The following is a 287,453-nucleotide window of genomic DNA, read 5'->3' on the forward strand; positions in this document are numbered from 1 at the left end:
ACCCTGCTTTTTGGTAGTCAATCTTTCTTTGTCTCTTTAAAACAACAGTAAGAAAAACACAACAAAACAAACAAAACAAAAAACCCAGGATTTTACTATGTAGCTCTGACTAGCCTGGAACTCAATCTGCAGACCAGGCTAATCTTGAACTTGCAGAGATCCAATTGCCTCTGCCTCCAGTGGGCTGGCATTAAAGGCATGAATTATCATGCCTAATTTAAAATATTTTTCTAATTAAATCCAGTTGTATTTTGGATGCTAAGGGTTGAACCTGCAGCTTCGCACATGGTAGGTAATTGCCCTAACTCTGAGGTATACTGCAGCCTCTTCAGGAGTATTTTGGCATTTTATTGCCTGCAGGAGATGGCACACGGGGCCTTGTGTGCATGCCAGATGTGCGACACAAACCTTACCTGCCTTCTGTTGAATGTAAAGTAAGCCTTGGGAGGCTGGGGATATAGCTCAGTTGTAGAGGGCTGAGTTAGACTGGAAGACTGCATAAAGGTAGGCAAGGAAGAGCAAATCTGTAATCTCACTATCCTAGATATTGAATCACAAGGTCATTCTCAGCTACAAATCACGTTCAAGGCCAGCCTGGGTTTTCTGAGTCCTTGTCTCCGAAACAAAACTAAAACGAAAATTGTTTACCACTCTAGACACAGTGGGGCCTGGGAGAATGGTCTCAATAATTGGAGAATGGACTCATGCAATAGACAACTTTATTCAGAGCATCAGACAATTCCTACCTACTCTGTGGGTTAAGGGGAATCACAGGAATAAAGTGTACACTCACAGGGACAAGCCAACCAACCGTGGCAAGAACATGTTTTTCCATAGAGACACATAAACAAATAACAATAGCCAGCTGTAATGAATAATCTGAAGTAAACTCATTCCTCTCCACTACACCTGGGAGGAGCACAAAAGCACATTCCAAGAATAATTCCATGTTTTCAAGAAACTGAAGTCGCTAGTTTTCTGGCAAACACTCAGAAATCTCCGCACACATTTTCCATTCTTGGACAGTGTTCCAACACCAAAACCAGAAATTTGGGGTGGGGGTAGGGGGAGGTAACTCTTGAGCCAGTGCCTTAGTTTCTTTTCTTGTTGCTGTAACAAGAGCAACCCAAGAGAGAAAGGTTTATTTCAGCTACCTGACCCATCACCACAGAGAATTCAAGACAGTAGGAGTTCAAGAAGCTGGTTGTTTATGTGGCATCCACAGTCAGGAAGTACGTAGTGATGAATGTCCCTCACCAGCTAGCCTTTCTTATATTTACTCCAGGACCCAAGGAATGGTATTGCTTTTGTGTGTGTGTGTGTGTGTGTGTGTGTGTGTGTGTGTGTGTGTGTGTGTTTTGTCCTACATCTGTGAACCTTCTTAACAACATTTCTCACTGGCAAGTTCTGGACCCAATTAATCCCCAACAGTGTACCAGGAGACTTGGCTCCTAGGTGACTCCAGATCCTGTCAAGCTGACAACACTAACTATAGCATGTATGAAGGCATGAAGTTCTGGGTTTGATCCCCAGCACTGCATAAATATGTCTGTCTTTCCAGCACTGGAAGGTAGAGGTAGGAGGCTCAGGAATTCCAGGCCAACTTTGACCACATAGCAAGGCTTGACCACACAGACTAACTTCAGCTACTTGTCGTAAACAAAAACAGGGTCATTGAGATGGCTCAGAAGGTAAACGTGCTTGCTGCACAAGCGTGCTAACCTGAGTTCAATCCCTAGGACCTATGTAAGGACATAAAGTTGTCCTCTGACCTTCATAAGCACGCTTTGGCGTTCATACCCAAAATAATAGAATAGTGATAATAATAACTGGGCAGTGGTGGCATACACCTTTAATCCCAGCACTTGGGAGGCAGAGGCAGGTGGATCTCTGTGAGTTCAAGGCCAACCTGGTCTACAGAGCAAGCTCCAGAACAGCCAGGTCTGTTACACAGAGAAACCCTATCTTGAAAAACAATAATAATAATAATTCTACTTCCACAATTCTCACTTCAATACAAAACTATTCAGGTAGGTTCTTCATTTCTTCTTCTTCATCTTCGTCTTTGTCTTCTTCTTCTTTTGGTTTTTCGAGGCAGGAGTTCTCTGTGTAGCTTTGGAGCCTGTGCTGGAACTAGCTGCTGTAGATCAGAATGGCCTCAAACTCACAGAGATCCTCCAGCCTCTGCCTCTCGAGTGCTGGGATTACAGGTGTGTGCCACCATCCCCGGGCTCTGCATTTCTTTTATGTTCTTTAGTATTAGGTGTAAATTCCTTTATCAGAAATGATGGTGTACTCCTATAATCCCAACACTAGGAAGCAGAAGCAGAAGGATTGCTGTGAGTTCCAGGTCAGCCAGGGCTACATAGTGAAACCCTGTCTCAAAAAACAAATTCAAAAATCAGACGATCAAATGAAGAATCTCCATCATCTAGATCTAGGAAAAACATACAGAAAAAAAAAAAAAAAAAAAAAAGAAAGAAAGAACAGAATAAAGAAAATTCTAGTGTCTTCTGCCCACATACAGTGCTGAAGGTCACCTTCAGCCAAGGGCTTCTCTGCCTAGCCCTGCACACACAGCATACCCGTTTAACTGCTCTGGCTTGCTACGGCCCTTGTCATCCTAGATTATAAGCAGCCCTGCCTCTTCCTTAGATAGCAGGCTTCCCCACACCTGGAACAGTGTTCCATTTATCACTGTAAGCCAGACTGTGACACTAAACATAAGACTCTCCATAAATGTTGAACTGAATTGAACTTACGCACTTGTATTTCTTGCAATTATTTCCCAAGTTCTTATAAAAGTTAATTTGGAAAATGTCAGCCTGTCTCAGCTGCCCTCCGAGGAGAGAAGGAAAAGGGCATCTGTGCACGAAGGGACTTGAGAAAAAGGCACATTCTTAGAGGACCAGGGACAGTGACGGCTGTAGAAATATAAGGGAGAGGTCACAGAGAGAGGGGGAAAGCAATAGGAAACAGCTGGATTAAATGATGGTTGGCCGGCGGGGGTGGGGGTGGGGTGGGGGGTGGCACAAGCCTGTAACCCCTGCATTGAGAAGAGGAGGCAGGAGAATAAGAAATGCAGGGTCGAACTTGGATATGTAAGATCCTAACTAAGAATAAATTAAAAGAGCATCGAAACCTGGTTGGTGAGATGGCAGTCTGTAAAAGTATTTGCTACCAAGTTTGACCGCCTGCACTCTATCCATGGAGCTCACATTGTAGAAAGAAAGAACAAACTCCCTCAAATTGTCTTCTGATCTTCAAACAGGATCATGGTGCAGACACCCACACATATACACAATGAATAAATAGTGTTTTGTTTTGTTTTTTAACTGGGAAAAAAAGATAATGGGTCATTGTCACTTGAAAGACTGTATTTCCTCAAATCTAGAAAAATTTGGATTTTTTTAAAAAGTCCTATTTTTATTTACATATTTTTCTTTATTTAAAAATTATTTTTCATTTTACATACTAACCCTAGTTCCTCCTCCCTCCCCTTCTTCTGCCCCCAACCTTTTTGCCTTCCCACCCCTCCACCCCCTTCCAATTCTCGTGGGGGTAAGGCATCACTTGGGGAGTCAACAAAGCCTGTCATACCAAGTTAAGGCAGAACCAAGCCTCTCCCCCCATATCAAGGCTGAGCAAGGTATCCCACCATAGGGAATGGGCTCCAAAAAACCAGTTCATGCCCCTGGGATAGGTTCTGGTGCCACTACCAGCCTCTTCCACCCCTCAACAGATCAAGTCCCATAACTGTCACCCACATTCAGAGGGTCTAGTTTCGGTCCCATGAAGGTTCCCCAACTGTCAGGCCATAGTCTTCGAGTTCCCTCTAGCTTGGGTTAGCTGTCTCTGTGGGTTTCCCCATCATGCTCTTGACCCCTCTTGCTCATGTGATCCCTTCTCTGTTTTTTTCAACTCAACTCCAGGAGCTCAGCCCAGTGCTTGGCTGTGGGTCACTGCATCTGCTTCCATCGGTTACTGGATGAAGGTTCTGTCCCTCCAGGTGCAGGCAGAGCCAGTGAGCTGAGTGAGGGGGTGTGTGGGGGGGGGGAGGGAAGGGCTGCCTGGTCACTGGGGGTGCCGTGGGTGAGGGAGGGGCTGGAGCTAGTGCCCAGATACCAGGGCTCTCCAAGAGGGATCTCAGGCACTCCTGGATTTTTTTTTTTTCTTTTTCTTTTTTGATCTGGCTGGATTTTGTCTGGTGGAATCGGAAGAATCAAGACCAGAGCGCTGGTGAATGGTCGGTCGGCTGTTATCCCATGATTTCCAAAGAAAGAAGTGCTATTCTATAGGAGATGGGCAAGCACGGGTAGAACATCTTTTTTTTGGGGGGGGGGTAACATGGAGTAAGGCTGAGACAAGGTCTCAGGTAGCCCAGGCTAGCCTGATGGTTGGTTGTTTTATTGTCCACTTGACACAACCTAGAATCATGTGGTAAAAAGACTCTCAATGAGAGATGGTCTGATCAGGTTGGCCCATGGGAATGTCTATGGAGGATTGGGTTGATTATGTTAATTGAGATGGGAGGACTCACCTACTGTGATGGGAGGATACACTTACTGTGGGCGGCACCATTCCCTAGGAAGGGATTCTGAACTGTGTACGAGTAAAAGTCTAACAACCCAGCTGAGCATTGGCAAGCATGCATTCATGCAAGCATTCATCCTATCTGCCCTTGGCAGAGGGCTACAATGTGACCAGCTGATTCAGTTCCTGCCATTTTGATTGCCTTGAAACCAAAACAGTAATAGCCAAGGGTGTCCTTGAAACCATCTTTTCCTTTCTTTCTATTTGTTGTTATTATTACTGGTCTCACCATATAGCCCGGAGTAGCCTGGAACTCACAGAGATGACCTGCCTCTGCATCCTAGTTCTGTAATTCTGCTGGACTTACAGGTGTGCACCGCCATTGTCTCTGAGACAGAGAGATGGAGTTCCCTAGGCAAGGAGAACACAGCCAGGATCATGACTTCAGCTTTGCTTTGTTCTCTTGTCTCCCAGTCTCACTCTCAATCTTTTTTCAATCCTTGCCTCTACTACAAACCCATGGTTCTGCTGAGAAGAGGCATTGGCCATGGCCCCCAGCCTTCCCCTCCACTCTGGCTGGTGTTTACCAGGCCCCCAGTCTTGAACTCATTTGTGGCGCTGTCTGCCTTACTGAAGAAAAATGGATTTTTGCCTGGATTCCTGATTCCTGTTTAAATATTTAGTTTACTCAGCACAGGTCCAAGTGCCTTTCCATTTCCCTGGGTGCCTGGGAGCCCTGCTGACACTGGAATCATAAATAATACACATCTGATCCCAGCAACATGCTGCTGGCTGGGGGTGGGAGGGTTCCTCCATCCCTCAAGTCTCTGGGCCAGGCCTGCTCTGCAGATGCTTCTGGAAGTTGTGGCATAATGGAAACTCTCCTCTGTAGGGTTGGGACCTCAATGTTGGTGCTGAACCAGCCCAGTTTGAAGGGTCTTAGGTGGGAGTGTGAGGCAAGTTAGGGATATGGATACAAGTAGATGCAAATGCCATAGATATGGAATGTTCAAACCTGTAGGGAGATGTGAGGGCCACTTAGAGAAGTCCCAACTTAGACTGTGTGTGTGTGAATGCCAGGGCATAGGCAGAGAACAGCAGATTGTCTTGGGGGGGGGGGTGAAGGGTTAGACAAATTTCAGAGCAAAAGAAGCCATGAAATGCTAGAACCTTCTCCCCCGTCTTCAGAACTCTAGTTTCTAATATGGGCTCCATACTTCATTGTAAGGACACAGATGGGGTTGCTGTTTGTGTTCCCCTACAGAAAGGAACCAGCAGTGGGATTTGGTTGGACAGATTCTAGGTATCCTTAGCCAAAATCTCAGAAAGGTCAAACTGCCTCCAGGTGACCTCTCTTTGGAGCCTGAGCTGTGATCTGAGCAATTAAACATGAGTGATGTGTCAGTTGCCTCTAATGACATACTCTTGGGCTGGCTGTGTAATAACAGTGTCTTGGAGGCAGCTCTGTAATACACTCTGTCCCACCCCTACCCCCACCCCCCCAAAAAAAACCTCTGCAGAGATAAAAGGAGACAAAAACAATGATTTATTTATCCAGAAGTTCAAAGTTTAGCTTTGAGCTCTCCAACATTTTTTGGTTCTTTTTGAAATCAAGAGAACAAATAAACTGCCCTCTTTCTCTATAGAAAGGGCAGCCACTATAAACCTACAGATAAAGATAAAAGGGACCGAGGGAAGGAACAAATTCTAGTCTCTGTCCCTTGATGTGACTGAAGGTGGGAGGATTAGTGAGTCTTCCTGTCCTTGGAGTCATGGCTAAAACCCTACCAATTTATTTCCAGTTCCCCAGTACTAGAGTTAAAAACACAAGATGGGCCTGGGAGTTGGACAAGGTGGCAGATGTCTATAAAAACCAACACAAGGCAGGCTCAGGTACACTTGAGACTAGGTTAGACAGTTTAGTAAGGGCTGTTTGTTTGTTTGTTTGTTTGTTTTTGAGACTTTGGCTGATCTAGAACTTGAAGTATAGACCAGGTTGGTCTCAGACTCATAGAGGATCACCTAAGTCACTCTGGGACTGAGATCGTTCCACACCATGCCTGGTTCATGATGCCCCATTTTAAATTAGAACTGAAAAAGGGAAGAAAGAAGAGGACTAGGGATGTAACTCAGTGTCTGAAAGCTAGTCTAGGATACATGAGGTTGGCTTTGATCAGTGCTCTCTTCCAAAGTGTGTGTGCGTATACACGTCTATATGCATATATTTAAGGAAACAGACAGACAGACAGACAGACAGACACACACACACACACACACACACACACCACGTTTAAACTTTCTAACTGCTGTGCGTGGTGGCACACGCCTTTAATCCCAGCAGGCAGAGGCAGATGGATGACTCGGAGTTTTAGGCCAGCCTGGTCTGCATAGTGAATGCCAAGGCTACATAGTGAGAGACCCTGTCTCAAAAGCAACAATAACAATGACAAAACTCCTTCTAACCCCACTTATTGTACTGAGAATAAAATGCAAGTCCTTTTCTGAAGCCACCAGGCTGTGTGTGACTTACACACCCTAGTCACCTCTCTCACCTTACCTCCTACCCACCCGGCCTTCATGTCATCATCAGGTCCAGCAACTTCTGGGTGTGGGGAATTTTCAAGTGTGTTTCTCTCTGCATGGATGCAGTGCCCCAGTTGCCCCATGGCTCTGGCCTCTCTGTTTATTTCTTACAGTGCCCCACAGGCCCTTCCTGACCACATCACCATTTAGTTGTTGTTCTCTGACTCTGATCATAATCTCTGTAGCATTTATCATCCGTCACTATCACATACAGTCACCTATTTGTATGTTTATTGTTCATATTCCCCACTAAAACATCAACCCAGGAGACAGATGCTTGGTTCAGCTTGGTCTCAGGTTTATCTGCAATGCCTTTCTCTGTGTTCAGTGTATATTTGTTGGTGTTTGGTGAGTGGAAAGGGCTCTTAGGAGGAGTTGGCAGCCTAGTTTACACAGCAAGTTATGGGGCCATTTAGGATCACTAAATAAATAAATAAATAAATAAATAAATAAATAAATAAATGCACAGCAGCCCACAGACTGGTAAAAGATCTTCACCAACCCCACATCTGACAGAAGGCTAATTTCCAAAATATACAAAGAACTCAAGAAGCCAGTTGCCAAAACACTAAATAATCCAATTAAAAAGTGGAGTACAGAACTAAATAGAGAACTCTCAATGGAGGAATCTAAAATGGCTAAAAGACATGTAAGAAAGCTCTCAACATCCTTAGCTATCAGGGGATGAAAGGCAAATCAAGGCAACTCTGAGATACCATCTTACTCCTGTCAGAATGGCTAAAATCAGAAACACCAATGACAGTTTATGCTGGAGAGGATGTGGAGAGAGGGGAAAACTCTTCCACTGCTGGTAAGAGTGCAAACTCATACAGCCACTTTGGAAATCAGTATGGCGGTTCCTAGGAAAATGGGAATCAGTCTACCTCAAGATCCAGTAATTCCACCTTAGGCATATACCAAAAAGATGCACATTCATGGAACAAGGACATCTGTTCACCTATGTTCATAGCAGCATTATTTGTAATAGCCAGAACCTGGAAGCAACCTAAATGTCCCTCAACTGAAGAATGGATGGAGAAAATGTGGTACATTTACACATTGAGTACTAGTCATGGGGGAACCCCCCCCCAAAAAAAAACCCAATGGAATCTTGAAATTTGCAGGCAAATGGATGAACTAGAAGAAACCATCCTGAGTGAGGTAACCCAGTCACAAAAAGACAAACATGGTATGTACTCACTCATATATAGTTTTTAGACATACAACAAAGGATTACCAACCTACAATCCACACCACCAGAAAAACTAGGAAATAAGGAGGACCCTGAGAGAGACATATGTGGTCCCCTAGAGAAGAGGAAAGGGACAAGATCTTCCAAGCAAATTGGGAGCATGGAGGGAGGGGAGAGGGAGTTAGGGGGAAGAGGATGGGAGAGGTGGGCATGAAGGAGCAGGAAGATTGAGTAAGGGAAAGAATAGAGGAGAGCAAGAAAAGAGATACCATAATAGAGGGAGGCATTATAGGTTTTGAGGGAAATCTGGCACTAGGGAAATGTCCAGAGATCTACAAGGATGACTCCAACTAAAAACCTAAGCAATATTGGAGAGGCTACCTTAAATGCCCTTCCCTGATGAGATTGATGACTACCTTATATGCCATCCTAGAACTTTCATCCAGTAGCTAATGGAAGCAGAAGCAGAAGAAGACACCCACAGCTAAACACTGAGCCAAACTTGGAATCCAGTTGCAGGGAGGGAGCAGTGATGAGCAAAGGGGTCAAGACCAGGCTAGAGAAACCCATAGAAACTGCTGACCTGAACAAGGGGGAGCTCATGGACTCCAGTCTAATAGTTGGAAAACCAGCATAGGACTGACCTAGATTCCCTAAATGTGGTGTTAGTTGGGAGGCCTGGGCAATCTATGGGGCCTCTGGTAGTGGATCAGTATTTATCCCTGGTATACAAATGGACTTTGGGAGCCCATTCCACATAGAGGGACACTCTCTCTGTCTAGACACAGGGGGGAGGGCCTGGGCCCTGCTCCAAATGATGTGACAGACTTTGAATACTCCCCATGGAAGGCCTCACCCTCCCTGGGGAGCAGAAAGGGGATGGGATGGGGGGGGGATGACAGGAGAGGACAGGAGGGTGCAGGAACTGGGATTGATATGTAAAACAAGCTTGTTTCTAATTTAAATATATATATTTAAATATATATATTATATATTAATACACACACACACACACACACACACACACACACACACACACATACACACACAGAAGCTTGGGGAATTGACTCAGTTGGTAAAGTGCTTGCCACACAAGCATAAGAACCTGTGTTGGGAATCCCCAAATAAAAGCTGGGTGCACTGGTCCTGCTTTGGTAACCTCAATTCAGGGCAAGGGGATGGGAAGGGCAGCCAGGATCAGACAGATCCCCAGAGCTTGATGAGTCAGTGCGCTCCAGGTCCAGTGCAGTGAGTGATCCTATCTCAAAGGTGGAATGTGACCGAGGAAGACCTTGACACATGTACTCACGTGCGCGTACACACACACACACACACACACACACACACACACACACACTCCTCCCACAAACAAAGGGCATTTTTGTAAACAGGAGGGAAACTGATGGTTTTGCTAGTGTCCATCCTGCACCGTGGAAACATGGGCTAGTGTCTGAGGTGCTGCCGAGCTCCGTTACAAAGAAGCCGGATTGAGACATTAACTGGGGCATATCTATATTGGTACTGTACTGGCATTCGCTGGGACATGTGATATAGCTTGGGGGTACTCCAGAGAAAGTATCTGACTGCTCCCTTTGGTTCTTAATAGAGGTGTGTAGAACCCAGATTTCCTTCCTCTCCCTCCCTGCTTCCTTCCTTCTTTCCTTCTCCCGCGTTTGTGAAAGGATAAATAAAAAGGAAGGCGATGGTAGCTACCTTTTGGCAGGCCCTGCCACGCTATGCCACTAACCAAGCACGCCATGAGCCACAGTTAGTGCGAGAGGTGTATTGAGTGAGGAAGGGAGCGAAAAGCCCTCTGGGAGTGGGGACTTGAGAGAGGCAGACAGACAAGAGGAAGAAGAAAGGCGGGAGAGAAAAGGAGAGGCAGAGGAGGTTAAGAAGGGACAAAGCGGAGCAAGCAGCGAGAGAGAGGAGAGATGAGAGGTAAAGAGGCGAAGAGCATGTGCTGTGCCTGGTGCGCACTTTTAAAGGGCGCGCATGTCACATAGCTGCCCTGAAGGCACCTGGTGACAGATGATGACATAACTGCTTTGGTGGCACAGGCAAGCTGCTGCGGTGGCAGAAACTAACATAAATGTTAGCATTCAGGCATTCACACTGGCCTGCTCTCTGGGACCTTGCAGGACAAGTATGTCATCAGCAGCAGCCAAGATATGCTATTGTAGCTGCTGCAACCACTAAGTGGAGCATTCTCCCTACACGCATGCATGCACCATATCCCCTCCTTGTCTTTCTCTCTCCCTAGGAGGCTCTGTACCTGCCCGCAGTAAACCTCCCACGTGAACTCTGTTGCATGGTGTTACTTTGTGATGCCTCTTCTTGACTTCAACCCGCTAAGGTCGCCTTCGCTGCTAATTTTTTCAAGACAGGGTTTCTCTGTGTAGCCCTGTCTTTCTTAGAACTGGCTTTGTAGACCAGGCTGGACTCAAACTCACGGTGATCCATTTGCCTCTGCTTCCTGAGTGCTGGGGACTAAAGGCGTGTGCTGCCATGATCACTAAGCTTCCCATGCCAGGTAGGAGAGACACTAAGACAGACAAATTGAGCTATTTCTGTGAAATTGCATCGGGCTACTTTGTGCTTATTTCTCTTATTCTCTTATTTGGTTTAATTTTGTTGTTGTTGTGTTTGGAGAGTGTGTTTCATGTAGCCTAGGCTTGCCTCCAACTCTCAGTGTGGCCAAAGCTAACCTTGATCTCCTGATTCCTATACCTCTCACTCCGGTATGCTACAATTAGTGGGATGGGCTATCATGTCCTCCACCTGGCTTTTCCTTTTCCTTTTTGTGGTGCTGAAGAAATAACCTAGGGCCACAAACTTGGCAGGCAAATGCAGTACCTTCAGTTTCCGCCATTGGATTTTTGTGCCCTTTGTCTCTGGAGGTCCAATCCACCCTCTCCTGTTACAGTGCTGTCTCTTAATCTGTGTCTTGACATTTGTCTTTGGATTTTAGGCCTACTCTAATCCAAGATGATGCCATTTTGATATCCTTCACTTAATTACACCTATAAACAGTCTTCCCCAAATAAGACCATATTCATAGTTTCCAAGTAGGCATTCTTTTGTGTTCTCCCTCCTTTGATGAGATTAGAGTCCCTCAACCCACTATCCCATCTGAGGAAGGGTGAGGGGGAGAGGTTGGGGTGACGGAGGAGGGGAATCAGGTCAGGTTTGTTCCTTTCCCCTGTGGTAATAGGGGTTAGAAGACTTGAGGGTCGAGGCAGGACTCTATCAGACCATGCTCCATATTTGCTTCCAGTTATAGTCAAAGGGGCAGCCCTGGACACACTGCCCTGGGCAGTGACTTATGTGACTGCTCATGCCCTACTTGTTTGCACATTTGGACCTTGACTTCCGTGGGCAGAACCTAACCTGTTAAACCTGTTTCTGTTCTTGGGAGCTGCTTTTTCCCCCTGGGCCAGGGTTTGGCTTACTTCTGAGACCAGACAGGCTGGGTTGTGGGCTACTGGTGTCAGGGAAGACAAGGATTCCAGCTCTGTTCTTTCTCCTACACTCTAGGCCTCCTCACTAAATTCTTCAGAGACGAACTACCTCCCCAGATACTTCCAAAAGCACCTGGAATCAACCTATCCATCACCAAACTTAGTCTTGCTGCCTCAGCTCCCATATCCTGCCTATACTGAGGGACCTCCACCTACCTGTCTCCAACCAGTTGCATGTAAGCCTTTTGGCTTTCCTGTTATTTGCATGGCTTCCCGAAGCCTCCAGATCTTACTGTTCAATCTCAGTTCCCACTGTAACTTCCAGACCTTACTTCTATTTTCACCAGAGAAGGAACCTTCCTGGAGCTAGGATCGAGTGGCTCAGCTCAGGCCCCTCTGAGGTCACTAGGGGACTATACAGGATCTCAGCCAGGCCTGGCAGTGTATGCTTTTAACCCCAGCTCTCGGGAGGCAGGGGCCTTGCTGGTCTACATTGCCAGTTCCTGGCCAGCGAGACTACACAGTATGACTGCATCTCACAGGAGAACCGCAAAGGAAAAAGAAGCCCCCTGAAGCTCATCTGGACTTGCATGTTTTTAGGCAGGGAGTGTATGGGAGGGAAGCTGTGACTGGAGAAGCTGTAAAACTCTGTGTGCTGGCTCCCTTTCCCTGAGGGACATTCTTGTTTTGCTTGTTGATGTCACATGCCTTTCTTCTAGGACTCATTTGTTCATTTTTACAGCCCAGGACCTCTTTAAAATATCTGAAACAGACTGGACTTTTCCAAAGGAATCTGCTAAGAAACAAAATGAGTTAATGAAAGGGAGGAGGTGATAAATCATAGGAAAGACAAACAAGACACAGTTTCTTTCCAAAGCTAGGCTCTAGCTTCAGATTAATTACACCCTAGGCCCCCAGGCTCCTTTCCTAGGTTCAATATCACAAGGCTCCCAGACTGCAGCCAGAACACTTTTTTTTTTTCCTTTCACGAAAATTCTGTGCCTGAAGAGGAGGAAAAAACAAAACAAAAAAACTAAAGCAATCTTTTTTCTTTTTCCCTTTTTGAAAAAAAAGTTTTACTTATTTATTTATTGAGACAGGGTTTCTCTATGTAACAGCCCTGGCTGTCTTGGAACTCATTCTGTAGACCAGGCTGGCCTTGAAGTCACAGAGATCCACTTGCCTCTGCTTTCCAAGAGCTGGGGCCAAAGGCGTGTGCCACCATACCCAACCCTTTTTTATTCTTATGTTTATTTAAGTGTGTGTGTGTGTGTGTGTGTGTGTGTGTGTGTGTGTGAATGTGTGTGTAAGGACAGAGAACAATTTTACAGAAGTAGGTTTTCTCCTTACACCATGTAATTCCATAGGGACTGGACTCAGGTCTTCAGGCTTGGTGGCAAGTGCCCTTACCCACTGAGCCTTCTTGGCAGTGACTGTGGCTCTTTCTTCTTTGTCTTTCTTTCAGATAGGGTCTCAAGTAGCCCAGGCTGGGCTTAAACTCCGCTCCTCCTACCTCTACCTCCAGGGAGCTAGGATCATAGGGATATGTCGCCACACCTGGCTCATTTGAAGCTAAAAGGATGGGATCCTGGATACCAACAGGGGACACTGCGCCTCAGGCAATCCTTTCCATGTGCTTCTTTAACCGTAACTGCCATGTTAGGAAGCTTCACCCATGCGAAGACCTGATTTGCTTTGAAGCGTCTGACATGTTTTTGAAGACATCTCTCTCTCCCTTTCTCTCACTTTTAATTAATTAATTTTAAAAATATTTTAATTAATTCATTTTTAAATATTTTATTTTATGTTCATTGCATTTGACATAGGTGTCAGGTCCCCTGGAACTGGAATTATAAGACAGTTGGAGCTGCCATATGGGAGCTGAGAATTGAACCTGGGTCCTCTGGAAGAGCAGTCAGTGCTCTCAACCACTGAGCCATCTCTCCAGCCCCTAATTTATTTACTTTTATAAGCATTGATGTTTTCCCATATGTGTCAGGTCCCCTGGAACTGGAGTTACGGATATCTGTGAGCTGTCACGTGGGTTCTGGGAATTGAACTCAGGTCCTCTGGAAGAGCATCCAGTGCTCTTAACCACTGAGCCATCTCTCCAGCCCAAAACATCCTTCTTTAGGGCCACTTGAGAATGGTTGGAGAGAAATGGGACCTAAGAAACATGAAGTGTTTCACATGCAGCATCACATCTGGTCTGTTCAATGCTGGCTAAGGCTTGAACCCAGGACCTCACGAATGTCATGAATATATTCTACTAGCTGAGCTACAACCTCAGCCTCCATTTACTCTTTTTTACCTTAAGATTTATTTTCAGCCTGGCAGGGCGACACAGGCCTTTAGTCCCAGCACTTGGGAGGCAGAGGCAGGCAATCTCTGTGAGTTCAAGCTAGCCTGGTCTACAGAGTGAGTTCCAGGACAGCCAGGGCTGCACAGAGAAACCCTGCCTCAGGGATTTATTTTTATTTGTATGTATGTATGTATGTATGTATGTATGTATGTATGTATGTATGTTTGTGTGCAGCCATATGCGAGTCAGTGTAGGCACGTGCTGAGGCCACAAGATGTTGAATCCTTTGGAAATGGAGTTACAGACGATTGCAAGCTATCTGATATGGGTCCTGGGATCTTAACTTAGGACATCTGGAAGAGCTGTGTATGCCCTAACAGTCGAACCACCCTCCTCCCCCATTCTTTAAGATGCTGAGCATTTTTCTATGTAGAGGATACTGTCTTGGAGATGGAGGTTGAAGGGGCTTAACACAGAATGTAGGGGAGTCCAGAGAGTCTGGTCTGGTCGCCATCACTTCCTGCTCTGGCCCAGGTCTCTACTTCTTTATGGGGTCTCTAGACTAAAGCTGATTGGTCCTAAGGAGAAAAGCTGAGTGTGGACAGGCGTGAGAAATGTTCTTAGCACCTTTCACACACTTACTGTGGTAAGACTAGGGACCTCAAAAACACGAGGAAATGAGACAAGCAGACAAGGAAGTAACAAGAATACAGAAATATTTTGAGGAAGAAAGTGTTTGTGCCTATTGTTTTTGAGACAGGGGTCTCGTGTAGTCCAGGATGACTTCCAATTGCGTAGCTGAGGAAAACCTGGAGCTCTCTGTCCTCCCATCTCCACTTCACCCAAGAAAAACAATTCTTAAAAGTTGTCTGCAGAGCTGGGTGGTGGTGGCAGAACTCGTGGCAGAGGCAGGTGGATCTCTGTGAGCTCAAGGCCAGCCTGATCTATAGACCAAGTTCTAGGACGGGCTCCACAGCTACAGACAAACCCTGTCATAAATCACAACAACAACAACAAAATTGGTTTTCTCTTTCTACCATGTGGGTTCTATGTATCAAACTCAGGTCACCAAGCTTGCTTGCCTGCAAACATCTTTACCTGCTGAGCCCCTCCTCCTGTAACCCCTTCTGGCCCCCTCTTGTTCATTTATTACTTAAAAATTATGAGCAAACCTTCTAAAACTCATGATCCATTTCCTTGAAGTTTTCAGGCTGTATTCTTACTAAAAGCCAGACTTTGTAGCTCACACTGTTATGGGCCAGAGGGAAATACTGAATTACATTTAGTACTGATGCCAGGTGACTGTTCCAGGTGAATTATTTACCCTATTTGTGTGTCAGTTCAGAAACAGAGAGTGGTGGAGATAAGTCATCATATGTTTTTGGTGGGCTCTCCAGTGAAAGGGGTTGGGATAAATAACAGCTACGCTGTCATACAAGAGCAATTTTGTTTTCTTCTCTGGGCCAGAAGAGCCATGGGCTCACAGTTTGGAGCATTCTACGAAGTCCTCTGGAATCTGAGGCTTTCTGTTTGTCTGATTTACAAAGCACCTTCAGATGTCATCACAGCCAACCCTTTAGCACACACCTGTGCAGTGGAAGCAACCTCTTCACTTTATACATGCAAATACAGGCCATGGATTAATCGGTGTGATAATGGCAACAGCACATTCATTTATTTGCCTGAGCTATTAGTAAGATTATTTTTCCTCAGTATTTTGTGATAATGGAACATCAACCAAAATGCAGTCTTCTCTTCTGGGGACACCTCCTTCCCCGGGCACAGACCTCACTCAGTGCCACCAGGAACTAGTGGACAATCAGTGGAATGTTTATTTTGCAACGATGTCCGGGTGTAGTTTGGGATGGCTTGGCTTTCCTGTGTTCGTTTGGGATGAGGCAGTCAAGAAGGTCTTGCTTGTATCCCACAGTGGCCAAAAAGCAGAGTGAAAGGGGATGTATAGATAGTCAGCATGGCAAAATTAACCATTTAAATTTAGGCTTTCCAGTGTGGGGGGGTGTTATCCCACGCCTGTCATACAATTCTAGCACCTGAGAGGCAGAGGCAAGTGTCGACAGGAGCCAGCCTGAGCTGAGACACTGCTGAAAATAAATAAGGCTGGTGGGATAGTTCAGTGTGTACAGGTGCTTACAGCCATTGCAATGACTACCTGAGTGCAATATGACCCGGTCCCATATGATAGACCTACATCTATGTGTCATACCATTCATGCCCTCATGTATATAATAAATAAATAAATGTACTAAAAATCTACAAACAAACCAAGACACTCTCGAAAGAGCTGGAACTAGAGTTCAGTAAGTAGGATGCACAAAGCTCCAGCTTCAATCCCAAATACTGAAAAAAAATAAAAAATAAAAAAATAAAAGGAGAGGAGCTGACTTTTTGACATAAAAGCAGGTAGCCAACAAGCTACACCCTACCGTTTGACAGGACCTCCTCCTTTTGGTCCCAGCAATGGCAAATTGTGGAAACCCTGTTCCCCTCTCAGGCAGAGGAAGCCTTCCTGTGCCAAAGGTTAAACCACGTGCCTTACTTATACAGAGCCTGTTTAGAGGCCAGGCCTGAGGATGTGGGAGACTCGGTTCTGGGGTTTCGTCAGCTCTGTTTTGGCACAGCCTTGCTAGACCTGCCCATGTGGTTGGGGTAGGCAGCCAGCTTCTTTTAGCTCTTTTGGTGGCTGGGTCTCAGACTGGACAAGCTGCAAGCGCAGTCTTCTCGGGCCCCGGGGCCTGCAGTCTCTAAAGCCACCAAACACCCTGTCACCACGAGGGAGGGATGCAAACATCTGTCGCCTGCATTGATCGGACAGGAGAGTTGTACCCAGAAGGGCGCTCATGTGCTTGAGGTCATTCATGGAGAGGGTGTCCCCGGGGACAGAAGCAGGAAGGCAGAACCTGTCCCAAGGCGGACAGGTGACCAGGGCAGGGGAGACGCTCGGAGTGGCTGCGCCTGTGTCCCCACCCATGCTCTCCCACCAGCCCCTGGCCCTGGTGTGCCACGGGGACACTAGCTAGCAGGGGTGGCCCCGGGGTCCTCGGTCCCCGCAGCCCGTCGCCCCGTCCCCCGCCGCGCTCCGGCCTCCCGGGCCGGCTCGGCGTCGCTCGGCCGGCGCTGGGGGCGGGCACAGCCCCCTCCCTCGGTGTCCCCTCCCCTCCCCGGCCCTCCCCATCCCTCCCCCTCCCCCGTGGCAAGGCGGCGGCGGTCGAGGCGGCGGCGGCGGCGGCGGGCGGGGCTCGCATCGGGCTCCGCGGGCGGGCGGGCGGACATGGCGGCCAACATGTACCGGGTCGGAGGTAGGAAGGCTCGCCCTTCCCGGCCCGTCGGGGCGCGGGCGGCGGGAGCGGGGGTCCGGGCGGCGCACGCACGCTCACCGCCCGGGAAGCCCGGGGCCCAGGGCGCCGCGGGCGGGCGAGCGGGACGCAGGGGGCTCCCCACCCCCACTCCCCTCCCCCACCGCTCCCGCCCGGCGTCCGGGGGGCCAGGCCTCTCGTGGGCACACGCATCGGACACCCCTCCACCCCCGGTTTGCGAACGCCCCGAGGGGACCGGGCCCCTGCGAGCCCCCTAGCCGAGTGGCTTCCTCCTTCGCGTGGCTTTTGGGCACCGGGGGTGTGGGGGGCGCTGGGGACAACCTGCCCCTCCCTCCCCGCCCCTGCTTCTGCGTTAGTGTGGGGCTGGGGGGCGATGGTGGCCCAGATAGGGGCACAGCTGGACAGGCCTGTTAGCAAAGCCGGGGCTCTGCACCTTCGCTGCCGCTTCACCCCCCCCCCATCCCTACGGTTTCGCGTTTAGCTCCCCCACCCCACCCCCAACTCCAAGAGTGGGGTTGGGTGTGGGGGGCCCAGGGAACCGCAGCCCCAGGTGGGGAGCTGAGCTCAGCCTAGACGTTGTCTCTGCTGTCTGTCTCCCCAGCCCTTCTGCAGAAGAGAGAAATAAGGTCAAACAAACTTTCCCTGCTCATGACGCCCTCCCTCCCTCCTTCCTGGTAAAATAATAATTCAGATAAGTGGCGTGTTTGTGAGTGAGGCTTGTTCTTCCTTCTCTGCTCATTAGCCAGGCTCCTGATGGATGGTGGTGGGGAATGGCCTGGCTTAAATGAGGCCACTTAGCAGCAGAGAGCTCGGAGAGAGCCTGCAAAGGTAGACAGTGACTGTGCAGTCTAGGTTAGCGTCTCAGGTAAACACACAGTGGGAAGTTTCCAGCCACTCTGTGGAGGAAAATCCACGCTTGGAAAAAATCCTGTAGGTTTAGTTGAAAACTTGCCATGATTTCTTTGTAAGAAAGGGCCTAAATGGAGTTGGATCAAATATGATAAAAGGGGAGGGGCGATCCCAACACCTTCCCTAGACTGCTCTGCCTCTCAGCAAGTAGCCCTGCTCTATTCCTCACCTTCCCAGGTAGAGTATGGAAAACTTTGTTACCAAGCATTCCCATACTCGCTCTGCCCGCTGGACTTTTATTTTAAGTTGATGCTTGAAATGAAGTTGGGCTGGGCTGGTAAGCCCTTCTCTTTGCTCTGAAACTTGTCTAAGGTCAACAGTTGTATGAAGGAAACATTCTCAAAGGCTGATTGGATTGGAGGGGAAGGATGTGGATGCTGCCCAGGGAGGATGCTGTAGTAATGGAGATGTCTGGCTATCACTGTTGTGGTGGCTTTTGTTCTGTTTTGTTTGAGACAGGGTGTTTACATAGCCCCAGCTGTCCTGGAACTCACTCTGTAGACCAGGCTGGCCTCACAGAGATCTCTTTGCCTTTGCCTCCCAAGTGCTGAGACTTAAGACTTATGCTTTTTTTTTTAATTTATTTATTCTTATTTTATATGCATTGCTGTTTGTTTCCATGGATGTCAGGTTCCCCTGGGGCTGGAGCTACAGACAGTTGTGAGCTGTTATGTGGGTGCTGTGAAATGAACCCTGGTCCTCTGGAAGAGCAGTCGGTGCTCTTACCTGCTGAGCCATCTCTCCAGTCCCACTTTTTTTTTTTTTTTTTTTTTTTTTTTGAGGCAGAGTCTTGCTATGCAGCTCAGACTGGCCCCTGCTTTGAATCCTGCCCCCCCCACCCCCATTACACCAAGTCAGGCTTCTTTTATTATTAAAGAATTACTTTAAGGCTGGGCATTGTGGCACATGCCAGTAAATTCAGTTTGTAAGAGGTGCAGGCAGGAGGCTCAGGCACTGAGGGCCAGTCTCAGCTACATAGCCAGTTCTTGCCACCTTGGACTAATGGAAAGCTATTTCTAAAAGCAAAAGTAAGAGAAACTTAAGCAGGGTGTGATGTGTGCTACCAGTCCCAACACTTGGGAGTATGAGGCAGGGGGATATTGGGTTGTAAATCAGTCTGGGCTGCTTAGAAGTGGGAATTCTAAGAAAGTAGCAGACATGGTACAGCTAATTGCGTTTGTATATTACAGACGAGTGGATTACCTATTTACTAAAGTGGATTGCCCAGTGTAGAAAGTTGTAGCCCAATTAACTGTTGCACACTTTTAATCCCAGCACTTTAATCTGAGGCAGAGGCAAGCAGGGCCCTGTGAGCCTGAGGCCAGTCTGGTTAATATGGAAGTTCTAAGACTTCCAGGGCTATGCAGTGTGACCCTGTCAAGGGGTGGGGTTGGGGGGGTGATTAATGTGAACTGTTTGTTGAAGAGATCTTTAACCTTTTGATTGCAGATTATGTTTACTTTGAGAATTCCTCCAGCAACCCATACCTAATCAGAAGAATAGAAGAACTCAACAAGGTGAGTGTGGCGTCAAGGTGCTTCTCATGAATGGTTATGGCTAAAGGGCCCACTGAAGGGGTGACTTTTACTTTCAGTTTCAGACTAAGAATTCATCTTTTCACCCCTGAGACTAGGCCTTCTGGCTGTCCTAGAACCCACTTTATAGACCAAGCAGGCCTTGAACTCACAGAGATCAGCCCGCCCCTGCCTCCTGAGCACTGGGGGTAAAGGCATGTGCCGCCTCTCCAGTCATTCAGTTCCAGACTGTGAAAGTCAAACTTTCACAGATTACAGAGTTCTGCAGGCTTTTGAGTGTTTACTTATTATAAAGATTTTGGTCCAATGTTATTGAGTGAAAGATTGCAGATCTCTTCAAATTGTTTTGAGTGTTGAAGATAAGGTCCATTGCAGAACTCTGTTTCTTTACATATTTAGATCTGTAGTATGTATTTTGCTTGTTTGCTTGAGACAGGCTTTCACTGACTTCAGAATCATAGTTCTCCTGCCTCAGCTTCCCAAGTGCTGCTGTTTTGTAATTGTTAGTGAATTAATATTTGCCTCCCCTAGCTTTAGGAGGACGAATCCTTCTAAACTAGGCATGGTGGTTTATGCCTATAGGCAGGCACATAGGAGCTCATGGGTAGCTTGGGCTACAGAGTGAGGCCCTGTAAAATGAGTCAGTGTGATCCTAGTACTTGGGAGACTGACACAGGAATATCATATCTAGTTGAAGTCTGGCCTGGGTTTTTGTTTTTATTCCTGAGACTGTCTCGGAAAAACCAAATGAAAGACAGGGAACATGGTTCAGTTGGCAAAGCCCTTGCCTTGCAATCATTAGGACCTGAGTTCAAACCCCAGAACCCATGTTCAAAAATAGAAAGAAAAACCGGTTTAGTGGCTCATGCTTACAATCCTTGCCCCGAGGCTCACAAGCCAACCAGGTGAACCTACTAGTCGAGTTCCAGGCCTGCGACAGATGGGTCTCAAAAACAAAAGGGAAAGGAAAACAAATTTTAAAACACAATGGGAAAAATTTTAAATCGCAATGGTAAAGAAATAAGTGGGTGTGAGGTGTTGGTGGGGGGAGGCAGAAGCAGGCAGATCTCTGTGAGGCCAACCTGGTCTATAGAGTGAGTTCTAGAACAGCCATACATACACAGAGAAACCCTGTCTCCCGGGGTGGGGGAGGGGGAAGGAAGAAAGAAACACAAGTTGAATCAAAGTTCGTGGTGAATACTGATGCTGTGCGTGAGCATAAACATGAGACAATTCAGAAACTCGTTAGTTCAACGATTGTTTAGTTAATGCCTTTAACAATGTGCCAACCATTTTATCCCAAGATCCTTAAAATGTGTAACTGACTGAATCAAAAGACTGTGGTATGCATTAGTTGGAGGGAGGGCAGATATGAGGGAGGGAACAGTTATTGAAAACAAACACAATGTAGCATGTGTAAATTTACACGTATGTGTGTGTTTTCCTTTACACGCCTCCTTCAAAAGGTTGTTGTCTTTTCATCTGAGTATGGAGGGGAAAAGTCAAAAAAGAGAAATTTCTGCTGTTTTGGCTTTTTGTTTCTGGTTTTGAGATGGGGTTTCCTGAGGTCCAGGCTGGCTGTGAACTCCTCGTGCTCTCTCCTGAGGGCTGGGACCACATACAGCCAAAAGGGCACAAAGTAAACAATATCAAACTCTGTTTATTGAGGGGTTTTAGTTTTGAATCTTAAAAGTTCTGGAATTTTAAGGAGACTGTGCAAGGTCCTTGGTTCTGCCAGTGCCCCCTAACTCAAAAGAGGCAACTAATGACAGAATGCTATCTGTGTATCACATTTTACATTTAGCACTTCTGTAGTTTTACTTTTATTTGTGAGACTTCGGGGCTAAATATCTCCATCTCTTAAGTACATGTTTTATGTCACCTCTGCTTTTTCAGGGTATAGAGTACCAAATACAGCCCAGTTGGTAGAGTGCTCAGGCACACACAAAGCTCCTGGGTTCAGTACCCAGCCTAGAAAAAGCTGGGTGTGGTGGCACACACTGGTAGTCCCAGTACTGAGGAGACAGAGGCTGAGGGATGGGAAGTCTTTATCAGCCAATGGAGAGCTCAAGGCCAGCCCAAACCACGGGAGACCTTGTCTCAAAATGCCTCCTGCTTGCCTTTTTTCCATGTCATTTATCACCTTCAACTATTTAATTCAAGGCTGTGTGGCTCAGTGGTACAGCACTTGCTTTGGTGTCTAAGGCTGACTGTCCCTACCAATGCAGGACAGAAGGAAAACCTTCTTTTAAAGGAAAGAGAAGGCCAGTGATGTGGTTCAGTGGGTAAAATTGCTTGCCACCAAGTTCAACCCTCACCTGTATACACACACACACACACACACACACACACACACACACACACACACACACACTCTCTCTCTCTCTCTCTCTCTCTCTCTCTCTCTCTCTCTCTCGTGCACACACACAGTAAAACCAAACATTGAGACTGCATACTTTATTTTTTTGGGACCTAGTTTCTTTGTTATGATAAAGATCGAGGGGGAACTTAAGTGGGGGACCTTGGCAGATTCCATGGCAGTCGAGGGTGACCCAGGCAAGGGACAAGCACGACAGGCGACAGGCAGACAGCTTAAGTGAGAAGTTTTATTAGAAATGGAAGGGAGGGGGAAGGAAAGAGAAAAGAGATAAAGAGATAGAGACACAGAGACAGAGAGAGGACAGAAGAGGAGAGGGAAAAAAGAAAAGTCCTGCCTGCCCCAGGGGAACAGCAGGAAATAGAAAGAACTGGAAAAGAGAGAGAGGGGAAGGGAGCATAAGTGGGTGGGGTCTGTCTTTTAAAGGGTCCTTTGCATCTGCCTGCAGACTATGCAAACACATAACCCTGGGCTGACCAGGGTACTGCCTGAGTGCATTCTGCCAGGTGACAGGGGCAGGCCAGCATAATGCTTGGGTCCTTACATTGTCTTTGTAGTCCTGGCTGGCCTGGAACTTCCTGTGTCAGGCTAGTCCCCAAAAGCACAGAAATCTGCCTGCCTCAAGCACTAGTATTAAAAATGTGTGTCACCACGCCAAGCATTCAGACAAGTCTTGCTATGTTCCCCAAGTTGGTTTTGAACTTTCTTGGTGGTTCATGCTGATCTCAAAGTTTCTATTTTTCAAGCAGGGTCACACATAGCTTTGGCTGGCCCTGAACACACTATAAGACGGAGGTGGGCCTTGAACTCCTGATCTCCTGCTTCTGTCTCCTAAATGCTGAACTCACAGATGGGCTCCAACACAACTCACTTGCTGCGACGTTGGGCTATGCCAGTAGCTTTCCCTAGCCACTGCCACACTACTCCCAAACACGGAACCCAGGCCCCTGCACATACTAGACAATTGCGCTACAGCTGAGCTGTATTGTTTTTTGAGACCGATTCTCACAGTGTAGATCTGTTGGTCTGGAACTTCTAATGTAGGCAGAGCTGGATCAAACCTGGACAGTCCTTCTTTTGCCTGTTGAGTGCCAGAGCTTATAGCATTGGGCGATATCTGAGTTACCCCACATGCATATACAAGTTCTTGCAAATAATTTCCAAAGATCCCCTAAAGCGATTTCAGGATTGCTTCTGCAGTTTGGCAATAGGCATGGAAATTAGGAAACTTTCCCACTGATTTCCCCAACTCTCCATTTGAAGTATTGGGAACTGAACCCAGGGCTTGGAATATGCTGGGCCAGTACTATATCATTGAGCTGTGTTTATAATCCTTGTTTTTTTTTTTTTTCTGTTGTTGTTTTTGTTTGGTTTTGCTTTGAGACAAAGTCTCAAAAAAAAAAAAAAAGGACAAAGCCCAGGCTTGTCTTCAATTCTTGATGTTCTGTGGTGGCCTATCAAGCTCAGTGTTAGCTCTTAATATCTGTGATACATTCCCCCTACTCCCGATCCCTGTATTCATTTCTTTACACACCAGAATCTGTTGCAGGCTAGCTGTCGCTCAATGGACCATTATTTAGAATAGCAGGGCTTCAGAGAAATGGTTCGAGTGTGTGTGTGTGTGTGTTGTGGAAGGGAAGAACCATGCTGTACTATAGTCCTGGGGGAAGGGCAATGCCACTGTAGTCCGTAAGGAAAGAACAATACTGCACTATGTGAGTGATCCAATAGTCAAGAGTGTGTGTGGCCTAGAAGATTTTTGTTACTGAGGATTGAACCCCAGGCTGTGAACATCCTAAGAATGTACCCTGCACTGAGCCACATCCCTTAATTCTGAGGACATTATTATTGTTTATAATTTATCTATTTTTAGTTTATGTGCATTGATGTTTTTTATGTGTGAGGGTGTCAGGTCCCCTGGACCTGGAGTTACAGACAGTTGTGAGCTGCCATGTGGGTGCTGGGTATTGAGCTTGGTCCTCTGGAAGAGCAGTCAGTGTGTTTAACCTCTGAGCCATCTCCAGACCCAAAGAGTTCCTTTTTTTTTTTTTTTTTTGAGAAAGGGTTTCAGTGTGTAGTCCTCCTCCCTGGCTGCCCCAGAACTCACTATGTAGGCCAGACTGAGCTTAAACTCAGATTCTCCTGCCTCTGCCTCCTGAGTGCTGGGATTAAAGGTGTTTGTGACCACAGCCAGCCTCATCCAGCTGTTTTTACTTCCAAGTATGATGCTGTACACCTATTAATTCCAGCACTAGGTAGGCCGAGGCAGGAAGATTGTCAGTTCTAAGACAGAGTGTGTTACGTAGAGAGATCTTGGCTTTAAGGGGGAGAGGGATGTTGGCCTTTTAATCGCAGCCCTTGGGAGCCAGAGGCAGGTGATCTCTGAGTGGGAGTCCAGCCTGGTCTACAGAGTGAATTCCAGGACAGCCAGGAGTTACACAGAGAAATCCTGTCTCCAAAAGCAATTAAAAAAAAAAAAAAAAAAAAAAAGGAAAAGAAATATTCTGAACTACATCTTTATCCCTCAAGCAGGTTTAATAGGGAACTTAGTCATTTTTGCAGAGCATTGCTGTTGGGAGAGCTCACTAATAAGACAGAATTGAAAAAACGCTTAGAGTGAAACCCTAGATTTTATTTACATAGAAATATCGGCCTGTTCATTTAGCAGATTGCTGGATCATTGCTTCTGGAGGATGAATTTGATCACAACATTACGAAATATATTGGCATTTGGATAGGAATTTAATATGATTTCATTTTGAAGGGGCAATATCTCCGCAGTATCATTTCTCACTAAAATATTGCTGCTGAACTTGGTAAAACTGACAAATTTAGTATGGTATATGTTCTTTATATTTGAATATATCTTTAAGCCCAGACACATTCTGAAAGCGTGTGCTACGCACGTCAGGAATTGGACATTACAGTAACATTTTATTGTAATCTGTGTGTTTTTATGAAGAGCTTGCCAGTGAATGATCGACCTGCTTGAAAGCCCATAGAATTTATAGATATTAGACTAGGAGCCTGGGCCTCAGCTGCAGTAAATTACAACAGAATTGAATGCTGATTGTATTCTAGACTCTAATCAGAAGAGCCTCCTGTTGGAAACTTAGTTTTGGGTATTTTCATATGTGAAGAAAAAAAGGAGACTATTGGCTGTGTGGAAGATGTTTTTCCAGTTCTATCCTGCGTGCTGTCTACTGCCCCCTGCAGAGAGTCATCGTAGAACTGGGGCCATCTGGGGATGGGTTTGAGCCTTACACAGCCATGCCTTTTCAAGATGACTACATTCAGTGCTGCAAACAGATTATTTGTGGCTTTTAAAACTGGATGAATCTGGCTGGTATGGTTGTGAATGCCCAAGGAAGACGGAGGCAAGAGGATCGTGAGTTCAAGGCCAGCCTGGGTTACATGAAACCCTGTCTCATCACTCACAAACACACAAAATTGGGGGAGGTCTTTCTCCCTTTCCTTCTCTCCAGGTTTCGATGTTGTTTGCTTTTTGAGAAAGTGTCTTGCTACCTAGCCCTGGCTGATGTGGAACTCTACAGTAGACCAGACTGGCCGCTAAATTTGTGCAATCCTTCTGAGTTAGTTCCAAGACCTGGGGTTGTCAGCACATTTTATCATAGAGACTTCAGGCCCCATGTGACTTTTATTTTTCTTATTTCTTAGACTGCAAGTGGCAACGTGGAAGCAAAAGTCGTATGCTTCTATAGACGACGTGATATCTCCAACACGCTTATAATGCTTGCAGATAAGCATGCTAGTAAGTGAAATGGCTTCCTTTTGGATTAAAAAAAAATGTTTTATGCTTTTCATGGTGTAAGGAAGATGCTCTCTGTTAATACAAAGCTTTTATTTTTTTTTAATTTAACTTTTATTTTGTATGTTTGGGTGTTTACCTGTATGTATATATCTGTGCACCACATGCATGCCTGGTACCTTCAGAGGCATAAGAGGGTGTAGGATCTTCTGGAACTGGAATTACAGATGGTTATGAGCTGCCAGGTGGGTGCTGGGACTTAAACCCAGGTCCTCTGGAAGAGCAGCCAATGTTCCTGACTTCAGAGCCAACTCTCTAGCCCTTCTCTTTTTAAAAAAAAATAATTTACTATATGTATTGTGTGTCTGTGTGTGCCTAAGTGGAGGATACCTTTGCAAGAGTCAGCTTCGTGCTTGCACCTCCTTGTAGTTCTTTGGATCATCAGGCTTGGCGGCAAAGCTCCCTTATCCCCCAGAGTCATCTTGAGGAACTCCCTGTCTGTGTCTTTTCATTTGTCTTGCAGTTTAAATAGGAGTGGGTTTGGGGTAGTACTTGTTTCCTCTCTTTCTTCTCTGTGTGTACACATGGAGAGATAATTTACATGTACTAGTATGGTGTGTGTGTGTGTGTGTGTGTGTTAGGGAGTGAACTCAAGTCCTCCTGCATGCTAGAGAATTCTCTACCTCTGAGACACATCCCAGTCCCATGTCATACTTCTTTAGATTATATCATGTATACTTTTATTAAGTAACTAACATATTGAAATAAAAATTTTTGAAAATTGGCTTTAGCCAACCATCAGGGTGGTAGTATTTTTTGTTATTACTTATTATAGTTTCTTTGTGGGTACAGACTTTAGAAAATTTATATTTCATTGTGGTGTGTCAATGAAGGATACTTTTTCTCTCTTTAAAACAGCTGGGCAGTGTGATTATTGTTTTTGAGTACCAACTTCATGTATACCCATGACCCCTCTTGTCTCAGCCTCCCAAATGCTCCAAATATAGGTCTGTGTTACCATATCCAGCTAATATTTGCAATTTTCCCCAAGTGTTTATTGTTACACATTAATAGTATTAGGTACATAAGAAATTAAAATTTTGCTAGAAAAAGTACCAAGGCTTATTTAAATATGGAGAATTACTATAAATAGATAGTGTACTTAGTTTTGTTTTGTCATGATTTGTTTTTGTAGCTTAAAATGTTTGAGTGTGTGTGTGTTTGTGAACATATGGGGATACTGTCTCAGTTACTTTTCCATGGCTGTGATAAAACACCACCACCAGGGCACCTTATGAGAGCAGATGTTTAATTGGGCTTACAGTTCCGTGATGGCAAGAGGTAGCGCGAATCGGCAGCAGACATGGCAGGGTAGCCACTGAGAGTTCATGTCTTGCTGCACAGACATGAAGCAGAGAGCACGCTGGGAATGCCCTGACGACTCTTTTGAAACCTCAATGCCATCCCCAGGTGACACCTCTGTCTATAAGGCCACATCTCCACATCCTTCCCAAATAGTTTCACCAACCTGCAACCGGTGTTCAAGCATATGAACCTATCGGGCCATTTTTTCTTCAAGCCACGACGGGTGTCTTCCCATGCTTTTCCTTTTTTTGGGATTAGTTTTTGCGTGTCCCAGGCTGGTTTTGAACTTATTACATAAACAAGTCTGACCTTGTGATCCTGCTCTTTCTGCCTCCGCCTCCCAAGTGCTGGAATCACCTGCAAGTCTGTTTTCTATCTCTCTGAGACAGCGTTTCACACTGTATGTACTGCAGGCTCATAGCCCAGGCTGGTCTCAAACCCTTGGCTAACTTGTCTCATCTCCCTCAGTCCTAAGATTACAGGTGTGAGCCACTAAGTCTGGCTTGAGTTCTCTATAGATTCAAGATATTTAATTCCCCACCAGATGTTTACTTGGCAAAGATTTTCTTCCATTATGCAGGCTGTCTGTTCATCCTGCTGGTTTCCTTTGCCGTGAAAAAGCTTTTTAATTTCATGCAGTCCCATTAGTCAATTCTTTAACATTTTTTTTTTTCCCCTTGAGACGGAGTTCACTATGTAGCCCTAGCTGGTTTGGAATTCTCTGTGTAAACCAGGCTAGACTCAAATTCTCAGAGACCTGTCTGTCTCTGCTTCCAGAGGGCTGGGACGAAAGGTGCCTGACTTTTTTTTTTTCTCTCTTTTAGCCTTATTTATTTTGCTTTATGTGTGTGAGTGCTTTAATGCATGTATGTATGTGAACCACAGGTGTGTTCCTGGGGCCTGTGGAGTTCAGAAAGGAGTATCAGATCCACTGGAAGTGGAGTTATGGACAGTTGTGAGCCACCATGTGGGTGCTCAGAATTGAACGCAGGACCTCTCCCAGAGCAACAGGTGCACTCAGCCTCTGAGCAGACTCTTTGGTCCCTGTCTCATCAGTCTTCTCCATATGATTTCTTGAGCCACTGAAGGATTTTTTGGCAACTCTATCTAGCAGAACATTCTCTATTTTTTCATTTCAGGTTGCACATTCAGGTCTTTGATCCAGTTTGAATTGATTTGTTTTGAGCAGGGTGAGAGCAGGGCTCTAGTTGCATGCTATGCGCCAGTCTTCCAAGGACACTTTGCAGAAAAGGCTGCCCTCTAACCCTTGCCAAGCTTAGGGGACTATAGCTGTGTGGGTTTGTTTCCGGTTCTCTCTCTTCTAATAAAACTTACTATTTTATGTGTGTAAGGTTTTGCCTCCGTGTGTGTCTGTGTTACCACCTGCATGCCTGTGCCAACAGAGGCCTGGAGAAGGCATTGAATCCCCTTGACTGGAGTTACAGACAGTTGTGAGCCACCATGTGGGTGCTGAGATTTGAACCCAGGTCCTGTAGAAGAGCAGCCAGTGAGTGCTCTTAGCCACTGGGCTGTCTTTTCAGCTCTGGGTTCTCTGTTTTGTTGCACTGGTCTGTGTGTCTGCTTTGTGCCAGCACGTGCTGTTTTGTTACTGCGGCTCTGGTATTATTTGAGGTCAGATATTTTAGACCCCCAAGCATTGCCCAAGCACTGCTCTTTCTTCTTAGGATTGCTGTGGTTATTCGAGGTCTTTGTGTTTTCATATGAACTTTAGGGTTGCTTATTTCTGTGAGGGGTGTTATTGGGAAGCTTTGTTTGTTTTGTAGACAGGTTTCCTCTTTGTAGCCCTGGAACTATTCTATATAAGGATTCAGGCATTATGCTGGCGTGCCCCTGATACCTGGCAGAATGCACTCAGGCAGTACCCTCATCAGCCCAGGTGCAAAGGACCCTTTAAAAGACAGACCCCGCCCACTTACGCTCTCTGTTCTGCTCCTCTTTTCCTCTCTCCCGCTCTTTTCACTGTTCCCCTGGGGCAGACAGAACTTTTCCTGTTTCCCTCTTCTCCTCTGTCCTCTCTCTGTCTCTGTCTCTGTGTCTCTTTACATCTTTTCTCTTTCCTTCCCCCATCCCTTCTCTTTCTAATAAAACTTCTCACACACCATCTGCCTGGCATGTTTGTTCCCTGCCTTGGTTACGCTCGCCTGCCATGGAATCCGACAAGGTTGCCCTCTAACTTTATCATAACACTGTGTAGACCAGGCTGGTCTTGAACTTACAGAGAGAGATCCTCCTGCCTCTGCTTCCTGAGTGCTGGGACTAAAGGTGTGTACCAACACTGCCTGGCTGAGGCTAGTCTTTCATGTGCAGACCTCACCATTTACAAATATGGATAATCTGACCTTTCCCCAGCCTGTGCCCTTTTTAGTCCTTACTCTGCTGGAGAACACAATGTGGAGAGAGAGGATACTCCTGACTTTAGAGCAAGTCTTTTCGCCTCTTCTCTGTTTGTTGTAGTGTTGGCTGTAAGTCTGCCCTGTCTACCCTTTGTCTTGCTGTCTTGCAGTATCTTTCTGTCCCAGATCCCTCCAGGCTCTTTAGTGTGCAATGATGTGGGACTCTGCCGTAGGCTTTCCTATTTTACTTATTGATTTCTGGTTGGTGAAGGGGAATTCTTAAAATGAAACTGATGGAATCTTGGTGTGTGATCTCTTTAATATTTTGCTGAATTTGGTTTGAAGGGATTTTAATTCATTAAATTACACTGGTGAGGATTAAACACAGGGCCTCACTTGTTCTGATTTCCCGGTGGTTTGGTATTTTATTGAGAACATCTACATTCATCCAGAGAACTGGGCAATAGCTTTTTCTCATTTTCTTTGTTCTTGTACCTTACTGGTTTTGGTATGAGTAACCTTGCTTTATGAAATGAGATTAGTGTTTCTTCCCTCTGTACTTTCAGGAATAGTTTGGGGACAGGTGTCCTTTCTCTTCCTCCTGTCATTTCTCCTAACTCTTTGTGGTAGTTAGAATGGGTATGACCCCTGAAGACCCATGTGTTAGAATGTTTAGCCTATAGGGAGTGGCACTATTAGGAGGTGTGACCTTGTTGGGATAGGTATGGCCTTACTGAGGAAGTGTGTCACCGTGGAGATGGGCTTTACAATTTCATATATGTTCAGGTCCCGCCCAGTGTGACAGTTCACTTCCTGCTGCCTGTGGGTCAAGATGTAGAGCCCTCAGCTTTCTCCAGCACTATGTCTGCCCACATGCTGCTGTCTCCCGCCATGAGGATAATGGACTAAACCTCTGAATTCTAAGATAGACCCAATTAAATGTTTCCTTTTATAAGAGTTTCCATGGTCATGGTGTCTCTTCACAGCAATAGAAACCTTAACTAAGACACTCTTTGTTTCAGTGGTACAGGATTGTTGCAGAGTTTTTCTTGTCCCGTCAGGTCCCACCACTGCCTTCTAACGCAAATAAACGCAGAGACACTATATTAATTATAAAACTGTTGCCAGTGGCTAGGGCTTTGTAGCACCAATCCTATAATAATCGGGCAAGGGCCTAGAGAGTTAAATAAGAGACAAGACAGCCAGTCACTCGTGCAACAGGAATGCCGTTTATTGAGGGGAAAGAGCTGGCTTATATACTGACTCAACAGCACAGTAGAAAACAATCCAGGGTCAAGAGTGTAAGTTTTCAGGCTTAGTTTCTCTCCAGCAGATGTGTGTTAGCAAAAAAGGAAGAGTACCAATAACAACTCTGAGGCAAGATGTTCCCAGCCAACAGCTTCAGGCTTGTTCAAGATGCCTTGGGGGTCCATGCAGGGCCCTACAGGGCCTCTTATTAGCTAGCCCTTTTTAAAAATATTAACCCATAACTACTAATTTATGTATTTCTACTTGGCCTTATTTTACCAGAGAATGCCTGGCGCATCCTGTCTTCCTGGGCTCTATGTGGCAACACTCTCTGCCTACCTTTATCAGAATTCTCATCTTCTAGTCCTGCCTATCATCCTGATTCTATCAGCCAAAGAGTGTTTTATTCATCAACCAGTAAGAGAAACACATATACAGAAGGACATCCCCCATCACAGGGTACCACCTCTTATCTCACCCTTAAGTCGCTATATAGTGGACGATGGCCACAAACTTTAGATCCTCCTACTTTACCCGGTTTATGGTGAGGATGCAGCCCAGGCTCTGAGCATCCTAGACAAATGCTCTACCATCTCCAGACAACTTTCAATGAAGGTTGGGTCTAGTACCTCCTTCATTCTAGGCAAGCATTTTTACCATCTAGCTGTATCCCTAATCCCGAGTTATTTTTTCATCTTTCCCCCCCCTTGCCCCTCCTCCATCCTTCCTCTCCCCATCCCAGTGCTATACAACTTCTCTCTAAAGGTCTGCTAGAGTTCTGAGTGACTGTCTGCTTCTGCGCCTTGCTTTGTTCAGAGAATGTTGCTACTCCAATCTCATTGTTTGTTATGGTTGTGGCATTCTGCAATATGTTCTTCAGTCCTAGCCTTCCTGTAGGAGGAGTCTCTGCCAGAGGACCCTTCTGCTGTCTTCAGGCTGGAGAGACCTGTGGGTTTCTCTTGCTGCTAGGACTGCAAGTCAGGGCCTCCAGGTCCAGGCTTAGCTTGTGGTTGAGGCTTCTGGTTCCCTTCCTTCTGAGCTACTGGAGTTGGAGTTAAGCATTTTCCCCTATTATTTCTGTCACTTTGTCACCTATTTGTTTATTGATTTTTTGAGACAGGGTTTCATGATGTAGAATTTGCAGAGATCGGCCTGCCTCTCTGTCTACCAAATGATGGGCTTACAGGCTTGTGCCACCATGCCTGGCTCCATGTCTACTTTTTAAGACTTGTATTTCCCAGGCGAGAGAGAGAGAGAGAGAGAGAGAGAGAGAGAGAGAGAGAGAGAGGACTCAAAGGTTAAGAGCACTGGCTGCTCTTCTTGCAAAGGACCCAGGTTCGATTCCCAGGACCCACACGGTAGCTCACAACCATCTGTTAACTCCAGTTCCAGGGGATCTGATGCCCTCTTCTGGCTCCATAGGCACCAGGTACACATAGACATATATCCAGGCAAAACACTCATACACATAGAATAAATACATGAATAAAAGTGTAGAAAAGACTCATCTATTCATGCACTTGCTTTCTCTTCACTGCTTCTTGTGTGAATACCACTTTTATTACTTACTTACTTATTTATTTATTTATTTACTTACTTATTTATTTATTTTTTCTCTGTGGCTTTGGAGGCTGTCCTGGAACTAGCTCTTGTAGACCAGGCTGGTCTCAAGCTCACAGAGATCTGCCTGCCTCTGCCTCCCGAGTGCTGGGATTTAATTTTTTTTGCATTGTGTTTCACTTTGCTGAATTATGTCCTTTTCTAAATATTTTTCCATAAAATGTGTTGATGGTAAATGATGTAAACTCTTGTACTACTTAAAATGTATCTGTCATCATGGGGGTTCAAAATATCTTTCTCTTAGAACGTTGAAGAAATTTACTTGTTCTGGGGCATCTATTGTTTAGTAACAGACAGGTCTAACAGTGCTCCCCCCCACCTCCCCGCTGCCACCCCCATTTGGAGTCAGATTCTCTCTATGGTAGCCCTGGCTGTCCTGAAACTATGTAGACCAGGCTAGGTTAGCCTCCCAGTAGCTGCCTGCCTCTGTCTCCTGAGTGTCAGGACTATAGGCGTGGATTACTGCACCTAACCCCTTAGATTATTATTCTGCTGTTTTGTTTTGTTTTGTTTCCTCTTCCAGTGGTTTGTCCCTTAGCATAGACATTCTGAAAATTTACCAGAATGTGTGGGAGTTATGTCAGGAAACTGCTGTGTATCTTTGTTCATATTTCCATTCATCTCTGGGGATTTCTTCTAAGGTGACTATTTAGAGAAATCTATTCTGTGATGTGTAGTCCACTTGTTAATCTTTTTGTTATTGTTTATTTGGGAACAGGGTCTCACTGCATAGCTCAGACTGACTGCCAACTCACATAGTCCACACTGGCCTCTAACTCAGGTAGTGAGAGCAGGGGGAGAGTGTGTTACCATACCTGGCTGCTGATGCAAGCCTGTCCTGGTGAGCCTCGTGTTCTCCCTTCAGATCAGTTGTAAGGCCCTATCAGTTGTCATGGTGCCTGCCTGGAGTCTAGGTGCTTGGAAGGCGGAGGCAGGAGGATTAGGAGTCCGATGCCACCCTATGTCATGTGAATCGGTGCTACCCCTGTGCTCGGTTCTCAGTTTTCTGCAGACTGCTTCTGCTGCTTGATTGGAGTTGGCATAAAATCTATTTTCTATCAGCACGTTAAAGTAATAAACTTGCATCTCTAAGGTTATTTTCCTCTTGCTGTTTTATAATGTTTTTATTTTTGTGAATGACATTTTATAATTAGCAGTTACTGCAAGTTTGTGTCTCATTAGACAGATTATTATCAACTGTAAATATTACAAAGTTTTATTAGTTGACAAGTTAATTGTGTTTTATGGTATACATTTTCTTATTGATCTGTTCTTTCTAATGTTAATGGTTTCTATTTCTCTAAACAGCAAGTACTATGTTCCTACTTTAAAATTTATATCACGTTGCTTATTGATTACCAAATGGGGCATTCTAGTAATTGGGTAATTCCTAAGCTTTTTTTTCCCCAAGCTTTGTGCTGGCTTTGCCTTCATAATTATGTGACATGATTTATGGGTTGGAAAACTACAGACTCACATTTTATATTTTCATGAGCAGTTGAACGAAAGCCATTTTTATAATTAGTGTAGCTAGTCTCAAATTTTCCACAGACGATCTTTTCTATTTTGTTCGTTTTCATGAGATGAGGTCTAGTGTGTAGTCTGGAACTCACTGTGTAGACCAGGCTGGCCTCACACCTGGCCCAGTCCTCTTGACTCCATCTCCCCAGTACTGGGATTGCAGGTGTGCAGATGCCTGGTACTCTTTGTCAAAAGAGTCTTATGAGGCCCTGGCATGGCTGTTTTGAAACCTGAAAGCCCACCCCTTTGACACACTTCCTCCAACAAGGTCACACCTCCTGACAGTTCCACCCCTCATGACTGAGCATTCAGGTGAGCCTATGGGGGCCATTCTTATCCAAACCATCACAATAATTTTTTTTCAGTAAACCACCCCCCTTGTTTTTTTTTAAAATAGAACCTTGCTTTGTCCTGGGCTGGTTTTGAACTCACACTCACAATATCTTGCCTTTGTGTACTGCTGAGATTACCAATGTGTCATTATACTTGCTTACTTCAGAAAGTTCTCTACATTCCAACTGCTACTTAAAACTTCGTGTTTTGTTTTGCCCTTCTGAGAAAGAATTGAGGACAGACCCGGAGTAGGTGTGTACCAGTGTGTGTGAGTTTGTGTGTGAGTGAGAGTATGAGTGTGAGAGTATGTGAATGTGTGTGTGTGTGTGTGTGTGTGTGTGAGTGAGAGAGAGAGAGAGAGAGAGAGAGAGAGAGAGAGAGAGAGATGCCCACAAAGGGCTGGAGGCTTCTCTGAATCTTGGTCCTTACCTTCTTTGAATCAGGGTCCCTATTGATTTCCCTTGTATTTGGCAGACTAGCCCTGTACAGTCTGCACATCTGGGTCCTGGGGATTCAGATTAGGTTCTCATGCAATAAAACAAGGGCTTTTACCCACTGAGCTATCTTCCTAGCCCTTAACTAATTTCTTACCTTTTCAGTGCTTTCTGCTTCTCTTTCTATGTTGAGATTAAGTTAAGTTCTCCTTGAATCATAAGACATGGAAAACAGTTGCTTTTGCATGTGGTAGTCACTGGGTTAGATTTTTTCGTTGGAAGTCAGTAGGCACCAACAGAGCAGATCCTACTTAGGGGCTTGGAGAACTCAGGTAACCCAGGGAACTGACTTCCTGGGTGCTCAGTCCCTCTCAACTCTGGAGCTGTGCGGATACCAAGCCATTCAGGTGCCTCGGCCGTGCAGGTGGGAAATGGCCTTCTGAAGTCTGGAGGACAGTTTTGGATGTCCTACCAAGAAGCTGACAATGCCTGTGTCTTTTTTGGCCTATCCCAATTTGGGTTGCCAGAGATCACAGTTTAGATCCCCTAGAACGTGTCCCCACATATTCTGTTTGAGGGTCAGAGGGCAACATGTAAGAGTCCATCCTTTTCTTCCATCCTGCAAGGAATGGGGATCCAGCTCAGGGCACTGGGCTTGGCCCAAAGGGCTGATACCCACTGAGCCATCTCACTGGCCTTGAACTTCTGATCCTCCTGCCGACCCCTGCAGACTACTGAGGTTACAGGCTTATTTGTGCATGCTAGGCAAGCAGTCTACAACTGAGCTACATCTCCAACCTCTAGGGCAACTCTTTTGAGACAGGGTCTTACTATGTAGCCTTGGCTGGACTACCTTTGCTGTGATTAAAGGTGTGTGCCATGATGCCTGGTCACAGGGCAATATCGCCTCCACCCCCACCCCTTTGAGACAGGGTTTCTTTGTGTAGCTCTGGTTGTCCTGGAATTCTCTACATTAGACCAGGCTGGCCTCGAACTCACAGGCCTCTGCCTGAGTACTAGGATTAAAGTTTCATAGGACAACTCTATTTGTTTTGATTTTTGAGACAGGGTTTCTCTGTGTAGTCCTGGCTGTTCTGGAACTCACTCTATAGACCAGGCTGGACTTGAATTCACAGAGATCCACCTAACTTTGTCTCATGAGTGCTGGGATTATAGATGTGTACCATTACTGCTCTCACAGTAACTCTTAGTTTATTTTTCTTTTAACTTTGGTGACCAAGTAGTCAGTTTCATGAATATAATGCATTCATCTGTAGATGGACATTGCCTTCCTCTTGTGTTGAAGTAAAATAGCTTTTGACATGGTATGGTAATTTATCTTGAAGTCCTTTGTGTGTGTTGGAGGAGGGGATCAGAGGACAACTTTGCAGAGTTGGTTCTCTCCATCCACACCTTTATGTTGGTTCTGGGAATTAAACTCCTAGTATCAGGCTTGTGTAGCAAGCACCTTTACACATTAAACCATCTCAGTGACTCTGTTTTTTGGTGTGTGTGGGTTTTGTTGTTGTTGTTGTTTTGGTTTGTTTTTTGTTGTTGTTTGTTTGTTTTTGAGATTTCTTTCACTCTGCAGCCCATGCAGATCTCAAACTCACAGTTCTCCTACCTCGGGGTTCTGAGTGCTGAAATTTCAGATGTGTGCCGCTAAGTTTATTTATTTATTTATTAAAAATTTTGAAAGACACTTCAGGCTGTTTGTGGGAGTGATTTTTATAATCATACGTTTACTCCCACAGGCAGCGGCGGCAAGTTCCAAGTTCCTTCACAACTCAGCCAGCATTTAGTATGGTTATTTCTACAGTTCTAGGTATTTAAAAAATTACACTTAAGAGGCAGGGTTTCTGGTCTGGAGAGATAGCTCACTAATTAAGAATACTTGCTGTTCTAGCAGAGGAACCAGGTTTGGTACCCAGCACCCACCCACACGGTGGCTCACAGTCATTTTTAACTCCAGTTCCAGGGGATGAGATACTCTCTTTTTTGGTCTCTGAGAATACCAGGCATGCATGTGATACACACACACACACACACACACACACACACACACACTTTGCCAGATTTTTCTTTTCCCATTGGGTCCCACCACTTCAGCCCCAAATAAGCACACAGAGACATATTAATTCTATAACTGTTGGCCGATGGCTTAGGCTTCTTACTGGTTAGCTTTATCTTAATTATTAACCCATAATTACTAATCTATGAATTTCTAAGTGGTCTTGGCTTACCAGAGAATGCCTGGACCTGATACTCCTTCTTTGGCTATATGGTGGCTCTTCGTGGTCTCTCTCTGCCTACCTTTCCCATAATTCTCCTCATCTCCTAGTCCCACCTATCTTCTTGCCCCTATTGTCCAAACAGTGTTTTATTCATTAACCAAAAAGAGAAGCACGTATACAGAAGGATATCCCCCATCATACATGCATACATACAAGCAAACACTCATGCACAATGAAGGGAACACAAACTCTTGTATGTTGCCCAAGCTGGCCTTGAACCCCTGCGTTCAAGCAGTCCTCCCTTGCAGCTGAATATAGCTGTGTCCCATGGCTGTGGACAGTGCTGTGTTCCTGCAAGTCATTTGAACCTTGGTTCTGGGATGCAGTCATCTTGGTTGTCTCATTGCTGGTTTGTAAGCAGGTACAGAGCTGTGTTCGCCTAGGGCTTAATTCCCCTTTTCTATGTTTTCTGCCCAGCATACTGTGCATGGTGTCTATTTCCAGTGTTCAGTTGGTAAACAAATGTTTGTCACAGCCCCGTGTGAGTTCAGGCTTAGTTCCTCCCTCAGTCTCTCCAGCGGTTGCTGACCTGGCTTCTGGTATTTTCTGAACACATGTGCTCCTGCAGGTCTCTAGGGTCCCTCTTCTCTGGAGCTTTGTTTCTGAGTTGTTTTGAGGCACTCTGCCTGCCAGGTCCTGCCCCTCTTCCCCTGTTGGTTTTAAATATTTTACTTTATATTTGTGGGTGTCTTGCCTGCATATATGATTGTGTGACGTGTGTATACAATGCCTGTGGTGTAGGAGTTACAGATGGTTGTGAGTTGTACGTGGGTGCTAGGAATGGAACATAAGTCCTCTGGAAGAGCAGCCAGTGCTCTTAACCTCTGAGCCATCTCTGCAATCCCCCACCCCCTCTGTGAGACATTGAGCAAGGTGTGTGTCAGGTCTACCCCAATGTGTCCCAGGGATCTTCCCCCCATTCTTGATCGGTAATGTCCAGTGGCCCAGTGTTGGAAGAAGTAATGCTTTATGTTTTGTGTTCATTAATTAGTTATTTTGCTTCTGATAGTCAAATAGATCTGGCCTCTGCTACTTCCATTCGTCTAGAGGCAGAAGCAGTTTCATTATAAAGATTTAAATTGCTGTATGAAATGCAGCAGATGGGCAAAGTGTATAACTCGGTGGATTTTCACAGGTATATGTGTTGTATTACAGCCATCCATAGCAAACTGGAGACTTCCTTTCCTTCTTTGGCCTCAAACTCATGTCGATCCTCTTGCCTCTGCCTCTCAGAATGCTGGGATTATAGGTGTGCCCCACCATGCTCTGTGGACTCTTGAACCTGCATCCTTGAGGTTGCACAGAATAGGCCAGACCTCGCGCCTTCAGCCGGGTCATGTGAAGCCTAAGGTAACTGACTGGCTGCCCTCAGTTTTCACAGGACTGGAGATTGTGTAAATGAGGTGACTGAGATGTGGCAGTGAACACAGGACTTTGTTAGCCCAGATAGGAGCCAGGCCATCCTACCTGGAGATTGTGTTTGCCAGTCAGGGAGGCAGGGGTCAGCTTCCTACCCCCGTTTCTCTCCAGGTGGCGGTCCACACAGAGATCCAGGGAAACCTCTGTGCTCTTCAAGCTATGCTGCTATCTTCCACCTTGCTTCAGGAGCTCCTCTATGTGTGTTCTCTAGCACTTGCTGCCCCCAGAAAGCATGTTCCAAGCTCTTTCCTAGAACCTAGAGTGATAGCCACAGGCAGGCAAACTTTCCTGTCTTTTTTTTTTTTTTTTTTTTTTTTTTTTTAATTTTTTTTATTTTGAGGTCAGGTAAAAGGGAGGACATGGCTTCCATGGAAGTACATGGCCTGGTTGATGCTTAGATTTATAAACATTCAAGTTTAGTTTTTATCTGAATGGGGGCTGGCAATTCTGAGGAGCCTTTTTTTTTTTTTAATCAAAACAGTAAGTTGTTGTTTTTTTTTTTTTTTTCCTTTTAATTTAAATTGTTATGTTTTTGGAGAATTTCACTCATGAATACAGTATTTACATCATTTTCACCCCTCCCCCTCACTTTCCTAACTCCTTCTTAAATTCATGACATTTTAAAACAATTATTATTGTTTTACACACACACACACACACACACACACACACACACACACACACACGTATCATGCACACATGTGCATACCGTACTGAGTCCAGTTTGTGTCGACCATATGTCTTAGGACTGGGAAAACTATTGGGGTTTCGCTTGGAAAACACTGATTCTCCCTAAGCAGCTATTGGTTTCCTGTATTTCTTTATCTAGGGATGGGGCTTTCTTAAAATTTACTCCATTTGCTGGGCACACTTGTGCATGCCTTTAATTCCAGCATTTGAGAAGCAGAAGCAGGTGGATCTCTGTGAGTTTGAGGACAGCCTGGCCTACATAGTGACAGGACAGCCAGAATTACATAGTGAGAGAGACCCTATCCCAGAAAGACAAAAACAAAACAAAAAACAGCAGCAACAAAAATTTCCCCATCCATACTGTGACGTAGGCCGTCATGGTCTTGTGCAGGCAGCCATATAGTTAAGAGGTCATGGAAACAACATCCTGTCACTGGGAGACACTGTGTTGCTGCAGTTGTCCAGGTCCTTCAGTACTTAATGGTGTTCCTTCTCCTTCTGCATTGTCCCCCAGGCTGTAGGTGCAGGGATTGTGTGTGTTGTAGATGTCCCACCTGGTGCTGGGACAACCTAGTCACACATTCCTTGTCTTGTGGCTCTCTCTGTAATAGCCTCTGCCTGCTGCAAATAGAAACTTTGATGAGGAGTGAGAGCTGCATGTATGGGCGTAAGGATAAGTATTGAGAATCTAGTTTGGGAGCTGTATTATTGTATGAAGATTGAAGACAGAGTTTCTTTCCCACCAGGTCCAGCAGCGCTTTAGTCCCAGACAAATACACAGAGGCGTATAATAATTATAAACTGTTTGGCAGATGGCTCAGGCTTCTTATTGGCTAGCTATCTCTTAATTATTAACCCACTTCTTTTAAACTGTGTGTTGCCACGAGGCGGCTTCCCCTTAATGTTCCTGCATGTTACTCCTTCAGGGCTACATGGCATCTCCCTGGCAACTCCCTCCATTTCCTTTCCCAGCCTTCTCCTAGTCTGGTAGCTCCACCTATACCTCCTGCCTGACTACATCCTGCTGTCCATTGGCCAAAACAGCTGTATTCATCAGCCAATAAGAGAAACATATATTCAAAGCATACAGAAGGACATCCCCCATCAGAAGATGGCTGTAGTAGGTTCTCCTCTACGGGTCTATACCCTTTCCAGCTATGAGTTCTTGGCTAGGTTTACAGTACCAGGCATAAGTTTTCTCATTCTGACTGGCCTTAAGTCCAATTAGACAGCTGTTGGCTACTATTGGAGATAACTTGTGAGGCCAGTCATCACTGTGGCTTGAAAGCTTCACAGCTGAGTATGGCTGCTGGCTGCTTTTCTCCCTTGGCAGTTTGCATAGCATCTTCCAGTACTATGGGAGCTAGCCCCCAGGGAGGAGGCTTCAAGGTCATAGCAGCAAGATTCCTCCAAGTCCTGTGACCAGAGTGTGTGGTGTCTTCAGCCACAGGGTCTTCAAGATCTGGAAGGCAACCAAGGGCAATAGCCTACATTGTTTTTGGGGGGTCTCTTGGATCACCCTGACTAGCAAAGTGAGATGTCTCTGTTCTGTCACGGGGATTTTTGTTTGTCTGTGGCTTCTGGAGGGAGTATTATTACCCTGTAATAATAAAACTGTGTGTGTGTGTGTGTGTGTGTGTGTGTGTGTGTGGTGTGTATATGTACACACGATATAGATATCAGTAAGCTTATGAAAAAGAATAGTTTTCTTTCAAACATTCCAGTGTTATTTATTCCTCCTCCCCTCTCTTTTTGTACTATCCTTCTTTCTTTCTTTTTTAGTTAAGTAGCTCCCTTCCCATTTAAAGTTCTTTTTCAAAACATTTATTTGTATGTGTGTGCCATGGTTCATGTATGAGAATCAGGACAACTTTGTGGAGTTGAGTCCACATGTGGGTACTGGAAATTGTAGTCCTGGCTGTTCTGGGAATTCACTTTGGTCAGCCTTGAACTCACAGAACTCTTTCCTGCCTCTGCCTCTAGAGTGGTGGGATTATAGGCATGTGGAACCATGCTGTGGTGGTTTGAATAGCTATGGCCGCCTTAGACCCGTGTGTTTGGGTGCTTGGCCCATAAGGAGTGGCACTAATTGGAGGTATGGCCTTACTGGAGTATGTATGGCGTCACTGTGGGGGCATGCTTGGAGGTCTCATATATGCTTAAGCTACACCCGGTGTGTAAACAGTTCTCTGCTTGCTGCCTGTGAATCAGCTCCTTCTCCAGTACCATGTCTACCTGCGTGCTGCCATCCTTCCTGCCATGCTGATAGTGTACTAAACCCCTGAAACCATAAGCCAGCCCCATCTAAATGTTTTCCTTTATAGGAATTGCCACAGTCATGGTGTCTCTTCAACAGAAATCCTAACTGAGACACACATCTAGATTTTTTTCTTGGTTTTGTTCTGAGAAGAAATGTTCAGCTGTGCTCAGGGAAGACGGTGTTGGTAGTAAATCCAAGAGGAGGATGCTCTGGGAGGAGGATGTTCTGGGAGGAGGATGCTGTGAGGAGGATGCTCTGGGAGGAGGATGCTGGGAGGAGGATGCTCTGGGAGGATGGTGCTGCGAGGAGGATAGTCTGGGAGGAGGATGTTCTGGGAGGAGGATGCTGGGAGGAGGATGCTCTGGGAGGAGGGTGCTCTGGGAAAACAGTGTAGGGAGGATGTTCTGGGAGGATGATGCTGGAAGGATGGTGCAGGGAGAATGCTCTCGGATGAGGATGCTCTGGGAGGAAGATGCTCTGGGAGGATGGTGCAGGGAGGATGCTCTGGGATGAGGATGCTCTGGGAAGACAATGCTGGGAAGAGGCTGCTCTGGAAGGAGGATGCTCTGGGACGAGCTCTGGGAGGATGGTGCTGGGAGGATGGTGCAGGGAGGATGCTCTGGGATGAGGATGCGCTGGAAAGAGGCTGCTCTGGAAGGAGGATGCTCTGGGACGAGCTCTGGGAGGATGGTGCACTGGGACAAGGATTCTCTGGGAGGGTGGTACAGGGAGGAGGATGCTCTGAGAGGAAGATGAGATGGTGGTGGTTAGCTTCTATCATCTTGACACAAACCTGGAGTTATCTGAGATGAGGGAACCATAACTGAGAAAAGACCTTGATTAAATTTCCTGGAGTTCCTTTTTCTTGATTAATGATTGATAGGAGAGGGTCCAGCCCTCTGTGGGCACCCTTGGACAGGTGGTCCTGGTCCTGGCTGGTATAAGAAATCAGGTTGAGCAAGCCATGGAGAGCAGGCCCGTAAGCAGCTCCCTCCATGGCCTCTGCTTCAGTTCCTGCCTCCAGGTTCCTGCCCTTTATGAGTTCCTGTCCTGACTTCCCTTAGTCGGACTGGAGTTGCTTTCCATCATGGTGTTCTATCACAGCAGTCAAACCCCCAACTAAGACACTTCTAGTTCTTTTATTTTGTTTCTTATATTTCACAGTTTACAGCAAGTAGAAAGTTGCATGGCGGCATGCTAAGGCTACAGCATTCCAGATGGACTTTGATTTATTATAAGATTTGGTAGCCTTTGCCAGATGCAGAGTTCTTTGAATAAATGTAAAGCAGAAATAGCTTAAATTTTTGATGGGATCCTAACTGCCTGGAGAACAACTGATGAGTCATTGTAGCTCACTGTGTGAAATGAACATTTCAGAGACAGACTTCTTAGAGCTGGAAAGTGAAACATCCGTGCTCCAGCCAAGGGTTTTTTTTTTTTTTTTTTCCCCCACACTGGACTTCCTGTGCATTGCTTGGTCATTTCCCACTCCCCTTGGTGGGGGTCTGTGAGGACAGAAAAACAAAACAAAACAAAAACCCAATTCAAAATGGCATTAAACTGGAGTCCAACAGCCTGCCAGTTCTCCCAAGCACGTGCCACAGGGTTCTGCAGAGGCTGGATGGCATGTGAGGGCTTCACTCTCTCTGCTAATGGGACGTGTACTTGCATTTTGTTTAAAGAATTGCTGGCTGAACATGGTGGCACGCGCCTTTAATCCCAGCACTCGTGACCCTGTGGGGTCATTTCTTACTCAAACCATCACAATCATCCTCCACCTACTTTTGAGATGGGTTTCCCTGAAGCTCGTACTTGTAGTCCAGGCTAGACTGCTGTCTGGCAAGCTTCAGGCATCTGCCTGTCTGTGGCTTCAGTCTGTCTCTCTCCTCTCCCTTCCCTTCCCTCTCTCCCTCTTCTCACTCTCTCTCTCTAGCTCGATCTCTCTCTTTCTCTCTCTCTATCACTCTGTCTTCCCTCTCTATGCTATCCATTTAGCACACAATTTAAATATGAGGTTCAGTTTTTCTACTTGATTTTCTTATTTATGTTTTTGCATATAGTGGCTAAGATACCATTTCCTGGTCTAAAAGGTCATGGGGATACCTGTTTTATTTTGTTTCTTAGCTCTTACATTTAGCCTTTTGGTGTACTTTGAGTTCATTTTGGTGTATGGTTTGAGGTATGGGAGTCCACAGTGAGTTCATTCTCTTACAGATGGTTATCTAGTTGTCTAGCACTGTTTGCCAAAGGAAGTATTGTCTATTTTCCCTCTGAGGACTGGTTTTGGTTGCCTTGTTTAAAATCAACTGGTTATGTCCAATCTCTGCACCGTTAGCTGTCCTTTGTTCTCCCATGTCTGCATTTATGCTGATCCATGTAGGGTTGAAATGTACCTTAAGTTTGTTTTTTTGTTTTTGTTTTTTGTTTTTTTTTGAGATAGGGTTTTTCTGTGGTTTTGGGCTTTCCTGGAACTAGCTCTTGTAGATCAGGCTGTTCTCGACCTCACAGAGATCCACCTGCCTCTGCCTCCCAAGTGCAGGGATTAAAGGCATGTGCCACCACCGCCTGACTAAATTTGTTCTTACTCAAGATTATTTTGGCTACTATACATCCTTAAATGCCTGTATGAATGATAGGATCTGTGTTAATTTTAATAATTTTTAAAAAAGCAGTTGGAATTGTATTAGGAATGGTTCTCACATGTAGATCACCAGTGAATTTACTGCCATTTCAAATAGTGTTTGCTCTTCCAACAGTGAACACGGGTTGTTTCTCAGTTGGTTTGGTCTTTGGCAATATTGTTTTTAGGGTACAAGTTCTGCCATTTGTTAAATGTATTGCTTTTGTTTTGTTTACTTGTTTGTTTATTTATTTTGAGACAGGGTTTCTCTGTGTAATAAGCTGTCCTGGAACTCATTTTGTAGACCAGGCTGGCTTTCAACTCAACAGAGATCCATCTGCCTCTGCCTCCCAGCGCTGAGATTAAAGGTGTGTGCCATCACTGCCTGTTGTTAAATGTATTATTATCATTGCTATTTCTTTGTGTTTTTTGAGACGGGCTCTTTCCATGTACCCCGGGCTAGTCTCAAACTCAGTACGTGGTGAACTTGTATGACCTTCCCCCGGTCTGTTGTGTTGGGAGTGCAGGGTGTGCTTCCAAGCTTCTGTAGCGATTGTTATATTGTACTTTACAGGGTTAGAGCTTTTCAGCCTGTACCATGGGTTGTATAAGAAAATAAGATTTAAGAGCTGGCAGGATCTTCCAGCCGGGAAAACTTGCCACACAGGCAGGCTGAGGACCCGAGCCTGGTTCCCAGATCCCATAGTGGAAGGAGAAAACTCACTCCCTAAAGTTGTCTTCTGACCTCCGAGTGTGCACTGTGGCATACACACTCCTATATTCTTACACATGCACACGGGCGCACACACACTTTATTTATTTATTGTTTAAAGATTATTTTATGTGTATGGGTATTTTGCTCGTATATGCCTGGGCATGCTTGGTGCCCGTGGAGGCTGGAAGGCATTACATTAGATCTCCTGGAACTAACATCGCAGATGGTTGTGAAACACCATGTGTGCTGAGAATCTAACCTGGGTCTTCTGAAAGAGCGGGCACTGCCCTTAACCACTGAGCCCTCTTTCTTAATACATGCAGGCATGCACGCACTCACGCGCACACACATACACACACACACACACACACACACGCGCGCGCGCACACACAAAAGAGAGGGGGGTTGACCAGAAGTAGTGATGCATGCCTTTAATCCCAACACTTGGAAGGCAGAGGCAGGCAGATGTTTGTGATTTTGAGGCCAGCCTGGTCTACAGAGTGAGTTCTAGGACACCCAGACACAGTGAGACTCTGTCTTTAAAAAAAATTAAACCAAAACTAAAATGAACAAAATTTTAGCGGGTGTATAGCTCAGTGTCAGAGTGTTTGCTTGCTCAGGAGCTCAGATCCTAGGTATTGTCCCTAGCACCAAAAATAAAAAATAAAAAAGAGGAAAGAAAAGAAAGCATTTGGTGGACTGAGATAGGAGGAGTATCTTGAATTTAAGAGTTTAAGGCTACCCTAGACTATATAGTGAATTCCAGACCAGCTTCTGCTGGAAATATACATATATACATACAAACATACACATACACACTTGGGAGGCAGAGGCAGGCAGATCTTTGTGAGTTCAAGGCCAACCTTGTTCTAGGACAGTTCAAGCTACATAGTGAGATTCTGTCTAAAAAACAAGAACAGAACCAAAAAATACCCAAACCAAAACAAAATAAAAGAGGTGAGGGTTGCGGTTGTTGCTATGACATGTATTGCTGCTTTTTGCTTTGTGGGCACCATGGGAATTCAGCTGGCCATGTCTTTTAGAACAACAATTTGTCAAATTCCAGTTAGGGAAAGAGCATAATTCTGTATGTGGCATTTGCTGTGCTAATATACAGTGCAGCCATTACTTTGTTGACCTCCACTGGTGAGTCGTTATTAGACCTGCAGATGGATGCTTCTCTGTGTGTGTGATCAGGGACAATGTTCAAGCCACCTTGATTTGCCTTGTTCTTTGTTTGAGCATGGTGAGACCTTTTCTTTTATTACATCGGTACCGTGTGTGTGTGTGTGTGTGTGTGTGTGTGTGTGTGTGTGTTGTATATTCCTGTGTCCACCTCTGCACATACATGGGGGTCAGAGGACAATTTGGAAGTGTCACTTTTCTCCTTCCATCATGTGGGGCCCAGGGATTGGAACTCAGGGCATCAAGCTTTGTGGCACATACCTTTACCTGCTGAGCCCACTTGCCTGCTTCTCCTAGGTGAGGCTTTTAAAGCCGATCGGTTCTCCAGGCTTGTTTTCAATTCGGAGCTTTAGAATCTGGAATTAGGGAAGATGACAGGGCCCTCTTGCAATTAAAAAAAGAATTGTGGTTGAGAAAATGGCTTCTATAGTTCTGAGCCCTGAAATAAGAATTGTAGCAATTACATATGCTGCTGTCTGTCTGTGTGGCACCTCTGGTCTTCCCAGCTGTTCCAAGTTCACTGTGGAGTTGTGCTTCCTGCATGAAGAGCAGCCAGCCCTCTTCCTGTTTCCTGCAGCCTCACTCTGAGTCACTGCACTCCTGCTATCCCCTATAGCCACACAGGCTGCCCCAGGTGAGACTGCAGGCGACCAGTGAGTCCCCAGAGGCGTTGTGTTTTTCTTTTTGTCAAAGTCGTGTAGTTCAAATTAATCAGAATTATGATGTCTGTAAATGATATTGGTGTCCTTTTCTCTTTAAAGATATTAAAAGTAACATAAAAAAAAAAAAAAAAAAAAAAGGTCCTGTAGCCAGGTGTGGTAGTACACACCATAACCTCAGTACTGAGGAGAAGATGGTGAGTGTGCCGGCTGGTTTTTGTCGACTTGACACAAGCTGGAGGCATTTGGGAAGAGGGAATCTCAGTTGAGAAAGAACCTCCATAAGACTGGCCTGTGGGCAAGTCTGTCAGGCATTTTCTTAATAATTAGGGAGTGCCACCCCTGGGCTGTGGTCCTGAGTTGTATAAAAGGTTTGCTGAGCAAGCCATAAGGCGCTCCCCTCAGATCAGGGAAGCAGAGCAGCCAGCCACTAGAGCTCTTACCTCTTCAAAATCCTCAGATAGAAAAGGAGTCAGCTCCTATCTCTGCAGCCTTAAATCCCTCTCTCTGCCCAACAACATCACTTCCGCTTTTCTCTTCCAAGTACTGGGATCAAAGGCATGAGTGCTAGGATAAAAGGTGTGTGCAGTCACTGCCTGGCTTCTCTGGCTAACTAGTGGCTGGCTCCACCCTCTGATCTCCAGGCAAGCTTTATTGGTTAGAGCACAAAGTATCGCCGCCACATTTCTACCCTGAATTGCCTAATGATGCATTGCTGCCTGAAGTGGGGAGAAATAGTCCCTTCCTTTCCCTAAGTTGCGTTTGGTTGGTGTGCTGTCTGTCACAGCAGTTTGAGGTCAGCTTCTGTTACCTGGCTAGGGTGCCTCTCTAATCGAAATGACACACCACATAGAACCTTGTTGCTTCATTTTTGCCCATGGCTTCCGGCCCTGATTCTTAGCAGCCAAGGCTGGGAGTCGTTTCTCAGTCCCTGTCCTGCTTGCTGAGTAGCTCCCGCCTCACCCCTAATAAATGCTGGCTGCATAGACGAAAAGACTGGAGACTCGGTTACAGTTCTAGGCGGGTATCATTTGCTTTCCTCTTGGGGGGCATTGTGCCACCATCTTAACACAAGGCTCACCAGGAACAAGTAGCGTTGATTCTGTCCCAGCTTCTTATGTTATCACTTTTAAACAAGTGGCATGTGTGGATGGTGCAGGAGGTTGTCACCTTCCCGGATCAAAGGTTTCCAGTAGTCCTTGTGCCTGAGAGAAAATATGGGAAAGATGGTTAGAAAGATGGCCATTTTCTTCTTTTTCTTTCTGGGGCAATCCCCCCCCCCCTTGTGTGATGTTGGTCTTCATAGTTTTCAAATCATTGTCTTTGCTTTGGAAACGGTCTAGACACTATGAAGCCCAGGTTGATCTTGAACTCCAGCCCCCTGCCTCAGTCTCTGTTATTACAAGTATGTTTTCCCCCTCCAAAAATGATTTGGCTTATAGCATTCATACAAGTAAAAAAATGAAAAGGGTTGAAGTATTGGAAATCTGATTCCTGTATGCACAGACGAGGGTATGAGACCCTCCAATAGTGGGCCCACACCATTGGCTTTGTTTTTCAAAACAGTTCTTTTATATCCCATGCTGGCTGTGGACTATAGCCTGTGATGACTTTCTCATCCTTCTGCCTCCACCTCCTGAGTGCCGGGGTTCAGCCTCAGGGCCTCCTGTATGCTCAGCACTCCCAGCTCCATGGCTGGACTTTAAAAGATGCCTTAGTGTTTTGTTTGTTTGTTTCTCTTTTCAGGTTTACTGTCAATTCTAATCTTTCAGTTGTGTTGTTCAGTTGAAAGTTCTGCAGCCTAATCCCCAGCCTCATCGCCTCTCTAGTCTCTGCCTGTCTCTCTTGTTTGTTTGTTCTTTTAGTTTTTTGAGATAGGGTTTCTCTGTGTAGCTTTGGCTGCCCTGGAACTCACTCTGTAGACCAGGCTGGCCTTGAACTCAAAGAGAGTTCTGCTTCCCAAGTGCTGGGATCAAAGGTGTTCACCATCACACCCAGTTTTATTTATATTTTATTTTAATTAAGGAATTTTGAGATCAGCCTGTACTCTGTAGCTCTGGCTAGCTTAGAGCTAGCTCCCAATCTTCCTGCCTCGGCTCCATGAGTATTGGGCTTTCAGGCATATGCCACTGACACTCACATCTTAGCTGCCATTTTAATAGTCCTTTACTTTTAATGTCACTAGTATTTTGAAGAAATTTACTTGTGCGAATCTGTGTGAGTGTACACACACATGTGTGTTTTCAGGTATGTCTGCATAAAGGCCAGAAGAGGGTGTTAGGTGTCCCCCTCCATTATCCTCTGTCTATTCCTTTAAGGCAGGGTCTATCCTGAGCCTAGGGTTGGGGTTTCTCCGACAGACTGGAAGGCAGCAAGCCAGCCCTGGCATCCCTATCTGTTCTCAGAGCTGGGGCTACAGGTGGTGGTAAGGGCACTGGCTTGTTATGTGGGTGTTGGGATCCTAACTGTGGCCCTTGACTGTACAGCAAGTGCCTGCAGCCACTGACCAGCTCTCCAGCTACTGCTGGCTCACTTGTTTGCTCACTTGTTCATTCATTTCAAGACAGCTCTAACCATGTAGTACTTGTTCACCTTGAACTTATATCTTACCCACATGGGCTTTGAATTGGTGATCCTCCTGCCTCAGCCTCCAAAGTGCTGGGATCACAGGTGTGTACCACCATGTCCAGTTCTGCCATTTTAACAGTGGTGTTTATCTTCTTCCTTGGCAGCCCAGAGAACTTAATTTGAGGGCTGGGAATGTGAAATTCAGAAGTGATTAGTGTGAAGACATTAACAGATGATGAAATACTAATTTGACCTGTCCGTTCATTCTGTTTCAATATCCCAAGAAGCTGCATGAGTTGTAATAATGGTTTCTTTGGGTTTCGTTTGTGTAGAAGAAACAGAGGAAGAAACGGAGATGACGGTTGAGCCTGACTTGACTGAGAAGCAGAAGCATCAGTTGAAACATAGGGAACTCTTTCTGTCCCGCCAGTATGAGTCCCTTCCTGCAACACATATCAGGTGAGACCTTTAGAAGTTGCCCTAAAGTGCCCGGACACACCATGACCAAAGCCCAGACTGAAACCTTCTTGGGAGCCCCTTGAAAACTCTCTTCAAGATCTTGCCCAGCTTGGCATCCTGCAAACTTCATCCTAGGATCTGATCTTGGAATTTATCACATGCATTAGCATACAGGATTTCCAAGCAGGTTCCACAGTGATGAGGGATATCTTTTCGTCGCCTCATCATTAACACTATATTTGAGTGTCTGTTAGCATCACACACAGCAACATCTAGCAGGTACTCTTTGGGTAATGCTTCTTCAGATCCCTGTGGTGAGAACACAAGAACACAGAGTTTAGTTTGCAAACATGTGACACTAGGCCTCATAGGGCATACGGCTTTTTATTTTCTCGGGAGTGTCTCTGGGATGAAAACCTTGATCTTTATTTTTTTTATGACTGGCATCAGCTCTGTGCATTTGCTTAGTTGAAAACTGACGGATGTGTCTTTGTTCGAAATCAAAGCCTCGCACATACTAGGCAAGTGTTTTCTCTGCCACTGAGCTGGGCTCACGACTGTAGCTCTGTGCACTGGTGGGATCCAGTCCTTACTTTTATAATCTGGAGGATTGTGCTGGGGGTGGTGGTGCTAGGAATTAAAGATAGGTGCAGAACTGGATGTGGTAGCAAATGACCCCAGAAAAGTTGAGAACCTGTTAGTTTTCCTTAGGGGTTAATATATTCTGTGGGTCTTTACTCCTCCTCTAAGAAATATGATCAAGCCAGATAATGTGAAAGTCTTTTCAACTGTCAGGCTATTTCCAGAAAGAAAACTAGATATGTAAAGTAATAATTTGCCCAAAGAATAAAACATGAAAACATATTGTGAGCTTATTTTATTTCAGTTCTTATTAGTGTATATTAATTCTACATAATAATTTTTTACCTGTGCATATTTTTTTTTTTGAGACAAGGTCCCCTATAAGTCAAGCTGGTCTGTATCAAGTAGCTGAGGCTGGTCCTCACCTCCCAATCCTCCTGACTCTACCCTCTAGGTACTGGGGATTGTAGACCCCATCATGCCCAGCTGAGATATTCTTAAAGATGTACATAACTAATAAATACTAAAACATCATAGGCAGTAATTATTTAACTGAAAGGAACTAGAATATAGAAATTCATTTTTAGCTCAGGAAATTGTGGGGTCAGTCATAGATTCTTGTTAGAACACAGATCTGACAAATGGTTTAAAGAATGTATCCAAAACACACAAGTGTATTTTTAATTTACCCTTCTGATAACTTGGAATCTGTTTACAAGTAATGCTGGTTTTCTTTAACAGATTGCCTGGAATGGAAAAATGGTGTTTTTCATCTTCCATAAGGCCTGAGAGAGTGTATTGGAATATAATTATCAAGACACTTATGCAAGGGTTTTACCTACTGACAACGCTTTGAATTATGTTGAAGAGACGTTTATGCCTTTTTCTCTCTGTCTTTCCTGGTTGAGAGGGAAGGGGTGCAAAGCCGGGCTTTTTCCTCTGTGTCTCCCCTTTGCAAATGGATGAAGGCAGTTCGGGGCAGTTTCTAGCAAGGCACAGAGCCTGCCTAAGCAGCCCACATGCTGATATAGAACAAGTGCTCACGAGAGTGGTCTTGACATTTTGCTGGTGTTGAAGTCCTGCCCTATCTGCTTCTGCTTTAAAAGGAGGAAATTGCAGAAGCCCCATTGTTCTTTGGCAGCTATAGGGGTAATTTGGTGAATACTGACTTTTTTGTTCTCAGGGACACAATCAGGTGCCCAGAATTACCTCCCCACTGAAGTGAACATGGGGAAAGCCTGACTGCAGTATTTTCAAGCCCTCTGGAGTAGGTGAACATTAATGCTCATTTGCTGTAAGCCTCCCTGTGTGGCTCAGGAGCAATGCATTGTTCCCTCTGACTTCAGCCAGAATGAGAGACAGTGAAACCAGGGCTTGTTCTGAGCAGTCTGAGCAGAGTGGGATGGGGCATGGGCAGTGAGCATCCCACAGTGGGGTGGGTCATGGACTGTGAGCATCCACAGTGAGATGGGGTATGGACAGTGAGCATCCACAGTGAGATGGGGCATGGGCAGTGAGCATCCACAGTGGGATGGGACATGGGCAGTGAGCATCCACAGTGGGATGGGGTATGGACAGTGAGCATCCACAGTGGGATGGGGTATGGACAGTGAGCATCCACAGTGGGACGGGGTATGGACAGTGAGCATCCACAGTGGGGTGGGTCATGGACAGTGAGCATCCACAGTGGGATGGGGCATGGACAATGAGCATCCCACAGTGGGATGGGGCGTGAGCAGTGAGCATCCTACAGTGAGATGGGGTGTGAGAGTGAGCATTCCATAGTGGGATGGGGTGTGAGCAGTGAGCATCCATTTGGTGCATTTTCAGGGGTGCAGGAACAGGACAGAGGCAGCACCCTTCACTCATATGCTGTGGCTTGAGTCCTTTAATAATAGATTTTATGTTGCATGTATTATAAAGCACCAAGATTTATCATTATGCCAACAGGTTTTGTTTATTTTATGACACTAAGTCATTTTATGTGTATGTCTAAAGGTTTTTGTACATGTAGCAAATGCTAAGTGCTATTCGAATGAGCAGTCCTTCTTCATCTGTAGCAGACAAGAGAATCTCTAAGTTTGAGAAGGGCAGAACAGTTGCAGTAAGAGGAGGCTGATGTGCACATTGGTTGCCACTTGCCTCATTTCTAAATGTAGCCCTCTCTGCTCCGTGCTACCGGGACTCCTGTGATGAATGTTACAAATGGCCTTGGCTTATATGTGGTTCATGTTCTAACAGTTATTGAGCCTTTTATGGTAGGGCTGCTTTTCATGAATTTAATCCTCACAGCAACTCTATACGTAGATCTGTTATTATCCCTGTTTACAGATGAGGGGGCCAAAGCACAGAACAATTAGGTACTTGCCTAGGTCTTCCACTTCCTGAATTGCACATTTAGATATTGCCTGACTCCGAGCTGCAGACATCAGCTCTAATGACTCATGCACAGCAAGTGCTAGAGAAATATCAGACACAATGAAAGCTCCAAAGCCACTTGTTGAGAAGGTAGGCTTTTTTTTTTTTTTTTTTAAAAAAAAATGTGGACTTCACATAATTCTTACTTAGATTCCAGTCACTTGAGTAAATCTAAATTTAAAGCTATTTAAGCATGTAAGTTGTGTTATTATTCCAAAAGATGCTACAATGCTAGCTGCATGTGGAAACCAGTAAATAACCCTCTTAACCTTTGGATGTGTCCTTTCTGTGTCTGGCCTGGGCTTCTCTACATCTCAGATGCACTGAGCCTGGCTTTTTAACAGCTCTCATCACAGCACAGTACATGAAACAGTTCCGTCTCTTCCCAGCCTGTGGCATAGTCATAACTAAATGCCTGCCCCGAGATTGGGACCACAGCCTTTGAAATTAGGCCTCAGCGTGTCTTAAAAAACGTGGCTTAGATACCTGCTGGTTGTTTGGTCCCAGTGTGGCCTCTAGTAACAGGTTTTGGACCTGGATGTTTGCTCTCCATGTGTCTTTTGTTGCAAAGCATAGACAGTGATAGGAATGCCTTGCTAGTGGACCTTGCCCCGGTCTAGGGGCCCTGTCTTCCTCATCGTTTTAACTCTGGCTGTGCTGGCCATCATACTCATTGTTGCTGTTGGTGTTGTCCTCCCTTTTCCCCACCTCCCGGTACTGGGATTGGATCCGGGGTCATGGGTATCTTCAGCCCAACTGTGCTTTTTGTTTTTATCATTTAGAAAAATAGCTACTGAGTTTTGTTTGCCTCAAGATGGTTTTACTCTGTAGATCGGGCTCACTGGAACTCCTGTCAGTCCCCCCAATCTCAGCTTCCCTAGTGCTGGGATTACTGCCATGACCACCACCTGCTTGCCCAGATATGGGCTTTGGCTATTATTAAAATTATTTTTACATTGATTGATTGATTGATTGTGTGTCTGGGCCCGTGAGCATGTGCATACCATGGTGTGTGTGCATGGTCGTGACTTGTGGGAGTCAGCTACTCATCTCCATGTGGGTCCTGGGGATCAAACTCAGGTTGTCCCCCTTAGCTGGTGGCAAATGCCTTTCTTTACCTGCTGAGCCATATTGCTTCCTTTTTTAAAAAAATAATTTATTCTTATTTCATGTGCATTGGTGTTTTGCTTGCCTGTACGTCTGTGTGACGGTCCCTCAGAACTGGAGTTACAGATAGTTGTAAGCTACCATGTGGGTGCTGGGAGCTGAACCCAGGTCCTTTGGAAGAGCAGTCAGTGCTCTTAATCAACCACAGAGCCATCTCTCCAGCCCCCTATAATGCTTTCTTAAAGGGGCCACAGAAACATCTTCAAGCCTAAATTTGGTGGCAGTAGTAGGACAAGTTTTGAAGACCCAGGTGTATAGTCTCTGAGCTGGGGCTCTTTTGATCACTTATCAGGTTAGTAAACCACAATCTAGACATCGCCGTCCCTGCCATTGTCTCCATGCAGAAGAATGGCTACAGCTACCATCTGTACAAAACTTCTTTGTCTAAGGATGCCATGTGGCAACTCCAAATGAGGAGTTGTCTGTCTTAATTCAGTTTTGAGAGTCTCTTGAACAGCTGTTAAAATCTTGCACCTTATGTGAAATTTGCCTAAATAGTTCTGTTCAAACTACGTCTTAGACGCCAAGATCTTGGAGGTCAGCATCTCAGTATCTCTTTCTCCCCACTGTGGAGAACTGTACACAAGGGCCACTCAGAATTGGAAACTAACTAGAGCCTGCCTAATTTCTATTCTTTGTTTTTTTTTTAATTTTGGTTTTTCCAGACAGTGTTTCTTTGTATATCCCTGGCTGTCTTGGTACTCACTCTATAGTCCAGGCTAGCCTCGAACTTACAGAGCTCTGCCTGCTTTGGCCTCCCAAGTGCTGAGATTAAGGGTGTGTGCCACCACCACCCAGCCTTAATTTTTATTCTTAAAGGAAATAGAAGTCATTAGCAGATAATAATCTTTTTTTCATTTACAGTTGGCCTTACATAAAATTTGAGATTGAGAATTGTTGCTGGTGGTTTCTTTGTTCCAGCCTGGTCCTGCAGCCACCTTTCTTTAGCCCCAAATGAATGCACTCAGATGCTGTGTTAATTATTAAACTGTTGGCCAATGGATAGGACTTCTTACTGGCTAGTTCTGTCTTAATTATTAATCCATTTCTATAAATCAATGTATTTCCACATAGCCTTGACTTACTGGAGAATGCCCGGGCCTGTTACTCCTTTGTGGTCTACATGGCATCCATTTTGGCAGGCTCTCTCTGCCTACATCTCCCAGAATTCTCCTTGTCTCCTAGTCCCTGCCTGTCATCCTGCCTCTATTCACCAAACAGTGTTTTATTCATCAACCAATAAGAGGAACATATATACAGAAGGACATCCCCCATCAAAGAGTGACAATTAGAATTGAATTGTATTGAAATCTTATTATAATTAAAAATTAAAGATTGGGTGTACGGTAGACAGGCTGCTCAGGACTTTGGGCGAGAAATGGTTTACTTGGAGTCAATATATCAAACTTCTGCATTGACCACAAAGCGGAAGACTGGGTGTGTGTGTGGGGGGGGGGTCTCCTTGTGAGCATTTTGCAGCAGCCATGATGGGAGAAAAGAAAATGGATCAGACTGACTGGAGGTCTTTATGGGAGGGATTACTGTAGTTCTTGCGCTCATATCTTTGTGAGGGTGGGGACACTGGTGTTCGGGATGTGTCCTTTCAAACAGCCTTGCTGTGTAGCCCAGGCTGCTCTAGAACTCCTGTGTAGTCCAGACTGACCTCAAATACGTGTAGTTAAGCAGGGAGGCAGACTGAGGCAGATAGGGTCTCTGACTCAGCAGGAGGCCCAGCTGCTTGCCTGTAATGAGTTGCTCCACTAAGGCTCATGCCTCCAGAGTGTTGGGATTTAGAACATCAAGCCTGGCTGTCATAAATAAGTATTTACTGTGATATTATAAATTATGTATTGTATCTAACCTATATTTTGTATGTACATGTGTGCATGTGGGTGCCAGGGGTCAACCATGGACATCGTTGTCTTTTTAAAAATATTTATTTATCTTTACTATTGTGTGTGTGTGTGGGGGGGTGTTGTATATGGCATGTGTGGGAGTGATGGCAGAGGATTCAAGCCCCCTTCTCTGAGCTGGAGTTAAAGGCAGTTGTGAAGCACCGTGGCTGCTGGAAATAGAGCTCAGGCGCTCATAGCAATGAGCCCTCTCTACAGACCTATACATAGCTTTCTGAGACAGGGATCCTCACCGGACCCAGGTTTACTGATGAGGCTAGGCCGCCTGCCAGTGAGACCTAACGATCTGCCTGCCTCCACTCCCTAACCATTGGGATTGGAAGTGTTTGCTACTATGCCCTCCCCCCTATCTTTTCCTCTTTGTTTTCAAGACAGAGTTTCTCTGTAGCCCTGGCTGTCCTTGAACACACTCTGTAGACCAGGCTGGCCTGGAGCTCAAGAGATTTGCCTGCGTTTGCCTCTCAAGTGTAGGGTTAAAGGTGTGCCCGGCCACCTCTCCGTTTGTTTGTTTGTTTGTTTTTTAAGGGAAGTGTTCTTAATGAACAGGAAGTGCACATAAATTCACTTCTGCTTATGGAGGTGTGATGTTGCCTTGAGATAAAATACTCTTGGAACTCCATTTATGTGACGTTACCATGGAAGATAAAAGCTAGCTCTTGTAGATGTGTTCGGCTGACTTGAAAATGAATTGTACCTGTTACATAGAATTTCTAGTTGTCAGTCATTTGCCAGTGTGCATATCAAACCATCACATACAACAATGTATACTTTTTGTGTATCAGTTATATCTCAGTGAGGGGGAAATATTTGTCTCATAAATTAGAAATTGAATATATTTGCAAAAAAGTCTAGCCGTATTACTTTTTCTCTGGGGGACTGTTGTCTGTGGCTGAAATTTAGCCCTGGCTGGCATAGTACTCACTCTGTAGCCTAGGTAGCCTCAGACTTGAGTAATTTTCCTGCCTCAGTTTTCTGAATGCTGTGATTACAGGGTAATGCCATCGCACTTTGTAAAGTAATACTTTACATTAATTTGAAAAATATGCTGATATATTTTTCTCAGTTTTAGCCTCTAACATGGTAAGTTTGTGACAGCTATAACTCAGGTGAACAGAAGGTCTTTGCAGTGTCAATAATTTTTAGAGCTGTAAATTAAAATGTAAGGTCAAAAAGTTTAAGTGCCATTATTCACTCTTGAAAAATGATGATACAATAGATTCTGTGTTGCTTATATTAGATATTAAGATAATTGTAAAAATTATAATGATTAAGATAAGGGAGTCTGTGCTAGTCAGCTTTTGTAAGGTTGACACAAATAGGTCACCTCGGAAGAGGAAAATTCAATTTAGGAGTTGGCTCTGTCAGATTGGCCGGTGGGCATGTCATTGGGTCATTTTTTGATCAGTGATTGATGTGGGCGGGCCCATCCTACTGTGGGTGGTACCTTTCCTGGGCAGGTGGTCCAGGGTGGTGTAAGAAAGTGTAGCTGAGTAAGCCAGTAGACAGTACTCTTCGTGGTTTTCTGCTTCAATTCTTACCTCTAGGTTCCTGCCTTGAGCTCCTAGCTTCTCTCTGTGGTGAACTAAATTGTAAGATAAATAAACCCTTTCCTCCCCAATTTGCTGTTTTGGTTGTGAACAGAACAGAACAGAAAACAGCAACAGAAAACAAAGGAAGACAGGTTCTTAGAAAGCAGACTGAAAAATAGATCAACAAAACAAAATAAAATAGCTAAGCCAGGGTGATGTCACCTATAATTCCAGCACTTGGTTAGCATTTTGGGGGTGGGACAAGAATTGCAAGTTTGAGCTGGGCCTGAGTTATGCAGTAAGACCTATTTTAAAAAACAAAAATAAAGGAGCTTGAACAAACTCGCATATAAAATACATTTTGGTTTCTGGTATAAGGGACTGGCCATGGGATGGGGTGGTATTGCCAAAGCCATTGGTAATAGGGAAAAGAGAACATTTCTCCTTTCTCGCTTTCCTTGATATTTTGGGGGTGGCAGGGTAAAGAAATTTGTTTTCTTTGTTTTGCTGTTTCCCTGTAGAGTACCTTTTGCAATATTTCTCTTTACCTGGTATCTCCATATTGGTGCTTAGATTTACACTGTGGCCTCTCAGGTGGGCGGGCACGTTGTCTCTTGGGATATATGCTGTGCCTCCTAATCCTTCTCAAGTAGTGCCACTCCGTGATGACTAAGCATTCAAATAAATGGGTCTGTGGGGGCCATTTTCTTTCAGACCACCACATTCCACTCCCTGGCCCCCATAAGCTTATAATGATATCATAAAGCAAAACTACATTCAGCCCAACTTCAAAGGTCCCCGTAGTCTATCACGGTCTCAACACTGTTTAAAAGTCCGAAGTTCAAAGTCTCTTCTGAGACTCATGGCAATCTCTTTCCTGCTTCTAAAATAAAAGAGCAGATCACATACTTCCAATACAATGGCACAGGATATACATCACCATCCCAAAAGGGCAGGAAGAGAGTAGAGTGAGGAAAGACTGGACCAGAGCAAGTCTAAAAACCATCAGGGCAAATCAAGTTCTGCATCTCCAAGTCTAAAGTCAAAGTACACTTCTCTCTGGTGGGCTAGTTCAATACCCAGTCTGCCACTGTCCTTGGCACCTCCAGCATCTTCCGGTGGCCAATGACATCCAGGCTTCACCTTCACAGCTTCATGAATGACCTCTCTGGGCCCTTCATGCACTGTCAGTCTTACCACATGCCTGCCTTCAGAGGTTTTCCTTAGCCACGCAGAGAGATTTCACACCCCTTCCTGTGTGCTTGAGTCTAAAGCCAGAACTGTGTAAGCTTTCCTTTAATTCCCTTCCATAAATCAGAAGCTTTGCTGGGTGGGGTCCTGCCCTGAGGTCACCTCTCCCTTTATTCCATTTAGCCTCAGGCTTTTCTATAAACTTTGTATTCCCTGAACACTGGACTTAGCTCCATTGTATTTCCTGGTGCTCCTCCCAAACTGTGTATTTAGTATTCATTCTTGCCTCGCTTGCACCTTTCCATTGTAGACCTGCAGACGAGTGACCACTAGTGACCACATGCTACAGTCAATACCAGGCTGTCTTGAAATCTCTGCCAGTGCTGTTAACCCAAAATTCTTCAGTTTAGCCTCAGGCAGATTTTTAGGACAAGGGCAAAAATCAACCATGCTCTTTGCCAAAATAACACAAGAATGGTCTCTAGGGTACTTGCTAATATTCTTTCCCTCTGAAGCCTCTTGATCTGGCCCCCACAGTTCAAATCACCCTCTGCATCACTGTCTTCCATGCTCCTGCTAGTATGGCTCACTGAGCCCTGTTTAAAGCAACCAATCTCTTTTCTAGCTCAGGACTGTCACAGCAGTACCCCAGTCCCTGGTACCAATTTCTGTCTTAAGTCACTGTTCTGTTACTAGAAACACCACGCATGACCAAGGCAATTCTGACAAAAGAAAGCATTTAATTGGCGGCTTGCTTACAGTTTCAGAGATTTAGTCTATTGCCCTGGTGGCAGGGAATGTGGTGTTGAAGAAGGAGCTAAGAGCGATTTCCTAATCCATAGGCAGGGAGAGGAAGAGAGGGGAGGAGGGTGGGGGTCTAGAGGAGGCGTAGTTGGAGGGAGATGAGACCCTAGGCCTGGCTTGGCCTTTTGACATCTCAGAGCCCATTCTCAGTGACACACTTCTTCCACCAAGGCCACACCTCCTAACACTTCTCAAATAGTGCCCCTCCCTGGTGACTAAGCATCTATGAGCCATCCTCATTCAAACCACCACACGCTGTTGCTGTTCGGTTGTCTCCTGGGTCCAGGCACTTCACTGCAGCCTAGAGATCCATTAATGACAGCAGTATGAGGTGGTGGTGATCTGAAATCACTGCTCCTTCTTTGTAAAGGGATTGGGAAAGCTCTGTGAAGAAAACCTTCCATTCGTTAAGTGTTTGATTATGTTGCCATTTCAACAAAACTCAATTACTTTTGTGATTAGACAGTTAAAGTGAACACTGGTTGTTTTATCCAAAACCAGATGAAGTTTAGATTAAAAAATAGCATTTTGCTCTAAAAATAATCTTAGCATGACAAAGTTCCTTAGTGCTTAAAGTCTGCTTGTAGCCTTGTCAGTAGGATGGGGGCTTTAGGGAAATACAGTGAGAGAGGAGGTCATGCCGTAGCTTTTATAATGAAGTCCCTCCTCTAGAATTTCCCTCCCCTGTCCTTGTAGCCTCCTGCGTCTAAGCAGGTGGTCTAGTACAAGTACAGGTTTGGCCTCAGTCCCTAGAATGCTTTTTAAAAAATTTTAAACCTTTTTCATATAACATATTGTGATCATATTCTTTTCCAACTCCTCCCAGGTCCTATCCACCCAATTTCATGTGCTCTCCCTCTCTCTCAGAAATGAACAGGAAAAAACAACAATAACAAAAACCAGAAATCAAAATAGACAAACTTTAAAAAAAAATAAGTCAATGAAACAAACAAACAAAAAAAGCCAAAACAAAACAAAACAAAACAAAAATAAACAGCCAAACCAAACAACAGTAATGAAAAACCTTGCTGGTCGATGGTGGCGCACATCTTTAATCCCAGTGCTTGGGAAGCAGAGGCAGGCAGATCTCTGTGAGTTCAAGACCAGCCTGGTCTACAAGAGCTAGTTCCAGGACAGGCTCCAAAGCCACATTGTAACGAGTACGGTTTTTCTGCCCGCTGCCGCTAGTCTTGTCCCGCCGCCATGCCGCCAGCCCCAAATAATACACAGAGACTTTGTATTTGGTATTATACTGTTGGCCTGGTTACTTGTTTCTTATCGGCTAGCTCTACCTTTAATTATTAACCCATTTGTGCTGATCTATGTATTTCTCTTACCAGGGAGCCGACAGCATACTCCTTTCTCCAGACTCTCCATCTTGGCTTTCTTTACTACTTCCTATTTCCTCCTTGTCTCCTAGTCCCTCCTATCTTCCTTTCCTATTGGCCAACAGTACTTTATTATTAACCAGTATGAGAAACATATACAGAATGACATCTCCCATCACCACATCATTCCTATCATGTCTGGTGTGAGTCTGTGCAGGTCTTGTGCACTCTCACAGCCTCTGAGAGTTCGTATGTGTGCATCAGCCCTGTGGTGTCTGGAGGATGAAGTCATCCACCACCTATGACTTCCAGTCTTAGACGCAGCCAGTAAGGAAGGCTGATGGATTGTCCATCTGGATCTCGGTGCAGGCACAGTCTGTTCTGTCCTGATGTCCTGCATGTTGTGGGCTGCCTGGGTTTCCCTGCTGTTCACATGATGTATCTGTCATCTGACCTGGAGCGGGGAGTCCTCCCATGCTTTCTGTGGAACTTCCAGTTCTTCTTATGAGAGGGGAGGGGGACCAAGATGAGGGCTTTTCTTCTCTGATTGTCTTTGACAACTTTTTTTCCTATTTTCACCAAGTCTGTATTCTTCACATGCCACTGCCACAGTGATCTTCCCCAAACACTGCATGCTGTTTCCTCTTATTTACTAAATCCATTGACATTAAATCCAACTGCCCTTCTTTTCTTGGCTTTTTTAATTCCTGAATTTACTTGCTCAAGCCAGTGTTGAGGTTTCTTCCTAGTGGTGTTTGTTTTTGTTGTTACAGGGTTTATGTCACCCAGGCTAGCCTTGAACTCCCTAGGTAGCCAAAGATGACTTTGAACTTCTAGTCTTCCTGCTTCTGCCTCCCAAGTGATGGGAGTCTAGGCAGGCACCACCACTCATGGTTTCTGAAGTGCCAAAGACCAAAGCCAGGGAGGGCTTCAAGCGAAGGAACCAAGGACTCTTTCAGTTGGACTGCAACCGCAGCTTCTCAAGTCACCTTCTTTTAGTTTTTGTTTGCTAACATCTGTTAAAGTGTCACCACAGGAAATAAGTATGTGACTAGAAATGTATAGAAGTATCTAGACTATTTCTCTTCTTTGTCCCTTTTTTTTTTTTTTTTTTTTGTAATCTTAAAAACCTACAAAATCATATTGTTGTATAAGCACTCTAAAATGTTTGGTCTCAAGATCCAGTTACTAAAACCATGACTTATTAACACCCAACATGTAGAATGATGGCTCCCAATAAAGGATAGCCTCCCACAAAATATTAAATACACCTAAATAGTTTTGTTTGTCACAACTGGCGGACTGCTGTCATTCAGGGGTAAAGGTTACAGTTGCTGCTACCCATAACACAGACCAGATAACAAAGACTCACCTATTCCCAAATGTCAGTCAAGGTGCCAAGTCCAAGAAATCTGATATAGAATTAGCAGCTCTGTGTGTGTGTGTGTGTGTGTGTGTGTGTGTGTGTGTGTGTTTTGCCAGTGTATGTGTGTGCGCAAGTGCATGTGTGCTCATGCCTGCCTGCCTCTCTGTGTATCTGTGTGTCTCTGATGTATAGTATCTACATGCATCTGTGCAGTTTACCTGCTTAGGATCCTTCTTTTATTTTTAACTTTTATTTTTGGTTTTTCGAGACAGGGTTTCTCTGTGGCTTTATAGGCTGTCCTGGAAGTAGCTCTTGTAGACTAGGCTGGTCTCCAACTCACAGAGATCCGCCTACCTCTGCCTCCCAAGTGCTGGGATCAAAGGGTGTGCACCACCACACCCGGCTAATTTGATTTTTTTAAAACACACACACACACCCCAAGGCAGTCATGGACTTGATTCCTATTCTGTATTTTCAGTTTCTCTGCACTGCATGTGGCTTCCTCATATTCTATTCTTACAGTTCTGTCCTGTTCTCTTTTCCTTTGTTTCTGAGAAGGGTTTCACATGGTGGTCCAGCATGTTAGTTACTTTTCTGCTGCTTTGATTATTCTGTTTTGGTTTTTTTCCTTTGTTTCTGAGGAGGGTTTCACACAGTGGCCCAGTGTATTAGTTACTCATCTGTTGCTGTGATAAAACACCACAACCAAGGCAACTTGCAGAAGGAGTTTATTTGGGCTGTGGCTCCAGAGGATTCAGAGTCCACCACATCAGAGAGGCAAGGCAGCAAGCAGCAGGCATGGTAGCAGTGGCCGGAAGCTGAGAGCTCATGCCTGCAATTGCAAACAGGAAGCAGGGAGAGGGAACTGGAAGTGGGAAAGAGTTATAATCTGAAACCCCACCCACAGAGCAGATTTCCCAACAGCAAGACTGTCCACCCAAGCCTGTGGGGGACATTTCCTTTTCAAACCAACACACGCATTTCTGAAGTCACAGTCAGGGCTACATTAGGGGTGAATGGTGCCAGATCTCAAGGCCCACAAATGTGTAGGTCTTTACTTTGCCCCTGTTCTGCAGAAGTTGTTTGTGTTTAAAACTGAACTAACCTTAGGAATAGTAAAGGTGAGTTGGTTACATCCTTATGTAAATAAATGTCCATTATTCCCGAGGTCTCATGCACTCACTGCTTGTCTGTTAGTTTATGTGTTGGGTTGTGTGGGGATGACTGAAGAGTTCTTGTGTATGATTGCCTCAGTGGTTTTATAGGTCGAGAATCTCGCTTTTAGTCGGAGGGTTTCACTGAGTTCTTTTTTATTGAATGATTAGGAAGTGTCTGTTGCAATCATTTGCTGTTTAGTAACACAGCTGGAGCTGGCTGGCCTCTGTAAGTGCCTGTACATGCAGCTTTATTGTGCAGGTTGCCTGAGGACTGCAAAGCTGGTCTACAGAGTCTCAGTGTGTCCCTCGCTGCCATCTAGACTTTCACCTACCCTTTAGAGTGTGGGTATCTCAAACTTGCGCATGTAATCACTGTGAATGTAACGCCTGTCGTGTGGTCTTTTTCTTCTTAACAGAGGGAAATGCAGCGTTGCCCTGCTGAATGAGACAGAGTCGGTGCTGTCCTACCTTGACAAAGAGGTAATTTGCAGTCATTTTCATTTTGTGTTTTCTCCCCATTACTTCATGTGAAACCCATACCTTGAACTTTATTTCCTTTTGTGCCTGAGTGTTATTGTGTCATTCCAACAAGAGGACACTGACTGGAGTGCATTTGGGCAATTGCATTGCCCTGGCTGAAGGTAGAGTGGTAGCTCTTTATCACTTGCTAATGAGAGGCTTGTTGGAGTTACATGCAGCTCAGGGTGTAGATGAGGATGCTCATCTCTGATTCTCACTCCTTCTCTCTATGGTCTATTTTTGAATAAATAACTCACGCGCTGGTGGCTCTGCAGAATTCATAAGAACAGGCAGCCAGGGCACTGTGCTTATTAACTCTAGGACACTGGAGCCTTTTTGTTTGTTTATATTTAAAAATTAATTTATTAGGTATGTATGTGTATGTACCTGTCCACATGCACGTGTATGTGATGAGAGGGGGCGGACATAGATGCTACCGTATGTATATGGAGGTCAGAGGACAACTTGGTGCAGTCATTTCTCTCCTTCTGCCCTTTTATGTGGGTTCAGGGGATCAAACTCAGGTGGGTAGTCTTGGGCTGTAAGCTCTTCTACCCTCTGAGCCATCTGATGGCCCTACTGAGCTTTTGAAGGAACCAATGGAGTAGGCTGGTGGTGATCATGTGTGTCTATACAGGACTATGCATTACAGTTTAAAAAGGGTGAAAGAATTATAATAGTAATCACATGGGATTTGTATAGTGATATTGACCAGCCACACATAAGGGTGCTAGAGAGATGACTCAGTGGTTGAGAGCACTTGATGCACTCGCAAAGGACCTGGATTGAATTCTTAGCACCCACATGGTAGCTCACAGCCATCTGTAACTCTAGTTTCAGGGGACCTGGTGCCCTTTGCAGGCCTCTGGGCTCCATGTGTGTACGTGATGCGCGGGCATACATGATATATGCAGGCAAACATTGGCGCGCATAAAAGAAAAACAAACAAATCTTAAAAAATAAACAACATGCAAGCTCCACTCTTGTATTCTAGTCAATATGCTGGGTGTTTGTCTCTGAGACAGTCTCACCATGTACCCCTGGCTGGCCTGTAACTCAAAGAGATCCTCCTGCCTCAGCCTCCCTGCTAGCCATCCCGGCAAGCCTCTCAGAGCTCTGTCTGGGGTAGTTAACGGCTTTCTTTTATATTAAAACAAATTATAAAATATTATATTCTTAGGGTTATTTGTTTTGGTTTTGTGTGATTTTGTGCTATGGTACGTGATGGCAGTATTGCCGTGTTCTCCTTGAAGATTTATTAATTTGTTCACTACAATGAAATTTTACATACTCAGAAATTAAAGTTACAATTTTCATTTTTGTGATATTGATTTGGCTGCTTTATAAAAAGTAGAAGGACTTCAGCTTACTTGGTTGTTTTTTTGTCCTTTCCCCCCCACAGGATGCCTTCTTCTACTCATTGGTGTATGACCCTTCAGTGAAAACTTTATTAGCCGACAAAGGCGAAATCAGAGTGGGCCCAAAGTATCAGGCTGACATTCCAGACATGCTACCAGAAGGTTTGTGCTTTGACTTTAAGTCCAGGGAAGCTGGCGTCTTAAAACATGAAGGTTCTTGTCCTCGGGGAAGAAGAATGTAAAGGCAGAGTCTAACAGTTTCAGAAGCATAATGAGCGTCAGAGAATAATATACACGTTGGTTTACTCCGTGACTTCACACTTGTTTGTTTTCATGGGTGTGTTTTGTGTGTGTGTCCCACATGTGTATGTATGTCTGTGAGTGTGGGGTGTGCTAGGCCAGGGGTCAACATTGGGTAGGGGTCTGTCTTTTTATCTTTTGGTTCAGGGTCTTTAACTGAGCCGGAGCGGCTGGCCAGCAAGCACCAGGGATCCCCCCATGCCTCCTCCTTGCGATGCACTGCATGTGTGCACTGCTGTGCCCAACTCCTGTTTATATATGGGTGCTGGGGGTAAAAGTGAGACCCTTGTGTTTGTGTGGCTAGCACTTCGCCCACTGAGTCATCTTTTAGGCTCTATGGCTGTTTTTTAGCTTTGTACTGTTGGTGAGTACCAGGACAGGTGTGGTGGCACATGCCTTTACGTACTTGGGAGCCAGAGGCAGGGTGATCTGTGTTTGAGGGTAGCCTGATCTACAAGTGCGTTCCAGGCCAGCCTACCAAGGCTGCACAGACACTGTCTTAAAACAACAACAACAACAACAACAAAAACAATAAAGCTAAAAAACCTCATGTTGTTGAATTCCATTTAATGTGCGATTCACATTCATTCATGTTCTCCCTCTCATTCTCTGTATTCCCACCCCCACCCCACCCCACCCCTCCTTGGAGGATCAGGCTTTATTTTTGTTTGTTTATGTTGGTTGTGGGGTTTTGTTTTTTTGGGGTTTTTTTGTTTGTTTGTTTGTTTTTTTGTTTTTTTGTTCCCTAGCTTTCCTGAGATCATTGCCTGGCAAGAACCTTCCTTCTGATTAATATCTGTTAGGGAAAAGGGCCTTAAGCATTAACAACAGATGTCTAAAGTCATGAACATGAGCCTGGTATGGATGTATGCTTGGAAACCCAGCCCTTGGGAGGCTAAAGCAAGAGGGTTGTGGGTTTCATACTGAATTACATGGCAAGATTATGCCTTGAAAATGAAATCAACAGACACAAGTCTGAAACAAACCAAGGCACTGCCACCACACAGCAGTGTAGAGAGTGTAGCTGCAGGACCAATGAACAGTAGAAAGCGGTGTATTTGGGAACAATTGTTTAGGACTCTGCAGTTCCAGCCTTCTGAGCCCGATCATAGTCTCCAGTGGAAGCTTTTTGACCAGTGGCCAGATCACAATTTGCATCGGAATAGGAAGTGAGTCTGGAGCAATATCCTGGGTAGGTGCAGCAGCAGTTTGCCCGAATCTGGTAACAGGCTTGCCTTCTTTGTGCACGCATCCTAATGGACTCTAGAAGACAGTTGTGGTATTTTAGGGTTCATTTAAGGCTCACCATCCTTTAGCAAACACTTCATATCTGGGATGATGAGTATTCAGCTTGAAAATGAAGGTAAAGATTCGATTTTAAATATTTCATTAAATTCAAATAGACTACCTGGTGTGACTTTTCCATGGAAAACCACGTCATGTAGGAAGTTTAGAATTATTATTTAAATGTATTAGAACACTAGAATTTGAAGAAAGAAGTCTGTTCTATAGATGATATTTTAAACTGCTAAATGGTTAAACTAAGATGGATCCTGGATGCCCAGATTTTGGTAAAACATGGGTAAAAGTGTCTGATTATAGTCTTGGGAACTAGTTAGACCCATCTGACGGGGTCTTTCTCTTTAAAGAAAGGTATGTGGGCCAGCAAGTGGTGGCGCACTCCGTTAATAAGAGGTTCTCTGTGAGTTCAAGGCCAGCCAGGGCTCCACAGAGAGACCCCATCTCAAAAAACCAAAAAGAAAGAGAGAAAGCGTATGTGGTGGAGTGTGAATTCCCAAGAGTCTCCTCCTTTGAGAGCTAAATAATTAATTTGTGTGTATTACGTATTTTAGAAACAAGATCGCCTCACCTGTAGTCATGAAATGGGAAACTATCAGCAGATAGTGTAGAGCAGTGTCCTTCCAGTGGGCTTTCTGAGGAGCACCTCCACCCAGCACAGGCCTGCAGGAGGCTGGTTTTGTGACCACACCCCCCACCACCACCACCACGCTCCACTGTGGAAGAGTTACATGGGCAGCTTGGCTCTGCAAAAGAGGAAACACTCCTGCACCTTGGATTCAGTTTTTAATTTCACTGAAACTCCAGCTCATTGGCCAGAATCTCCAGCTCATTGGCCTCCAAGGGTCGAGGTTTAAGGAGATAAAGATCAACAGACCTTTGTGCTCTGTGCAAATGTCAGTGGAGCCTTCGTTGTTGGCAGCGGTTCAGTTATGGCCCTTACTGTTTACTCCTTTAAATGCACCGAGGACAAGTCCCCTAGGTCTTGAAAGTTCCATCCATTTCCCCATCAACCTTGTGGTTGTCTTCTCTCTCCCTCTCTTTCCCTGATGAACTAACTGCACCCCCAGCTCAACTGTGTTGTTTGCAATGGCTAATTTCGTAGATGCAGATCTCTCAGCACTGTGTTAGGAATCTCATGCTGCAAACAGGGAAAAAGCTAAAGCCTGGTACCAACTTGGTGCCCTAGTCTCTAGGAAAGAGACTTCACAGTTTGTTTTGGTTTGTTTTTAAGCAGGATCTCACTATGTAGACCTAGCTGGCTTGGAGCTCATTCTGTAGAGCAGGCTGGCCTGGCACTCACAGAGATCCACTTACCCCTGCCTGCGCAGTGCTGGGATTAATGGTGTGTGCCACCATGCCCAGCTTCACACAGTTTTTTTTAAAACTCATTTAACTGCTTTGCAGGAGAGACTGGAGCCAAATCAGTGATGGGCAGGGCCACACCTTGACCACACACCTTGGCCAATGGGCTTAGCCATGCTTAACTGTGGCCCTCTGCTTACACCAGCATCTCTGGTTAGGACCATGAAGATGGACTTAGAGGGGCACTGAATAATAATAATAATAGTCTTGCTTTGAATTTGAGTATAAGCAGATATACATTGTAGACTTATAAAACATGTCAATGACTGGACAAATTTGTCCCCTAGGAAACATTAGGCAATGTATAAATGTCATTGTGATATTGGGGAAGAAAGTAGGTAGGTGATATTCTATAGGCATACCTTAGATAAAATCCCCTGATGCTGCCAAACATGGGAGAATGCACAGAATGTATTCAGCCCCAATGGTCCAGTGTCTAGTGTGAGAAAATCTGCTATAATGGCTTCTTGGGACATTGTAATTGTTCAGTGTCAGTTATTATTTATATGACAGTAGTACTTATAATTTTAAATGTATTAATTTTTGTATTTTTTGAGATAGGGTGTCATGTAGCTTTGGTTGGCTTCTTCCTACCTTCTTCATCTCCCAAGACCCAGAAATCCACCAAGCCTGGATTTATGTGGTACTGGGACTGGAACCCAGGGCTTAGGGCACGTTAGCAAGCTGTGCCCCCAGTCCCTCTTTTATTGACACTTTTCTTTTTGTGGTATTGGGGATCAAACTGAGATCAACATCGTTTGGTTTACTGTTGCTTTCTATTAGAATCCTGTTCAGAGTTAATCCTATTTCTTGTTAGCTTAGTAGTATTTGACTTGTAGATTAATGAAATAATTTATCTACTCCTAAAATTAAGTTCTTATAAATTTATCCTATGCAAGAATTGTACAAAGATGGTATCAGAAAGACTTAACACTTCACTGTTTATTTATTCAAATCATCTTTTCTTTGGAAGTTCTAATAATTATATAAATATCCTGCCAATGTTATTTGAATTTCTTATTTTTATTGTTACAATGAATGTGAATTTTTTCTTATATTATAGTTTCTTTGGAAATTTCACTGAGCTTTTTGTATTTATATTTATGATGCTATTCTAGTAACTTATTATTCCTTTGATTCACATTCCCGTATATCATCCAGAGCAATATTCAACGAAAATGGTGATAAATGGCATCCTTGGGTGTTTCTGATTTAAATATAACATAAAAATTGCCAGGCAGTGGCAGCTGGTACAACTAAGATGAATTTTAGTTAGGAAGCGGGTATTTCCAGTTGTCGAAGAAAAAAAGGGCTTCTAGGATGTATGGTACAGCCTTGGTCCTTCCACCTGGGAGTACCACTGGGTGCTTGTGAGGCCTATACCAAAGAAATGGTTGTCTCTTTAAGCACATTTCTGGATCTATGTTTCTCCAGCTTTGTGTGGAAGAGAAAAGAAAAGAAGTGGGCAGCTATACAGTCTTGTAATTAGTCTTCTGTTGTTGGGATGGTGCCTCATTGTGTTATCCTGACTGGCCTGGAACTTACATCCCTTCTCCTGCATCTACCTCAAAGTGGGATTATAGTCGTGCATGAGCACACCTGGCCTGGGGTCTCAGGAGATGTCAGCTGATGCTGATGGTGATACGTGCCGTAGAGTTGGTTCTCTGGTATCACCATCTCTGCACATCTCTGCCGTCAAAGGGTGCACCCAGATGTGACCACTGTTTACCTGACACTTGAGTGTTTCTGACATGTTAGTGACCATGGTCGTCTGCCGTATGCCATGGTGTGGATAACAGTGCCCCCTTTCCTTTGTTTTTTCTCAGGAGACTCAGATGAGAGGGAACAATCCAAATTGGAAGTTAAAGTTTGGGATCCCAATAGTCCACTTACGGACCGACAGATTGACCAGTTTTTAGTTGTAGCCCGGTGAGTATGCCATTATACAGTCAAGTCTTGTTATGAAACAATTAATACTTGTGTATAGTCCCTTTTTTAAAATAAAAATGTTATTTTATTTTGTATGTATGTGTATTTATGTGAATGTATGTGTATGTACTGTATGTGTAACTTTTGCTTTTGGAGACCAGATGAGGGTATTGGATCTCTTAGAACTAGAGTTACAGACAGTCTGCTGAAAACCAAACCCAGGTCCTCTGTGAGAGTGGCAATCTCTACAGCCCCCATATCCTTCTTTCCTTCCTTCCTTCTTTCCTCCCTTCTCCTCTCTCCCTCTCTCCCTCATTTGCTTTCTCCCTCCCTCCTTATTTCTTTAAGACAGTCTCTCTGTGTAGCCCTGCTGGTTTTGAACTTACAGAGATCTTTCTGAGGACTAGGATAAAAAATGTCCTCCATCATGTCTGGTATATATCTTTCTTCATATTCCAGCCCCCACCCCATTGGTTGAATTTTTCTAGACCTGTGAGAAAACCCACTCTCTAGTTACATTGTCCACTAGTAAGGTGATTTACTGTTGTTAATTAGTTATAAGTGAAAACATTTAATTTAAATAAGAAGTGGTAGAAAGACTGGGGTAGAGTACTTGCTTGCCTAGCCTGTAAACATCCTAGGTTTAATCCTCAGCACTGCTAAAAGCCTGAGCCAGCAACAGTAACAAAAAGGATAGGCTTAACGTAAATGAGTATTGTAGGCTTAATGGAATACTATGTATATTTAAAAAAAAAAAAATAGAAGCACAAGGAAGGAAGTGCACACCCAAATCCCAGATCTTCCATGAAAGAAATGCTCTTTATCTGGGACATTGCTGAACCCTAAACTGGATTATTCAGGTGCCAATACAAATTGTCACTCAGCCCAGGGGTGGCAGAACACACCTGTTATCCCAGTACTTAGGAGGTGAAGGCAGAGAAATCAGGACTTGATCATAATGAGTTTGAGGGTAGCCTGAGCTACCTGAGACTGTCTCAAAAACAAAACAAAACAAAAAATAAATAAATAAAAAACCCAAAAGTTCCAGAATGAGAGGGAGAAGAGGGTAGAGGCCGCGTGAGGCTGTGTAGAAAGGGGGCTGCTGCTTGCACGGGGCTTGCCCCGAAGGCTTCATTGCCTTGCTTTCCCCCCTGGCTCTTAAGCAGTGAGTAGGGGCAGGATTTTATTTTTATTTCTTCAATTATAAAAGTAAATGGGGCTTGTGAGGAAAACTGCCACAAAAGAGAAAGTGAATGAGATGAACATACCATTGTTAACGGTAGATAAGTTAGGAAAAGCCCTCAATGGACACCAGAAGTCAACTGATGAGTGAATGAGGTTATACACTGGTTGAATGGGATAGTACTTTATATCCATTAAAACGAGAGAATTTGAATTTGTGTAACAAAGATAAATCCTCAGTATTGAATGAAGGTCCACAAAGTATGATTGTTTATGTGTTTATACTGCATTAATTTTATTTGAAAAGACCAATGTAGTATGCAAACTGTTTTATTTCATTAATGGATATATTGCACATTAAGGCTATAAGAGACTGCAACCAAATGTATAATGTTTACTTTTTCACATGAACCAGACATGGCAAAATATTAGAATCAGTTCAACCCAAATAATGGGCAGAAGGGTCTTTGTGATAGTCTCTTATTTTCTGTTGAAATAGTCCTAGAAAGTCTTTAGACAGTCTTATTTATAAGGACCACAGCAACACTTATAAGGAAAACATTTAATTACAGTGGCTCACAGTTTCAGAGGTTCAGTCCATTATCGTCGTAGTGGGGAGCATGGTGGCAGATGTGGTGCCGAGGGAGTAGTGGACATTCGTACATCTTACAGGCAGTATAGGAAGTTGACTGAAACACTGGGTGGCACCCTGAGCTTAGGAGCAAGGCCCGCCCCCATGGTGACACACTTATTCCAGAAAGGCCATACCCACTCCAACAAAGCCACGCCTCTTGATAGTGCCACTCCCTATGAGATTATGGGGACCAGTTACATTCCAACTACTACGGGGTTCCTATGCTGACAGCGGGGTGACTGGATGGAGGCATTAGGTGCATATTGCTGGGACCGCAGGCGGCTCGTGGAGCAGGAAGCTAGAGTAGGAAGAAGCAATGAGCCATGGGCATGGTCTGGCCTTTTGCTCAGGGAAACTTCTGAGTGGTTTGTTGTTGGGTGTTGGGGAGACATGCGGCTTTCCAATTTTATTTATATATATATATATATAAATTTTTTTTCTTTCTCAGACTATTTGCTATCCACATTTATGAAACCTGAAGGAGGGATTTTTGTTTGTTTCTTTGTTTGCTTTTTATAAAAACTACTTTAAAGGGCTGGAGAGATGGCTCAGAGGTTAGTAACACTGACTGCTCTTCCAGAGGTCCTGAGTTCAATTCCCAGCAACCACATGATGGCTCTCAACCATCTGTAATGAGATCTGGTGCCCTCTTCTGGCGTGTAAGCATACATTCAGGCAGAACACAGCATACATAATAAAACTTAAAAAATTAAAAGAAAAAAAACTACTTTAAAATGGTTAATTAAACAAGCAAACAAACAAACAAAAAACCCAAATACCAAATGTAAATAAAACCGATTGTTTTTAGTTTTGGGTTTTTTGTTGTTTTAAACAGAGCCTCGTTCTCTATAGAAAACTGGCCTCAAACTTGTACCAATCCCCCTGTCTCAGCTTCCTGGATGTTATGAGTACAGATTGGTGCAGTCGGCATTGTGGCGTTGTCTTGTCCGCCTGGTGGGACTGTCAGCTGGTACAGCTGCTTTGAAAACCTGTTTGTTCTTGCCTCCCACACATCCTGTAAGGGTTACTGCTCATCACACTCAGGAGAAAAGCATCCTGGGTACTGGAAGTTGTGCATACAAATGGCTTTAATAGCAGCATCTACAACCTGTGGTACTGTCTGTCTAGTTGAAGAGATGGAGGAGGAAATAGAAGAGAATGCCATTCCAGAGACAATTTATTAATATCTCCAGCTAACAACTTAGATGACTTTCAAATGAGTAAACAAGAGAGCGAGAGAGAAAAAAAAAAAAAAAAACCTGTGCACCCAGGTGTGGGGCCTATAACAGATTTGTAATTCAGTGCTTTGGAGGCCAAGACCAAGGATTTTGAGTTTGATAGCAGTCTGGGCTACATCGTTCCTGAGCCAGCCGTATCTCAAAACAGCAACAATATGTCTACTACTATATGTGGTTTCATGTCAACAAAATTAATCTGTGGTCTTTGCCTCCTGGTGGTATCGGTCAAGAGTGATGGTGCGCATCTATAATCCCAGCACTTGGGAATCCAAGATGGTGTCACAGGCTAGCCTCAGCTCCCTAGCGAGACACTGTCATGGTGTCTTGTGATTTTTGTATTTGTAGTTGTTAGCTTTTGCTTGTTTTGTATGAAACAGAGTCTCACTATGTAGCCCTAGCTGGCCTGGAACTCACAGAGATCCTCCTGCCTCTACTCCTGGATGTTGGTTCCTTTTGGGGACAGAGTGGGAAAGGGTCGGCCACCTTCTTTTTCCTCACTTGGGTGTTGCTTGAACGCTGAACATATTCATTTTGTGAGAACGGAATATCGGTATAGTGTGGTAGGGTTTGCTTTTTCATACATGGAGGAAGTCTTCCCCAGCTATGCTGTCCAGGAAAGCAGGCAATCCATGTATCCTGCACCTCTTGGGGTTAAGGTTCCTTGAATACAGAAAGGATCTATGTAGTGAGATAGTCCTTCTGTGGCACTGACCACGCCCATTGGGGGTGGAGCCATGGGCGGAAGTGACCTGTGGAAGGAGGTCGGAGGGGGCGAGGAAGGCGCTCTCTTTCTGGCGTGACTCGGACAGGAGAGGGATCGGGTTGAATTTCCTGGTGTTCATCTGTCTAGGTTGTAAGTTATTTCTCCCTGAATAAACATCTCTTCGGCCTATTTGTTTATCCTGATCCTTATTTACCGCAATAGATCTAGATTGTTAAAAATGGAACCAGTTCTGTGGAAGTTGGGGTTTTTTTGGTTTTTTTTTTTTAATTGGTATAGTTAAAAAAAAAAATATTATTTTAAGTCTCCACAGGAAGGGGTTCTGTAATATTCTGTGTGAAAAATGTTACTGGATTTCACAATTGGTATTTAGAACTTGTTCCGCAGTGGTAGCCAAACTCTCAGCGAATTTCCTTCTCCTATATTTAAGCACATATGAATACCAAATGATATGTCCCCTGGCATTTTAAACTGTCTTCCCTTCTCTGTGACCACACAGGTTTTTCTTTTCTTTTCTTTTTTTTTTTTCTTGCTTGAATGATAATTACCTACATATGCTGAAATGCTTGCACCTGGGTTTCTCAGAGTCCTGGTTTGTGTTTTGTTTCTGATTTGGCATCTGCATATATGTGATGAGTTGTCATGGGAATGTGTCTCAAGACTAAACATGAAATTCTTTTGTGTTTTGTATGTATCTTACAGAGCCTTAAAGTAATTTCATGCAATATCATTTTAAATGATTTATTATTTTCACTGTTGTATTTTATGCAGTTTGGTGTTTTGCCTATGAGTATGTCTGTGTAAGAGTATCAGATCCCCTGGAACTGGAGTTACAGGTAGTTGTGAGCTACCATGTAGTTGCTGGGGATTGAACTGAGATCCTCTGGAAGAACAGCCAGTGCTCTTAACCACTGAGCCATCTCTCCAGCCCCTCAAGCAAAATCTTAAATGATTTTGCATATGAAAAAAATAGCATGGAATTTTTCATTGTCATGGTTTCAAATTTTTGAAAATTTTACTTCTCAGTTAGGATTATTCAGATTGTATTAAATCTTAAAAGAGAAAATACGTTTCAATTGGTACTTAATTCCCAGACATTCAACAACCCTTTTCCTTTCTTTACAGTTTTTTTAAATTATTACCCCCAAATGTGGTCCTCTTGCATGCTCTCTGCTTTAGTTCCTACTTCCAGTTAAAATGTAAAAGCAGGGGTGGGGAGGTGGGCAGAAAGAGCCCATGCTGCCAATACAGGAAGGCATAAACTCAATCTCCAGGACCCATAGAGACAGATGGGCATGTGCTTATGAGCCCAGTGCTGGGAGGCATATGGGGAGGTCCTGGAGTTCCCTAGCTTGCCATGCTAGATTAGGTTCTAATGTGAACAACTGTCTCACAAATAAGGGACAGCTCCTACCACTAACAGGGATCTGACCACCGACCTCTCTCTCTTTCTCTCTCACACACACACACCCTAGTACACGCAAATTATAAAATGAAAAAAACAAAAGTAACAGGCAGATGTGCTTGTTAGTTTTTTGGCAACTTGCCACAAATTGGGGTCGTCTGAGAACGGGAAACTTAATTGAGAAAACACCCTTCTTGGATTGTCCTGTATGTAAGCCTAGGGGGTATTTTCTTGATTAATGATTGATATGGGAAGGCCCAGCCCACTGTGGGCAGTACCATCCCTAGGCAGCAGTTGGTCGTGGGCCATAGGAAAAAACAAGCTGATCGAGGGTCAAGGAGAGCAAACCTTAGGCAGCACTCCTCCATGGAGTTCCTGTCTCCCGTTTCCTGCCTTGACTGCCCTCAGTGATGGACTGTGGCCTGGGACATGTGAGCCAGACAAAACTTTCCAAGCTCTAGAAAGCAAACTAGGACAGAAGAGATGGAGAGGTGGCTCAGTGGTTAAGAGTGCTTGCTGTTCCTGCAGAGAACCTCAGTTCCCAGTATCCTCAAGGCAGTTCAGTTCCAAGGAATCTAACCTCCCTCTGGCCTGCTCTGGCAGTGGGTATGCACATGGTGCTCTATCTAACATGCATGTAAGCAAAATATAATACCATAAAATAAGTAAGTTAACCATTTATTAAAGGAATAACTCACCGTTCTTATCTGTGTTTGGCTTCCTCAGTGCTGTTGGGACATTTGCCCGTGCCCTGGATTGCAGCAGCTCCGTGAGGCAGCCCAGCTTACATATGAGCGCAGCTGCAGCCTCCCGAGACATCACCTTGGTAAGAAGACTTTTGCCACTTCGAAGTTATTCTTTGGCTTAATTATAAAACCATTAGAACACTTCTGGAGACTCGGATCTTTCTGACAGTTGGCCCTTGACTACTAAGTTGATTCGGACTAGCTGGTTGGTCAACTCTGAGTCACCTCTTGTTTGTGAGCTGGAACCAGGAAGAAGTGTTAAGGAATAATAGGTGTAGAATTGGGGAGAAGTTTATGGGAGATGTTGCTCACCATTCTGACATGCTGTTTCTTCTCGCTTTGTACCTTTCTCTGTTCATTTACTCAGCTGTACATCACACAGTATTTTATACTTTTTCATACATAAGGGATCCTGTTGCTATCACTATTGAGACTATTGCTGTGGTAACTATGTGTTAATTTGGGGTTGCTGAATTTCTAATAATTTTTAGTGCACAAATACTAGGTTTTATTATAACATTTTCATACATGTACTTTGCTCATATCCATGCATTTCACACATACACCCAATCATCTCAAAAAACTTTTTTTTTTTTTTTTTTTTTTTTTTTTTTTTGAGACAGGGACTCATGTAGCTGAGGCTGGCCTTGAACTCACTATGTAGTCGAGGCTGGCCATAAAACTCTGTTCCTCCTGCTTCCTCTGCTGGGATTACTGATTTTTTGTGCCTTAATTGTTGTCTTAATTTAATTATATTGTGTGTGTAAGTGTGCGGTGCATGCTATGCACATGTCATGGAGTTTGAGTGGAGAGGTCAGAGGACAACATTGACTAGGTGTGACCAAACCTCACACAGCATTACTTGCCCTGTTTGACATGGAGATGCTATGTAGCTTAGACTGGCACTGAACTCTCAATCCTCCCATTTTGGCCCCTCTGCTGCTACTTGGATACTGGCATATGCCACCATGCCAAGCCAGAATGGTGTTTGAAGAAAGCTTTGTTTTTTCCATCATTGCCTTAGTCTTTCTTCCAAAATAAGTTTGTATTTTGGTTGCTTGAAACTTGGATCTTTTACCATGGAGCCAAGAATGCAGATATTATAAACATAAATATTTATTTCTGATGGGGAATATCCTTCTGTATATATATTTCTTTTACTGGTTGATGAATAAAACACTATTGACCAATGAAGCAGGAAGATAGATGAGACTAGGAGACAAGGAGAATTCTGGGAAAGGTAGGCAGACGACATGTAGCTGACAAAGGAGTAGAAGGTCCAGGTGTTCTCTGGTAAGCAAGACCATGTAGAAATACATAGATTAGTAATTATTAATAATTAGAGACAGAGCTAGCCAAGAAGAAGCCCAGTCATTGGCCAACAGTTTAATAATGAATATAAGTCTCTGTGTGCTCATTTGGGACTGAAGCAGTGGCGGGAACTAGGCAGGACAAGAAAAACCACCAGCAATATACCTCCCAAATTATTTTTTTACAAAGAAGATTCTTAAACAATATTTTATGGGCGTTTTGCCTGCATGTCTTTCTGTGGGCCATGTTTGTTCAGTGACCATTGAGGCCAGAACAGGACATCAGATCCTCTAGAGCTGGAGTCACAGAAAGATGTGTACTGGAATCTAGCCTGTTGCTCAGATTTAAGAGGGCCTGGATCTCCGGGCTCCAAAGAGCCTCTTGCCTCAGCCTCTGTGCCTGGCTTGTATTACTTATGTTCTGTTATACTTACAAACACTTTTCTTTTGCTGTTTCTCATAATTTTGTATTCTAAATTCCACAACCTCTTTTGTGAATTCCTGAAAAATTATTCTCTGCTACAGCTGGTATTGACTGGAGCACCGATTCACAGAGAACTGCTCCTTTAGAATGTGGTCGAATGTTGCAGAAATCATTCTGCACTCCAGGATGGAAATTCATAGCCCCAAATCCAGTAGCAGTGTGATTTGCACTTTCCTTTTTTATATGTAGTTTTGGGGTTTGGTGTGTGTGTGTGTGTGCGCGCGCGCACATGGAGGTCAAAGAACAGTGTTCTGGCATTCCTTCCTCTTTCTCTGTGGGTTCTAGGGATTGAACTCAGTTCGTTGGGCTTAGCAGCAAGCACTTTCACCCCTGAACCATCTCAGTGTGTCCTTATAGTTTATTTTGTTGCTTTGTTTGTCATCGAATAGCTCCACGTAATAAGCCAAGTCTCCTGGGTGTTGTTTGTAACAGGGTTGAGTCTGTCTGAAGTGTGCAGTTTTGCGTCCACCTTCCTTCTTGGTTTCTCTGATCTGTGGAGCATCAGCCATGTCTGGAGCATCAGCTGTGCCTTCCTGTCTGCCTTCTGAGTGATGATGGGGATGGGAATGGGGTTGAACTGAGCTTCACACGTGCTGGGCATGCCTTCTATCACTGAGTGACACTCAGGCAACAAATGTTTTCTCTTATCATTTTAAGAACCTGGGAAACCTGCCCCCCCCCCAGTGTTGCATGCTCTTCTTGCCTTGTATAGATGGGGTGTTATCTGTGACCGTTTCTTTGTTGTTTAATGCCATTCTTAGGAAACCATGCTTATAAAACTAGGCATGCACTCCTATTATACTTTAGCAGGTTCTCTCTGCCCTGCTGAGGATCCAGGGTGGGAAAGCCAGTCCCTGACCAGCACTGAGCTTTGTGGAAGTTGGTGGTTGGGGCTGATTTGCCTGGTAGTGGTCTGCAGAGTGAACACCTGTGTCACATGTGTGAGCTTGGGAAGCCACAGTGACTGTGTCCCATTGCTGGTGAATGTGCGTGCCTCAAGGAGACTTGCTCAGGAAGAAGGCAGAGTTCGGTATGTGGCTTATCACTGAAGGCTCTTCATTATACATATATTGTGTTATATACTATCACAGCGGTATATATGTGTTTTCTCCTTAAATATATATTGTGTTATATAATATCACAGCAGTATATGTGTTTCCTCTTTTTGTGCTGAAGTCTTGCTATGTTGCCTGGGGTAACTTGAAACTCTTGGGCTCAAGACAACCATCCTGCCTTAGCCTTTGGAGTCATCAAGATGTCAGGTGATGCCACCATGCCTAGTTGAGGACTATTTACAAAAGATGCAGCACTTTAAAGAGACTGGTTGTATATATCCGTGTATTTACTAGAAGACCTACTTTTACTTATTATTGCCATGACACTTGTGTCATGTGTGGGTGTGTCTATGCCGTGACACTTGTGTGACATAAGTCAGATGACTTCTGATTCTCCTGCCTCCACTCTTATGTGCTAGAATTACAGCTGTGTGCCATTATATAACAGGTTCAACACTGGCCTATCACGTGCCTTTTAAGAAGGTGCCCTCCGACTCTCCAGTGTTTCCATCCCCCCTGTGTGTTACTTTCGTTAGTTGTTTGGAAATCATCTTTATATCACAAACATTATTTTCAAAATTACAGTAATAAATAATTTAAGATAAATCATTCATTACTTAGAGTCTCCAGTGTGTCCCTGGGTAGCCTGAACTCAGTCTGTAGACTAGACTGGCCTCTGCTGGGAATAAAGGCATGACCCATCACACACACCAGCTCATTACTCTAATAATTTTTCTTTTTGAAACAGAAGTGGATTTGGAGGCTCAGGCTGTTGTGGGTTATCATGTTGAATCATGTCCATTCTTGTCTGTTCCAAGGCCTCTCCTGATCTACCAGCTTCCTTTTCCACCACCTTCTGCCTCCTTCTTTAGAACCACTGGGCTGGTACCATTCTTGGTTAGATGTTCTTGAAGATATAGGGTGTGTGTGTGAGAGAGAGGCAGACAGACAGACAGAATGACACCCAGAGCGATGGAGAGAGAGGGCTGGAGAGACAGAGACTGAAGGCTTGGCTTAAACTGCTGTAGCTTCGGGTTCACCTGGACCCTTTAGGTCCTGGAAATGTATGTACAAACTGAGTGGGCCTGTGAAAAGCATCAATTATAGTGATGACACCAGCTGGTACCCTCTCCCTCTACACCCCTCACTGGAGGGATGGTGAGTATTATAGTCATACCATGCCTTACTGTCTTATGGGAACATCATGCAGGTCTCATACAGGAAAGATGGCTGTGGAGTCACTAGGCAATGGGCCCATGGCGCCAGTGTCGTGTGTGGCATGTATACAGTCTGTCGTGGGCTGAAACATCGCCAGGCTGTTGGGATTGGAATTGGTAGAGTGCCAGGCTACTTCTCCCTCAGTTTGTGGTGTTGGCCACATGGCCACCCCTCAGCCTGCAGAGCACATCAGTGTTGTTAGTGACCTGTTGGCTCACTCCCCAAGAAACAGAGCTCTGGTGTTACTCTCCTGCCTGGACTCTGAAAATGAAGTAACTTGGGTAGTAGAGTCTAAGCAAAAGGAATTTTTGTGTTGTAGCATTGAAAACCTGGTATTCTTCAGGTGATGAGCCCAGGGCACCGAACGATGAATAGACTGCACAAGGTTTGTCTCTTTGGATTAGTGACAGGCAGGTCTGGACTGAGGAAGGCTGGCTGTTAGTTCATTGAGAGGTGGACTCTGATATTGGGGTAGCTCCAAATGCCTGTAACACAGCTGATCTTCTAAAAATATGCCTCTTCCAGCTCCCATTCTATGAGCCTGTGGTGTCATTTAATTGTATTTATGACAAAATACAAATTCCCATTGTACTTTCTTCTCTCCAGACTCTTAGTGTCCTCTGGACTCCTGTTAGCCAGTGTCCTGGTTTTGAGTCCTTTGTTGTTGTTTGTTTTTTGATAGGATCTCACAGGGCACTTCTGGCCGGTCTGGAACTCACAGAAATCCACCTGTCTCACTTCCTAAGTACTGGGATGAAAAGTGTGCACCACCACACCTGACTTGCCCTAAGGTCTTTGTGTGTGATTTTATCTCTCTCCTCCCTCCTCCTTCTTCATTCTTACACACCAGCTTTTAAAACTATCCATCAGCAGGGGACTGTATCTGCTGCTCTTCATTGATGACTCTAGCACCAAGCACAGTGCCTGTTATACACATGAGTTCACTAAAAGTCTGGGACTGAATCTGGTAGTTTCCATTTTTGGATAAGATGGGCCTAATCCTTTGTTTCACCAAGTTAGTAGGTCTGTTTGTCTGTCTGTCTATCGATTTATATTTTAGTTTTTCAAGACAGGGTTTCTTCGTGTAACCCTGGCTGTTCTGGAACTCACTTTGTAGATCAGGCTGGCCTCGAACTCACAGACTTGAACTCCTGAAGTGCTGGAATTAAAGGTGTACACCATCACTGCCGATAGTGAGTGTGTGTGTGTGTGTGTGTACAGGAAGACACCAAAGGAGAACATCAGATATCCTGCTTTGTTGCTGTTCACCTTATCCCTTTGAGATAGAGTCCCTGAATCTGGGCTGGCAGCCAGCAAGTCCCATTGGTCTTCTGTCCATTCACCACAGTGCTGGGATCATAGGTGTGTGCGAGGCCATACCCAACTTCTTAAAAATTCAGGTGCTTGTACAAGTGTTGGCAATACCCACTGAAATGCCTCCCTGACTCTGCTTTTTTGAGTGCATGCATACTTGAGGATTTAACTCAGGCTATCAGGCTTGGTGGCAAGTGCCTTTACACACTGAACCCTGTTGACCTCCCCCCATACTGCTTCTTTCCTTTCCCTTCCCTTTCTTTGTTTTATTTATTTATCTTTAGAAAGGTTGTAAGTATTCCAGTCCCGCCTTGAACTTGTCTTGACTTCTGGAATTCCAGGATGTATAGCCTGGGTGCTGGGATTAGGATGTGCATCATCATAACCTCTGTTATTTGGCACTGATGATTGGGCCCAGGGCTTTGTGTGTATTAGATAGAGTATTCTACCAACTGAGCCTCTTCAGCCAGTACTTTGCTTTTCTTCTTGAGTTAAACACTAATAGAGGAAACTTCAGAAGAGCTCTGTATTTGAATGTGGGGGAATACAGTTGAGAATTTTAAATACTCAAGACTTTTTGAAAAGAGGTTTGGACTTACAGCGTATGCATGTATGTATATATATGTGTGTATATATATATATATATATATATATACATACATAAATACATATATATATATTTTGTCAAGACAGAGTTTCTCTGCGAAACAGTCCTAGCTGTCCTGGAACTCACTCTGTAGACCAGGCTGGCCTCAAACTCATAGAGATCTGCCTACCTCTGCCTCCCGAGTACTGGGATTAAAGGCATGCTGTGTCTTTGTATTTTGGAATCTAGTACAAAGGCTTTCTGTGTTCCCATCAGGTCATTTCCACAGCCATTACCTTTGTACCTCAACTGCCTCATCATCTTTCTCTCTATGGTCAAGAGACAAACTTAGAACAACTGCATGTAAGATTCTAACTGGCTTTATCTATATTTCTAGCATAGAACAACACTATTCCTGCAGCCTCACAGAAACTGGGCCCTAACGTTTGTGGGTGTGAGACTCCCATTGAGTCTAATCAGTTGGCTTTAGTAGAAGGGGCTCCTTTCTGATGTGGTCTAGTCTGGTGGGGACTACTGCAGGCATTCAGGCCGAACATAATAGGCACCTGTCAGTTTTAACTAACCACAAGTTACTTAAATGGCCACCTGTCAGTTTTTAACTATGCATGTGTTATCTCCAGACAGCTTGAGAGTAAGTTTCAGAATGGCTATTACTTTATTACTAAGTATTGTTCCTAAGTAATAATTTTCTCCTGCACTAACATAGTATAATATGGCATTGTTGCAACAGTTTAATGAAGGGGTCTTATTCTGGTTGACCAGTTGTCCCAATAATGACCATTAGAGAAGAAGAAACAACTCTTTTCTGGCCATAAATCTTGCTAAAAGTTAGAAATTTATCGTGTGTGTGTGTGTGTGTGTGTGTGTGTGTGTGTGTGTGTGTGTGTGTTGAAAGAGAGAGTTCTGTGTTTTCCTTTGCCATATATCTTTTTATTCATAAAATTAGATTTTATTGTAGGATTTCTATTTAATTTTCCTCTTTATCTTCTACTTGTAGATTTACTTGGTAATTCTTTTCCTGACGATTGATTTTTTTTTTTTTTTTTTTGAGAGTAAGACTCTTGCTGTATAGTTTATGCCTTATGGCCTTAAACTTGCAGTCTTTCTGCTTCAGCCACCCAAGTGCTATGTGTCCCAACAGGCCTGATATTTTCTTAAAGACCATTTTTAGCCAATTCTTTTTTGTCTTTCCTTTATACATTTTAGATTGTAAATGTTCCTACAGTTTGGTTTTAGCTAGAATATTTTGATTTATAACATTTTCCTTATTATATGCTTCTACTTATTTCCTAATTTTTATTTGAAGTATTAGTTTATTTCTGATGAAATAAAGTTTATAATGTAAATTAATTATGGAGGAAGCGTGTATATTTCCAATAATTCTGTTATGTTTCAAATTCTACATTTTGGGGGATGGCAAGGCAACATCTTTTCCCTACCTGAACACATCCCCAATGGAAAACCATATTGAGTCCACCAAAGTTCTCCCTGGGGGACCAGCAGGTTTATTAGGGTTACTTGCAGAGTGTGGGTGACCCAGTAACAACTACACTGGAAGGCCTGCTTATAGCATGCACGATGACTTCCCCAGGGCTGTTTCCACCAGCAGCACCCAGCCTATACATTCTGTGTCTCCTTAAGGCCAGGTAGTTAGGGTAAAATTGTGAACAACTGGCTAGGAGGTATCCAGGCACGGATACTTGGGTTCAGGTCCCATTCCCCTCCCCACCCCTCCTCCAGGGCTCGGAAGGAGCCTCAGTAGTCAGCAAGTCTAGCTGTGATGAGTGTTTGGAAGCAAGCACAGCTGAACTCGTGATGGTAGTGGCAGTTTGGCTCAGAGCACAGTCCTGTACAATAGAGGGGTGTGGGGTATTGTTTGAGGCAGTTGTCTCATACAGCCCAGGCTAGCCCGAAGCTCAGTATCTGTGGAATCTAGCCTTGACTCTTTGATCTTCTTGCCTCCACCTCCCAAGTGCTTGGATTACCTGTGTGCACCACACTGCCCAGTTGTAATTTCTTCTAAAGTTTGAAGTCAGGATACATGGTACCAGAAAAGAATATTTTCAATTAAAAAAAATAAGTCCTTTCACTATTAAAGAAAAGAAGAAGAAGAAGCACGTCCTTCTGTGTATTTTGTTCCCACCGAAGCAAAAATAAAAGTGGATGGTACACTTTTTATATATAAAAACTTTGATTGTAGTTACAGATTTATTCATCAGATTTTTATATTCACCTTTTGCTTGGAAAGAAAGCTGGAGTTCAATAAGTTTTGAATTGACTTAGTATCTTGAATGCTGTAGCTTGTGCTGGAGGGGAAAATGTAAGGTTTTTATGAAATTGTTCCTGAGCAAATCAGTAGTTAGTTTGGAACATGTAAGTGTGAGGTCGTATTATGTTAACAACAGTGGCATGTATGAAGCCTGTGCTCTCTGGAAATCTCTAGTGATGACCTTCAGGCCATACATGACTGTAGTCAGGCAGGAGAACTGGGGATCTCCCTGCAGTCTAAACGACTCATGGGGTGTCCTGAAGTGTTCTCTCAGAGCAGGCAGGGCCCATACACCCTGCATCGTCCACTCAGTCTTAAACTGAAACAGTTCCATGCAGACCAAGTGCGAAGGTGCCTGCCTGCAGAACTTGGAGCCCCTCCATGAATGTGTTCTCTCTCCTCATCACTCACACAGTGCCCCGGAGGCTTATCTAGTCCATGTCTCATCTCAAAAACTCAGCAGCAGATTGTCTAGGATTCTGGTGAACTTGACTCAGACAAGCTGCATGCTAGCCCAGTTCTGCTCTCCTGCTTTTTCTAGTCTCTGTGAACACAAGTCAGCAGCACAAGAGACCAATGCCAAATGCACGGACACGCACCAAAGATCTGTTATGTTGTATATCTTTTTTTTTTTTTCTTTCTTTCTTTTCTTTTTTTTTTTTTTTTTTTTTTTTTTTTTTTTTTTTTTGAGACAGGTTTCTCTATGTAGTCCTGGATGTCCTGGAACTCACTCTGTAGACCAGGCTGATGTCAAACTCAGAAACCCACCTGCCTCTGCCTCCGAGTGTTGGGATTAAAGGCCCACGGCACCGCCATCCAGCTGTGTCATATATTTTAGCATTCTACTGGCCAAGCATGTGCCAAAAGCCCAGTATCCATGTGGAGGCAGCGTGGCCTTCTGTGGAGGTCTAGGACAGGAGGTGAAATATTTGCTGGACAGCCATCCAGTTTACCACAGCATTGGTTCTGTTTAATGAACAAAAGACCAAAACCCCACTGCCAAGATCCTTGTCAGTCTTTCTCCTAAAATACTTCTATTTGTCATTTCCATCTGTTATGAATGAGATGAAATGTGACAACACCTTTGCTTTTTGGCAAAGGGAACAGCTTGTGCTCAGTTATGATTTTCAAAATTTAGATTTGAATGGATCTTGCAACGTGTGTTTGTATCTATTGAAAAGATGTAGTCTTTGCAAAGTATTTATCTGAGAGGAGACTTGGGTTGTTTATCCTTAGCTTTCAAATCTGTTTTTAATTTTAAGTTGAGATATATGTGCAATACATCTCGTGCATGGGGTGACCCTTCATGGTTGCAAATATCGATGTAAAACCACCACTAAGTGTAGATAAAGTGTAGTGTCCCCAGAGTTCCCTTATGCCCTCCCAGTCCATATCCTGGATCACAGAAGGCGCACACCACTGAATTTCTACTGTCTCCTAAGTTTTTGTTATCTTCTCTGTTGAACATTGAACATTGTTTTCTTTTGTTGTAGAAACTATGTTCTTTTCTTTTAAGCTTTTAAAAAGTACAGTTGGACTACACAAAAGTCCATTCAAAAGCATCTTGTATATGTTAATAGGTTAATAGGGCCTTATGAGAGATAGGACCCTCTGGCTTCCATCATGAAATCACCCCTACAAGTTCAGCTGTACAGTATGCAGTGTCTGCTCATACCAACTACACTCCTCTTGGCCAAGCTGTGGTTCACTTACTTGAGATAACTGTCATGGTCCTGCAGTTTGGGCCCCCTGAGTGCCTGGATGCAATGGACATCCTTGCACGTGGCTTGTGCTATAGTTTATAACATGGTTTCCTCCGATTGACTGGTCGATGCGCTGTCATCTGAAACAAACACATTTAATTCCGTGACATTGGTTTCAGAGCATGTTAGTTATAAAATTTCTCCTTTTGAGGAATTTTAACATCACAGTTAACTTTTTAGTGGGGGTGTTGAGGATCAAACCTCAAGCAAGTCTGGCAATGAGCTATACTCATTGTATAATTGTTGACTTTGTTGTTCTTGGTTTTTTTGAGACAGGCTTAATATTCAAGGGCAACACTCCTTATCCTTCTGCCTCCACATCCCAAGTGGTGGGTTTGGCCTTTGAATACTACCTAATCGTTTAGGCCTTCCTCCTTCCCTCCCTCCCTCCCTCCCTTCCTCCCTTCATTCCTTCGCATCACCTGTTGTCAATTTATGGCATTAAAGTAACAGTTTATGGCCCCATCCTTAGTTGAAAGGACCCCTAAATACTGTTGATCTTTCTTTCTGTTTTTATTACAAGATAGTCAGAAAGAGGGCTCTGACATGGAGATAAAAGAAAACAGCCAAGTCGCTGGGTCTGTTTAGTGAAGGTAACTAGAGAATCAGATTCATTGCTTATGAGACTTGGCAGGGTATGAGCAGGAGGCAGGAGCAGGGCCAGCGTTCTGAAGCCGAGGTGTGGCAGAGAGAGTTTCTCTCAGAGAACGCTGTCCCACCACTGACGCCTGCAGCAGCTGACTACCTCAAACAGCATCCCAAGCTGGAACTATCAAGGGAAACTGATAATGACATTTCCTACTCTGCTTTTGATTTACAGAATCCAGGGATTGGTTTTAAAGCTAATGCCAAACCTCGTTCAACCAGTAGTAACTGGTTTAGTGACACAGATCTGTACTAGTTGCTGCCTTTGGCTTTGTCAACAAATTCAATTTCTGTGTCCATACTGGCCATGCCATGTTGGTTAATCTCACAGTGTAAATGCACCCTTGTTGTGTTGTAAGATTTCACCGATTGGCTGGCTGGCCTTTCCTTAGCCCCTACAGAAGTGCGCACTGGCCTGGCTACTCCAAGCATGCCTGCTCCTCTGATCTTGGCCTTTCCAAAGTCTCAACCAAGTTACATATGAACACGGATTTGTAGTATTGCTTGCTTTGTGTTTAATATTAAATGTATTCTTTTTACATGTTTATTTTGTGTGTACATGTGTGTGTATGAGTATATGTGTGCCATAGAGTGCACTTGGAGACAAGAGGACATCTTTTGGGAGTCTATTCTCTCCTATCATGTGGGTAGGGGAATTGAATTCAGGTTGTCAGACTTGGCAGAAGCGTGTTCACTTGCTGAGCCATCTCGTTGGCCCAAATATATAGTTTTGCTTAAACATGGTCCTCTATTCTGTTTTTTCTTTCTATCTATCTCTTGTTCTTAGTAACAGTACATTATTCTCTAACTTGAACCAATGCTTTTAATACAACACTTTTTTTCTCTCTCTCATATAGTGTGTTTTTCCTTGGTCAGTGAAGATTATACCAGTGTCCCTGCCAGTGTCCCACAATAACTGAAGTAGCTCTGGTTTCTTTAAGTAAATGAAATCTTGAAGTGTAATTGATTGTGTTCTTAACTGAATATTTTGAGCATTTGGATCTTCATGGATGTTGCCATTCCAAATGTATTTTTAAAACACGTTAGCATTCTCTTACCAATTAGCATCCTCCTACAGCAAATTATTTGCTGGGGTTTGGCTGTTTGATTTTTACTATTTAAAAGGAAATACTAAAGATACCATTAATTATGCATAGCCTGCATTCAGTGTTCCAGTTTTTGCTAGCCTGCAGCTGTACGAGCCCACTTGACATTTCTTTCCTGCTTCTCTCCTCTCCAGTTCCATGCCATGGATACGCTGTACAGGCACAGCTATGACCTGAGCAGCGCCATAAGTGTCCTGGTGCCACTTGGAGGGCCAGTCCTATGCAGAGATGAGATGGAGGAGTGGTCAGCCTCTGAAGCCAGCTTATTTGAAGAAGCACTAGAAAAATATGGCAAAGACTTCAATGACATCCGTCAGGACTTTGTAAGTGGAAAACCGTGAGTGAACAGTTGGGACAGGAATATTATTGTTTTATCTGTTTACCGATTCTTATACATTTAACTTGCCTATGCCTTCAATTGGGCGCCAATAGAAGGCAGGGTTTATATGAGTTCACCAGATCCAAGATAAATGATAAATAGGTGTTTATTAGGGAAGCACTTACACAGATAAGAGTAAATAAATTCTGCAGTCTTCCTGCACCAGAAGATGCAGTCTCTGCCCTTCTGGTGGTCTCTGCAACCCAAGGGAGCCTGAGCAAGCCCCTCTACCATCTAATGGGTCGCATCTCCCCCTGAAACCACACCCAAAGGGTATGACCACAACTACAAGTTCACTGGTAAGGCAAGATGCCACTACAGTGCCAGGGATCAAAGCCGGGGCCTTGAGAATGTGTTCTGCCATTTAACCACGCCTTCAGCCTCTACGGTAACTTTATTTGCTTAAGATAGAATGAAGGGCCCTTATAAATGAAGTAATTGACTTTTGCTTTGCACTGAGGATATGACCTGGGATGAGAAGTCCTGAGCTACTGGAATTCACCATGACTGCATGAATTTACCCTTGCAGCACTGACTTCCAAGCAGAGATATGGACAGTTCTGAGCATGTGTGCTAAATATTACAGTCTGTGTACTCTCTGTCTGCTTCACGCTTCCTCTGGTTGTGTTACCAGTTGTTGATGTGTACTTGTAGGTGTGACCCTGACCAAGCAGAAGAGCCTGATTTGCTTTCCAGTTCCCAACCATCTTTGACTCTTAATAATATGCAGTGTTCTACTTAGAATCTTACTATGTCTTTATTCCATTTTAGATTCATTGAGAAATTGTGTGTTCAAGTTGCACAGTGTGCTGTATGCACACTGAGAAGTGATGACCACACCTAACATGTCTACTGACGTGTGTGTGTGTGTGTGTGTGTGTGTGTGTGTGTGTGTAACCTACTTTTTAAAGTTTTCGGTGCTAGAGGGCAAACCCAAGCCTCTGGTGTGTCAGGAATATCCATCACTGAACTACTGAATTCTAACCCCCAGGCCCATTCACACTGTCTGCCAGAGTTTTGCTCAATTGCACAGGCTTCCCTTGAACTTTTCATCTCCTGCCTCTGCATTTGGAGTGGCTGGCATTATAACCGCACAACCACCCCAGGTGTCTTGCTTTATTTAGTTAAATGTATTCTCCTAGAAAAAGAAGTTTTGCTTGAGATCTTCATAAATTACTTTTTATAATAACCATCCTTCATTTTAATTGTAAAAATAGATTTGTTTATTTGTTTGTGGTAAGGCCTCACTAGGTAACCCTGGCTGGTATTGAACCTGGACGGGTCATCCTGTGCCTGCCTCCTGAGTGTCAGGATTACAAGTGTATACTAGTGTACCTGCCTAAGGGTTCACTCCTTGACTATTTTACTTAGATATGAGCTGGCATCCTGCCTTTCACTTGTTTGGATATCTCGAATTAATTCTAAAGAAAATCGTTAATTATCAGTAAGTATTGATATGTAAAATTTCAGGCACAGTTGTTGTTACTGATGAAATCTATCCCAACAAAGCCTCAGTCACATCTAGATTGTTATATGATGTAACACTAAATTCTAAAACCGGGTAGGTCATGCATCTAGGTAATCCCAAGAGGCTGGGAGATCTTAAGTTCAAGGCCAGCCTACGGGTTGCACTTGGTTAAAGGCTTATGGACAAGTGGTCATAGCAGCCTGGTACCAAAGTTATGGGTATAACAGAGCTAAAAGTGCAAGCTATAAAGCCTCCCGAAGGTCCTGTTCTAGGGCCAATGTGGTGGTTCAGCCAGTAAAGGAACTTAATTGCCCAGCCTTACAACCCATGCCCTTGACCCACACAGTGGGAGGTGAAAACTGACACCACAAACTGTCCTTGTGTTCATGTAGCCACACCCATAACACAAATAAATAAAAATAAAGTGGTTTTGTTTGTTATAAAGAACCAAATTTAGAGCCAAATATGGTAGGGTACATGCTTGTAAAACCAGCGCTTGGGAGGTGGAGGCAGGAGGACCTGTAGCTTAAGGCCATGCTTAGCTACAAGCAGAGTTTGAGCCAGTCTGGGTTATCTGAGCCCCTCTCTCAACAGCAATGGCAAAAACCCACAGTTAAGAAATGCTGGAGTGAACTTTTCCCTCTGTTTCTCTTTGCATCCTGGTGACGTTTAGAACTCTGTGCTTCTGCTTCTATGTTCCGCACTTAGTTCTCTTGGCAAGAGTCTTGGTCTTAGAGTGCTTGTTTACAGCAGTTGCCGGCAGCAGTTGAGTAACAATACAGGCTCCGGTCTCTCTTTGCCATTATAGGGTGTTCCTTCCTTTACAGCTTCCATTCTGATGTTACAGATTTGCATATATGTGGTGAAAGGAGCAATCACGTTTTCTAAAAGGATCCCCCCCATACCCCCTCTGTGGTTGTCATTTATGAATTGCTGAGCCTCGCTGAGGATCAGAACTATATGGCAAGATTTTAAACCTGTTCCCTTGACCTGGAAGACCCTACCTGATTGAACTGCCAGTGGAGTTCAGGTTAAAAAAAAAAAAAAAAACAAAAAAAAACAAAAACTCCACAAAACACAGTGGAAGGGCAGAGCTATGAGACCCCACGCTTCCTAAGCAGAGGTCTGGAACCCTAGGGCTAAAGCCATGGGATCATGAGACTGGGTGCTTTGCCAAACTGATCTCAGTGACTCAGCTTCCCTGCCAAATGGATGCCACATCCCTGATTCTCAGTTCCCAGGCCATACAGCTCCGGTTTCTCCCGGTCTCTCAAGACCTAGATAGCTCCATTTTCCCCACAGGCCCACACTTCAAATATGTTGAATGCAAAGCACATGCTAAGAGCTACATTATCAGCCCTACCTCTTGTTTGTTTTCCAGACAGGGTTTCTCTGTGCAACAAACAGCTCTAGCTGTCCTGGAACTAGATCTGTAGACCAGGCTAGCTTTGAACTCACAGAGCTGCCCCTGCCTCTGCCTCCTGAGTGCTTGGATTAAAGGTGTGCACCACCACTGTATGGCCCTACCTCTCTTTTTTACTTGATGAAATTCCCTACAATCCTGCATATTGTCCTCTTTCCAGCTAGCATCATCAGTGTTAATTTGGGGGAGTAGAAATACATTCCTCTGTGTGTGTGTGTGTGTGTCTATGTGTCTGTCTATCTGTCAGCTACTTAATTCCTTGTCAATGAGTCATTTATTGTCTAGATTTTTGTGTGTTTTGTGTGTTTTTTGTTTGTTTGTTTGGATTTGTTGTTCTTTAGATGAAGAGTTACCTTGTACAAACACTCACAGACTGAGATTGATAGTGTTTATGTGGTGAGATGAGCATGCTTGGTCTAGTCACATCTTTGAAGGGGGGGTGCTGACTGCATTCGGCTACCCCAGGTTTGGGGCTTACTTGCTACTGAGTTTTCATCCTGCACTGGTGTGCATGTTTGCCATCTTTGCAGCTCTGCGTTTCACAGGACCTCAAAGATCTTAGGTCTCTGCTTCTGCTACACATTTTCCTCACCCACCAGGAAAGTCTCCCCTCGGCTAGCTCTTCTAGCCTCCTCCACCCCGAGCCCTGGCCCAGTTCTTACTTGATGGGTTTTACTGCCTGGCTAGCTTGCAGAATTATACCTACAAGCCCATCATATCTGCCCATGGGACCCTTCTGTGGTATCCAGGTGTGACATGTCCTTTCGATGCTGCCGAGTTTCCATGGTTTCACTGGCTACTCCGTGAGCTTGCTTAGAAATCATGTCATGGCTGACCTGGAGCTTTGCTAAAGATGTCTTTCACCGTCTTTCAGACTTCATTAGATGAGTGCACTGGGTTTAAAACCAAAAACCCTGAACAGCTATTTGTGTTAGCTGCAGTTGAGAGCTTGCAGCTATGCCGTCCATGGTCCTGCAAAGAAACTATCTATAAGTACTGTCTAAATTGCCACCTGAATCAGCTGAAAGCATTGTCTTGCTCTAAATTTTTTGGTTTCTCTTTAGAACAAACATGTAAGAAATTTGCTGGGGGGAGGGTGTAGAATGGCATGGATGTAGCCAGGTAGATCCCAAGCAGCCACACAGCTGCAAGGAGTCCAGGGGTATGGTTTTAACTGGCTACTTCTTATGGTCCACCCGAGAGTCAGAGGGCAGAGTTACCTTTGCAAAATCGGCCACAGTTCAAGGTGGCCCTATCGACCCTTTCTGTCACTGTGGAGGCCAGCCCTTCTCAGTTGTCTTGGTAAATAAGCCTCTACAGAGCGCTGTAAGGAGTATGTTCTTTAGGCCTCATGCGTAGGATTTTTTTTTTTTTAAATATTATGGAAAACAGCAAAGGCAAGCTTACGTTTTTAACATAGAAAACAAGATTAGCTATGTTCTTTCCTTCCCAAAGATGTAGCCTGTTGTTTTGTTTATAATAAACAAAAGAGAGTTGTCAGGAAAGGGTTAAGAAATACTATGCCAGAGTACCTCAGCCTCCAACTGTTGAAACGATATCTTTAAAACTATGCATCAGAGGTGATGCTATAGCTCACAGCAGAGCAGTTGCCTAGTGTGATGCAAAAGGGCCCATTTTAATTAGTTAATTAATTGTGCTTTAATCCCTCCTGTCACTGCTTCATGGGGCTAAAATCTTTCCTAAGTCAGGAAATATTCCCAGTGATGATGTTTATAATTTTAACCAAATTGATGAGAAATGGAATTTGTGCATTGGATTGGATCTCTTATTAAATATTACGAATGCCTTTTGCTAAGAATTAATTTTGGTTTGTTTTTCCCCCAAAAGTTTGTTTTTTCCTAGAATGAGTTTATTAATACACAGATGCTTGCTACATCGTTTGGAAGAAATGGTTTTGAGGGAAAACACTTTATGCCATAGGTTGTTTTCACCATCCATCGCCTTCATGTTTTTCAGCTCCCGTGGAAGTCCTTGACTAGCATCATTGAGTATTATTACATGTGGAAAACTACTGACAGATACGTGCAGCAGGTAACTTTCAGGACACCGGCGATGTTGCATTACAGGGTGCTTTCTGTTTGTGTCAGGCTTGGTCAGCAGTGTACTAATCCCAAACCAGTTTTGCCTTTCCTAGGCTACTTTAAATTCCACGAGTTTATGTCTTTAGGATATCATTTTTAATATTTTCATCTTAGTAGTTCACCATTCTCGAATTTCTTTCCTTGACAGTTTGAGAACAATGTCGGAGAGGCCTCATTTCCCTTGTATGGCTGGGGCCTCATCTCTTTGTCATGGGTGGGGTTTATAGAAATCCAGCCCTGTCATGAACCCCTTACATGATACATTCTTATGGCCTGGAAATTGAGCCTGAGGCCATCAACCTTATAAATTCATACACTGCTATGATTTTCGGAAACCTCCTTCCATGACATTTTTGTAGATCTGTTCTATAAGCTCTAATTAGAGCAGGTGGAGTTTCTGCCCTTCCCGGTTCCCTCTTCAGGTACTAGGGAATATACCCAGGGCCTTACACAGGATGTGGTAGGTAGGCACTCTGCCACTAAGCTACATGCCCAGTCCTCCCCTGAGCTTTTGACCTTAATTGTAACATATTTGTTGTTATTTTAAAACAGGGTCTCACTGGGTATTTCAGGCTGGGCAGCTCAGAATGTTATTAAACTTGAGTTCCTCCTGCTTCAGCCTCCAGAGTACTAGGATGGGAGGTGTTTGCCACCAAGTCTGGGTATGGTAGCTTTTAGTCTTTTTGATTTGATGCTTTCTCCTCCAAAGTCATCCAAAAGCAGGGAGCCATTTAATTTTTGAATTCTTCCCAAATGTCCTTACTTCATGTATCTCTTACTTATTTTGAAAAATCTACCTTTTGGGAAAGACATATTTCTGAAATGACCTCAGCAAATTCCTGTTTTAGATTCTTGTAGTCACATGAACTTTTGAGTCACATGCAGAACAAGGCAAAGATTAAAAACAGACAGCATTTGTCTAAATGTGCAAGCTGTACAGTGGCAAGTACTGGATGCTGCACAAATGCGTTTTAAGGATCGCTCCCAAGTGCCAGAAGTTGCCGTGGTCATGAATAGTGAATAGAAATCTACAGCGTATTGAACAGTTTCCAGTGTCAACACCATATGTAGTTCAGAAAGTGCATATTTTAAACAACTGTGGTAAAAATGAAGGCTGTGCTGTCTGGAAACCTGTGCTGTTCGAGTCAGGAAGTGTCCCCAGAGAAGGCACAGTCACAGCACTAATGACACTTAGTTAAATGTGCTCGGAAAAGATTATTTTTCAAACGTGTTGACTCCGTTTGAAGTTTCAGGTTGTTCCTGAGCATTTTTGTTTGCATCTGGTTGGGCAGCTGGAGGGTGGGTTCGTAGTCTCTCTGGGGACCGTGCACTGATCCCCCTTCCTGTTTGCTTGTCATTTTATGCTGGTCAGGCTCTAGATCTGATGTGTTCTCCTTCCCACTCTTTCCCTGCATTTGGCTTCAGTACAGCGTTCTGTGAGTTCAGCCAAGGTTTAAAGTTACCGCAAAGCCAGGTGTAGAGGTGCACACCTCTAATCTCTGCATTTGGGAGTTTGAGGCAAGGCTGACCAACACAATAGTGAGTCCTGGGTCAGTCTCAGCCACATAGGCAAACCCTGTCTCAGAACTGACAGTTACCACATATGGCTCATCATTGAGGGTAAAACTTTATTTAATTTTATTTAGACTAACTATAGTCACTTCCTCTTGCATGGGTTTTAGAAATTATCTCTAAATACTTTTCTACAAGCAAAGTTTTTGTTTGTTTAGTGTGTGTGTGTGTGTGTGTGTGTGTGTGTGTGTGTGTGTGCACGTGTGTGTGGTGGGACAGTGTATGGGCGCATATTCTTTCCAGAAAGACAAGAACTAAAATAGAAAACTGAATTTGCAAAAGTAAGAATGGCTATTGTTAGTGTCCTCTGAGGGCTGGAAGTGAAGCTCAGTGGCAGAGTATGTATTTAGTGTGTGGGAGGCCCCAGTGTCAGTCTCTTACACGCACGCGCACACACGCACTCACACTCATACACTCACACACTCACACAGACACACACACACCAGAAGAGTCCTTTCTAGTTTCCTCATAAGAAGATTAGGAAGTGGAGCTTTTCATTGCTTTATTTTGAAAATCTGCTTCAAAAATTTTATGTGTGCTTACAGTTAGTTCTGTAGCTTAGAAGCTAATGGCGGTTTTTCAAGTCACTGAAGCTTTAGAATTACGTGTATGAAAGGAGTCTTAAGATAATGAATTGTGCTGCAGTGTTTATCGTCTTGTGTTTTTAAGGCTATGCAATGTTAATAATTAGTGTGCATTTCATGTAAAATGTTTTGTCCGTCTCTTGAATTAGAAACGCCTAAAAGCCGCAGAAGCTGAGAGCAAACTGAAACAAGTGTACATCCCAACTTAGTAAGTAACCGAAGCCTTTTGAAATATTTAGCCTGCTCTTAATTCTGTCATTCCAAACATGTCATTTACTTACTGTGACAAACCTGAATTTCTTCATGTGTCTTACCTTTTTCCTTCTCAAAGCCCAGAGTTGTCTTCTCTTGTCCCATTGAAATGACTTTGGAAAGAACAGAGTGGGTGACAGAACCTGGCATGTCCCAGCATAAGAGTTAGAGGAACCCTGCCGCCTGTTCCTCTTGTATTGAGCTACGTGGCCAGTGTCAACTTTCCCAGTAGGAGCAGCTAAGTCTGTTACTAGAAGCAAACTGTGTTCCATAGAGTTGGCACTCCTGGAGGCTCTGCATTGCAGACTGCGTGTCCTTTAGTGTGCATCATGCCTTTGAGGAATGCTGTTTGCATGATTCGTTGAGGATTTTTCATTGTTTTCTTGAGCCATACTTTGCAAACGATCAGTTGGTTTTGAGTGTTTCCCATGTCCCACCTTCTATTTTTGTCTTGCCAGGTTTACCAACAACTTTCCTATAGGTGAATGTCAACCTCGTTTTCACTCGCTCTTATTTAAGTGTGTTTGCACTTGTCTGTTGTTGAGGTCCTGGATTTGGTTACTCGGATTTACAACTTTCTGCTGCTGCAAGGTTTTTCTAATCCTTTGGACTAAATACAGCATTTTATATAGATTTTTCTCTGCTGGAGTTGGATATGTTGCATAATACACATTTTTACATATAGGCGGCTTCATGGACAATGAATGATCTTTCATAATAATCTTTTACCTCAAGATGTATATATACATATAACTGGTTTACTTGTCATTTTGTTGGTGGTGTTGGGGTTGTTTTTGTGTGTGTGTTGGGGTTGTTTTTGGTTTTGGTTTTTTCAAGTTATGGTCCCACTTTGTAGTCCTGGCTGTCCTGGAGTTCACTATGTAGACCAGGCTGGCCTTGAACTCAGACCTGCCTCTGACTCCCGAGTGCTGGGATTAAAGGCGTGTGCTACTATGCTCTACTTTGGTTTACTTTTTTAAAACTGAAATTTACTCGTCCCATAATTATCCGATTTCTTCTGCAGGGTCACTTTGAGATCCTTTAAAAATATATATTTACTTTGTAATTCTAAATGTATCACTCCACAAAGTCACACTGTGGCTCAAAGTGTGAACCTTCTCGTGGAGCAGCCTTCCCAGGCCCGCAGTGTTGACACCTCAGAGAGTATGCAGCCTGCGGAGACCCAGTGGCCCTTGATCGTTTCTACTCAGCTTTTGTTGGCTTTGGTATCTTTATCCGTGTCAGGGACCCAGCACTAGTCTGGATAGAACATCACCTGTGCTGTAAATAAGTTTCACCAGAGTGTAGGCCTGTTTGGTCATCACCTATTGTCCAAGCCTGCTTTTGACTTCAAGTGCAGAATTTAGTGGTTGAGACTCTGTTATCCCCAAACCTGAACATCTTAACTGTGGAGCCCTTTGTGAGAAAAGTTTCTACTTCCTGATTTAAGTGACCCTCAGAGAACAAGCAATTTCTAATCATACCCATAAAGGGGGGAAGGGGCATCATATGCATTGTTTGAAAATAAACTGCTGTTGAGTTATATGTAACTCAGAATCCTTCAATGAATTTCCAAGCTAATCCTGAAGTAGAATGTTGTTGTTTTTTAATGAATTACGAATTCTCTCTTTCTGTCGTGCTTTGAGCCTGGCGGTATCCCACAGTCTCCTACAGTCAAAGCCCTGTGTTAGTCCTGGGGATAGAAAGTTAAGAATACAGGCTGACCTTGAGAGGCACAAAGTACAGACCTGTGTGCTGAGAGCAGTGACCAAGAAGATAGCTTTGGGAGGTGTGGGGTGAGTAGCTTGTTATGTCCCCAGAAAAGAGTCCCTGAGGAAGTACAGGTACATTCTGCTGTCGGCAGAAGTACTGAACAGCCAGCGCAGGCTTTCCAGGCTAGTGGTGTCCTGAGCTGGGACAGGGCTGGGCGCAGTTGAGGAGCCCAGAGAGAGATGGTATGAATGGCAGCGTGGAAAGAGCAGCCAGCCAGCTGTGTGGGAAGAGGGCAGGCAGTGTGGGTGCCCATGACATGAAGAGTAGGGGAATTTTAACGGAAGACATGTCATGGTCTTGAAAAGGTTGCATTTGGGGTGTGGACCCAGGGAACAGTGGCATACACATGAGGAGACCAGTTACAGGTTCTCAGGAGGAGAGATGACCCCAGCTCAGCCTTAAAAGGGCTCTGGAAATGATACTGTATTAGGAGGTGGACAGGCTTCGGCTTGTCAAGTTTGAGTCCATCATTAGGATTGTCCCTAAACTCAGATGGTAGCACAGTATTAGGTTAGGCCATTTTGAGTTTGTTCTATCAAAAAAGGAACCGTGGATACGTGTGCAGGATATATTGAACATTCTGATCTTACTCGGGGGAAAGGGTTAGGCTAGAGACACTGTGAAGTTCACAGTGAACTGTGGTTCCACTTCAAATCATAGCTTAGATCTCCAGTGGGGGGGGGGGCGGGGGGAGCAATCAGAAAGGGACTTTGCAGGAAACTGAATAAATTTGGTTTCTATAGAGCAAATGGTGTCTCATAGCTGCAAATGGATGGCCCAGGGAGTCATGAGAGCTGACAGGCAGGGTGTGTTTCAAGGGAGTGGCGAGATGAGCGTTGCCGGACGCTGGTGAAGTGTAAGTCAGTGACCTGGAAGTCACCATGATGTAGCAGCTGGGTGGCAGAAACTGCTCATGAGTAGAGCTATTGGCAGAGGAAGAAGCTATCAAATGGGAAAATCTTTAAAAATGAACGTATGAGTCAGAGAAAGGCCAGTGTTGGGATGGAGATGTGGCTCAGTGGTTGAGAGCTCCTGCTGTTGTTGCAGAGGACCTGGATTTGATTCCCAGGCCCCACGTGTTGGCTTGCAACCATTCATAACTCTCCTTATGTGTAAATAGTAACTTAAGGAGGGTCTAGGGAGGAGAATGGTGATATGTCCAAAATACTCCAGGGGGGCAGAGATGGCTGGAGCCTGGAGCAGAGATGGGGGGTGGGTGTTAAAAGAAGGACGGTTTCATGGAGTGTCTGTAATCTTAGGTGGCTCTCCTCAGTGCTCCTCAGGTCTACAGTAGTCACTGTGGTTCCAAACAGTGGCTTATTCAGCCAGGCAGTGTCCTGTGCCCCTCTGTACAGCCAGCTGATTTTGTGTCCCTGTCCTCTTTCCAGCCCCTCAATTGAAGATAGCATCTGCTCTTTTTTCTCTTACATTTGTTTATGTAGTTTATGTGTATAAGCATTTTGCTCACTGTGTATCATATGTCTGTGTATCGTATGTGTGCCTGGTGTTCATAGAGGTCAGAAAAGGGCATCAGATCCCCTGGAACTGGAGTTATGGATGGTTGTGAGCCACTGTGTGGGTGCTGGGAATCAAACCCAGGTCCTCTGCTAGAGCAGCCAGTATACTAACTGCCAAGCCATCTCTCCAGGCCAACATTAGCTCTTCTTAGACTTGTATATTTAGCCCTGCATTTAAATGCCAAGTTTCCATATTTCTGGGAAACTTCTGGCTTGACTTCAAGTGGTGGGAGCATCCTTTCAACTGCTACATGGCAGATTTCTTCTCAATTGGAAATGTTACACCCCTTTGGGAACTTTAGTTTCTCTGAACCACTTCTTTTCTGTTTTGAGACAGGCTCTCTCTACATAGCCCTGGCTGTCGGAACTCACTGTGTAGACCAGGCTGGCCTCAAACTCACAGAGATCCACCTGCCTCTGTCTCCAGAGTGCTGGGATTAAAGGCGTGGGCCATGCCTGGTCCCACTCCTTTTCTTTTTGTTCTAAAGAGCACAAAACAAACAACAATGGACCCTTCTGTTTTATGTGTTTGTTTTGAGACTGTAACAGAGATGAAGGGTCCCCAAGAAGCAAGCTTTTCTGTGGCAGATCGTTGTTTACTGGTCATCGAGTCTGTATTTGCTAATGGTGTGTGCTGGGCAAGCAGCTGTGCAGTATCCTTGGGCAAAACTCTAAGCAAGATGTTAGCCTGCTGTCAGCTATGTTTACACAGTAAGCGCCACAATAAGTCTGGGCTGTGTGATTCAAAGAATGATGACAAAGCTGCCTCGATTTCTGACCAGTTTGCATTTAGTCTTCTCAGTGTCTCTGATACATTTGCAGTTAGCCTTCTGACCCATGCCTTTTTTTTCCTCCAAAAAAGTGTTCTTAAATAGAAGATGGGGAGGATCTCAAAGGTTTTCTCCTCTTAAATGCTAATCTGCCTCATACAATTTAAGACATAATAGGAATTTTTGTCTTGAGCCTAGGACAGGTTCTCCTCCACTGATGATATGGAGTGTGGTCCTGCATAGCTCAGCTGTGTCTTTGCTCCACCCCACCCACTCTGGAGCACTACAGAAGCCACAGCATCACTCCCCAAGGAGCATCACCCCCACCAGGAGCAGTGCCAGGGCTTTCCCAGTCACACAGGACTGACTGTCTTTAGCTTCATTTATTCAATTCAGAAAATTATTTTCTCAAGAAAATTTATGACGATAAAGTCTAGTGATTCCTATCTTTCAAAAGCGCAGTGTGCTATGAGAAAATGGCCCTGATGTGGCCAAAGGTGTGGACCCATTTTCTGTAGAATACCTGGCACCAAGGCTGTTTTATAGCTTTCTTTGGTATAAATGAGGGCCTTATTTTTATTTACTTATCATTCCACCAGATATACCCTCAATTATGTAAGTTCCTGGGATCATGTGTAATTCAGAGTGGGGTGTGTGTGTGTGTGTTTCCTTAAGGTTTTTGGTTTTGCTGTTATTTTTTTAGGTTAGTGTACAGAGTCCTGGGTTCATCACAGCATCTTTGTTTGTGTCTGTCATTATACTTTGTTCTCATTCACTCTCTTCTACTGTCCCCTATACTTGGGTTCATCTTAGCATCCTGCTTTTGCCAGTCTGTTTCTTCTTCACTAAACATAATAAGCATTTATTTGTATCTGGGGAAGGTAAATTAGCAAGGAGTTGCCAGCTTTTTGCCTTGTCCTACAAATCATTTTTATTGTTTTACTCTACATTTTATCGAAAGCAGCAAACCAAATCCCAACCAAATATCCACCAGCAATGGCAAGTCTGGCACTGTGAACGGAGCTGTGGGGACCACGTTCCAGCCCCAGAACACCCTCCTAGGGCGAGCCTGTGAGAGCTGCTATGGTGAGTTTGCTCAGAGGTGGAGCCTGGTGAAGTGTGGGGAGCTGTCCTGCACTGCGCGTGCGTGCGTGCGTGCGTGTGTAGGGGGTTGGTGAGAAGCATGTCACTGCTGTACAGAGGCAGGCAGTGTCTCTGAGTGAGTAGGAACCGTCCCAGTCTACCGCTGGGATCAAAGGGACATTCACTGAGTACTCTTGCACCACATAGGTAGGGTGGATGCATGATTGCTCTGGTCTCTTCAGTGGGCTCTGTGTTTGCTGTCAGGTTGTTCGTGTTAGTGTTGTGGCTTTAACTGTGTGCAGTTATACTAGGTTAATCCAAACCATGGCACTGTGGTACATACCAAATCTCTTGGAGTTCCTCAGTGTTCTCTGTCTAAATTAAATATGCTTGATACTTCTGGAGGACAGGCAGGTGTGTGGAAAAACCATTGCTACAGGCCTCAGGCTCCCAGGGAACCAGTTGGGGAAATGCCATGTTGTGATATTTGCATTCGGCTTCAGGCCTTGCAGTATTTATCTCTGCTTGCAAGGGCGTTATGTGTGCCCTTGTGTTATGTATGGTCGTTGAGATGATCTGATTGGTAGTTGACACCATGCATGTTTACTTAAAATCTCAAGCAACAGTAGCTCTCCTGCCTGTTGTTGTTGCTTTGGGTTGGGTTTTTGAGGCAGGGTCTTCTTTATGGAAGCCCAGCCTGGCCTCTAACTCACCATCCTCCTGGCTCAACCTCCTGAGAGTTTGGAACACAGGCATGTGCCACCACAGCACAATGATATTCTTCTTTATGTGCATGTTCCTAAGTGGGTACACATATGTGTGCAGGTGGATGTATGTATGTGCATGTGGGCATGTACATTTTTGTGGGCAAGGGGATGGCCTCAGGTGTCCTTATTTATATTGAAACAAAGTTAACTTGGGGGCTGAAGAGATGGCTCAGTGGTTAAGAGCACACACTGTTCTTGCAAAGAACCTTTTTGGTTCCCAGCATCCGTGTAAGTTGTCTTATGACCACCTGTATGTAACCTTAGCTCCAGGGGATCCAACACTTTGGCCTCCAAGGACACTTGCACTCATACTCATATATGTAATTAAAATGTTTTGATAAAATCTGTCTTAAAAAGTTAACTTTATTGTTTAAGTTAAAAGAGCAAAGGGGGTTAGGCTTCTCTTTAAAAGCTGACTTCCAAGAATATTATACGGCAGCTGGATGGTGGCAGTGGCCACACATGCCTTTAATCCCAGCACTCATGAGACAGAGGCAGGTGGATCTCTGAGTTCAAGGCCAGCTGGTCTACAGAGAGAGTTCCAGGACAGCCAGGGCAACACACAGAGAAACCTTATCTCAAAACACAAAACAAAAGAGTGGCACACAATGAATGTAAATTATCCTGATTTATATATAAAGGTAATTAAATGTAATAGTCACTATATTTTCTTGCAGTAGGGACCAGACCTAGGCCTTTCTTTGAGTGCCACTGAGCTGTACTCCAGCTCTGCCTTTCCCTTTCGCATATTATTTGTGAGGTGTTCCTTAGTGGACACCCTCCTGTACTCGCTGGTGGCTTTGCCTGGATGGAGGTAACTTAGAGGCAAGGGGAGGACCATTGGCAGAGTTAGCATCATAGTCTCTGCCTGTGGTCTTAGCTATGTTTCACCACCACTGTTCCCACCTCCCTTTGGCTCTGCCGTGGGAAGCTATTGGTCTTGCGGGACAGGGTTAAGCTGCAGAGCCTGACACATGCGGTGTGTCCAGCCAAGCAGTCAGGCATCTGGGATCATGTCTTACCAACCATGAGGCCATATCAGCTGTAAGTGCTCCCTCACCTGATGGGGATTTATAGTCTTCAAGATAGTCTGTGTTTAGTGAGAAATTCTAAGGAACAATGGATTTCTGGCTTTATCTGGTTCCTGACTTACCAGTGAGTCAGTCCCCTGCTGAGTACCTTAGCCATCCCTGCAAGAGCTCCCGAACCATAAGGTTTGTGTTATAAACACTGCCGGGAAGCTTAATAACCATAATATCCTTCGGAAGACTTATTTCTAGACATGTGCATAATGAAATCACTTTTAATTAACAAAACAGAATCTCAGCAGCCTAAGGCATAAATCAGGATGTGTCATCCAATAGTGTCTCTTAATAGATGTGACAAACACTGATTGATGTGTGGCAGAAACAAATGATGCAATGTGTCCAGAGTGCTGAGAAATGAATGTGTGTGCTACACTTCCACGCTTGCCCAACAGCCTTGGGAAAGAAGATAATACTGTAAACCGGCTGTGGCTTCAGGGTGCCTTCGAGGTTTCAGGATATTAAGACCACGGCTTTCACAGTATCTCTTTCGCCCTGTCTTTAGCCACGCAGTCCCATCAGTGGTATTCCTGGGGCCCGCCTAACATGCAGTGTAGACTGTGTGCGACCTGTTGGCTGTATTGGAAAAAGTATGGAGGTCTGAAAATGCCCACACAATCAGAAGAACAGAAGTCTCCCAGTCCTACTGCAGAGGTATGTGAGTGCGCTCTTTGCAGAGGCGAGAACACCACGTTTCTGGGTTACTGGCTTCTTCTCGGAAGCAGTAGCGCTATACAGAACGATTTACAAATGAACAAAGCTGAGTTTTAGACTTAAACATGGCACTGCATACTCAGGGTGGGTCTGATTTTTTTTTTCCAGGTATTCAAAATATTGGTCTCTTGAGATTATTCAAGCAAAAGAATAATGTGTGTGGGAGGTGCTTACCCGAATAGAGAGCTTACAAACAGTCTTGTTTTTGAAAACAGTTTGTAACCTTTAGATACTGTTGGAAGCATCTTATTACATAAAATAACAAACAGGAATTAAACATTCCCTTCCCTGGGCTATTGTGGAGGGGCAAGAACAGTAATGGGCGGGATGACCTTGGTAATCCTCATAGACGGAGGATGTCAAGCGCGAGTGCCTACCAGAATGAGGCTAGTCCCTGTCGAGCTGATGCCCGCTCTGGACTCCTCACAGTAAATACCCAGTGGCATCTTACTGATGGTGGGGGCGAGCTGAGATTGTGTGCCACCCTGCCCTGCTGCACTCCCCACATTCTTTCCAAACGCACATACCGCTTTTCCCCTGAGGTACAGTGCTTCCCAGGATGTTGGACTTGGTGGGAGTGGCCCCGTGGGCTCTGGCAAGTTCTCCTGTGTAAATCCCATTTTTTCCACAATTGCAGGACCCGCGTGTGAGAAGCCACCTGTCCCGGCAGGCCATGCAGGGCATGCCGGTCCGGAACACTGGGAGTCCTAAGTCCGCAGTGAAGACCCGCCAAGCTTTCTTCCTCCATACTACGTATTTCACGAAAATTGCTCGTCAGGTCTGCAAAAACACCCTGCGGCTGCGGCAGGCAGCAAGACGGCCATTTGTTGCTATTAATTATGCTGCCATTAGGGCAGAATGTAAGACGCTTTTCAATTCTTAACCTTACACGTTCGCTCCTCTCACCATCCTCTCTTTCCCCTCGCTCTCTCTTTTTGTTTGTTTGTTTGCAATAAACATAAGTTCTTGTGTACAGCCTTTGTTTTTTTTTTTTTTTAAACATTGTTCTTGTCTGCTGCCATTTATATCATGCCACGCTGAAAAACAACGTTGAAATCCCTGTGAATTTCCGAGTAGAATTAATCAGAAGGTGGGGGAGGTGACCTTACCTGGTGGGCTTTTGTGACACGTTGACCAGAGGGACCTTAACAGAAGCACTTATGCCTGTTTGGTAGTGTGGATTAAACTCCCTACTGAAACAGCACAATCCTGTCTTAAGGATTCATTAGGTTTGAATAAAATGTACTAATTAATACTAGCTGGCTTGTCTTGGCAAACCTCTTACCTTCCCAGGAACCTCTTATAGTCATCATACAGTTTATAGAAAACAGTGCTTCATAACTAACCTCGTATTTGTTAGACCATAAAATAAATGCTAAGTGAATCTAAGAACCCTCTTAAAGGAATTCTTAAACATACACATTTAGTTTTTACAAGTTATCACCCATTGTGGTCCAACAGTCTTTGTCCAGTTTGGTTTCCATTTCATAATCATACATTATCTTGTACATCTTTGACTCAGGCTCTATTTTCAACACATTCAATCTGACTTATGTTTCTTTTTTTTTTTTTTTTTTTTTTTTGTTGCTGTTGTTAGCAAAGGTTATCTGCTTGACCTGTGGGCTCTTCTTTTATTACCACATATCAGAAAATGTACCCATGGTATGTGTGAGCTGAGGACTCATACTTGGCTGGTAGAGCCATACAATTTCTCCCTAAAGGATTAAAAAAAAAAAAAAATGGCTGTAAGCTTCACAGATAGAAAATCTTAAAGACATTCAAGTGCTTTTCTATGAAATAAAAAAAAAAAAACTAATTATGGAGAGGGTATGGTGGCACACGTGGCCTATAACCCTGGGGAGGCAAGGGCAGGAGAATCAGAATCAATAGTTCAAAGTCATTCTTGGCAACATAGGGAATTTGAGACCAGCCTAGGTGACATGAGACTGTGTCTCAAAAACCCCAAAACATAAAAGCATATTATTGTGAGATGCCTACTTTGATATGAAGAGCATACCCATAAAAGGAATGATGACTGAAAAAGAATTTTTTAGTTCTAAAAATAATATCTGCAGAAAGTTGAGAGGTTTGTTTGTTTGTTTTTAAGCTTAAAGGTAAAACACCTGTAAGAAGAGTGAGGATTCAGTCTCCCATGTGGAGGCAATCAGCCGTGTTATGTCAAGTATATTTGAAAATTTAGGCTTGCCCTTGGTTTCGTCCTGGCATTTCTGAGTTCAGAGAATTGTTGCTTTTTTCATTTAAGGAAAATAAATATATCCACCCAAACTGCTTAGCTGACTTAAAACATATATTATTTCTATATAATTTCTTAAAGGGAATAATTTAAACATTTAAGGCAGAAAATAAATGGAATTCTCTTATCACGATTGGCTGGGGTCCAGTACCATCTTTGTTTCTAGTGAATGGAAGAGAAGCCATCACCAACAATTGGCTGCCGTGGGGGCTGCGTTTGCCTTTGTCTCTTCGTTGATTTTCAATTTATTTGCACATCAGCTTTGCTCTGATTATTTGTGAACGAACTGTGTTTTTGTGTTGCTTCATTCTAATCTTTTGTCAGTTGATGGTCCATGCTATTGAAAATAGGTTTAGGGTTAAATTGTCTATATTGTGTTTGTTCAAGAACATGGAAAATAATAATGAAAGAACAGTCATCTGTTGTGTGAAATTCCAAAAAACAAAAAAAAAAAAAAAAGAAAGAAAGAAAAGAAAAGCTGTATTATTTTCTTCCACTTTGTGTCTATCTTCATCAAAGGACTTAGAGAATCACACTTTTAAAACAATTTTACCCTACGACTTGAGTTTTCATTTTCAGTGTTGCTCACCTTCTCCTAGCATCTGACTGATTTTCACACCATCTTTTCATTCCTGTGTGTACTTTGTTATAACCTCTTCTGTAGATGTTTTTCTGTAGATGTTATCTTGGCTCTGTAGTGTGATTAACTGTGAGTAATATAATGTCCATAGGCAGCTGAGTCTCCCTGATCCATTGGAAGTGTATAGCCGTGTGTGTGTGTGTGTGTGTGTGTGTGTGTGGTGTGTGTGTTTGTGTTTTCCCAGTGAGCTTTCCTTGGTTTCTCAAAGGCAGTGTTGACTGCCCTTCTAGAAAGGTCCCCGATACAGTACCATTGTACTCTCAGATAAGATGGAAGCTTGTAATTCTAAGGTACTGAAGAATAGAGCTGCAGCGAATACTTTTGGAATAGCCAGCCGTGTTGGAAAGGAAAGCCATTCCCTCCTCACAGCACCGTAGCCAGTGTTGTAGGGTTTTCTGCACTACGATGCAGAACAGGAAGCCACTGTGCTTGCTGGTCCTGGGTAGCAGCATCCAGCAGCTAAGACAAGGCTCAGTGGGTGGTCCATATTTGAAGAGGGCTGTTCTGATTGGTTATAGGAGCACTAAGGCTGCAGCATTGTAAAAGGGGGGGTTTGCAAGAAGTAATAGTAGCTGTGGGAGGGGGAGGGGAGGCTTGGGAAAACAGTGAGACTTATCCCATTGTTCATCTGTTATGGGAATGTGTTTCCTATTAAACAAATAATACTCCCAGCAGGTGTCTGTGACCTCAGCACTCAGGAGGCAGAGGCAGGGGCATTGCTACTCCTTTGAGGCCAGCCTGGGGTACATAGTGAGTTTAATGCCAAAAAATACAAGCATATAGAATACATATCTGATATGTATGTACCAAAACTGTTTTACAACCTGGGCACAGAGGTATTCAGAACCTCACACTGAAGCTACCTTAAGGGGCATCAGCAACATTACAGAGAGGAAGCCAAACTCCCTAGCAGACAGCAGGTCCGGATGCCTTGCCTGCCTCCTCGTTATCTTGCAGAGATGATTAAATCCCGAGTTCACAGAGCAGCAGTAATCCCATCATGAAGTTACTTTGTGTCTCTTGAAGTGGTTTTGTTTTGTTTTGTTTTTTCTGTTTCAAGATGTGAATCCAACTTTGAAAGCATCCAAGACCTCATTTCTTGAGATATTTGTCACATGGGGTTGTTTTGTGTTTTGTTTTGTTGCCAGAACAAAAAAGCTACTGTTAGGAATTGCACAGACTTAGCTGGATTTTCAAGCTCTGTAGTGGCAGGAGAGAGCCATCTAGGCCTGCTTGTCTTGCCATTTTTGATAGTGTTAGCCTTCAATCAGAATTTGTTCTTGAATGGTTACATTTTAAATTTACTCACTTGGTGTGTGTGAGTTTTGGAAGTGCATGTATGTGTGTCTTGTACCACATGTATGTCCAGCACATGGGAGTCAAAAGAGAGGGCCGGAGACCCAGGAGTGTGGGTTCTGAGAACCAAACCTGGGTCTTCTGCAGGAGTAACAAGTGGCTGTACCTGCTGGGCTAGTTCTCTGGCCCTGAAGCAGTTATTTTAATAAGTTATGCATTAGTTTTAAAATCACATAATCATTTTCCTTCTTGATATATGTTCTTCAGAGGCAACCAATGTCATCATGCACTTTTTAATATCCATTACCTGGTTGTCTTCTAAAAACCCAGTCTATACTCTCAGCTACTATCTTGAGTGAATGAAAGCCCGACTCCCAAGAATCTCGGAAGATGTTACCCATCTTTCACACCCTTAGCCAGGTGATGGGTGAAGCATAGCTACCAGCTTCCATTTTGCATTGCTAGTGACACAGAAAATCATTGCAAGGATTTGAAGGCAGTGTGTATTTCCTGTCAACTGCTTTTGCTCCTTTCTGCTGCCTACTAGAAGTCTTCCTTATTCATGGAAATTTTTATCTTGGCGAGGTTACTTTAGATCTTTGGTACCATTGCCTCCCTCCTGTTTTGTCATTGACTTAGTCTGTGTTGTATCTCCCAAACATCATTGTGTGTGTGTGTGTGAAAGGGGGGGGGGAAGGAGGAGAGTGAGAAAGAGGAGAGAGAGAGAGGAGAGTGAGAGGATAAAGAGAGAGGAGAGAGAGAGGAGAGAGAAAGAGAGAGAGAGGGGAGAGAGAGAGAGAGAGAAAAACATGTGCTCTCTGTAGACCAGGCTGACCATCCAACTCACAAAGATCCAGACTGGGATTAAAGTGCTGCCACACCCAGCTAAATGTTTCATGAAAAAAACTGTTACAGAACCTGAGTACAGTGTTTAAGCAAATTCTATTTATGATTTTGTTGGACAGATCTCAAAAGGCCACATCAATGTTTTTCGTGAATTTTACTCTGTGTGTGTGTGTGTGTGTGTGTGTGTGTGTGTGTGTGTGTGTGTGTGTGTGTGTTTCCTGTGGAGGGTTAGGGTTAGGTGTGGGCTTGTCTGGAGCTTATCTGTGGAGATGAGAGGGCAGCCTTCAGCTGTCAGCCCTTGCATATCTCCTTTGGCCTTTGAGCTCTTGGAGACTGCCTTGCCTTTATCCCCCATCTTCCCTCGGGGCAGGCTTGGATTACAGAATCCAAATTTCAGGTTGTCATACTTATGGCCCAAGCACTTTTACCCACTCAGCCATCATCTGTTTTGCAGCTTTTCTATTTTATAATTTCCCTCTACCCCCGGTATTTCTAAAACGTTAGGGAAAGGGTCAGAAACTGGTGTTGAAAATGTCGTATATGTTTACCTAAAGGAATGCAGGTCCTCCCGTAGAAAGCTAAAGACATGAGTCTAGTGCAGAGTCAGTGGCACAGTGAGATTCCGCTGTCCTCTCTGGGAAGTCTCAATTCCCTTTGTCTCCTGTGGGCAACCTCAGCTCCTTCTTTTACCCCACACACTGTAGGTGCCCCATCTCTGTTCTTAACTAGAGATGATGAGTAACTTGGGGACAAAGGAATGGCACAAAGCTTGGTGTAGCCTGTCTGGTAGGTAGACCAGGAGTACAGCAATGTTGATCAGGTAATCCGGTTTGTGAACATTCCAGAATGTGTTTTTCCTACCGAATGGCTGCCATTTTTCTTATGTTAGAGCAAGGCTAGGTACCATCTCAGCCCTTTTAATCTTAATTTCTTTATAATTGACTGATAACTCTCAACACCAGCTACTTATTTATTTATTTGTTTTTTATTTTACTGACAGCTTCCTTTAAAATAGACTTATTAGTGAGATAGGGATCCTGCTAGAGATCTTTGAGGGGACTCGTGAGAAACTAGAGACAGTTTGCTGTGGTTCCGAGTGAACTACTTTCATGGCCATCTTTGATGCATTTGCCGGCTCTTGTCAAAGTGATGGTAATATCCTGGTGTTTGTCAGTTGTAGCCATAGACAGTGTTCCTGGTGTTCTTGCAGACTAAAGGGTGAAGTTTATCTTGTCACTGCGACGATGAAAAATGCCTTTGTCCAAGATGTTGAGGAGTTTACCAAGATGATTCACTCAAGCTACTTGAATTAATGGAGAAGAAGATGATAAAGAAAGCATTGCCTCTTGTCGCCTTTCCAGGCATGACTAGAATTTTAGGCAGAGTAGTCATATGAAGAAGGAACACTGGTGTTAATGTCTGGTGGTTTGACTAGTGTTTGATCCGTGCACGGTTTCGACCACTTCTGACCTCTATTTAGATTACATTTCTTAATATGCTTGTTTAAAAAAAATGTGCTTAATTCCGCTCTTATCATCATCGTTATTATTCGATAACAGGTGAAAAAAACTTCACAACTTAGTAACCCTCCCAAAGGTGATCAACTGAGTGAAGAGGGGAAAAAAACGGGACCAATTATAGGCGTCAGTGGTTGCGTAATAGGTAAACAGTGCTTGGGGCATTGACTCAAATCCTGGTGTTTCCAAGCTACCTGCAGCATGTGTTTTGTCTATTTTAATGTTATTTTAAAATGCTATTTCCACCATCTGTTTAATAGCTTTTTCAAAACATTTCCTTGATGAAAGAGAACTAGTGTTCGAGACAAAGTCAGTTTTTAAGTTATTTGAGGTTCCAGATTGAGTCGAAATGCAAAGAAGACCTATGGATGTCAAAGGCAATTTCTGTGTGTGTGCCTAGGCGTGGTCTCAGCTTGCAGATGGAAAAGATCTCGATAGGAGCAGGAAACCCGGAGGACATGTTTGTCACACGTTTGGAGATGGGTCAAAGCATAAACGTAACAGATTCATGTCAGCTGAAGCAATTGGTGTGCTTTGTGATAATGGCTGATTTTTAAAAGCTTCCATACACATTTTCTTTGTCCCTTCAAACTATTTTGACCTCAGCTCTTCGGTGTGGTAGGTGTCTCGCTGACTCTATCCTAACGACGGTTCCTTTAAAGTATGGTGTTTGTGCTGCATGCTTTTAGTTCCTTTTCTGAAGTATCTTACAATAGGGTACAAAGGGATGAAAACTTAGTGGCCAGTGTCTTCCTCGCAGAGTGACTGTTGGATGCATACAGGGCCTGTTAAAACCTCAGCCCAAATACCATTGTGTGAGATGACGACCAGTCAGTGGTAGAACCAAATGGCTTTGCCAGGCTGCCATCTAATGAAATTGAGTTTTGTGAAGATAGGTCAAGGCTTCCCAGAAGGGCCCACTCCGGCTAAGCCGAGGGTGGCTGAGTGTGTTGTGTTGCCAGCTGTTGTTTGCTGTTTTGTTTTTGCTTTTCCCAAGCCACATTAATCTCATATTAAGATTGGTCCCACCTTGAGTGTACTGCGAATGTTTTCCTATCATAATTAGAAATGTCACAACTATAAAGGAAGCCTGTTTCCATCACTCAGGTGAACACACATGGCTTGTGTGAGACCCTACACTCACAAGGCTCTGATGTGTCGGTACAAGTCCCGCACTCAGTCTAGGGGTCCGAAACTCAGAACCATTTTCTCCAGCCCAGAGGAAGTAGTGTGGATGTGGAGGGTGTTCTGTATTTTTTTTCTGCCTGCACCTTTTATTTCTGTGGTATGTGGTAAAGATGGAAGAAGCCACCTCACTTGTTATCCCATGTTTCTTTCTCTCCTCAGATGCAGACAGACATGCCGAACTTTCTGGAAGCCCACTGAAAAGCAAAAGCACTAGGAAACCTTTGTCCTGTATCATTGGGTATTTAGGTGGGTATCTTCTAACACAGGAAGACCTCAAGACACCCTTTACATATTGTAGACACCTCTTCATTCCAAATGCACACCTGGACTGCATTCAAATCCTTCAAATGGGTGAAATTGGGCACCTTTATATATATAGTTTTACTTTGGACTAGAAACTTTTATTATCAGTGAATAGAGTTAAGTATATATGTTTATTTCTTCTAAAAGTTTGATGAATTAAAATTTGTATTAACTGTTAATAGATCCAGCCTAAGGAAAAAAAGTCAAGTCTCATATGGTGGCTCCTGCCTATCATCCCAGCACTTGGGAGGCTGGGGCAGGAGGATTACCATAAGCTCAAGAGCACCTTGGGCACCTAGCATGACTGCCTGAAAACAAGCAAACTAACAAAGAGGGGAGAGCGCATTTTTAAACTACTCAATAATACAGGATGATATCCTAAACATCTTAATTATTTTTATTTAGATCTTTATCTCTAATTTACCTTTCCTTTAAGTAGAGGTTTGTTCTTAAAAACTGAATTAAATTGATTTTCAGCTTACCTTAGGAAAAAAAATCAGTCATAGTGACTCATGCCTGCAATCCCAGCACTCAGTAGAGACAGGAAGACCCATGAGCTCAAAACCTCCTGGGCTACATAGCAAGACCCTGTCTCAAGAACCAAAAGCAGCCAAGAGTGGTGGCATACGCCTGTATCCTAGCATTCTGGAAGTAGAGACAAGAGGATCAGGAGTTCCAGGTCCCCCTTGACTACATAGTGAGTTCAGGGCCCATTTGGCTACACTAGATCCTGCCTCAAACAAAACAAAATGCAAAGCAAACTTCCCCCTTCAAAAACAAACAGTAAATCGGGCAGGGATGGCACACACCCCTTTAATCCCAGCACTCTGGAGGCAGAGACAGGCAGATCCTGTAAGTTTGAGGCCAGACTGGTCTATAGAGCTATGTGGAGAAACCTTGTCTCAAAAAAATTAGAAACAGAAAACTGCAGTAACAAAACAACCCCCACCTCCATAAAGGTGAAGTGTACAGATCGGTGGTAGAAGGAATGTCTAGAATGCCCAGCATCCTAGTTTGCATTCCCAGCGCTTCAGAATGTTACAGATTTGATGCACTGTCTGTATTGAAAGGGAGCATTTCTATTGTTTTATAATATCTATCATGCCATGTGACTGGGATATCTCCAAAGATACAAAGTTCCATTTACACATTGAAATATAATAACCGAGAATAGTGCTAAGAATTAATTACTCATCAATAGCTTTTTCCCAGAGTTTTGAAATAAAATGGAGCAGAAATAATAAGTTCCCTTTCTGAAGTAAGAACACGTGTTTTGAGATTCCAATATTTCTTTTTCATTTTCCCTAAAGGCAAAATACTCTGCACCAAACCTTATTTTGCTGTCAGGAAGACTTAAGTGTTTGAAGTATTCAGACTTTAGGCATCTAATCTTTGGGAAATCAAAGGGTAGCCTTGAACTGATATGCTGTCTGGCCGGGAAGCCCTTAGCTCCATCTTTTATGTCACTCTGCTACCTTAGCTCTTGCTTTGCATCTCAAAGGCTAAAGAGTCTCAGCCATGTAGTGAATACCAGGCCAGTTACACAGGACCCTGCCTAAATAAAATAACCATGGAATACCTGTCTAGTCTCAGCACTTGGGAGGATCAGGAGTTCAAGGTCAGCCTCAGTTACATGAGATCCTGCCTCAAAAAAAAAAAAAAAAAAAAAAAAAAAAAAAAATTAAAGAAAAGCAAGGCTTGTTTTCATCTGCCACATACCACATGGCTATCAGCATGTCCTGGGTAATGCAGTGTCTTTCAGGACCAACTCTTGGGAGCTCTTTCTCGCCTGGCAAGGAAAGAGTTAAGCATTATAGAGTAAACTGCCTTCTGTTTGTTTTCTTGTGGGAAAGCTTAACCCTGTCCCTACCAAATGTTCCATCCTTGCCAGCTGAGCTGAGCCCTGTCTGTGTGTGTACTGTATTCCAGACACTGTAGAGTATGATTTGGGGGTTACCAAATAAATAATACTTGGCCTCCAAAACTTTTAGTCAAGTTGGGGAATCACACAGTAAAAGCAATCAAACAAAGCATTACATGTGATAACTGGAGGGTTGAATGCACTGGGCTCTTGGAGGAAGACTGTGTGTGTGTGTGTGTGTGTGTGTGTGTGTGTGTGTGTGTGTGTGTGTGTGTGTGTGTGTGTGACTGTGTGGTAAGAGGTTGGGGAATTGAGCCCAGACCTCATGACAGGTGAGTGAGGTACCACTGCCCTGGGATTGGCTATCTCTAGCAAGTGCTAGGTCTGCCTTCTTAGCAGCAATAGTAGTTTATCTTAGCCTTGAAAGTTTTGTAGGTTTAGAATGGATGAAAAAAAGAAAAGAAAAAAGAATAGGAACAGTAAGTATTTCCGTATTCTCACACCTTACAAGATTGGGAGAACTAGAGAGACAAAGGCTCAGCTCGATGCTCCTAAGGTTAAAGGAACGTGTTGCCTCCCCAGGGTAAAGTAAGGCTGGTGTGCCCTGTTGGAAGACAGCGTTAGTTTTAGATGGTACCACCAAGCCATACTTAAATTTTAACAGTTGTAAGATTTTGGTAAGACCAATTCGTATACTTGTTCTGACAGCCTGGTGTCTTTTCCTAAATTTCCATAAACCTGGCTATTTTGGCCCTCACATTGGACAGGCGAGAAGACAGGCTGGTTTGAGCGTAGTCGATGTGCTAGTTGACAACCCTGAAGATCAGCAGATGGCTGAAACTGGAGCAGAGGTGTTCATACTGATAACGGCCAGAGGTCTTTAAATCCGCTTCCTGTGATATCACAGTTTCTGCGTGTCTGTGAAAAGAGCAAGTGGTACTGAGGGGTTGCATGACATGCAGTAAAGACCCTTAACCAGGTGCTAGGCACAAGGTACAGTTTTGTGACATGTCCTTGGTCAAAGTGTACCATCTAAATTTTTGGCGATGGTGTTTGGCCTTTAGTGTGGAATTTCATCCATTATGGAAATGTTCTGTCCCAAGAGTATTCAGTGCTGGCCCCAGACCTCCTGACTACACAGCCAGAGGAGGAATCTGAGTTTTCATAGTGCTAGAACGCCAGATGTGCGGGGCTTCCTGAGGCTGCCCCTGCAAGTGATCTTTAGATTCCTAATGTACCGAAGAGCCAGGTGCTTTATCCCCTTAGCAAATCTCGTGTTTGTAAGTGACCTTCTGAAGTGGCTTTTTCTGTTTGTCTTCACACCCCGAGTGAGGCTCAGAGCTCCAGCCAGCCAGCCGGGGAGGGGCAGTTTGATAAGCAGAACCATGGTAACAACACTTGAAGATACCTCATTATGCAAGTGCACGGCAGGCTCATGAGGAACCAACCCTCAGCTCATTAAGAAAGAAGATGTGTGCCTGTTAGCTGGTGTTAGAGTCCACAGATTTCCAATACCATATTCTGAGCTGATAAACTTTTCTACCCCCCCCCACCTCGCCCTCCCATCAGAGATCCATCCTGCAAAGAAACCTAATGTAATTCGATCTCCACCAAGCCTGCAAACTCCAACCACCAAGAGGATGCTCACCACTCCGAACCACACCTCTCTGAGCATTCTGGGGAAAAGAAACTACAGCCATCACAATGGCCTGGATGGTATGTAAACCTGGGCAATCCTGTTCTGACCAGCCTGAACCACTCTGTTCTTGCCTGCTTGTGGGTGTCCTCAGCTAATGCTGTGGTTTATGCCTGTAATCCCAGCAAGAGGCAGGAGGACCATGGGCTAAAGGTAAATTCTGGCTACCAAATGAGTTTGCTGCTAGCCTGGGCTACATGAGTGCATGATTCTAAATAAATAAATAAATAAATAAATAAATAAATAAATAAATAAATAACAAAAATAGATTCCACGCCATGACTGGTGTGAATGTGTGAGCTGGTGAGGGGGAAGGCTGCCATGGGCCAGTGAGACCCTGCAGGGCATAGCCTCCTCGTCCTGGGAGGTGCCTTTTGCATGCATCTGTGAGGAGTGTGGTTCGCTTTCTGCTGAGGAGTCTTCCTGCTGCTGCTGCACAAGCTCACTGCTCAATTCAAGTCTCCCTGCCTGGAAAGGATCGTTTTTGCTGGGTGTTGAGCCGTCAGCGTGCTCCTTCAGTATTCTATGATCACTTTGGATTTGGCATTTGTCCCTGAGTTCTCTCACCTTATCAATTTTTTTTTAATTGCCCGAGAGTGCTACAAATCATGAAAGGAATTGCCTGGATGATATCCTAAATACAGAAATAATCTGTTTGAAATGGAAAACCTGAGAAATATCACCTCTTATTCAAAACACTTCTCTTAGGCTCAGCCATATAATGACTCTTCAGGTGGAATTGAATTATCTCACCGTTTGGACCCTAAACACCACAGTCATAAATCACCCAGGCGGTGCATATTGTTCATTTCAACCGTCCTGGAGTTTGAAGCTGTCGTTATTGTTTAAGCGTTGGCATTTATTTATGAGTAAATCTCTCTCCAGGCTTTCCATGCCTTACGGACTCTGCATTCTTCAGTGATAGTAAATAAATTACTTACAACAAGGCCCCAGAGCAAGGATATGGGATAGGCCTTCTAATAATAATTTCCCATGGCTGGTTCTCTGTTACTGTGATAGTTGATGGCCGTAATCATGCCAAAATGGGTAAAATACTGAAGGTGAAGAGTTCAGTCTGCATTTGTAAGGTATCAGTGTGTTGTAAATGTGGCTTTCTAGAGTCTGGCCACATAGCAGGTTTACACAACACTGTCACAGTAGAGTAGTAAGACCGTTGGCTCCTTGTCCCTATTGACTCTTTTTCATCTGGTCACATTTTTCACTTTTCGTGGGTATGCAGTCCTACCGCAGGGACATAAAGTAGGTTGTGGTTCCTCCTCCTCCACCTCCTGAGATGGGCTGGTCTCGGGCTTATTCTGTAGTTGAAGACTTGAACTTCTGCTTCTCTGCCTATCCTCCTCCCCAGGTGCTGGGATTACAGGTGTGTGCCATAATGCCCGTTTTACGTGGTGCTTGGGATCGAACCCAGGGCTCCATATCCACTAGGCACATGTATTAGTTACCTCCCACACTGCTGTGACCTAAAGACCTGATGAGAAGCAGCTGAAGGGGTTGGTGGGCTGGCTCAGTCAGCACAGTGCCTACGACACAGGTGCAGGAACCTGAGCTGGATCCCAGCACCCCACAGAAGCCAGGCATCGTGTCTTGTGTCCCAAGCTCTAGTACAGAGGTGGTGAGCAGCTGGGCGTATGTAGACAAGTGGATCCCTAATACTCAGTGGCCAGTCAATTAAGCTGAATCAATAAGCTTTAGGCTTAGTGAGAGACCATGTCTCAAAATAAAACAAGGTGAAGAGCAATAGGGAAGACTTCCACACACATACACATATCCACACACATGTGCACGTGTGGACATACCCACATGAACATATACACCTACCACACACACATACACACACGTGCACATACCCACATGAACATACACCTACCACACACACATACATATGTACATATACCTACATGAAAGTACACCTATCACACACACACACATACATATACACATGTGAACACATACACCCCACACCCACACGCAGTTTTTTAAAGAAGGAACTGAAGGAATGTTGGTTTTGTTTTGGCTCACAGCTCTGGGGACTATAGTCTATCGTGATAAAGAGGGCGTGGTGGCAGGAGTGGGTAGCAATTAGTCACCTTGCAGCCGCAGCCAGGAAACAGTGAACAGAAAATGGGGCGGGGTTGTACAACCTCAAGGTCCACCCCCAGTGACCTACTTCCTCCACCTGCTAACGCTTCACAGCGTCCCAGATACGACCACTACGTGGGAACCAAGTGTTCCCGGGAGCTGTGACATTTCAGTGAGGTACATCCCCAAGCCTTCATCTGTCTTTACAGTAACTAATGTTGGAATAACCACTTTAGGATCTCCCTTCACTCCCTCTCTGTGGCCCTTCTGGAGCCAGGTCCAGCTCCCGATGGTTGCTGTCGGGTCACTGTCCCCTCTTTGGAACAGTTTGTCCCGTTTCTCTCTGGATGGGAGCTGTTGCAAAGCCACTGCCTCTGTATCTGAGGAGGACGCATGGGCACAGCACACAAGTTCCCGATGCTGTACTGACTCAGTTATTCGAAACTCTTCTTTCTTCAAAACTCTTCGATCCACCGTCACAGCTTGGAAAGTTGACGATTTGCCTTGCAGTGTGCTAAGCTAACCTGTATATCTTCTCCTTCAGTTAACACTAGAAGGTGGGGAGGGGGGAATCGCAATTTGCATACCGTTGTAGCTGTGTGCTTGCTTAGTCCAGTGCTGGGCACTTAGGTGTGCAGCATAAATTATACAAAGGGCCCTGTTAAGGAAAACAGACCTAGGGGAGGGGATTGTAATTTCCCGGTTTACCAGATTTGACTAGATAGATGAACTCCAAGTTAGGCGCAGCAACTTTCAGTAGCTGCTTCAGCAAACCAAGTGTGGTGGTGCACCTGGTGCCCTAGCACTCAGGAGAAGGGAGGTGGGAGGAGTCTTATGTTTAGACCTGCCCTGGTTATCTACCAGACTCTGTCTTAAAGCAGAAGGGGCTGGAGAGACGGCACAGCGGTTAGTGCACACCCCTCCTGCAGAAGGCCCAGTGCCCACGCCAGGTGGCTCACACAGCCTCTACCTCTTCCGCCACCCCTTGTCACTGCAGCCATGTGCACATACATAACCCTTGACACACACAACTAAAAATCAAACAAAAACTTAAATGCTTTCTTGTATTTTTGGTTGTAAACCCAGCCTTTCTTTAATGGCTGAGCATCTTTCTAGCACTATTTTTTTTTTTTCCCCTTAAAGCAGTGTGAGTAATACTTAGAAATGCAGAAACTCTATAAGGGCTTTTTGTTGTTGTTGTTGTTTTGCTTTTTGTTTTTTTGAAACAGGGTTTCTTTGTGGTGTGGCTCTGGCTGTCCTGAAACTCAGAGATCCATCTGCCTCTGCCTTCTGAGCGCTGGGATTACAGGCGTGTGCCCCACCGCCGCCCAGTTTTCTAAGAACTACTTTAACAGCTAATTTAACTTCTTATGAAGTCACTAGAACAACAGTTGGAGGGCAGAACAGATCAGCTGTTTTGGTGGGATACGGGAAACAGGTGTGTTATGTTCTCAGGTAAAAGGGCACAAGAAAATGGAATTATCCCAATTTAGAAGTTTAAGATGATGCCTGGGGGTGGTGGTAAGGGTGCACGCCTTTAATCCCATCACTTAGGAGGCAGAGGCACGAGGATCCTGAGTTCGAGGACAGCCCGGTCTACAGAGTGAGTTCCAGGATAGCTGGGGAAACACAGAGAAGCCCTGTCTTGAAGAGGAAAAAAAAAAGTAAAAGGAGGAAGCAGGAGCAACACTAGAGGCCCTAGTAGCCCTGCAAGAGCCTGGGGGCGGGGGCTCTCTCAGGAGATGTGGGAAGTCTAGGCCTGGGACTGCAACTGATCCTAAAGCTGCCTGGGTGTGGCTATTTTGAACAGGAAGGAGATTTGTGGCTCTCTAGCACCCCCTTCTGGCAGGAAAAATATTTACTTACTTACTTACTTACTTACTTATTTATTTATTTATTTATTTATTTATTTATTTATAGTGACCTGGTCTCAAGTGTCAGGAAGTGATGAGATAGTTGTGTGTGGAGCCAAGAAGCCAGACTGTTACAGAAACAAATTCCCGGTGGGCCCTTCCCTTGGAGCAACAGCCCTGTTTCTTAGTCTCTCAGGATAGGGGTCCCGACAAGCTCAGGGCTGGGAAGAAAGTACGTAGTTAGTGTAGTGAGTCTTTGTGGCGTAGTTGGTACTATTAGTGCCCAAGTAGTTACAGTCTTGTGGGAAAACCTTGCCCTGTGTGATACAATAATAAAATCAATTAGCACAGCTACTTAATTACCATAGCCGACAGATGAGCACACCATAGAGTGTTGATAGATGGAACTAATTTGGCTGGAAACAACTTGCTTCTGTGGGATATTTCCATCTCCCGGCTCCCTGTCTCCTCTCCCATGCTTGCCTTTCGGTTCTTTTCTTAAGTTTTAGGCAGGAAAGAGTTGTTTAGCTTACGAATCCATGGGGTTCAGAGTCTGTGCCCCTCGGTTCTGTATTTCTAGGCTTGTGGCGAAGTCGGAACTTCATGGCAACAGAACAGGGTAGCATTGTTCACCTCAGTGGCAGGCAGCAAGCAAGGGTGCATTTTCAGCTCTTGATGGGGGGAATTTCTTCAATTTGCAAGAAGAAAGATCCCCCCTCCCCTGGCCTTTCTCGAAAATGAGTTTTCCTTCTTTTGAGACAAGAGTTCACATATTCCAGGCTTCCCTCAAATTCCATGTGTAGGAAAGGGTCACTGTGAGGTGTGGTCATCCTGCCTCCATCTCCTGAGTGCAGGAGTGCAGGCTTGTGCCAGCATGCCTAGTGTATACAGCACTGGGGATCTAACCCAGGGCTTTGTGAACGCTGGGGAAGCAGTCTACCAGCTTGCTACATCCCTAGACCACCCCGCCCCTCCAAATCAACCCACTCTTACTGCTTTCCTGAACATCACTGTCTTTTACCTGGCCCTGGTGTAGACTAGGGGCAGGGAACAAGCCCTTGAGCGCTGGTTAAGCCAGCCCTGAGGCACTGGACCACACACAGCCTAACCCCACCAGTAAAGATGAACTTACTTACCAGAAGCCCCAGTACACGGAGCAGGAATGGCATAGTCAGTTTGAAAGTCAAGCACCTGCAGGTACGTTTGTCGCTGTGGTCTGGTGCTGTGCCCTGTGCCATCATCCCGTTTACTGACACACATGGAGGTGTGTGTCATTTGATGTCATTTGCATTGCCAGCAGACTGGGAACCTGCCACACGGGGCCCACTCAGGGAATGCCAAGAACTCAGGGGTAGGCTCTTTAAGGGACGCTCTCTGTGTCTCTCTGGGAGCCAGAGAGAGGGCAGGAGGGAGATGGGTGCATCTGTACCGTGGGCAGTGGAGACAGGCAGCCAAGTGTTTGCAGGCCCTGAAATTAATCTCAGACTTCTCTGATGGCTCCCATGAGGCCTTGGGTGACTCACTTACTTGGCTTCTCTGCACCTGTTTTCTTCTCTGAATCTGTAAAGTGATAATCACATTTGCCTTACAGAACTGTTTTCATGATCAAATTCTTATACTTGATGTTGTTTCACCATCCCAATACTTTATGATGTGTTTTTGTTTGTTTTGGTTTAGTTTTTTGAGGCAGAGTTTCACTGCATAGTCCTGGCTGTCCTGGAACTGACTTTGTAGACCAGGCTTGACTCGAACTCACAGAGACCTGCCTGCTTCTGCTTCCCGAGTGCTGGGATTAAAGATATGTACCGGCACTGCCTCGATTATGATATAAGTGTTAAACTTGCATTTCATAGTGGGGAAAAAAATGAACTGCTCAAAGAGGTTAAGTGACTTTCCCAAAGTCACATTGCTAGCAAGTAGTTGCAGTGGGATTTGAACTCCCAACTTGTGTTATCTTCCAGGTGAATAAGGACCTTAGGGTATATTGAGTGAGGCGTGTTCATGGGAGATGTTGATGTTGATGTTTTCTGGGTGTAAGAAAGGAGTATCTGTTTGCAAATACACTGGAAAACACAGTAGGTATTCCGTTATCTTTTGGGTTTATTTTGTTTGTCTTCTCCCCAGACTATGAAGTATGTGTCTAAGAAAAACCTGTTATCCCCATCCCCTGACTCTCTGAAGCTTTGCCGTCCGTATGTTGCCCCCTGTAGCATTCCTTTTCCTGTGTTCTCGGAAGGAAAGGGAAGAAAGAGAAGAGGGTGAAGTGTGTTTAAATTAAATCATACACTTCCCTGTTGCCTGTCTCATGGTAGGTATTCAGTAGTGTTCAGGTTCTATCTCCAGGGCTGGGGCTGTAGCTCAGCGGGTAGGAGCGCTAGTCCTGCATGTATAAGGGCCTGTGTTCGATCTCCAGAACCCATGTTTTATAAAAGGGGTGGAGAGAGCTGGATGTGCTAAGTTCATGCCCTTGATCCCAGCACTCGGGAGGCAGAGGCAGGGAGATCGCTGATTTCAAGACTATCCTGGTTTCCAGGACAGCCAGGACTACACAGGGAAACGGTGAAAACCAAAACTGGGGGAGGAGGGACAGGCTGGATAGATGGGTTATTGGTTAAGAGCGCTGGCCACTCTTTGTGAGAAAGAGGTTTGGTTATCATAAACATCTATAAGTCCAATCCCAGGGGATCTAATGACCTCTTCTGGCCTCCAAGGACACCAGGCACACTTGTGATACACAGACGTTCATGTAGATAAAACATCTATAAACATAAAAAAGTAAATAATAAAAATTTAAAGACACCTGCTCATAATCCCAGCTCTAGGGAGGCCAATCCCTTGGGCTGCCTGCTACTTGGTGAGCTCCAGGCCACATCTAATATGTATGTATGTATGTATGTATGTATGTATATATATGTGTGTGTGTGTGTGTGTGTGTGTGTGTGTATCATCTGAGGAGTGATATCCAAGGTAGTCCTCTGGTTTACATGGTTTACATGTGTGCACTTGTGAGCAAGTGAGCAAGCAGAGAGAGAGAGAAAGAGAGAGAGAGTAGCTTTCCAGTGGCTGAGGTGGTACACACCTGAAATCCCGGCACTTGGGAGGTGAAGGTAGGAGGGTCAAGAGTTTGAGGCCTTCCTCTGCCTAGTAGCAAGTTTGAGAACAGCTAGGCTACATAAGATCCTATCACACGAGGAGGAGGAGAAAGACTTGGAAAATTGCTATTAAAGTTTTATTTGAAAGCTAAGCTATCGACCAGTGAATTATATATCATATATAAATTAAATGTCAGCTTGTTCCTTATAGCTCTCTCTCTTTTAATTAATGGAGTTCCTCATCCCTGTGTTTAATGAATTTGGGTCATTCTCACCACCACCCCTCGCCCCCTCCTGCTGAGTCCCCTCCCGCTACATGTCCTCCTCTTGCTTCTTTTGTAATTTTGTGACTCAGTGAGTTTAAGTAGCAATGCCTGCTAGAGCATGCATGGGGGATTATTTGCTGGAACATGGTTCCATCTTGTTCAGGTAACCCCAACTACTCTGAGTTCATGAGTGTAGTGGCCATGTCTGAGTCGTGTGCCCCCCCCATGTTTTTCCCACTGCTGGAGATTGAATTTGGGGCACTGCACATTCTACACGAGTGCTGCCCAGCTATCTTTATTTCTTGCCCGAAAGTGTGACTCTCCTAACGTGACTTGGGACCACTCACGATGCGTTTTCCTTACAGGCCCAGCTACTGAGGAAACACACGTAGACAGCGTTATGTTCCCCTGTATAGTTACACATGAGGGGGTGTGGCATCTTTACAAAGAAATTGCCTTTGATTAATTAATTCTAAGGAGCAGCAGGAGATGGGAATTAGGTTTCTGGAGAGGGCTTGCTTGCTTGCAGGCGTGTATAATTAGAAACCTACAGCAGAGGGATGGGACATGAAGATCTTCAGACAGCAGAATGTTTTTCACAGCAAAGACGAAATCTAAAAAATGAAAATCCCAGGAAGAAGAGAGCAGATGGGCTGAAGAAGCCTCTCAGCCTCCCCGGACCTCCCCAGAAGACACTGTCACCTCCAGCCCGTGTCGGCAGTTTGGGTTGGTCTACTGACCTTTCATTACGCTGCTATGTTTCCATGCTATGGCTCCATCGGTATCACATGGGGACCTGGAGGAAAAATCCTGCTATGGACTGATGTTGACCCCAGGGGCACAGATGGAGATGCCCTTTACCTTTGTCTAGAATGGCATGGCTACTGACTTAGGAGTACTGAATAAGACTCAGTAGGTCCCAAAGAGATGAGGGATGGAGCCAGAGCAGCTGGGCAGGAAAAGTGATGAATTGTGTAATGGCCCTCTTTTTAATCCTCCCTCCTCTGACTTATTTCCCCTGAGACATTCTGCTACACTGTAGATTGTTCTTTATCTTCTAAATTGAGTGATGCCATTTCTCAAACTCTCCCGTAGAGAGGGCATCGACTTCGGATGTCTCTCCAAGTACAATATTATGATCTGGGATGTGAAGAGTATCCTTTCGATGACTTGTTTGTGGAATCGATGATTCAACAAGTCCAACTGTTGGCATCCCAGCTCTGGGAAAAGGGTGGTGGCGAGAGCCACGGTACCAGCGTTGGAGCTCTGGGACTGCATCTGCTGTCTTCACAGATCCAATAAAAATAGACTGCCAGGGACAGCGGACGGCACGCCCAGGCGTGCCTGGGCCGTGGCTGCCTTCTGTCAGCAATTTCATGTCATTTCCAAAGACCACAGTTTTCCTTTTGAATGTTCTAAAACATTACTTATGGAAGAAAGTCAAGTTTCTTTAGATTCACCTCTGGTCTTCTAATCTCGGGTGTAGTGTCGTAACTCAGCTAAGTATATATAAATTCCGTATTTCAGAGACGTTATGTGGGACTGGGGATATAGCTGGATTGGTAAAGTGCCTACACATCCGCATGTTAATCCCTGCCACTGCACACTTTGATTGTGGTGGCACACATCTGTGATCCCAGCGCCGGGGAGATAGAGACAATTTAGAGGCCAGAATGGGATACTAGAGTTTTGGGGATATGAACTGGTGGTTAGACTATTTGCCTACCATGCATATGGCTTCAGGTTTCAGTTCCAGGAGGGCACAGACACAAAAAGTATAAGGGAGCACATGGTCTTAGGTTTTGTTAAAGACAAGCCGTGTGGCAGACAAGTGCCTATCGGATTGAGAGGGAGAGAAGGCTACTGGATCATTGTCTATTGTCTAAGGACTGTGGGTGTTTCCTTGGCCTATGAAGCCACAGGGATGGAGTTGTACAGGACGATAGAGCCAAGCACATTAGGCAAGATTAATTAGCAGCCTGGGTTTTTAGAATATCTGGAAGGGCTCCAAATTGGCCATCCCTGTACTTGGGTTTGCTAATAGCACTTTTTTTGTTTGTTTGTTTTTGTTTTTTGTTTGTTTGTTTTTCCCAGAGAACACGTGTCTATCTCTGGAGCAAATACTGGTGTGTTCCCAAGAGACTAATTTGGAGACCTCAATGTGGGGGTCCTGGGAGAGTTACAGATGTGCTGACTTCTGCATTTAAGTGTTGTTTACCTGCAGAGGTCATATCCAAGGCCTTTATCACCAATCTGTCCCTGGATTTCCCCACCTTAGTAACCCATAGAGGTGACCATCCTGAAGGAAACCTCCTGGTAGAGAACTAAGGCTCAAGTATGAGAGCCACTTAGATGTTTGGACAAGCAAAGAAGACAAAGGAAGGGAAGGGGTTTGGTTTCTTTGAAGGAAAGGGACTTGGTTTCTTTGAAGACTTACCTAGGTTAGTCTTACCATCAACGAAGAGGCACAGATGTCTGAGGAGCCCTCTAGATATCAGTCCTGGACCATTTTTGGTTTTTAAAAAGATTTTTTTGTTATTGTCTTAAGACAGAGTCTTTTTATGTAGCCCAGGTCATCCTGGAATTGGATATGTAGACCAGGTAGTTTCAAAGTCAGACCACCCAAGTCTGCCTCCCAAGTGCTGAGGCTTGGGAGCTTGCTTATCTGGGAGCTTGCTTGTTTGTTTGTTTGTTTGTTTGTTTGTTTGAGACAGTGTTTCTCTATGGTTTTAGAGCCTGTCCTGGAACTCACTCTGTAGACCAGGCTGGCCTCGAACTCACAGAGATCTGCCTGCCTCTGCCTCCCAAGTGCTGAGATTAAAGGTGTGCACCACCATTGCCCAGCTATTTATTTATTTTTTATGTATATAACTGTTTTACTTGCATGTGCATAGGGACTGCAAGTGTACCTGGTGCCCAGGGAGACCAGAAGAGGGTGACAAATTCCCTGAGGACTGGAGTTACAGATGGGTGAGCCACTGTGTAGATGCTGGGAACTTAACCTGGGACTGTCACAGAGCAGTTAATTGTGAACTATTTTTCAACCTCTCAGTATTGAATTTAGATGCCTTGGGAAGTAAAGACCAACCTCAGAAACCAGTGTATAAAGGCTCCCAGGCTCAGAGATCTCCCGGGCTCAGAGAAACAAGGAAACAGGAAAATCTGCCTTAGTCTCTTTTTTCTGTTGCTTAGGAAAATACTTGACAAGTAAATCTGAAGGGAGAAAAGGTTTTTGTGGTACAGTCCCTCGTGGTGAGGAGGCCAAAACTGCAAGAGCTTGATGCAACTGGTGACATCAGACCCAGAGTCGGGAGGTAGACAGTGTGGATGCTCAGGCTGCTCTCTGACCACAGTGGGCTCACCTCAGTTAACACCGTCAGGATTGTCTCCCGAGTGTGCCTGCCTGGGCCCTCCTCTAGTTTCTGGGAAACTGCCTCGGCTTACCTTTCTAATCAGATTTGCCTGTCCTCCATTAGTGTGTCAATTTTTGTTTCATTGATTTTTAAATTCTCTTGCTGCATGTGTGTATGTATATATTATTTTTATGTCTTTTTAACGTTTTATCACTATGAGGTGACCTTCTGTATCACTGTTAATACTTCATATCTAGCAGCCGACTTTTTCCAATGTCATATGGCCACATCACTTTTCTTTCTTTTGTCGTCTCTTCTTTTAAAAACTTGTTTTTAGGGCCGGAACGATGGCTAAGCAGGTAAAGGTACTGCCACCAAGCCTGTGACCTGAGTTTGACCCCTGGGACCCTCATGGTGAAAGGAGAGAACCGATTCCTGCAAGTGCCCTCTGACCTCCACACGTGCACTGTGGTCCGCACATGTCTACACACACACATGCACACACACGCTCGCACGTACACACACACACACACACACACACACAAATTAACAAAATGTAATGAAAATTTTATAAAAATATTTAAAAATAATAAAATGTAATGAAAATTGTCTTTAGGTGTTTGTTTTGTTTTTGCACTCTTGGAAATCAAACCCAGAACCTCATGCATGCTAAGACCAACATCCCATTCCAGCAGCCCAGTTTTAGCTTGTTGTTCTTTTCAGCTCTCGGGGTTGAGCTAAGTCCTTCTGTGCTAGCCAGGCTCCCTTCCCCTTTTTCTTTAGAGACAGCCTCACTGCGTGGTCCACGTTGGTCTCAGCCTCAGTCCCCCTGCTCAGACTTCAGAGTGCTGTGAGCACAGGCCTGTGCTCTTTAATGGGCTTCTTCTTGTTTTATTAAGTCTGAAATGACATGCATCATGTAACTTCTCCAAGGCCAGTATACATTGTCTCATCTCAGGTTTGAAAACCTCATAAAGGCATATTCTGCTGCCATTTTTAATTAATTAACTAGTTAATTAAATTTTAAGACAGGGTCTCTGTAGCCCAGGCTGTCCTGGAACTCACTCACTCGGTAGCCCAGGCTGGCCTGGACTTCACAGAGACCCACCTGCCTCTGCCTCCCGAGTGCTGGGAATGTGCACCATGCTTGACCATCTAGTCCTTTTATGTTTATGCCTTTATTTCCTTATATTTTAGACAGGGTCTTACTGTGTAGCTGTGGCTGGCCTGGGCTTTCTGTATAGACCGGGCTGGCCTGAATTCACAGAGATCAACTGCATTTACCTCAGCAGTGATGGCTTCAAGGATGTGTGCCACCATGCCTGACCCCTCCCTTTGTATTTCTAAAATAGGGGCAGGCATGGTAGCAAACACCTGTAATCCAGCACTGGGAGTCTGAAACAGGAGGATCGTGATTTCGTTTATATATTGAGTTATGTAGTAAGGCCCTATCTCTTGAGAACAAAGATGAGCCACGCCACATTGTCACCCATTGCAGCTTTCTCTGTAGCCTGTTTCTCATATTTGCAGCAGACAGTTTGATCCCATGCCGGTTCCTTCTAGCAGCTAACTCTCACACCTATCTTACATTTTCCCTTTGATTACTGGTCCCATTTTCCTCCCTCTCTCTGATGCTTTGAATGGCAAGCTGCAGAGACTCTTGCTTCGGTTTCCCCTGGCATGTCCTCAGTTTTGCTCTGGCAAGCAGAGAAATTGGAATCACCTTGATTCTCATTTTTTCCCTTTTCCATTTTCATGTCTCAGGGAGGAGGTGCATGCTTGCACGAGTGTGGGCTTACCTGTGTATGCAATGTGGAGGCCAGGGTGCATGCTGGGAGTCATGAGCAGTTCTTCTACCTCACTGAGGCAGGGGTTCTCAGTCAAGCCTACTGTGACTAGTCTTGCTAACCAGCTCTCCCAGGGACCCCCATCTCCCATTTGCAAGGCTGGGATTACAGGCAGGCCACGATGTACACCTGGCATTTTATGTGGATTCTGTAGATCCAAAGTCTGACCCCCATGCATGCATAGTAAGTCCTTTAATTGCTGATTACTGTCATTCTGCAGAGGCTTGGTTTAAAGCAGTGGATCTCAACCTTCTCAAATGACCCTTTCTCAGGAGTCACCTAAGACCATAGGAAAACACAGATATTTACATCATGATTCATAACAGTTGCAAAACTACAATTAAAATAATTTTATGGCTAGGGGTCACCACAACACAAGAATCTGTATTAAAGGGTTGTGGGATTAGGGAGGTTGGAAACCACTGGTTTGGAAGATTAGGGGGTCTTCCGATTTGCTTAGCCTTGTGGGTTTTCAGTGGGAAGATCATGTTGACCCAGCCCCTGTAAATTGGCAGAAATTAACTCCAAATTCTGTCTTCCTGGCATAGGTGGCTGCTAAAGCCATACCCAGGTCTCTCCGAGCAAGCTCTGTGATTCCCTCTGTACTTACGGGTCAGGAAGGAGCCCGTGATTTGCGTGTGTGTGTGTAAGAACATGTGAGGGCTCCCCAAGTCCTCTTCCTTCTCCAGCTCTCCTCTTCCAGTCCCCAGCTGTGTAGAAAGCCTTAAACTCTCACCTCTGATGACTCATTCCAGCTAGGTCACAGCTTTTTGCCTGAGTGGGCTTTCTATATTTCATTGCTCACAGGAAAGGCAATAGCTGGAAGTAGCCCTGACCTAGTCTCACTCTGTGCAAGGCTTATAGCCTCTCCACTACCTCCAAATGTTTTTATGTTGTTGTTTGTTTAATTTTGCCCAGATTTGATTGGCCGGAGAGTTAGTCCAATATAAATTAACCTGCCATTGCAGGAACCAGAACCCCAGCCACCCTTCCATTCCTCTCCACCTTGGTTTTCAATTTAAAAAACAAAACAAAAAGAATCTGCTGTTTAATGCTTCCTGGAAACTCTTGCTTCTCAGAGGACATTTATTGATGATGTTTTGGTTTTTATGTTTGATCTCTAGCATTTGTGTTAGAGATTTTTCTCTGGGTGACCCAAGGGCTGGTAGAGGGCTTGCCTAGCACAGATGAGGAAGGCCCTACTATCTTCCCCAGAGGGCATGTGTTTAGCAGCCTGCACCCTGGAAGCTCATCGGGAAGAAGGCTGGAGGGTTACCACATGTACGTGCTCTCTCAAATGCACTTGACACCTGTCATCTTTCTAGGACACACACATCCATGGTGGGAAGTAGTCAGTTGCCCATGGACTTGGGCTCCGGAGAGCTCTGGATTTCCTTTTCCAGCCACATTCAACTCAACTCTTTTACTTCAGTGTTCCCCCTCTAATTCCCGGTCTCACTTTCAGAACCCTTAGCGGGCCCTCGGCGTCACTGCCAGTTTCAAATCTACCTTTTAGGGGTATGTGGTGGGGGGGAGAAAGGGGAGAGAGAATGTGCGTGTGAGAGACAGAGAGAGAGAAGGGGGAGGAGGAAGTGAGGAGAGAGTGGGGGAGGGGGAGAGGGGGGAGTGTGTGCTCTGTGTGTGTGTGTGTGTGTTTTGCACACATGCATGCTCTGGTGCATGCATACATGTGAGGCCACACATATAAAGGACAGCTCCTTCCACTCTCTGCGTTCTAGGGATTGAACTCAGGTCATCAGGCTTGCACATAAGTGCCTTTTACCTACTGAGCCGTCTCACTGGCCCAAGTCTAGCTTTCTTAAATGCATGGTCTCACTCGCCATCTGCTTTCCAGCCTCCAAGATTCGGATGGTGAATTCTCTGATTTTCGGAAGGGGAGGACATGAACTCAGAAGCCTGCAACTAGAGACTGTAAAAGAGATTGCTTTTGTGGCATCGGTTGGTCAGAGGGCAGAGTCTCCGAGTCCACGGGCTTCAAGTACTTCTGAGTAGTCAAACCAATAGGGAACATTTTGCAGAAATCAAAGTAAGTGCTTACGATTCAGGGTTAGCAACGACAAAAGCCGACAGTGTAGATGAACACATTTGCCCATGAGCAAAAAGATAAATGGCTCAGGCTACAACCGGTCTTAGAAGGAGACCTGGGAATTAGACCTTCCCCTGGGCCATCTGCTACTGCTGCCTTGGCGTGTGCCTGGTTGGAGGCCTGAAAGTGCCCATTGCTCTTGCTTCAGGGAAATGCGGTGGGGCTGGGTAGGTCTGGGAAGGAAAAAATGAAATGACAGCCTTGTGAGGGCAGATGGGACTCTGCTGTGATCTAGAGAGGTGGCGTATCTCAGAGCCAGTGTGGGGAATGCAGGTGGGAGCCTGAACTCCAGATCCCAAGCATCTGGCTACCAGGGAGGGTTGCTCTGAAACCCAAGTAGGTAAGTTTAGCAAAACTTCACCATGACAGGCCAGAAGCATGGCCCGTGTGTACTATGTTCAAGCAGGTATTCTATTTCTGCTGGAACGAGTGAATAACAGAGTCCACACCTTCTCCACCAGAGGTGGGAGAGTAGACTTCTGAGAGATATTGGCACACTCGCAACTCAGACATTGAAATTTACTCTGATTGGGCTGTTACTAGAACTCTGGGCTGGATGGAGAATGGGAGGCTCAGTGGAGTGGGAAAAACCTGACGTGAGTTAAGAGCTGAGTTCAAATCTTGTCTCCATGGTGCACTCACTGTGTGCCCTTTAAGCCAGTGCCTAGTCTCTCTGATCTTCCTAAGGTTCTGGCAGTGGTCACATGACCCAGTAAAGTAGCGGGTCAGTGATTCCTGAACTGAATCTGAACCTTAACACATTTGGTGATCCCCTGTTGGTCCCTTCCCTGTTCCCAAAGGGCTCATGAAGTGACTCTCTAGCTTAGTCCCACCCTCTGTCCCTCAGGATGGTTTGAACCTGTAAAAGCAAACATGTTGGTTCTGTCTGGGCTGCAGTGGATGATGGGAGGGAAGGTCCAAGCCTTTCTACCCCATCTCGGCATCCTCTGCACCCCACTATGTAATGAAAGACAGCAGTGATAACACTGGTGGGCATGTCTGTTGTTCAGTTACTCTTTCCTGTCACACGTCCAGATGCACAGCATTGACAGAGTGGGGAAATTTTGACCCTATGACACTGGGGGTTGAGGCTCACTGTCCTACAGAGTGTATTCATGGCCCTCGAGGGTTGGCATCCAGGCGATTACAAAGGCTGAAGACAGTGTGGGTCACCCCTCCCGGTTGGGTGTGGTCCTGCTTCCCTCCTAATCAGCAGGACTTTGTGAGGTCTGTGGATGAGCACTGGCCTGGGGTGGTGTAGCCTCACCAGCAGTCACTGCACCCTTCATGTTTCCGTGTCGCTTGGACATTTTCCTGACCTAGGCGAACTTTCCTTTTGGCCTCCTCTCCCCTGACAGTCGCCGTGGTGGTGGGAGGCTTCTGCCCTCCACACTTAGTTTGCTTCCGCCTATCAAAAATCGTTTAGCCTTGCTCTTGTTTCTTCCCTTTTCCAGAACTTACCTGCTGTGTGTCAGACTGAGCTATCCCTATTCCATCCTGTTCTTCGAGACCTGGCTACTGTCCCGCTGGTGGTCACGGCCATGCCTGGAAAGAAGGTGGTCCCTTCCGTGGGAGAGCTTCGTGCACACTCCTTGGAGGCCAAAAGGGGCAGGGAAGAAACTGTAGGAGCTCACAGTCTGTGTCTGTGACTCGGTGTGTGTGAGCCAGAGGCACCTCGCTTCCTTCCCAGAGACCTTGTGTCCCACAATGGACCTGTCTGAGAGCTGAGGCAAACAGGAAGCCACTAGCCCCCTCGCTTCCCAGTTCCCAACTCCCAGGAGCAGCTAAGCTCAGCCATGGAGGCTGCTGAGAGCCCGGAGTCCCTCTACCCTGCATGTGTCCACCCTACTGTTTCATGCTGTGAAATTATGTATAGGAGGGACACGGCATCTTTCTGAGTGGCCCCTCCTTCGGAATGTGCCAGTGTCCCTGCGGTCCCTAGCATCGCCCTGCCTTGCTATTGTATCTCTTGGCTTTTTCCTCAGTAGGCTGCCTTTCTCTCCTCATTGGGGAATTTACTCTTTCCTCTCTGCACCCTGTACAGGGTTTGCTCCCACACTCTATGGGGTCGGAGGGTCTGGGGAACATATTGTTCTTGACCTTGGCCAGCCTGCAAGTGACTCTCGACATCTGTGTTGTCATTGGAGAGAGGCTGGGGTAGGACTGGTTTCCCTTCGGTCCTGGGGAGCTCGTCAGAGAGCAGGTGTTAATCGTGGGTATCACTGTGACAAGCTGTTGGCTTACTGCCCTCTTCCCTTATAGCTAAACCAGCTGACAACGACCTGTATCTGGGGTGGAGGGGTCACGAATCCCCCCATTTTATTTTGAGTAGATTCTGTTGGGCCTGAGGGGTAGGGTAAAGGATGGAAATCCTATTTATCCTATTTGTAGATATGAATCTGTGTAGATGGTTTTGTGATCCCTCACACTTCTCCAGCTTTTTTTTTTTTTTTTTTTTTTTTTTTTTTTTTGACCATATATGCTGGGACCCCTGGAGGCCTCTGCCTATTTCACTGCCCTGGATCCAAGTCCTCAGTGACATCCTGGATGGCTACTCTGCCGGCCTCCACACTTAGCTGCAGTCACCAAAGTAACTCCCTGAGCAGAGGATGTGGCCACCTCTCCATTAGCAGGGACAGGGCTGTGGAGCAGAGTCCCAGCACTGTGACAAGTAAAGTCTGACCTTGCAGCTACCTTGGAGCCCGTGTCTTAAAGCAGCTGGGTGGCCGCCAGGAGGTACTCCAGCAGATGGTTGCAAGACAGAGTGCAAGACAGCTGGAATTGGTCCCCTAGAAGAATAAGTTGTCACAAAAAATGATGGTGACAACTGGAAATCTGTGTGCCATGCAGCAGAGAGGAGAGGTGTGTGGCTAAGGACAACGGTCAGTACCAGCTGCCTTGTCCTCTCCCAGGACCCTCTGGGGAGGAACTGCTTTTCATCATAGGCCTCTCCACAGCTGTGACAAGTTGCCACCACTGCTAGGCCATGGCTTGGGGCCCTGCAGGTGGGGCCAGGGTGGGTGGTGCTCCATGAACCAGAATGTCTGGCATTTCCCTACAGGCTTCCCATCAGCAAAGACCCAAGAGATGGAACAACTGGCCGTTTGGCCATTTCTTCCCTAAAGAAAAAGAAAGAGAGAATGCAATTCTCTGCACCTGGCCCCCACCCTGGGTTTCTGTGGCATATAGACACAGGGAGAAATGCTTGCCTCCCTGTTCACTTTCCTCTTCTGCCCTGTCGCATCATGAGTGACAGCTCACCGTGCTGACAATCAGTGCCCCTGACTACTGAGGCTTTTTTCTCTCTCTACCAAGTCCAAGAGATCTGGGGAAGGTCCTCCACCGGGCTGGTAGAGGCAGAGGTCACAGTTAGCTTTGAGGAAATCACAGCTCATTTTGAGTCCCATGGATCCAGAGTGTCCCTCCTCACCTTGATTGTGAGTGCTAGCTCTTGCAGGGTCACCTTCCCAACATACCCAAGTGTTTTTGCCCCACCTGATAACTGGGAATGCTGAAGGATTGCTCCAGGGTAAATAAGACAGGTTCCAAGGGACCTGGTCTTTTGTCTTTGCCTTTCTGAGCCTACAGTGTTGCCATCGTGTGTGTGTGTGTGTGTGTGTGTGTGTGTGTGTGTGTGTGTGTGTGTACGCGCGCATGTCAATGGCATGTCCCTGTTTCATGGTGAGCACACGAATTGGACGAACTGAGGCTGTCTTCACAGGCATACAGTAGTGCTAGGCCCTCTGGGAAGACACAAGAAACTGCAAGGCATCCCTTCTGTCCACAAACATTGCCACCCCTCTAATAGACTAAGGGTGTGCAAAAGAGGGGGCCCAAAGGAAGTTGCTGGCAGCTCCCACAATACTACCTTGTCTGTGACCCAGTGTCTGTCACTCAGGGCCCAACCAGGAAAGCAAATCTCATTTTTAGGGTTCATATAGAGGCCAGAAGAGTGGGGGGGGGGAGCACAGTGAGGAAGCCATGTAACTATAGGCCAGGGCCACTGGGGAGTCAGAGAGGGGAGAAGGAACTTGGCCTCCTCCTCCAGCCCTATGGATTTCTGTGGGTATCCCACACTAGCTGGCTCCAGCCAGAAGCCAACCCACCCTGGGAGCCTGGGAGCTCCCAGCATGCAGCAGGGAAGAGCAGGGAAGGGCTGATAAAGATCAGGCCTGTTGCAAGGGCACCGCTATGTGCTGTGTCTTCAGAGGCCTCGTTCCTCGTTCCTCGGCACTGCTTAAGACCTTGGGAAAGGAGGCAGAGGAGTGGCCTGCTTGGGTTTTTGTAGATTGCTTTCAGCCTGCTGAGGAGGAAAGAGCTCTATTGCGAGGAAGAGGAAGCCTTTCTTCACAGTCATCCCCGCTTTCCTTTGGAGGAGTTTGCCCACTAAACCACCCTGCTTCCTTCCAGAAAGCCTTGTCCTGATTTGTGCGTGCCCTGCCTGCCTGTTCCTCTCCTCCAAGTCTCTGGTGCCCCCGCCCCTCTCCATGAGCACTAACCAGAGCTGGCCTCAGTGCTCAGGAAGCTGTCTCCCATGCCAGGCCAGTGTGGCCTGACTGTCTGTAGGAGAGCCCATCTATCCTTCGGTTTGTATTGTGTTTCCAATAAACTTGTGGAAATCCTGCCTAGTGTCCCCATGTCCTTTCCCGGGCTAGTGGCTCAGCTGGGAGCCTCTTCTCATGCCCCCTCCAAGCTTTGGTGTCTGGAGGACTTCATCTAAGGGACTTGGTGTCTCTGCCTGCTCCTGGGGTCTAGGAGAGGTATTAGGCCACCCCCAAACTCTCCCAGAATGAATGTGCTGTTACTGTCTCACCAGCCACATCCTGAGAAGGTGGTAGTTTCAGAAGCAGCACCCCCCCCAAAAAAAGGTGCTTTTGTAAGACCCACGGAGAGTGTGGACCTTCACGCCCCAACTCAGGAAAGGCGCCCCCCACAAATCACTCACGAGAAGCGGTCTTGATGCAAAAGCATGAGGTCTTTTATATTCCAGTGCACTGGGGTCTGCAGCCATACTCCACGTGGAAGTTGGGGACTGGGAACCCTGGGTACAGGGTTCAGACAGCTTTTATAGGGTTACAACAAAGCCCATGCATCATAAACCAATCATCTCATAGCATCCAGTGTGGATCAATCAATTTGAACTATCCAAGCCCACGCTTAGCCCAGGAAGTCTGCTTTCGCTAGGGCTTCTGGGTAGTGTGACAAGGCTCATTTCTTGTTCATATACTCACAGGTGCTGTTGTAAAACTGCCCTGTCGTAAACAGTCAAGAATGTGACCTTTTTCCTACTCCTGGGGTCAGTGGAGAATTAGGCTAAATTTTTCCATCCTTACACGTTGACTTTGTGCTGCTTAGGCTTGGGGGGGGGTCATCAGAGAGAGCTCTCTCCAATTAGTCACCCACAGAGTGACTCCTGCACTGTGTCCTGGGGGCACAGGCTGAGGTGTGTTTGGGGAGGTGCAGAAGAAATTGCTGTGCCCTGGCCCGGGGCTGCCCTATCAGGTCCCTGTTGTTGGGGTTGCCAAGTAATGTTTATTTTTGAAGCATGTCTTATTTCCTTTTTTGTTCAAGTATGTATGTGGGCTTAGGTGTGCCATGGAACATATGTGGAACTCCCTGTAGTTCTCGCCTTCTACCGTGGAAGTCCTAGGGATAGAACTCGGACTGTAAGCTGGCTGCATGCACCTTCCCTGCTGAGCCATCTCTTGGGCCCAGAAACAATAGATATAAAAAGGGGATTTATGAGACTGGCTCTCTTGCCACTTAGACAATCACAGTCATTCTTACTTTCCAAATGAAAATAATAACCAAGTCATAATTCCACCTAAAATGATAACTGTCTTACATAAGATCCCTCCCTGCCAGAGTAAGTGCCAGATTCCTTCAAGGAATGCTCAGCCCTTTAGTGTCCCATAGCTTAGGTATGATGATACACATTTACAGCACTTACCTGTGAACATCATCTCAGTACTATATCACATAAAGAAACGAAAGAAAGCATGTATCTGCTTAATAGGTAAACATGCTTTTTATATAGTATTTTATTTATCCTTTGAGCATTCCATACATGTATACAATGTGATTCTATCACATCCAACTCCGTTTGTACATTGTCCCCAGCTTCTTGTCCTTCTATTTCCCCCCTCATAACCCACTGAATGGAACCTGTGGGACCTGTATGTGCATAAGCATACAAATACAACCATCCACTGGAGTAAAAGGTAACCCCCCCCCAAAAAAAAAATGTCTTTCTGGAACCTGGAGAGATGGCTCAGGGGTTAAGAGCACTGACTGCTTCTTTAGAAGAACCCAGGTTTGATTCCCAGCACACATGGCCATTAACAGCCATCTATGACTCTGTTTCCAGGAGATCTGGCACCCTCTGCTGGCCTCTGTGGCCAATGCACACACGCCACGCACACCTTTACACATAAAATGAAAATAAATCTGAAGTGTTTTTTAAAGAAAAGAGAAATGACTTTTCCTGTCCTAGGAGTTATGAGCTGTCAATAGCTCCTCAGCATGGATGATGGCTTCTCGTGAACCCCTGCCTATCCACGCTAGAATGTTGACTGATTTGATCTTGTGCAGGCAACTGCAGCTACCACAAGTTCCTGAATACGATGGCCGTGTTACGTCACAGAACTGCTCTCCCTCCTCTGACCCTTACATACTCGTGAGCCTTGGGATGGGGAGATTATTACATCCTGTTTAGGACAAAGCACCCACAGTGGCTTTTCATCGCACTTTGTTCAGTTAGTTATTAACCCCTGCTATATTAACCCCTGCTGCTGTTGTTTGTTTGTTGATTTTTGAGACAGGGTTTCTCTGTAGTCCAGACTGGTCTCGGACTCACAGAGCTCCTCCTGCCTCTACCTCCCCAGAACTGTGATTAACTGCCCAGTTTGTTTGTTTTTACTCTTTACTCTTGGCTCTTTTGGGGTGCCCCATCACTCAGCTCCCAAATAACCACACACAGAGGCATATTCTTTTCATGAATGCCCGGCCTTAGCCTGGCCTGTTTCTAACCAGCTTTTCTTAAATTATCCCCTCTACCTCTTGCCTCTGGGCTTCCATCCCTGTCCACTTAGTATTAGCTAGTTGCTGACTCAGCCACCTGACCCCGGGTTAATTTTATTTAATCAAACAAATGTAACGCTGTTACGCTAAAGCATGGGGGTGGGGGGCTTGGCGGATTCCATGACAGGTGAGGGTGACTGGGGGACGTGTGTGTGGGGGTGTGGGGTGGGGACAAACATGGCAGGCAGATAGAGCTTAAGTGAGAAGTTTTATTAGAAAGGGGAAGAAGTGGCGAGGAAAGAGAAAAAGAGGTAAAGAGATACAGAGAGGACAGAAGAGAAGAGGGAGACAGGAAAAGTCCTGCCTGTCCCAGGGGAACAGCGGCAAAGAAAGAGAGCGTAAGTGGGCGGGGTCTTCTTTTAAAGGGTCCTTTGCACCTGGGCTGACCAAGGTACTGCCTGAGTGCATCCTGCCAGGTGACAGGGATAGGCCAGCATAATGCCTGAATCCTTACAAACACATCTTTGCATCATTAAACATTCCACAGCATAACCAAATGAAACAAATGTAACGCATCTTAAATGAATATTCCACAACACTCTGCCACCGCACAAGGAAGCTTCTCTGATCAATGCTGATGACAGCAGCACAAATCTATGGAGATAACAATAAATATGTAGAAGGTCGTGTGACATGACAGTTTAGCAAGAGAGCCATAGTAGATTCCCCTCTAGAACTTATGCCCTTCCCCATGCGCCCCCAGCCGCAGGCTTCTGACCAGGTTTATAGCAGGCATGAACCCCTCCTGGATAGCAGGCCTCATATTCAATCATAGAGGAGTTGGTTACCCTGTAATAGTCATCCCACTACTGAACAGTGGGCACATCTTGTCTGGAAGATCAGCACTGTAGCATATAGGTTTCAAGCAGACACTTTTTTTTTTTTTTTTTTAACAAAATAGGACAAAGACACCTATTGGCCATTGCAATGATCATGTCTGTAACTGGTCACATGACCGTACTTGGTATTTATAGCTTATCTTCCTCTAGTACCCTTCTGCTCCTCCCCCATTCTCAGAAGTACCTCAGCAGGTTGTTACTCAGTTCTTCATTCCTAAAGGATTGGAGCGGTTTACCCTCCTGCTTGGAGTGAGTTGTTGTCGTTTCCCATGGCCTTAATCACAGGGCATGGTGGTGCTAAGAGTACACCCCAGAGGATTTCTTGCACTCCAGATATACTTCACCTTATTGTGGAAAAGCAGTCCAGTCTCCCCATAGTCTCGATCTTCCCAGTACTGTGGCTCCTATCTTAGTCGCTCGACCCAAAGATATCAGGAGCCCAAAGTGTCCAGAAAGAAGTCAGACCTACCTTCAATTCATCTTTTAAAACTGAAGTGTATTTATTTAGTGTGTTGGTACACATGTGCCATTGTGTGTGTGTGTGTGTGTGTGTGTGTGTGTGTGTGTGTGTGTAGGAATCAGTTCTCTCTGAGTATTGAACTCAGATTATCAGGTTTGGTGGTAAGTGACATTAACCCACTGAGCCATCATGCTGGCCAGTAGCTTCCAGTTCAATGGAATGTGTGGTTGCAGCTCCTGGGAATATCCAGAAAGGTCCTCATACCCCAGTGATGGGGGATTTTCTTCTGTATATATGTTTCTCTTATTGGTTAATGAATAAAACACTGTTGACCAATAAGGCAGGAAGATAGGTGGGACTAGAAGAAGAGGCGTATTCTGGGAAATGTAGGCAGAAAGCAGTCGCCATGTGTCCTACCTAAGGAGGAACAGGTTGGGACCCTTCTTTGGTAAGCCAAGACCCCATGGAAATACATAGATTAATAGAAATGGGTTAATATTTAAGACAGAGCTAACCAATAAGAAGCCCTAGTCATTGGATAACAGTCTTGTAACTAATATAGTGTCCATTTGGGGCTCAAGGGCAGCGGACCTGCCAGGCCAGAAAACTCATACTTATACCCCAGAACTAAAATTTCTCAGCTAACTGAGCATAAAGTCACCAGAACAGAGAACAGAGCTGTGGGTGCTCAGTTCTCCAGGCCCCTTTTAGCTCCATGCTCAGTGGCCCTTCTGTAGGTTGGAGAGCTTGTTCTTGCATTCTAAGAACCAGGTGTTTTGATCCTGTACATGCCCTAGTATCTCACCCTACAGAGCCAAGTCTTCCAAGGGTCTCAGTAGAGGTCAGCTCTCTCAAGTGTCATTGCCTAGCTGAGAAGGACACACCTTCCTGCTACACACAGGCTGAATTCACACACCTACCACTCTGTTTAGGACTTGACAGTACAGTATCTAGACTCTAATTATGGGGCCTTGGGAAAGCCACCCAACCCATCTGTGTCTCTGAATTCTCATCTGTAAAATGAGACAATGGTATCTATCTCAGGGCTAAAGAAATTAATACATGTATGATGCTTAGAACAGAGCCTGGCACACAGTGTCTATCACTATTAGCTCATCCCTACCATTGTTCTCTCCTCCCCCTGCTCTTCCTCCTGGAACTATATTTAAATTCCTCTGTTCAGTCCACAAGATGGCAAAACCCTCGAACCACCGAAACCTCGGTCCTCTTGCTTACCGCACCCTGTCTCCCTTTACTGTCAAAGTAACCGAAAGAGGAGGTGCATGTCTCCATTACTTCAAATCTCATTAATGCCTCAACCCATTACACTACTTTATGGTTTCCATTCTGCTCTGGCCCGGCAGCCACTCACAGAACTTGCTGTCAGTAAAGTCACTAATGACTGTCTAAAGTGCCAAAAGTCCAAGTGTCTCGAGCACTCAAAGCTGTGGTCATCCCTCTCCTTATTGCGTTGACTGCTACTTAGAGACACAGTTAGATATCGCTCCTGGCTGCCCCTTCCCCACAGTTGGCCTTGAACCCATTGTTTTCTTGGGTGCAGGGATTACAGACATGTGCCACCACACCTCGCTTACAACTTGCCATATCTTGGAAAGCTTTTTTTTTTTTAATATAGTACTTGTCTATAATGTAAAATTATAGTTCTATACTATAGTATATTGCTAACTTGGGTGCCCATTCCAGATGCCAGACACAATGTAGACTTGGCTCCGCACACTGGCTTCCCTGCAGCTGGCAGTTAGAGAGCACTTTTGAAAAATGCTCTGTTCTTGCACGCGGCGCTTTCCCATCCTAAATGGTGGTTTCATTCCATCTTTTCTAATGGAAATCTCTCTACTTGGGCAAAGATATTGCCTTCCCTAATGTTCTCTTTTCCTTGATACAGCCTGCATCTTCTATTTAAAGCTTTCTTCTGAACACTTTTTTTCCTTCTGGGTCTTTCATTTTGTGTGTGCCCCCTACCTGCAGGGACCTTAAAAGGATGTATCTTGTTCCACTTTGCTCTCTTGCTAAGAATGCCATCCATTACCATTACCTCTGCCTTCCCATCCCAGCTCTGAGGGTACTCCCATCTGTTGGATCCCTGGAGGCTTCCACACAGTACTCTGAGGCTCAACCCTCCGTCCTCTCCTCTAAACCTGTTCTTATACCAGCTCGTCACAAGTCACTGCCCAATTATCACCGATCATTTTCCCTGCTCAGTCGGGCAGTGCCTTTGAGCTCTGATGCTGTGTGCTCTTTGCCAGGGTCTGTGTTCAGGCCTTTGCCAGGAATCACAGCCTACAGTCAGAGGAGAGCAATCTACTCTACCTGTCACCTCCAGCTACGTGTGGCCCACGGGAGGCCCAGTAGATGCTGGGTAAGCATTAATGACTACTGGTCCTTCGCTTCCCTGTCCCACTCACCTCCCTGTACAGAAATCCTGGCACGAAAGCAATGGATGCTGCTGTGTTGTGCCCGGGATAGGAGCAGGTTATACTGGGAGAAAGAAAGGCTACAAAGAGCTGGCCCACACTTGCGCAGCGTGAGCTAGAACCCCAACGTCTCTAGTTCACGGAGCACCCCTGTACTGCGGCTCACCTTGCTGTAAGAGGCAGATAGTTCTCCATCCCACCTCTCCTCTTGTTCCCTTCCTGCTCCCCAATAGGTACCTTCCTCCTTGGAGCTCTGCTGTTGGCTTGTCTCCATCTTACATCCTACAGCTGGCAAGGGCCAGGGTCATGGTTTCCATTCCACTAATGGAGAAGCATGTCCAGAGAAAGGTACACTGACCAGACCAAGGGTGCTCTACTTTCCCTGGGGGTCGTGGTGGCAGCCTAAGGTCCTCAGGGGGGCAAGGGCCCTTTACAGAAGGCAGCCTGAGGAAGTTGGGGCAGGCAGCAGCAGGGCTGGCAAGCTCAGTGAGAGCCTGAGGGTATAGTCAGAATCAAGGGAGGCTCTAGGGATGGCTGGGAGATGGATCCATACTGTCCCGGGGACTACTCAGAGGCATCCTGTGCCTGTGCCTGATCTAGGTGGGCAAGAACAGCAACACACACATGAGGGTATCTAGACATTTCTCTTACATTAGGCTGGGCTGGAACAGCCTGCTAGTTTTAGAGATGGGAGATAGGAAGCTCAGAAAGATGTGTTGGCAGAAACGTTTCCAGAAAGTGGGGGTGGGGGTTGGGGATGGAGGCGATGCCATGTGGTATAGGAGGAATTTTCCTGTCCCTACTGCCTGCTCCCAGTGACCAACATGGAGACTTATATTAATTATAACTGCTTGGCCAATAGCTCAGGCTTGTTACTAACTAGCTCTTACAACTTAACCCATTTCTACTAATCTATGTGCTGCCCCAAGGCTTTTACCTCTATCCCATTTTATGTGTCTGACTCATTCTGAGTCTGGCTGGTGACTCCTGACTCAGCCTTACTCCTCCCCTGCCCCCCACCCAGTCTCAGTTTGGCTCCGCCCCCAAACTTATTCTGTTCAGCTGATGGCCAGTCAGCTTGTTCACTAAACCAATCACAGCGACAAATCCTCACAGTGTACAAAGGGACTATTCCACAGCAATGTGGTCCCCCTCCAACACCAGGGATGCTCCGATCCTATTGAGCACAAACCTGGGTAGACAACTGGACCACAGACAGGTGCTCTGGGTGGCCAGCAGTATGTCAGCTGGTCCATTAAAGGAGAGGCAGCTTACTTGGAAATGTTCAGTCTCAGGCTGAGGTGGGCTGGCCTGGCTTAGCCTTCTGCTCCTTGGTGGGACAGCCTTGGAGAGTGGCTCTACCATTGTGGACAAGGCACAGGGAAAGCAAAGGGAGGGGCAGGTGGAGGAAAAGACAGTGCAGACAGAAAGGCAGCTGGGACAGGGTGACCTGGAGGCTGCATAGGTGGCCCACAGCCCTCTGTCACCTGGTTTTCCTCTGAGATCCATGGTGAGTTTTCAGAAAAGGAAGTGGGTAGAGACACCATGCAAACTGGTTTCAAAATATATGCATCCTGTTGTCTCTCAGCCTACCTCCGTCCTGCCTGTTTTTTCCTACTCCACTATGCCTCTCCCCTGGGCTTCTGCCCTGCTCCAACCCTGAGACCCTTCTGCATGATTCAAGCAGGCTGGCTAACATGGACTAAAACCCCAGAGGGAACTGCAGAGAGGGGATTGGGTACCATACTCAAGACCCAGAACCCTAGAGACCTGAGGCTACCTAGGGACTCAATCTGTCACCAGTGTCACTGTAGCAGAAAAGGGAAACCTGTTTTCTGGTCAAGAAAACAAACTCCCAGTCAGGCAGTGGTGGCCCACACCTTTAATCCCAGCACTCAGGAGACAGAGGCAGGCGGATCTCTGTGAGTTTGAGGCCAGCCTGGTCTACAGTGAGCGTCAGGACTGTTACACAGAAAAACCCTGTTTTGGGTAAGGGGAGGAAGGAAGGAAGGAAGGAAGGAAGGAAGGAAGGAAGGAAGGAAGGAAGGAAGATGAACTCTGTGGCCTGGGTGGAGACTTAGCATTCAGCCTGGCAGGTTAATCCTTCGACTAAGGAGCCATCCCTAGGAAGACAGATAGACTTTGAGCCATGCTAAGGGGACAGGAGGAACAATTATCCCTTTGATGAGATGCTGCAGTTTCCTTCCCAGAATACGCACCCCCTAGGGCAGCTGCTTCCAGAGTTGCAGCCAGATTGCTCTGTTAGATTTTTCTTGAGGGGAGCACAGCTCTCCTTTCTTCTTCCTGTCATGGGTCTAAGCACACTTTCTCCAGCATCTGGTCGTCCTTACTCTATGAGGCTTCCCTTCCCTTCCTTTTGGCCATTTGACCGCATGTCTGGCCCAACTCAAATGGCAGCTGCCAAAATTTACAGTTTTCCTGCTTTGGGATTTTCTTTTAAACTCTAATAAAACTGTCCTCTGTAAAATCAGGTACTGTCACCTTCATGGAGAGTTGGAGAGAATAAGGAAGGCTGGCTGTTCTTCCTTGACAGATGAAGCTGCCCTTTCTGTGTTCTGACCCTAGAGCAGCTCGAGACCTGCCATGTTCTCTGCCCAGACCTGGCACACAGAAACACTTTGGTGCAGCCAAGCATGGACCAAGCCACCTGGGAGGGTAGACGTTTGGGGGCCCCTGTGTGATCCTTCTTTGCTTTACAGCAGTGGTTTGGGGTAGGACAGCAGGGGCTGGTGTCCCATCCTTCAGGGCCAGAACACCTCTCAGCAAAGTTGGGCCTTCATTGCCCTCCAGTGGAGTGTGCCGGAGCAGTGAGCCACCAGGCTGGGGTAGAGCGACAGGGTGGTAGTTCCCTTTCTAGAGGAACCTCTGTTTCTAAGCCCAGGCCTGTTCTGTGCAGATGCAGGCTCAGTACCACCAGCCTCTCAGTGAAGTCCCTCACTGAGCCCAGGCTGCCCAGGAAGGCTGTGCATGTCTCTCTCTGGACACCCCACTTCCCATTCCTCCACCGGTAGAAGCTGTGACTATAGTAATTAACCCTGGGGGCGGGGAATTGCATTTTAAAGATTTCTGTTTTCCACAGTTAGTATGAATGACATTTGTGGTGGAGAAAGTGGGGGGGGGAGGGGGACTCGGCTGTGCAGCCACGACGTACCCAGCACATGTGTGGGTCAGGGTTGCCTATGCAGTGAGAAATGCCCATCCACAAACAGTGGTGACACACAGTAACAGTCCCTCTAACACCCGATGGTCACTGGTATCCCTAAACCCCAGATGCACCACAGCACAGAGGAACAGAGGGCCTGCCACCTACAACCCAGAAGCAGTCCTTCACCAGGGTGCCTTTATTGAGAGATGTGGCAGTGGCAAGCTGGTGGGCCCATGGGGATGATACTCATCTAGCTGGACAGTGCAGGCTACGGCTGTTAGAAAGGGGAGCTACTGGTATGCTAGGAGTCTGGCATCCTGGGTTGAGGATGGCAGGAGGGCGGATGGCAGTGAAAAGCCATAACCAAGCAGGGGGCAGATTGCTGCGCTTGATGATGTCCGTGAAGATGCAATGAGGCTATAAGAGTTATTAAGGGAAAAAACGGCTGCGAGGCCAGCACGCAGGCACCCTGCGACTGCCTGGGGCCCACACACGAGGGTCACCCCAGTGGCTTCTTACGGGCAGGGTCCTGCGTCACAGACAAGGCCACAGAGCCTTGCTCTCGCTCCCATGTGTACCTGTAGGGACACAAATAGGCAAGGATTAGGCAAGGCCAGAGCCCGAAGATCCCAGGGAAAGGGGATCAGTTCCACACTTTCAGAAAGTCTGCGCAGGTACTCACGAGGTTCCTGTGGGTACCAGCAGGCTGTCATCCGGGGCCAGGCCCACGCGCTCTCCTCCCATTGTCACCGTGGAGGAGCCCTCCTATGGATGAAGAGTGGAATCAAATGGAGGCTGATGAGACTGGGGTGGAGGCCAGTCACTTAGTGTAACCCTGCCTCAAAATAAGAGAGTGTGGGGGGAGGGGCGGGCAGGGAGGTTCAATGGTAGAGCAGGAGGCCCTAGGTTCCATTCCCAATACCACAAAAACAAAACAGCAACAAAAGAGGGCGGGGGAACTGCCAGGCCTCAACACCTGCTGTAAGGTCCCTGAGTCTGCCTAGCAAGCAGGCTTTGGGGTCAGTCTCACTGTGGGAACCAGAGGCCTAGGAACAACCCAGTTTCCGTGGACAGGAAGTTATGCCGCCTGTCCTTGGCTCCATCCCGCTTCCCACTTGCCAGCTGCCACAGCCACACGTCCACATCCTGCCTTGGGCCTTTGCTGCTACCTTGTCCATGGGCAATGACCTGGTAGGAGACAAAGCAGAGTTTGGAGGGGACCTTGAGATGGGGTGGGGTCCTGCCCCATGTGGGTTCCAACCCTGGCTCTCAACCACTGTGACCTTCAAGGGGCAAGGCTGGGCAGTGCTACAGCCTTACATATGATAAGGCTTTACTTGTCAGGGATCAGGAAGGAGGGCCTCTGCCAGCAGCCTGGCTGCAGGGGCTGCCTGCTCACAATCACCCATGATCACACACACACACACACACACCACACACCACACACACACCCCTCTGTGGTTCCTCCTAATGCGAGTCACCAGCTCACATGTAGACACACCCACCCCAGCTCCCCAGATTTCCTCCGCCCTTCCTGTGAGATGTTCAGAGTCTGACTTGAGAAAGAAAGCGAGAGGCTGAGGTCTACCAGCCTTGTGACTACTGAGGGCCAGTGCTCCCGTCAGCTGTAATAGGGGTCAATAGATACTTGCTATGGAGAGCTAGAAGAGGTAGACGGTGTGTGTGTGTGTGTGTGTGTGTGTGTGTGTAAGTCATTGCTATAGCTGTGATGGGTGGAAGAGCTTTGGGTTTTGTGTCCTTTATCACAGTCTTATATAAGCTTTGGGTGTCCCTGTTACTGAAAAAGTAGTCCAAGCCTGTACTCTAAGCCTCCTATCCTGGAGTGAGATTTTTCTCTTTTTCTCCTCCTCCTGCCCTTCTTTTTCTCCTATTTTCCCTTTTCTTCATCTTCTTCCTTCTTCTCTTCATCATCATCATCATCACCACCATCACCATCATCAACATCACCATCATCATGAGTGAGCACGTGTTGTGTTTGTGTGGGTACACATGCATTGGCAATCAGAGGATGACCTACAGAATCAGTTCTCTCTTCCCACTTTTATGTGGGTTCCAATGATCATGTGCAGTAAGTAAGTTTGTGTCTTTATGCAATGAGCCATTTTCCTGACCCAGAGTGATTATTTCTAACCATGCAGGCTGTGCCATTGGCAAGTTACCACACACAGGGCTACCAGGATCCTTGTAGGACTCCCTCTTACACCTTGTTCTCTGATCCAGCCTCACGAAGGAAGGATGACAGCTTTGAAATGCCTCTCTAGCCTCTTCCCTCAACACTGGATTTAGCTCCACTGTCTGTAGGGTATGTCCCCTCCCTTAATCTAGCTCAGCACAGTTCCAGGAACAGTTAGTAATCTAGTTTCCATCCTGGCTTCTCCACCTAGCTCTGGCCAGCCTCGGAGTCTTGCAGGGTGAGGCTGTTTCAGTCCTTGGTGACTTTGTGTTTCTACCTTCCCTAGAATGCTCCATCTGCCTCCCTTCCTTTACACTAGCTTTACAGTTCTACTTGGGGAATGGGGAGATGCTCACTGGATAAGAGTACTTACTCTCACAAAGGACCCTCAGGGTCATTCACAAACATATATAACTCCAATTCCAGAGGGTCCAGCACCCTCTTCTGGCCTCCACAGGCACCAGGCAAGCATGTAATGTGCTTACATACATGCAGGCTAGCACACATAAACATAAATGTGAAATAAATAAATTTTAAAGAATTCTATATGCACATCACCTCCTCCATGAACCTTCCTTGACTTTTTTTCTTTATCCTCCTAGAACTTCCCGAGGTTTCTCTAGTAAATAAGCTGTCACGTGACTGGCAGCTGTGGGTTAATTTGTCCATAGCAATTGCCTGTTCTTACCAAAGCTTAAGGTAGCAGCAATATTATATGAAAGGTGAGCTTGTTGGGGTTGCTACACATTGCTGCCCAGCCCTCTGCCAAATAACTCTTTCCCTTCAGCTTCCGAGCTCTCATGTGCCAAAAGCTGAGGGGAAGGTAAGGCAGACACCCAGGTAGCTAACAATGGGTGAAGAACCTCCCACTCTGAAAGAAAAGTGTCTGTGGGACCATGAAGCTACCAGAGAATTCCAGCCACAGAAACATGGTTACCCTGAGACAGAGGGGGGACAGGAAGGCTCTTCTCATGCCTTTGAAGTCTCTCTCTCTCACACACACACACACCCCCCCCCCACTTCCCATGTGCCAGATAGATGGATGGATGTTGAGTGTTACCTGCGTCTCATAGGTGTCCCCAAACAGGTTGAGGGATGTGCCTGCCTGAAGCTCTCTGGAGTGTCCAACCAGCCATGCCTTCAGTGGCATGGGCTCCATGACGGATCGTGTACTCAAGGGGAATGGCGGCTCCTTGAGCAGCTGGTCTGTGCCAGTGACACAGTGATGAGCAGTGAGTGACCTCCAAGGCTCAGCCCACCCAGCCCCAGTATAGCCAGGTCCCAGAAGCAATAGCAGATATGGGTCTTGGGTGTAGCCTAATGGCTGAACAGTCATATGGGGATGCTACTTGGTGTCATTTGCTCAGTGCTTTAAGTTCTGGGCAGAGGACCCTTGGGTCCCTAAGTCAAGACCCATCCCACTACAGGGATGGAGAGAGGATGCAGGAGAAGGGAAATGTGACTGTCAGCAGCCTCACCAGGGTCAGGCTTTCCTGTCCGGTACTGCTCAGAGTGGAAGAACCTGCAGAGACAGACAGGCGGGAAATGGCAGCATTCCTGTTAAGATGCCAGTGAGGCATACACCATACCCGGGAGCCAGGACACATTCAGAGACCCTCACATAGCTGATCACCTATTATACTTTCCCTCCATCCATCCCCTTGGTGGGAGACTCTCTTTAACTCCCATGCCTGATGGGTCCGGGCCAGTGAGCTTTTCAAAACTGAAGAACAGCGAGGGGTGGGACCAAGCTGGTGACTTACTCTTGGATGATGGGAGCCAACTGTGTTCCGAGGTCTTTGCAGTAGAACCATTTCTCGAAGAGGACATTTACAGTGTCCCCTACATAGTACCTGCCAAAACAGAGCTCAAGGTAATCACTCCCCATCCGGGCAGCTTAGGGCCAGGCTGGTGCAGGCTGGGCTCTGGTTAAGTGCCACTTTCTGAGCCCAGGCACTGCACAGCTATGCTGCTTTGTCACCGCTGCTGGCACAGCCCAGGGATCACACTTACACCCGGCATGTGTGGAGCAGTAGAACTAGGGCCAGAGGTAGAATCACTTGATTGGGGCTACACGGCCTGATTGTGGCAGAGAGGGGCATGCTTAAGACAGAAGCTTGGAGAACATTCAGTCCAAGTGTATTATTTGTTTTTAGCAAAAAGAAGCTGCAGCTGAGCCTGAGAAACTTCAGTAGCCAATGTTGAATGTGTGTGTGTGTGTGTGTGTGTGTGTGTGTGTGTGTGTGTGCGTGCGTGCATGAGGAAAGGATTCTTCTGTTTTAGAGGTAGGAGGTCATCTCTGCTCCTTAGGACTTGAGCATAGCTCTGGCTTGCTCTGGCACATACACAGTCTTCCATCACCCTTGCAACCACCCATATCCCCACAGCCAGGGGACACTTGGGCAGGCAGAGCTGTGCTATCCAACTGTCCTTATGCAAGTAGCACAAGGCAGGTGCTGGGACAACTGTCCCCAGAATGCCTAATGTATGAACAAGCTCCAGACCAGTCCAGTTCTGTCTGGCTTTCCACTCTCACCAGAAAAGCAGAGGCAGTCCTAAGGAGAGAGATGGGCTGTAGATATACCACCCCGCCTAGCTTCTACCTTGAGATGGGACTGGCTACCAGGAAGCTTTATTGTGGGGCCACAGTGCCCTTAGGAATGGCCTTCAGGGTGGCATTTTAATGTTGAGTCCCTGGTTTTTATTAAAGGTCAGAAGCAGTCAGATGAAATCCGTTATTGAATTTGCTGTAAAATGTTATTGAGGATACCAATAACTCACTAGAGTCCCCTCCATAAAGCCACCTTAGAGAGGCTCCTTTTAGAATTAAGACCAACTATCTGCCTATACAGGGGTCATTAGTTTTAGACTGTGGTACAGCCATTAGCAGTATATATTTTAGGAGTTTTTTTTTTACAACAGTTTGAGAAATACTCATGCACTTCTTCAATGGGCGGGGGCTACAGTGATGCCCACTGCGTAAATTCTAGAAGTCTACAGTGTCTCATGAATAAGAGAACTTTATGAACAGCTTTCAGAAGGCAGTGCACCACCACTGCCAGGCTATTCCAATGGTCTTAAGCAACCCCTGTGAAAGGGTTATTTAACCTCCAAAGGGGTCAAGACCCCCGGGTTGAGAACCACTGATGGGGTGGAGGGTGTCAAGGGAAGAGGGAAGAAGTCTGATTTATCCTTCTATCTTGCTTATCCATTTCTCTGTAACACCAGATCTAGCAAATTACTTTACCGGGACCTAGTTTCTTTTCTGTCCCCAGAGATTCAAAAAGAGCAGATGATAAAGCAACACCTAACCCCCAGCATCGTGGGAAAATATAGGGTAAATAATTATACACAGAAACCCTAGCTGGTGCCTGGCACATAACTGTTGCTAGCCAGATGTCTGCACTTATTGTTATCTGGGGTAGAGACACAGTGTAGAGGCACTGGCCAAGGATAACGTCTGTAGACCCAGGCTGCTAGAAGCAGCAATAATTGACTGTACCAGGACATGTGGCTTCCGAGGTTCCTTCATTCTCCCTGTCTGCATCCCCTCCACCCCCCAATGGCTTCCCAGCAGACCTGCAGTAAACATAAATGCCAATTCCAGCCAGAGACTTCATGTGCACCACAGAGAGCACTCCCCTCCCTCATGACCCAACCCACTTTGTCCTCCCTGGTCAACTAGCAAACCCATTACCTCCTGCTGTCAGGCCCTCTAGTCTTTGGGTGGCCAGGAGTGCTCTCTTGAGTCTATCTTAGATCCTTCCTGCTATAGTTTTGAAATATGCTCCACTGCTGTTAGCCCTCTTATCACCTAAGCCCCACATGGCACCAGCAAGCAATTACCTCAGGCCATCCAGCTCGCTCTCCAGCCGCCTCCTCTCAATCACCAGCCCCATGGTGTTGGCAAACCTCTGTGGGGAATGGGGCACCCTGGCAGGCAAGAGGAAGATCTGTAGGGGATGAGAACAGGAGTCCAGCATGGCTGCAGTCCCTCGAGGTGACCTCAGTGCCCCCAGCATGCTGGCTGACCCACAGGGCAGCAGGGAGCACCGCCAGTCCACCCTGGACCCTACTCTCTGCCCAGCTTCTACCCAAGGAACCCAACGGAATGTGTGTGCTCAGGGGAGGCCCAGAGGATCGGCAGGAAAAGCGACCAGGGAGGGTCTCTGCTCTGATGCCCTCTGCCTTTCTTTCCCCTGGTGTCAGCCTCACCTCCCCCTGCCGAATGACCACATCCTGGTGTTTTCCTTGCTCCAGGACTCGGAGAACCATGTCTCCCTCCAGCTGGTAAAACACCTGTGGAAAAACAAAGAGGCTGGGACCGCCCTGCTCCATCTTTTAGATCCGTTACTCCTGCCCAGGACCTGAATTCTGGCCAGAAAACTGGAACAGCTTCCTGAAGACCTCAGGGCTTATGAACAGCTCCAGCACTACTGGCCCAAAGTCCCTGTACCCCTGGTCCAGGCCACAGGCAAGAAAGCTGGAGACATAGAGGAGCCACATCTGGAACATGTAGGTGGCCTTCAGAGTCCTCAGGATGCAACAGCACGTGCCTAGCTGGGAGATGGGATGTAGGAGGCTAGGTAAAACTCACTGGAGAACCCAATGGCTCAGCAGTGGCAACACAAATACTCGTAACACAAGAGGGCTTTTCGTTCTCCTTAGAAATCTTACAACCCCACCATCAACATTAGCCCTGTTCTGAAGAAAATAAAGCCGAGGGTCAAAACATCTGGTCTAAGCTGGTGAGTCCTGGAGTCCAGGTTGGGGCTGTAGCCTGTGTGTGGCTCTGGGACCTGTGTGTACTCCTCCAGCCACTGAGATGTGCTGGCACTGGGCTGTGGGAGCTGGCAGCCTAGGTGGAAGCAACTGGTGGCTGGGCTTTCTCTAGGGGACTCCTACCAAGTTTTCTATTCTATCCTGAAATCCCAATCGACAGCTTATGAGCTGGACAAGGTGACTTGTGTCTCTAATTAGCAGAAGGAATGCCTTGAGCTTGAGGCCAGCCTGGGCTATAGAGTGAGACCTTGTCTCAAAAAAAAAAAAAAAAAAAAAAAAAAAAGAGAGAGAGGATTCTAATTATATGGTAATTAATTACACTGATTACACAGTAGCCCGTATATAACATAGTGTTTGTGGTTGTGAGGGAGGCGAAGCTTTCTTTCTGCGCATCTTATGTTTTCTGCAGTGAATGGTATTTACCTTCTTTATTAAAAACAAGCCATATGATTGAAGATGCAGGTCCATGGAAGAATGTTTACTATGCAGTATGTATGAATGAGGCTCTGAGTTTAATCCCCTCCACACACACATTATCTAATGCAAATAGGAAAAACCTACTAGGTTTCCTCATAGGAAACAATTAAGCATGTGTGTGCCTATGTATGTGCATGCTCGCATGTGTGTGTATGTGTGCATGCATGCATGTGTGGGGAGAGGGGAGAGAGGGATCAATTTTCAGTATAATCTTGGGTACTTTCATGATAGACGATAGAGAAGAGGAGGAGGTTATGGAAGGGTTATGGAAGGGGCCAGGGTCCCTGCTAATATCAGGGAAATTTGGAGAAAGGGACCAGATTCAAACTGTTTGCAGGCCGACTGCAAGGTATTAACAGCCATTGATCAAAACCAGAAGGCAGAGGTGGAGTTTCCCCCTCTTGCCCTCTGCCCAGAGGCCTTCCCTGTGATGGGGGGGTAGACCTGGCCCACAGCAGAGGACATACCCCTGACAGCAGAAAATCACCAACAGCCCTGGGCAATCCAAAAGGAATTAGGCTCCTTGTGAAGTAAATGATGCTTGAGGCCTGGGGCCAGCGGGAAGATTAAGTGTGCCAGCTCACACAGATATTAAACTGAGCCTGGCTGAGTCTGTGGCCTGGAAAGGACTTCACAGGCAGGGGAGCCAGGAACAGGTAACCCACATCTGCTACATACCTACTTCGTGAACATTGCCTTTTTCCGAGGGTAGAGGAACCCCATATTGTCCCCAGCCTATTGTCCTCATTCCTGGCAACCACCAGAGAAAGCATCAAGTGGGGAGTGGGGAGTGGGTCCAGGGCACCTAAGGACTGGTGCAGAGGCCAGAGCTCAGTCAAGACAGGAAACCCAGCAGGGCCAGGACTGGGTGTTCTTTACACATCACTCAGACTGACTGCTCAGGCTCTGGGTGAGGGCAGGCAAGGACAGAGAGGGTGCTGAACCTCTGCTTTGCTCTGAGGCTGCCCAAGGCCTGAGGAGCTGCCAAACTCTGCCCTCCTATCAAACAGTAGGTCCAAATATCCCAAACCTACCTCCAGCCAGACTTCTCTAGGCCACCAAGTGTCCCTCTACATTGAAGCTAGCTCTTCTCATCTCCCAGCCACCAAATGAATCAAGGCATGAACTGACCCCAGGACTCATAGACACCGCTTTACTGCTGGGATGAAACACCATGACCAAAGCGACTGGGTGAGGAGAGGGTTTGTTTGATTTAAGCTTCCGCATCACAGCTCATCACTGAAGGAAGTCAGGGCAGGAACTCAAGCCGGGTGGGAACCTGGAGGCAGGAGCTGGTGCAGAGGCCATGGAGGGTGCTGCTTACTGGCTTGCTCCTCGTGGCTTGCTCAACCTGCTTTCTTATAGAACCCAGGACCACCAGCCCAGGGAGGGCACCACCCACCATGATTTGGACCTTCCCACTAATTAAGAAAATGCCAGCAGGCTTGCCAGATCTTAAAGAGGTGCCTTTTTAAAGGGAGGCTCCCTCCTCTCCAATGATTCTAAGTTGCTTCCAGTTGGTATATAAACCAGTTGACACAGACCCCCACCCACCTGAGCATCATGGAGAGACCCTGAGTACGGGCAAAGAGGAAGGAGAGAGATAGATGGGGACAGACGGGTGGACACTGACAGTGGGCCTAACCGTGGAGTGGAGATGAGGCAAGCAGGAAAGGCTGGCTGGGCCTCACTCACCACAGACACTCACCTATGGCCTGCCTCCCCACTGTAGTTTAGATTTTCATATCTTTTTTTTCTTTAATTCACTGAAAGAGTTTTCAGAGAAGTGTTCAATGGGTAGGAGAAGGCCAAGGTGTGTGGAACTGTCTCTGCTCAGCTCAGGCCACTGCCACAGGCCCTCTGCCTGCTACACTGGTGCCCAGCACACACACTGGGCCCTCAGTATTTGCTGACAGAGCAGTTCTCAAGGGTTCATGGTGAGCAGTCCTAGGTTGGTGTGGGGGATGTCAGTGATGGGGTGAAGGCTCAAACCGCAGAGCCAGCTCTCCTAGAAAATAAGGGGCCTTCATAATGGTCCCTTTCCCGCTACATCCTGATGTATACTGGGGGATCTGCCTGTCTCCCGGGAGGGGTGGTGGTTGTTGTCTCCTCCTCCTTTCCCTCCTCTTCTTCTCTTCAAACAAGTTTTTATTATTATTATTTTATATACATAGGTATTTTTGCCTGCAAACATGTCAGTATGTAAGAATCAGATCACCTGGAACAGGAGTTATAGACAGTTGTGAGCGGCCACGTGGGTGCGGGGGAATTGAGCCCAGGTCCTCTGGAAGAGCAGCCAGTGCTCTTAACCACTGAGCCATCCCTCCAGCCATTTTTCCAGCCCTCCAAACAAGTTTTCATTTTGCAGCCCAGGCTGTCCTTGAGCTCTCGGTCCTCTCTGCCTCCCCTTCTGGGTTACAGGTATGTGCATCACACTCAACTTTTGCTTTTAAAATGTAGCTTCGGTAAGTGGGAGGAAAAGCAGAGTTCAGCCTCTAGACTCTGGCTCAGACCTGTCCCCTAGCGTAGTAAGAGGGGCCCACCTCGTTCCCACTCCTTTAGCACTGCTCAAGCTGCCTTGTTACCTTTCCACCCAACACCCCCACCTCCTTCTGTCCTTAGACACTTGGTTCCTCGTGTGACCGAGAAGGAAAGTCTGGTGATGGGGGATGTCCTTCTGTATATGTTTCTCTTATCAGTTGATGTATAAAACACTGTTTGGCCAGTAGTCAGTAGAGGCAGGAAGATAGGCATGGCTAGGAGATGAAGAGAGGGTGGGGAGAGAGGCACCTCACGAGGGCTCCATGTAGCTGTCAAAGGGGTAACAAACAGGTCTGGGCATTCTCCGATAAGCCAAGACCACATGGAAATACGTAGACTAGTAGAAATGGGTTAATAATTAAGAGAGAGCTAGTTAGTAAGAAGCCCTAGCCATTGGCCAGCAGTTTAATGATTAACATAAGTCTTTGTGTGCTTATTTGGGGCTGAGAAGGGCGGAGGCACCTGGAGGGACAAGAACACTACAGCAACAGCCTGGTTTCTGGGATCTCTCAGAGTCCGTGTCTCATGTGGGAGACCATCCATATACATTCAGGCTGAAAGAGAAGGACCATCAGTGTAGACCACCACATGCCCGTGAAAGTGAAGACGGTGCAGCAAGATCCTGCCAAGCACAGGGCCTCCCCGTTAGAGTTCCCTGGGCACAAGGCAGTCAGTCAACGGTAGACCTGCAGGCACCCCAATTCTAAGGCAGCCATTTCCCCTTCCTGCAGCAGTCATATTTGCTTTCCTCTGGGCCATTCCCCCTAGCCCCGGGGTGGAAGTATCTGCCCCCCCCCAAGTGTCAGCAGGATGGCAAGGGTGAGCATCCACAGCCTACCTCCTCGCCCTCCTCGATGTGATAATCCTTCCTGGTGTTGGGGCCTCCAACGAACATGATTTTGAGCTGCTCCTGGTGCCTGCAGTAAAGAGACAAGAACAGGACCCCAATCACCTCCTAGAAATGAGGGGAGGAAAGCAGGAACCTGTGGGGGCTGGAGGAGACCTGGTGCATCCATCTGGGAGAAGAACAGACCGCTCTCGCGGCCAGGCTGTTCCTCGGGCATTTAAGTGTCTCTCTGGGTGGCTGTGTGTCTCCACACCCTCAGACCAACAAAGAAACAGCAGTATCACTCTTCACAACCCCGGTCGGGTCGTACTCAAGATCTCCATGACAGGAGAATGAAAGGGAGCCTCTCCACCCCTGGGGACCATTCTCAGGGAAGTCAGGACACTGTGATATCTAGCAGGGGAAACAGACATGTGTGTGACCTGTGTCCACAGGCACTGAAGCCAGCTTGCTAAGATCAGTTTAGCTCTATTGCACTCTTGGAGATATTAGTTGACCTTAATGGGGTTTAGTTTCCTCATCTGGAGAGGTGGCTTTAATTCATTTCATAGGTGTTTTTACTATCATGCATTTATCTGCTGGGTAGTTTTATGTCATATGGGAAGAGGAAACCTCGACAGAGAAAATGCTCCTAACAGATTGGCATTTGATTGATAGTTGATGGGGGAGGGCCCAGCTCACTGTGGGGGGTGACATCCCTGGGCTGGTGGCCCTGGGTTTTATAAGAAGCAGGCTGAGCAAGCCATGATGAGCAAGCCAGTAAGCAGTTCCCTCCATGGCCTCGGCATCAGCTCCTGCCTCCGGGTTCCTGCCCTGGCTTCTCACAGTGATGATCTCATGAGGTCAGAGATTGAACTCAGGCCTTCAGGCCTTTACCCACTGACCCACCCATCTCTTCAGCCATTTTTTTTTTTACCTTTTATTAATAAACATTACTGAGATATATACAAAGAATTCCTGAACAGTTTTATTTGAGAACTACCCGCTCCCCAGTCAGAATGCAGATCTCTCTGCAGGTGTTACAGGTTGAATCTTCTGACTGTTCCATCTGTTCCATTTCTTATATTGGAGTTCTAACCCCCAGGATAGTGAACTTATTCAGACACAGGGCTGTTGCCGCTTTAGGAAGTTGTAACGGAGTGAGCTACATTTCACATCACAGCATATGAGAGCCGGGTGTGAACCTCAGAGCCTACCTCTCTAACAGTGCTATTCAACATGAAGCAGCAAGGGTCAGTCTTGATGGGACACGAGAGGAGGGGGGTAATGCCTCCAGGAAACAGGAGTCCGGACCAGGACAGAGTGACAGTTCCAGCTGCCTTATGCTTTGCTCAGTGCAATGTAAGTGAGGTTTCATGAGTAGGAATGTGGATATGGAGACTCACAACAGGGGAGGGTCTGTGAAGATGAAAGTGGATGCAGGGTTCATGAATTTGAAACCGAGGAACGCCACTGATGCCAACAAAGCACCAGAAGCTAGAACCAGGCATGGCATAGGCTCTCCATGAGAAACCAGCCCTCCCACTGATGGAGGGGTACCCCCAAGGCTTGCTCATACTGATTGACATCCCCTCTCGATAGAATCTCAGTTCGACAAGGAAGGCAATTTTGTCAGTTTGATTCCTGCCACATCCCCAAAGAGCAGAGCATCTGCCGACTGAATAAAGGGAGGGCCTGTGATTTGTGATGATTACCATTGGGAGTTCCAGAGGGCTGGAAGGCTGGGAGGGGGCAGGGCTGGAGGCAGGGATGAGGATAGATTCCGAGAAGTGGCCATGGCTGTGAGAGGGGGAGGAGGAGGAGTTGGAGGAGTGTGATGGAGGAAAGAGATAAAACTGATAAAGCTCCAAACTGGGGAGACAGCAGAAGTAGTCGAGAGAGGAGAGAGAAGACTTCAAGGGGCGGTGATTATTAGACATTGCGCAGTATGGTTAGGCGATGGTTAGTATTGAGCAATGACCAAGGGAGTGAGTGGACTTTGTAGTCAAATTGTTTCTAGGCTCCCATGTGGACTCTGTCCCTCTCTAGCTCTGTGACATTGGGAAAGTTACTTATTAAATACCACCCCATGTGGGCAACTGTGAGAATTGAACGAGATGATGTGAATATGCCTGGCCTGATCTTCCTGTTGGAGGGAGGGTTAGTGGCTGTAGCTATCTGGATTAGGACATCACCCATTGGAAAAGACTCAAAGACACACAAATAAGGGGACAGGAAGCTCAGCTGCAGAAACGAGAGAGGGGGAGGGAGGTGGTGGAGGGGGAGTCTGAGATGAAAGGCAGTGTGGACAGGTCAGTCCATGCTGTAGGTAGAAGAGGTCTGGGAGAGCCTGGTGTTTCCATGTGTGGCCTTGAGCCCTGAATCCAGAAGCCCTGTGGCTAGGGATGGAGCTCAGATTGGAAAAGTGCTTGCCTAGCATTCAAGAAGCCCCTAGTTCTGCTCCCAGCACCTCACAATGACTGTGTGGTGGTACCCATATACAATTCTAGCACTTGGGGAGTGGAAGCAGGAAGATTGGGAGGTCAAACCCACCCTTAACTACATAGCAAGTTAAGACCCGCCTAGGCTATGGACACACACACACACACACACACACACACACACACACACACACACCATGCAGAGACGTTGGTCTTCTGACTCCATGGCTGCAGGGTTTGCCAGGGTTGAAGTGTGTGGCTCAGCTGTCTCCAGGTCTGGGGCATCAAAAACCATGTGCCCCTCCCCAAAGTGTGTGGTTGCTTTCAGCCATGGAAGGAATGTCACATCCTGCCACCTCATCTCTCACAGCCTCAGAGACACTCAAGCCAGTCTCAGAAGTCAAGGCCACTGTCTCTACTGTGGTCTTCAGAAAGAGGAACAGACTGAGGTAGCGAAACCAGAAACAGCCAGTCTTCACACTCCCCTGAAAGCACCAAGGAGATGGCGAGCCATCTTCTGCACACTTCTGGGTGTGGGGGACCTCAGGCTGGAGGGGGAGGGAACAATTGAAAACGGAGGAGGAAGGGGAAGATGAATAAGAAAAGAGGTGAGTAGAAGTCGCGGGGAGTTGGGGACTCACATAAGCTTGTTGCAAACTGGGGGCTGGAAGGAGGCCCGATTCTCTTCTACCCAAGACTTCACTCTCACACGGTGCTCCATGGTCAGCAGGCAGGACGCTTCTGCCCACCGCGTGGGGCTGTCAATCGGGCAGTCGGAGAGGTCAGTCTACCCAGCCTCCTATGGGCCACCTCGTTAATTCGCCTCCCAGAGGTCAAAGAGCAGAGCAACTTCCTGCCACCCCCTGCCCCCCTCCCCGCAGTGTTGCTCTTGGGTCTGAGCCCCGCTTGCCCTGAACACAGACCCTGCCTCTGCTTACCGAAGAGGGCGGGCCCTCCGGAGCCGGAATCAAAGCCTCAGACCAGACCCACCTCCTGGGACCTGGCCAGCATCCTCTTGCACCTACTTGTCTGGGTCGGAAAAAGGATTCTGGTTCCTACTCCGCCCTGTGAGATGCAGGATGCCAGCCAGGATTTCCATTTGCCTAGAGACCCCTGCCTCTAAAGAAATGCTGTGGGAGGGAGAACAAAGGTTTGAAAATCCGAAGCTCTGACCACAAGGCACACTAAGGGTGCCAGCCAGCACAAGGAGACCATCACCCAGGCATCCCATCTCTTCCGGAGCACTGAGGCCAAGGTCCACATCCTGCAGAGCGTGGTTGGCTAGACACTGGGCCCTGTGTGGGTAGCCGCTGCAGGTACTCTCTGCTTTATAGCTGAGGCCTGGTGCAGCACCAAGTAATAGTGGATGGGAATGAGGTGCCCAACGCTGTTTCGAGCTCTATGTCCCTCTACTGGGAATCGAACCTGGGTCTTCAGTTGGCTAGGCAGTTGGCTAGGCTAAGCTCTGCCATTGAGCTCACTGTCCCCCAGCTCCCTTGCATGTTCTGTTTGGATTTTGTTTGTTTTTTAAAACAAAGACTCACTTTGTAACCCAGGATGTTGGCCAACTTGTTGTGTAGCTCAGGCTAGCCTCAAACTCTACCCTCCTGCCTCAGTGCCGGAAATTACAGGCGGGTGCCATCACAAGCTCACAGTCCCCACCCTTGAATGTCTTAAATCGCATATGAAGAAGTTTGCAGGTGAAGGTGGCCCAGACTTGAGGCGCCTCAGCCCAGGTTGTGCTGGGGCAGACCTAAGTGTGGGGATGAGAAGGGGTAGGGATGGGGTGGGGGTGAGGGGTGGGGAGGGGATGGAGATCCCAGTGCCTGCCTTTCCCCTTTCTCTTCAGGTCTCAGAATTCTTGGAACACTTAGAAGGGAGTGAACGACAAAACTGAGTGGGTGAGGGAGAAGAAACTGTCTCAGGTCTCCAACACTGGAATGCAGACTACAGAATAGAAAACAACAGTTCTCAACCTGTGGGTCAAGCCTTTGGGGTCTAACGACCCTTTCACAGGGTGGCATACCAGATATCCTGCATATCAGATATTTCCATTAACGATTCATAACAGGAGCAAAACTGCAGTTAGGAAGTAGCAACAAGGATTATGTTATGGTTGGGAGGGTCCCCACAGCATGAGGAACTGTATTAAAGGGCCGCAGCATTGGGAAGGTTGAGAACCACTGGAACACAGGAATTTCTAATGTCTCCCTCTGTGATTCTCATGCCCACATGCCTTTGTCTGCAGCCAAACATGGCAAGGTCATGACATACTTCCCAGACTCAAAAGCTCCCCGTGTAAGTCAAAACCCAAACAGATACTCAGCAAGAGTCTCAACCACCTGGCAGTGGTTTTCTGTTTCCGTTCTACCACCCCTTCCCACCTTTATCTTTGCAGTTATTTATTTGACACATTTTAGCCAAGCGTCTCCATCTAGATTATTCTTTGGTACCCAAATAACTCCAACTACCTTCATGTTTCCCATCTACAAGTAATCAGAGCAGGTGTAAACAAAGACACGGGCTACACAGGGATCTGTGGTGTTTTAGGTTTGCTTTAGGTGTTGTTAAATGGTGGGATGGCTGGGTAGGATGAATTCACACTAAAGCGGCGGACTGGGGGGGGTGGGGGTAGGGCTACTTTGAGACTATCGGATATTCTGTTACATACTCCAAATGACAGAATGATAGTTTCCCTGTGTTTTAACTGATACAATGAAGTAATGTGAATTAGTGAGGCCATAAGAAGGATTGGGGGATAAGAAGGCTCTAGAGTCAGGCTAAAATACAGTTGTATAATCACTATCAAGATGCCCTCTGTTTTGGACTGTAGATAAAATGCTATTCTAGGGTACCATAGGCAAGCCTCATTATTAGCTGGATGGCTTCATCATAAAAATAAATAAATAATAAAAACAAACAAACAAACAGCTCCCTCTTACCCATGTGTTCTGGCATCAATTAGTTCTTGATTGATTGGGGCCTTCTGGATATTGATCCTTGATCTATCCTAGTTTCTGAATCACACATGTTTGTATTAGTTGCTTCGCCTACTGTGGGAACAAAGGGGTCTACTTTAACTCCAAGTTTGAGGGTACAGTCCCTCACGGTGGGATGCCATGGTGACAGGAGCTCAAGGCAGCCAGTTCTACCCTACTAACAGTCAGGGAGAGAAGGAAGACCAATGCTGGCATTCAGCTCCTGCCCCGCTTTTTGTTCAGCCCGAAACCCCAGCTCACAGACCAGTGCCATCCACATTTGCTGTGAGCCTTCCCAGTTCAACTCACTAGAAACTCCCTCGCAGACATGCAGGGAAGCTTGTTTCCATGGTGATTGTAAATCCCATCAAGTTAATAATCAAGATCAAACATCGGGCTGCTCGCAGCTGCCACCTCTTTCCTCTGTACATGAGCCCGCCTGTGGCATGGGATCAGAAGAAAGCAGCATCTACCCTGGGCTCCCAGCCTATCAAGGCATTCCTGCTTGCTGGGTGGGGTTGTTCATGCTCTACCCCCTTGGGTTGCGTGGTGAGCCAGGTCACACAAGCTTTAGATGGACACCCCTAGGCTTAGCTGAGCACGGTTGTTGATAACCAGCCGGTTCCTTAGTCTTTCCATAGTCTGAGCGAGTGTGCGAGCCATTTAGACTCCCTTGGTCTATCTGTCTCCCTTTTCCTCTCCATACCCCCCTTTCACATGCTCATCAGATATGCAAGAACAATAACTACCTATGGATAAAAGGACTACCTACCTCATGAACTGTGCTAGTGAAGAGGGGAGTGGGGAAGCAAATCAAACTTGGAGTCTTCTATTGTACTCTCACAACACAGTTCAGTAATGTAATCCTATGTGTGGGGTGTTTCTCCCAACCAGCACACAAGCAATCAGACGCCAGCGGTGCCTGCTGGACATCAAATCTGTTCTTATCTGCACGGAGACAGTGTCAGACCCCACAGGTGAGGGCTCAGCCCCTTAAGACTGTTCCCAGCTTCAGGCCTCTTGCAAGGAAGGTAGCCAGCTACAAACTGGGATTTTTTTCAGGGATTTATGACTGCTGAGGTATCATCTGGCACACTGCTGCCCCCCTGTGCAGAAGTCTGGGCTAGCATCCACTATGAACAAGAGAAGTGTTAGGTCTGCTTAGGTGGCTCCAGGGGAGGTGGCTGATCTGCCTTGCAGAGTGTAGTTTAAATCACTGTCCCTATGCATTGGAAGCAAATGAAATGGTGATGACTGCATGTCATTAAATTGGGGGTGGTTTCAGTTATCTGAGACTACAGGTGTGGGAGTTTCCACGACCGTTCAGTGTCATTTTGTTTTAGGTATACTAAACCTTAGCACAACTGAGGACATTTTGGAGGCACCATTCTGATCTTAGAACCCAGTACATAGGCCCCAACACACGGTAAAATGGGAACAAAGACCCAATCCATCAAAGACCTAGTCTGTAGTTCCATGATCTGCGAAAGTTCCTAAATGCACTAACCTTGCTTTTTGGCCTCTGTAGTTACACTTCTCACTAACTGTTCTTGCTAAGTGAAGTATGTTAACCAGGGTGTTGTATGTGTTCGCGCATAAAAGACAAAGAACGGTGAGGCTTGGGGCTGATGATTTGGGCAAGTCCCCCATGCAGTTGCTGGCTGGCAATACAGACTTCCTATTTCAAGAGAGTCCGTGTGTTTTCTGGTGGAATTACTTTGCAACAATGCTTCTCATGAATGGCACATGGCTGGAGTTTAAGCAAATCCAGTCTGACAAGCTTGTTATTTAGTAGATGGGTCCATACTTTCAATATTTAATTATTGATATAATTGTGTTGCCGAAAGGAAGAATTCTTTAGGCCAGTTGTAGCAGATAGAGTTTATTTGAACAAGAAAAACAAAGCAAAACAGTAAATGAAGCAGATCCAAGAACAGAGAAGGTCCTGAGAATAGCAACTTGCATTGAAATCTAAGGTGTTTGCAAAGCAAGGAAATTTACACACACGTGCACGTACACACACACACACACACACACACACACACTTAAATAGACATCTGCTTAATTTATTTCAGGACCTCTCCAAGCCAACGAATCCCAGGTCCTGCCTTCCAACCCTACCTACATCGGTTTGATATATTGGGCCAAATGTTGGACTCCACTCCAGATCCATGGCCTTCTGAGGATATTTCTGGCAGCACTTATACTGATATCTCATTTTGGGTTTTCCGATGATTATACTGTGATGGTTTTCTATTGGAGCAAAGACACAAAATTAGTGGTTTAGAATAATGCCCTACCACGTACATCAATTTATGATCTTTAGTTCTGGAGGTCAGAAGTCTGAATGGTGCTCGCAGGTTAAAGTCTAGGTATGGTTAGAGCTTTGTCCACTCTGGTAAAGACTGTACTGTGTCTTTCTACATTCTGCATTCCTTGGCTTGACCATTCTGTTGTTATGGGTGTAGGGCTCTCAGTTCTCAGGCAAGAGAACAGTATCATTTTATGAATATTTATGAGGTGGGTGGGTATGGTCAAGGAATAAGATGACCCCTTTCCCTCTCAAACCATAGTGGACAGGATCCCCCCTTCAGGGTACTTTCTTCATGTTCCTCTAGGAAAACCAACACAGGGAGAGGGTAAAGGGCCATAATGCAGAACACGTTATTTTGAAGGCAGGGTCTTGGGTAAATTCAGACCCTTCATTATCATACATGTGAAAAATGCATTGTTTTCCAATCTAACAGAAACAACCCGACTGCAGCCTGAAGGACTTTTCACCAGAAGAGTCCTGAGAGTCACGGTCCGCAAGGTGCAGCTGCAGTTTTCCTCGGTTACCGCATCCCTAACTCCCTGCCCAGCATTATCACTGCTTGGTTAAGGCACCTCAGTCCTCTGTTGCTGTCACTCCCCTGACCCTTCATCCTCCTCTCCATCGTGAGAGTTCCAGAGACTCTATAAGACCCACTCAGGATGAGCCATGGCCATCTATCCATCCTTTTAAGGCCTGAGATAATGCACTTGTGGATTCTAGGAGTTGGGGTGTAAAGCTCTTGGAAGATGGAAAGTGTGGTGGTTAATGGTGGTTGTCAACTTGACAGAATCTAGAATCTCTTAGAATGCAAGCTTTCAGGCACACCTATGAGGAATTATCTAGATCAGTTCTCAACCTGTGGATCATTCGGCCCCCTTTCACAGGGGCCACACATCAGAGAACCTGCATACCAGATATATTTACATTGTGATTCGTAATAGTAGCAAAATTACAGTTATGAAGTAGCAACAATAGTAATTTTATGGTTAGGAGTCACAACACAAGGAACTGTATTAAAGAGCCGCAGTGTTAGGGAGGTTGAGAACCACTAGTCCAGATTAAGTTTAGCCTTTGAGAATGTGTGCTGGCTAGGGTTTTGCTTTTTTGTTTTGTGTGTGTGTGTGTGTGTGTGTGTGTGTGTGTGTGTGTGTGTGTGTGAGAGAGAGAGAGAGAGAGAGAGAGACTTGGCACATGCTACAGTCATCTGGGAAGAGGGACTATCAGCTGATGATCTGCCTCCATCAGATTGGCCTGTGGGCAACGTTTGTGGGCATTTTATTATTAATGATTGATAATAGGAAGGGCCAGCCCACTGTGGGCAGTGTCGCCCCTAGGCAGGTGGTCCTGGGTTGTGTAAGAAACTAAACTGAGCAAGCCCTGGAGGGCGAGCCAGTGAAGAGCATTCCCTATGGTTTCTGCAACAGTTCCTGATACTAGGCCCCTGCCTTGAGTTCTTGCCCTAACTTTCCCCAAAGATTGTGAGCCAAGTTAACCCTTTCCTTTCCAAGTTGCTTTTAGCCATGATCTTTATCATAACAATAGAAATCAAACTAGGACTGAATGTCTGTTGAGGATTGTCTTCTTTAGGGAAGACACGCCCACTGTGGGTGGCGCCATTCCCTGGGCCACCCTGGAGTGTATAAAAGGGAGAAAGTGACCTGAGCAAAGGCGCTCACATCTTTCTGCTTCCTGACTGTGGATGTCTTGTGATCAGCTGCCTCAGGCTCCTGCTGCCATGACTTGTCCTCTGTGATGAACCAAGAACTGTGAACTGGATTACAGTTCAGAGGTTTCGTCTATTAACATCAAGGCAGCATGCTGAGAGTTCTACATCTGGATCCACAGGCAGCAGGGTGAGAGAGAGGGAGGGAAGAAGAGAGAGGGGGGAGAGAAGGGGGGGAACTGGGTCTGGCTTGAGCATCTAAGATCTCAAAGCCCACCCCCAATTTCACACATCTGACAAGGCCACACCTCCTCCAACAAGGCCACACCTCCTCCAACAAGGCCACACCTCCTCCAACAAGGCCACACCTCCTCACAGCGCTCAGCGCCACTGCCTATGGACCTACCGGGCCAACCACCGCAAGCCCTTGAATTCACATCTCCTCCACTCTGTGATCTGCTCACACCTACATGAAATTTCCCTAGAACTTGGGCCTTGAACTCCCCATCTGCCTCTTCTTAAGAAAACAAAGAGTCGTTTGCTCACGTGCTGCTGTGGGGGCTAAGGAACACGTGGGTGGGTGAGAGCACTTAGGCACTTGACGGAGCATGGGAAAGACTTCAAGACGGCCTGCCCTGTTATAGATGGCTGTGGCAGCTTTCCATTTTCTTTTAAGAAAAGAATTGTTTGTTTGAAGTGGTTTGTTCTTTTTTTTTTAATTTATTTTTTATATGACTATGCATGTATCTCTGTGTGTATATGGCACATGTGTGTGTGCCTGTACATGGATGCCAGAAGAGATTATCAGCTCCTTTATAGCTGGAGCTACAGGGGTGAGAGATACCCAACAAAGGGGCTAGGAACTAAACGTGGGTCCTCTTAACCACCGAACCATCCCTCCAGATCCACAGAACAGTAATATTTAAAGAATACTTAAAAGCCAGGGCTATGCTGCATGTCTGTAACACCAGCACTTGGGGGGGCAGAGGCAGAGGTGGGGGAATCAGAAGTTTAAGACCAGCCTCTGCCACGCAGTGAGACTGAGGCTAGCCTGGGCAGCATGAGATCCTGTCTCAAGAAAGCAACCAACTAAGCAACAAAAAAACCAAAACCCTAAAATAATTCTGCAGATCTTTCAGTCTGACAGAATCGTTTTGGAAGCTCCCTGGTGTCTGTGACCAGTACCCATAGCAGCACCCAGACACCAGCTGTCTGTCCACGGTGACTGCTTTCAGGCTCCTCGTGTAGGATCTGCCTTCTGTACAGCAACATTTATGCTCCTTAATACCCAACCACGATGCAACGGCAGCTGAAAAGAAGAAATAGACTAAGGTTGATGAAATAAAGCAAGTGAGGAACATAAATGGTAGTTCTATAAACTTGAATCAAGATGATCTTCACCAGACTCTCAAATTACATTCAGCTAATCAGAGTGTTTGTGTGGCTCTCATCACAATGCCTCTTGTAGAGCAGAAATCAAAGCCAGGAAGGGGAAATACAGCGGCCATTACATGCTGTTTGACCTTCCATGGTCAGGAATAAGGAGAGTTACAGGCCGCTCTTGTAATTTGCCGGGTAGCACATACACATAGCAATTCGAACCCTTTTTGTTCATCTCAACATTTAAACACAAAAACATGAAGTAAAAAATAAATAAATAAATAAATAAATAAAACAATTTTTTTTTCCTCAGTGCAAAAGGCATGAATTCCAAACACTCATTTAGGAAACAGTTTTTGTCTATTTCTGATGCTACAATGAGTCACTGCATTTCATACATTTTAATGTACAGTACATTCATCCCTATGCCAAGATGACATGTTATTTTAAAACTTATCTGTTAACACAGCAAAGCCTTTTCCTTACCTTACATAATTAAACAGTTTTTACTTGGTATATGGGAAAGAATGAGACTCTTTTTACATTACGGGTATCACAGGTTTTAACCATCTGTGCACCTAGAGAAAATTTATTATTATTATTATTATTATTTAAATCACTGCTTTATCACCCAACTTACATAATAATTCAAATGATTTTGGGTCGGAGGCATGGACTGGTAGAACCAGCACCCTAAAGGCAGAAGCAGGAGAATCCTGAGTTTATGGCAAGCCTGGCTTACATGGTGAGACATGTAAGTTAAAGTTAACTTCAGTGTGCTGGGAAGCATTATGTGGGGGAAATATTCTCCAGCCAAAATTTCAGGATGTAGAGACGAGGAAATCGGTGCAAGAGACTTGAACCCCCTTACGATAGATAAAGACCGATGACGTCTGTGGGTGAGACTCCCCGTTCCCTGCTCGCTCACGGCAGCCTGAGGAGGGTAGGCAGTCTGCAGGGTCCTGAAGGTTTCAGCTGTGGTCCTGGAACCCTCTTCTCCTACTCCCATCTGGATATTACCCCCTCTAGGTTCCTCCCTGAGAACCTTAATTTCTTTGTCATCCAAGCTATTCATGTTCTCTTTACGAGGTACCATCCTCCCCCGTGCACAGTGGGAACCCTCACTATTTGTACACATGTATACATAGTGGCTGATCCCCACTATCTGCTGCAAGAGAAAGCAATGATTTATCTGGTGGCTCTGCCTGAGACTCAGGGTGTCTTAGTCAGTGTTCTATTGCTGTGAAAAGACACCAGGATGATGCTCTTATGAAAGAAAGCATTTGATTGGGGGGCTTGCTTACAGTTTCAGAGGCTTCCTCCACTATCATCATGGAGGGGAGCATGGTGGCAAACAGGCGGGAGTTGGAGCAGTAGCTGAGATCTACATCATGATCCACAGGCAGAGACAGACCCTGGGTTTTAGCATGGGCTTTTGAGACCTCAAAACCCACCCCCAGTGATGCACTTCCTCCAACAAGGCCTCACCTCCCGATCCTTCTCAAGCAATGCCACCCCCTGATTACTAAGCATTCAAATATATGAGCCATGGGGCCATTCTTTTTTTGTTTTTATTTTTATTTTACATATCAATCCCAGTTCTCTCTCCCTTCCTCCCTCTTTTCCTCTCTCCCCCCCTCATATGCACCCCGACCACCCACCTCTCCTATCCCCCCCATGGGGGTCATTCTTATCCAAACCATCACACAGAGGAAGATTCCCCAAATGCTAGTGGATTTGCTTACAGCATATTCACAACTTTCTTATTTACTGGGAACTGTGCCCCTTTTACAGCATCGAGAAACAAATAATTCCTACCCAACTTGCATTTACTTTCTCAGCCATTTCTAACTTTGGGGAGAAACTTTCTTCAAAGTCAGTGCTGCCCTCGTTTACCCTGGACCTCCCGACTCATACTCCCAGGATCCCAGAGGCTAACATGCTGTACTCTGCTTCCCATCTTAGGGTGACACGCTGGAGATTAACGACTCTGTAGGGAGTTGGCTGTCCCTTCCTGGTGTGTCTCCTGAATTTCACAAAACCACCTAGGGGGACTCATCTTGTAAGACCCTCAGACTGAGGAGTCTCCCAGTTTCGGTGGGTATCCCCAAGAACTCAATGTCCAGTCCAGTTGCTGCAACACGCAAGAGGCTTTAATGAACTGGAAATGTTTGCACAAACGGGCTCCTCCAGCACACAGGCTAGGGAGAAGCCCCCTTCCCCGGTCACAGGCATTTTTTTTTAAAGGCAAAGCTTAGGGAGGAAGTGGGACCCTCTGTCCATTGAGTATGTGACCATTTGAGGCCGGATGGCCTCGCTATTAGGGTCAACAGACCTTAGGGCCTCAGGGTGTGCTAATTAATTTTGTCTGGGCAAACCGGAGTTGCAGCTATCTCTTTGTTTCCTAAGGACCCTGCTAACTCACAGCAAAGGAGGGGCAGTGTGAATTCTTGGTATCTTGTTATCTCAGGGCCTTGTGATGGGAAGTTAGCAAATTCCAAGGAACAGATATTGGTTTCCAGGTTAGTCCTTCATTTCAAGTAAGGGGTTTCTTTAACTTTACTTTTTTGTCTTTCAGTCTGGCTCCTTTCTCTACAGACAATCCAGTACGCACATGGGCACAGGACAGCCTACTGGTTTTTTGTTTGTTTTGTTTTTGTTTTTGGAGACAGGGTTTCTCTGTGTAGCCCTGGCTGTCCTGGAGCTCACTCTGTAGACTAGGCTGGCCACGAACTCAGAGGTTCACCTGCCTCTGACTCTGGAATAGTAAGGTTAATGGCAGGCACCTCCGGTTTTGAAACATGGTCTCATATTGTAGCCCACGCTGCATGAACAGCCGTGCAACTGACCCTGAATTCACATCAGTCCTCCTGCCTCATCTGAGGGCCTGAATCACAGGTGAGAAATACCACATCTGGTTGACCTTTTAGCTTCCTAAAAACACCCTCATCGATCCTGTGGTGGGAAGAATCTGGTATGTCCACATTGTCAGCCCCACCGACAGTGCCTCGCCTGCTCAAATGTCAAGGTTTTCTGAAGCTGGGTCCCATGCTACTGTTCTAACATTTGTACCCCAAACCTGTTACCACGCAGAGGGCCACAGTAATGGCGTTCACTCCGTCTCTTGCTCTTGCACCATGTGTCCACCACCGCTTCCCATCACATCTGGTGTCCCGGTCAATCTTCTGGCTTCCTCTCTTTCGGGAGAGTAGGTAGAGGTCACCAAGCATGGTGACCAACGTGTTGGCAGGAGCTTAGGTGGCAATGTGAGTGGAAGCCCAGTACCCAGGACGGGGTACTGGGGGTAGGAAAAGGATATGCTAACCGCCTGAGGAATGCTCTGTGGTTATTGAGGGAGGTACGCAAAGTACCTAGGACAAACAGAGCACCCTCAACTTGTTATAAGAAGGAACTAATGATTCCTTAGGAATACAACGAGTATAATAAATCCAGTACGGATTCTATTCATTTTTACCCCACTTCCGTAGCAAAGGATGATTATTTTACACTTTTCTGAGCATCTATCTACTCATTGTAGGAAGTGACGGATTTCGTGACATTGATGAGAGCAAATCAGGTTCTTGACCATATCCATTTTCCTTTACCCTTTCCTACCCAGCCATCCCATCATTTGTCTGCCTGCCAAGTAGCCTTCCTGTTATTTTTTATTTTTTAAATTAAGTGTAGGTGTGTGTGCACGCCACGGATCTCCCCGGAACTTGAGTTAAGGGGCAGTGCGAGCCGCGGCTTGTGGGTGATGGGAACCGAACCCGCCTTCTCTGCGAGAGCAGTACTTTCCACCTCCGAGCCGCTTCGCCAGTCTCTCCCGCTCGTATTTTCGTAAAGCACGGTGTTTTAAAAATTCTGTAAGGAGGAAAAGCGCGCATAGCCCATAAGTCACCATTTGGGCCTGAGTCCGGTGTTCCCATGTTTCTGGTTTTAAGAAAGAAGCGGATATTGCGAGGTTTCCAGCTCTTTTGGTTTTAAACGTTGGAACTTAAGTTTTAAGACGATAGGACAGGAAACGCCTGCAGTTTGCAGCCCAGGCCCCTCGGGGCCGGGTTGTCTCCGCGGCTCGCCCTCGCGCCATCGGAAGGGTGGGTGGGGGGTCCGGGTTCGCGTCCCTGGGACGGCAGCCGCGGGGTCGCTCGGTCCGCCCCTGCCAGGCCGGTCTGCGCGTGCTGGGGGCTGGATCGCACGGAGCGCAGCCCCGCGGAGCACACCGCCGCTCGCCCGCAGGCTTGGCGGGGCGAGCCCGTGCCCGCGTCCCCTCGGGGGACCCTCGCGGAGTCTCTCCCGGGTCCACCGGTCCTCAGACACCGGCTTGTAGCCGTGAGTCCGCTCCGAAGTTGCGGGAGGCTGGAATCCCGAGCGGGGCCCTCGGGCGGTGCCTGCGCATGCTCCACCGACGCCTGCCTGGGCCTGATAGAGCCTTCGCGAGGCCGGCACAGCGGAGCTCCAGTGGCGCAATCGGTTAGCGCGCGGTACTTATACAGCAGTACATGCAGAGCGATGCCGAGGTTGTGAGTTCGAGCCTCACCTGGAGCACGACCCTTTTGGAGCTAGGCTTTGCGGTTATTTTATATTTGTGCAGGAAAGAGTTAGGGTCCCCTTGGTTTCCTCGCTTCCTGTGTCAGTCCGAACGGAAAACAAGCTCGCCGAGGAGCCGGGCACTTTTTTTCCGGCCTGTTTTGTAGACCCTGAGCAATGTCCAACCAGCGGTGGAACTCAGTCGGCCGCCGAGTAACCCTTCCCGGTCTTTAGACGGTTGTTTAAACCGCATCCAAGACCAGGGATGCACACCGAGGTCCCGGGCGCTCCTGATGCCGGGTGGCTTCCTGCGGACGCGGAGGAGGCGCTGCCCTCGCCCTCGCCCGGATCCAGGCCACTGCTTCCGGGTGGCTCTCCAGGACCAAATAGACCATGAGCCTGTGACCTGGGTGAAGGACCTGCCCCGTTCCCTAGGTTAGACTCCCTGTCTGCAGCCCCTCTCCCCACCCCCGGTTCAAGGCACCCACCCCACCCTGGCATTTGCAGTTGGGGAGGGGGAGGGGGCGCACAAGTGACTGGGAAATTTCCATTCTCCTCTTCTTTAAACTCTGCTGTCATTCAGGAATGGTGGCCACCAGAGGAAGCCTCTTGTCTTCTCAGCCAGCAGCTATCCAGCTTACTGGGATGCGTCACCTACCCCCCCCCACCCCCGCACCCCGGTGGTCAGTGACACACCCACCCATACCATGGGTTCATTGATTCTTGTTCAGCAGGATGGAGGCTTAGTTCCTCTTTAGAAATCCGCCCCGAACCTGGAAACAAATGGGAGTTCTGTGAAAAATGAAAATTTGCTTATTTAAACAAACAAACCGGCTGGAGAAGTGACCCAGTGGTTAAAAGTGGGCACTGCTCTTGCCAAGAACCAGGAGGCTAGTTGTCAGCAGGCACCACGGGGCAGCTCACCTCCTGTAACTCAGGGGGCAGGGGGCAGGGGGCGGGCACGGGACCATTGCCTGGCATCCTTGGACACTAATACTCAGAGCAAGGACACACAGGCACACAATTGGAAGTAGATCTTTAGATGACAACCTAATACAGTCAGTTCTCCCCTTCCACGTTTGATGTGGGTTCTGAGGATGAAACTCGGGCATGGAATTCAGTTCCTCGGGTTTGCATGGAAATGTTTTTACCAGCTAAGCCATCTCATCTCACAGGCCCCAAACCCTCACTAAGTTTCTTTGATTAGTAAACAATATTCCATCCTACAGATTATCTTCATTGCCACAAAAGTTTAAAAGAAAAAAAATGCATTTCCAAAACAAAATTTGCTGGAAAATCTCTTTTCAAAAGAGGATTGATTTTAAGACATACAGGGCATTAAAAGTGATCAGATTTGCTGGGTGGTGGTGGCTCATGCCTTTAATCCCAACACTAGGGTTGCAGAGGCAGGCTGATCTCTGTAAGTTCAAGGCCAGCTCTGGTCTACAGAGCAATTCCAGAAGAGCCAAGTCTACACAGAGAAATCCTGTTGTGGCTCCCCTGTTGGGGAGATTTTAAAGTATCTCCCCAAAGCCAGTTGCCAATTGATGGGTTTTGTGTAGGAAGTGATTGGGTAAGAAGGTCTCAGATCTTCATTGGACTATTAGGAAATAAGGGAGATATTAGACAGATGTCAGACTGTGAGACCCAGCTGAGGAAGTGGGTCTGGTGGTGTACCCCTCAGGACTTCACCTTGTGGTTCCCCCCCACACACACACACCTCCCCCATCCTCTGATTCCCAGCTGCCACGAGCTGAGCAGCCTCATCTACTACTTGCTCCTACCTGGAAATACTCTGCCGAAAGCAGAGTACCCAGCCAGTCATGATCCAAAACCTTTGACACTGTGAGCCAAAGTAGGCATTTCCTCCCTCAGTATTTTGTCACAGTAACAGAAGATGGCCACTAGCAAACAACTGGAAGATTCCTTTGTCCAGAGGCAAGGAATCCCGTACAGAACCCCAGCTCTGATTCTTAAGCTTTGACCTGTAGAACTTTCTTATAAGGTGACATTCCATTTTGCTAACAACTCTTAGGATCAGAGCAGGGTATGACTTTCCCTGGAGATGTAGAATGGGTGTGCTCCCCCTTAACAAACCAGTGGGTTTCTTGGATTACTCACAGGAGTGTAGGTGAAGGGTTACTACGGAGTGTGGGTCTGTATAACGGAAAAGCCTGCCTCGGCCTGAATGAGGGCTCCGAAGAACTGTTGCCCTGGGATTCTGCATGACCTGCAGGGAGCTCGTGCGTGCGTGCGTGCGTGCGTGCGTGCGTGCGTGTGTGTGTGGGTCAGACTCCTCCCCTCAGTAGTTATTGCGGCTCCTATTATCTTGGAGAGGGCCTTGGTGACCTCATGCATTCTGGAGACTTCCCTATTTTGTTCTTCCTGGGTCTCACAAGCCTCCTTCCAGGAAGAGATGTTTCAATTCTGAGGAATATTTGCTCCACAACAAATATTCTTCTAAAACATGTTTCTGCCCTTCCTGCTTAAAGTTGGCATGGCCAATGGCTTTGCAAACTATTCTCTGGTGAGATAAGAAGTGAAACTAGCGGAATCTAAAAATCCAAACTAGAACATTATTGTTGAACAATAAATAAATAAATAAATAAATAAATAAATAAATAAATGGGGGAACTCATCCGATGGGAAAATGTACTGTCCGACTAATTTTACAGTGGTGCTAATGGGGGGGGGCTGGGGGCTCAGGGTTTGGCAGTCGAGGGCAGGTGAGATGGTTCAGTGAGGTAAAAACCCTTGGCACTCAAGTCGGATAACCTGAGTTTGATTCCTGAATCCAAGTCAGAAGGGGGGAACCAGCTCCCCAAAGTCAGCCTGTAACGTCTGTAAGAACTCTGTGGCACATGCATGCATGTGCACAGTACTTTTAATCAAGTAAAAATATCTATGGGGAAAAGCTTAACAATCCACCAAATACCATAGCACAATTATCACCAGACTCTGTGGATTAGGCCTACAGACAGTGAATGGTGGCGTCAAGGAGGAAGGTCGCTGAATCGGAGGTACACAAACCTTAAAGGAGGGGACACCATAGCTGAATGGCTCCCAGCAGGATAGGAACCTGACGTGCCCCAGGCTGATGTCAGCTTTGAGGATGACTGTAGACAGGCTCGTGGATGCTATGACTGACAGCCCAGAGGAGTGCAGTTTGGTAGAACATGGCGACACAGTATAGTCAACCTAGGGACAAATGTTCCTGACAAATGACAAAGATGTGCTTTAATGGAGATTGTTGATGACTGTATCCGATTCAGACGTTCGGTGGGTGTGGTTGCCTGCCTTGGCTGCTGTTTCCATGTAGATCTCAGACTTGAGCTGGGTGTGACCTCAGGTGTGACAGCAGCTGAATGCCAATCACTGACGTGTCGCCTCACGAAGTGCAGTGTCAGGGGGCCACGGGACAACCTGTAGAACAGATCTAGCCTGGAGACAGGCTTCATTTGGCTTGCTTACAAAATGTCTACACTTTAATTTATATTCATGTTGGGCAAAATTCGCAGAAATGAATGGTGTTTTCTGAAAGACCCTGTGTTCCAACTTCTAATGAGAAACTGGAAATCAGCCCACTCAGAGCAGCCCACCCGAGCCCTTACTTCCTCCACGGCAGCGTTCGCTATCCGTCTTAGGATGTCTCTGTAGTCTTTGGCCATCCCCAGTGTTGTGTCTGTAGTCTTTGGATTTGCCCATCCCAGCTGCTGTGTCTTAGACTCCAGGCAGAGCTAGGGTGGAGCTAGCTGCCACAGAGTCTCCCTGATTAAGTTCAGTCAAGAGCCAGTGGCCTGAACCTGGTAGAGGGATGGGCTATGCCTGTTGGAGTCTCAGTAGGTCAGGACACAGCCAGAGGGCTGCCATCTGTGCAGACAAGCCCACTTAAAAGCAACAGCTATAAAACCAAAGCCCCATTCTCTGCTGCAGGAAAATTTAAACATGCCCCAAAGTAGGGAAATGGCATGGTTTAACCTCTGTGTGTCCGTGACCGTTGGCGGTATTGTTCCCCCTCTCTCTCCCGCCACTAGAGCATGTCCCAGGAAACCCAGATTGTGCTGAAGTTTTAATTTTAGTAAGCTTTTAAAATATTTATAGCGTGGTGGCCGCCACTCCCATTGAGTTCTTCCTCTCGCCTCCATCCACCTGCACTTTCTGTGGCTTTCATTGTGTGACTACAAAACATTGCCTTTCCTAGTCATCAGACTTGCATGCCTGTCATGTGTGACAACGATGGGTCTCGCCCGAGGTGGCTGTCACACATCGTGGCATTTTACTTCAATGATCACCTTTGGAGGCTGCAACCACATTGTTTTTACATGTATTTATTTAGTGTGTATAGTACTAGGGGCATATCTAGGCCATGGTGTGTGTGCAGAAGCTAGAAGATGCCCTTTAGGGATTGATTCTCTCCTCCCACTGTGTGAGTCTTGGGGATCCAGCTCAGACTATCACACTTGCTGACAAATAACCTCACCCACTGCGCCATCTCACCAGGTGCCACCCATCTCCACCCCCCACCCACTCCCAGGTTCAAGGCCTTTTTGAGAAGGGTCTCACTATGTAGACAAGGCTGTCTTCAGATTCATAGAGACCCACCCACCTCTGCCTCCCAAACGCTGGGATTGAAGGCCTGCGCTTGTTGTTGAGAATTCCTTTCTGGCTAAACTGAAAATTGCCATAACCTTTCATCCGTTATATGTCCAGAGGTTAAACAACCAGTGGCTTTGTATTCAGCAAGAGCTCTTTGGTGTGGCATACCTTCTGTCTCCACTGAGGGGAGGGGACTCAGAGGCAGCTTCCCCAGACCTTTTCACCACATGGCTGGGTTGTGTGGGACGTTTAGAAGTAGGCCATATCTGTGCTCTTCTACCATTCCCCCATCCATCATCAGACCCTGTGTGTCTCCCCAGTGACAATCCTCACCCTTCTCCACAGCAGCTTCTGTCACACTTGGATTTCTTGGATGACCCAAATAGGCTCTCTTTGTTTGTTTTGAGGCAAGATCTCATTACGTAGCTCTGGTTGTCCTGGGACTCACTATGTAGGCTAGTCTCGAATTCACAGAGATTTCACCTGGCTCTACGCTGAGTGCTGAGATTACAGGGTTGTTTAGTGTGTGTGTGTGTGTGTGTGTGTGTGTGTGTGTGTGTGTGTGTGTGTGCAGGCCATGCACATATGTAGAGGTCATGGAACAACTTTTGGGAGCACATTCCTTCCTACCATGTGAATCCCAGGGATTAAACTCAAGTTGTCATTCTTGGTGCCAGCCCCTTGCAGTAGATCCTTAAGTATCAGTCTGTTTCACTTCTTCACACATCAGATCCTGTCGCTTCCCGCCTTTCCCCCAGGGGTGCAGAGTAAAGTGCAGAGGCCTGTGAGTGGCTCTGATGGCCCCTGTGTTTAAACTGGCCTCTGCCTACCTACCTACCTATCACTCTGACCTGGCTCTCCCTTCTCTGGCCGCCCCCTGGATTTCTGTTTCTATGTCTTGTTTCTGCCTCAGGGCCTTTGCAAAAGCCAGTCCCTATCTTTGATCATCCCAAATCTTAGGGTAGCAGTGCTTAGGGTAGCACTCATGCATTTGGGCTCCATCAAATATCCTTCCTCAGAGATGAGGTCAAGGGCAGTTGCTACCACTACACCACTCTCTAGCTTTTGCTTATTATGGAGATCTGAAACTACTGGGCAATTTGCACACCTATAGACCCAGCGCTGAAGCCAGAGGACTGCCACAAGTTTGAGGCCAGGTCATCCAAGGCTACCTCACAAGACCCAGTCTCAACCAACAGGGGTGGTAACAAATTCATTACATAACTTTGTCAAAGTTAAATTATAGAGTAACCTCTACATATCCTATATGGCCTATCCTTCTCAACCAGTTTTATAAGACACTACATCACCTATTATAGAAGAACTTACAAACTTCCATGACCACACTCTTTAATTGTATTCCTGATCAGCTCTTTAGCTCTGTATATTATTATACTAACACTAACCACAAAACTAACTCACATCAGTACAATAGATGCCCAAGAAGTAGAAACTATTTGGACTATCCTGCCTGCAGTAATTCTTATCCCGATTGCTCTCCCATAAGAGAGAGGGGCAGGGGGATCTCATTTATCCAATTATTAATAGTTTATCTCCCATCATTCCATTCAGATATTAGGTTCCATGGTGCCAGTCAGTATGCATGCAACACATGATGAACGAATGAGTGAACGAATGAATGAATGAATGAATGAATAGGAAGAACACATGGGCACAAATCCTAAAGCTAAGTGAAGAACTAAATAATGTCCACTTCTCATGTATAGGTCTGCTGTCCAGACCACACCTGGGCCTGGCATTATAAAGTTCACTGGAGTCTTCCCAAGGTCTCAGTGCTGGGGTGTGCTGGGCCTCAAACCATGGGGCTTAGTGTCCGCTTGAAGAGTAAGGCTCCAGCGAGGATCACCGCTGAGGAGCACTGCAGCATGCTTCAAAAACCACAGGATGCATGAGACTTGTCTGCGGGGAGGGGTGTGTGGTCATGCAGGTTCCCAGGCTGCAGCTCTAGAAATTGTCACCTACACTCAGGAAGCCCATGAACTAGCCTTGGAGGAGAGGTAAGGACTGGGCTGCCAGTTCTGAGAAATCTATGGAGCCCTGCAAACCAGGTTGGCCTGTCACTCCAAGCTGAAGGGGTTCCCAGGAAGAACTAGCAAAATGCTTTTCCTGTGGGAGCTGAGGTAGGGAAGTTTCTCATCTTAGGCTTTGGATTTTGGTTTCTCTTCAGCCCTGCCTTTGCACACGCTTGGATTTTCTAGACAAGCCCAGAAAGAAGGAGAAGAAACTACAGTTTCTTAAAAAAAAAAAAAAAAAAAAAAAAAAAAGCTGGGAAGTGGTGGTGCACACCTTTAATCGTAGCACTTGGGAGGCAGAGGCAGGTGGGTCTCTGTAAGTTCGAGACCAGCCTGGTCTACAAGAGCAAGTTCCAGGACAGGATCCAAAGCCACAGAGAAACCCTGTCTGGAAAAACAAAGAGTCAGTGTGTGAGGTGCCCATGCCTGTGAGTGTGTGGAGGCCAGAAGAAGGCTGTAGATCCTTTTTGTGCTGGATTAGAAGTCTGTGTAGACTATGAACTTGTTATGTGGGAGCTGGGATCCGAACTCTGATGGTCATGATTATACAACAGGCGCCATCTCTGAGCCCCCTCTTCTTGAACAACTGCACATAGCCAGCCACTACTGTCAGCTTTTAAAAATTCTTTTGCTATCCCCATTCTAGAGAAAGCATGCCAAGACTCCATAAGGTTATGTAGTTGCCCATGCTCAGGCATCTGCTAAGAGGTGAGCTGGGAGTGATCAAGTCTTCCTGAGACAGAACACTAGACTTTAGTTGGGAGGTGTTCCTCATTGCTTTCCTGGGATCTAAGGAGCGCTCCAGTGAGTCCACAAAGAACTAGTAAGTTCCATTGGGCCTTTAGAAAAGCTGTGTGGGGATGGAGAGGTGGCTTGGTCCTGCCTCAACGAGATGACGGGACAGGCTTCCTGGGAGAGTCCTTACCCTCTTCGTGGAGCTGATGGGAGGAAGAGGGAATGGAGGAAGTGGGAGGAGAGGAGGGAGGGGGAACTAGGATTGGAATGTAAAAAATAAATTAATAAAATAGTAAAAGAAAAAGAGGAACTAGCTACTTAAAAAAAAAATAAAAAAGAAAGGAAAGAAAAAAAGAAAAAGAAAAGCTGTGCTGGGCTGAACAGACAGTCTTGTACCACACGGTGGCGCTGCGTCCCTGCGGCAGAAGGTTTTCCTTACAATGGGGCTTGGGCAGAGCCAGCTGTTGGTTAGGATTGCGTCCTCATCCTGCAGGGCCACCTGGGGTCCTTCTGTAGTTTAAACGTGGACTGGACCATCTTCCAGCGTTCCCCAAAACAACACCAGGAAAAGCAGAGAGCTGCTCCCAGACTTCATTAGCCAAGAAAAGACTTGGGATAGAAGACCCTGGTTTGAACAGGAGAACCCCGGGTTCTGAGGGCCCAATTAGAAAAGAAGATGATGCCCAGATTTTCTTCCATGTGCTGATCACAGGATATCTCCGTGCCTTGTGTGTTCTCACTGTACCGGCATTTGGGGGAAACATCCGTTTTGTTTTGTTTGTTGTTAGTTGCTACCAGCTGTTTTATATACGAAGGACCTTGGACCCAGGCTGGGACTCAGCTCTTCTAGATTCTCATCAGATCTTCCATCAACGAACCTTCAAGCCTTCCCCACAGCGCACACATCTTCTACCGAGCTTTAGCTGCTTCATGGACTCCCGCCTGTGATGTGAAGCTGGGGTGGGGGGAAGCCTAGTGGTCAGAGCGCCGAGCGGTGTATGCAAGGCCTGCGCGGTTCTATTCCCTGGTCCCGGAGAACTGGCGCGTAGGTATATGTATATCTAAAGGAAAAAGCCTCAGGTTTGCTCTTCAGAGCTTCCTAGAATAGTCCCCACACCCCCAGGGCATCCTCGGCCCCTTAGCCTGGAAGAGGTATCAAAGACCCCTGGAGAGCAGGTGGTGATGGGAAAGAGGGATGAAGAACAGTACAGGGATCTCTTAGGAGGGGTGGCAGAGGGCAGAGGCCACTAAGGACATTTACTTGATTTTATGGTTCTCTCTTTCGACTGAGGGCCTAAGTATAAATTCCCCTTTGGACATCGTCCCCCCCCCCCCATGCCATGTTGAATTTTCATTCTGTATCCAGGCCTGGTGGCTCATGCCTATTGGATGCTGAAGGCAAGACGATAGCTTCGAGGCTACCCTGGGCTATGTAGTGAATATATTATGGCATGTTTGCATTCCTCCCTCCAAATAAGTAAATGCGTATTTTAAAAGTTCAGGGTCAACCAGGAGTTGTGGTGCACATCTTTAATCCCAGCACTGGAGAGGCAGAGGCAGCCAGATCACTGAGTTGAGGCCAGCCTGGTCTACAGAGTGAGTTCCAGGACAACCAGGACTACACAGAGAAACCCTGTCTTGAATCCCCTCACCCCCCAAAAAGTTCAAGGTCATCCTTGGCAATTTCAAGGCTTGTATGGGCTTATTAGATTTGTCGTAAACAACAAAAACAACAGTAAAAATGACTTTGTTCTTAGTGGACTATTGTTCTGAGCTGGGAGCTCTTGGGTAGCCTTCCAGCCATCATCAGTAGCCATGTGACCTCAAACTGAGTGCCATTTTTTCCCTTGGGTGTCAATTTTTCATCTGCAAAATGGAGTCAAATGCCATCAAAAAAAAAAAAAAAATGATGAGCAGGGCCAGTGAGAGGTTCTACAGGTGACAGCTCTTGGTGCACAGGCCTGAGGTGACAGCTCTTGGTGCACAAGCCTGAGGTGACAGCTCTTGGTGCACAGGCCCGAGGAGCTGAGTTTCATCCCTAAAATGCACAGTGCAGGAGCTGTAATCCTGAAGGCTGTAATCTGATATTGTTTCTATTGCTGGGATGAAATACCATGGCCAAAGGCAACTTGGGAAGAAAGCATTTCTTTGGCTCACACTTCCAGATTACACCCCATCACTGAGCAAAGTCAGGGAAGAAACTCAAGGCAGGCACCTGGAGCAGAAACCATGGAGGAATGTTGCTTGCTGGCTTGTTCACAGGCTTATGCTTGAGAGCTTCTATATAAAGCTCAAGACCACCTGCCCAAGACTACTGTGTCATCCACAGGGGGCTAGGACCCACTCCATCAATTAGGCCAGCTAATGCAATCCCTCACAAACATGCCCATAGACCAGCTTGATAAAGACAGTTCCTGGTAGAGACTCGGGCGATTCTAGACTGCATCAAGTTGACAGTTAATGCCCCGTAGGAGAGACATCTACACATGCATCCCCTTCTCCCACACCACACACACACACACACACACACACACACACACACACACACACACACACTGTTTAAAAAATGGTGGCAAGAAAAAGGCCAGTTTTGCTCTGAGTACGACTGTCAAGTGCATTTATTTACAAGTACACCTGTGAAGTGGCATGGACGGCTCCTGCCTTCCAAAGAGTCCTGCAGATTTTTTGTGGAACCCCCAGTGTGATCACTGATGCCAGAATTAACAAGGGTGTCTAGACCAAAGGAATAAAGAACATTCCATGCCATAGCCACATGTAGTGGTCTAGGAAACATAGTAAAGGCTAAAGGTCACTAAATGAACTTTAGACAGTCATGTGGATGAAGACAACATTGATGGTCAAATAAAGTTCCAAATGTTGGGAAAGGGGGTGGTGATACTTCATCCTGCACACCAGACAACCAAGGCAAGACAGACCTGAGGCTGTTTTGGAAAAGGGAACCAGGTTGCCCCTGTAGGCTGTGTCTCATCCTCGAGCCAGCAGGGGGCAGCATTGCCCTCCTCACAAGACAAATGTATAGAAAGAAAAAAATCTTTCCTTAGTTGTACTCCCAGTTCCCACATCCCTGGACCAGGAGGGGTCAGGAGAAGGAGGGGTGCTAAGTGTCCAGAAAGAAAAGGGCTTGGAAAGAGAAGGGAAACCCTGTCCTGCTTCTCAAAAACAAAACAACAACAAAACCCACACAGATCAGTTTTAGGGGGGTGGGCCCTGGTGTGTGAGCATAAGAGGACTCATGCATGAGGACTCAGGATAAAGGGTGGCTATGTCCTTTTCTGCCACCGCCATGTCTCATCCCTCTGGGAGGAGGTAGTTTGGGGTCCTGGAGGCCAGGACTTACCCTGTGTTGGGGCCATTGTCTTCAGTTGGACAGGCCTTTATTTATGTGTATGCAACAGGGGCTGGAAATCTAATTCACAACTTCAGTTCATCTGCGCAGAGGGGAAAAAAAGGGGAATTTCCTTATTTATTAATTTATAACCAAACTGGCCTTTCTCCCAACCCCTGCATAATGATTAGTGAGAAAAACAATTAAATGTTCAATGTGATTTAAACGTCATGGGACCTGACAACTTAGCCTGTCTGATGAAGCAATCTTAACTCTCTTACATAAAAGTGCTTAGCTCCTAGATTACTTTCCATGGTTTTTCTCACTGAGATGGTGTTAGGATGTGTGGACAGACAGGGACAGCTGAGTGACGTCTGGCAAGAGGACTAGGAGTTGGGGTTTTGGGGTGTGGCGACTGGCAATTTCCCAGTCAGAACTGCTGTCACCCCTGACCACTGATACACGTAAGTTGCATTTACTTAACCCATGGTCCAGTCCCTGCTGGGGTGGTTGGAACCCCACTGAACCAGGGTCCTTTGTTGCCTGTGGAGTTCCCTTGCTGGACTGTTATGTCCTCAGTTCAGCAGTCAGGCCTTGTGGGATTTGAAGCTGCCTTGTGAAAGTTGTGTTTCTGAGGCCCCCTTGCCCTGCTCTGGAGCCCTGTGGTCACAGGCAGAGAGACGGGGGGTGGTTTGGAACAGCTGGGAAGCTGCTGTTCCCCCCACCCCCCAGAGTTCCAAGGGAGGGAGGTCAGGAACATCGACCATCTCCAGAGAGGACCAACCAGGCCAGATGTGATCATCTGGGTCTCCTCCCTCCTAGTCCCCATCCCACCAACCCCCATCTCCTTTGACAGGAGAGGACTAGAGGTTTTCTTTTCTGGCCTGGGCATCTATTACATAAAACTTCACGGTCACACCCAAGGAGACAGAGGCAGGGATCCAGAAAATAAGCTCTCCAGAGAGCAGGCTGTGTAATGGACTGGTTTTTTTTTTTTTTTTTTTTTAATTGGTGCCAAACATTGCAGCATCCCTCTTTTCTATAACAAATCCCAGTCCTATGTAGGGATGGAGGTCTCAGGCTAGTGAAGATGAGGGTCATGGGGCTCTCCTCAAGGCAAAAGAGAAACTCATAAAATCTCAGTCTTGGGGATGCTTGAAACGTTACCACTCTGGATAGCAGAACCCACAGAAACCACGGGTACGCTGCAGCCTTCATCCACCAGGGGAACCCACTCCCTTGCTGATTTAAGATCTGCCCTTCGCGAGGAGGATGTCGTCAGTGTGAGTTGAGTCCACTCAGGTGGGGAGGAGGTTGTGGAGACATTCAATGTGAAAAGATGGCCTAGCAGGTCAGGAATTCTCCCTGGCAAAGGCAGGTCATGTGGTTATGCGATGAAAAGATGTGATTGGTGGATTTATTCCCATGTCCTTTCCTATTGGGTGAGAGACAACAGAGGGTCTGGGGAAAGGCTGGAAGGCAGGTACAGCCCATTACTTTTCCTTAGTGCTGAGGGACAGGTAACTCATACTGTGAGACTTTGTCTTCCACGGCCCACTGGAAGGGGGCAATGGGTAGGGTTGAAGCAGATGCTGTGTTTGTGGGTACGCTATAGCCAACCTTGTAAATATGTGTGTGTGCCCGTGTAAATACCTATAGAATTCTTAGTGTCTGTCCCAGTGAGCACACAATAGTGCCAGCACACCCCCCCCCCCACACACACACACACAGGGTTTCTCTCTGTGTAGCCCTAACTGTCCTGGAACTCGCTCTGTAGACCAGGCTGGCTTTGAAATTACAGAGATCCGCCTGCCTCTTACCACTGCCCAGCCTTGTGCTGGCACTTTTTATTATCATTGGGCATACAGACACTCACAGAAACACAAATACCCAGATGTATTCACCCCCGTAATCAAAGACATGTATCACATACTTTTACACCAATGATAAGTTTCATGTCAACTTGACAAAATCTAGAGTCGTCAGAGAGGAGGGAACCTCAACTGAAAGAAAAAAGGAAGAAAGAAAGAAAGGAAGGAAGAAAAAAAACAAAACAAAACAAAAACAAAAAAAACAAAACAAAACAACAACAACAAAAAAAAACCGCCTGCATAAGATTGGGCTATAGGCAAGCCTGTAAGACATTTTCTAAATTAGTGATCAATGAGGGAGGGCTCAGCCTATTGTGGGTGGTTCTATAAGAGAGCAGGCTGAGCAAGCCATGAGGAGCAAGCCAGTAAGCAGCACCCTCCATGACCTCCAGGTTCCTGCCCTGCTTGAGTTCCTGTCCTGACTTCCTTTGATGATGAACAGAGATGTGGAAGTGTGAGCCAAACAACCCCATTCCTCCTCAAGTTTTTTTGGTCACGGTGTCTCCTCACAGCAATAGGAACCCTAACTAAGATACAATAAATAACCTGATTACCTGGGGATGTGGAGATACACAGGTCCATGTAATAATTAAACCTACTATCTATTGGGAATTTATTACCCTGTAGACACTGTATAACTCTATAAAGAGATTAAGTATTTTAATCTTGACAACAGTGTCCTGAGTTAATGATTATTATTTACCACACTTAACAGACGGGTGAATGGACTCACTTAGCTGTCAAAGTCACAGAGTTAGTAACTGGGAAGCGTGTGAGGTCAAGTCCAGGCTATCTGGTTTCAGAGACAGCAGAGGTAGCCAGTGTCTCTCTTCTGCTATCTTGCTCATAGACACTCATGGTCTTGCTCGAGTACAGAATTGCACATAGGTATCTGTTCTTTTGTGGGGCTCAGGGCAGAGGTCAAGGCTTCATGTAGTTAGGGTGTGCTTTGGTCTTGGAGGATCTCAAGGACACTGGCCTCTATCCCACACCATCCTATGAGTGCTGGAGAGGTAGGGGGTGACTTGGCCTTTTTTTTTTTTTTTTTTTTTTTTTTTTGTGCATTCCTCAAGCTAGTTCATCTTTCTCACCTTCATATCAGGACTTAGTTTTTCCATCTGTTAAGTGGGCCCAGCTGGGAAATTCCTTGAGCCTCCAGAGTGTTGGGAGAGAGGTCAGTCCACAAAGAGAGGGGCCAGGAGGGCCAGCCAGCCTGGCAGTTGTGGACTTTAAAGTCTCATCATGGCCCCTAGCTAAGTGGCCATGGGTTTGAGAAGGGACGAGGGAGTGAACCCTCACTGGAGGAAGGCTCCAGGGGCCAGTGCAAACTGGGGTGTCCGACACAATGTGGCCAGGCATGACCGGCTCTGCTGACTGTCTGTGGCTCCATGGTAGGGAAGACGGAGGCTTCTTAAGCATACATGTTATGGGCATTGAGGATCTTCTTATGTATCCCAGGCTGCTCTCTGGTATGGAGTTGTCCCACCTCAGTCTCCAGAGCCTGTGCTTACAGCCTTGTACAACAGACTTCTGAGACATCTGGAAAAACTCATGACCCCAGAACTCCATGGCCTGTAGGTCACTGAGAGTCCTCCAGCCTCGGCCTTGCATGGTGTCCCCCCCCCCCCATATTTTCTCTGTTGCACATGTGAGCTTTCCTGGTGCCAGTCTCTGCCCTTAGAGCTCTACCTGGGTTTCCCATGGAAACCTAACAACAGTTGACAAGGCGCTTAACCTCGTGTCTTCCTCCTTTCAATCATCTCCTTTTTTCCCTTTCTCTCTCTTCACTCTCCCAACTCCCTCCTTATGTTAGCCGACAGGAAATGGAGACACAAAGGGATTAAAGACTTTGCCTAAGTACCAAATTAGGTGGGGAAGGAGACCAGGCTCACCCTTTGCTGCAAACCTGGTCCTTGTCATGAGGCTCGGTCACTGTCCCAGCTCTTCACCCTCTACAGTGGCCCCACAGGCTGGAAGGAAGCACCTGTCTTGAGGTCCAGATTGTCTATCTGTATAGCCCTGTGGGTCTAAGACACACGTGCTCCTGGCCTTGGACACACCTTGGCTGTTCTAGCTTTAGAGAGGCAGCTGTTGCTGACATCTCTTCAGTTCAGCGTCCTCACCCCACACCCCCATTCCTCTCCTCACCAAAGCAGGGACAGGTTCTTCTCACCTCCATTTTGCTAAGAGAAGACTAGGGTTTCTCAGAAATGAGTGTTGGAGGCTGTGAGGGACAGGTGACACACCCCAGATGCCGTGGGGAGCCTGGATCTCCACGCTTAGCAGACACGTTCTCACTGGACTTCACTGTGTGGGGCTTCCCAGCATGCCCTGGGCCCTGGCTCTAGACGTGGGGCTCTCAGAAGACCAGATGTCCTCTGGTACAGATCAGGCTTTGGGGTGACCTTGGGCTTGCTTAGCTCTGCTGTGTTCTCTTACCATGACCCAGGCTGTGCAGACTTGGCCAGTAGAGCAGTGGTTGGTTACCTGAGAAAGCAGAGAGGTGGGTAGTTCAACATGTCCCCTCATCAAGGCCCCTCCCTGGCCTCCTCTGATCACCCCAGTGCTCCCTCTGGTCTCCAAGAGTGCTTCTCTCCTGTCTGTCAAAGCCCTTTGGACACTCATGTCATCAGTTTAAGGGAGACACAGTCCTTATGTCTCTATAAATCAAGTTAAAAAGTGAATACTGATTTAACATGACATGAGCCAGGCATGGTGGCTCTCATTCATAAATCAGCACTCAGCAGGCTGAGAATAGAGTGACTCGGTGGGTTCAAGGGCATTATAGGCCATACAGTGACACTCCCTGTCTTGAAGAAATAAACAGGGAGTTGTCTCAGGGGGTAGAAGCCACACAGGCCTGCCTGACTTAAAATCCAACCCAAGGACCCAGAGTATGAGGACAGAGCCAACTCTAGAAAGTTGTCCTCTGACTGTCACATGTGCACCATGGTATATGTGCCCCCAGATATTAATTGATAGATTAAAACTAAAAAGAAGCCACACGTGGTGGCTCACACCTTTAATCCTAGCTCTTGGAGGCAGAGACAGGTGGATCTCTATGAGTTCAAGGCCAGCCTGGTCTACATAGTGAGTCCCTGTCCCAGAGCTACATAGTGAGACCGTGTCTTAAGATTAAATAAAGACAAAAATGAAAGTAAGAAAAGCACGAAATAAAAGCCATAAAAAAGAGATAGCATTAAAATGGTATAATTGAAAATACATATAGAGTGATGAGTTTTGGATGAAAGAAAGTATGTAAGATATAAAAGATGGCAGGGTTTATTCCTAAGGATATAGACGTTCTGATTATGAGCGGTGATATTTGGACAAGTAGTGACAGGCATTTCATGTATATCATACGTGATGTGTGTTATATATATTTTCATTTTATGAACTGGCACGTGGTTCTTTTCTCACTTCTGTTTCCTTCCGTGTCACTGAAATTGCTAATCGTGCTTGTGCAGGTGGGAACTCTCAGCTTGCATTCCAGTGGGTGTGGGAACGAAGCTGAAGAGCTAAAACTAAGACACAGCTGGACTTGAGGCTGCTTTGATTATGTGCTGCTGCACAGCAAACTGCTCCCAAGCTTGGTGGTTTAAAACAACCTCCATGTAGTGAGAGGGGCGGGTCAAGCAAAACAGAGGGTAAGAGATGTCTTATAGGAGCCTGTAACTTCGTACGCTAAGCTTAAAAATGAGGGAAGGAGAGATGGCCCGGTGGTTGGGAGCCTCTGTAGAAGATCTGAGTTTGATTTCCAACTCACAAATCAGACAGCTCCCAAGCCTCTAGAATTCCAGCTCCAGGGAATCTGATGCCCTCTGCTGGCCTCCTTAAGCACCTGCACTTGAACACATACACACACACACACACACACACACACACACACACACACACACACACTCACACACTCTCTCTCTCTCTTTAAAAATCTTTTAAAAGTGAAGAAATAACAAAATAAAACCAAAAGAAACTTGGAATTAGAACCCAAGCCAGGACAGCCACCACTTCATAATGTCTTGTGGTGCCGGGAACCCCGTGAGCTTATCAAGGTATCTGCCACTGATCTTGCTTGGGAGTCTTAGGCAGTTGTGGTTAGGGAAGGGTGTCTCGGATAACAGGAGGCTGACTGGACTGAGGGCAGGCAGCACTGGCTCTTTCCCTCTCCCCAGGATGTCTGTGGGCCTCTCTGTAATGGAGCAACTGGCTTCTCCAGTGGTGTAGCTGGACGGCTTGCAAGGTGCTCAAGACTCCCAGAAGTGAGTGTTTAGGAAGGGAGAAAGAGGAGCTGGAAGTATTCTGAAAGAACACTTCCAAACTTAGGCAACTTATTTCCAGCACATTCCATTTGTTAGCATGAGTCACAGGCCAGCTCAGACTCACTCACTGGGGAGGGAACACGCAGGACTGAAACAACGGAAGTGTTCTCCGGGGCATTCTTGGGAAGGTCTGTACCACCAGGCTGGAAGTGGTGAATGGAGAGAGAAGACGCATGTCTGTGGCCTTTGCTTTGGGGCCCTCGGAAGGCAGAAGCTGAGGAACATTGAGGAGAACGTGGTTGGAGTCCTGGGACACTGGGAGGAGACCCTCACAAAGGATGCCTGAGATCATCACCAGCTGATGTGAGGCCCTTGCCTTCACTGACACAGCAGGAGAGGGTATCTTGTCTAAAGCAATTCCCAAGCAATGTGTTGAAAGCACCCTGGAACTTCTCCGAGCTGACTTTATCGGGCAGAAGAGCTGGTAATGGTGAACTAAAGAAGGCACTGTTCCATTTTGGAGCAGAATTTAGGAAATCTAAGGAGGTAGTAGCCATGTTCCAGCTGAAGGCTCTCAACGGAAGAATAGGCTTCAGGGCAAAGACACAAACCGGGGTGCTGCCAGTAAATTGTGGGTTGAGCTGGAGAGGAAGCCAAGGGTGCGGCTGTAAATCCTTCAGTAATGCCTCAGTAACCCTCAAGGGCATGCCTTGGAGGCCTCATGGGTGGACAGCAAGGCTTCTCAAGACCTTGCAGATACTCTCTTAGCTCTACTGGACTGTGGGGTTTCTAAAGACTCGTGCAGGCTCCTCACCAGTGACTTAAGTCTTGCTAAGCCTCAAAGTAAAGAAACGGTTGTGGCTTTTGTGTGATGGAGGAGGTTACCACGTGATGTATAAAAGCCGACAGGAGCTGGAGAGATGGCTCAGACTGTTTACTGGCCTTGTAGAGGTTCTGAGTTCCTTTCCCAGCACCCACATCGAGTACATCATGACCTCTGGTTTCTCCAGATCCAGAGGATCTTATATCCTCTTCCGGCCTCCATGGTAGTGCACTTGTGGGCAAATACCCATCCACTCATTTACGTGTAGTTAAAAATTGAGGGGGGGATAAAGCCCACAGACTTTTAAAACTAATTCTACAGGTTGGACTGAAGTGTAGTTCAAATAAAGAGACCTCTTGGCTGCAGCTGTTGGTTATTTCTTATTAAAAGGAAGGACAGTTGTCCTAGTTTGCTCTCTGACCCAAAGCAACTTGGAGAAGAAAGGGTTTATGTGGCATAGACACCTTGAGTACAATCCATCACTGAGGAAAGCCAGGACAGGAACTCAAGCAGGACAGGAACCTGGAGTGACGTGAAGTAGATGATGTTCCCATGGCTTGCTCAGCCTGTTTTCTTATACAATCCAGGACCACCCACCCAAGAGTGGCCCTGCCCACAGTAGGCTGGACCACTCCAGGTCAACTGTTAGTCTAGAAAGTGCTCTTACAAGTTTGTCTATGGGCCAGACTGATGGAGGCAAGCAATTCCTCTATGGAGATACCATCTTCCCAGATGACTCCAGCCTGTGTCAGGTTGACAGAAATACCAGTTCAATAAGAGTTTGGAGCCAGGAAAACACTTGTGGAGAGAAGGCGTATGCCTAATGAGGGAATTGGTGGCATATGCGTAACTCTTTTGCAGGCTTGCTCTTCTTCAGGAGATGAATGCTGGTGCCCATTGTTCTTCCATTCTGTCTGCCCACTGTTGGGTGTTGAATGTGGGAAAATAACTTGTCTCACAAATCTTAGGACCAAGAAGAGTCATACCTGAAGGGTCTTGGTGGGCAGCTGTATTTGCACATTAGAGGAAGGTGATTCATTTGGGACCAGACTATGTGTAATTAATTTATTGTTCTTCAAAGACAGCTCCCAGATCCCACCCCAGCAATGAACTACACTTCTTGCTGTGGTCCACTTCTTCTGATCTGCGTTGTATCTGTGACTTTCTTTGGACCCATAGAAGCAGTGACCATGATGCTACATGACTTCTGAGCATAGGTCATAAAAGGCTTTTGATTTCTGCCTGGGGTCTTAGGGTACTCACCGTGGACTGGATGGCAGTGGTGTATCCCTTTAATCTTAGCACTTGGGAGGCAGACACAGGCGGATCTCTATGAGTTCAAGGCCAGCCTGTTCTACAGAGTGAGTCCCAGGACAGCTAGTGCTACACAGAGAAACCCTGTCTTTAAAACAAACAAACAAACAAACAAACAAACAAATAAAAAGAGTTCTCTGTGGGGTAAGCCAATTGTTGGCCAATAGGGAAATAAGATGGGTGGGACTAGAAGAGGAGGAGGATTCTGGGAAACATAGGCAGAATCAGTCACCATGTAGGATGCCAGAGGACGCTGGGCATTACTGGGTAAGCCACAGCCTCATGGCAATACATAGATAGATAGAAATGGGTTAATAAAGGCAGAGCTAGCCAATAAGAAGCCAAAGCCACTGGCCAACAGTATTATAATTAATATAAATCTGTATGTTAATTTGGGGCTGGGACCAGGCTGGTGGGAAAGAATGCTCATAACAGCCAGTCATCATATTAGGAGTTTGATTCTTCTGAAACTATCATTCAGTGAGAGAGTCAAGACAGCCATAAGAAAGGCCACACGGCAAAAACAATATGCTTAAGCATATCCCACTTGCTCCATTCATCCTATCCGAGGCAGGGGGAAGAGGACGTAGATGCCCCCATCTTGGATGCACCATACTGTCAAGGCTGCATTTGGCTGCAGACTTCATTCAGGCCCTGCTGCAGTTTGATTGCATGAGATTTTCACAGCACCAAGCAACCATCTTTCACAGTCAGCTGGCAGAACTGTGAGAGCAGAGCATGATAACCCATTGTGAGCCATTAAGGTTTGGGGTTTACTATACAGAGATGGGAGGATCAGCACAGGACCTATTCTAATTTTACAGCTGCAGGGTAACTGGAAAAGATCTAAATTTACGATTGCTTCCTGTGTAAAAAAACGTGTGTGCGCCCCCGTCTACGTCTACTTGTATGGGTGTGTACATGTGTGTATGAAGGCCTTGTGGGATGTCTTTGTCAGTACCATGTTAATTAATTAATTAATTAATTTGTTTGTTTGTTTGTTTTTGAGATAGGGTCTCTCCTGGAACCGGGAGCTTGCTAATTGGATTGGACTGGTTGATCAGCAAATCACAGAAATTCCTGTATCTTCCTCCCCAGGGCTGGGATTCCAGGTGTCCATTGCTGTGCTACATCTGGATACTTGGTGATGGATGTCAGATCCACATGCATTTACCTAGTGAACCATCTCCCAGCCCGTCTCATGTAAACTTTAAAAGTACTGTCTTCAGAGCCACTGAGATGGCTCAGCAGGTACAGGCGTTTGCCACCAAGCTCGAGGACCTGAGTTCGATCCCCAGAAACCATAAGATAGGAGACAACTGACTCCTGCAAGTTCAGTTCCCCTTTGACCTCCACATGCGTGCTGTGGTGTGAATGCACACACACAAACCTAAAATAAATAAACAGACACATAAATAAGTGGAATAAAAATGTAGTCTTTGAAAATCTTCGAAATGACTGTATTAGCTGTTTTCCTTGCTTCTGTGACAAAGTACCTGGCAACAGTGACATAAGTGGGGATAGGTTTATTTTGGCTCATAGTTATAGGTGGGTTATAATCCATCACAGCTGGTGATGTACTGTGACAGGAATGTGACACTGTGAATGGTCACTAGGCATCAACAGCTAGGAAGCAAAGAGCAGATAGGAGATGCGCTAGCTGAGCTACAGGGCATCAGTACCTGCCCACAGTGACCCCACCTGATCAAGGATCCACCTCCTGAGGTTTCCATAGCCTTCCAAAACAACACCGTTAGCTGAGGACCAAGCCTTACTTACACATGTGAGCCTATAGAGGACACCCTACATTTCAAACCACAGCATTTATCTACCAAAATTTCAAACTGGTGAGTTCCATCAAACACATGTAAAGTTTAATTTTAAAAAATGTTTATGTAAGGCTAACTTTAAGCTTGAGTTTTGAAATTTTAGTGCTATCTTAGACATGTTTATAGTAATGAATCATTTGCCATTGTGGTGTTGCTCCATGCCTGGGTTATTGCCAGTGTAAAGAGTCGGTCTCACACTTCACAAATTTGCATCTTGAGATGCATATGTGCAAATGTAGATGAATCATAAATTATGTACCCTGGCAAATGTTCCACACCTGTGATTTGCAAACATAGCAAACACTGTGTGATTGTGCCAGGACCTATGGAACAAAATGTGTGCTAGCCACTGTCATGGAATTCTGCTAGCACACTATTTGTGAGAAAGGACTTGACTGATACATCCATTTGTGTTTTTCTTTTAGCAGCTTCCACCATTCAGCATGTCCTACCATTGCTAATGTGGGAGGCAGCTTAGTTCAAGGTTTGCAAAACATGCAGGCTCAGTCTCCAATTGACTCAAGGGCTTAAAAGTGTCAGTCATGAGAGTGGACGTTTAGAGATAGAGACTTTGCGTGCTGAGGTTGAGTGTTGGATTCCAGGGGAGACAAGGATCCATGCACTCTTTATATTGCAAGTCTTCCAGTACGTGTGTGTGTGTGAGTGTGTGTTTGTGTGTGTGTGTGTGTGTGTGATGTGGATCCTTCCAAATGTAGGAGCAGAGTGAGGCTTCTTCAGCCTATTGCTTCCAGCCTTCTTATCCAAGTCTCTCTGCTCCTTTCCCAGACATCTATGGGCCTCTGCTCTTGGGAAAATGCATTTTTAGTCTGATTTAGTTCTTTGGCTTAAACTTGAAGGCATGGGCAAACTTTTGACATTGCAACACAATGCTGTTCTACAAAATTCACACCCGAGAATGTTGTCACAAATTGAGTCACAAAAAAGCAACAAATATCTCATAATCTTTTATGTAAGGTTATGATTTTGTGTTGGTCCACATTCATACCTTTGCTATGGCACATGTGGCCCATGGGTTGTGGGTTGGCCATGCTTAGGAGAAGGCATATTTCACATATTACCCATGTATACTAGTTGGGACTTTTTTTTTTTTTCTTTTAGCTATGAGTGTCCAAAGACCAATTCAAATAGGTTTGAGTTAAAAGGGCTTATATTGATTCTCAGGATTGAGAAGTCCCAGGGCAGACAGCTAGGGCTCAAAGTGAGTTTTCAAGAGTGTTTGTTCAGGATCCTTGTGATTGGCAGGTGACCCCACCAGTTCAGAATATATATGTGTCTGGGGCAGGGGATGCATTTCCTCCAAAGAAGGAAGTCTGCTATATCTCATAGGAACCATTTATGAAATGTAGCTCCGAGGTCCCTGGGCCAGATTTCTCAGGTAGGGCAGGTGGTACGCACAGTACTGCCTTTCTGAAGCAGATCCCTCACACTTTCCTGTTCCAAAGCTTCTGATCCTTCTTGGCCTCTTCAGTTTTGGTGTGACTTCACATCAGTTGAGCAGGCACAGATGATTGTCATACCAAGTCCAAGAGGGTAGAAGGCTTTCTCAGCACAGATTTTTCTTTACCTCCTCTGGTCTGTCAAACCCTCAAGGATATCGCAAGGGCAGCTCCTAAGAATTTTACCACTGTGGCTGTGCAATACAGAAATGTCTACAATGAAAACCAAAGAAAGGATTCTGCCAAGCCACTGACAGCCATCTCCCACAGAGCTCTACCAAGAGGTCCTCATGGATAGAGCCACCCGGGAATGGCCTCTCAGCAGTTTCTCCATAAGGACAGAGTCCTCAGAAGTGGGTTTCCTCCTGGTCTCCCCTTTCTTTGCTCACTTCCCACTGACCCTTGAAGCTGAGTGGGAGCTGTTCTTGCTTCTGACTCCCCATGAGCCTGAGTCCCTCGTGTCTCCAGATACGCACACTCCCAATGCTTCATAAAGTCTGATGAAGAGTCCCTAGGGAAGGGAGGGAGGGCGCTGCTAAGGCATGTCTTCAAGCTGCCTTCCCCGGGCTCTATTAGGCCTGCTGCTTTCCAGCAGTGAAGCTGGCCTCAGCCTGCACTCATGGAGTTTGTGGATGTGTGTGGGCCACGATGTGGGCCAAGACACTCCTGCTGGGCTAGGTCATCTCTTTTGGGGTCTACCTCCTGGCTCTGGTCTGAGCCATGTTCCTTTCATCTTCCTATGCTCCTCTTACTTCTTTCCCTTCCGCTATTTCCCCCTTTTGGTTCCTTCTTGTGTCATTCTCCTTTCCTCTTTTCCCTAAATAAGAATGGTTTGACAAACCTTGCCACGCCAGACTCTAAAAACCACAGGTTCAGTCATGTTGCTATGTGTCAGCATGCCTGTGTGTGTATGTGTTTACATGACAGGGGTTTTACAGAAACCTTAGATTTCATTCATTAGGCATCATCCACCTAGCTCGATCTATCTATCTATCTATCTATCTATCTATCTATCTATCTATCTACCTTTCTATCTATCATCCATGTATCTATCATCCATCAATCATCTATCTACCTTTCTATCATCTATCTATCTATCTATTCATCTATCAATCATCTATCTACCTTTCTATCATCTATCTATCTATCTATCAATCATCTATCTACCTTTCTATCATCTATCTATCTATCTATCTATCAATCATCTATCAATCATCTATCTATCTATCATTGGCCTGAAACAGGTCAGTAGGGTAGGCCAGCTGGAGAGCATGCCATGTCCCAGGAATCTTCCTGTCCCTGCCTCTATGCCACCAAGCACAGCTTCTGTATTGAAACCAGCCCTTGTACTTGCAAGGCAAGCACTTCCCCAACTTTGCTGTCACCCCAGCTCCTCCATCCTGATTTTAAAGATGTTCACTGAGATGATACTCCACGCCGCAGCATGGAGGGAGAGTACCTCAGGCAACAGAGTGATGTAGAAACTGTTTTATAACCAGATCCTGACACCCCCACCCCTCCCACACCACAAAGGGTAAGACAGTTCATACAGCACAGTCATGTAGACAGTACTATGTGTTCTCCATCCTTCCATCTTCTAGGCAATGTCTTTTGGATCTTAGCACATTGAAGACCCCCCCAAAAAAAGCAAACCCAGGCAGAAGCAGGCATGCGTTTCATAGGCTGCTCTGTCCCTTCTCGTGTCCACCATCACATTCATCACATCTTCCTGTGGAAGCATCAGAAGGCCTGGCCATGAGGAAGAAGAGCCAAGTGTGGAATTGTTAGAGATCAAAATCTACACACATAATAAAGGCATCTCCCAGCCCCACCTAAGGCCATGGTCATGTGCATTTACTCACTCACAGGCACAGAGCAGCGGGGTGGGCCCACCATAATCCATCTCTTATTACAAAGCCAGAATCTCTTCCATCTGTGTTTAAGCTGTAGCCTATGAAATAATGTCTATAAAAATAAGGTTGGAAGTGAAAAATATCGAAAGCAATAAATTATGGCTGCACTGTGTTCTCTCCTGAGGGCTGTCTTGGCCAAAGAGCCTTCCCCATTGCCATTGAGAACTGCTCTTTCTATCACCCCTTAGCATTGCATGTGCTCACAGGAAGAAAGAGCCTAGATGGTGAGCCTTAGTCAATAGACCCGCAGTTCTTGGCTATTGGTACCTGCTTGGCATTTTAATTTTTTTCCAAAGCAGAGTTATTCAGCAACAAAATGAAAGCCTAAAAGAGGCTGCCTAGGGGAAGGTTGTGGGCCAGTTTTCATCATGGGGGCCATCCTTCTCCCTACCACCCCATTAACTCATCCCACCATAGCAGAACCATGACTCCAGACTGTATAGCCATCTCCCTTCACTGATTCAGCATAGGTACCATTTCTTAGGCACTGGATGAGTGTTTTGGGGGAAGGGGAAGCTGAAAGAGGGATGCCTCAGATCTGAGAGCTTAAACTCTGGGGGCTGCTGAGAATGGGGGAATACAAGGAAATACTGGCTCCACACAAACAACCCAGAACAAGGGAGAGAGGTAACAGACATTCAAGCATTCTTCCAGGCTTGAGAAAGAGACAGAGAGACTGGAAGACAGAAACAAAGACAGAGAGAGATAGGCAGAGAGAGACACAGAGACAGAGAGACTGGGAGACACATAGAGACAGACACAGAGAGAGACAGAGAGGCAAGAGAGAGACAGAGACATACAGGCAGATAGAGAGACCGAGAGAGACAGAGAGACAATAGAGGTAGAGAGACAGGAAGACAGATACAGAGACTTTAAAGATGTCAGGATAGAAGAGTTGGATGTGGGCCCACAGAAGGGAAAGGCATCCAAAGGGCAAGTCTAAAATTATAGGACCCAGATGGGGATTTAATTCAGATGGGCTGGACCCCCGACGTGCATGGGAAACAAAAACAGAAGTCAGATTGAAGAAAATATGGGACTAGATGAAGAAACATGATGGACAAAACAGCAAGATACTCAGTCTAAATATTTTTGGTCCTTCATGCGGCAGAAAGTGGTGACCAGTTAATACGGAGCTGAGGGAGGATGGTGTTTTTGTTGGTATCTTTGCTGTGAGATAGCTTGAGGCAGATGGGAGTTCTCTTTGGTCTTTCTACTCTCTTTCCTTAAAGAACCCCAAACACATGGGGGGCAGAAAGTCCCCGATTTCCTCTTCCCCCTTTAGCTGATCCTAAAACTTGACAAGAAGTTTGAGGCTATCTGCTTGTGTTGACTCTTATTCCTTCACACTTTGTCTTTCTGGGAGGGAGGTGGGATCAAATGAAGCCCACATAGCCCAATAGTAAGATGCCATCCACCTCAGTGCAAATAAGGCCATCAGAACCTTTCCAAAGGGCATTTGCTTGGGGAAAGGGTGGAGTATGAGGGGACCAGGCTTGGCACAAAGAGGAAAGCAGTGAGAACGGACTGGTTGGTCAGTCCACACGGCTCGGCCTTGCCTTTCTTTGTAGTCTCAAACAGATGTGGCCTGAAGTGTTGGTCTCAGAGGAAAGAAAGGAAGTTCAGGGCCAAGGCAAGGACATTCTCAAGGGCCAATGAGAGGAAGCCTAGGCACCCTGCATCTTTGGACGGGATGAAGCTGGTGCCACCCTTTGTAGCCTTCATCCTCGGTGCTGAGGGGGTACTGGCTTCATCCCACTTTCCCAGCAATTCTGATGGGAATCGCTGGGGTTGCACTGAGAAGGATTTCCAAGCTCTTTCAAAGCCTTCCCTTGGCTTTATTCAGCAGGCCAGCCCTCAATGCAACTGCATATCCTATTCGCTCCTTTCTGGGCCAGCTAATGCGAGCTCTCTGTGGTGGGAGGAAAATGGACCAGTTGTTCCACTAGAGCTAGGCATTGACCCTCTTTCTCTGGCAGACACTTAGGACTTAGAACTTGGATCTCTCCCTCCACCCCACAGAGCACAGGGTGTGGGTCCAAGAAGCAGGGAACTCTGGGAAAAAGGGGGCTTGTGACCCTTTGCCACCTCCAGCCTCGTTGTCGTTACTCTCTGAGGACGGGCAGAAAGGGCTCTTCCAAGCCCTCCTGGCAGCCAGGCCCCGTTTGTGGTAGGCGGTGTTTATGTGAACGCACAAATGTTTATGTGAGATTGCCAACTGGTTATTTATGAGCCTCTCAGCCTTTCCCCAATAAAAGCTGTTCCCTCATCGTTCTGACAGGCCCTGCATCTGTAACTAATGTGTCACTCGCTCAGCTAATGCAGTTCACTTGTGTTTATTTTTGCACAAAAGCAATTTATCCAGCGGCTCTGGTTAAAAAAAAAAAAAAAAAAAAAAGCCCTGTCAGGAACCTTCTTGGGAGCCGAGTGTTTTTCCTCAAAAGAAGATGCAAATGACTCACGGTGCAGGCCAGGCTGATGGGGCGTGTGCCCGAGTGCCCAGAATGAGAGAGGGCTCGGGTGGGCAGTGGGTCTGAGGAGGGCTTGGCCCTCACTGCTATCGGCTGTGAGGGTGCTTGTCTGCCTGCAGCTCCATGTGGGGCTGTGTAGGTTTATGTTCGTCTTTCAATAGAAAAGTTCTGCCCAGAATGTTGGATGGTTTTTAAATGGAGGGGCTAGCTCTAACTTTGCTATCCCTCCTCTGGTTGCCGTAAATCAAAGTTGGGAAAGTAGGCTGTTGGCAGCTAAAGGGCCCGGAGGAGATAACTTAAGGGAGGGCGAGGAGGATGAGAGCAAGGGTTAAAGGGGAAAAGGGTTGCTTGGCTTCAAGGCAAAAAGAGCATTAGCCCTGGTCTGTCCAGGACTGCAACCATAAAACTCGGAAGGCAGACTGCCTACACAGGGCTCCTTCCTGTGTAGCTTAATCCGTTTGTTCCTACTGTTTTCTTTCAGGGTTAGCAGCCCACCTCTTGTGGGGCAAGGGCGCTCTGAGGACTTGTTGGGGGGGGCAGTGAGAAAGGAGCAGTCTGCAGCTGCAGAACCACATTTTAGGGGGAAAGCAAGTGAGCTGGTGAGGAGGGAGAGTCAGAAGTCAGCAGAGGGTCTGAGCCAGCCAGATGCAAAGAGGAGCCGACGTTCAGAGTCCATCAACTGTCAGGGAACCAAACTGGGCTAGGCAGGAGCGGCAGTGGCTCCATATAGAACCCTCTCACTGCTAGGGAACCCCCCCCCCCAGGTACTCGGAGCCCACAGTGCGCCAATGCTATGGTAGATTCTTTCTTGTCATTTCAAGAAAAGGCCTAGTAGGAGTAGTAATGGTGGCTTAGGGCAGCGACCCTGCAGAGAGGAGGGTGCCTTCTAGCCTTTCTCACACCAAATTAGGACCATTCTGCCCCAGGTGGCAGGGAAAAGGTTTCGATTATCTTCATCCTGGATCAACGCTTGTTTGAACGTCTACGCATTCTGTGGGCCATCTGTTTCGAGAGTTTTGGGACCTGGCCTAGGCCTTGGCTACTCCCCACCCCTTCCTATGAACAGGGATGAGGGAGGCCTTGAGTCCGGGGTAGGGAGGGAAAGGCTGAAGGGCAATGTTGTGCTGTAGGAAAGAACCCACTTTAGAATCTAAGGAGAAAAAGTTGGCCCTCTATTCTGAGGTTCAAGCCTTCCCCAGGTTCATGTTTTACTCGAGACTGCTCTCTCACAGTCTGGCTGAGCCCTTGCATTCTGCACCTAATCCCAGCTCTGTATGCATCTCCAACCAAGCTGAGTGCAGTGGCCTGGCCACAGGGAGTGTGGGTCTGCAGTTTACAGACCACGGAGCCACACTTTCCACAGGGAAAACTGTTCTCAGACCCTAGAATGAGACTTCACAAATTCCACCCCCCCCCCGTGCCCCTCCCACAGTACACGTTGAAAGGAGAGGCAGGGCAGATGGCAAGAGATAAATGGTCCTCAGCTGGTGGGCAAGATGGGGTTGGGGAGGGGGTGACAATGAGGAGTGTGGGAGTGGGGCTTCTTCCTTGGAGGGCCAGGGAGCAGTCTCAGGGAAGCCATTCTTTTCAAATCTCAATTTTGATGTGACCTCTCCTAGTGTTACAATGTTGGCAACAAGATTCATGTCAAACATGCTGCGGGCCAAGCAAAACAGTCTCAGGCTGGTTGGGGCTGGGCTGTCGCTGTGCTATTGTGCAATGGGGCAGAGCTGTCATTTGAGATGTGCTCTGGACTGTGCAGGCATGCGGCCCTGTACTCACTTAGGGAGCCTCGGGTGGGAGCTTTGAAAGTGAGCGCTTTGTGTGGGGAAAGCTGGAAACAGCCCATTTCCTGAGTCAGATGCCACCCAAGCGGCTCCACTCAGGACAGAGAGGGACACTGGACCCTGTCACTTCCTTAGCAGGTCCTGGGGACCACAGCTGGAGATCCTAGGGCAGACAGTAGGGAGCTCAGGGAGCCGTGGTCCTCAACCTTCCTAAGGCTGGCTGCAATGCTTTAATACATTTCCTCATGCTGTGGTAATCCCCAACCATAAAATTATTTCCATTGCTACTGTTATGAATTGTAATGTAAATATCTGATATGCAGGATATTTGATTTGTGACACCACCCCCCAAAGGGGTAGAGGCCCATGGGTTTGGAGTGAAGTGATGGTGGTGTATGGGGAGGGTAAGGGTTAGTTAAGGTCAGGTTCTAGAGTTATGGTCTGTTTGAGAGGGGGCCTCATGCTTCTCAGGGTGTGTGGGGGTGTTAAGGGACTGTCCTCAGTTTTCCATATCTCACCTGTCACCCTCATTGGGAAGGAGGGGAGTGCAGATTTTGGCTTGAGATTTGGCACTGTGAACGTGACCCCCAGCTACCTCCAGTGTGTGGCTTCCAGGTAGAGGGGGACATAGTGCCCATAGGCCTGACTCCACCACCAGCAAGCATTCTGAGAATGGCTCTCCAAGGCCAGCCTGGCAGTGGCTACCATGCTCAGGCGGCACATTGGTCACAGGTCCCTGTAGTGTCTGAGGTCATCATGCGACCTTCAGAAGTGAAGTCACCCCCATGTCTCGCTCTCCTTGTGCGAAGATGGCTCTGATTAAATGAGCTTTAGCCTTCTCTACTATAGGCTTCTGCCTCCCACCCTGGCTCTGGATCCATAGTTCAAGCTGATCCGTCTTTCTGAGTAAGGCTGAACACTGTTGCTCACCACCAAATCCCCAGCACCTTGCAAGGTGTATAGTACGTCAGAGGTACTTAACATGCTTGTTGAATGAAGAAATAAGACACAGTTCTAGCTTCTAGAAGTTAGCCATGTATGCAGGCATTGACCAGACAAGCTGGGTGCTGGAGGGCAAGACTCAATTGTATTAAGCCAGACTGCTAATTCTGCTGGGAGGCAGGAGATCGGCGGGATCCAGGGCCAGACTCAGTTTCTGGAGGAACGGAGGAGAACCGGGGGGTGGCCACACTATGGGCCACTTGGGACAACTGGGGTGGAACGGGGGGGGGGTGGCCACACTATGGGCCACTTGGGACAACTGGGGTGTACAGCTGCAGCTATGGTACAGGCCTGCCTAATAAACCAACACAGCCATGCAGGGGCATAGTTTTCTCGGAGTGGTATGCAGGGAGGGCTCTAGGGCCTGTGAGGGTTAAGCAGTCTGGGAGAGCAGGGCTGTAAGGTGATTGCAGAGCTCTGAGCCCCAGTCTGTTTACTCTCTAGATTTGAGCATAAGGAAGGCCCCCCTGCCACTCCCTTCTATGGGAGTCCACTCCGAGGCTTGCAGACCCCCCCCCCCTCACCACTTGATACAATAGGAATAAGTGAAGCGCTAAGGCTTGACTGGAGGTTTGTTCTTCCCACAGTGTTGCTCCTATGTCACAGAGCCACTTGGGATGCTGCTCAGGGACTTTGGATCTGGGACTCTAAGCTGCAAAACTGCAAAAATAATTTTTCTTTTCCTCTCCCACTCCCTGTTCCATAGTATGGGCTTGCTCTGTAGCCCAGGCTGGCCTTGAGCCTACAGTAAGCCTCCAGCTGGGATCACAGGTGTGTGCTGCCCTGCCCTTGCGGGTCTCTGGGGCTGGAAACCTTGCTTCATCTCTAAATGCCGACCGAGGCAAGGTTCAATATAAAAACAACAGCAACAACAGAATAACCAATGAGAGAGAGAGAGAGAGAAAGTGTGTGTGTGTTTGTGTGTGTGTGTGTGTGTGTGTGTGACATAATGGACATCTATGGAGCTGTGAATCTGTTTCAGAAATAGAATTAGCAATCTAACCAGAGTCCCTATGTGCAGCTTCCAAATGCATCTCCCTTCTGCCACCCCCACCCACCAAAGTAAGCACTAGCCTACATTTGAGAGTTTGGCATTTTCTTTAATTTCTTTATTGTTTTTCTAAAAGTATATGCAAGTTTTTGTTGTTGTTATTTTGAGGCAGGTCTCTTGTAGCTCATCAGGCTGGCCTCAGATTTGTTATGTTGCCAAAGCTGGCCTTAATTTCCTGCTTCTCCTGCCTTCCCCATCTAAGTGCTGTGTTGCCTGACTTATTATGATAGTTTGAAAAGTTATTAGACTATATTAATTATACCTAATAATAACAGGTTTCATTATGTATTTCGTACACACACCTGATGTATTTTGTGTATTTTGATCACACTCACCTCCCATTACCCTCTCCTGTTCCCCTCCTCATGTGTTAGTCTTTAAAAGGCATTTCCAGGGTTGTTTCACACACTTTGAAATCTCGTATAAATTGTGACATTGTAGTATATGCTCGGCAATTAGCCTTTTCTCTCCACATGCGGGTGAGATTCATGCCTGTTGACATGTGTACCTCTGGCTCATTTATTTTAGTGCCGCTGAGAATCTGATTGCTTTAATATGTCATTTTTCCAAAGAGCTCTTGCAGCCCCTGAGGGGCTGGGGGGGTGAGGGGTGGCCCACCCGAGTGGCTCTGATCGCTGGGCGTATTCCCCTCTGTGGGGACACTCCCATCTTCATCTCCCCCACCCCTGTGGGGTGGCAGGGCTGGGCTCCTTCCCTCTTCGCCCCGCTGAACCATCGCTTCACTGAACAGGAATTCAAGTGATTTTTAGGCAACCCTTGTGTTTCCCATAAATCAGTGTCGAAAGTGAAATCCTAGCACGAGGGGCTGCAATTGCAACCAGCTGAGTGCAGCCGGGCAGACTAATTTGAGCCTGCCCTCAGTGGACGTGGGTTTCTGACAAGAAGGCTTTGCCAAGCCCTTCCTTAGCACAAAGAGAGGCGCTGGGCTCAGTGCCAGTCCGTGAGCTGGCCCAGGCTTAAGAGGCCTACCTGCTCTCTGCATTGACCCCTCCTGACTTACCAGTGCCTCCAGTGTGCCGCAAGGTGACCTTTGAACCAGGAGCAGGCTGTGCTGAGGGGCTTAGAACTTTATTCCTATGAAGGAGAAAGGCAGAGAGGCCCACAACGGCTCAGCCCCAGTGCTCAGAGCTCTGGGTGCTGTGTGGTGGCTTTCCTGACCTGGTCACCCCTGCTGTCAAATCACTAGTGACACCAACATAAGTTGCCTGGACTATAGAAATGTATTTTCTCACAACTCTGGAAGCCGGAAGTCCAAGATCAGGCTGTTAGGGATGGAGGCTTCTCTAGCCTTCCTGCTTGGCTTGCCACCTCTTCACAGGGTGGCCCCCTTTACGCCGAGACCCTGGTTTCTGTATGCTCTAATCTTTTCTCCTTATATGGACACCAGCCAGACTGGGTTAGGGCTGACCCTAGCAATCCCATCTTAAAGTGCCCATCTGTGGTCTCCAAATATGGTTGTATTCATAGGTACTGGGGGCTAGGGCCTCACAACAGAAGTTTGAGGGTGCCCAATTCAGCCCGTGACATGGGGGTCATATACAAGGTGACGGTGGAACTATAGTAGTTAAGAGGTATTGTTTACATCATGGCATTTGTGTGTTTGTATAACCCTCTCTCTGTGTGTGTATGTCTGTGGTGTGAGTGTGTCTATGTGTGTGTCTGTGTGCAAGTGTGTATGCATGGAGACCAGAGGTCAATATTGGGTATCTTTCTCAGTTTCCACCTCATTTTTTTGAGACAAGATCTCTTAACAAACCAGGGGTATCCTTATCTGACTGGACTGGCTGACCAGCAAGCCCCAGGGATCTTCCTGCCTGTCCTGGGGAGCCCGAGGTTACAGGTGTGCCAAGTCAGGTCCTCAGGCTTGCACGGCAAACAATTTACAGACTGAAAATCTTTATGTTTTTATGCTCGTGTTGGACCCAATGGTGGGCAATGTGTGTATTTCTTATGGCTGATTTCCTGCAGATGGCAGAGAGACATTCTTTGGGTATGTTTGCTGCTCTCTGGTGAAGGGAGTAAAGTGGCTGGAAAGAGAACAGTCTTTTCATACAATGCACCATGCTTTGGGGGCCACAGAGGTGGCTGTCCAGGACTCTGGACAGGTTTGGAGTATGCTATGTTGCTGGCGTTAGTCACAGGGACTGAATCTAAGCAGGGTCACATGTTTACCTAAGTGTAATGAAAGGAGTTATGTGATTTCAGTAGACACATGGGTCGGTCATGAAACTGTGGTTTGTGTGGCCCTGGTCATGACCCCGTTCCCTCAGCCACTACTATAGGGTTTGTGTTTGCTTTTGTGTGTACATGTCAGTGTGTATTTGTTTCTACGCACACAAGTATTCTTTCAGGTCGGCGCAGGAGCAACTTTGTGTGTTTACATGAATATGTTGTGTGGACAGGATTGCATATGCATTTCTGCGTTGTTGTGCATGTGTCTGTGTGTTCACATCAACATGTGTTTGCCCACATGTGTGTGTAAGTGTGGTAGATATATGCCAGGAGGAGCATGAGGCAGGAGGTGGCAGAGGGCAGAGGCGGGCCTTGAACCAGGCTTCCAAGTGACCACAGATGTGACCTTTCACCCTTCCCTGTGGCTACTGAAGTCACTGCCCTGGGAGACTGAAGAACTTTCTTTTAGAACCACATGGGCTCACAGCCCGGGGAAGCAAAGAAGCTGCCCTAAGAGCAAACCGGATCCTCTTCATCCTGAGGAGCCTGGAGCCAGCGGGACCTTGTTTAATTCCGAAGGAATGTGTGTGGTTCCCGCCCAGTTGAGCAGGCCCCAGCCTGACTTAGGGCCTCAGAGCCACCCAGCCAGAGGCTGATGCCTTCCATAGGGGGCTGGGGTCACACCCTTCCGGAGAGAGACAACACATCAACCCCCGAGGCTGGAGTGTGCTAAGTGGGTGACAGAGTCTGTGCCAGGGTGCCCAGCCCAGCCCTGTGCTGCGGGAAACAAGTAGCAAAGGAGATGGATGGCCTGGCCCCAACCTCAACTCTGAGGTTAGCTGGGGCTCTAACTGGCCCCAGTAGAAGAGTGTGTGTGCGAGTGCGTGTGCCTGTACGTGTGTGTGAGAGAGAGAGTGTATGTGTCTGTGTGTGTATGTGTGTGTGAGTGTATGTGTGTATGAGTATGTGTGACAATGTGTGTGTCTGTATGTGTGTGAGTGAATGTGTCTGTGTCTGTGTGTGTGTGAGTGTGTGTGTCTGTATGTGTGTGTGTGAGTGTGTGTGTATGTATGTGTGTGTGTAATACAGAAAAGCTTTGTAAAATGTGCATAGGTGTAAAAGGGCACCATCTAGAGAGTACATGTGCACACTGGCTTGGGTGGAAGGTTTCTGGGAGAGACAAGAGGAAGGTGAGCCAAGAAAATCCTCCAGTCCTCAGAAGGATTTGGAGTGCTGGTCAAAGTTCATCCTTAGGTAGTAGGGAGCTACTGAAAACTCTTAGCAGGGCTAACCTGATGAAAATGTGTGAGGGGTCCCCTGAAGACAGCGTGGCTCTGTGATGGGACACATTGTGGGTGAGGCAGGACGGGTGTTAAGAGTGAGGAGGCCTGGGCTGTGAGTGGGGCTGTGGCTTGAGAGATAATGTGGGAGAGCGGTGTAGCTTTCAAGTCTGTGTGTGTGTGTGTGCGCGCGTGTGTGTGTGTATGTCTGTCTGTGTCTGTGTTTGGAGTTCCCTGACCTGTGAATCCTGTGTCAGCCTAATATCACTCCCTCCTCACAGACCAAGGGACCAGCAGGGCCCAAGAGGCAAAGATGCAGGTCTCTGGTAGGTTTCAGTGGGCTATGGTGCCAATCAAAGGCTGGAGAGAAGGCTCAGCTGTAAAAGGCTCACAACCAAAAATATAAGAGTTCGGTTCCCAGAAATTCTGTTTGTCCTGGGAGCCTGAGCTGTGATCACATTTACATCTACTCATTTAACAAACGTCAGTCTCCCACTACGTGCCAGGCCTGAGGCTGCCCCACCCAGGCTGTATGCACCCCAAAGTACTTTGCACACACACCCAAACTAAGCAGTCTTCTTCAGACCTCACCAGGGCCGAACTCAATAGCCATTGTGGTTGTGTGCCGCTGGTCCACAGGGACATCCCACACTCACAGTGCTCTCTTCCTTTTTGCCTCTTCCCAACGGACTGGCAACCAATGCAAGTAACAGACACGGGATCTGGGTACCAATATGTAAAATATCCATGGGTTCACTGGCAGAGCCAGGAAGATGGACTGAAGTCTGAGCCGCCTTAAGGCCCGGTCTCTGTCCCAGTCCCTTCCACACACATGCACATGCATGCAGTACACACAGTATAGGCTGGAGGTTGCACCGCCGGAACTGGGGCCAGGGTTGTAGTTTGCACCTCCTTAGGTACCCCTGGCCTTTGTAGGCTGTACTAGCCATACTGAACTTCTGGTGGTATGAGCAAAGATCCTTCCTTGGAAATGGCATTGGCCTGGAACTTCAGAGGCTCCTGGGCAGGGAAGTGGAAATGAGCAGCCCTCAGGTTTCCTTCCTGAACCAGGGAGCATCACCTTCTAGACAAAGGTGACTTTCCCTGGACAGAATAGGGATCCTGTTAAGATCCCTAGGATCTAAGCAAGTGGGAGTCTGAGGCTAAAATATATGTAAGGCAGGATCCCTGTTCCTACACTCAGAAGTCCTAACAAGTCATGTGGGCCAGGCAGTAGGGGTCCCTTGGCCAGAGTCCTCTGGAGTAATGGCCTGCTTGGTCTCCAGGGCTCAGGGGCCAGGTGTTCTTCCTTGAGGCATCCATTTGCCCAAGGAGGTAATAGAGGTAGGCAGGCTGACCTGCCTGAACAGGTCTGAATGCTGCTTGGTGGAAAAATCCATAAAGATCTGCTCAGCTCCTGACTCCTCAGCCTCCTCGGCCGATCTCTTTGTCCCTCTGTCCACCCATTATGTGTTTGCCTCTATCTCTTGGACCAGGCACTATGAACACTGGAATAATGCCACACAGCTGACCTTCTGAGTCCTGGTCATTTCAAAGCTGTATCCCACTGGCCACTGAGGACAGTGAGCTCCCCGAGTCATAGCGTCATTGTACAGAAGACAGACTCATTGTACAGACTCAATGGACGCAGGGCTCAGAGCCACATTTTCTTGCATTCTGAATCCTGCCAAGGAATGTCTCTCTGTTACAGATGGGTTCATTCTGGAGACCAAGCTAAGCCAAACCCAATTACACCTAAGGCACATAAGAAATCAGTCTAAACATTTTGACATTTCATTCATCCTGGATATTTGGAGTTAATTTTGAGTTTTAAAAATACTGCTCCAAAAATTTGAATTGACTGTTGCAGTTTGGGGAATTCCATTAAGATTTGTTCTTGAGACAAGGACCTTTCTGGCTCCTCCTAGCCTAGGTCAGTGTCCATGACAATGGTAAAAGACACACAGAGAAAGAAATTCTTGGTCTGGCCCTGGTTTACCCAAGAGCCAAGATGTGTAAGGATGAAAGTAGACAAGACTTTTCCAAAAGGGGATCACAGTGTCTGGTGTGAGTGTGTGTGTATGTGTGTGTATGGATGAAGAGGGAAAGAAAGACTTCCAGCTGCATGAGTGGCTCTCAGTGGAGCTGAAGGGCAGGCCCTGGTGTGGTGGAAAGAGAATCAGGGAACAGAACTGGGTGCAGGAGGAAAGGTTCTCAAAGGAAAGTGAGAAAAACCTGCTTCTGTGGGGAGGGTCTGGGGGCAGGCAGGAAAACGGGGAAGCAGAGGAGCAAAGTCTTTACCACCCACTTTTGGTGGTGTCTACACAGCATGCATGCAGGCCATCATGGCCCCGCTTGTGCAAGTGTGGCCACAAGGCTGTGGGCAGGGTGCAAGTTCAGATGCATTTCATGTCTAGGTCACAGCCTTCCACTCTTTATTTCCTTTCCCTGATTACAAAACCCATTTATACCAATTGTAGGGAACAGGCAGAAATTTGGGGAACATGAAGCAGGGAACCAAGTCATGGCATCTGCCTGGCACTTAGAATGACCCACAATGCCTGTGGTCAGGTGAACCACGCAAACAGGCAAGCCAGGACTCCTCACTTCCAACAGTACCTTCCTACCCTCCCTGTGAAAAAGTCTTGTGTAGCCCAGGTTGGCCACTATGCCCAGTTTATGCAGTGCTGATGACTGAACCCAGAGCTCAGTGGATGCTAGAAAGCTCTCTGTCAATGGAGTACAGCCTCAGCTCCTGTGTGTGTGTGTGTGTGTGTGTGTGTGTGTGTGTGTGTGTGTGTGTGTATGCTTGCAAGTGCACACGAGAGAGGGACTCCTGTGGCCCAGGCTGATCTTGAACTTGTTCTGTAGTCAAGAATGATCTTGCGCTCCTCTGTAGTCAAGAATGATCTTGCGCTCCTGATCCTCTTGTTCCTATCTCCCAAGGCTGGGGTAATAGATCTGTTCCAACACACCAGGCGTTTCCTTGGGTCTTCTTGCTTAGGCTTTATGAAGCTACTGATTCCAACTTTCTGTAGCTGAGCACTTATCCCTAGGACATCCCCTAGGAGATCCAGGCATACTGAGAGTCTTGCTGTCTATTCACTCTTACTGGTACCCAAATCTGCAGCATAGGGTGCAGAGCCCTTCACGGGAGCCATCCTCTTCTTTGTGGCAGGCACCATGTCTAGACCCTGCCTTCCTGGAGTCTTACTGGTGAGCTAGCTCTGACGTTTACCCAGCTCTCCAGGGGCCATTGCAGTGTGTGAGTGTGGTATGTGTGTGTTTATGTGTGGTGTGTCTTTATGTGTAGTGTGTGTGTGTTTGTGTGTGTGTGTGTTTATGTGTGGTGTGTATTTATGTGTAGTGTGTGTTTGTTTTATGTGTGTGTGTTTATGTGTGGTGTGTTTATGTGTAGTGTGTGTGTGCTGTGTGTGTGTTGGGGGGGACAGTGAAGGCAGTGAACAGATTTCAATGGCGTGCCTCCTGGAAACCACATCAAATGGTACAGCTAGGAATTAATAAATAAATTTGGGAGACAAGTCAATTACCCTCCCCCTGTGCCCCTGTCCCCAGGGGCAAACAGTGGCATGTGGTTCCCAGCCTCAGCACGCCTTCCCCAGGGCAGGACAACCACTGCAGCTGGCTTCTGTCAGATTAGCTGGGCAAGATGTGACAGGCCTCTGTCCTCTGGGGAAATCACTCCTTTCCTGGGAGGCAGTGAGGACATTCTCGGGTTGCTCTGTTCCTGCCCTTTCCCCACGCCCCTCCCAGTTTTACCGTTTTATCATTGAAAAAATCAGACAGACATCTTGTTGCATTTGAAAACATTTATTCACTCAGCAGATACTGAACGAAGCCTGTTAGCTATGCATTAAAGGTTTGGCCAGGTTGTGGAGTCACAGAGACATAGCTCTGCCCATGAAAAGTTTACAGTAGTGTGAGGGTGTCAGGCAATGCAGTTACATATAGTGCTTTTTGGGGGGTGGTTAGAAAATAGGTACCTAGTTTAGCCTAAAAGGCTCCCCAGAGAGAACCTCCTGAGAGGGCAATGCCTGGATAAACTGTTACTTTGAAGGGGTGGGGGTGCCTTTACAGATTGACTAGACTCTGCAAAGTTGCAGAAGCAGGGAGGAGAGATGGGAGGGGCTGTGAAGGGGCTCACCTGGCTGATCCAGATGTGAAGGACAAGGGGAGGGAGCTACATGTACCTGCCAACAGGGTTTCTTGAGAGAGAGAGAGAGAGAGCTGGTGGCATTTAGATTCTCTTTATCTTTGTGTGTACAGTGCAAAGGGTGTTATTTCTACATAAAACAACTCTATGGAGCTCAGCAGACTCAGAGAACAGCAATCTTCACTCTGCTGGGCATTAGAGAGAAAGAGTTCTCCAACATTTGCTGCCTCTGGATTTTCTCAGCTTGCATCATTTAGGCAAGGCCTTTAGACTGATGCTTCTCTGGTTTTGTGTGCATAAAGATCACTTGGGGCATTCACTTTAAGTATGAGTGTTTAGAGTCTGTCATGGAGACCCAGGCTTTATAGGACTTAGCCATGTCCATTTTTGGATGGAGGGTGTCTTTTTCAACACAGGGTTTCTCTGTATTGCCTTGGAGCCTGTTCTGGAACTCCCTCTGTAGGCCAGGCTGTCCTCAAACTCATAGAGATCTGCCTGCCTCTGCCTCCTGAGTACTGGGATTAAAGGCATGGACCACCGAGCATCCGGCAAGCCATGTCCATTTTTAATAATCTCCTTTGGCCCACTGTGGTCAGAGATCACTTTTTGAAAAACACATTCCTAGAAGCTGATCGATCATGTCCTCTTGGGAAACTTGCTTCTGACTGAGAAGTTGCCACCAGATGGCAGTAGTGCTCCGTGATGCTCTAATTATACGTCCCTTTTTCTTTTTTAACTGGGGGTGGTGGTGGTGGTAGTTGGCTTAGGGACAGTTCTGGGTTTGTTATTATGCAAGAATGTATAGACATTTAGCTGGGCTGGTGATGAAGCCTCAGCTACTTGGGTGGGTAGGTGGATGAGGGCTGAGACTAAAAAATCACAAGTACAAGCCCTCCCTGGGCTACAGAGTGAGTTCAAGGCCAGCCTGAGCAACTTAGTGAGCCCCTATTTACAAAATGAAGTGGGCTGGGGAGCATAGTTCAGGGGCATAGCACTTGCTTAGCACCCACGAAGGCGTGGGGTTAGTTCCCAGTACAAAAAGATTATGAAAACAATTTAACCCGAAATTTCAAAGTTCAAGTTTAAATTTCACTTCTGGCCATCATAACTGAGCTCCCAATTCAGTGACCTCTAACCATGCGTGCCCTTTGACCACCTGAAACATGCATAGTCTGAGCAGAGATGTGCCCAAGCTGCAATGAACATGTGGCCTTGATTATTATTGGTGTTATTACTTGGAGCTTCCTGCATTTTTACTGTGGGGTAGAGGAGTCTTCTCTTCTTCATACTCATTGAATGATTGGAGGTGGTGGGGCGGGTTGGGGGGTGGGGGTGGGGTGGGGGTGGCAGAGGTCTCTCCTGGGATCTTACAGCAGAGAGCAGTTACATTGGTATACTAGCAACTGGAGCAAGGAGCCACTCAGTTAAGACCAACTCAGCTTTCAAACAGCTCTTGGCATTTACATTTGATTGGCATGGTGGTCCTGATGGCCTAGCCTAAATTGGAAACTGAGAGGAGAGAATCCACAAGTGGAGAATGGACCCTCGGATAGTTACTGAATTAGGGACTTGTCCCACCAGCTCAGGGGTGTCTGGTTATGTGACAGTATCTTTTCTGCTGGCTGGACTATCTTAGTTCTTTCACCGAGAAACATCTCAAGCCCCTTTGTGTTTTTATCTCCTTTTTTTTTTTTTTTTTTTTTTTTTTTTTTTTTGGCTCTCTGAAAAAAAGAAAAAGTAAGAGCGTATAAAATCTGTGGTCTCCTAACCTTAGTCAGTGGTTTCTGCTGCATCTAAGTGACTATTGCTGGTACAGGAGAAATGGGGACCCTCAAAGGCACACTGCTTTCTCTGCTTTCTTCCCCTTCCTACTCTCCTCCCTTCTCCTCCCTTCCTTCCTCCTTCCCTCCTTCACTCCTTCATCCCTTCTCTCTCTCTCTCATTCATTCATTCATTCATTCATTTTCCAACAGGTCTTCATGTATAGCCCAGGCTTGCTTGCCTCAAACTCAGGATCCTATTTCAGCCTCCAAAATTCTGGGATTGCTGGAGAGTACACTCCCTACACTGGCTACAATGCCTTCTAAAGATAGGGGAAAACAAGGCAAGAACAATACAAAATCTCTTATTATTTCATGTAGAAATTATAGCTTGGGTTAAATAAAACATTTCCTTTCTAAATGTGATGTCTAGAAATGTTTGAATTATAAGGTGTCTCGCACTCTATCTAATAGGCCACGTGGCTAGGAATCATCGAAATTCATGTTTTAACTTTGAAATTAAATGATCAAGGGCCAAAGTTTTGCAGTCAATGCTATATTTGAAGTTAAAAAGAAAAACAAAACATCCTCCATTTAAGTTCAAGTCCAAATTCTCACCACATGCCTTTGGGAAGCCATGTGCATTTCCTTGACCTCTTTGCAATGACAGCAGCTCACTCGAGTAGGCCACTCAGAAGTCGCCGGCGGTAACATGTACACAGAAGGAACTCCTGTGAACTTGGAAACACCACACAGTGACCTGGTGGCTGTCGTGGCTCCTAATAACAAACAACTAGAATAGGCCAAGTAGCGGCGCTCACTCACATCCTCTCTGTGTAAAAGGTCCTGGCTTTGGCACTTCCAGAGTTTGGGGAGTTAATTCACAAAGGTTCTTTGTAATTACCAGATGTAAAGTGACAAATCAGGAGTAAAACGGTGGTTTAGCTGGGAGTGGTGGAGCATGTCATTAATCCCAACACTTGGAAGGCAGGTGGTGGATCTCTGTCAGTTCAAGACCAGCCTAGTCTGCATGGAGAAGTCTCAGTCAGCCAAGGCTATGTATGAAACCCTGTCTCAGAACAAAACAATAGTGAGTGACTCAAGGGCTGGGAATTTGACGTGCTTGCCTGGCATGAGCAGGGACTTGAGTTCGATTCCCAGTACCCTATAAAACCAGCTATGGTAGTATGCATCTGTAATCCCACCACCCTGGAGGTAGAGATCAGAGGATTCAAGGGCTACATATCGAGTTCAAGGCCAGTCTGGGATACATAAGAATCTGTTTTAAATAGGACCACTGAGATAGCTCAGAGGCCAAACTCACTTTCTGAGCAAGCCTTCAGTACACAACTTCAAATCTCTAATTGTACCACCCTCGATTTACTGATAAAAATAAAAATATAACCTGCCTCCCCCCCAAACAACAACCCCAACTCTACAATGGTTCACTGGTAAACTCATCTCAAGGCCTATGCATTTGCTGGAGATACTGCCATTTCTTCTTGGTGATCTGAAACAGAACTGGAAAGCTAGGGGTAGAGGAAGAGGGAAAAACAAACATGATCAAGTGTTGTTTCTGTTTGTAAAGGATCTGTGTTATCAGTGGGAAACAAAGACAGACCCGAGGATGGAAGGCTGGGAAGGCTTGTAGAAGCAGTTTGACTAAGGATTTCTTCGAGAACACATAACTGCTGGGTAGAAAGACTGCGCGATGGAGGTGACCCCTGCACACACCTGTGTCACCCCAACAGAGTGAAGGTAGAGGCTCTGTCAGGGAGAACAGAGGGAGTGCCTGCACTGGCTTCCTCTAGCTGCCCTAGGATATCTGTGGTGATGAGTGGCATGTAGACCATTCTGGAGAGTGAGGGGAAGCACTCACAAGTGTGCTTGGGAAGCTTAACCAGAAGGGTGGGTGGTTGCAATGGGAGAGGAGAGTCCGATTACTGAGGAGCCCAGGGCAGAGTTCGTATACTGGACATCTTATGCCCTGAAGCGACCATAGGAGAGGTGAGGCCTCCACACAGGAAATAGAAGCCGAGCAGGAATTTCAGGTCTTGGGCTACAAGCCTGTGGTTGAGATTCAGCTCCGACAATGGAGGAAATGGGAGAACAGGACAGAGTGTCAGTCAGCAGGCGCTGTTGTGCCCAAATTCTGAACCCCCAAAGAAATCACCAAGAGACCCATTCCGATGCCAAAGCAGAGTCTTTTATTGTTTAACGAGCTAACTAACTGCATTAACTCTGGCCCTTGTCCATCCAACGCGGCTGGTGAGAAAAGGACCCGGAGAAATAGAGAAGTGGGTAACTTACTGGGCAGTGTAAGGGGAGTGTCTAGGAGTACAAAACAGTTTCAGGACTGGCGACCTGTCCTTTGTTGATTGGTCAACTGGTTGTTATGGCCTATAGGCCCTCCCAGGGCGGTTGCTATGCTCTGCAGGGCACTGTTATGTCACTTTTACAGTAATGCTCACCCAGAGCTGGAAAGCACATCCATAGTCCAGCCAGCTAACTTCTGATTGGTTCCTTGCCACGAGGAGGGTATCTGACCTCCTAGTGACTAGGGCAGGCCCAGCAAGGTCAGACATGTGCTGAATCAGAGGCCTACATGTCTTTTCTGCAGCCTGTCATGGCTGCTAAAGCAGGGGGCTGGGTGAGGGTTTGGTCCCTTCAGTGCTAGCTAAGGCTGCAGTAACAAATGCGCCTCAATCTTAAGTATGATATTTTATTTCTCACTCATGGCACATACTGGGCTTGTCCTTGAACTCATACCCCTATCTTCATTCTGGGAGCCAGGATGAAAGCCAGCCTCTGTCTGGGTCCTTTATGGAAGGGAACACAGCACAGGGCTGGTGGAGACCAGAACAATATTGGTTCTTTCTATATGTAGATGTGTTGGCCAAGGCCAGTTATACCACACTCTGGCAGCTGCTTGAGGAAAGGGATTGTCTCCTCCAGGAGTCATCTCAAGCCCCCAGGGTCTGGAGCAGGGATGGATAAGCTTCTTGTGGGCTCAGGAGGGAGTAGCTGTAAGCACAATGGCCTAGGTACAGCAGCTGCGCTCTTCCTGCAGGGCTTCCGAGCACCGGCTCCTCTCCTCTGCCTCTTCCACTCTTAGAGAAAGAGAGGCAAGATTCACTTAGAAGCCATGGCCCAGAGAGCCCAGCCGAGACCCCTGTGGGCTGGCTGGCTGAAGAGCCGGTCTTGGCTTAGACCAGGTGGCAAATGAGAAGCAGTTGTGTTTCCTGTCACCCTGGAGAGGCCTGCGAGACTGTGGCTCCCAGCCATGGCCAGAAGTCGCAGGAAGAGCTGAGGGGCTGCCTGCCATTTCCTTGCCTGACTTCCTGTGCTGTGGAGAAAGGATCTGTGGAGAAAGGAAATTAAGCTGTTTTTCACCTCATTGCTATTTTTAAAGGATCTGACTATTTTGCTAAGACATTATCTATCTATATCTACCTACCTATCATCTATCATTTATTATATATCTACCTACCTATCTATCTACTTACCTTCTTACCTATCTTTTGAGCTAGGATCATATTATGCAGCTTTGACTATCTGCCACACTGGTCTTGAACCCATGATGATCTTTCTGTATCTTGCCTCTGTCCCCACTCCAATATATATATATATATATATATATATATATATATATATATATGAATGACACCTTACTTGATCCCTCCATCAACTGATGGAGATAGGAAGACAAGGACTAATTCATCACTCTCAAATGAAGAGACCAAGCTCAACAACATCAAAGAATGTGTCTGAGACCATGCTACCAGCCATTGACAAAGATCTGCAGGCTAGGTATTTCTGTGATGTGGATTGTAGAGACAGCCTGGCGTAGAGATGTAGGAAGGGCAAAGCCTGGGAAACACACAGAAGTGATGGATAGGGCTGGAGCTCTAGAGTCAGAGGGATGACATTAGGAGCCTCTCTGTATCATTCTCTGGTGAGTTAACAAACAGTATGGAATATTGGTTTCCTCTTTACAAAATGGACTGAAAGTTTGGGTTCACACAAAAGCTAGGCACTAAGAACAGCTAATGGAGGGAACTAGGTGGTGACTAGGGGATGATTAGGCTTTGAAGTCACAACCCTTACAAATAGCTTTCATGCCTTTGTTAAAAAAAAAAAAAAAAAAGATACAACAGAGTGTTCACCATAAAAGCTCACAACAGGAAGGTAAATAATATGCAACCCGGAAAAGGTTCCTCACTGGATCCCTGACATGCACCCTAATTTCAGACTCCTAGTTCCCAGTTGTAGAGATAAGTGTTGCTTAAGATATGCTCCCAGGCCGGGCATTGGTAGTGCATGCCTTTAATCCCAGCACTTGGGAGGCAGAAGCAGGCAGATGTCCATGAGTTCAAGGCCAGTCTGGTCTACAGAGCTAGTTCAGGACAGGTTGCAAGGCTACACAGAGAAACTGTCTCAAAAAACAAACCAAAAAAAAAAAAAAGAGAGAGAGAGAGAGAGAGATATGCTCCTAGATATGAAAAATTAAACCTTTAAAATATTCATTTTTATTATATATACATATGTATAGTGTGTGTGTGTGTGTGTGTGTGTGTGTAGGGGGCATGTTGCATGTGTATGCAGGTGCCAGAGGAGGCCAGAAGCATCAAATGCCCTGGAACTTGAGTTACAGGTAGTTGTGAACTGCCTAAAGAAGATGATGGGAACTGAACTCAGGTCCTGTGGAAGGACAGCAACTGTTCTAACCCACTGACCCATCTCTGCAAGCCCTAAACTTTATTGCTATTGTGTGAGTTTATATGTGTGCACACGGGATGCTTGAGGACGTCAGAGGTCAACTTTGTTGGTCCATCCTTCCCCCTGTGATCAAACTTAAATTGCTAGGCTTTGCAGCAAGTGCTTTTACTCAATGGGCTATCATCTCACCAGCCGATATATGATTTGTTTGTTATAGCAACCAAAACTAAGACAATAATACTCTTCCCACATCACCTAGTAAGACTATCAGTGAGTATAACAAATGGAATAATGCCATTGAGAATTAGTTACAGCCTGCACAAAGCAGCCCACCAGCTTGCTAGCCCCATGCCAGGAAGCAGGGGCTTCTTTCTTCAAATTGTGTACTCCCTTCCTCCTGTGGGGACTGACCACCTCAGAAATAGGCTGCGTTTGCTCCTCCTGCTTCCCCAGGGACCAGGGCTGAGGATTTCTTTTGCAGAAACAAATAAGAAAGTCAAAGCAATTTCATAAAACCCTAAGGCCTGAAATGGCTTCTCCTGTGTCTCCCTTCTGGGTGGATGGAATGTGGCTCCAGACTGGCTTCAGCTGCAGCTCATGAGGATCAATGACTTGCAACAGCAACAGGAAAGGCTTGGATGCTGTATGTCATCTGTTAGTTGGATTTGAAGAGCATGACTATAGCTAGGTATCCCGAGGAGTGGGACCCTCATTTTCCCTGGAAAGAGGACCAGTGAAGAGAGAAGCCCAGCTACATCGGGTGGAGGCCACCATGGTTTCCCTGGACAAACCCAGAGAAAGACATTTTGATTGTGGAAACCTGATGGGAGATGTTATTCTGCTTATGTTTCTCTTATTGTTTGATGAATATAACACTGCAGGCAGGAAGGACAGGCAGGGCTACCAGATGAAGAGAATTCTGGGAGGTGTAGGCAGAGAGGGGTCATCATGTGAGCCCAGGAAGAGATGACTCAAGTCAGATGTTTTCTGGTAAGATAAGGCCACATGGAAATACATAGATTAGTAGTTATAGGTTAATAATTAAGACGGAGCTAGCCAATAAGAAGCCCTAGCCACCGGCCAACCGTTTCTTAATTAATATAGTGTCCGAGTGCTTATTTGAGGCTGAAAGGGCTGCAGGAACTCTGCAACAGAGTTGCAGAGTTGTTCTAACCAATATCTTTCTGGCCATTTGCAAAGCAGTTTAGAATCCTTTGTCTTTACTGATAGTCAGGTTAGTTTTCTAGGTGTGTTTGTCTTTGTATAGAGATACTTAGAAGAGGGAACAACTCACAGTGTGTTGGTCCTGTGATACACAGACACATACTGATCCAAATAGTCACAGGCCTGGTTCTGCCCTTGCCATGGTTATGGTACTCTTCACTTGAGATAGGCCAGCCTACTGTTTTGCCTGGGTCTCCTCAGCCATGTTTGGCGGCGGGAGGCGGGGGGTGCCTTTATATTTAGAACTCAATAATTGCAGCAAAGGGGATTCGTTGAACAGATTGTAAACTATTTTACTTTCTAATAGGTAAAGCTGACATATCCATGGCAGCCTCACACACAATATAAAGTAAATACCTGGCATTAATTCCCATCCATATTCTAGCCCAGGGTTTCCGGTCTTGTCCAGGCTATGCATCTAAGATCCTCCTCTTATTCTAAACCCTCTGAGCCCCACACCGTCCTGTGTCAGCAACACCCTTCTTCCTACAGCCCTCGCCCAGGAAGTTCCAGGTTCTCTGTTGGCGGCTTCCCAAGGTTAGACTTTAAATACAGAGTTTGCCAGGCACGTCTTCGCAGCGCTTGACTCCTTGCTGTTTGATGCACTGCACAAAGGCTTGTCTGGAGACAAATACAGTGGGTGGGGCTCCCAACAAACATCCGTCCTACTAACTAAGCCTGCTGCATCCAAAGCTTTCTTTCTCCTGCCAGTGGTGCAAATAGGTCAGAAGCCCCAGGTTCGGATAAGGATAAGAAAGACATGATTTCTTAGGTGAATATTCCATCAGTGACTTTCCCTCTGTGTGCATGTGTATGGGTATGCACACATGTGTGGGCCAGAGATTGACGTGTGGTATCTTCCCCAGATTCTCACCTTATTTTTTAAAATAGTATTGTTTGACAAGTTCATCCATATACCCAATGTGCCTCCTCCTATTGTCCAATACCCACAACACAGCCCTTCCACTTTCATCCATTCTATTACTTTTTAGACAGGGTCTCTCCACTGAGCCTGGAATTTAGTCTTCAGTTAGACTGGCTGGCCTGCCTACCTGTGCTTCCTCAGGGCTTGGCTTAAGGGTGTGCCACTGTGTCTGGCTTTCCCATGGATGCTGGGGCTCAGCCTCAGAGCCTGGTGTTCCCACAGGAAGTACATTACTGACTGAGCCGTAACCCTGTTTTTACAAAAAGAAAAACAGAATGTGTTTTGTAGCAATTACCCTGAGGACCACCGACTGTTCGTGTTGTTGCAGAGTCCTCAAATGCAGGCCCAGTATGAAGTGAAGTGGGAGGGCCACAGATTTGTCTCTTAGCCTGTGTAAGGAGCTGGTAGAGAGACACCAGGGAGGCTGACCACGAAGCTAGAGGGTGTTGTCTTTATTTGGGAATGGATATGCATGACTGGCTGGACACTTCCCTGGTGGGGCGGGAAGGAACCCACTGAGTCAGAAGCTAAGGTTCATCCTATTCAATTAATTTGATAAATGTCTATTGAATACTTTCAACATGACAGACACTTGTCTATGGGCCAGCGACACAGCAATGAACTCAGCAGACAAAGGTCGCTGCTGTCATGGTACTGGTCTTGTGACCCCACTCATCTGGCCGTGAACATTAGGTTTCAGCACTACCCTGGCTCTTACTGTGTCTGCTGGAACATAGCATCTGTCATGTGCTCTCACATGCCATTGGCCAAGGGCCACGAGTCACAAGGTAGCTCTCTTGGATGCCAACAGCTCAGGTAGGATTCCTTCCACTCCCTTCTTTCGGTCTTCCTCTACCTTAGCCTAGGGCTATGATCCCATAGTTCGGTGATCAGATTCAACACCATCCTTGGGAAAGAGTCCAGGTTCTTGTGGCTGCGGTGGCTGCCAGATATATGGTGTCATCTCTGAGGTTTCCTCTAAACATCATGAAGAAGACACCTTGGTCTGATCTGAGGTCATAGATAAGTGTTGCTTCCTTCCATATTTTATCTTCTCCCTTATGGGGAGACTGAGTGCATGCTAAAAAAGCAAACACAAAGGTAAAATCCTAAAAGCCAGAAGAAAGATACACCAGATAGATGACCGATTCTCCAGTGAGACCGCTGAATCCAGAGGATAATGGAATGAAGCCCCAAAGACCTGATTGACTTCCAACTCTGACTATGACAGCGGAGGAATAGAGGCGCTTTGAGAGACTCAAATGTGATCTGGAAGAGGCAGACAGGAAGGAAGAGGAATAGGAAAGGGAGCTGTGAGGTGCGTGCAGTGGCAGACACCTGCCTTCCCACAACTTGGGATGCCAAGGTGGGAGGATTTTGAGTTTTAGACCAGCTAGGCAACTTAGCAAGACACTACCCCAAATAAATAAAAAAATAAACCAATGAATGGATAGACAAATAATTTAAAAAGGATGTATGTATGCATGCAATAACAAAGGGACTAGGCCATGAATTTGAGAGAGGGCAAAAATGAGTGTATGGAAGGGTTTAGATGGAGGAAAGAGAAGGGGGAAATGATGCAATTATAATTTCCAAATAAAAGGAACATATGCCAATTAAAAAGGATGGCTGTAGCTGGGTGGTAGAGAGAGTGTTTACCTACCGTGTGTGAGGTACTGAGTTTAATGACCTAGTAACATGAGTGCATACACATGTATACACACTCCCTAAATAAAGAAAGAAAAATAGAAAGGGAAAGGTCTTTGGACTTTGTATTACTCCAAAGAACATGAATATGTGTGTGTGTGTGTGTGTGTGTGTAATATATATATATACTATATATAACATATATATATATATATATATATATACATATATACATATATATATTCCCTGTAGGGTCTGAAACCCTCAGATATGTGACATCTGAAACTGAAACATTTGGTATGTGTTGACAGATGTTATTAAGCAGAGTTAAAACAGTGCCTGGTCCTTATACTATCCAGGAATGGCAGAAGCACTGTGTCAGCTACTGTTGTTGTGATAAAATGCCTGACAAAGCAACTTAAGCAAGGCAGGGATTTACTTCTCAGATACTCCATTGTGGTGGGGGATGTCCTAGAGGCAGCAGCGTGAGGCAGCTTGTCTCTTGGCCTCCTGAGTACCTATGCTTAGCTCGTTTTCTCCTTTCCCCCCTTTTATTCAGTCTAGGACCCCATGGAATGATACCATCCACATGGAGGGTGGGCTTCTCTCTCTCTGTCTCTCTGTCTCTGTCTCTATCTCTCTCTCTCTCTGTTGAACTCTGAAAACACTCTCACACAGTAAGAATCCCTGTTTCACAAACAAGGTGTTTGGGTCCTGGGGAGTAAATAACACAGGAGAGGTTAACCTCTGCCTTGCATGTGCTCCCATATGTGCACACAGACACACACCCTACAAGGACCAAGGCAAAGAGAACTGGAAATAGCTAGTTTAGATAACGCCTTCCAGAGAGCTTGCTCTCAAGGGAAATAAGCAGGGAGCTGGACAGGAAGTTTGGGGGACACATTTGTGTGCTGGTGATGACATGTCCAGCCAAAGACAGGAGAACTAAGGTGGGCAGGAGATTACTGAGGTGGCATTTGTAATTGGTGAAGGAGAGGATACAATGCTGTTTCTGTGACTTTCATCCAGGAGGAATGTCTGCCCTGATCAGTAGGTCTTTAGTAAAACTAGGGGTGGCCCACCAACACCAGCTTGTTATTTTTTCCCTGTCCAGCTTTTTAGGCTGTGGCTTTGAAGCCAACTGGCCACCTCTCTAGGAGCTAGGGCTCTGTCTTTGAGCAGAGAGATGGGACCTCAGACTCTGGCAGGACTCATTCTTTGGAAAGTTCAAAGTGTGTGTGTGTGTGTGTGTGTGTGTGTGTGTGTGTTTGTGTGTGTAGACTTAAACGTTGGTAGGAAACAGTTGTGGTATTTTTTTTTTAAATGAAAAGAGACTATTGTGATTTGAACTTTGGAAAATACACAACATCCCGGCGCTGTCCTCCAGGGCTTGGCTCTCCCGAGTTACTTGCAGGGCAATTTCAACATACCGACCCCCCCAGCCCCCCCCCACACCCTGACCAGGAATCCTGGGCTAGAAGGGCTTATTGTTGCCTGCATCAGCCTCTACTGGTGACTAGATCCACAGTTTGCAGGGCAGAATGAAAATGTTCAGCTTACGGTTCAAAAATGAAGAATTTCAAGGAGGCGGTACAACCTTTAAAAGTTAGGTGGCCTGCTGAGCCAGAGTCTCTCTGTGCCTGCTCAAGCCTCACACTGAAGATGACAGTCCTGCCTCCTGTGAGCCATTCTCAGCCAGCTGGCTAAGCTAGAGTTTTTGGAGTACCTCTCCTAGGTGTAGACTCTCGGAGCCCAGATGATATAGGGCAGGACTCAAGGCGTCTACCATCTTTGGCATCCACATTCCACAGCTGGCAACAATTTCCTGGCCTGGCTCTTTGCTCCAATTCCCACCTCCCCCTCACATTTCCTTGGCCATGAAAACTTTCTGGTTTAATCTGGGCTGGCTTGTAACCTGAGGGTCTGGGGAACACGGTGCAGCTGGGCAGAGTGCTGGGCCACTTGGCGCTCCCTGGGCTGTTCACAGGCCTCCCCTTCTCACAGGGCCTACTGTAAATAGCAAAGCACAAACACATGCCGGGTGTGCAGCAGATTAAAACTGTCTGCCGCTTTCCCCGACTCTTCACACATCGCAAGTTTGTGTTTATGGAGCATGGACTTCCCTGCCTGCTACTTACAGTCCAGTCATGGCTTTGCTTAGCAAGGCCTGACTGCTTGGGCTTCCCAGAGTGTCGGGAGGCACCATGTTGAGTCTTCCAGAGCATGTTCTCAGGGCCACACTGACCTCAACTGCCCAGACAGGAGCTGTGCTGTGCCTTACAGTGGCAACAAAGCCACTCGTGGCTCTTCAGCTGTGGCTGTGAGCAATGCTGTTCACGTAGAAGGCACACTGGACTTTGTAGGTTTAATACAACAAAAAAGCCATACGGTACTTTTTCATAAACTTTGGATACATGTTAAAATGATAGCACTTCTTATAAAATGGCTATTAGGGTTAATTTATCCTATTTCTTTTATTTCTCTTTTCCTGTTCCTTTTCCATTTTAAATGTAGCTACTGGAAAAGTTTATATTTGTGGCTTATGTCTTATTTGTATTAGATAGCACTCCAAATCTCTCCTTGTACTTCCCTTGCTGGGCCTATGTAGGACAAAGCATACATGTAATTATACACAAGAACACATGTAAGTACACACATGTATACATGTAAGTTCACATACACACACTCTTGAGAACCATGAAAGGTAAGCCAGGCCAATGCAATGAATTATGTGACCGTCCCCAGATGCCATCTTTTCCAGGAAGCCTCCTCAGAATACTGCAGACCCCCCTGAAGGGGGCTTTGTTTTGTCACTGGGAATCAATCTGTCACATTTGTTTTACTGAACATATCTATGGGACATCTGTGGTTTCCAGGCAATGTGACATAGTGATGTCAGAACACAAGTGTCACTCTCTGACTCTAGGCCTGGTCTTAGCGTGTGTTCCTGAGCATGTGACATATATTCTCCATGCTTGGGTCTTCCTATCTGTAAAACAGGAGCCGTGACACCCGGGTGCAGAGGCAAATTGGTGGTCCAGTGTCTGTACCACAAGCTTGCTCCGTGTCAAATGGACAAGGCACCGAAAGCCTTTAACACAGAGCCATTGCATCATTGGAAGCCTGCTGCATAGACGGGGCTCATCTGACCTATGGACTGTCACAGAGTTCACCAGCATCTGAGGAAGGAAGGGGTAGAACCTGGAAAAGAAGAAGAGGGGCTTCCCCAAAGCGGAGAAGAGAAGCCCTAAGACAATGCTACTAACAGCTGGAGTTTAGAGAGATTTCAAGCAGGAGCCAGCTAGGCAGTCAGCATGGCCAGGCTGCGTGTGGAACTGGAATTGGGGTGGGAACAGGAAGATGTGTGAGGCAAGGAAAGATGCACTCAGTGTTCTGGTGTAAGCTTCCCCCTACTGGGGCCCACCGGGACACATGATGGGACAGTATCCCACCCTAAGCTACTCTATCGTATAAAACAGTGGTTTTCAGACTGTGCGTTGGCCCAAGGAACTCCATTAGACATGCAGCGTTTGAGCCCATTTTGAGGAAGGAGGGTGACTCTACCTTGGTAGACACATGAGCATCTCCACCTGCTGGAACCAACCACTTGACAGACATCGATAAATGACATACTCTTGGGTGCCACCTATAATAAATTGAGACTGCAGGAGGCAATGGCATATTAAAAGCATGTCAAGAAAACCAGTCTGGAAAAGGCACAACTTCTCTTGAAGGACCTCCCAAAAGAGAGGACACTTAACCCCAAAATAGCAATGGCCCTGCCAGCTTGCCACCTAGCTCGTGCAAAGGGTGTGTCAAGGACTGAAAGACAACTCCCAACCATTCCATGGGGCTTCTGTTTGGTGCGGTTCCCACTGCTGATGCAGCCTATTTGAAATGTCATCTTCCTGTCTTCCTGTTTGTCTCCCAGGGTCTTCTGTGTGTCCATCTGTCTTGACCTGGTCCTGCCCTTTGCTCCACTGGCCTCCACAGTCCTGCAATGCCTCTGCATTTGGACTCCTTTCCCTGGAGCTCAACCCTGTGACTCCAGCATCCCTCCCACCTTGGATCATATTCTTACCCCTGTAGAGACTCTGTTTGGTTGGTTGGTTGTTTATTTGGTTTTGTAGTTGTTTCTTTGAGACAGAGTTGCTCTGGAGCCCTGGCTGTACTGGAACTCACTCTGTAGACCAGGCTGGCCTGGAACTCACAGAGATCTGCCTGCCTCGGCCTCTGTCTCTGCCTCCCGAGTGCTGGGATTAAAGGTGTGTGCCACTATGGAGTGCCCAGACTATGGAGACTCTTTGCTATGCTTCCATGCCTCTCTGGTCTCTTTTGAAATCTTTTCAACTCTTCTGTGACCTTTTTTTTTTCTCCCTCTTCACTCCGTCAGTGTGCATGATGTGCTATCTGAGAGTTAATATTAGCAGTTAAGATTGTAGTAAAAGAACCAGTGTTTGCCTTGGCCAGAGCTATCAAGGAAATCGGAACTACTTGCTAAGATGCTGCCAGTGGAACAGCTGTGCCTTGTGGATTTCTTGTTATTCAACAAATTCTGACAATCTGAAAGGACAGAAATGCATTCATCCATGTTTCTGACATAGCACACTTGCGGCATCAAGGCTGAGAGGGGGAACCTAACCACAGTCCAAATCCTATGTTGGACGTAGGCCAGAAGATACTAGAAGTGTTGAGCCATTTTCTTCTTGCAGTCTTGTCCCCATAAATTAATTGCCTCATGGTAATGTTTGCTGATAAAACAAACAGATATGCAAATTTCCCTGGCTCAACACCACAGAGGCTAATTCTCACTCAACTGTCTAAATTGGCTAACTGGGGCGCTCCTGGCTGGGAGGAGGCCATCCATGTGGAGACTTGGGGGCCCAGGCTCCTGAACTTAATGGCTCTGCTTTCCTTATGGCCTCAGAGTCCTCCGCATCCAGTAGGCAGACAGGAGAAGGGAGGTAGGAGATACATGCTCATCTCACCTCGCTTGGCCTGGATGAGGTTATGTTCCCTTGATGAAGACCTCACTCACCCCATCTTCATGCTTTTGGCTTCTCCATTCTGTATACAGAGCCCAGCCCATAGCTTGGCATACTTCCTCCTGAGTAGGCCTCTTAGCTCTTCTTTTTGTTTGTTTGTTTGTTTGAGACAGGGTTTCTCTGTGTAGCCCTGGCTGTCCTAGAACTCCCTCTGTAGACCAGGCAGGCTGGTCTTGAACTCAGAGATCCTCCTGCCTCTGCCTCCTGAGTGCTGGGATTAAAGGAGTGCACCTCTACTGCTCCGGCATTCTTAGCTCCTCTTTAAGCTCCTTGCTAGTTATTGGTCCCAGGCTGGGCCCTGAGAGAACTTCCCATAGTGGCACAGAGGGCAACCCATGGATGCTCCTGAGGGAACATGGATGGCATAGGAGTGTTGATGGCATAGGTCGACACTCTCAGTGAGTTGGTATCCACACCAGAGTCTCCAAACGTTAGACATCCTGAGTGCTTTCCAAGCTTCTTTCTCCTCCGAGGCCCTAGGATTCTCTTAGGCACCTACCCTTGAAGATATGGCACAGGGAGGATAAAAATGGACCTGTGGCTGGGTCTGGTGTGGGCAGCTGATAGTGATTCCACAAAGGCTTCTGAGACCCCCGCCCTTGCCTGGTCAGACCGCTCAGAGACACAGCATCACTTCAGGCTGCCCTCCCCAGGGCATGGTTACCTGTGTCCAGTAACTGTACTGGTCAAATCCAAAGTCTCCCATCAGTCAGGACTGAATCAAAGGGAGAGGTGTGGGTGGGGTTCAGACAAGTCATGGCATGCTCTCACCCAGATCCTGTACCTCCAGTCAGGACTTGTGACATGCTGACAACATGTCATCTGCTGACAACAGGAAGAATGCAAAGAATAACCAGGCTGTCAGACCTCAGGTGCTCGTGAGTTTGTGACAAGATGACCAGACACCTCAAGAGGAGAATGTCAGGCCTCTGACAGAGGAAAAGCAAAGGATGAATGCCAGGGGTAGGGGTGGGGCATCATGGGTAAGCCACTCCTTCTCTTTGGGGCAATCAGGGGAGGCATCCTGGAAGTTAGAACTTACAGGAAGGGTTGGGGAGCTCGGGCAGAATGACTATCTTAGACATCCCCACTTGTTTCTATGTGTGTGGTACTGTATCATTCCAAAGCCATGGAGGCAGGTGAAGCAGAGAAGACAGCAGTCACCTCCATTCTTCAGGGAGAGGAGACACAGGTCCAGAGAGGCTGAGCTCCTTGCTCAAGGTTGCACAGGAGTTGGTAAGAACACAGATATGTTGCCTACAAGTGCTTTTATTTTTGTACAAGCGTGACAAATGCATCTCTCTCTCTCAAGGGCTGGTCAGGGTAGGTCCCCAGGTAGGGGTGAGAAACCCCTGTGCAAGGCCCAGTCTCTAGTGAGGGCATCTTGAGTCTGGGTGCTCAGCCTCCTTTTAAGAACACGTGTTTCCTGTTTTCCTTCTCCCACTGGCTCAGGACAGAATAGGGCTTTCCTGAACGGAAGAGTCCCAAAGCCCAGCTTCAGTCCAGTCAGCTCTAACTGACCTGGGGCTCCCAGCTGGGGTTCTTCTGGAGGCCGAGCCCCTCCTCCTCCCCAATTCCACACTCTCCTCACCCCAGATCTTGGACCCAGGGTCTTGACTCCCATCTGATACCTTTAGAATCTCCTTTGCACATTAATGAAGGTCCTAAAATTGGCGCTGTCCTGGAATAGAGAAGCTAAGGCAGCACGGGACCTTAGCCAAGACTAAGACCCAGGGTCAGTGGCTTCACACCTCCCCCATGTTTGCCCCACTGTTCTCATTCATCCCCAGTGGAGGCTGAGATCAGACACCACAGCACCATGTGGAATTGGCAAGGTCTGGGCTCAGTTCATGGATGCTGACTAGATATTTTTTTCTACAGTCTGGTTCAGGGTTGTTTTTTCTTAGACTATGTCTTTATCAGTCCAGGGAAATGCTATTAGGCCTGATGACTTGGGTTCAATCCCTGAGACCGGTACGGTGAAGGAGAGAACTAACTCCTGAGAGTTGCCTTCTGACTTCCACATGTGTACTGAAGTGCACACACACACACACACACACAGACACTTTTTAATATATGTATATATAATAAATGTAATGAAAAAACAAAAAGGATATAATTTAGCCTGGTTTTTTAAAGATTTATTTTAATTTTTAATTGTGTGCACAATTGTGTGTATGGGGGGGTGCATGTATGAGGGCAGGTGTCTACTGAGTCCAGAAGAGAATATATATATATATATATATCCTTAGGAACTAGCTAGAGTTACATATGCTGTGAACTACCCTATGTGAGTGCTGGAAACTGAACTTGGGCTCTTTCCAAGAGCAGCATGCCTGCTCTTAACTACCAAACCATCGTTCCAGCCCCATCTTAGTCTGTTTGCTGTTATTATCACAGAGACCTGAGGTGGGGAACATTATAAAGAAAAGATGTTTTATTTAGCTTACAGTTTGGGAAGCTCAGACTCTGTGACCAAGTAGACCACTCTGTGTGGCTTCTGGTGAGAGTGTCATGTGACAGCATGGTGGATGGCAAGCAAGGGTGATGAGTGTTGCACACATAACTAGTTGGTTCCTATAAGGAACCAGCCTGCTCTCTCATGGTAGGCTTCTTCTGAAGGTAGTGTTCTCACGACCCAATTACGTCTTTCTTGAAGGTCCCACTATTTTTTCAGTACGGTTGCACTGGGGACAAAGTCTCTAGCATGGGTGAAAGATATGGGTATCCCATTCATGTCAGAAGAACAACACACGAAAGAAAGAATTAGAAGAAACATAAGAAGTCTGCAAAACCATGGAGCTCAGTACTGGTGTAAATAGAAAGAAGGAAGCTAGCTCCCACGATGGGTCCCAACCTGCATACAGGGAATAGAAGCAAGCAGCATTCTCCCTGTGCTATTCCTCCCACACGGAGGGATCTCCTGAGGCTTGTTGGAGATCTGGTTCTGTGTCTTGGAATTGCTCTTAAGAGTGTAGACTGCTGACTAGAGAAATGGCTTGGCAGTTTGGATCCTAACATCCACATCAGGCAGCTCATGGCCACTGTAACCCTATAAAACCATGGTATCTGATGCTTTCTTCTGGCTTCTGTGGGCACTTGCACACATATGGCAGATACACAGACACAACATACATATAAATAACTATCTGCCTTTAAAAAAAAAAAAGAGGGTAGTGTGTGTGTGTGTGTGTGTGTGTGTGTGTGTGTGTGTGTAGTATGTGCGTGCGCACATCTGTAGGGTGTGTGCATACATAAATGGATGCTTGGTGTGATGGCCTTAGAGATGGGCAAATATGCGTTCATAAACAAATCTGTGGGTGTTCTTTCTTAGGTCTTGGGATTTTGGGAGAGGTGATATTCAGGCCCTCCAACCAAGCATGGGCCTTGAACCCACAAGTGTGTGTGGGGGGGGAGGGACAGGGCAGGATTACTACCTCTGGTGACCCGGCCTGGGGCTTTGAAGTCTTCCTTCTAAGTGGGAGCTCCAGGCACAAGCAGCCCAGAGTTATTAGGTGCAGGTTTATCTGGGGCTAATTTAACTTGTTAGGATAATTGTGCCAGAGGCTGCAGCTCTGAGGTCCCCTCCTTAGTAATTACCCTTTTCTGGGTCTCTTTCATCTCTAAGGACTCTGCCCCTCTGCCTAGCAGTTGCCGGCCTCTCACCCCTCCTTCCAAGGCTTGCGGCCCCCATGCTTTCACAAGGCCTTGTGTTGTAAAATTTGCAGAAGTGTTATTCCAAGTACACTCGTTAAAGGCCACTGCTTCTTTTTACTCTGCCTTCTCCTCTGTCACATTTTCCTTCCTGTCACGTGGGACTAGAACTGGGAGCATTTGGGGGATCCAACTCACTGACTGTGAGAAACAGGAAGACTTCAAACAGGGTGCTATAAATGCATGTATGGTTTCATGCATGGCTCTCAGTCACCTCTGTGCAAGTTAGTTACTGGAGAGGAATGGTTTTCTGGAAAACTCTCTGTGATGTGGTGAGAGTATATCCTATGGTTCTTGGTGCAGTAAGTGAGTGGGGGATAACAGACAGAGAAGCAAGATTTGAAATGTGCAGAGCCAGGGGCCAGTCTGTGAAAAGTTCTTTTAGTCTTACAGTTCATTTATAAAATTTGATAGAGTCCATCCAAATTTGCATGGATAATTTTGTGCACCAGCTCAGATACTTTGGGGTGTTATCATGAGGGTGTATCATGGTAGGCTGGTTCTGCTAAGTGTCTGTATAGAGTACAAAGACAGGGAGGGTGGATTTGCTCTGTCTCGGAGTGGAGACATTCGTCGCCTGCCAACAGGTCCTAAGGTCCTTGGGCCTGGACTGAATGATGTCACCAGTTTTCTTGTTTTTCCAGCTTGAACCTGGCAGATCAAGAGTCTCCTCAGCCTCCAGGATTTCAAGGGCCAATTTTCCTCTATCCCTCCCTCCCTCCTCATTGCAAGAAACTGAATAAAATGGAAAAGCAAGCTAAGCATACGTGTTCATTTCCTCATTGCTTCCCAGTTATGAATGGTGTGTGACGCCTTCTCAGAAGAGGCCTCCTCCAGCAGAGTGGTAAGGACAAAGGCTCCTTGCCTAAGGAAATAGTGGTCCCTTCTGAAATGGTTGTTATGCTTCTAGTCCCTAAGAAGCTGGGGGACACAGAGTGGTACACAGAGAAGGAAGCACATTGTATTTCAAAAGAATGACTTATGTTTCCCACTCTGTTAGAGTAGAAGTTGGAGGACCATGAATACACAAAGATATTAAAGGGGTGAGGTAATTGGGGTGCATGGATCATAAAGTTTCATCAGGCAAAATGCACTAGTATGATATGGATCAAAAGATGAGCCATCATGAGTGCACTGGACAGTTTTATGTCAAACTTATTATTTTTTGTTTGCTTGTTTTGTCAAGGTGGGGTTTCCTCTTAAAGCTTTAGGGCCTGTACTGGAACTAGGTCTTGTAGACCAGGCTGGTCTCCAGCTCACAGAGATCCAGCTGCCTCTGCCTCCCAAGTGCTGGGACTAAAGGTGTGAGCCACCACCACCTGACAGTTTTATGTCAACTTGACACAGCTAATGTCATCTGAGAGGAAGGAACTTCAATTAAGAAAATGCCTCCATAAGATCAGGATGCCAGCAAGCCTACAGAGAATATCTTAATTAGTGATTGATGGGGGAGGGCCCAGACCATTGTGGGTGGTGTCATCCCTGGGCTGGGTTCCATAAGAAAGCAGGCTGTGCAAGCCATGGAGAGTAAGCCAGTAAGCAGCTCCCTCCATGGCCTCTGCATCAGCTTCTGCCTCCAGGTTCCTGCCCTGCTTGAGTTCCTGTTCCATCTTCCTTCAGTGATATGCTATGATGTGAAAGCAAAAGCTAAATAAACCCTTTCCTGCCCAAGTTTCTTTGATCATGCTGTTTCATCACAGCAATAGTAACCCAAAGACAATGAGACAACATCTGGAGATGCCTGCCTTCTTTGGTTTCATGTAGAGGAAGATTTAGAAGTGCAGAGGTATTAAAATGCTTAGTGACTTTGTCATTTAAGACCTATGTGTCTGTACTGGGGAGCTCATTTCACCCATATACTGAGAAGTAGACTTTTAAGGGAGCTCCAGCAACCCCGTGGCCATTCTTAAGTGGACCTGACATGTCAGTGGAAATCCGAGGCATTCAATTGCAAATCCAAGTTCAACAAGACCAGTTGAGTCCCAGTAGTAGGACTACTAGTTCCTGAAAGATGGGAAATCAGCATAAAATGTGAACCCCGGTCTTTAAGTATAAACTGATGCTGCTTGTCTGTCATACAGGTAAAGGCACAAGGGCCCAGTGAGCATTGCTTTAATGTCATGTCTCCTGTAAGAATATGAGCTTCATGAAGACAGAAATCATGTTTGTGTAGCTCGCCATGTATTCTAGAGCTCAGCACAGGGCCTGGGCACACAGCTATGTCTAGTAGACCCATACCGCCCTCCCCTGCAGCAACCTGAGTGTTCAGCATCCTTACCCTATCCAGCACTCATGTTCTCTAGCATGTGTATATTTAGCATGTGTATATTTGCAGGTGATCAAGGGGGGCAGGCTCTCTGACCTCTTTTCCATGCTCGGTTCAAGGGTCCCTGCTTTGACTGGTTCGCATCATTACAGTTCTCCTAACCTAGAAAAGAAATCTGTCTGTCTGTCTTTTGTTGCTGGAGTTTTCTTGTCCCGCCTGGTCCCACAGCCACCTTTCAGCCCCAAATAAGCACACAGAGACTTATATTAATTATAAAACTGTTGGCCAATGGCTAGGGATTCTTATTGGCTGTTCTGTCTTAATTATTAACCCATTTCTATTAATCTATATATTTCCACATGGTCTTGGCTTACCGGAGAATGCCTGGACCTGTTATCCTTTAGCAGCTACGTGGTGTCACCTTGTAGTCTGCCTACTTTTCCAGAATTCTCCTCGTCTCCTAGCCCCACCTATCTTCCTGCCTTATTGGCCAGTGTTTTATTAATCAACCAATAAGAGAAACACATATACAGAAAGACATCCCCCATCATCCCCTGTTTCTGTGTGTGTGTTACCTTGAATTGGATCTTCTTACACTTCAGGTTGGTCCCCAAACTCTTGGACATGAACAATTTTTCTGGCTCAGCTTCTTGAGTAGTGGGACCTTAACATGCCTACCACCTGCAGCTCTGTGGGTTTGTTGCTTATTATTTATTGGTTTATTGATTTATTTAGAGACAGAGTCTCACTACGTAGCCTCAGATAGCCTGGAACTCACTGTGTAGACCAGGCTTTGCCTCCATCTCACCAAGATTCCCCCTTGGCTTCTGCCTCTCTGGTGCTGGGAAGTTGGTTCTTTGATTTTAAATGATCACACACCAGTAGTTTCATCATTATTATTGTTAATTATTACACTCTTAGTTCATGTTGTAAAAAAAATACCTAAATTTCTAAACTCAAAGCAACTTATGTCTTATGAATTGCAGTAAAATTTAACTAGAACAACAAAAATACCCATTTCAAAAGCTTTTTTTTACATTTCTATAATTGTTAGGAAGAGAAGGGGTGTGCTAACTGACCGGCCAGTTCTCCCCTGAGGCTCAAATTCTAGTTCAAAGAGCACAACGTGTCTCAGTGTATATGACCAGCAGGGTGGATGTAGGTGTTGGTTGAGGTTATGGAAGGCTTAAACCAAAACAGAGCCAACTGCTTGTGACCAGTGAAAATACCTCAGTCTCCACCACTCCTGCCCAAAAAAAAAAAAAAAAAAAAAGAAAAAATGTTCCAAAAACCTTTCCTTCAAGCTATTAAGCAAGGCTGATTTTCTCTCAATAGTGGTGGCATTGGAAGAAGATATTTCATGTTAGTTTATCTCCTCCCTTGGCTGTTCTCTGAATAATGTTGGTTAGCTTTTGCAGGAGAGATGATTTGCACACACACCAAAGATTGGCTTTGGGTTGAGGATGGAGGGATGATGGCTCAGAGGTTAAGTACACACATCACCAGTCTGAAACTCACTCAAGTAGCCAAGATTTTCCTTCAAACTCTTGATCCTCCTGCCTCTACCTACCAAGTGCTGCTGAGATTAGACGTGTTTGTCAACTCACCTGGCTTAAAATGATTCCTTTAAGAAGTCAGATTCTAATGATTCATTCTATTATAAATAATGATGTTTCTATCTCTCTAAGTATATGTTTAACGTTGTCTAATGTGATCGATCATTATTCTTTAAAAGATTCACTTCACTAATTATTAAGCTGTGTTAATAATTTTGTTTCTGTATTTTGGCATTCTACATAAACAAAGTACATCATGTATGGTGAGAACAGTATGGAAAATAGCCCCCTTCGTATGCAGAAGACAAAGTCACTGTTCAGAGGAGGGCACATGACTTATCCCAAGGTCTCGTGGCTCTTTTGTGAGTGGCAGAGGCTGCTGTTTCATTTTGAGACATAATCTCATGTACCTCAGGACATGTGGCTGAGGAAGATGTTAACTACTGGCCTTCCTCTATGTACCTCCTCAGTGCTGGGATTATACTCTTGCATTGTTAAGTCTGGTTTTTATGCAGTACTGAGGATCAAACATATGGTGCATGCAACTCAAGCACTCTACCAACTGTGCTACATTCCCCGTCTAGATGCAGTTCTTACTACAGTGTCTAGGGCAAGTGTCCCTACCCCCACACTACTTCTGGCCCCTCTGACTCAGGACAACCAACTCTGTTTCTCTCCGTCTTCCTGGCTACATCCCTGTTGAAACCCCAGTTCTAATGGAGGACTTCAAGGGCAGGTCCTCCTACTCTTAAGGATGATGAATCAATCACAGGGCTTAATACCAGCTCTCCTATCACTGCATAGCCAGGGACCTTAGAGGAGGGAGAAGTGGCAGTTCAGAGTTGGTTATGTCTTCCACACATGGGCCAGCTGTAGGTCAGGGTGGTTTCAGCTCCCTGTCTCCTGGTGCCACATGCTTGTTAGCACTGACTCAGGACTATGTTCTCACTGTTGAATTATTGGTGCAGGGAATGAGTCCATTATGCCCTGCCCAGTCCCTGGGTGGTATCAAGTGTCACATGTGGCATGTGAAGGCCCAGCTTACAGTACTTTCCCAGAGTGACCCCGGGGCTACTTCTGGTGACCTGACAGCCCCATAGCTTCCCCCCCCCCAGTCTGACTCACTCATAAACACCTCCATCCTCCAGTTCTGCAAGCAGAGGGCCCCATTCCTGGGAAGGCCCCCTGTTGCTGGCTATTCTTGTAATTAGTGACTGTTGATTGGCCCCAGAGCCACACTCATTATGCCTAGTGAAGATCAAAGCGAGGCCCAATAATCTGCTAAATGAGTTGTCAGATTAGGGCATTCTTTGGGGCTATTAGAAAGATTTCTCCCCCTGGGTAAAGGCCTGTCAGGGCATATGACCCCCATCACCCACCACAAACTGAGCTAGAGGGGACTTTATAGCCTCTCTTCTTCATTTGCTTGTGGCCATTTAATGGTTCAGTTCCCTTGCAGGGGCCCAAACATGATCCCAGAGGAGGCTGCAAAGTAGAGAGGGCTTCCTTCCTGATGAGAAAGGGGTGCTGAGCAGAGCCATTTATACCTCTTCATCTCCAGGACTGTTGTAGACTTCCCTGGGCCCTCGTGCCTTTACCTATATGACAGACACACGGCTTCAGTTTACATTTAAAGGTTGAGGTTCACATTTTATGCTGATTTTCCATCTTTCAGGAGCTAGCCCCAGACTGATTTGTGTGCTAATTGATATTCAGTTCAAATCCCGGGCCATGGCCCAACTTTCTCACTTCAGGAGTGGGAAGCCCAGTCTTCAGTGTTCATAGCTGTTGATAGCTACCTACTATTGGCCAGATCAGACCTTGCCAGGCACTATGTTAAGAGACTGAATGTCCATCTTATTTATATCGTCCAAACACATTACAAATGAGATATTGGAACCATCCTCTTTAATACCTAAGGAGAGTGAGGCTCAATAATTTAGCCAAACCACTCAACTTAGTGGTAGGTAGCTCTAGGGTGGGGTGGCTCCCAATTGGCTCCAATTGGCTAGACTCAGCCTTGACTTGAGTCCAGATACATGACCACATGTTGGCTAATGAGAAAGTACTAGTCACAAGACTTTCAAGGGAGGCATTTGGGGATCTTTCTTGTCTTAGGTGGGGCAGTTGGAGGATGGGAAATTAGATTTGCTGAAGTTGTTTCTCCTACACCATTGAATTTGCAGCTCTTGGAGGGAGGTGTAATATAGGACTACAGCCAATATCACAGGTCTTTGGAACCATAGTGTGAGCTGAGCTAAATGTACACATTTGCATGGCCTCTATGGTTTAAGTTTGTTCGAGTTGGGTTTTCTGATGAACAACTGACACACGCCACTCATGATATTCCTAGTCCCAGAAGAGTCAGATCTGTCCCTTGTTCTGCCCTTTAAGAGGGGTTCTGGGTAGCTGGGCGTTGGTGGTGCACACCTTTAATTCCAGCACTTGAGAGGCAGAGGAAGGCGGATCTCTGTGAGTTCGAGGCCAGCCTGATCTACAGAGCAAGTTCCAGGACAGGCTCCAAAACAATACAAAGAAACTCTGTCTGGAAAAAAAAGGGGGAGGGGTCCCTGGGAAAGGCCAACAGGGACTCAAGGAGGCCATTAAAGGCAAGCACAGCAGCCAGCCCTTTCCCATGGTTACCACTTGTTCTGCTGGCTGCTGTCCCAGGGTCTGCTCCAGCCTGGCCATACGATGGCCTCACCAGTTACACCTGAAACTACTTCGCTTGATCACCTATGGTCCAGGCTCTGTCCACTGCTTGCCATAATCCTCCATGCTATCTGAGCCAGTATAGTTCTGCCCTGGGCTCTAGTGTTGTTTAGGATTAGGGCTGACTGTGGCAAACAAACAGCATTCATTATTTGTGTGTGTACACATACATATGTGCATGCCACTACATGTGTGTGAATATCAGAATACAACTTATGGGAGTCTATTCTCTCCTTTCACTATGTCTGTCCTGGGGTTCAAACTCAAGTTGTCAGGCTTGGCAGTAAGTATCTCTACCCACTGAGCCATCTTCCCAGCTCCCAGCACTCTCTTTTGAACAGTTTTTAGGGACAGGGTCCTGCTACTTAGCCCAGGATGACCTTGAACTCACAACCCTTCTGCCTCAACTTCCTGAAGGCTGGGAATCACAGAAATGTGTGAGCACTCCCAGTTCTACAAAACAGTTTTGAAGACAGAGGACCAGAGCTGCTACAGCGGTATAGCCCCTCCAATTGTCATTTCATTTGTACCTTTACTCCCTTTATATTAACCCTGTTTGCCAGACACTTGTGTGTACTTGTGTGTTTTGTTTTCTGATTGTGTTTGTTTATTTTTCGTTTTTTATTTGTTTCTTTTTTTTTTTTTTTTTTTTTTTGTGGCAGGGTCTCATGTAGCCAGGCTGGTCTTCAATCACACATCTTTCTGCCCCAGCCTCTTGAGCCACCACAGGATCATAGGCATGAGCCACTCTGCCTGATTCTACTTTATCATCTTTTGAATTAGTGTTTTGGTTTTGTTGCTATGCTCATCTCCTAGTTTACTAGTCTCTGTGCTCTTTTTTTCTAGCAGTACTTTTCTTCTACTTTTATTTAAATGTTTTTCTGATATGTACATAGTACACAGTGAAGTTTTACAAAGGGCCCAGGAGAAAAATGTGCATTATAGCTTGTAAATTTCCTTGCACTGTTACATATTATTCTTCTATATTTTTAAATATACTTTTTGCCTTGGGGTATGTTTTATCTGATAATTGATATCACTCTTTGTACTGGTCAGTGCTAATTGTCAACTTGACAAAATCTAGAGTCACTTTGGGTGTGTCTGTTGGGGATTATTCCAGACTAGAATGTTGGGCCATCTAACAGAGAGAGAGTGAGCTGAGCCTTGCTGTTTCTTGACTGCAGAAATTATGTGACAGCTGCTTCAAACTCCTGTTCCCTTGACTTCTCCACTACAGTGGACTGTATCTCAAGCTATGAGTTATATTGAAATTTGACTCCCTTTCAATTGCCTTTGTTAGAATAGTCTATCATGGTAACAAGGAAAGAAACCAGACATTGTGCCAGCTTCTCTTCATTTATTATAATACGATTATTTCACCTTTCTTCTTCACCCCTCTGGGGGGCCATATATTTTCAGAAATCTCTTGTGGATAGTGCTACAGGGAGATCTAAAATATTTAGTTTAAGACTCTGTCTAGATTGACTGTTACAGTCATCATGGTACCTATTCTATTTGGTTGTCTGGAAATACCTTCTGTGTGTCATAATTTCTTAAGGACAGTTTTGCTGGGTATAGAAATTTTGGTTGACAGTCCCTTGCATGGGATCTTGTTGCTTTTGAGATTCTGTCTTTCAATAGTCTCTGGGTATAGGTGGCACAATATAGTGACTCTGGAACTCAGTTCATCATTTCTTTGAAGAGTTTGTTGTTTGGTTATTGCTGCTGTTTGTTGAGTTGATTTTATTGATATTGTTGTATGAAGTCTATGCCCCCTGTAGTATGCAGCTCTAAAAAGTCTCTGGTCAGTCTAGTGATTGTTTAGGCATTTCCCACTCCCTATATACACAGAATAAATAAATGTAAAGTACTAAAGGTACAGTTAAGACCACCCTTCTTCCTATTATACTTCTCTCAGTCTCCATAGACAGTGTTCTGAAGTCAGTATATATCTTTTATGTCCATGCACTGGATCACGATCACTTTCTACAAAAACAATAGGTATGCCAGGAGGTAGTGGTGCACACCTTTAACTCCAGCACTCAGGAGGTAGAGGCCAGTGGATCTCTGTGAGTTCAAGGTCAGCCTGGTCTACAGAGCAAGTTCCAGGACAGCCAGAGCTGTTACACAGAGAAACCCTGTTTCAAAAACTAAAACAAACAAAAAACAAAAACAAAACCCACAGGCCATTTTGTGTGCTTAAAAGTGTATACTTAAAAATGTATATCCTTTTGCAATTTTTGTTGTTGTTGACTCAAGTGTCTCTCTAGATTTTCCCATGTAGATCAGTTAAGCTCTAATATATTCATTTTGCCCTATGCAGAGCTGTATTAATCAGTCTTTCCCATTATTGTAACAACATTTCAGAAGTCTGGGGATAAAGATGTTTATTTAGCTTACAGGGGTTTGAGGGCACAATGCTCGCATCAACTCAGCTCTGGTAATGGCTTCATGGTGAATGGCATCATAGTGGTAGAAGAGAATAACAGGGAGAGAGAAGTAGATGGATGGATGATGGACGGATGGGTGGATGGATGGATGGAAGGACAGATGGATAGACAGGTCATATTATTGTCAAATAAGGAAGCCAGGGCAAGGAACAGGAATTAGATCTGAAGTGTTAGATTTTACTTTTAAATAAGTGTGCATGTCTGTCTGTGTGCATGTCTGTCTGTGTGTATGTCTGTCTGTGGGTATGTGCATGTGAGTACAGTGCCCAAGGAGGCTGAGGCATTGACTCCCCTGGAGTTGGAGTTACAGGTGTTTGTAAGGCACTCTGCCTGGGTGATAGGAACTGAAGTTGGGTCTTCTATAAAGGCACCAAGTACTCTTAACTGCTCTGTAATAAAAAGATGAATGGCCAAAACTAGACAGGAGAGTATAGGCGGGACTTTTGGGCAGAAAGAGAACTTTGGGAAGAAGAAGGTAGAGTTACCAACTAGATGTGGAGGTAATGAGCCTCGTGGGAGAACATAGATGAAAAAAATATGGGCTAATTTAAGGTATAAGAACTAGTTAGGAACAAGCCTAAGCTAAGGCCAAGCTTTCATATTAATAATGCCTCGTGTCATTATCTGAGAAAGAACTATGTGTATTTTTAAAAAGAGAGGAGCGACTCCATTTTCTTACACCACCATGGAATGTTATTTATTTCTGTCCTCTTGAGTAACCTTCACATTGGTTTGTGTGCGCGCCTCCGATCATGATCTGAACTCTACAAGACTTGATTTTCTGAAAGACACAGGCCATAGCTTATTTGTCACATCATCCCCAATCGATCGCGGTACAAGGCAGGCACCAGGTATCAACTGAGTTGAAGTAGTTGCCCTTTCAGCACCACATCAGATCTGCTCCTTCCCCCTATTTTAGCATCACTAAATTCATTGTATATTTGCTTTTGGGATCTTGTATGGGCGTTGGGGAGGAGGTAGAGGTATAAGTGCATACCAGTAAAGGCTGGAGGTTGACATTGGGTGCCCTCCTCTATCACACTCCACATTAGCTTTTGAGACAGGGTCTCTCACTGGACCTGGAGTTCACCAACTGCCTGGACTGGCCACCAGCATACTTTAGAGACTTGCCTGTCTGCCTTAGTGCGGGGGTCATGGATGCATGCCACCATGTCCTGCTTTTATATGCATGCCAGGGATCCAAACTCAGGTCCTCACACTTGTGAGGTTTACTGGCTAAACCATGTACCCAGGCTCTCACTACTTTTGAGTTCCTAAGCCTGGAGAGGAGCACTTGGTGGGGGTGAGAACTGGGGCTAGAATCAAGGCTGTTTCCATGTGGATACTATGGCAAACCTCCTCCCCTCTCTATGAAGCACAAACTTCTATACAGGCTGCTGAGTCTGGCAGACATTTTAGGCGGGGATAGGGTAGGGGGTTGATAGGTAGGTCTTTCTTCTTAGCCATGGCTGTCCTGCAATTCTCTCTGTAGACCAGGCTGTCCTTGAACTTACAGAGATCTGGCTGCCTCTCTCTGACTGGGATTAAAGACCTGTGCCATATGCTGGGCTTCGGGCAGGCATTTTTGTGGGAAGTGATGGAATGAAATTTGTGGTGGTTTGGATGGAGGCTGTGGAAAATTCAGCCCTTTCTTTGTGAAAGTACAAAAGATACTCATACACACAAAATAAATAAATAATAAAATACATTTTTTGTTTGTTTTTTAAGATATTAAGTTGGGGGGGGCACACCATCCACCACTTTGCAGCTAGCTGTAGCTTGCTCTTAGTTGGTCTTTGGGGCAGTTTTCATGGAGCCTCTCTTGCACACACCTGGTCTCCATTACTGTATCTGCTCAAAAGTAATAAAGCTGCCTTTCTCCACAAACTCTGTGACGAGCAGGAATTCACTGTGGTCTGGCCTTAGGTTGTCCAGACCAGCTTGCCTGACAGTTTCATGGGAATCACCATTATCTACAGCCCAGCAGGGAGGCACATTCTGTCCAGATAGAAGCAATCCACAGGCCTATCAACTGACTATGGGGTTAGGAGTCAGTGTGTACCTTCCTAGGCAGAGAACCCTGTCATCTGCCCTTAGAAAACAGGTACACACAATGGGCACAAATGAAAGTGTCCACAATTGCCCAGGTCCCTAGATAAAAGCCACAGTCCTCAGTCCATCTAAGGGTACAGGGAGGATCTTAGAGTTTGTGATCCTTGGGAGCATGTGAGACTTTCCCAGAGAGTGTGTGTTCCTTTTCTTCTGATTGACAGCTGGAGAGGGATCTCCCTCTCCCTTAAAGAAGGTGACATCTAGCTTTTTTGTTTGTTTGTTTGTTTGTTTGTTCATGAAGGAGGATCTCATGTGGCCTAGGCTGACTTTAAATTCATTTTGTAGTTAAAAATGACTTTGAACTTCCCCCTGCCTCCACTTGACTGGGATGGATGCAGACCCCACTCCACCCCACTGAACTCGGGCTCCTTATTGGTCAGAATGCAAGTCTGCTGGTACCATTTCTACCCCTGTGCACTCTGGGCATCACCTGCTTCTTCTCCAGCCGTGTCTGTGGTGACACCTTGCTTCCCTTGGGTATTGGGGAAACCTCCATTTCCCTGCAGCTGTGTGGTCTGATACTCCCTGACAGCAGGCCTGTGTGCCTGGTCCTGACTTAGGAGTTGCTAGCGTTAGTTTTAGCTGTGTTCAGAGGAAGAATGTTAGGAAACTCTCCCTTTTGAAAGGGTCTCACCATTCACACTGGTACCCTGAGATGCCAGGCCACTTCACTTAGGCCAGTATTTCTGCAGTTGTCCATCATGGTCCTCCCTTGCTGTCCATCATTCTCCATCCCCTGGTTCCTTCGGGATGGCTGAGCCACACTCCTGACTCCCCCCTCTGCCAGGGATAGTCCTTCCTTAATGGAAACAGATACCCAGAGGCCAACACCCTCTCTCTCCTACCTCCACCCTGTGATCAAAGGTAGAAATGGTAGGAAGGTCAGGGAAGGGAGGAAGGAGAAAGGGAAGAAGATAGAAGAAAGGCAAGGAAGGAAGGGAGACAGGAGGGAAAGAGTGGGGAGAGGAGCAGACATCCAGGGAGAGGTCAGGGAAGAGAAAGAAAGAGAGGCAAGGAGAAAAGCCATGAGCCCTTCACGGGGCTGCCTTCTGAGGGTCACATCTGTGAGGGCCAGCACATGTCAGGAACATGATCATGTGTCTTGTGGCCTCTAATGATATGTTTGTTTACTAGCTGGAGCAGGAGACCGGCCTGCCACACCAGCTTCCCTTTGTTTGGCTGGTCTCAGGATCCACACCCTACCTGAGGGGAAAATAGCATCGCTCATCTCACCAAGGCAAGATGTAGATTGCTTTGACCCGGGCTTGGATTTGCTTCTGGGTCTGGGAACAGACAAGATTCATATCAAGAGCTCTGTCTAGGACTGAGGAGAGGTTTAACCTGAACAGCAGATCTGCTGCTTGGAAACACAAACAAATAATGAGTGTATTAATGACTAATGAGAACAGGTTTATGGGCTTCGAACACTCATCAGTCATCTTCAGAATCTCCCTGCAGACTGTGAGACCAGACATTTCCTGTCCCTGATCTTAGGGAGGTAAGCAGGAACAAAAGATGTCAGGGAAAACATCCTAGCTTACACTCGGACTCACCACCATCGAGTGTCACCTCCTCAGGGCTAACAGTCCCCTCCTCCTGAGTCGGACTGCCACTGAGTGCCTTGCCCACTCATTCCAGGTGGCCATGGTTTGACATGTCTCCCTGCTCTCATCATACCCCAGGAGGGCCCTAACATTTCGGCTGCACTCAGGTCCCAGAAGCATGCTCACACTGACCCTAGACAGGTCCCAAGGCCTGAAAGTCATCCTGCTGGTGACTGGGGACAGGGGCAGGATCCATGGCCTTGGTGTGGGAACACCCTGGGGAACCCAGGCCTCACCAGCCAAGTGACTCCAGGTTAAGTGCCCTGCTTGTGACCCACATTTCCTTCAGCTGCCAGGGGGAGGGTGGTAGTACTAGAGGAATGGCAGTCTTGATTTCTGAGCTGGGCATGGTGCCGCTGACCTGTAAGTGGGACACTTGGAAGGCTGAAGCAGGAGAATTGCTACAACTTTGAGACTACCCTGTGCCACATAGGGAGTCTCAGAGCAGCCTGAAATACAGAGTGAGGCCTTGCCTCAAAAATCAAAACTGAAATCAAAACAAACGCCTCTTCCCCAAAAGCCAATAGTCACCCCCCACAAACACACCATCATTGCCATCTCGGTGTCTTAGGCCTCCTGCAAAGCAGCAAGCCTGCAAGTGTTCTTCTTTTGGGTGGCCACCCAGAAAGAGAGGCTGGGCAGGCGAGGGAAGTGTTGAGAGGAAAGCAGAGGACAAAGGAACTAGAAAGGGGACAGCTTCCAGAATTTTCCTTAGCCAGATATTTGTGGATACATCTGTGGATACTTCTTTCTATTTTCATGGTTTTGTACACTTAACCCAAGTTGGCCCCAGCTGAGAAAGCCGAAGTCTGGGGGAAGAGGGCTGCTCTGGGTGTTGGTGGATACACGGTGTTATTACACTCACTCACCGCTAAGGGGACTGAGGTTCAAAGAGTCGCTGGCATGAGGTCACACAAAGCCGGTTTTGTGCCACATTTGCTTGGTGTACCTGTCATAACTCCACCATCTAGAAGCTTTGTGATCTCTCACTACTGAGTAAAGGTGCCCGCCACCAAGCCTGATGGTCTGAATTCCATTCCCAGAGCCACAGAGACCCAACTCCTGCCAGCTGCCCTCTGACCCCCACAAGTGCACCATGACTCCTCTCTCCCTAGAAATGAATTAATTAGAGTATAAAACAAAAACAAACAAATGACAACCCTACTGTAGCTCTGCTCCACCTGAACTCCAGGCCAGTGTGCTTTGGCCCATATACCCTTGGTTATGCTCGGCAGCTTCAGGGGACACTGAATTGGGGGACAGTGGCTGTGCCCTGAGAGTAGCTTCCATCAACTGAACAATGCAGTCCTCACACAGCCTCTGCAGCCCTCCGCTGCTCCAGCCCCCAAACAACCTATGCTCCTATAGATGGCCTCTGCCTCTCTCTCCTATAGATGCCCTCTGCCTCTCCTATAGATGGCCTGAGGGCTGGGTCTCTCTGGAGTTGACCCTGACAGTGCTCTTGTTTCTTTCTGTGTTTTGTTTCTGGTTTTGTTTTTCTTTCTCTGTAGCTCACACTGACCTTGAACTCTCTCCATAGCTCAGGCTGTCCTCCAAGCTAGTAGTCCTTCTACCTCAGGCTGCCCTTGCGACTGTAGATATGAGGCCCATGCCCCACAGTGTTCTCAGTTGCGGAGGGTACACTTTATTTCGGCAGATTATTCCCTTTGGGCGTCTGCAGGTGGACTGCCTGGGATCTCAGCTTTCCTGTTGCCACGGAGATGGATGACACAGGACCCAGAGCAGAAGTGAATCTGGAGATGGTTAACTAGCCATGGTCCTGGCAGGCAGCAGCCCCTCCTCAGAGAAACTGCTGGAAACTCTCTCATGATATAGTTCCCCATTACAAGGGTGAGAAAAGGGGTGGGGAGCTGGAGATCCCCCAGAAAGTCTGGCTCTGGACAAAAGGATAGAGCTGGTCCATAGGTCAATGTGGGGCTCCTGGCTGCTTGACTTTGCCTCCTGGAGCTCTGGTCCCACTGTGCTAAGAAAGCATGAACCTCAGCACAGAGCATGCCCCAGTCAATTTTTGGTAGCCCCACTGAACTGCTGGCTTAGTGGTTTCGACTTTGTTGTTGTTTTGTTTATTTATTTATTTATGTATTAAGATAGGTGCTCACTATGTAGTCCAGGCTAGCCTGGAACACATTACCCTCTTCCCTAAACCCTGTTGGGCTTACCCCACCATGCTTGACTGACAGGCTAGCTTTTCTTTATCTCACTCCCCAACTATCCAAATCTCCTACTCCCAAGACCTTTGCAATCCGATCCCTCCTAAAGGGGACTTTCGATTGCATGTGGGCTAGCCTCTGCTCAGACCTCAGCTCTCAGTTTGAACAGCATTCTTTCAGCAGGACTTTGGCGGCCACACTAGAGCCCTGGCCTGTTCCGTTCCTGATGTCCTGAGTGTTCGAGTTCAGACAGACCACATTTCTCTAGTTTCTCCTGCTACTCACAAGGTGGGCGCTGAGTGTGGCTTCTTTGCATTGGAACCTAGGCAGAGGGTCCATCAGAGGGGTAGCACCAACTACAGCTTTGGAAAAGACAGAGGTTGAGTGGGGGTGGGGCAGGTCACCAGGTCACCAGGTGCCCTCTGGGAGCTGTGGGCAGGGGGATTTAGCCAATCCCGAGGTCGGGACTCTCTTGCCAGGACAGCTTTGCTCTCCCTGGTGGTTTTCATTATTTTTCATTCCCAGACTATTTTGGAAGCTGGCTGCCATGGGAACTGAGTCTCTTGGAAGGCCCAAGCTTCTTTTTCCTCTTCCCCCCACCCCCTTCCATCTCTATTCCTTCTTAATTGGTTTTTAGTTCCCTGGCTTTCAGGCTGTCTGTTTATTTTGATTGCAACTCCACAGAACAAATCTTTAATGAACCAGTTTGTGGGGAGAGCCATTAGCAGCCGCCTGCCTCCAGGGAGTGGGGGAGGCGCCTGGCCTGTGTCCCAGCCTGGACTTCCACTCAGTGGGAAGCAGTGGCCAGGTACTTGCTTGCTGCCTGCTCAAGGGCCCAGCCTTCCTTCAGGTGTAGTCTGGAGACGGCAACAGTTAGCCCTCCATGAGCTAGCAGCAGCAGCAGCAGCTGAGATGACCTCCTCAATAACTCTTGGAAACACTTAGAGGGATTGGGCTTTTCAGTCTACTCCGCACCCCAGTCACCCCAGGAACTCCAAAGGGGTATATTCTAAGCACCTTACTGTCCAGAAAAGGGAATAAGAACTGAGGTTTCGGTTATCTGGCCGGCAAAGCCCAGATGAACGCACAGGTAAATGGAGTAACCTCCTGAGTGTCACTGCTTAAGCTGAACTGGCAACCCTCGGTCCAGACTGGGCTCTGCAGACCCCAGCCTTCTGGAGCAAATGCCTTTGTGCTGTGTGGGTCTGACCTGACACTGTTTATGGGTTTACTGCACTGACTGGGCACTATTGCTTCTGTCCAAAGAGCTTTGCAAACAGGAAACACAGATGAACCTGGGTTGTTATTATTGTGGGTGTGGAGGTGGAATACAGAATGGTCCCTGAAATTTCCTCACCTTGGATGAGCCCCGTCTTCAGTGGACCTCACAGGCCTGCACAGTTGTCTCTTCCTCACTGACCTCATTCTGCCAAAGCCACTCATCTCAGGGACACCGGGGAGTCACAGGGACAGGGAGTTCCCTTCCTTTAAGATCAGGCACCATGGCCTTTAGACTTGGGGCTGCCTCTCTGAGAAACTCTGGGGTGGGCTTCAGCCTCTGCTCCACGCTTCCCTTCTGTTCAAGGTTCTCCTTTTGCTGCTTTATACTGTGGACCCATGTGATTCCCTTGAACAGGAGACCCCTGCCCCTCCCTACCTGCCTTCCCTGATTGGCTCTCCAGCATCCCTTAGTCCCTGATCTTTCTCAGTGGCTAGGCTAGGAAGAGGCACCTCTGATCAATGGGTCAATGGAAGCCAGAAGGGGACTTGCTCAGAAGTGTTTCTTGTTTATAATGGGAGCAAAACACAAGAAATGTGGTTACACTCCTCCCCGGGGTCCCATGCTTCGAAAGAGAGCCAGGAGGAGGACCAAGCTGACCCTGGAGAGCTGCAGAGTGCCTGCTGACCGACACTGAGAACAGCTAACGAGGCAGACCCTCAGGTGGACGTGTCTCTGGTTGCTTCTCATCATGAACCTCATTTAAATCACTGGCTCTTGATTTTGTTTGTTTTGGTTAATTCTGTCTGCCTGTCTTGCCTTTGCTTTTTACAGCTGTGCCAAGCTGTGCTTGTGCCAAGAAAAAATTCGGGGCTACCATGTAATGATTGGGAAGTTATGTTCAGTTTACTTTAAGCTCTAAATGAATAAGTGTTGTTGTTCCCCACGTCATAGAAGCCTGGATCTAGGTGATCATCAATGCTTCAAAGGGTCAACTACCATGTTCTAGAAACAAGAGAGGCTGGGATGCTGTACTCCTAGCTCAGCTATGGGAGGAAGCAGGGGTGGGAAGGAATCAGATGCTAAAGTCCTGTGGTTTACATCCTATCATCTTCTTGGTGCAAGTCCAACATGCCAGTTGCAGTGTATGTACCTCCAGAGGAAATGGTCCAGACAGCCAGAGACTATTCCAGGGCCCAGTGAGCCCCTTCGGTGGGATTCTCAGTTGTTACATGGTTTTATCTCTTCACCTCTACCTCCCCCCAGTAAGAGAAATGGGCAAGGGGCCTCTAAGAAGAGGGTGTGGTTTCTGGATGTGGGAATGCTGGGAACAAGCTACTCTCCTCTTGGAGGCATTGCAGACACAGCCCTCAGCATCTGTAACTCATTTCCCTTAAAAATGAACTTTACTGGGTAAGGATGGGGTAGAATGGAAAGAAACGGCTGGCTGCATGCCTCCGAATTTTCGAAACTTTTATTATTTTTTTTTAAATATAACATGCACAGATCATAAGAGTATATGTAGTTGAATTAAGTTTCATAGAAGGAATGCATCTGCCTCTTGCATCCAGCTCAAGAAACAGGGCATTGCCAGAGCCCCAGAAGCCCCTTTCTTGAATCCTTCCAGTCCTTGTATCTCTCTGCCTAGGGGAACCATTACCTTGAACACAACAGTTTTGGCTGCAGGGTGCTTTACACAAATGGAACCATATGCTATAGTCTTGCCTGGAATCGTTTGTTCAAAACTGTGTGGGTCAGATTCTCCCATGTCATTGTATGAGCTGTGTTCCCTTCGTTCTTATTGTTATATAATATTTCACTTTATGAACATATGGCAATTTCTCTATTTCACTTTGGTGGGCATGTATGGAAGGAATCTATTCGGTTTTGGTAGAGAAATGTAAGCAGTTTCTAAAGCAGTTATACTTATCTACATTCCAACAGTATGTAAGTGCTCTAGTTGCTCCAGATTCCTGTGAACACTTGGTATTATCGGTGATCTTTTTTAGCCATTCGGTCTAGTAGTCTAGTAGTTGTGAAACGGTGCTTGTTATGGCTTGGTTTTCATTTGTGCTTCCTTCACAGGACTGTTGATTGTCAGCATGGCTTTACCTTCAAATTGCCACCTCCAGCAAGGCAGAGAAATGGGCAGAGGTCTCTGTGAAGGGGCGTGGCTTCTGGATCTAAGAATGCTGGGGATATGCCACTTGGCTACTTGAAGGCCAGCTAGAATGAGTGTGCCTGGGAGTAAGAGCTGCCATGACCCTGGGCCACCTTTGCAGAGAGGCAACTGTTGCTGGCAGTTTTCTTGTCCCACCAGGTCCTGCCGCCCTTCTCAGCCCCAAATAAGCACACAAAGACTTATATTAATTATAAAACTGTTGGCTGATGGCTAGGGCTTCTTAATTGGCTAGCTCTGCCGTAATTATTAACTCGTTTCTATTATCTATGTAATTCCACATGGTCTTATCTTACTGGAGAATGCCTGGTGTGTCCTTTCTTCACAGTCCTTACATGGCTACTGTTTAGCCGTCTTCCTCCGCCTACCTTTCCCAGAATTCTCCTCACATCCTTGTCCCACCTATCTTCCTGCTTCGTTGGCCATTCAGTGTTTTATTCATCAACCAATAAGAGAAACATATATACGGAAGGACATTCCCCCATCAGTAGGTCTTGGTTCTGATCCTTTCTAATTTCCACATTCTAGGTAGGCACATCAATGTTTACCCCCAGCAAGGGGAAACAGTAACAAAAACACAGCTAGGGTTCAAAGAGCAGGAAGCATGAACAGTGTCTGGGACAGAAGTATGCAGAGATCAGTCCTCTGCTCTGCTGGGCCCAATGACTGACAACTCACTGTATGGAGGAGAAGCGGAGCAACAGCAGAATGCCCTGTAACTCCTGTGTAATTTTTTATGCTTGGGACTCTGCCTTGAGAAATTACCAGTTTCATTGGTGAAGTAGCACCTGCCCACCCATTCAGTAGACAGAGATAGGAGGACACAGGATCAAGGGGTAGCCTGGTCTGTATAGTGAGTTTCAGGACAGTCAGGGCTGCATATCAACACCCTATCTCAAAAAGCAAAGGAAAACAAAAGAAGAAATAGCCAGCTTCAAGTTAGGCCTAATGGCTCAGGCCAGCTACTGTGAGTCCGAGGCAGGGGATCCCAAGTACAAGGTTTGCCCGGTCTACAGAATGAGTTCCAGTCAGCCTAAGCAAGCGAGAGACTCTTATCTCAAAATCAAAAGGTAAAAAGAGAGTTGGGATACAACTCAGGGGTAGGGTGGTTGCCTAGATAATATGAGGTCCTGGGTTCCATCCCCAGTACTGGGAAGAAAGAATAAGAAGGAAGAGGAAGAAGAAAAGAAGAAAGAAGAAGAAGAAAGGAGGAGGAGAAAGCTGTTTCCCCTAAAAGGGTCCTAGGTAAAAATTGACCATGCTAAAATGTGGCTCAGTGGTAGAGTGCTTGCCTAGCACATGTTAGTCTTGTCTGTATTCTTAGTATCATAAAGGAAGGAAGGAAAGAAGGAAGGTGAGGAAGAAAGAACCAATTGTGAGTTTAATCTTCTTCCCCAGCTGCAGTGCATTGGGAAAAGCCAGTTTGATGACTGCGTGGCAGCTTTCTCCAATTGAGCCAGGGGTTGCCACAGTTTAGATGTGATTCGTCTAATGACAACTTTGTTTCTTCCCTTTTTTGTTTGTTTGTTCATTTCTGTTTTTTAAAGTTATTTATTATGTATACAGTGTTCTGTCTACATGTATGTCTGAAGGCCAGAAGAGGGCACCAGATCTCATTACAGATGGTTGTGAGCATTGTGTGGTTGCTGGGAATTGAACTCAGGACCTTTGGAAGAGCAGTCAGTGCTCTTAACCCCTGGGCCATTTCTCCTGCCCTCCTTTCTGTTTTTTAAGACAGGCTCTTACTATGTAGTCCAGATTGGCCTCCAACTCTAAAGTCGTCCTGCCTCGGGAGGACTCTCCAGAGTGTGAGGAATACAAATTTATGCCGATGTGCCTGATTTCTGTTTTGTCATGCTCTGTGTTTGGTGATGGGGGGGGGGGGTAGGGACAGTCACAGAATTGTTAGATGAACAATTCAGGAACAGGAAATAAGGCTGTGGTTAAAACCAGTCCCGGAGAGTGACAAAGTAAAGCTCTTGCTAATCTGGTGGTCTTCAGAAGATGCATTTATGTTGTAGATGATCACCATCTAAAAATATTACAAGTGTCCCTCCATCTTGGTATTGTGCTCCTAAGAGCTGGTTTGGAGGGTGTCTTAGTCGATGTTCTATTGCTGTGAAGAGACACCAGGAGCATGGCCGCTCTCACAAAGGAAAACATTTCACTGGGGCTGGCTTACCATTTCAGGGCTTAGCCCACTGTCATCACTGTGGGAATCATGGCAGCATGCAGACAGACATGGTGCTGGAGAAGGAGCTGAGAGTTCTCCATCCAGATTCAGATCTGCAGGGAGAGAGACACTCAAAGCCCACCCCCAGTGACGCACTTCCTCCACCAAGGCCACACCCACCCAACAAGGCCACACCTCCTAATCCTTCTAAGTAGTACCACTCCTGGATAACCTAGCATACAAATCTATGAGCCTATGGGGGCCACACAGGAGACAGACATGCAAACAAACACTGGCGTTGCTGAGGACTGGCAAGGAGATTGCCAGGAAGCAGGAGGGAGGAAGAAACTTGAGGAAAAGCTTCACCAGAGCCTACACTGTCCCCAGGCAGAATGCCTGACTCTATAGTCAACACAGCATCATTCTTTTGTTTATTTGATTGTTTATCGGAATGTGTAGTGTGCTATGTGTGGGGTACATGTGCTGAGCTGTGTGTGTGTTCTTGTATGTACCTGTGCATGTGGAGGCTTGAGGTAGACGTTGCGTTGCCAGTCTTTCCTGGATCACTGCCCACCTTTGTTGCATGAGACAGGGCCTCTTGTTGAACCTGAAGAACATGGATTTGGCTAGGATGTCTGGCCAGTGAACTTCGGGATCTTCTTTTTTTTTTAACCTTCCCTCTGCCATCTGCCTTCCCAGTGCTGGGATTACAGGCGGCATTCATTGCCTTGCCTGGCTTTTTATGTCGGTTCTGGGGATCTGAACTAAAAGCCTCACACTTGCATAGCAGGCATTTTACTGGCAGATCGAACCATCTCCCCAGCCTTACAACATGAGTCTTTTTTTTTTTTTTTTTTTAATACACATCTCACAGAACAGCAAAGTTCCATAAAGAACAGTCTAGAATCACAAGTACTTATTTTGCGAGTACTTTTAATAAGACTGAAATTGTCCATCTGGAGATACTTTAGACCTGGAGTTACCGAACTTCTTCTGTAAAGGACCAGATTTTCAATAGTTAGGCATTGTGGGCCATGTGCTTTCTTCCTAACATTGAACTCTGCCACCTTGGTGTGAAGTATCAACATGCAGTCCTAAAAAAACAGGCCTGATTTTGTGGGCCAGTAAGCCTTATTTACTGGAGAGGGCCTGAGCCAGGATTGGCCTGTAGGCTGAAGCTATTGGAACCCTGCTCTTGAATCCACCTCACCTGCCAACAGCATCACCTTGCCAAAACAGCCAAGGTAGGAGAGACATGGATGGCTGCAAACCTCCACTACATTTTATATAGTTGTCCTCTGTGATGGGATGTGACCGTGTTCTCTTATTTTTGTTTTTGTTTGCATGTTTATTTTCAGGTTTGCTGAAGATAGTTGTTGTTGTTACTGTTCAAAGCCATAAAACGGCCATTCGGCTTCACGCTTCCTACTAGGAAAGCCCCAGTTGCTGCACTAGTGACTGGTTTGTTTCTTTTGCTACAAGGTCACTCCATGAGAGACACTGATGCCTGCTCAGTGTGTCCTCTGTCCTCCCACCTCCCAAGTTTGAGGCAATGGAGAAAGAACAAATGGTATTCCCTAGTCAAAGTTGCTGGAACTTTTATACATGCTTCAAACTCTCTGGTATAAAGTCCTGCCCTTGATCTGTGAGGGTTCTCCCTTTATGAATTGGTACCCAGCCTAGGGCTATCATTTCGGATGCTATGGTCTGCCTTGTTAGCAGCAGATATGCCCAAATACTTGAGGTATTCAACCTACAGGTCAGTTGTATTTCCAATAATTTCAACAACAATCCCTGATCCTAGAACCTATTATGTAGACCAGACTGACCTCAAACTCATAGAGATTTGCCTTCTTCTGCCTCCTGAGAATTGGCATTAAAGGTATGCACCACCATATCCAGCTTGACTTGTATTTTTAATTAAAATATTGTTCTGTCAAAACATGGGAGCATTAGTATTTCTTCTGTTTTAGAATGTGAGGAATTAAAAAATCTGTGTAAATATCACATAAACTGCTTAACAAAGTATCATCTACGCTCTACATAAGATTGGGGTTCTGGAGCTGAAGAGATGGCTGAGTGGTTAGGAGGACGGGCTGCTCTTCCAAAGGGCCAGGGTTTGACTCCCAATACCAGCTTGGCAGTTCACAATTGTCTGTGATTCCAGTCCCAGGGGATCTGACACCCTCATACAGACATACATGAAGGCATAAACACCAATGCATATATTTAAAAAAGAAAGATTAGGATTCTCGCTTCTGTGGTGTTCAAAAGAAATGGAATCCAGAAGTCCAAAGCAGATATTTTGGAGTCTAGAGTAAGACTCTGTTGAGAGTCATCTGGTGTCCCAGGTCATGGAGCAGTTCTAAGAGAGAAGGACCACTCACAAACAGAGACCCCTCGCCAACCTCTGCTGCAGGGAATTAGCTTTGGTACTCCCAGACTTATTGACCCCTAAGTAACTCTTCTAAATCCAGATAATCCTCTGAAGATCAACCCACACGCCCATCACTATCAGCTCGTCAAACCCTGACAGGCTCCAGGGCTGGAAGGGAGAAATGGAGGCTGGGCAGCTTGTGACTGATTCCCTGTCCACTGTTCAGCATGATCTTCCAGATTTGGTGTGGAGCAGCCTGGCAGGGGCACCCAGCCTGGGAGTCAGAGGATTCTGTTCTCCTTTGCACACTGGGTCTATTGGGAGAAAGGCTAACTCAGCGTCAGCCTAAACCGACATTTGCTTTGTTCTGTTTGGCTCTATTCTGCTTTGCAAAGGTACCCCAGAGGGAATACTAAACGTGGCACCACCCGGGTAATGCGATGGTAATAGAAACAGATGCTGGCGGATCAACTCCAGAGACCCTGAGGCCCATTCCCAGACAGCCTGGACTGGAGGGTAGATCAACAGAGACATACTTAATCCCTGTCCTCACAGAGACCTGCCCACTGGGCTTTAGCAAAAGCCACTGTGATTTTCCTCTGTTCCTGGAGAATTTTGACAAAACAGCCCTGAGCCCTAGGAGGAAGGAGGGCACAGGGTCCCACTACAGATGGATTGGAGACTTCAGAAGTCTGTGGAACTATGCACATGTAGGGACTGAGCAGGCTGCAGTGAGGAACAGGCCTTGCAAGGGAATCAAGACCAACCTGTCACTAGTGTTGAAGGGAAAAAGAAAACTATTCGTTTGATCTGGTCCCTTCTCTATACAGTAATGAGTGATGAGAAACAGAGTGGGTAAGATCCACCCACATCAGACACAGCTGGGACATTTCAAGGATACAACTCCCAGACTAACTCCAGGCTAACCCTCTTCTCAGAGAATACAGCCTGGTAGAGCTGAGGTACAAGGTTTGTAATTCATCCATTCATCCACTCACCCATTCATTCATACATTCATTCATGCACTCGTGTGTTTACTGAAGAACAGCTGTATGCCTAGCCCTGTGTAAAGAACCTTGGGAGACTCAGGAGAAATATGCTATCTGATTATCATCTCTAGAAACTTCTAAATGCCATTGCACGCACACAGTTATGCACATGCGCACAACCGAGTGTGCATAAACACATTTATACAGGCAGACATACAACCGGAACAGTTCCATTTTGGTACAGCTGCAGAATCCCTCCCTTAATGACCCATGAGGACAGAAAATGTCAGGGGTGACTAAATCGTGAGGAATGGGTATGTGCTGGGTGGGTGCAATGGGGTCAAACTGTTGGTGTTTCTCAAAGTACTTCCTGCCTAGCACCTCAGCTAACTTCTCACCCTGGGCCCCAGCAATGGTCTTTTTAAGGTGTTGTCTGCACAGAACCCCCAGCATGGACTTGCACGACGCTAGTGACCTGGGGAATTGACGTCAGCAGATTTGACTTGAAGCAGGACCGGTGGAGAGAACAGAGATGCCTGGTCTCCTAGAATTCAAACCATCTAGGGCCTGGGGCTGTTCTTCCTCCTGGGGTTTCAGGTTATCTGACACTTCTGGGGGGATCTGCAATCTGTAACTATCACCAGTCTCCAGGCTGTGCCAGGAATGGAGGGCTACGTGTTTCTCTAAGGGTGGGGTGGGGAGCTTTCCATCACCTGTGGGAATCATGGCTATTCAGGTTTCTATGCTGAAGATGGAACATCGCTTCTGTTTCTAGGCCCCGGGCCCAGTAGAGAGCCATGGAGGAGGGGCACAGTGCCCCCTGGTTGAAGACCTAAGGAGAAAGGCAAAGGAGCAAATCAAAGCAGGTGACATGAGCATCGGGGGACCTGTGGTTGGTGGCCATAGGACTATCCCGCCAGAGCAATCACACCTACCAGCATGGCCACAGAGGTGCCACAGTCATCTTTAATTTCAGGGCTCATCCAGGGGACTGATGCCTTGAACCTCCACATTCCTTTGATTATCCTCAAGGGTATAGATGTGCCCTCTGTGGGTGATAAAGTTCGATTCACACTCATCCTTAATCAATACAGGATGTTGCCCTCTCTTCCTCCAAATTCAACGATGGTTCACAGCCATCCGCAGCATGCCAGGCCTTGCCAGAATCAGATTAATCCCATCTCTGTCTTCTTGGAGCTGGAGTCTCCACAGGAAAGACAAATGACATGAATGGGAAGGAGTGTCGGCGCTGTCAGAACACACACCACACCCTGAGGTGTGCGCCAGAGTTAGTCAGATGGACAAGAGAAGGGAAGGAGGAAGATATTGTGGGTTGAAGGAAAAGCATAAAGCAAACAAGCAAAAACAAGCATACGGCTTCCCCTGCCCTGAGTGCCTGCTAGGGGCTTGGGAGATCTGTGGAAGTACAAACTGGTACAATCTCTCAAGGGAAAAACAAAAAACAAACAAACAAACAAAAAAAAACAAATAAAAAACAAAAAAAAAAAAAAAAAGAAAGAAAAAAACCCTGCTGTGGATAAAGACATGAGGGTGTGTCCTCTTTGACCCCACGTTTTCATTTCTAGAAACATATCCAAAAGATACAATGATAAGATATAATAAGAAACACGCACAGAGGTATACAGTGGGGCATGGCCTAAACATCCCTCGGTAGGATTGGTTGGATCCATCATAGCACATTCTACAATAAAATGCTATGTAGTTTCAAGAGTAAATAAATGCCATGGCTGTCCCTTTTGGTGTATGTCTCAAAGTTGTATTGGCAAAGCTGGAGAGAGGTCTGTGAAGGGGGGGCAGGGAGGCGCTGGGGCCCCTGGGTAGCTCTCGGGGAGACTGGGAGGTCAGGCAGAGGTTGGGCATGCAGAAAAGAAGGGAGACTCAGGTCCAAATGACTCTAACCTGGGGGAGGGGGTGGCGTGCTCTGGCCCTGGGACAGCTGGGGCCCTGGCACCGGCTCCAGACTCCGGGTTTAAAGAGCTTTAAAAGCTTATTAAAAAGGTTCCTTAGACATCAAATGGCTCTTAAAAATCAATATTTTGATGATTTGAGTGCAAGGGAATCAGAAACATATGGATCAAATTGCCCTCAAATTATACACACTTTAAAAAATGTGTTGGTCTTTAGCAGGCTCCAAATATTTGAAAAACAGACAGGCACATTGTCCTCATCTCCAGACAGAGGTCACCTTGAAGAGTCTACAGAGGAGGTTCATGGGACCTGGCAGGCTCGAGGCGGGGGAGGCATGGCGACCCCACTAGGGAGCTTCTGCTTAGGTGGGGCAGCAAGGAGCGACTGCCTGCAGGGGCATAGAGAGAGGTTTGCTGCTATGGCTCTGGGTCCCCCATGATAGTGGTAGGCACTTCTCACCTTCTATCTCCGTCTTACGGAAGTCCCAGGCAGGAAGAAGAAAGCCGTGTCTGGAATGTAAAGAGAAGTCTCACACATCGGCCTGGCCTGGCGTGACTCAGCTCCAACCCACCCCCGTTTTTTACTGCACCCACTCCTTCCTCAGCATCAGACCTTGCCCTGGGGACTCCATGGTGATTGGTGGTCAGTTTGGTGGAGATGCCAGCCAGGAGGCTTCAGACTTCATTTTGGATGAAGAGCTCCTGTCTTCCAGTTTGTAGAGGCAGCAGTTGGGAGTGAGGCACTCTGCCTTTTGAACTCTGTCCCTGGAGCCCAGAAGAGGAGATGAGGGACACCTAGAGGCCTGGCCTGAAGACAGAACAGAGGAATAAATAGAGACCTGTCTGGTCTCCTCCTGACTAAGCTGGAGGGAGGGAGACAATAGTGATTATTGCACTGGAAGGGAGGGATACAGCTCAGCCAGTCTGGACCTGTCCTTGGCTACTCCATCTCCCTGGCTAGACCCACTTGTGGGCTAGGATTTGCCCTTCTTCGTGGACCTCTGAGACTCCCATCTGTCCACCTAAGAACATGCCAAACTCGCAATGCCCATTTCTCTCTCAACACAGGGGCCATCTAAGTGCATTCCAGGCCCCCAAATGACCCTCCCTGGGGCCCTGCTGCTATCTCCTTACTCCTTAGGTGGCCCTGTGTTGTGTGCCTCATGGGCCCCTCCGTCATTCAGAATTCTACCTAGATGGGCAAGCTCATGGACCACAATCAAAGTCTGAGTCTCTGCAACACTTGGCAGTCACCGTACGGTCTCAGAAGGGAAGCGAAGGGAAGGGCTATGAGGAACTGAAACGAGGCCATATTGGGCAAGGCCTCGAGGGATGTTGACCAGCACAGTTCTGGGGGATGGAACAGTAAGTAGGTGGCCAATGGCCTTAGGGGAAGGAGATTCAAAGGCGATAAACCAGCCAGGACTACTCACTCTGGATTCTTTATGGCCCTGCCCCATGCAGTTTCTTCAGGGAATTCTGGTGACAGGCCGGCCTCACTACACCTGAATGGGGTTAGGAGGATTGGTAGAAGGTGAGGTGGGGTGGGGTGGGGTGGGATGCTCACTGGGATCTGGGTAGGGTGCAAACTGAGGATGCTATCAGGCACCTCAGAAAAGGGCTAAGAGTTGGTGAGGACCTCAGCCACTTGGCCTGCACAAGCCACTGTGTAGTATGAGAGAGAGAGGGAGAGAACAGGAAAAAATGCGGAGGAAAACAACAAGCAGGGACTTGTGTGTCTCTTTAACACAATGAAAGGAAGGGGAACAGGAAGTGGTGCCCGCCTCTTCCCCTGTCACTTAGCCCTCACCTCTGGAGATCCCACCATGGGAAGAAACAAGGGCCTGACGCCCTGGAATGACAGCCCCAGAGGAAGAGCTACCTCTGTACACATGGCTGCTCTGTTAGAGTGCTGGAGTGTGTTCCTAGGGACCCCCAGATGTGTCTCTGAGCCAATGCTGGGCCTGGCCTTCTTCATGTCTGAGATGGCCCTCCAGCCCTGCCTCTGCCCACCACATACCAAGCAAACCCATCCCCTCTGAGGCTTGGTGCAAGCTCCCCACTTCTGACAGCAAGGGCCAATTGCTTTCTCCCTCAGCAATGTGGCTGGGGAATCTGGGGGATCATGCTAAACCCAAATTTAGTAGGGGTGAATTCTGTGCCCTGGCTTTCCCCCTACCTCTCCACCCTCTCCTCTCTCCAGCACAATGATGTCTGATTTCAGACATCTCCAAAACACCTCCACTGACATCTTTGTCTTCAGACCCACATCTCTTAACATCCAATAGGATGCACAGCCAAAGCTGACGAATCCTCCCTGTCCTTTGGATTCCTGTCTGCCATTTGCCACTCAGCCGAACAGATCATAATTCTAGGACCTCTGGACACTGACCTTGTCCTCATCCCCTCAAGTCCTTTCTGTCCCTTTGTCTTCTCTCAGTCCCTAACTGTTTTTGTTTGGTTGTTTTTGATTTTGGTTTTCGAGACGAGGTTTCTCTGTGTATCCTTGTCTGTCCTGGATCTTGCTCTGCAGATGAGGCTGGCCTATAACTCACAGATATCCTTCCTCCTGCCTCTGCTTTCCGAGTGCTGGAATTAAAGGCATGTGCCCACCACCGCCTGGCTCACAGTTTCTACCTTTACTCAACCCAGTCTTTTTCCTGTTTTTCTTTTTTAGTTCTAGAAATGGAATCCAGACCCTCATGCGTACTAGGCAATCGCTCTACCCCTGAGCTACTTCCCTGTGTGTGTGTGTGTGTGTGTGTGTGCGTGTGTGTGTACATGTGCGTGTGTGTGTGTCGGCCAAAGATCAATAGCAGGCATATTTTCAGCAATCATTCTCTACCTAATCATTCATTGACTTGTTTGTTTTGAATCACAGCTGGTCACTGAACCTGGAGCTTACTTGTTTGGCTTGACTGGCTGGCCAGAGAGCTCCAGAGATGGGATTGCCACGGCTGGCTTTTACATGGGAGCCTGGTGACTAAACTCAGATATTCATTCCTATGCTGTAAGCCCTTTACCAATGAAGCTGTCTTTCTGGTTCTCACTTTTTTTTTTTTTTTTTTTTTTTTTTTTGATTCAGAATCTCAACTAAGTTACTCAGACTGGTCTTGTTACTCTGTAGCCCAAATGGGTCTTGAACTTATGATGTTCCTACATGAGACCTCCATGGTAGCTGGAATTACAGGCCTGTACCTCCATGCCTGATTGACTTAAGTCATGTCCCATCTAACTTCCCACCAGCCTTTGCTGCAAGGCTTCTCGGACTTTCCCGCAAGGGCCTGACGGGCTCCCCATTGCCTATGCTGTGTACCCCTGGTTTATGAGGCATAGCATAGCTCCTGTGAGATGGTCCCATGCTCCTCTTTGGGCCTACCCTGGCCCTACCCTCTGATTCAGGCCCAGGGAACTCCTTGTTACCCAAGGTATCTCCATTCTCACTATCTCTATGCCTTTGAGTATGCTGTGCCCTGAGCCCATACCCCAGCTGGCCCAGACCTAGGCTGTACCTGGCATCCCAGCTCCTGGAAGGTCACAGGCTGCATCAGTCTTGAACACTCTTCAGCAACATGGCTTCTTTAACTTCCTCCTAAAATGCTAACTCTCCGTGAGGCCTCAATGCCTGGGGAATGTCTATCCACAAAGGAGGCAATGGCTGTGTCTAAGAGGCTGTCATTGGCCACGCCCTCAACCCTTCTTTTGAGGTTCCAGTCAGTGCAGTCCTCTGGTATGCCTTGTTTCCAGGCAACTGGCCCTTTGTAACACACAAACCAGTGGTGGTTTTTGGTTATTGTTGTTGTTTACTTTATTTTGGGGTGTGTGTGTGGGGGGAGGTACATATGTCACAGCATACACACAGCAGTCAGTCAGAGGACAAAATTGTGTAGCTGCATCTCTCCTCCACCTTCTTGTGGGTTCCAGAGGTTGATCCCAGGTTGCCAGGCTTACACAGCATCTCCATTCCCTGGTAAGCCATCTCACTGGCTCTTAAAAAAAAAAGTTTAGATTGTTATGTTCCTTATAATGTCCAAGGGAAAGTACAGAGAGCAGGGTTCTTTGACAGCGAGCCCGTCAAGGGGTGAGCTTTGGGCCTGGCACAAAACAGGCTCCCCATAGCTGTGGTAAGAGAATGGACAAAAAAGGTCCCCATGGCGTCACTGCAGACAGAGCTGGCCCTGCACACACAGAGCACCCCCCCTTCTGCATTCTGGATTTTCTTCAGTGTCCCTTCCCAGCCTTCTCCCACTCTGCTTGCTGGCTTTTGGAGGCACTAATGCTGTCACTGTCCCAGTGGATGTTTGGTAGGGCCAGTGGGACTCTGTGTGCGTGTGTGCACGCACAAGGGGCTCTGAGGGGGTTGGAAACAAAGGCCCGGAGTGAGATCCAGGGCACAGCTGAACTGCCCTGAACTCGCCTTTTTGTTTTCAAGGAAATGCATAATCCAAGAACCACCCACGGCCCTGGCCCTGGCGGGCCCAGCTAAGCAGGGCTGGAATGCACTGCCTTTCCCGTTAGTAATTGTTTTTTCTAGTTAGCCTGTAACCCTTCCCCTGCCGCTCCCAGCTCCACAGCTGCTGGGGCCTGGCTCTGTCTTAGTCAGCCTCCCTCGGAGATCCACCTGGAGGGATGGACACCTAGGCCTACTTCCTGGGGCATCTCCAGCTCAGTCTCACTTGTACAGAGGTGGCTCCTGGGTTTGGGGACAAACAGTGGCCTGCAGTTTTCTCCCCCACTCTGACAGGCACTAGAAGAAATCTAGGCTGGAAGACTACAAAAGAGAGGGTAGACCTGGAGGGGCCCAGGAGGGTTTGTGACAGGGTCTGTACATCTTACCGCAGCGCTTTTGTGACTGTGGATGGGGTCACTCTGAGCTAGTGAAAGGAACTTACTTGTGTGTGCCTAAGTGTGTGTGTGTGTGTGGAGGTGCTGTAGCCATATGCTCCTGTCAATGTGCTGGGAAGGACAGAACTTAGAGCCTCTCTGCCCTTGTCAGCATCCCTTTGAGCCTTCGCTCCAGGAGGAGGCAGCACTCGGCCCCGTGTTTCTGCCCTCAGAGGCTTCCCTCTCACGGACACGAGGGCAGAGTAGAGAGTGGCTGAACTTGGTGTTACTTAAGGTGTACATTTGCAATCCCAGAGGACAAGAGGTCAGGTGCTTAAGCTGTGTGCATCTCACTCCATCCTGTTCCTGCCTGAGCCAACCGTTTGTTTTGATCCAAGTTGGAGGCCTCCGGCTGCATTCCCTGAGGTGCCCATAGTTGCAGCCAGGCCTCTGCTCAGGAGGAGGTGGGTGTGGGAATAAGAGAGACAACTGGGTGTTGCCCTCCACTCCAGCCTCCCTGTAGCATGTACTGCCTATGCCTCATCCTCAGTAGGCCTGGCCTCTGCCCTAGGAGGGATGCTAGGGGTGGACTCAGCCCCCATCTCTCCTGAAGATGGGGAGGTCTGTCCCTTCAAAAAGAATCGCTTAGAACCATGGTGGAGCTACAAACTCCTGAGGCTGAGGCCTATGCTGACAAAGACCATGTCTTGGGCTGGGTCTCAGGCCTTAGGATCCACCCTGGATAGTCCCCTGGGCAGCTGGCAAGATAGACAGGGCCAGGGCGAAGTCCAGCATGGCCACCGAACATTTGGTGCAAATCAAAGGCACTTTTCCAGCCAGGACAGGAATGCTGGATTTGGGACCAGGCCTGGCGGGGCTAACACTGCCCTTAATTGAGGCCCTTTTAGACTTTTAATTATAAGCAATATTTTCCCAAGCTTCCTAAATTGACCGTGGAGACCCGCTGGTGTTAGAGCCTGTGCCATGGACCGAAAGGCGCAGGGGTGGGGGTGGTGCGGTGTTAGAGTGTTTGGAGTAGGTTTATTTTAGTAAAGGCTTTGAGGTGAGAATGCTCACACAAAGAGACTGAAGTCATGTTTCTGGGAGGGACAGGCCTGAGTTCAGAGGCAAACGCCTGTGGGCATGATCAGACACACAAGGGTGGAACGTGGGCACAGACAAACACCTGTAGAGAAACACATAGCACAGACAGTTGCATAAACACCGGGGCTGGAAATCCCTTCCAGGCACCTGGAAGCTGCAAAAAGGAAAACCCTGTTGGTGGCTCCGCCCACTCTTCACCTTTGCCTCCTCCCATCCCTCTAGGCGTCTGCGGCCTTCCCAAGGCCTAGTCAAGGAGCCCAAGCAGTGTGCAGACAGCTCCCAGCAGGGTGTTTCTGCTTGTGTTCAAGCCTCAGAGAGGCTGGACTTGCTTGGGAAGGAACACCAAACCTTTATGGGAAAGAGGAGTCAGCTTCTGTACCCCAGCTGAAATCTTGAGGCACCCTCCTTGTGAAAGCCCACAGTAGTCTGGGCTTTCAAATTACAGAGACAGCCCTGAGGGGGTCTCTGGAAATCAGGCCTCCAGGGAGCAAGCTTCCCCAAGCACAGGACTGCTTGTCTTCCAGCTGGCCTCCCAGAGCAAGCTATAGTGATTCCACAGCATGGCATCCATCCTGTCTTTCCACTACTTCTCACCCTGGCAATATTTGATATCTTTGCTGTAATACTGACAGTCAATGCTAGGTTCTGAAGGCCCCAGCAGCTAGAAAGAGCAAATACCCAGACAAGGGTGAATCCCTGATCCTTTGTTCTGTCCCTGTCATTCATATGCCATGCCCATCCAACCCAGGTGGACACCAGAACCCCTTCCTGGTGTCCACGGTGAGTCCAGGAATGGTCACTGGTAAGGCTTCTGAGAGGGATGGGGGCCAGAGACAACCTTGCCTGCTCCAACATCTTGTCGAAGAGTTCTCTGGGACTAGGCCAGGGCTGGGGCATAAGGAACCTTGGTGGCTGTTACAGGCCGTTGCTATTGTCCTTATCTGAGGCTCCTTGTTCTTACACCACGTCCTCAACGGCCTCTAGAGTCAAGGGGCCCTGTTGTTCTCTCCCAAACAGACCGTTATGGTTTCCGTTGTTTGGGGAGGGGGACTGTCTGCTTAATTAATCATTTTGGGCCACCCTGGGAAACTCAGGCTGGAAGCCTGGACCGCTACCCTCAAAGTTAGAAAGAACTTTCTAGTTTGCTATATTTGGGTCCCTTTTTCTTTCCATTCAGACACATATGTGGGCAGGAGAGGGTGTGTGTGTGTGTGTGTGTGTGTGTGTGTGTGTGTGTGTGTGTATAGCAAGCACACCCTTGTCCTTGTATCTACTGTTCTCTGTGTGTTTTTGTTTCCTAGATTCTGCAAGGAACTTCCCCTGATTCTTCCTAATTACCAGAGGAGAAGAAACTGGAGATGCCTAGGGCAAAGGTCAGACTCCACCTGTTTTCCTTGCACTGCACTTTCTGGCAGTTCCCACAATAGTGCAGATAAGTAAAAGATTAAGGCAATCTTTTCTAATTAAAGTAATTAAAAAATGGGAGGGGGTGTGAGTGTGATTGCACCCTTTCATCTGAAAGGGAAAATATTTACTCATCAAACTGCAGGTCCTTAAAAGCATCCAGGAGGTCTATCTGGACAAACGGATGCCTCCCTCCCCCACTAACCCCCCCCAGCCTGCTGTCCTCCTCTTCCTGTGCACATGTACACACACACACACACACACACACACACACACACACACACACACACACACGGGGGTGGGGGGAGACAGAGAGAGAAAGAGAGGTTGGTTTATGGAGGTAGGGACTCTTTAACCAGCCTCCTGCCCGGCACAGTGGGAAGGTTTCTGGAGCCCTTGGAACTTGGGTTTGACATACATACAGTGGTGTTTCACTTTGTTTTGTTTTTATAAAGCAGGGTCTCCTTGTATGGACTGGCTTCAAACTAACCATGTGTCATCAAGGCTGGCCTGGCCTTGAACTCCTTATCCTCATGCCTCAGCCCCTGAAATGCTGAGTCTTTAGACGCTGGCTCTACCATTGAGACTTTGGCATTGCTCTTTCTTCCTAGGATTGTGACCCCAACAGAGGCCCTTGGCTTGCCTCTGGGTGCTTCATCCTCTTTAAGTCTCTTTCCTCTGGCTGGGATTGGGTGGAGAGATCTCCAGGGAGGTTGGTCAGTCTTGGATATGGTCTTCTATTCTTCCCCAGCTATGGCCAGACAGACAATTTTTACATGGACCTTTTGTACAAGTCCATGTGCCTGGCAAATGAACACCTGATCAGTGACAGAGGGTGTGTATGTGGCACCAGCTTCCTAAATGGGAAAAAAAAAAAAAAAATCTAGTAGCACATCCTCTGGTCCTTCCCCCAAATCAGCATGTGGTGTGATCACTTTTGAGTTTTTAGAGGCAAAATTGTCACCCACATTTCTGGTGGGTGATGCTGAACAGCACAGTTGAAACTTTTCCCTAGATAGGGGGCTTAGCTAGTGAGGTGTGGCAGTGGAGACAGTAGCCGCCCACTCCAGGGGGTAGGGGCTTTGAGGAATGGGGGGGGGTTGTGACCAGGAGAGATATTAACACCCTGGCCAAGAGGCTGGGGTGCCTAGTGTCTTCTCCACACCTAATCTCCACCACTAGGAGATCCTTGAGAGCCTGGCAGCTCCCCAATCCTCAGAACATGACAGGAATGCTCCAAGAATACTCCAGCTCACTTGTTCCCTAGCCAGGGCCTGGCCACTGCCCATCCCAGGGCTAAGTTAGATAGCATCCTTAAGGTGATGCAGGGCTGCTACCCCTAGCAAGATCACCTTTGCCGAGCCAGTGTAGATGGATCCATGTCTACAGTGGAGTCATCCATCCAGGAAGGGCTGGGCAAGGAGAGGGGATGGGTGTGGAGCTCAGGGTCAACAGTGCTGCTGTCTTTGGACTTTGAACTCTAATAAAGCCACTCTCAAACACCCCTCTCCCTTGGCCTGCCCAGACCAGTTTTGGCCTCCAGAATGGCAGATCTCACTCAGTCATTTGTCTGATCACCAGCCATAGCAACTTGTCATAACCCCCCCCCCAACCCAGGGAACAGATTCACTGGTATACCTAAAGTAAAAGATCCTGAAACCCACCTCACATTGCAGGCTGAAATGTCTTACTGGTCCCCAACAACACAGGGCTCATGCAGACCTGTGTGCACAGGTGTCCGCTACCAAAAGGAAAAAAAAAAAAAAAAAAAAAAAAAAGGCAAACAATTACCGGGGGCCTGGATGGAAGCCCATGCTTGGAGCCCAAGGCCCAAGGCAGAAGCTTTTATATCTTCTACTGCAATGCAATGCTGGGTGACCCTGGCTTCCTCCCAGTGTTATCACTCTACACTAGTCCCCTCTCCCCCAATGCTGCCTCTGCCTGCAGCATCAGGGTGCTGGCAGCACAGCCCTGCTCTTCTTTAGCTGGACTCAGGGAATTGTGTCTGACCCATCCTACGCATGATTCGGTGATTAGCTTACTCAATGGAAACTGTCCCTGGGGAACTGGAATCCTTGCTGCAAAAATAAATTCTCCCTCTGGACGGGCTTTTCTAGTCTTCCTTTTTCTGCACTCTGCAACCCCACCCCCACTCTCCCCACTCCCTGCCTCTTTCCTTCTAGCATCCCAATCAGCTTTTATCTTTATTCTTTCCTCCCACTGAGACCCAAACCAATCTGGTAAACAAACTGCCAGGCCACTCTCTTAAAGAGATAGATCCTGGCTGTTGGAGCTCAGGGTTGCACAGGAGGCATGGGGAGATGGTTTAGAGGTTAGTCATCACTTAGGAGACAAGGAGAAAGGAGAGAGCAGTTCAGAAAGATGCCCTCGGATCTCCCTGTTATTTTTCGTAACTCATGGGAACGAGGGACCAGGAAGGAACTACTTCGAGGGATGAGGACAGCAGACCTCTCTGAGAGGCACCACCTCTTCGGGCTTGAACATCTAGACCCTTGTTTCTTTTGCCCCTGAGATCAGAGAAAGATCTCTCTCTCTCTCTCTCTCTCTCTCTCTCTCTCTCTAGCATGACTTGTAAAATGTATTTTCATTTGTACCTCCTCCCCCACCAAATGGACACATCTATGAGATGATAGAGGACAAAATAAATAAATAATAATAATGACATCTTGGTTCTAGCATAGCTGTATGAACTCCATCAGTAACTGTTCGTATGTTGCAGGTGCAGCAACTGAAGTCCCCGTGGAGGTCAGTGTGTGTGTGTGTGTGTGTCTGCTTGTGTGCTGGGCCACTGCATTGAGGAGCCTTTGCCCCAAATGACCAAGAATGTGTACTCCTCACTCCCATCTGAGCGGGAAGTTGGCAGCTTACAGAGGGCAGGCTGGGTTCATTCTGTTCCCAGTGAATGGGACAGGTGACAAGCTGAGTTTGGAGTCTCCTAGGGATCCTGCGCAAGCTGCTTGATGAGATTCTGCAGGCCCATTGGCTGCCCCAAGACCAGACTAAGGTTCAAGTAGTGAGGTCTGGGAGAGATGTTCGCCTCTCCCCTTGAGGGGGCAAAGCTGCCTCTGGCCATTTCTTGCCACAGCACCAAATGCCCATAGCTCTTAACCTGAGCCCCAGGTGAATCAAATGACATTAAACCAAGTGGCTTTTCCCCTTTAAGAGACTACAGAGCCTTTCTCACTCACTCCCACTAGGAACAAGGCAGGAAAAAAAAAAAAATCTCCTGCTGGTCAGAATTACATGATTACTCAACTTTCCCAAAACAGACCTGAAGGCTGGGGTCTAAATCGAGTTTTTGTGTGAGCCTTTCCCCGGTGATTTGTGACAGATGTGTCAGTCAGCCTAGTTTACCCTCTCCCTTTCTCTCCTGCACCAGAAACTTGCTGCCACCTTCATTCACCTCCCCCACCCCCATCCCCCAGATTTCCAGGGACACAAGAAAAGAAGTCTGTGATTCAAATGGCTCTCTGGCTGGGTGGGAGTGTAGCATGTCCTGGGTCCTGGAACAGCTTTGCTCAGCTCTTCTCATCCTGCCATAAGTAGCTCTTGCAGCCATGGGAAGGGTGGCAGGAAGCCCTAATAGGCCTTAGCCAGTCTGGCCCCTTCCCCCCTTTCCTGTAGTCTCTCTGTCCTCGATAGATCCCTACCCCAGCTTCCTGGTGGCCTTCTGTCACCTGGATCTGTCCTGCAGCTTCAGCTTACAAGCTAGCTTGTGCTATGTAGAAAGCAAAGCTCTAAACACCAGCCACACAGCCCTGGCTGTTGTGCTGGCTTTAAGCCAGGAATTCCCAGCAGCCCTCCTGCATACAGAAGTTCCCTGTCAAGAAGCCACATCCTCATAGCTGGCATCTCTGTAGGGGACCATCTCCTTGCAGAAGCTGGTGGCAGGGAAATGAATTTTAAATAAATCATTCTTTCAACAATGCCTGAGGACCCTTACAGCCAGCACTGTCTTCTTAGACATTTGCCACCTCAAAACTTCCCTAGGATCTGACCTGAAGGCCTGCACAGTGTAGCGGCCATGGGGACAGCCAGACCAGGTTCCTCTGGGCTGTTAGATCCCAGACCATTTACAGAAAGCAGATGCCTGAGCCCAGAGCAGATTCCAGAATACAACAGGGTCACAAGCTGAGCTCGGTCATTGAAAGCTCTGCTGGTGTTAGCCTCTCTGAAGAGCACAACAGTTATCATGGGTACAGGATCTAAGGCTCATTAACTATGAGAGGTAGGGCTGGGGGTAGAGTGCATACCTAGTATGCACAAGGTCACGGGTTCAATCCCCAGCACTGCAAAGCAAAACCAAATGTCAAGGCTGGACAGAAATCTATAGTCTACTAACAGCAGTCAGTCACAATCACCAGGAGTGCTCTGATTTAGTGGGAGTGAGGCCTGAGGATTTGAACTTGTCGTAAGTTCTCAAATGATGCTGAAGCCGTCGGCTGGGGGCTGGAGAGATAGTTCAGCTGTTGAAGATTGAGCTCACAATCGAAAATAGAAGACAGCAGATGTCTCTTTAAAGGTTCAGAAACCAGGGCCCATGTGTATTGTGGAAAGGGGGAATAAATAGTTCAGGTCAGTGGGGTCACTGAGGGGCAGGTTGTAGAGCTGGAAGATCTCTCACACTTGGGTTGATAAAGTTCAGCCACCGGCTCTTCCTGCTGGCTGCCATGGCCCATTGGGCACCATTTAGAGCAAGCACTGACTTGGGGAAATGGGTGTGTACCCCCCCCAGCACCCAGTTGGTGCTAGAAATGGAAGTGGCATGTTTTGGCACATTCTGGCCTCCAGGTTGAAAACTGTTTATTTGGACAATTAAGAACACAGCTTCAGCTGAACCACAAAATCAGACGGAAGCCTTTATCTTGGGTGGCACAGTCTTGGTTTCCTCTCTCGCCTTGGCAGGACTGTAGAGCAGGGCTCTGTTGGGCAGGGTGGGTCTAGGAAGAGCACTAGTGGCTGTGGCCTCCAGGTTGCTTTTAGATCAGTCAGGTGTATAGGACCACACTTTCTTGGTTGCCATTGGTTTGGGGGACAGTGGGAATGTGTGTGCTGGGAAGGGCCCTAAGCTTTTTCGTTAGGGACCCCAAAAATTTTGGAGTCCCTGAAGGTGAGTGTGGGGCTGCTTCTGAAATTGACTATAAGATCAGTATTGGCTGGACCATTTTCCCTCCTCCAGAGATCTTGTCTGAAGCCATCTTTCTTCCTGACTCCAACCAGATGTGGGTAAACTCACACTGCCCAACCCCCCACCCCCAGGGTACGCCAACACCCCCAGTACCTAATATCTCCTCCAGTCCCTATCTGTCTGGGCTTCCTGGGGTCTCCACCACATGGAGGGGTTCATGGGTAAATAAGGAAGCTATTCATTTGCTTACAGTTCTCCCATAGCAGGAGAGACCTGAGGGCCCCAGGCTTTCAACTCCCACTGAGGGTTGTGGTTGGGGGGAGCTGGAGAACCAAAGACAATAGCCTTCTGGCCATCCCACTCCCACAAACTCCCAATCAAAACAAATACCAGGGAGTTGAAAAGATTCTTCTGAGAAGTTGTTTCTGTTGACAAAACAAAGTCTCTTGGTCCTCCACCAATACAGGGGACCTCTCAGAGAGGAGTCTGTGATGTGAGGAACATGGGTCTAGGAAGAGCTACAACCACAGCTACACCAAGACGAAGGGCAGCGGTCAGCTGAGGGCAAGGCTGCCTTGGCCTCATGCTGAGTAGACAGATGGACTCAGAGAAAAAACAAATCTCAAGCATGGGCCTTACCCGTCCAAGCCCCACCCCTACCGAAAGGAGCAGAGTTGGTGCACCCTGGTCCCGGCTGGCCAAGGTTAGCCACTTCATGGAGACTCCGTTTCCTGACTGTTACTGGGGGCCAAACACTGCCCACTACCTTCCGGAACAGAGCAATGCATGTGTGGATCTCTCTAACACCCATAGAATATGTTTCCAGAATCTTAGATTTTTTTTTAAAGTCATACACATCTTATTCTATCTCCGAATGACTCACACTTGTCAACCTTGTCTCCCTGGTTACACACACAATGAAAACTTCTTAGGGCAGCAACCAAGTCTCCTGCCAATCACAAGCCACTCCACCCCCCATGGCCGACCTGGGTCTCCCTTGTGGCTGATGAGTGGATTGGGCTTTGACCATTTTGACTAATGATTCTTATTTCAGGAGAATGTGTCAGAGCAGGAGGAGGGAGACCCTGAGACACAGCTGGGCCCTTTTTATCTGCATCAGTGGCTGCATTGGAACTCACTCCACCTCCCATTCCCCTGAAGATGGGGCATGAGGGTTAAGGGCCTGGGAGGTGTCTCCCTTGGGTAGTTCCTGCTCATGTTGCTCAGTGGTCAGTGGAGTGGGAGGTTTCCCAGCAAATGGAATGTAGGGTGGGAATGTAGGGTGGGAATACAATAGACCTTGTGACCCACCCAACCCCTCCCCCCAATCTGGTTCTCCATCCCAGTTCCTTTCTCAATATTATTTCTTTATCTGTTTTGGTTTTTTGAGACAGGGTTTCTCTGTGTAGTTCTGGCTGTCCTGGAACTCACTCTGTAGATCAGTCTAGCCTCAAACTCACGGAGATCTGTCTGCCTCTGCCTCCTGAGTGCTGGGATCAAGGACATGTGCTACCATCTCCTGGCACTTGATTTTTAAAGTAAGAAATAGCAGCAAAGAAAATCCCGAAGACCACATGGCCAAAGAAATGAGAGCGAAGCCACATGCACACAAGCCTGGGAGAATATGATGGCAGCCCCAAGCTCAAGGCGGGCGGCTCAAGTGTCTTTCTTCTCAGTCTCCAGGGTCCAACCTTGTCCCTATCATGGAGTCCATCTCTCCAAGAGAGGAGACAAGGGACAGGAGTAGAGAAAAGATACAAAGAATTCTGTCCTTGCTCTTTGTCCTGCAACACTCCCCAGCATAAGCTCACTATGGGGGTGGGGGTGGGAACGACATCCTCACACTTTGGGGAAGAAGCCAGACTCTGGTCAGGCAGTAGTAAGAATCCGTTTTCTCAAAGGAGCACCAGACCCCAGCCCCTGAGCTTAGTCTGCCTCTCATACCTTATTCCCCGATTGCAGAACCCTTTAAAGGGGGAGAATCATTGTTCCTCATTTACAGAAGAGGGGAAGATGTCAGGCTTGGAGCGGGGAGGGGGAGTGGAGTTGTGTGTTCAAACCACAGGGTTCTTAAATGGCAGAGTTGGGAACTGGCATCAAAGTCTTTTGTTACCCAATCTGGCCATGATTCGCTCCAGGGGGCAGGGCTTGCCCCCTCAGAGTCCCTGTCCAGGGCAGGCTGGGGCAGACGTGCTGTCGCCAGGCCTGGCCTCTCTCTGCAGCAATGTGGGCTGTTGTGACCCTGGCTCTAAAGGCTGTCATGCTTCCTGCAGGGGAACAGCCACTCCTCTGAGAGCTGAGCCCAGAGGCTAATCATCTGGGCAGGCCTGACTCCTCACCAGAGGTGCGAACATGCCTGGGTGTGGGGCTGGAATGAGGGTGCTTTAATGGACAAGTTGGAATCCGTTTGTGAGCAGTAAATTGCCCCAGTCCCCAGGGCCATTTTCCATCATAAATCTAAACTATTTGACTTTTCAGATTCCCCGTGCTAAAGCCATAGCTGGGCTGGGGCAACAGGACGGCTTATGTAGGTATGTGGGGTGTTAGGGCCAACCCCTACAGATGCCATGAGCCCTCGGCGTCTCCTGCCCTCTTACCCCTACCATGCTAAGCCCAAAGCTCGTTGTGTGTATGAATGCCTGGACCGTTCCTCTGCTTGCTTCCTGTCACATGACTCATTTTGTTGCTTCCCATGCGTCCTTTCAACTGGCTCTCTCCCGAGGGTGTCATCTGCACCCAGGGCGTCCAAGGTCTCCCTGTGTGTGACTTCATAGTTGTGTCTGTAAGTACTGACTTTCCACCCCCATCATCTCTCTGTAAGCTTCTCCACCAGGTGGCCCCGCAGGAATCTCAAGTCCATGATGTCCAACTTGAACTCAACATCTTCTTAGCCCCGCCCCACCAGAAGGCCCAAGGCTTATTTGAAATTACCTTTGGCTTTTTCATCTTTTACCCACCAGGTGGTTCCAAGTCCTGACCTCCCAGAGGTCACAATCTCCATTTTTTTTTTTTTTTTTAACTGTCTCTTCTCCATGAAATCAAAGCATTTGGAGCATTTATGGCAAGATTTTCCTGTCGGCCCTTTCCAGCTGGTGCAACATGTGGTCTTGAGTGCTTATCCCCAAAGCTGGGCTCATAGTGTGTTGTTCCTGACTTACACAATCTTGGTGGTTCCAGGTCCAGGGAGGACTGGTACCCCACAATCCTCCCTGGACCTGGCTCCCAAGTCCCTTTGTTCTCTTTCTTCTTAGAACTCACAGTTACTCTAGATCAGCATTTCTCAACCTGTGGGTTTCGACCCCTGTGGAGGGGCATTGAAGGATCCTTTTACCTGGCTCACATTTCAGATTTATTTACATGACAATTCATAACAGTAGCAAAATTGCTGTTATGAAGAAGCAGCAAAAAAAGTTTCATGGTTGGGGTCACCATACCATGAAGGACCATATTAACAAAAATTGTACTTCACAGCCTTGCTTGCATCTGTCACAGACCTGTGACTAAGTTCTAGCCAAAGTGTCATTGAAAAGAGATCATGCCCTTTTCAACTTGCCCCTAAGTACATCGTTTGTTCAGATCGGGGATTGCAGCCTGTGCCAGTTAGAGTTGCTTGTTAAACCTCTTGAGTGCATGGCTCAAGTTCAAATCTTGGCCCTGCTATGAGCAAATTGTGTGAGCTTGGATCACTTACACAATCCTTTTGTGCCACAGTTGATGTCTACTTAGTAGGACTCTTATGAAGAGTACAGGAGTTAGTAGGTGAAAAGTAGTTAGAATGGTCCCTAGACTTGTTCTGTTGTAGTGGCTTCACTATGAAGATAGTGAAGGAGCTGGAGATGACAAGGGCTGGAGTTAAAACCCCTGTTGGATGACTTGGGAGAAGCCATGTATTGTCCATGGCCTGGACCCTTAACCATTCATTATTAAACCCTTGATAACCTTCTCTTAACTGTTTATCTGAGATTTCTCTAGGGGGGGGATCTTCTATCTTATCTAAGCCATCATTTTGGGTTTTCAGTTACTTGTGACTTAATTTAATCATAAATTATATAGGGACCTGGGAGATTTGTCACCTAAGCTTGTTCATTTCACCGCGTGGTAGGTCCTTGTGGCTATGTCTCCTTACTCTCATGGGAAGGTTTTTCAAGCTATCTTTGTGATTTTGTGTTCCTTATAAAATACTACTCCTAGCATAGGCCTGAGAAAATAGTGAATGAATAAAGAAGCGATGTTCAAATTGTGCTTGTTAGACAACGGTTTCTTCAGCTGGTGGCAGGGCATTAGTGAAGATGAGAATACATTTATCAGGGGCTGGGGAGAAGGCTCAGTGGATCCAGGTTCATTCCCACAGAGGATCCCAGCTCCCTTGTCAATACCCTCTACAGGCAGCACACAAACACCTGCAACCCCAGCTCTAGACCCACACCCTGGCCTCCTCAGGAACTCACACACACGTGCATGCACATAATTTAAAAATAAGATAAAAGTATGATATTAAGACAAATGCTCTCCAAACCCTAACATCTGTGCTGTCCAAGTACTCCACGTGTTACATTGTGTGATCCTTACCGAGCACTGTGACGTAGGTATCTATCATCAGTCCCAGTTTGTGAATAAGGAAACTGGGCCTCAGAGAGACAGAGGTCATGTATCCAACCAGATTCTTGATTAGGCAGTTTGCCTCCAAAGTCTGGTATCTTTTAACACTCTTGCTATGAAGCATCCTCAAGGGCTTTATTTATTTATTTATTTTTTCTTACGCAGTCTTTGGGAGAGAGTGATCAGAATTACTGACTGCCAGGTGTGTAGCCAGCCAGACCACAGCACAGGAAGTGCAGCCTTGCTCCTCTGTAGCCCTTGCAGAACTGTTCACAAGTTTGGGCTTCGGGGGAAGTGTCAGGATTCTCCCAAGATCGACGGAATAAAGATTCCTACCGACATCTAGTCTTTCTCCTCTGTGTTCTCATCACATTCTTGTTGACAGGTGCAGCAAGCAGCTTGTTGGACTGGCTACACTTTGGCAAAATTTTGACACTGGGTAGAGTTTTGTCTTTATTCCTCCCTTATCTGTCTGTTGTTTGATTTTTTTTTTTTTTCATATCTTGTATGCTAAGCACAGATGTTAATCCTTCCAGGTGAAAATGAGTGCTCTCTCCCCCCTCCCTTCCTGTAACACTGGAGATTGATCCTACGACCTCATGCATGCTAGACAAACACTTTACTTCTTACTCCTCCTCCTCTTAAAAAACAAGACAAAAACAAAAACAAGGTCTTATTAAGGTGCCTAGGCTAGCCTTGAATTTGCTGTGTAGCCAAGGCTGGCCTTTGAACTTTTGGTTCTCCTACTTCAGTCTCATGAGTAGCTAGGATTATGGATGTTTATTTTGAATGTATTATCATGCCACATACTCCCATTCCTTCTTTCTGACTCCAGACCTCACATGGTTTACCTCAGTCCCTCAACCAAGGGTGCGCCCTGCCTCCTCCCAGTCCTCCCTGCCTCCTCCCAGTCCTCCCTGCTCCTCCCAGTCCTCCCTGCCTCCTCCCAGTCCTCCCTGCCTCCTCCCAGACCTCCCTGCCTCCTTCCAGTCCTCCCTGCCTCCTCCCAGTCCTCCCTGCCTCCTCTCAATCCTCCCTGCCTCCTCCCAGTCCTCCCTGCCTCCTCCCAGTCCTCCCTGCCTCCTCCCAGACCTCCCTGCCTCCTTCCAGTCCTCCCTGCCTCCTCCCAGTCCTCCCTGCCTCCTCTCAATCCTCCCTGCCTCCTCCCAGTCCTCCCTGCCTCCTCCCAGTCCTCCCTGCCTCCTCCCAGTCCTCCCTGTCTCCTCCCAGTCCTCCCTGCCTCCTCTCAGTCCTCCCTGCCTCCTCCCAGTCCTCCCTGCCTCCTCCCAGTCCTCCCTGACTCCTCTCAGTCCTCCCTGACTCCTCCCAATCCTCCCTGCCTCCTCCCAGTCCTCCCTGCCTCCTCCCAGTCCTCCCTGCCTCCTCCCAGTCCTCCCTGCCTCCTCTCAGTCCTCCCTGACTCCTCTCAGTCCTCCCTGCCTCCTCCCAGTCCTCCCTGCCTCCTCCCAGTCCTCCCTGCCTCCTCCCAGTCCTCCCTGCCTCCTCCCAGTCCTCCCTGTCTCCTCCCAGTCCTCCCTGCCTCCTCCCAGTCCTCCCAATCACCCCTGCCACTCTTGTCATCCCAGCTCAGGACTCCCGTGGCTCTTGCATAGGTGGCATGCTTTAGTGCCTCGTGAGTCGTGTGCCTATCTTCCAAAGCACATCTTGGTTGTGTCTGTAAATTGTTTGTGCCCAGAGGTCAAAGGCTGTGTTGAAGCCCGAGATGTTGTTGCTAGTTTGCCTTTCCCTTCCTGTAATAAAGCACTCTGAGGAAAGACAATTTGGGGAGGAAAGTGTTAACTCAGTTTATACTATCAGATCACAATCCATCTTGAGGAAGGTCAGAGCAGGAACCCAAGGTAGGACCTGGATGCAGGAACCACGGAAGAATGATACTTATTAATTAGCCTGATCCCTGACTTGCACTCAGCTAGCTTTCTGATATAACCCAGGACCTCCAGCCTAGGGATGGTACTGACCAGTGTGCTAACCTCTCCCATGTTATTCATGAATGAGCATCCAAGAGAATGCCCTCGAGCATGCCCACAGGCCAATCTGATAGAAGTGATTCTTTAACTGAGGATCGCTCATTCCAAGCGATTCTAACCTGTCTTTAAATTGGCAATAAAAAAACTAAAAAAACTAACTAGGATAAGAACCACTGTCCATTTTGAAAAGGCATTTTGGCCTTGAAGGGTTTATTATTATTATTATTACTATTTTGTACATATGAGTGTTTTGCCTGTGTGATGTCTGTGTGCCACATACATGCCTGGTATCTGCACAGGCCTGAGGAGGGTGTCCGATCACCCAAAACTGGGCTTACAGACAGTTGTGAACCAGGTGCTAAGAGCTGAACCCAGGTCTCCTATGGAAAAGCAGCCAGTGCTCTTGGCCACCGAGCCATCTCTCCAGCGCCTTCTGTGGGTTTCTAAAGGCCTTTCTGTTCTGACATGTAAAGATTCTTGGACCAACCTCTCCTTCCTGCCTGGGAGTCTGTTTAAGTATCAGGTACAAGGTAGAGTCTCACGAAGGACCTACTGTGCCATCTTCTTCCTTCTGCAATCAAATAGGCATGGCCACTGAGAGCATGGTACAAATGCTCTTGTCGCCCAAGACCTTCCCACAAGGAGGGCAGGGGAATCAAGAGACTTCCAAAGACTGAGGTGCCAGCATTTTTCCTTTCTCCTTCCTTTCTTCCTTCCTTTCCTTCCTTCTTTCCTCTCTCCCTCCCTCTCTTTCTCCTTCCCTTTCTTCTTTTAGATTTTTTAAAATTTTATTTATGTATGCATGAGTTTTATGTGAATATTTGCCTTGCATGTGCAGGTTCCAGAGGGAGCCAGAAGAAGGTGTTGGGTGTCCTGGTGCTGGAGTTAATCAAGAGTTGTAATTCCTCTGCTGGGAATGGGACTCAGGTCCCCTGGAAGAGTAGCAAGTACTCTTAACCTCTGAGCCATCTCTAGCTCAGCATCACTATTTTCTAGCTAACCTGTTCTACTTAGCTAGAATGGACCCTTTAGAGCCTGCTCTGGCCTGGCCAGCTTCCTATTCCTCTTGGTCCAGTTTTAGGTACTCTCCTGGCCCAGGCTGGAAAACATAGCTGGCCCTTAATAAACTGACTCAACATCCAGCTTGGCTTCAACCCAGTCCCTCCCCAGCTCAGGGCAGCCAGTCTCTAGGACCACAGAGATCCTAGATCTTCTCAGGAAGAGTCATTGTTGACCAGAAATTCTGCAAAATGCAAACGCAAGCACTTTCAAGCTATAGCTTCGTGTTTTCAGTCCCTACGGTCTCTTTCCACCAAACACAGTAATGTCCAGATGGAAGGAATTCATCTCATCAGGAACATGTGTTTCCCTCTATGACTTCTCCCAGGACCCAGGTCAACAGCCCCAAAGAAACTGCCTGTTACCAGGCTTCGGCAGGGAAGCAAAGCCTTTGAGATCCAGAGCAGAGTGGGCATTCTGACCATGGGGTCTAAACCTTTAACCCCAGGACCTCTAGAAAATGTGGCTTGTTCAGGCGCCTCCTTCTAGAGAAATCCAGGGGAAATATTTGGCCTAGATTTGAATTTGCACAGCGATCTGGGGTTCAAAAGCTCTTGGGTCTGGAAGGAGATAGCATCCATATTTCCAGCTTTCACCTCGGGGACTTCCTGCCACAGAATAAAATGATGGATGTGTGACTGGATGCATGGGTGGAAACAATAACTCACCCTTTTTCCTGAGACACCCCCCCTCAAGCTTTTGCAATCTTGCCAGACGTAGTTATTCCTCCCTTAGTGCACTGAGTCCATCACCAGGACACCTGAAACATCCTCCTCCCACAAAACATGTTTCTTCCCGCCTCCTTACCCTCCTTACCCTAGAGGACTCAGAACCCTCTCCTTGGAGCTCTTGACTCTTGGTGACTGATCTATAATGTAGCATCCATCTACATTCAATATTGTGACCTTGTCTATTGTTCTGTGTGTTTATAAAGCGTCATTTAAGCCAGGCTGAGATTGGTGAGTTCAAAGATATGTACCCTGAAAGACAGGGTATGGAGACACAGCAATAGAAACTAGGCCATCTGGTGTGTCTTTTTTTTTCAAGTAAGAATTAGGCAGAGTGAAATTTGATTTTTATGCAAATTGCTTGAGAAATCTATCATCTCACCCAGTCTCCTGGAAGGTCAGATAACAGTTTTGGTTTGATTTTTAGTACAAGAAACTCCATTTTGATTTTTGTCCTAGTGTATTGGGACTTAATGTAGCATCATTTTTTAAAAAATGGTCTTCTATAACTTTTATTTGATAATATATACATCTGCTGTCCCCAGACACTTTTTCCTCCCTTCAAGACAGGGTTTCCCTGTGTACTCTGGCTGTCCTGGACACACTCTATAGACCAGGCTAGCCTCAAACTCACAGAGATATACCTGCCTCTGCCTCCTGAATGCTGGGGCTAAAGGCATGCACCACCACCACCCAGCTCTGTGTTAGGCTTAATGACTTCTGTCCTATGTTGCTGGAGTCTTCTTTCCAGCCTGTCCCACACACAGAGATGCTACATTAGTTATAAAACTGTTGGCCGATGACTAAGGTTTCTTATTGCTAGCTCTGTCTTAATTATTAACCCATTTCTATTAATCTATGTGTTTCCACATGGTCTTATCTTACTGGAGAACACCTGGCTCATCCTATCTTCCTGGTCTCACATGGCATCTCCCTGTCAGCTTCTCTCCATCTCCTCTCCCAGAATTCTCCTTGTCTCCAAGCCCCAACTATCTCCCTGCCTCTATTGGCCAAACAGTGTTTTATTCATCAACCAATAAGAGAAGCATATATACAGAAGGACATCCCCCATCAGTCCTATCCACCTGAGCTTCCCTATGACAGGTGCCAAGATGGAGCCCAACAAGTCAGGGCATTCTGGGAGTTGAGCTCCAGAGCCCATTGTTCCATTGGAGGAACGCACCTAGAAATGAGCAGAAACAGCAGCTGGGGTTGGAGGAACAGCACAGTGTGCAAAGGGAGAGAGGCTGGGAAGCAGAGCAGGGGACTCTGTGCACCCCAACAGAAAGGAGCCTCTGTAGGAGCAGAAGCAGAGGAAGGGGAGGAGACAGGCGGGACTCTAGGAGCTCCACAAAGTGTTCAGCCAGTCCATGCTCCAGTGTCACAAGATGGCCTGCCTGGCCTGCATCTCAGTGACATTCCTCCAGATATTCTGACCTTTTAGGATGAGAGCCTCAACATGTCTTCTAAATCACATGCAATCTTGGATCAGTGGACACCTGTCTGGGCTGAACAGAGCTTGGGCAGAGGCCAGGAGTGGGGGACAGAAGCTCCTGCATCACCTCCCAGGGTAACCAACCTCAACAGAAGTGCTAGACAAGCACACCTTGCCAGTGTAGACCAGAGACCCAAAGAAAGTCATGGATGAGCTTAAATCAACCCTTAGGTAGTTACAAAGAACAGATTAGATACTCTGTGTGTGTGTGTGTGTGTGTGTGTGTGTGTGTGTGTGTGTGTGTGTGTTTCGGAGGGGGAGGATCCTGGTTGTCATGACGATGAGGGCCCTGAGTCTTGGGATATCATGAAGGCTGACCCCAAACAGGAATGAGGCTTTGAGAGGAAACTGGAATAAAAGGCCAGCCTTCATGGAGCGCTCCAATCCCCACCCCCAGCCCCTCATCCCCGACCCCCTGTCCTGGAACATTTACCCCAAAATGAGGAGACCCTCAACCTAGGGCACCAGCACCCACACAGCCTAACTTCAGAAACTGGAGAAACTATGGCCTTTGTGTTCCTGGTTAGGAATGCCAGGGTTTTAGGGGCCTAAATCCACTTAGCCCAAGGCCATTTTGTGGACGACAGACTGAAGCAGACTTATAGTCAAGTTGGAACTAGGTCTGTCCTCAAAGGCTTTTGCCTCTTCCCCTCTTTCCCCTCAGGCTTTTTCACTGGTCCCTCATCCCACATGGTCCTGCACCCCACTTTCTCCTTTTCCAGAGAGGAAGTATTGCCTGTGCACAATAGATTTTAGAAACATGGGAGCAAACTCCTAGTGGGGGTTGACCAGGTCTGCAGAATAGGGGCATAAAACAGGCAAAACAAACAAACAAAAAGTCACAGTGTGTGGGTCTTTGAGATGTTTGAAGTCAGGTGGTGGCACTTGGAACATTAAGGAGGATTCAACTCACAAGACTGGTTCTGGTTTCTTGGAGTCTTCTCACCCTGAAAATTTGTACTTGCAATTCAAATTTCAGGCACCAGATGGCAGCGCAACTCCGTCCGAACTAAAGATTGCTTGACCTGCAGAGATGCCCCGAGACTCATTCATTCGTTCATTCATCCCACATTTTATTAGAGTGTTTACAATGTGCTGAAAACATTTCTAGATCCTTGGGATACAATATTGAATTCGATACAGGAAAGAAAAAAAAAAAAAAAAAAAAAAAGCGTTGCCCTCTGGGCGCTTCCTCCTGGAGCAGGAAGTTAGTGAATAAAGGAGAAACACATCTGGTATGCGGAAGGGTGAAAGAAAGAGAACAGAGCCTCCGAGGAGAAAGCTGGGAGTGTGAAGTTAAAGCAGACATCAGAGACGATAAAAGCAGCGATAGAGGAAGGGTGGGATTGTGAGAGAGGCTGAAGCCGGAGGAGGATTTGTCGAGGATGAGGCTTGCAACATGTGCTTGTTACTATATTCGTTCGTTGTCTTGTTGCTGTGGTAAAATGTCCCAGAGAAAGAACTTAAGGAAGGAAGGTTATATTCCGGCACACAGCTTGAGGGTACTGACGGACAGCCGAGTGGGGAAGTGTGGCGGCAGGAGTCTGGGATGGCTGCTCTCATGGCATCCCAGCCCGCCACAATCAGGAAGCAATGACGACAGATGCGGCTCAGCTTGCCCGCTTCTTTTCATTCCGTGTTTGACCTCGGCCCTTGAAACAGTACCACCCACGTTAGCGTAGGTCTTCCCACCCCAGTCCATCTAGACAAGCCCGCATGATCATGCAGAGATTTGTTTCCATGGTGAATCTCAAACCCAGGAGCTGACAGACAAGGTGAACCATGGCAATCACACTTATCAGGTGGGAGAGTGACAATCAGAGAGGAACCGAGACTGTCCAAAGAGAGAAGTTTACATCTGGGGGGTCCTAAGTCTCTCTTATCCCGTTCAGTCCTGGGACCACATCCTCTCATTTGGCAAGGTCACAGGCACATCAAATCCTACCTGCTTTTCTTTTCTTTTCACAATTTTTGACAATAAAATATCGATCAGGAGCAAGGATTTCCAAAGCCCCTCCCCAGCTCCCATGTGCTCTCCTGTGGATCTAGAGGAGGTTATGGAACTCCAGAGTTCCAGCGAGGGAGTCAGTCCCCAAACAGAGGGTGACTGAGTGCCTGATGACTCCACCTGGAAGTGCACAAGTGAGCAACTGTCTTAGTCTAATTCCTGCTACCGTAAACAGAATACCACAGACAGGTGGTTTAACCCTGGAAAAGAAGGCTTTTCTCACAGTTCAGACTCAGATATCCAAGAGACCTTCTTGCTACAGCATAGCATCATTGGGAGCATCCTGTATTGAGAGGGAGAGAGAGAGAAATAACAAACTTCTATTTTATAACAAATCCACTCCAGAGAGAACTGGTTTACTTCCTCAAGAAATCAATTCATTCATAACAATAGTAGGACTCCATGGCCTGTTCACTTCTTAAAGTTTCCTCTTCCCATATTATCACAGCAGCAGTTATATTTCAGTAAGTGTCCTGGAGAGGTCATTGGAATCCTAGTGGTTGGAACAGTGGGAAGCAGCGTGTGTAGACATTTTTTCCCAGCTTAGAGTGCCTGTTATTAGAGGCCCCCCTCCTTAGTGAAGGGATTTGTTTGTCTTTTAAGACAAGCACTCACTATGTAGCCCAGGCTTGCCTTGACCTTCCAATTCTTTGCTGGTAGCCTAAGAACATATTCCCTTTGCTGAGAGATTGGTTCTGAGGTTAGACACAGTACAAAGTCATGCTTATGACTCAAGTTGCAGCTATCAAATACTCCAATACTGAGCAGTGTGGGCCAGGGTAGCACCAAGGCCCAAGGAGAGGCGTCTCTGGTGGGATGAAGCTAAGTGTATGGGAAATAGACTAAACAAGCAAAGAAATCTCCTACACCATTCAGATTGTGTGCAACTCCAGGCCTAGGCCAGCTTGCCCAGTGACAAAGGCCAGTGGATTGTCCTTCAATAGTGTCCAAGCTTGAGCATGTCTTTCAAGACAGACTTCTGAGTAATAAGTTGAACTAATATACCATGCCCTCCTACTCATGGTCTAAGCTCAGAAACTGGAATAAAATAGTGAGCTAGTTAGACCCTGTCCTGCGTGTCCCCCCCCCCCAGCAACCAAACACAAATGTTTGCGGTGGAGTGTTGACCTCCAGGTAACTGTACAGAATGGCCCCGTGAGGAGATAGGTCACATTTGTCCTTTCTCAGAGTTGGAGCTTATCAGCAAGAAGGAGGAAATGGAGTTTCCTTTGCCCTTCTTGGTTTTTGAGTACTTGGGGTTTGAACTTTCCTTATCATGAGGAGGGAAGGAAGTCTTTGGTCTGTGTTTCCGGCTGAAGGGAGAAGTTGTCAGGGTGGGGTGGCCCCTGTGATTCCAAGGGCCATGACCACCGGAGGGTGAGCAGGTGTCTATGGATGGGGCCATGGGACAAGCATGGCTTCTGAGAACTTTTGGCCTGAATAGAAGTGCTGGAGAATGGTTCAACCAAAGGTATGGGGACCAGGACTCTGTCCCCATAGACTCCGAGCTGTCCAGATCTCAGACAGTGAGTGGTAGGGGCTGCCCTGTGCCTTCAAGAGAGGGAGGGGCCTGTGTGCTAAGGCTCAGGAACTTTGAAGAATGAAGAAAGTCCCCAATTCACATCTCCTTCACAGTGTCCCAGACCCCTCTGTATGACTCTCATGGACAGCTCTAGGAATGGCGGTAGATTGTCAATTAAGTTCCCTCTGCCTGTTTCTATTAATCACCAAACCCTGATGCCATCTGCAATCTTTGTCACCAACTCTCTACCATCTTGATAGATACAGGTTTCTTTGGAAATTTTAACAAATGTAATACTTATTTTTATAATTAAAGAGAGAGACACAGAGAATGCATGCATGCAAATGAAGGACTGCAGACAATTTTTTCCAGTCTATCTAGTCTTTTTCAGTCTTGTTTAGGACAGGGTCTTTCTCATTTCTGCTTCGGAGCAGAAGGCTCAGAGGCTTTTATTAATGACTCCTCCCCCCTTTCTCTCCTTCCCTCCCTCTCTCTCCATCCTTCCCTCCCCTCTCTGCTGCTTTCTCCCTCCCTCCCCCTCCCTCTCCCCCCTTTTCTCTCCCTCTCCTTCCCTCTCTCCCTCTCCTTCCCCCCTCCCGTCCTCCCATTTGTAGCGGTGCTGGGAATATAGGTTTAAGTCATCACATCCTGCTTTTTATATGGATTCCAGGGTTTGCAGTCAGGTCTGAGGGACAAGCAACTCAACTTGCTGAAGGAACCGTCTCCCTGGCCCACAACACTTGTTGAATGTGTTCTGACTTTCTGTTTTATTTTGCTTTGGTGTTTTGTTGAGGCAGGGTCTCCATGTTTTGACAGAAAGTGGAGTCCAGCCTTTGTCTCCTGCTGCCTGTGAGTGGCACCCACCATGTTTGGCTGCAGTCAACTTTCTGTCAGAGCAAGTGCTAACAAGCACCAAGTTTTGAGTCAAAGTTCCAGGCTCTCTTGATCCTTATTGTTCATTTTCCTGGAGGAAGAGAGCAGCACATGTCTTAAGTAGGACTCTGATTGGTGCCATCGGGTCACTTGCCCATTCGCGAACCCATTAGCTGCCCAAGAGGATTGGGCATGGCAATATCCAACCTAGGCTATCTTGTTCAATCCCTCATCCAACCTCAAGGGGCAAGAATCGTCAGCTCCCATTTTAGAGATGAGCAATGGACTTGGGAACAGATTAATTTACTTCTCCCAAATTGCAATGAATAACCTCACTGAAGCCAGCATTGAGTTTTGGGTTCTGGTTTCTTGGTTTCCAAGTCTCTAATCAGGTAAGAAGAGCACAGCAGCAGTTTCTCCTGCCTTCATCACCTCTCCACATCCTCACTTTGAAGGAAGTCTTATTGTGTGACATCTGGAGTGGTGGCAGCCATTATTTAGCCATGAGGAGAAGACTTTGAAAATATCCAGACACTGGCATCTCAGAGTTATGCTCAACATGACTGAGATCTGCCTAGCTCTAGATTTCTTCATAAGGAATCAGAAACCATTTTGTGGTTTAAGGTCTTACTGGTTAGGGTTCCTACTACTTATTGTCTTACATGGGTGCTGCTACAGGACCTATAGAGGTTGGTCAGAGGGCAGCATCCAGACCTATGGAGTCGGTCAGAGGGCAGCAGCATCCTTGGAGCACATCTAAGAGAGGTTTGCTTGAGGCACCCTGGTAAGGAAGAACTTATTATCCCAGGCAGTGGCCAAGTATGACTATGGATAAGACAGATGATGGATGGCTTGGGGGTGGGGGAGGGAGCTGTCTGGAACACCAGGAGAGGAATAGAGAGCCACAGCAAGATTCTCAGTATGGGACAGAGAGAACAGGGAAGGTTCCCCCGCCTGAAAGCGGACCGGCATATGGAACAACAAAGAACAGAGTGCTGTCCAGCAGGGACTTCCCGTGGCTGCACTACAGAGAGCCTGCAGGAAGGAAGGAAAGGCTGTGGCAGGGACTCAACATGGACTGTAAGGACCTTAATTTAGATCACACATCCAGGAAGATGCTAGGAAATGGCTAAAGACGGTCTCTCGCCCTGCAAGGCTTTGTCTTACCCAGGCCCATCCAGGTAGTTTCTTAATTGTCCCTCCAGGGCCAAGTGTGCACCTTCAGGAGTCTGCTGAGGGAATTCCCAGACAGAAAGAAACAATGTTGCTGAGAGCCACTCTAGAGGAGCATTAGTTAGGCCTCTTCTCTGCCTGTGCCACCGGGCAACAACCGTGGCATTTGCTAATCCATGATGGGTGTTCCCACCAAGGCTGACTTTATCAACTTTTTAACAACTTTCACACAGACTTGTTTGGGGAGCCCATACTAGTGTCCCTGACATGCTTAAGACCTGCCAGGCACAACCTGTAGTTTCTCCCCTCTCTCCCATCTACTACTGTTAAGTCCATCGGGTCCTCTTTCTGATGACAGGTGGCACAGTTCTTGTCTTCACAGCTTGGTCCACATGTATCCCTAACTTCATTTTTTACTTACTGTCTTGGCTTCCAAGTCCCTCTTGGTGACCTGTCAGATGGCTTCTTGTGACATGCATTCCTTCCCACATCAACCATGCCTGTCCCTCACCATTGCCAGCCTGGAGTGGTCCTAATGGCTTGCCTGGGGATAAGCTTCTACCATGTGACCTGGGAGAGGGATTGTGGGAGGCTATAGAAGAAAACAGTCCTGGGAACTCACCCTGGGTTCTTCTCACCCTGCCCCTCCCACAAGCTCAGAGGCACCCCAAGGCAGGCTGTGTCCCTCCTGTGTTCTTGGTGAGCACTCTCTGCTGCCTTGACTGGCTTCCTTACCTCAGAGCAACAACAAACACACCCACTTCACCCTCAGCCTTTCCAGCACCTGCCCTTCTGGGCCTCTGTGTCAGAACACTGTCCCTTCTGGTGCCTGTGCCCCTGTGTTCACACCTGGGTACTGCCCGTCCCTGCTTTTATCAAGGGCTTATCACATTTCCACCACCAAACCCTAACCACCCAGCGACCCACAGAACTCCCAGCCCAAGCCCCTCCTCCTCTGGCACACCTGTGCTGGCCAGGTGTCCTTGTCTGTTTATCCCTGCCCACTCTGGTTGCGACTACATTCTGGCATTAATGTGAGTGGCTCTGATCTGTTGATGCTTGTGGCCAAAGGACATTTCTCTCTCAGCTTTGTCATGCTGTCCCAGTGTTCCCTGGTAGAGACCTCGAGGCTCTCTACCGCCATGGGCATTTCCTGAGGCCAGGGATGTGTGTGTACTTCAGCCAGACACAGGCAAAGGCACCATGGAAGCCCAGGATGCAGGTGTGTGGTGTATTTCTTCAGTCATGATAGTTGAAGACATTGGTTTCCAGAGGCAGCAAACTTCAAAGCAAGTTCTTTTTGTGGGTATGTGCACACACAATCATGTGCAGTAAGTGTGTGCACATGTACATGTATAAATGTGTGCATGTGAAGACCGGAGGTCAGAGTCAGATTTTTGGGTGCCTTCAAGCTCAGTTACTCTCCACATTATTTGTTGTGACAGGGTCTCCCACTGAAGCTGGAGCTCTCATTCAGCTAGTCTGGCTGGCCACCAAGCCCCAGGGATCTCCCGCCTTCTTCACCTCCCTACTGCGGGGAGCACAGACTTGTGCAGATGAGCTTGGCTTTTTAACATGGGTGCTGGGCATCTAAACTCAGGACATCCTGCTTGTGTGGGAGGCATGGAGCCATCTCTGCAGCCCCCAGGGGCAAGTCATTCACACACCCCATCCCTCACACTTACCAGCAAGACCCATGGTGGAGAAGAGAACTGGTCACTAAACGAAGGATTCAGAGGAGATGAGCACTGGCCTGAAAGACAGGAAAAGGCAACTGTTAGCAAAGACAGAAGACTGGCAGTGGGCTTTCTAGATCTTTCTGGCTCTGAAACAACCCACCCCACCAGGAGGCTAAACTCCAGGGAGGTCAGAGGTCACCTGGAGCCCAGGACAAGCCCTTTATCCAGCCCCCTCGGCCAGCCTCCCTTTCAGGGAATATGGCCTCCAGCTCCCAGCTGGAACCCGCCAGCAGGAATGTTCTGGTGGTTTTCCTGTTGGAATCATCTGGGCAGGAATGTTCTCGTGGGTTTCCTGTTGGAGTTCCATGAAAAGTGCTTTCATTCTTCCAGCTGTGTGCCCCTGGAGTTTGTGGGGTGTGGAGTCCAGGGGGATTCCCAAGCCCAGCCCTCCTGGTCTACCCACAGCCTCTAGGCATCTAATTAGTGTAGAGACCTGGAGCAGTGATCAGTGCGCAATAACATCAGCAACGGGGAGGCGTGAGCTAAGTCGTACCATTTCCAGTCAGCTGCCGGGAATGGAGAGCACCCATAGGTGGCCATCCCGAGGGGTCAGGTGGGGTCATCCTACCTGGGCCTGGGGTCCAGTTACTAGGTGGCTGTCCAGTTCCTCCAAACTCTAAGCCTCAATTTCCTTTTCTGTATGGTAATGAATATCTACCACAGAATTGTTGTTATAGACAGTCCCCAGATAGGCCCCTTATCTCTTCCCTGAGCCTGGGACTCTTGGTGTCTTCTGGTCATCTGTTGCCTTCGCTGGGCCTTTGTCTTCCAAAAGTTTCCTCTATCCCACATCCTAAGACCCCTTCCTGTTCCTAACAGTTCCAGATAGGTGTCAAAGGTGACAGTTTGTGGCCCCACCCACCCCCTGGGATGCTGGACAGGCCCAGGGCTTGCTTTGGAGCTGGGTGTTTGAGGAAAGAGAGCAGCTGGCAAGATTTGACCAAAGCTCCGGTCCTAGGACAATGGCTCAGTGAGTCTCTCATTTTGCCCCTTTTGGGAGAGAGCAAGCTGGAGAGCTGCCCCATGCCCTCATCTCCATCTTCATCGTCCACTCCCTCCTCCATCTCATCCTCTCCTCCACCTCCACCTCATCATCCTCACCCTCATCCCCCTTACCCCGCCCCCTTTCTGTTTCTCTGCATACTCGAATTCTTGCATACTCACTTCCCTGAGTTCTTACCAAGCATACTTAAGTAGGTGAGCACCTCATCTGGGGAAGGTGACGTCAGCACACTGTTTCTACACTAATGCAGAATTTGGGTGTGGAACCAGCTCTACTCTCTCCTAGAGGGTGACTCTGAACTGTGTGCAGAGGTGTATAGTCAAAAGTCTCAATCCCACTCCCCCATCCTCCCCTACCCTCCCCCACCCTCCACAGTCCCACAAGGTGTCACCACTTGCTAGCTTCATATGGAGTCTTACTCAGTGTCCTGATGCAAGTCTGAACCAACAGAGCCATATAGTCAGATCTCTCTACTTCCTGCCCAGGAGGGAGGGCGTGGCACACACCATTTCTTAAAACTTCTCCCCCTCCACATGAATGTCAGAACCTCTCCCCAACTGTTCATCAAGCACTCCTCATTCTGTTTTGAGTGCTGACCTTTTTGAATGAGCACACTTGCCTTGGCCAGACACCGTGCTGAAGGGTCCACATGGGCTACCTCATCTACCACCGCTCCATCCTCATAGCCTGGGGTGCAGGTGAAAGGCCAGCCTCATCCAGACTATATGCAGTTAGTTGATTCTGGGAACAGAGCTCACATGGGCTATTCCTTGAAGTTCCAGAAGTGTCCTCCCACCCACAGTGAGTGACTTGAATGGGTACCCTCTTTGGGTTCTGTGGGAGGCTGAAACAGCATAAGCAACTCGACATGGTCAGTCAGCACATCCCAACTGCACTATCTGAGAATCCGAAAGCGAAGGAGTCAGGACAGGGTGAGATCATGCCCCTGCTCTTTCATGCCTGACAACTGAAAACAGTAGCACCCTTTTCTGGATGAGGACATGAGGTTCTGGGGTGGGGGGCTGGAGGAGTTGGGGGGCTGGGGAGGCACACATTTGTAGAGTCCTAGGGAGACAGGTTGTAGTTCAGGTCTTGGGGTCCCCTTGCTTCCTGAATGGTTCCATTCTCCTTTATGTGAGTTCCTTTTCTTGATGCCGTGGCAGAACACCTGACAGAAGAAACTTTAGGTAGAAAGTGCTTGTTTAGGTTCATGGTTCCAATCCATCATGGCACAGGAAGCAGGTATTACATCTCTTCATATGGAGTCCACACCAGGAAGCAGAGATCTTAGACTAGCATCCAAAATGGATACAACCAAGACCCCACCCCCTACCCACCCTCTCACTTCCCACCCCCACCCTGCCCCCACCCTCCATTCTGCCCCCCCAGCAACCCACTTTAGCCACAATCAAAGTCTCTGCAACCTCCCAGAATAGCACCACTAGCTGAGAAACAAGCGTTCAAAGCGTATGCACCGTAGAGAGGAGTTGAGGCTCAAAGGCAACACCCTTGGTCTCCACCATGTCTCCTGAGATGAGACTGGCTGCCAGGGCCTCTTTCTAAGAAGGAAGTGAGGGCTGGCCTGGGTCCCCAGGTGGCCACTGTGAAGAGTAGCTGGTGGGAATGGGTGACTTATGCCCCCTCCCTTACCTGGGACCTCCTGGGACCTGCACAGTGATGCTGTGGAAGTTACCATCACTGCTAGGAGCCCCACCCCAAAACCTGGCATTGGAGGCAGCCAAGACATAGACCCACCCATACCCATGTTTCCTTTCTGTCATTGTAAGTATGTTGGGGGGTTGGAGTGATCCCCGAGTTTCTTTTCTTTTTCTGAATTTTTTTCTTTCTTTCTTTCTTTCTTTCTTTCTTTCTTTTCTTTTTTTTTTTTTTTTTTGTTTGTTTTTTTGTTTGTTTTTTGAGACAGGGTTTCTCTGTATTGTATTGTTCTAGAGCCTGGAACTTGCTCTGTAGACCAGGCTGGCCTCGAACTCACAGAGATCCACCTGCCTCTGTCTCCTGAGTGCTGGAATTAAAGACGTGGACCACCACTGCCCAGTTGATCCCTGAGTTTCTTATCAGTAGGAAAGCCTAGAACACATCAGGAGACTGGGGACCCTGGTGGCATGTGTCAGGGCAGGGTGAGGTCCATACAGACTTCATGGTATGAGGAGGCTCCTGTGAGGGATTGAGAAAGTCTCAAAGGCCTCTAGGTTTGAGTCACATGATTTCACCAGCTCTGTGCTTGTCCTCCTGGAGCCTTTCTTGCCAGGCTCCTCTGCCTGCCCTCCTCCCCTGCTCTCCTCTCGGATACCTACCCTTGTCTCTCCCTAGGAGTACCAGGGGTAAGGGCTACCACTGCTGCCATTAGTGACTACTCACCCCACACATCAGAGCTACTATGATGAAGCCCTCATAGTACACCAGGAACTTCCAAATTCTGTACACACACACACACACACACACACACACACACACACACACACCCTTAGCTGCAGTAGGGAAGGTGGTTTCTCATGGGTCACCCAGGGCAGCCTGTGGATGGAGGCCTTCAAGCCCTTGCCCCTGGTTTGTGACTCACATTGCTGATAGAGAGAGAAAATTCCCATTCTGGGCATCCCTCTGTGCTGGCCTTCTTGAGCACACTCCATCTGTCTTGACATCCTAAACAGGGCAGGGTCATCACGGCAGAAAAGCCCTGTCACTGGGCCTTACCGAGGTCTCTGGAGAGACCTCCCATGCCTGCTGCCTACCTGTCTCACCTAGCATTATACCTCTAGACCTTTCATCTAGGCTTCTCCTCTTGTTGTCCTTTCTTCTTCATCCCTCTGTCTTCCTCTCTTCCTCCCTCCAGGCAGAGCAGGGGAAGCCCCTGGAGCCAAGGTGCGGGATCCTGTCAAGCCAAAGCCTTAAGAAATCCCGTAAACAGAAAGGTGTCTGTTAAACTAGCTATACTGTTCCAGCCCCGGGGGTCCCCGTGGTCAGCATTTATGTAACCCCATCTCAGTTTCAGATAACACCACTTAACCCATCTGAGGACAAAGCCATTTCCCCTGTGTGTGATCTCAGATTTTTCTTGTAGGGATGACCCCAATGGACCCAAACGCCCCGCCCCGTCACACTGGGGCCACCGGAGCAGGTTTGGGGCTCCCTCAGCGGCCGGGTTCTGCCACTCCTTCCCTCCTTGCAACCCCGCCTCTCCTTTTCCAGGCCCCAGATCTGAGGCTTGTGGTCACCGCTGACCAGCACTGACCAGCACGCCGTGGCAGGGGGCTGCTTCCCAGACACACCCTGGGAGAATCCCCCGTAGGGCAGAAGGGCCATCCAGGGAAGAATTTACTCTTGGACAGCACAGCTCTTTAGGCGGTTCTTGAAAGTTGCGAAAACGTTGGCTTTGTCTGAGCAAGTGAAAAAAAAAAGTCCATGCCACCTCCCACAGACGACACTGTTTCTCAGGCCATGGAGCCACAGTTGGTAGACAAATAACACATTAAAAATAGCCCATATTTCCCAATCTTATGGCCTCTGGGGGCTGCAGGGAGAGGCCTTGGCGGAGCGGGGGTTTGCCGGCCCATTGTTTGCTTGCCCTGGCTAGGGTGGGTGTGGGGGCTGTTCATAGGCACAGTAATTCCCGGTCAGAGGAGGGAGGAGAGTGAGTTCTTGGCCAGGATGAGCCAGATAACGCACACTTGAATGGAGACGCTGTTTGGTGTTTATTTTTCCTTTCCTGGGCCAAGAAATATAGCACACTCCATCTTGAACTTCTGTTTCCATCAGCTCCCTCTCCCCTGCCTTTTCTCTCTCTCTCTCTTTTTTCCAAAGCGTGCAAAGAGAGACTGAGATACAAACTCTTATTTCCATCTGGGCTCTGGCCCAAGAGCTCTGACAAAAAAGTTTCTTAAGTCATATTTCCATCATCCGCAGATGGCTGTGTATTTATTTCTCACCGAAGTAAAATCCCAAATGGACTGCAGATATTTGCACGAGTCAAAACTGCTTCCTCCCTGCAGAGCTGGGACGAAGCTTTGATCCCTTCTGAGAAAACAGAAAGGTCGGCCCCAGCCTGGCAGCCATGATATACTCTAGATCCCCTCGGGGTGGGACAAGGTCTGGGGTCCTGAGAGACTGACCATATGCCTCAGGTGGGTCTGGTGCTTAGAGAACATTCTAGAGGGAGCCAGGTCATGGGGAGGGGTGCCAGAAGTCAAAGCAGGAGGGGTCACTGGGCAGGTGACTGGCCCAGAGTAACCCTCTGTCAGACCGCAGCCAGGGTCTGAACTCTGAGCAAGCCAGTGTGTGGAGGGAAAGCCAAATTGTGGAAAATTACCCAAGGAAAAACTACTACCCCCAGACACAGAGTCCTGCTGTTAGGTATTTGGCCCCCACCCCGCCCCCTCTTTTTTTTTTA

General features: G+C 46.8%; 2 protein-coding genes, 1 long non-coding RNA gene and 1 other non-coding gene across 10 annotated transcripts; 2 read left to right on the forward strand and 2 right to left on the reverse strand.

The window, feature by feature from the left end:
* Window positions 1–17,232: 17,232 nt before the first annotated feature.
* Mta3 (metastasis associated 1 family member 3) lies at window positions 17,233–133,994 on the forward strand. Of its 7 annotated transcripts, none has more exons than XM_051175176.1 (18): window positions 17,233–17,388; window positions 19,765–19,832; window positions 25,906–25,999; window positions 49,614–49,740; window positions 63,612–63,675; window positions 65,117–65,234; window positions 69,863–69,965; window positions 75,872–75,971; window positions 87,797–87,985; window positions 92,910–92,984; window positions 95,340–95,398; window positions 100,464–100,588; window positions 102,943–103,091; window positions 103,789–104,011; window positions 111,052–111,138; window positions 114,626–114,772; window positions 129,119–129,310; window positions 133,785–133,994. In XM_051175176.1, exons 1-17 carry the CDS (start codon window positions 17,361–17,363, stop codon window positions 129,274–129,276), a joined length of 1,914 nt encoding a protein of 637 aa, XP_051031133.1. In that variant the 5' UTR covers window positions 17,233–17,360; the 3' UTR covers window positions 129,277–129,310; window positions 133,785–133,994. The 7 variants fall into 7 exon arrangements, with proteins under 7 accessions (XP_051031133.1, XP_051031132.1, XP_051031134.1 ...); XM_051175175.1 differs by lacking the exon at window positions 133,785–133,994 and adding an exon at window positions 130,825–131,046; XM_051175177.1 differs by lacking the exon at window positions 133,785–133,994 and adding an exon at window positions 130,825–131,045 and having other exon boundaries at window positions 100,467–100,588.
* A 9,554-nt stretch (window positions 133,995–143,548) lies between these two features.
* Window positions 143,549–157,378, reverse strand: Haao (3-hydroxyanthranilate 3,4-dioxygenase). Its single transcript, XM_051175183.1, has 10 exons — window positions 157,253–157,378; window positions 154,183–154,261; window positions 149,760–149,843; window positions 149,391–149,497; window positions 147,308–147,397; window positions 147,023–147,066; window positions 146,605–146,750; window positions 144,470–144,538; window positions 144,033–144,115; window positions 143,549–143,928 (listed from the first exon to the last, which is right to left on the reverse strand). Exons 1-10 carry the CDS (start codon window positions 157,330–157,332, stop codon window positions 143,850–143,852), a joined length of 861 nt encoding a protein of 286 aa, XP_051031140.1. The 5' UTR covers window positions 157,333–157,378; the 3' UTR covers window positions 143,549–143,849.
* Window positions 157,379–169,401: 12,023 nt separating this feature from the next.
* On the forward strand, window positions 169,402–169,494 carry Trnai-uau (transfer RNA isoleucine (anticodon UAU)). Its single transcript is given in 2 exon segments — window positions 169,402–169,439; window positions 169,459–169,494. It is a non-coding gene; the product is annotated as a tRNA-Ile (tRNA).
* Window positions 169,495–260,460: 90,966 nt separating this feature from the next.
* On the reverse strand, window positions 260,461–261,871 carry LOC127214970 (uncharacterized). The gene is made up of 3 exons (XR_007833908.1): window positions 261,755–261,871; window positions 261,377–261,453; window positions 260,461–260,569 (listed from the first exon to the last, which is right to left on the reverse strand). It is a non-coding gene; the product is annotated as an uncharacterized LOC127214970 (long non-coding RNA).
* Between the last annotated feature and the right edge of the window lie 25,582 nt (window positions 261,872–287,453).

The sequence above is a fragment of the Phodopus roborovskii genome, unplaced genomic scaffold, assembly GCF_943737965.1.
Source record: "Phodopus roborovskii unplaced genomic scaffold, PHOROB, whole genome shotgun sequence".
Lineage (NCBI taxonomy): Eukaryota > Metazoa > Chordata > Mammalia > Rodentia > Cricetidae > Phodopus > Phodopus roborovskii.

What these genes read in the sequence shown, in the direction of transcription:
- Mta3 (XM_051175176.1), top strand. Translation starts at nt 17,361, where the DNA reads ATGGCGGCCAACATGTACCGGGTCGGAG. An exon ending in CAGTTTTTAGTTGTAGCCCG is followed by an intron (nt 69,966 to 75,871) that starts GTGAGTATGCCA and finishes TGGCTTCCTCAG; the next exon opens with TGCTGTTGGGACATTTGCCC. An exon ending in AGCCTGTGAGAGCTGCTATG is followed by an intron (nt 100,589 to 102,942) that starts GTGAGTTTGCTC and finishes CCCTGTCTTTAG; the next exon opens with CCACGCAGTCCCATCAGTGG.
- Haao (XM_051175183.1), bottom strand. Translation starts at nt 157,332, where the DNA reads ATGGAGCACCGTGTGAGAGTGAAGTCTTGGGTAGAAGAGAATCGGGCC. An exon ending in AGCGAGCTGGATGGCCTGAG is followed by an intron (nt 147,398 to 149,390) that starts GTAATTGCTTGC and finishes CTGTTTTGGCAG; the next exon opens with GTACTATGTAGGGGACACTG. An exon ending in ACGTGTGGCTGTGGCAGCTG is followed by an intron (nt 144,116 to 144,469) that starts GCAAGTGGGAAG and finishes CTTCATCCATAG; the next exon opens with GAGGGCTCCTCCACGGTGAC.